Consider the following 237,479-nt stretch of genomic DNA (forward strand, 5'->3'; position numbering starts at 1 on the left):
AAGAAAAACTCGTAATTTTTGACCGAAAAGTCACAGGGAAGATGTGACGAAACAATTCACAGAGCTAAACGTTTCTGTTACGTATCATCAAAATATTTTGTCTCAAAGTTTCTGATCTTAATTTTACATCAAGCAACTTTCTTTCCCAGTTGTGATCAAACATATATTGTTTCATATACAGTATGCAGGTATATTATGAGAGGGAGCGATACAACACGGTCTCTCTCAGCGGGTTAGAGCGATAAAACAATGCACCATTTCTCTGCCCTTTCTATTAAAAGCACCTGAGCTCAGCAGTGGTGCTCTTTTCCTGCCTATTTTGGCTGGACCCAGGCCTTTTGTTTAGCCTCTGACAGTCAGACAGACAGACAGACAGACATGGGGTCACATTTTTCTCCACAAAGCAGCCAGACAGAGAGTTCAGTCAGTTTCTTGGACCTCCCTGAATGAAACACCCTTTCACTGTTTCCCAGCTGATAAAATCAAGCTTCCTAATGGTGCTGAAATCCCATAAATAAACCTGCTCCCCTCTGCCCTCAAGAGCCTAGATAGCAACACATGATGTAAATGTGTTTTGCATTACATAAAGATCATGCTTTTCATTCCTGGCTCTTGGGGGAGCCAGAAAAGACTAACGCTGAGGCCGAGCCCTTTTGTCTATGTGTGACCTACATTCTCACAATAGTGAAATGCCAACAGGGCGGTGGGTCTATTGTTAGACCACAATCTGAACTGCAATGTGGGGAAATGGTCAAGAGAATGATTAAACTAGATTAAATAGAGAGATATATTTGCTGGAGCTTTGAGTGGGATTTCACTGAAGCCCTGCAGCAGGTCTGCTGCTCCAACTAACTCCATGCGTGAGTCAGAATATTGAGCTGCGTCATGTGATCAAGTGTCGGTTGATTTCTGCAACAATTTATTACATTTAAAAGTATAAGAAGACAATGAAGAGACGTAAAAGTCTGCTGTGACTTTATAAGATACTTGAGATGTTTGCAACGATGTGAGTCCTGCCAATGATCCTATAAAACACTGTAAGCAAGCTGTATACATCATTATGTAAAGATACATTCCCCTCTTTTTCTGCTCTTGGCATCATATTCATTCTAATGGAGATGCCAGATTTATGACAGAGCACATTAGGGCAGTAACTAATGACTTTAACCTGTAGATTACTTTCTCTGCTAATCATTTGGGCCATAAAATGTCAGATGTCATTACATTTTTTTGTCCGGTTAGGCCAAATTGTTTCTACATGTTTAAAGAAAAGCAAATCTCATATGAATTTATGTAATTAACATGTGAAAATGTTAATTTCTTACATGTTCATTTCCATTCATATGTGAAAAAAAGCCAGTCACTTGTCAAAATGTCCAGTGCACATGTGACATTATATGACATGACGTGTTAAAATGTTTATTCACTTGTGAAAATGTGTGAAAATGTTGAATTCACATGTGAAAATTTTCATTCATGAGTTAAAAAAGCCAATCACTTGTGAAAATGTCCTATCACATGACTAAATATTCAGTTCACAAGTGAAATTGTGATTTTCACCTGTAAAAAGGTGAATTTCACATGTAGCTCTGAGTCCGAAACTTAACATTAGCACCTTTATAATCGGGCTCCTGTACACAAATTCTGACTCGCCTCCATCAATGCCAGTAAAATCTGAGAGCTCGACATGTTATCGCTGCAATATGGAGGAGAATTTTTTACCCACCAGGCAAGTCAATTAAAACACCCAGGAATTAATTAAAAAAGAACAAGAGACAGGAGGAGTTGTTGAGGGGAAATTAGATTAAATAAAAAAAGAAAACAAAAGAAAAGATGAGAAGGATAAACCGGGAAAGAAAGTAATTACAGAAAGAAGTGACGAGGAGAGGCGAGGGAAACTCTGAGACTCCGATAATTCTAATGCAACAAAAACAAGAGAATCACCAAGCAATTAAAAAACATGGCAAAAACATCCCACAGCACTGCCAGACAAATATTGTCTTTGTTTCTCCCCGACTGCCGGCTTAATCACACTCACACAGTGTTGTGTTTACATGGGGCCTGTTGTATTTGCAGTATTGTCCTAATCATAGAGAACTGTGCGTGCATGAAAGGCAAGGACGGTTAGTGTTATCTCCTGTTATTTTGAATTTTCATGGACCGCTGCTGTACAAACACACACAAACACACACACAAAGGTCTGTAATATCAACAATATATCATATCAACAAGTGTGACTGAGAGGAAGCCACAAAAACGTTTGACTCTCAGAACACCTCAAGACGAGTTTTACACTTTATGTTTGGTTTCATCATGATGTGTTAAGATTTCTATTGTGCTCTTTTCTACTCTGAATGCCGAGAGCCTGTTCTGATATTCAGTTAAGAAGAGGATTGTAATGTCATTTTTTATGACAATTGTGCCATTGCACTTGAATACACTCCTTTAAATTTGAACTTCTATGTGTTTAGATATTTTCACAAATATGTTTTTTGGAGATAAAAAACACATAAGCCACATTATTAAGTCATTATTAGTAAAAGTACAACAAGATACAACAGGGATGGATTTTGAGGTTAGTACTTCAGAGTTTTTCCATTTTTCGGCTACTTTATATTTCCACTCTGCTACATTTTGCAGGCAACCATTTACTTTTCATTCCACTGCATTTATTTGATAACTTTAGTTACTTTGCAGATTGCATGCTACATTCTTAAATTCATGTATTTTATCTGCAATCAGATAAAAAAAAGACGCTGATTCTGATCAGAATCAGAAAAATGCTGATCTAATGGGCTGACCAGTAGTATGCAGTTCATACATACATGTACATATATGCATAATTTAGTGTCATGTGATAGAATGAATGGTGTCTCTGTCTCAGCCACTCCACCCCCATCACTTGTTGCTGCACTATGCAACTCCAGTGAGAGGGGGAGGATCACAGCGTTACATACATGTTTACTTCAAGATACAAGTTTTCAACACACAACGCTGTTGTGACGTGATGAGTTTGTTTGTAGTTAGCAGTTTCTACATAATGCTGCTTTAAGTACATTTACTAGCAGAAAGGCTGAGAGCTCGTTCACTCCGGCACAATCCAAAGTGGAACGTGGAACGAGCATAATAACGAGTGTGTCTTCCGTAAGAATACACACTTTTGTATTCGGTTTCACTCAAGACCAGAGTGATGTTGTGTGTGTTGATAACTAGTATATCATTCTTTATTTTTAATGTGTCATCCTGTTAGTAATCCTCTTTTTTTTACTGAATGTATCTGTAATCTAATTACATCTTTCTTTTATAACTTTAACGGCATACAGATACCTTTGTTTGTATCCTGATCACGTAATCTCGTTACATGTATTAAGTTACTCCCCAGGCCTGAACACAACATTCAAGTATGTTAAGCTTAGCTTCAAAGCACTCGTGTGGTTCAACAGACAGCTAACCCCAGGCTAGTAGAAGTGTGCAGGGTGAATCATATAGCCCTGGGTTAAGGTTAATCCTGGGTTATCACTCAGTGTGTGAAATGTGTCCCAGGGTCAACTGTTAGCCTATAGGGCTAAAGATAGCCCTGTGCTAAGCCTTATTGTATGGGTGCATGGATGCAGGAACTAGGGTTGCTGAGGGGGCTGCGGCACCCCCTAAATCGAGGCTATAACTTCAGCCGAATTTACAAGAAGGCCCAAATAATTAAGAATTTATCAGAAACAGCACTTCACAAAGTTTATAAAGTTTCCCCTAACTCAACGACTCACAAAATTGCGCTATTTCATAAGGGAGTCTGGGGAGTTTCTCTTCCTCTTCATCTCCTCGCTGTTGTTGACTGTGGTTGATGTGGCTGCTTTGACCTACATTAGGTTGGTGTTCAAGTACGCTTGTCTGCCGTGGTGCAAAACGTTCTCACGTTGTTGTAAAATACTTGCTCATGACGGTACATGTTGTCCTGGACATTCAAATTTAATACAAAAAAACAGGAATGTCGTGCACCATTTACTATGACATCATTATACAGACTGACTGACCCCTCCCTCGACTGGTTCCTTTCACTTTTACAAAAGAAATGTATTAAAAACACCACATCCTTTTTATTTTTGCTCAAGCATCACTTAGTTTGGGTACTTTTTTTACAACACTGTCTTTAAGTGTAAGTTAGTTTTTCAGCTACAGGAGACACCAGGGGCCATTTTTTCTCAAAATGCATGGACTATAGGAGATGCAAATATTTACCATTTAACATTAGACCAATGTCATGCAGGGATATAATGTCCTCATAGACTTTAATATTTAAATACCTCTAATAACACATAATGACAGGCTGCTGCTTATATTTTGACATCAATGTAGTGTCTAGTCAGATTTCGTTAAAGTTAGACGTATGTTTAAACCTCATGTCGATATAAATAGAGCTGAATCTGATTAAAGAGGCGTTATAATTAACATTTTTACCATGACATCGCCTCTGACATAAAAGGGGCTGTACCTCCGTTTACCAGCGCTGTAAGCAACCGACGTCACCAGAGATAGCAGCTAGCTGTAGCCAGTTGTTTTGGTAGAAGAAGAACAAGAACAAGAACAAGAACAAGAAGAAGAAGGAGAAGAAGAAGAAGAAGAAGAAGAAGAAGAAGAAGGAGACGAAGAAGAAGAAGAAAAGGGCTACAAGCGGAAGAAACCCCGGATTTGGTTACGAGTAGCCTTCGGTTTATGGTCCTGGCTTAGTTTTTTTTTTTTTTAAATATATTTCCAACAATGTCGACCCCGGCAAGGAGACGGCTTATGAGAGATTTTAAAAGGTACCGCAACGTTTCTGGCAGTCATCCCCTCTGTTTGTGTGTATGTGTAGCTAGCAGCGTTAGCCGATGAAGCTGTCGGTCGCTAGCTTAGCTAGCGTAGCTTAGCTTAGCTTAGCGGTAGCCGCTGGTGCAAAGAATACTGTTTGTAAAGCCCGACTGGAGTTATAGTGAATATAAAGCGTTAATTTATATGTTTTATCTCTGCGCATGACATCGATGGGATTGACAAAGGAATGGTTGTTTGTTTTCGATTTTAATTGGCGATATTCGATGAGGGGACGTTGGCTTTATGCAGTGTTTTCTGTCAAGGGAATAACGTTGGTATTTCCAGCTTTCCTGTGTAGTTTGTTTGTTTGGGTAGGTGCAACTTCGGCTAGTTGAGGTTACCTGAGCTGGGTTGAATAAGGCTTTGTCTTTGTCTTGCCTCCACTGGCTCTGACTAGAAGGTAAATGTGACAACATTTATCCTAATATCTCCTCGCAGTCTGCAAGCTGTGGGTTTAAATGCTGCTGCTAAAAGGGGAGCTAAAATGCACCCAGTCGGCCAACATTATGGTTTTCAGTCCCCCCCCCCTGGTAGCAACGTGGCTCACAGGTGTTGCACAACTCCATGTGTGTGCTCTCCGGGGTGCTCCATGTCAATATGGTTACATATGTGCCTGTTACCGTATTAGTATGCTTGAAAAGAAATCCCCACATCCTTCTAGTGTAAGTGATTAATAACATACTCTAGTTGTGAGGACAAGAAGAATATGTTTGTGTCCACTGGGAGAATCACACCTGGCATGGGGCTGCTTGTAATACCTGCTATCCCCAATCTGTTGCCATGCTCCATATGGCATCCTACAGTACGCTTGTGTCTGTTTGTGTGTCATTCACACACACCTGTCAGTGGAAAAAAAGATCCTAAGCGATTCAACTAAGAACAGCCGATGAAGCAGGGCAGATAAGGTGTCACCGTAACCCTACTCTGCTGTGCCAGTCCCCCAGGTGGTAAACTGTAACACACCGAGGCGAGGAAAACACAATAGCACATTCCTGGATCAGCCTGTGTGTCCTCGCCAAGGCTGACTGATTGAATTCAGCCTTGCGTGATATTGCCTAACCTCTCTTGTTTGATCTGTAAGTCAAATTGTTTGTGCAGTACATGTCTTGAAACTGAGCTGTCACAGCAACACATTGGTGTGATTTTTGTTTTGTTTTTTTGCGGCTGAGTACTTAAGTGTCGGAGGACTCCCTTTTGAAATAAGCAATTTTGTTCATTTCGTTTCGAATGAACCGTCTGAATTGGTTCAGATTTTATTCAGTACATTGTCACTTTCATTTCTTCTCCGAATGTATTTTTAGAAGCGATTGATGTTGTGAAACCAGCAACCACCACCTTACATTTCAACACCTTCTGTTTCTGTTTTACAGCCCTGTTGCTCCTCAGGATTTTTTGCGAGGTTTTAGCCTTGATAATGAGACAGTAGAGCTACATTTTCCAGAGCTTAAAACAGGCTTAGCTCAGTTAAAGTCTCATCAGCATTGAGTGTTTATGTTGCATTTAGTTTGCTTATTATTCAGTAGCCCTCAATGTTTGATCTCACTAAACCAGATCATTTCTATATGTAGAGTTTCCTCGACAACACTGTCTTTGTTGTGTTGTTTGTCACAATCATTTCATTATCTATGAATCCGCCAATTACTTTATTGATTAATGGATTAGTTGCTGTCTTTATTTTGTCCAAAATCCAAAGATATTGAGTTTACAAGGATAAAAAAACATAAAACAGCAAATCCTCACATTGGAGAATAAAGTAGGAGTATGGTTGGTAGTTTTCTCGAAATGATTAATGAAGTAATTGTTTCAGTTTAACAAAATTAACCATCACGCAATGTCTCCTTAAGCCACATTAATCCACACAGACTGAGGAAAAAATAACAAGAATATTTATGTATTTTTATCCAGACTGTTGAGTCAAGACTGCCCGCTACTTCCCCCAATCTGCTGTGTGCAGACTGGTCAGTCATGCCCACTTTCCACGTACAATAAATTAACTATCAGTCTATCTAGAAGGGAAGTTGAGTGGAGCATCCTTCCACCAGCAGAGAGCTCAGGCAGATTACAGTAAATGAGGTTAATTGCAGTGGGTCCGTCTGCAGCTAGGGACACGGATCTACGCTCACACACAGACACACGAATCAACCTGCCTTGTTTTATAGCTGTAAGCTCTTGTTAAATCAGCTTTTATACCAGGCATGGGATTGTAGGCCTAAATAGTCTGTGGTGATTCTGGATTTCTGGACATCAGTGTGGGTGTAATCCTCCAGAAATCTGTTTTGTTGCCTACGGATCAATAGTTTCATAAACCAGAGGCTGTCGTCCCGACGCTTAATTTGAAATGTTGACCTGCGACATTTCTGTGTTGTCATTTGTTGATGTGTTTGTTGCTAGGCGGTTGTTTGTTGCCGTGCTGTTTGTGCTCTGCACTTCAGAGATCAGTTGTCAGTCAAACAGCACTGGGCAGTTTTCTTTGTGGAGATGGAGCTAATGATTGTTTCCATGAATGAAAAGTCTGTGCATGCTCCATAACCAGGACTGAAAAGAAATGATAATAATGAAAGAAAAAAGAAGGAAAATTCCCCATGCCCTCATGCATATATTTAATATTTAACTTTTAAGTAGTCACAAAGGCCAAAAATTGGCTGGTTCCAGGTTCTCAGATGTCAGGATCTGCTGCTTTTCTCTGTTTTATACCGGTGGGTTTGGACTGAAAGTAATTTGAAGACTGCACCTCAGGTTCTCTGACTCCTTTCACTATTTTCTTACATTTAATCATCTAAATTAGGGCTGCACCAAAAAATCATTGTGATTATTCTGACAAATATTGTGGTATGACTCACGATTAGTTGGAATGATCATTTAGCATCATAGTTGTCATTTTCGCTAAAGAAAATGATTAAAATCGTGATGATGTGACATTAGTTGGAGGTCTGTGCCAAACAGACAAGTTTATTACATCTGGAGAACAAGCTTTGTAGGCCAGGACATCTCTGCAGCACTACAGCACTGCATTATAAAGCTATTTCCTTCAGCTTCTTGTCGGATTTGGTTGTTGCACTTGGCCACATTGCAACTTTGACTGTTTTCTGATTAATTGTGCAGCCATAAACATAATCATCAACTGATTAATTGAAAAAAAACAAATCAGCAGATTCATCAATTATGAAATGATTCAGCGTCAGTTGCAACCCTGCTTGTAAGAATCATATCCTCACATTAGTTTTTACGTTACATAAACAATTATTTTCTATTTCTTTGGATTTAATAATGTCGGAGTTTGACTTTCTCTCGGTGACATTTCTTCCTCTGTCCTGTGCTGCTGCTGCTGCTGCCAACTACCCAGTTCTTCTTTTTTATTCCCAACACACCAGCGCTGCTGCTGCTGCTGCTGCAAATGTAAAAGCCATCATCACCTCCTCTGCACCACATTGTTTTTTTTCCTGGGAAATAAACTTTCATGAGAGCTTTCATGACCTGGGTTTCATCTCGGTCGTCAGTGCGGCGGAGAGTGACAAAACAAACACGTTATTGATAGATAAACATCAGGGTGTGTGGTTTGGTGTATCCTGACAGCTTAACCATGACAACATCAGTCAGAAGTCATGTCAGGCGAAGGTCGACGGAGGATAAGGCTCTTAGCCTCCACCAGGTCTTTGATGATCTCTGGGGACACGGTCATGGTACAGCAGTGCATCAGATGTTAATTGTATAGCTTATGTTAACTGACATGTGACAGCAGGACGGGTAGTATGCAGTTGATCCTGCGAGCCTGGCTGTCGACTGAAGTCATGTTGATACAGCAGGTCGTGTTTTGACTGATAATTATCCTGCAGTCAAGGTGTTAATTAAAATCTTCACACTCTCGCCAATTCCGGCTTCTCCCTCCTCCCTATTCTTTCTCCCCCGTGTCTGTTTTTGTTTCTGTTGCCATCCCCAGTTTAATTCCCTCTTCCACCTTTTTAACGGCCCTTTGTTCGTCTGTTTGCTTATTTTTTTTTGTTCTCATTTTTCTTTTCTTCCTGCTTCCTATTCCTTTTGTACGCCTTCTGCTTTCCTTCTTTCCGTCTGTCCTTCCACGTCTCCCTCTGTTTCTTCTCTTACATGTCTCTTTCTCTCTGTCTTATCCAGACTTCAAGAAGATCCTCCCACCGGTGTGAGTGGAGCACCGTCAGAGAACAACATCATGCTTTGGAACGCTGTTATTTTTGGGTGAGTCATGCTCTAAATTCAACTCCGCCCTGCTGTCTTTACTGTGCCACTGTGATTGTGTTGCACGGAGTCCCTCCAACCCACCCACCCTCTTCGCAGTATTTAAATATTTCTGATTACAGCCCTGATTGTGGCACAGAACAGTCTGGAAAAGCAGCATGTAGAGACTCAGTGGGTGTTTGATGCTAGAACAGGCTGGGAGACGCTGTTGGGGCGGAAGTTGGTGGGTCAAGTAAAGGGGAGGAAGAAAAAAAGAAACTAGTGACTATTCTCAGAATGTCCTCAAGTTTGTCCATCACTGCAGCCAGGATTATTCTTCGCCACCGGAAGAACTAGGCAGATGACGTATGATGCTAGCAATGGGACGATTAAGGATTTTATCACGGATTGCAGTAGAATACACCCACCATCAGTTGTATATCCTCACATGAATGACTTGAAAAAGCAGTCTAGCTCACTGTTGTACTGTCCTTTTTATGGATCCCCTGATTAATTTTGAATTGCCTCAGGCTGTCACCATGGCTGAAGGCATGGTTTACACATCGTTTCCCCCACAAAAACAAGTTAGGATGTGTGTAAATACTACAACTCCAAACTAGGGGAAAAAAACGACAAGGTTTTCCACCATTTATTTAACCTTTTTTGTGGAGGAAGATCTTGTGATTTCACTAAAGAAAAACATGTGCGCTATCTGTAATGCAATACAAATATTTGTTTTCTAACAAATTAAAGTGATTCCAGTATGGTTTGGTGCAGTTTTAGTTTTTATTTTAAAGTTTTAAGAATAGTTTGATCTGGATAATATCGTGAATTGCACTTATGCTGGACAGAAAGGTGGAAATAGGTACCTGTAACATCTAAGGGGAGGAAGACTACTATTTTATTTAATTTTTAATCATATAGTTGAGGATATGTGGGATACAGAATTCTGCAAACTTTGAATAAAAACTTAAATGACAAGTCTGTGTTATCTCTTGGCAATTTGAAATGCAGTTGAAAGAAACATAGTCAGAAAAGTCCAAGCATAACATATTAAAACTTCAAGGACGCAAGCAAGAGCAGAAGTAATAGAAAACTCAACAAGGTCCAGACAAAAACAAACCAGAGCCTCACACTTTGGTTTAAAGTAGACTAGACGAGGCACAGACTTGCCAATAGTTCCTCACCTAATTTAAAGTCAAAGGGGAAGCTGCCAAAAATGTAAAACGTCTCGGCAGCTGATTTAATTGGCCCCTTTACACAGACTGTATAAACGTGAAGCGCTGAGTAAATAAACACAGCCTCTGGTGTCCGTGCAGAGCAGGTCCTTGATGGGTAGATGGTGATGGTTGTTTGTCTACAAAGCCATGGTCTTATTGGTAGCAGTGGGATGTTTTAAAATTTGGAAATAATTTTATTGCTCTCTCTCTCTCTGCCTTCTGCAGGCCTGTGGGAACACCGTTTGAAGATGGTAAGTGCATTTTGATTTATCTGGTCCAAGAAATTACAGACTCGGTGGTAGCACGTTTATTCAAGATCCGGATTTGATTGAACTTTCGCCTGCATTCTCATCATTGTAGCGTTGCATCATTCAGTCCACTTATAATGGCCTTCTGGGCAGTGTGTGGTAGCAATATGACAAGGTGTTGGTGAGTTACACATTCCCACGCTTTTAAATAGATAATTTGAGTTAAAATGGTTACAAACAGGATATCTCTGGGTGTCTTAAAAGTTTGAAAAGGGTTTTGAATTATCTAAATTTAAGGCCTGGAGGTGTTTTAATATAGTTTTAATAATAATTTGACTCGCGCTAAATCAACTTGTGTGCACTTAGTAAGTATGTGGAATGAGTCATTTTTACGAGGCTCCATGCACAAACACAATTTTAATGAAACGGATGATGAGTTTAAAGAGCTGCCTCTCAGCTTTAGGGGTGTTCAAATTTATATTGGATGAACATTGGAAGAACCGTAACCTTTTTTACACACAGCCCCATCATTTCTGTCACCATTACAACTATCATAAGGGTCTTTTCTTACTTAAACATATTAATATGGCAAGTGTATTTAGGATCATCAAAACGATACCTTCCATTATGTTAGCGTGCGTTCAGACCATCATCATAACGGGCTGAGTTGGTGCAGGCGTGTTGCCTCGGGTGTGACTAAGAAACAAATCTGGGAACTTTAAGTTTTCACAGACACTTGAGGAAAAACTTTGATACAGCATTTTTACAAAATGATCACAGCAGCAATTATCTTTCATTGCGCTGATGGTGTGATAAACAGTAGAAACGCTGCATTCCCGTTACGAAGTAATCTACCAGGAATGTGGGTTTGCATGCATGTGGCTGGCCGCCGCAGCTCCTTGCAGGATGATGTTGCATGGCAGCAAAATCTGAGACTGGTTCAGGGTTTTGTGGGTTTTTTTTTTTTTTTTGGAAGACAAGCGTACATTGTTTCCATCTGAATGCGTCCCTGCACCAAACTCTTTGTACAATTTGTCAGATTTGTTGAACGTGTCATGATTACACTGTATCAACACAAAAACTGATGAATGATGGTGCTGAATGTAGAGCTGCAGCTATTGTTTATTTTTGATTAATTGGCTGATTATTTTCACAATGAATCGTTGATTTATAATTATTAATTAGAGTCTAAAACTGTAAAAAGTATTCATCGCAATTTCCCAGATCCCAAAGTCACATTGTATCACATTGTACAAAAGAACCAAAGACTAAGAAAAGCTGCAAATCCTCACAACTACGAAGCTGGAACCAGCAAATGTTTGACTTTTTTTGGACAGAAATTATTAAAAATAGTTGGAAATTATTTTGCTTTTCATCAATAAAAAGATGATGTATTGACTAATTGTCAAAGCTTTAATTGACTGATCTACAAATCCTCCCGTCTTCACCTCATCTGGATCTGAACACCCTCAAAATTAAAGCTGCCAATCTGCTCTTGAACCTCATAATCATTTAATAATTTCACACACAAAGACAGATTTCTGTATATTTGGTGATATTTAGGTAAACTATGTAGAGGAGAAAGTTATAAGGACTGGGCCAGCTGTTGTACTCATTTAGTTCTCATTTAAAGCAGTTACAATGACTCGAGTTTTACTTACTGAGTAACTGAGTAGCTGAACATTCACTCAGATGTTCTCAGGTAGTAATAAACCTGCAGTAATGCTGTATAATAAATGCAGTACAAGAAGAAAAGTGCACTTAAACAGACTTTTTGTTCTCATATCCTTTCTTCGCTTGTAATTATGACCTGGGTCAGGCCAGAGAAGTGCTGACTCTGGGCTTATTGTTTTCTCTTGTTAGTCCTCTCCCTCCTTTATTCTCCTTTTAGCCTGCAGAGTCGACATCTCTGCCTCGGTGAAGGATTAGCTTCTTTTTCTAGTTGAGCCGGCTGTATTTTTAGTCACGTAATTGTTTCTCTCGCCTTCTCTAACCCCCCCTCCACCCTCCACATCTGTATTCTCCTCACAGCGTTACTTGTGCAAACCCCTCACACACACACACGCTCATTCCCTCTCCCTCTCTTGTCTCTGCAGGAACATTTAAGCTTCTGATAGAGTTTTCAGAGGAGTACCCAAACAAGCCTCCCACAGTTCGGTTTGTGTCCAGAATGTTTCACCCTAATGGTAAGCGCCACAACTTTTGAAAAAGGAAATAAACATCTGCCATCACTTTGTTGATAACCAGCGTCGACCGTTTGCATCATTAAGCACAAAATGTTTGAGCTTTAGATGTCGTCCCTGTTGCACAGTTTGAGTTTCCATTATATCAAAGCTTCAAGAACACATTTCCTCCTCATTCAAACAGTTTCCACCTTAAATCAGTGGGGCTGGCTGCAAAGTCAAAATGAAGTAGATAATTTCCTCTGTGGGTTTGTTCAGCCACCTTCATAGATTTTCCATTTCAAGATGAAGACCGGAGCTAAAATAGGAGTGATATGGTCACACTTTTGGAGCCAGTTAAGAGCTGAGCTGCAGCATTTTGTATGAGTTGGAGCGACTGTTGGGAGAGTTGCAGTGAACAACCTTCTCCAGATCAGCGAGTGACATGATGCTTTTGATTACATAATGATGTCTGTGGTCTGAAGACTGAATGTGTTCTCTCTCCGTTTCCCAGTTTACGCAGATGGCAGTATATGTTTAGACATCCTACAGAACCGCTGGAGCCCCACATACGATGTGTCGTCCATACTCACCTCCATCCAGGTTGGTTAGATACAACTACACAGTACTTTACTTGCACTGCAGTAGATTGGTGTCATCTGTAGCCCTCTTTGCACGGGAGGAGTATTCTGTAATCAGACAACTGAACAAGCATGATATTTGACAGCAGCTCATAATGTGTTCACCAGCAGTCGACATCTGTGCTGTAAGATCGCCTATACAGACATTTAAAATGAGAAAATAAGGAGCCAGAACAGCCACAAAGCATCTGTTTCTCAATCTAAATGAGCTCAAATGTTTATCTATGCTTGTCACACAAGTCTAATTTAAAATGCAGACTTTGCTCATCCCGTGCAAATGCAGGAAACGTAGACGTGGGGAGGTAATTATTAATCTAAATCACATAAGGTCACCTGGTCATACTAGTCTTCTGGGAATAGAGCTTATGAATGCACTGGCCTGAATGAAATATATGGGATATTGTCTGTTACTTGAGGAAGCTCAAACGCTGATGAGAACACATGAAAATCATATTAAATAAGTGATTGTCAGCAGAGAATTCTGTATCCTGATGTTTGTGTATATTATAGATGGGATCCGATCTTATTTCAGCGGATGTTAAAGTGCCAGATTACATGTTTCAGTTTATTTCCTGTCGTGTGTTAATCAAAACAAGTTGAGGCTGCAGTACAGTCTTCTTTTTCTGTGACCAAAGGAGGGAAAAACATCGGGGATCAAAATAAAAGTTAAATAACTTAAATTATAACACCCCATTTGGAGAATCTGTCCTGGTTCTTAAACGCTGTTAAGACGTTTAAACGACTGACAGTTTAAGCAGATCTCAGGTATTCAGGAAGTTCGTTCTACAGGTGGGGGGACAAAAAAACTAAAAGCTGTTTCACCCAGCTTGGTTTTGAATCTGGGAGTCTGAGACTCACTTTTTTCCCACTTTTCCCACAGTCGTTGCTGGACGAGCCAAACCCCAACAGCCCGGCCAACAGTCAGGCGGCACAGCTCTATCAGGAAAACAAGAGGGAGTACGAGAAGAGGGTGACGGCCATCGTGGAGCAGAGCTGGGTGGACGTCTGAGCTTCTCCTCCTCCTCGCTATCTACTCGTTCCTCTCCATCGCCCTCTCTCTTCTTCATCATCCCAGTACTTCAGTCGCTCATTTTTACCTCATCAAGAAAAAAAAAACAGCAACTATATCAGAAGAACTCAAGTGCCACCCTGAAAAAATGGAAGAATAAAACAACCAAACCAGAACGGACATTAACTTGCTTGCCAATACATTTTAAGGAAAACGGGGGAGGGGAAATCAATCTTATATTTGTGTTTCTTGTCCTTAATTTTACTTTTTTTTTATTGCATGATGTGAAATAAGTTATTGCTAACAGAATTTGTAATATATCTTTGTTGTTTGGCTGAATTGATGCTGTTAGTGTTTGAGTTTTACAGATTTTCTTCCTTATTTTTTATTTCATTTTCTTTTTTTTGTTTTGTAACGTCTGCTGGTGTGCACACAACTTGGCTGTTTTTGGAAAGGGCAGGTTAATGACCAAATCAGCAGATTTTGAATGTCATGAAGGAAGAATAACAGCGGAGAAAGCATCTTTCAGAGGTGATGTTTTCTTCGAGTCAGCCACGGATGCAGCAGATAAAGAACAAAATCCCTGTTCTGTTCCAGCATCCTCTCTGTTATTTTAAGAGACACTGTAGGTTTGAGCTCACAGACGTCACAGGCAGAAACGGCGCCAAGTCTCTCTCCCTTGCACTGATGAATCATGACTCTCTGGCTAGGCAGTTCTGAGCTTTTATTTTAATCATTTCTGCTGCGAGGTAGAAGATGAAGTTGGAGAGGGAGTGTTATGAGAAAGTAAATATTAACACCCGGGTGGGAAACGATGAACTCGACTGTGTGAGTGAGGGAATCCTGGCTGAACCGAGGAAACGCTGCATCCATATCAGTCTGCATCTAATTCTGCAGTCAGCTGAGAGAGAGTCAGAGGTCCAGTAGTGTTTGTTTACTTTGGAAGGTTCTTAACTGAGGGAAGCAAACAGGAAGCATCTAAGTGGCAGCCATGATAAGAGCTGCTCGGATTCTCTAAATGCTAATGAAAGGTGCTCTTACGCTTCCTTTCTTATCTCCCTTTTAGAATAGGTTACACTCGACCATCCCTTTCCAAAAAGAAACGAGAGAAATCATCAGTTCTCCTTCACATCTTTCCTTAACCTCAGTCTTTTCACTGTTAACCCCTCGTTAAGTGTATCAGCAGTGCTCGTACTTAAAGATTGTCTTAAATGTTGGTGCTGTATCATTTTTATTATGGTTTATTCATGGCGTATAGGGGACAGAAGTGGCAAGTAGGAAACTGAAGGTTAAAGACAGAAGTCATGTGGATATGTGCACAGACGTACATCATAATACGCCTGTATTAGTTCTCACAGTTCACGATTTACCTCGGAGAATAGAAGATAAACGCAGAGCTGCTTTTTAAAGTTCAGAATGGTTTTCTAATTTCACTCGCCACAGAAATTCAATCACTTTTATGAAGCTTCGTTGCCTGTGACGTGTGTGAGCGTGAATGAAGCGTCATTTGGTTTTGATCTTTCTCTTAAAATGACACAGCGGATAGAAGTCGGTCCGGCGCATGTACGTTTCTGAGAGCAGCTGAAAGAGGAATCGACAGAAACACTGCAGCAGTTTGAACTGTGTGACGTCAGCTGTTTCCCCAAAGGCTAAAGTTGTTTTCATGCCTGCGTTTTGTCTCTTATTTTATTTTGTATGTGACACCCAATTAAAAGACCACTTGAGTATAAAATCATGACTTTAACCCTGCCCAGCTGAATAATCCACAACAAAAAACGACGTCAACATAAAACAAGAGTTCCTCTTTTCTGAGACAGTTAAAGTCATATTGTGACTTATTTCACCTAAAAAAAGCAGAAGGGATATGTTATAAAATTTTGTGAATTAAACAAAACAAATGTATACTTATAACAATATGCTGTATAAACATAATAAAACACATTTTTCAGACTTTGAGACAGTAATTCTTGCCGTTGGTTTGTTCATGCCGCGGTTAAACCAGAGTTTTCCTTCATTATTTATTATGCATATTAACATTTACATTTGCTATGGTGAGTGAAACTGAGAGGCAGGAGTTCTTCTTGTCAACAATTATTAAGACAAACGTGGGATTTTTTTGTCAAAATGAACCAGTGATCCGTTTATTTTCTTTCTTTGGGGGTTTTTATCATCTCATTACTGTTCCCAGTCCCCAAATTATCACAAGAGACAGAGAGGAAATAATTTTCTCTGTTCATGATTAAGGCTGGGTTTGTGCTCGAAATTAGTTATACAGTTCATCGTCCTTGAAAAGGAGACAATTCTGTCTGCAGGTGAAGTGTGAACTAAGATGAAAAACCAAGCCTCAACTGAGGCAAACGGAAAAATGTTCCACTTTTTGGTCACGGCCATTAATCAGACAGCTGGAAACTGTTGTGTTAGAGCTTTGAGGTGCTGCACGTCTACCTCTTTGAAATCAATATCCTAGTTTTTACTTCAATTACCATGTGTGGCATTGACAAGAGAAAAAGGTTTGCCCTTAATTGTTTGTTCACCCAGAAAATCTCTAAGAGCACAGAATCACAAGGATCAGTGTGAAGAAAAAAGCAAAACAAATTCCCATGAGAAGAAACTACATGTCCTTTATTGTGCTTCAGGCACGGACGAGACACAGTGTCGTCTTTCATCTGGATTTATTAAAAAAAACTACTAAAAAGGACGAGTACACTTTAAAAAATAACTCGGAACATCAACGTGGAGCCACAACACTGACAAAAACATCTTTTCTGTCAAGAAACAGTCTTTCTGCTTTTGATAAAAGAAAAAGAAGAAAGAATTGACATCCGTTACAAACAGTTCAGGACTGAAAGACCACGTGAAATGTGGCCAGACTCGTTACAAGCACAGCCTGTATGTACATCAGAACCGAGTCCCACCTGTCTTACAACCCGGAGGGATGATACGACGGAGCCGGTCATCGACCCTGTGGTGGGAGAGAGAGGAGAACATTTATTTCTTTGAACATTTCTTTATGAGTGAGGATCAGGGCAAGTCTCCAGGAAATGAAGGGAAGTGTATGTAATGGAAACAAGGATGTGCGTGTCCACAAGTGTACCTGTTGCTTCTTCATAATCTCATCTCTTGTCTTGAAAACCGGTGCGTCCACGACCTCGATGCCTTCTGCCATTTCCTTCACTCTCCCCAGGAGCTCGGTGCTGTACCTGCCGTTAGCAAAGAGAAATGTCCCTTTAATATAACGGCCCGCAGTTTCTAAAGGGGCACGCTGAAAAACGGGAGGATGTGTAGAATTTGTTAACACTGGTGATAGATTGATGAACACATTATAATCTTAGCAATCATTAAATTACTGTCAAACTGAAACGATTTGCTAATTAATTGGTTGACAGAACTTGTCATGACATCTGTCGCAGAAATGCCAAACAATCCCCATTTTCAGCTTCTCAGTTGTGTCACATGACAGGAAACTCAAAATAGCTGGATTCAGGACAAAACAAGCAGTTTGAAGACACCACCTTGCTCTAAAAGGAAATTGTGACGGGCATTTCCCACTAGTTTCTGACATGTAATGGGGCAAATATTAATCAGAGAAATGAACAAATAAATTGATAATGTATTCATACCATAAAAAAATAGTACTTCTGTGTTTTTGGGCAATGTGCTAAACCATCTAAATTTAGGATTATGGTCTGGTTACCATTCAATAACCAGACAATAATCTCACTCAAAACAATACGCTTTGTGTAGATCTATCAGTGTTTGTGTATATGTTGGCAAACAAGTAGTAAGAAATGTCAGTGCAGAAATGCAAACATATGTTTCAGTGTCCCGACAGCATAATTCATCCACCAGAGAGCAGTTTTATTTTCAACCAGAACATATCTCATCTTTTAAAAACACAAACTGAAGGCATCATTATCATTAATGTCTGTTGATGGTATGCATTTAGGAGAATAACTAAACACAAACTGACATCGGCCTCACAGATCTCAATCACGACGGGCTCTCTACATTACATTAATATATGTTTTAGTAACCAGACACTCTTATTTTGCACATTGCAACATCAGTATCTACTGCGATCGTGCACAATCCAGGCCAAACTTTTTGCACTACTGGATAAATCTTCACCTACTTTCACTCCACTTATATTTTTTATTATGTCTTTTAAGTATTTTAAGTGTTGTCTGTTGTTTTGCACCTACAGACCACAGCAAATTCCTCGTATGTGCAAACTTACTTGGCATTAAAAGCAATTCTGATCCTATAACACAACTATTTTGAAGATGTTTGTAGCTGCAGTATCTGCCAAACAGAGTCGATGTTATCAGATTTAAAAACCCTCACATGTCAGATAATATATCTATCTGGCTTTGTAAAAATAAACCTCTACAGGCAGCTGATGTTCATGTTTTTTAGGGGGGAAAAAAACCAAAACAAACAATTCAACTGCAGGCTTCAGAGCCAACTTCAATGTCGTCCAGCGGCCACAGGGGGCAGCAGTGAGCCGACGCGAGGGTTGAGAGTTAAAACGAAGAAGAGTCTTCACCTCGAAAACATTCACGTTTCAGGAGTTTTACAGGCTGAGAGACAGTTTTTACCTCCACACAAACCTGCCCGAGGAGCCGCTGAACCGTGACAACAATGGCCACCGCGGTGCGTTTACGTACCGACAGCCGAGGAAGACGTTGTTGGCCCACACCATGGACAGGGCGAGCAGCCGGTCGAGCTGCGGCAGCGGGAAGTCGTTGATGTTCCGCAGGATGAACTCCCTCCGCGGCTCCCAGTGCTTCTCGCTCTCCCAGTAGCCTCGGTACGTCTCCACCTGGTCGGCCAGGGCTCGGTTTTGGTGGATAAAATCGTCCACGTCCAGGGTAGACATCTTGCTCTTCTCCGGCTGAGTCGACAAAGGCGACTTCCGGTTCCTGTGAAGCGGGACTCGGAAGTTGTTGTTGAGGTTGGAGCGTTTGAAGCAGCGACACGCAGCGGTGGAGCCGAGAACTGCAGCTGACCTGAAATACCCCCTGCACACAGGCGTGCTGCTGGTTAATGCTGGGAGGTAGTTAGTTATTATTTACTAGATCAGTTAAAGATAAAACATGGTATTATATCATATTAACACATTTTATTTTAAAATATATAACAGACTATTAGTGGAGCATTAATCACAAATCACAGTCCCCCAAAAAAGAGAATTCCCTTTTACTTTTATTTATTTGGAAGTTTGGTATTTTTCATTTAAATTAAAGACTTTGGGTAAACTATTGTTTTTAAGAGCACATGCAGTTCATTGAAAAAGTTAGCCAATATTCCAGCCGACAGTCACTTCATTACTTAAAGAAGTCATATTATGCTAATTTTCAGCTTCATACTTTTATACGGCTTTTCCATCAATATCAGCGGGTCCAAACAGGTTTTTTAAACGCGGGTCAACCGGCTAAAAATCGCCTGTTGACCCAATTCCCACTTCCCGGGCTGTGATTTTTATTCCACGACACGAAGGCGCCAGAAACAGTTGTAACAGAAGAGGAAACAACAACAGACCCATTGTGAAAGAAGCGTCTGTATAACATCGGAAAAAGTATTGTGAGGGTCACAACCCAGCGACATGACTCGTTTCACCATCATAATTTGAGCCATTCGGTCCAGTGACTTTTGGGGAATCTAGAAGAGTCGCACGATTAAATTATTTGATCCCTATTCAAGTTAGCCCGGCGCTAAACCGGAAGTTAAACCGCATTGCACACAAAAGCTGATAAATGGGATTTTTGACCAGTGGGAAAGGGGTATTATTTGGGGGTCCTAGTCAAATAGGTTTAGATACTTTAAGTTAATAAAATAATGCAAACACAAACATGAACCTTATGTGTTCATTCAATGATTCCGTATAAAGTTAAGTGGAACTTCTACAAAAGCATGACGTGTTTATTGTTCACGTATTATAAATAAAAGTCACATCATCATAAAATAAAAATAGAGACATGATACATGTAACATCTAACATAAATAAATATTTAAACACAACGTTTGAAACATGATTATTTTATTTGAGCGTGAGCTTGAAGCTAAATCTGGAGCCGAGCAGCGTCTCTCTGTCTCTGCACTCGACCAGCCTGTCAGGGATGTGATCAGAGGAGAACACTGGACTTTTAACCTCCAGTCTATGTAAAGAGGCTTACGAGCAGTCACTCAGGCTCACAGACACGCGGACATGGAGACGCACACAGCAGATTGGGGGATTTGGGTTTTCAGTTTTCTTTTTTTTTTTACATAAAGTCATTGATATGCAGAGGGATACCAGAGGAAAGCAAGCCAACATGAAGTCAGACAGACAGACAGGCAGACAGACAGACCAGCTCACTGCCTGTTTCCACAGCAGAGTAAAAAAATGATTTGACTGTCAAAATGTCCACTAGGAGCAGAATAAAATGACTTGAACTTACTGGAAACTCAAACTCAATTTACCTTCCCTATAAACTGAGAGAGTGAAATATTAACAAAAGTCCTGCTACCTGTTGGCTTCATATTCTGCATGAAGGTAAATATTAAAACGAGAAGACCAGTCAAAGACATATTCATAATTCACACAGGAAATAAAGAAAATGAAAAGTGTGAACAGAAACTTGATTGCGAAGTTTTTTTAAGGGAAGTGAAAATGATTCATTTGTTTCGACTGTGCACCTTTTAAAAGGTATGCAAACGGTTAAATCAGACTCACACACGATGGATTATGTTAACACACTTGGTTTTAAACAGAAAAACAAGACCTACAGTCGGTTAATCTCTTCATGAAACACCTGAATTTTATTTCACAGCGGTTGTGAGGTGACACGGCTAAAGGCTGAGCAGGTTGCAACATGAACCAAACATGCAGAGATGAAATAATGTCTGAGAAGATCCAGACGGGAGTTTTTTTGTTTTGTTTTTCTTTATAACACGTAACCTGACACGTTCAGTGAAGTTTGAGAAAACTGATGAAAGGAGTGTCCCACCGTTCTCCACATGTAAAGCTATGGAGCTTAAGAAGTGTAGTGAAGCCTGCAACTGGGTACTAATTTTAGTTACATGACTCAAAAAAAAAAGAAATCTGCATGCCGGCTCAGTGAACCTAAACGCGAACTGAAGGGGAAGCCAAAAGCGGAAGCCCCGCTGAAGATTTAAGCATCTTAATATGAAATGTAACTCACTAATGACATTACTTGTTTCTCACACGAGAGAGAATCGGTCTCAGCTTGTCGGATTTCTCGAGGTTAGCAAACAAATTCTGATTTCAATTTAAAAAGGAAGGAAATAAAACCGCTTTCTGAGGAATCGGTCCGACTGTAGCCTCGAGCGTTTCTGTTGGCTTTACTCTGAGATTGACTAAATTAAAAAATGGTGTTGGTTTTCAGTATCCCCCCCCCCCCCCCCCCCGACTTTTGAATGTCTCACACATGTTTCAACTCCGTCCTGTTTTCCATGGAGCTCTGAACATTGTAATTCTATTTCCACGCAGTGTCAGTTTACTATAAGTGGTTACAAAACTTCTTCCCAACAGGCTTTACTCCCCTGATTCCCTGGATCAAGTGTTTCACTATCACGCCACAGAGACATGAACAGACTCAGTTAGCAGAGGAACATGATGCCTGCTGAATCTTCTCCCTGCACACTAGACTTGTATGCACGCACACAACCGCTGTGTACCGAACAACATGATATTTTTCCATCACCAATAATCAGAAAATATGTTGGAAACCACAAATATGTTGAAAATGTAGGATGCTTTATATTTCATTTTTAGTTTTATGTTGAGACAGTGCTGTGTGCTTGTGATCTGGGTCGGTTTCGGCACAAAAACCTTTTTGCTAAAGTTAGGAAAAGACTGTCGACGCAAACACGGCTGAAAATTGTCCCGACGTCTCGTTAAAGATGCGCAGTTTTGGGTTAGTGTCTTGCCAAAAGTATTAATTTGTTGCCACTGACACATCTCGTTTAAAATAACCGGTGGTTTCATGGTTACAGATCTTGGAAGGCTGTCTCTAACACTGAGCCCTCATTAAAAATATCCAGTGGTTTCACTCTTACAAATGTTGAAATGCTGTCTGAAACAGTGGGCTTTTCGTTGGCATCCCCGCTGCCTCTCACATGCTCTCACAGCCTCCTATCCGAGACGAGGTGGCCGAGTGGTTAAGGCGATGGACTGCTAATCCATTGTGCTCTGCACGCGTGGGTTCGAATCCCATCCTCGTCGCACTTGATGTGTCTTTAATCAACCGTCCTCACATATAAACTAAATCACCATACTCTCCTATGTTTCTCATCTGACTTAAAGCAGTACTCGCTGTGTTTATCATGGTCGGTCCAGATTAGAAAGAGTTGAAGGCAATCTTTTTCAGAGCCGTGTGTGTCATTGCTTGATTTGTTTGGGAAAAAAGTCAAAGCTGTTCCACGTCCGCCGGTGAACATAGTGGTGAACATAGTGGCTGACATCAATCTCCACCAAGTCCCGGTATCAATCAAGCAGATGTCCTTAAAAAACATCCGGTGGTTCAGCGCCTACAAATGTTAAAAAGCCGTATCGAACAGCGGTCTCTCGCTTGGCAACCCTTCTCACCCAGCTGTCACGCCTCACGTCAGCTCATCCACTAATCTGAACGTGATACGGCACGTAATGAGACTGAGCTGATTTTCTAACCCAGCTCTCAGCCACCTAAACCAGTTTTCTAAAAGACATGTGACCATTAAAAATGTTCTCTCCTCAGACATTTTCTTGCCCTATGAGTCAGTCCTAGAAAAGACAAGAAACCGCACAAGTAGGCGCACATAAAAACGCACTTTCACCTCCTCTCATATCCCCTAAAGGAAAACCACCAGTGGCACTCCTGAGTATGTTATATTTTGGGCAGCTTCCAAGTCATACAAGTCACCGCTTTATTGAGTGAACTAACCCATTAAGTTTATGGCCTCGCTCTCCCCCCCTCTCACTCCAGCCTGAAATATACACTGATGCTGAAATAATACACTGCGTTCCAGCCAGCTCTGGCAGACAGCCGTTCTTGATGAGTCACCTAATGCATGCTTACTCAGGAGAAAACTATAATTGGGAAACACAGACAACAGGTAGCCCTTTCAGCCAGAGATCCTGGGGGAGTGCCAAAGCGAGAGGATTAACCCACTCTGTAAAGTGTGTGTGGATATCAAGGTTACTGCGAGGAGAATGGGACAGACATGAAAGAAGGTTGTTATAGATCATTATAAAGCTGTTCAGGGGTGTAGGAGATAATGAGGTGTGTATATCAGGATATTGCAGGCTGTAAATCACTGACTACACAGTCAGCCTTCAAAGAGTTCCTTCAAAAGCTGACTCAGACCGTTCAATTTTCATGCTTTAACTCAGGGATGGTTGTGTTTTCTGGTTATTCTACCATTTTCTCCACAAACTGGGACAAACTCAGAGTCAATATTTGCTTATTTTTTCCTCCAAGGACATTTAAATGGTTGGTTGTACCTTTCAGCATAGTTCAGCCACGAGTAATCTTCTTGCAGGACATATTAAATTCCTCTGGATGCTGCTTAATATCACCCCACATCATGTCATGTCTATTTACGTGCGTAAATCCTGATTGTTTCACAGATGTAGTGGTTTATTTACACAAATTGGTTTCTGATGTATTCTGCATTTTCTTCACATGACGTTGCTTCCTTGCTGACAAGTACGAAGATTAAAATTAAAGACACACAACAATGTACCCGTGTACGTTTGCTTACATGCAGCCGGGAGAAGCGTAAATCTGGCTTTTCAGCGTAGTGACGTCCAATCAGGAGACGTTATTGCTTTTATTGACACAGCAGAAAATATATGAGGTACTTTGGATGAAGTGTTAAATGTTATTTTGTACATTGTCCCTGATACAAATAAACTTATTAAATAAATAAAATAAATTGGATTTTCAGACACATTTACATTAAAAAAATTAGAAGCTTTCAAGACACGAGGTGGCCCGGAAGCTCAGTTTGGTGGAGCGTGCACCCTGCCCAGGCCCACGCCAGACCCGGCCCAGAGTTCGGCTCTGGCCTGTCGCCCTTTGCTGAATGTCATCCCACCTCTCTCATCCTGTTTCCTGTCATCTCTCTAAACTGTCCTGTCTAACAAAGCCATGACAAGGCCAACAAATAATAAAAATTCAAAATATTTTGCCCCCCGTCCCGTAATAACTCTGAGGACCCCCTCGGGGACGTGGACCCCCTCTTGAATCCCCCGGCGTTACATCACACTTCCTGTTTCATACTTTCTGTTCTTCCTGTTTATGTTATTTCCTGATTGCAGCCACAGACAAAACACAAAACAACTCACGATAAGGCTTTGTGTGCAAGAAAATCAGAAGAGGCTTGTATCATGATGTGTTTAGATGCCTTTTATTTGCACCTCCTTTCCTCACGCTTCTTCCCTCCGTGTTGATCTGTGCTCAATTACAATCTCTTGACACTAGAAGGTCAGAAAATGAACTTTTAAATGTACACCCCTTCGTGTTACACGAGATGTCTCGACCATTTCAGCGAGACTAATCGCTGTAAAACTGCTCAGAATGAAAATACAAACCTTTGACTGCAGTTTCACAGCTTTAGTTCCCAGCTCAATAACATTTATGTAAATCCTAATGTTAAATAATGATTACACCCTACAGCTATTTCAGGCAGGGTGAAGGAAAACTAGCTCATTAGCCACCAAGGGACTGAACATAACACAACAACTATTGTTAAAATCAAAATCAAAAGATCTGATACATATATATATATATATATATATACATACATATATATATATATAAATAGATCTGTTAAATGCATTGTAGTTTGCAGCAGGACTATCACCACTTGACATTGCATTGACTTTAGCTTCCCACAGAGGAGAGGTGCCTCAAAAGTTGAGGCTTGGGACCGGCGTGATAAATGTAGTCTGTCACCCTGGGACCCAGACTAATTAAAACTAGTGCTCTTGACATGTAGGGATGCTGGAGCAGCAGGGCCTGCCAGCTATTTCAGGTCCTGAATCCTGACCCACCGCTTTAAAAAAAAATAAATTAGGATATATACCGCTCTATTGGCCTAATTGCGGTTGACGTGGATATCGGGGCCATGATACAGAGCGAGCATCTCCTCTCCACACTCGAGATGAATTTTATCATCTTCTGTATTCACATATTGATCTTATTTGTGTTGAAAAATGCAACCTATGTCATGGAAAAATGGTGTAATGTTGGCTGATGCTGTGCGTGTGGGGATGTGTGTGTGTGTGTGTGTTGTTGTTGGTTGTGGGGATTGCGGTGGCGGGAGAGCGATCGTGATTGATATTACCAGTAAGTTACGCTGACATATTTTATAAAAAAGACTTTATGTCCCGTGAGTAAAAAGAAGAAGGAGAAGGAGAAGAAAAAGACGTTAAAAAATGTTTGAAACTAATTATCTTGACTGGAAGACTTCAGAGCAAATAGACTCCAGAGTCTCAGGGTGGTGACGGGAATTAAACGTGAAGGGAGGCACAAATGTTTCTATTTGTCCTCTTTGTGCTTCTTTGACACAGTTCTGCCACCTTCTCTGTCTTTAAATCAAATAAAAAAAGGGCAGACACGCTTCGGAAAGTCATGTTACTGTGACATAGCATGCTACAAATAACGTACCACGGCACAGACACTGAAGTAAACCTCATCCATATGCAGTGCGGTTTGTTGTCGTGGTATTGTTCGCTGTGAAAATTGGCACGCAGCATAGATGTGCTGTCGTACACATGATCCTTCACTATCTGTACGACTGTAGACACAATGACATTCATGACTGCGTGACGGTTGAATCACCACTAAACCTTTTCCACAGAAGATGTTTCGACACGTCACAGTCGGAAAAAAAAGAGAGGTGTGAATAATAAAATCAAAGATGGCTGAATTTCATCGAGCTGCTTTTGGTTTCCATGTGTTGGTTTGTGCATGTTGGCTCACTGCAACGCGGGAAGAAACATCGTGGTAATACTAGAATGTACTGTAAAATACTCCACTACACCTAAAAGTCCTGCATTTATAATCTGTAACGGTAGATAACCACCAAAATGTACCAGAGGTATCATAAGTAGAAGCACTCTCAGTGTTATGTTGCATCACTGTTAGAATAATTGTTTCTGAAATTAGAAGTAGAAGTGTAAATAAAGTAAATGTACTCTTTATTTGGGCTTTATTTTGATCGCAAAAATGAAAATCGCATTACAAACGAAGTGCAAACAGGAAGAGGCATCAATTTCCCTGGTCACTATCCCCAGGTGAAGGTAAAACAACTGGAATAATCAGTGCAGAAGAAAGTGAACCCTGCTGATGGACAATATATAGAAGGACACTGCAGGACACATGCATAGCAAGAGAGTTCACAGTATGTATGTGTATTAATCATCCATTGTTTTAATTGCTTATTAAAAGATGTGCGATGTAATCTAGTTAAAATAACCTTGCAGTTAAAGCTCACCTCCTTTAACCTAAAATATGAACTTTTAGTTGAGTCTCACTCTCACATGGTTGTTGTGGTAATTTGTGACGCTGTAGCTCGTGAGGGTGTTGTCTTGTGAATACAGTCCATTTCCTGTATCGGCTTGTAGCAGTGGAAGATCAGTTATCAGTACTAATGTTGTGGTTAATCATTTTTATGATGTGCCACAAGTAGCACCTTTAACCACGCATGTGAGATGCTCTGCAGCTGTAAACCCCACCCATCTGCTGCAGCCAGCAGATTAAAAACAAACTACAATTACAATTTGACCCAGATCTGGGTGGCTCTGCTTCCTGAATAAACAATGTGTGCATCTCATCGGGGCAGGAAATTGAATTACCTCACATTAAAAGCGACCACGGAGAGGGTCACGGGCTGTTTCCTCGGGGGACACGCTGCCTACCTGTGTTGTGTGGAGGTGAGGGAGGAGAGGGGAGGACAAACCGTGGGATGCTGCTGTTGCATTTGAATGCGTGCCAGAGAAATCCCTCCTCTGTGTCCTTCACCGCCTCATTTCACTTTGTGCAAAACAGCATCACACCCTCTTTTCCTCCCTCTCTCTCGCTTCACTTTCTGACCGACACCTGATACAGCTGATCTGAGCGTCGGTGCACCTGACATCCTCTGCCAGCGTGGAGTGGTTTTATTATGTGTGCGTGCTCTCGCAGGTCGTTTGATACGAGTAGAATCGTCCCATTTGTTCATCCGAATGACCTTAATTTTGCTGTGCCTCGTGGCTCTGCTTCTGTGCGTATTGACCAGACATTTTAGCTGCCAAAAAAAAGGCTGAGCGAAGCTGAATTAAAAAGCTGAGATGATCTGTTTGTCGTGCATAAGGGGGAAAAAAAAGGTGCACGTACCCAGCGAGACGTGGAGTTCTTCCTGTGGAATGAAGACGGATTTGTTTTGTGAAAAACTGAAAATGAGCTCACGCCGTGGAGAAAAGTAGAAGAAAATGTAGCGGTGCTTGATAAAAAGGCAGAGGACAGTGATTTAGAGACAGTGGATGGTAGTAGATTACGCATTGATCAAACACCCTCCACCCCTTTAAATATAGATTTTAGAGAAAATGTGAAGGAAGGTAATTTACTTGCCAGCCGTTCCCTTTGGATCGCTGCGAGCAAATCAATCACCGGTGGAGAGATATTATCACTTACAGTAAAGTGCAACTACAGGCCTTCACTTTGAACCGAGGCTCCAGCTGCCAATTATTTTGACAGCCGTTATTGGTGATGGTGAGAATTAAAGCACTGCCTTTAGAAGTAGACGGACGGATTGAGAGTGAAATCGAACAAGTTTTATTAATTGCTAATTGTGGAGTCGAGTCACGTGTCAGTCATAGAGGAGAAGGGATGGGTGTTCCCCAGGGTTCAGAGTCCACCCTGGAGCTTTTGCTGCGTCGTCCGTCACAAAAACTTTAAACCGGTTCTTTAGACGTCTGCAGCTGAAGTTTGAACATTGCAAAAACTTTGATTTTGGACCCTGTAAGGATGTTGCTTGGACTTCATTAGTGAACGTTGAAAAGATGTCTAAAAAGCTGAAAGTCTCTCCGATGGAAGTCTTTTCAACGTCGTCAAAGAGGCTGAGTTGACATCTTTTGGAGATGTTTCTGCCTTTAAGGATAAATTCACCCAAAACTGGAAATTCACTCATCATCTACTCACCCTCAATTCTGATGGACGGTCAGGTGAAGTTTGGTCGTCCAGAAAACATTTCTCCAGAAGCCCTCGAGATCCCAAAGTGGTTTAAAAAGACATTATTTACAAGCGAGGTCGAGCTTGTGCGCCCACTTCAGACGCTTTTATCGTTTCCCCTCATGGGACCTCACGGAGGGAGACAAATAATTTATTGATCCCATTTTGAAGTGTGCCATGACTCACACATATGATGTCGATATGAGCAGATTTATTGTGATTTTTCATCTTGTTTAGTAGCTTTTAATGAGCCCAGCTGGCGGCCATGTTGGTGTTGGTGACGTGTTTTGAGCGAGACGATGTAGCTCACTAACACAACACTAGATATTTTACTTTCATAGCGACAAACTGCGACTTTCTTGACGTGAAAAATTATCATCATATGTGTATTTCATGGCAAAATTAAAACAGGATCAAAAGATGATTTGACTGTAATTACAATTCCCACAAATATTCAGATATACTCAAAAATATACCCCTAATACAGCCAACCTGATATACAACATGTTATTATCACTACAGGTTCTAGTATTACAGTCCTGCGTGTGGTTTGTCCAAGTGGTGTCTCCGTAGTACACCGTCTCTCTGTGTCATTACTTTCAAACATATTAAAAAGTGCTGGAGGGTCTTTTGATTTCGATTGAGCACAAACCTTTGTGTGGATCGAAACACTTCAGTGTGATTATAGTTATAGTCGTACTTTATTAATCCCTAATCTCCACTATTACATACAAAGAAACAAGAAAAGATAAATAAAATAAGACAGAGTGATGTCATACAATGAACTATTAGACATTATGGTAACAAAAAATAAATAAAAAGTGTGTTGGGAATTTTTATATATTTTACTTAGAAATGTCAGGAAATGACAAAAATATAATAATAATAATAAAATCAAATATAATAAAATAATAATATTTTTTTTCACTATAAATAAGGTGACACCTGAAGAGGTTTAACTCCAGCTGAGCAGATAATGACTTATTTTTGGGTGAACTGATCCTTTAAAGTGACACATTTTTAGAAAACAGTGCAGTTTTGAAAACTGAGATTTTTCAAATGTGTCCCTTTCAATACATATTTTAATTTAATTGACTCTTTTGGAGGCTAAAATAAACATTATCATAACATACGCAGCTGCTGTTTTGCACATTACATCACAGATTCCTCCTGTAGTTTATAACCCTCTGCATTTTTATTTCTGGGGGGAGGAAATAAAATATATTTTTTGAAATGCTAATCTTTTTAATCAACACTCAACGCTCGGTGCCTCCCTGTCAGAGCAGCAGGCAGGTGAAGGTTCAGTCCCCGTCCTCTCCTCTCCGAGGCGCAGTCATCTAGCGTTTCTCAGAGTAGGAAGTGCTGCCTGCGGTAACACTGAATTGAAAGTACGCCATAAATATGGCGCCAAAAGAGTTTTCAAGCTGCTGATAAGAGCTGATTTTTCTCTGGGTTGTGCGTGTGTGTGTGTTTTTTTTAATGTCGGTGGCGGTGGAGGGAGAAAACAGAAGAAGAAGGTTTGCAAAGAAGAAGACCCGCCTGTGCGTTTTTCCTGCGGAGCGGTGCGTGCACGTACACCGGGCAGAGCAGAGGAAGCGAAGGCAAGGCGAGCAAGTGAAGACGAGGAGGACTCGGTGTTTTATTTCTGAAGGAGGGACGTTGCGAAACTGGCTCGCAATCTTTTCTGACTCATCGTTTGGAAATAAAGCATCCTTTTCTCTCTCTCTTTCTTTTTTCTCTCTTTCTTTCACCCCTCCTCCTCCTCCTCCACCTCCTCCTCCTCCCTCCTCTCGCTCCTCCGTCCCCTCCTCCTGTACCGCTGGCACCGGAGAGGAAAACACAGTCGGATTTTGACACCACGTTTGGGGGGCTGCTTTTTTTTTTTTTTTGCAAAATGCGACATGCTTTCCTGTGAGCGGTGTGTTGTGCGCACCTCGCAGCCTGCCACACGGTGAGCGGCGGCGGCGGCGGCGGCAGGACCAGCGGCGGCACCGCGGGGTTTGTTGTTGTTGACTTAGAAAAGGCTGCAACTCCGTCTGGCTGCCACTTTGGGATTTTATTTCGGATTTGGACTCCGGGGCCGGTCTTTGCGGAGCTGACGCGCTGTCAACACGCACCGTGAGGTGGAAAGGGAAGGGAAAGGGGGGACGGGGAAGGGAGGGGAAGGGACAAGTCCTGTCACCCAGCGTGGATCCACAGAGTCGGGGCTTGTTTTAGCAGCGCTGCTCGGGCACCGAGTGGGCAAACTGAACAAGCGCTGTGTAAAAAAAAAACAAAAAAAAACTACATGTGCCTGGCTCCCAATGATCTCCTAATCTCTGGGAATCGCCCGCCGTCCAGGACTGAGGACGTCTCTGCAACGGAAGCTGACTGCGATCAAGGTAAATAATAATACAAATTACAAAATAGCGCTTATGCGCGGATGGAAATGGTGAAATGTAAAAAAAAAAAAAGAAAAAAAAAAAGTGGGAGTGTTGCAGGACATCTGAAGTTGCTGCTGCAAGTGCTACAGCAGAGCTAGGCTAGCCGCAGCTCCTGGGCTGTACGCACTTTTTTGCAGCGGGCTTGTCAGTCACGGTCAGCCTGAGCGGTGCATGTGGGTCAGGGAGCGGGTACGGTGCGTTAATGCGCCGCAGCGAAAGGCAAGACAAACGACCCGGGTTGCCCCCACCCCCCACCCCTCCGTGCACACGCAAGAGAGGTGACATAAACTTGTGCTGCAAACGTAAACGTGAACGCTCCCCCACCACCCCCCCATCATGGGAATCAAAGTGTGCGCGCCGAGCGGGCAGCTGGAGCGCGTCCAAGTGTGGTTACATCTGCGCGTAATTGCATCCAATAGGGTCATTTCATTTTTTTTTTGCGTCGGTGTGGCGAGTTGCAACTTGCAAAAGGAGAGCCGGGACACACGCATGTATGGACACATAGAGGAAAGATGAAGTTCAGGTTGTGTGTGTGTGTGTGTGTGTGTGTGTGTGTGTGTGTGAGATGCAGGTTGCTTCAGTACAGAGAGGAAGGGGGGAGGCGAAGGAGGGAGGGGGGGGAGCAGCGCTGGTTTTTAGGGAGGCTGAGCACGCAACCACACACATACACACATCAAGGAATTAGAGCAACTCCTCTCTGCCTCCTTCACCCTCCTCCTCCTCCTCCTCCTCCACCCGCTGCTGCTGCTCTCTGCTGTGCAGATCTCACTGGCTTTAGATGAGGGGGGAGTGGCTGTTGTTTACCTCCTCAAAGTCAGAGCTCTCTGTCTGTGGAGCTGGTGTGGTGGATGAGTGTGGCTGCTGCATCCTCACCTGAACAACAAGAAGAAGAAGAAGAAGCGAGGACTCGGACATGTGGATGCTGACACGCCGGGAGTCAGATGTGAGCTCATGGGGTTGGATGGAGGGGGGGGCATTTATTATCTCCGGCACCTTTTTTTCTTGGTGATAGCTTGTGAAAGAATATGATGGTGATCGTTAATGAATGTCGCAGTTTATCCAGATTGCTTTTTTAGAAAATCTTGTGATGGCGCACGTGAAGCCGAACTGGCTCCAGCCTTGAATCAATTAAGCCGGGATCCTCTAGGGACTTGTTAAATGTTCCCAGTTGTGACAGCAGCACCCCCCCCACACCACACACACACACACACACACACACACACACACACACTCACACACATACACACACATCATCAACACTGAATTGTGCACACACCAACAACTGTGTGTGCATATTCAAGCACAGATGCACGTACCATGCTTTTTCAAACTCTCAACAAAATTCTTGCACACACACCACACACACATCACACACACACACACACACACACACACGCCTCCTCCTGTTGGAGATGAGTCATGGTGTGTGGGGGCATAACAACTCTCTCTCTATCCCTCTATCCCCCCCCTCTGTCTCTGTCTTTCATATCGTTCCTGATGCAGTGCTATCTTGTTTTCACTCATTCTCTCCCTCTCTCCTCCCCTCCTCCTCCTTCGAGACTCTCCTCTCCTCTCTCGCCTAGAGACAGTGGTTGTTTACAAGGCGAGCGAACAGGGACGAGAGCTGTTTTTTATTTTTTTTTATTTTGCATCCGTTTCCTCTGACAGCCCTCCAGCCGGTCGTCCATGTTTCATCCCTTCATCTCAACCTTTCTGCTTCCCCTTCCCCTCTGTCCCATCCATCCATCCATCCATCCATCCATCCATCCATCCATCACGCCATCACTCCCCTCGTCATCCCCATCGATCATGCTTCTCCCTCTGATCTCTCCCATCATCTGACGTAGGCGCACAGCCGGGAGGGGATGGATGTTTGTGTACATACCAACTCTTCCCTGTGCAGCGTGTCATGTGTAACTGGAGTACGCAGTAAGCCTCACATGTGTACATACGCACACGTGTGTATGGGCGGGGTGGGGGTGGGGGTGGGGGGGGGGTGTAAGCGTAGCGTGTGTGTATTTGTGTCTGCTGCGTTAAGCGCTGAGCCCTGATTGGCTGGGAAAGGGGGTAAGGACCCCCACGTGGTGCGTTGTATCGCATTAGCAGCTACGTAGTGAAGAGGAGGAGGAGGAGGAGGAGGAGGAGGAGGAGGGGTGTTGTTCATGAATGGACCGCTGACGTCACGCTAACTGTACCCTCGATTCCCCCTGCACATATGCACATGCATGCCCCCCCCCCACACACCCATCCGGATATGCACATACATTTTTTACACACAAGGCTCCAGGGCAAATGTGTGTGTGTGTGTGTGAGTCAGAAATATGTGTCAGATAAGAAGGATGGGAACCAACTGAGCTGAAGGACTGTGTGTGTGTGTGTGTGTGTGTGTGTGTGTGTGTGTGTTTGTGCGTGCGTGCGTGTGTGTGTGTGTGTGTGTGTGTGGCTGCCTGCAGGCGGGTTGGCTAGCTGTCATGTCACCGGCTCTCTGCTGCGCTCTGCTCTGCTTACTAACTAACTAACCAGCATGTTGGTCACAGGGGAATTACTGGTAGCTGAGGAGGATTTGTGTGTGTGTGTGTGTGTGTGTGTGTGTGTGTGTGTGTGTGTGTGTGTGTGTGTGTGTTTTCATGCTGTCGTTGGTGTGTAGTGGATCTGAGAATCGCCCAGTTTTGGATTTCCAGTATGATCAGAATCAAACTTTCGGATCCAGTGCATGTTGTCTTCTCTTCTCTTGAAGAACGCAGCAGAATTATGAGGAAATACAACAAACATAAAACATTTTTAGCAGCATTATGTAACTTCTTTACCTTAAAATAACAGCTTTAAAATCATTATGACGGGACGGGGTCTTGTAAAAAGGTGAATGGTCCCATCACTTGTGTCTGCGGGATGGGACTCCAGTGAAGAGGGTCGGACGACGGCGTTACATAACATTGTTATGACGCAATGAGTTTTGTTTGTGGCGTTACAGGCCTGGGATTTGTATTTACGACAGCGGTGTTGCACTCAGAAAACTGCGGGGGGCGCCATATTGCACAAAATGCCAATTTCTACATAATGTTGCTTTTACTAAGTTACAGTAAGTTATGCTGTAATAAAACATGAATTATTATTATTATTATTGTTACAGTTAAGAAATGTTGTAAAAAGCATCCAAGAGTCAAACTTAAAGAGGTAAAGTAAAGATATCGTATGAGTAGTACCTGAGTTAAAGTTTTAAAGTATCTGATATTAAACCTGCTTCAACAAATCATTAGGAAGTAAATGTTGATACCGAGCAGTTGTCGGGGAAAAGGAAGGTTAGCCTTTTTATTTTGGGCTGAATAAACTCAGGTTTCGTCCTGTTGTTGTTGTTATTGTTGTTGTTGTTGTTTGTGACTCTCAGGAAAACAGAAACGATCCTGTTGTCTTTGGGACAGCAGCGCAGCACAGTGACACCACTTGGAAAGACAATGGGGGGGAAAGTTTACTCACTACTTGAGTAAATGTACTTAGTTACACTAAGGAAACATGGATGACACAAATATATAAAAACACCTGTCAGAACGTTCAGGATCAGTTCATGTCGGCAGTTTTCGGTCGTTAAATCACAATAACAGATAAACATCAATATAATCTTGTTCTTGGTTGTGTGTTAATTGGTTGTGGGATTGTTCTGGTTTCCTCACGTGCAGGTTGTGTCTCGTCTTACAGGGTTTAGCAACCGTGTGGTGGATTAAAGGCTGCAGGCGTGTTTGTATGCACTATCCTGTGTATGTTTACTTTCAGTAGGTAACCCTGCTGTGGCCTAGAAGCTCATTAGTGCGTTCTTGAGCGTGTTTGCGTGCATGCTAACCTGCTGTTCAGTGGGCAGGAGATGACGTCAGACTCCTGTTTTCATGCTTTCTTTCTCTTTTTTTCCCGCTCTGCCACTGTGACTCAGCCTCGTTAGTAATAAGGATAATTGCAAAGTCTGCACACCTGCACACATCAGTGGTGAGCAGAAGATGTGGTGCACATATTACACAGAGGGATTTTGCAGGAGTAATTTGCAGCAGGAATGCACTTCAGAAGTCTTCATCCCTGCAAAAATAAAAACCCTCGCTGACTGAATAAGAGCAGTGAACGTTCTGGTGCAGCAGATGGTTTTGTCAGATAAAATGAATGATCCATTTTTAGTCACTGTGAAGTCGATGTTGTTACCACAAACGTTGACAGTGATATCATCACGGCACAGCTCGCCATTCTCTCGTTTCCTTATACTTATTTCATCTGTTTGTTTTTCATTTCCCCTCAGTCGTATAAAGATCTATGATATAACATAAATGTGTTGTGTCCTACAGTAGGAGTTATCCATCCTACAGTGTGAGGATTTTAGGGTTTTCAGATGTTGGTCAAACAAAACAAGGATCTCAGAGTATCTTTATCCACAGTTAGTTTTGGTATTTTAAGTTTTGTTGCTTAAGACGTAAACAGCCGCCGTAGAGGGACTGTCTATGTTGACAATCCGTCTTCACTTTCCACCATTTCTAACATCGTCCACACTTAAGTTGTTCGTGCTTAATGTAACCGATCAGATTCGTCTTTAAGGACCGTGTTAGTTTGTGCAAATTGTGCTTAATTGACATCTCCCTGGCTCTCCTGCTAGCTTTAGCCAAGTGTTGCATGTGTTGCTGCAAATGTTTTACTCATTTATTACCACTGTTTTAAATGAATGCTCTGTATTTTTGCTACCTCCGGTCTGCAGGATTATTTTCTGACAGCGTTGAATTAGACATCACGTTTATTTTTAACTTCCTTGAGTGATTAGACGACTGCACGGCAAACCACAGGGTTTACTTGCATTAACCTTGGGCCCTGACAGGTATGGAGAACCAGTATGTCTAGTTAAAGTCCACAGTGATTAACTGCACGGTAAGAAGTCAAGACTGGCATTGGCGTTTTTTTCATCGGGCATCTTCTCCGACCTCAGACGTTTATCTGTGAATAATCTGCTGTCAGAAATGTTTATGTTTGTGTTCCAGCTGCATTTATTATCATCCAGTAGTTACTTTCTCCTTTTATCATCCTAAACGTCTGACTGTGCTCTCTCTGTCTGCCAGCTACCTCCTACTCTTATTTAGTAAAATAAATTAAAAAAAGCTCTGTAAGCGCAGTGATTGACAGGCTGACAGATGCTGCCTGAGCGCCTGATGGGAAGACTTTCAGGAGTTGCTGTGTGTATGTTTGGTGGGTAAACAACAGACAGAAACAGTATGTCAGACCTTCCTTCTTTTTCCTGTTTGAACACCCGGTGATCCAAGATGGAAATAAGCTGCGTCATCCCTCGGAAGATTTCATTTGCGCTTAATATATATTTAAAACCCCATCAGATATATCAAAATGAATAAAAGAAGCAAGGAGAGCAGAGGTGCAGAGGGGAACGCGCTTACATCATTTTTACTTTTCACGTCTGGTAAATTGCTCTTCGGCCGAGTTTTGAGACCGCAGAGACAAAGTTTGCGGATGGATAATAAGTAAAGGATAAAGGGGGGACAGCTGAAGAGAGGGATAGAGGGTGACGGAGAAAGAAGACAAATGAGAAGACGGGGGAAGGTGAAGCCAGCAGGGACAGAAGGTACAGGAGAGGAGGAGATGTAGGGAGTGCAGGATGAAAGACGACAGGAGGACAGGAGGGATGGAGGAGGTGGAGGAGGAGGAGTGCAGGTAGATAAACAGGGAGGTGGTCGTCAGGGTCACTGGGAGTGAAGGGCACAGTGTTCATCCTCAGTCTCTGTCCTTTTCATCCCCGCTTCACTCCCTTCCAGGAGCTAATGAACTCCTGATGGCAGTGGAGCGATGGATCAATCCTCCATATCTCCCTGTGTTTCTTTTCTCCCTCCCCTCCCACCTGTCCTCCCCCTTTTTGCACTCTCTCCTCCTGGCTTTTTTGGCAGGACCCCAGGGCTCGCTGGCTCCGACCCACCTCCTTCATTGTTTGTCAGCAGATTTCAGTAGACGAAGAGGGAGGCTTAGTTAGAAAATTATTTGGACCTCAGCCTCTTCTCCCTTCTTTTTTTTTTCTTTTCTTTCTCTTTATTCATTTCTTCTCTCTCTCTCTCTCGCCTCTTTTCTTGTTTTCTGCTCCCTCATTCCCGCTCCCATGATGCAGCGGCAGCAGCCGGAGCAGTGGCAGCATCAATAAATATTGTGTTAATGTTCTGGTGGCTGGAGCCAGCAAGGTGATAAAGGAAATCTATTTGATTTCTGTGGCTCGTTTGTTTGGCCTGACGCCTCTTCGCTTGGTGTGCACATGTGTGTGTGCATATTGTGTACCAGTATACAGTATATGTGTGTGTATATAGCTTAGTACACAAAGTTTCTTTCTTTAATTTCCTCTCCCTGACACCAGCTCACTGCCTTCACACCTTCACTTCTTCACACTTTAAGTTCCTGAAGTTGCTGATATCCTTATTCTTTATGCTCAGCAGTTAAAAGTACTCCAGATATTGAGTCAGCGGCTGTAAAATAATGATCCTATTATTTTTTGTTATTAAACTTGTTTGTATGACCTGCATTTATACTTGTTACACACCGACTCTGGAGTTGCAGCGGTATGAGATTTCTTTTTTTTTATATAGAGCGAACAACGGCATCCGCGATAGATTAACTAGTGGACAATCTATACCGCTGTGAACCAGTTTCTCCAGCTGCTCCTTCATCTTTGAACAGCTTCCGTCTTTAAAGCAATGCTGGTGTTACACCGTGTTTGGTGAGTCCTCCGAGGTCATGTTTTCTCCCACGTCCGTTTGTTTGTTGGTTGGTTTGTCAGCAGGTTTACACGAAACTTGGCCCAGATTAGACCCCGTTAACTTTTGGTGTGGATGTGGATAAGGGGGGCTGATCCGTGGGATTTATTCACTTTTTTCTTTCACATTGTGAGAAAAGGTGTTTTTCAACATCAAGGAATAATGTATGGATCTTGATGGAGGCTAATTCAGGAGGCTGGTATCTATGAGTGAGTCCGATTTGATGCGGATCTCAGATCTGGTGATCTTAAATTATGTTTAAGCAGTTATGGCTGGTTTTTACAGTGATACGGGGCTACTGAGTTTGATATTAGAAGGCTTGATTAAATTAGATGGGTCTGTTGGGGTTTGGCGGAGGTATGCGCTCTACTGAGTGCCATTCTAGTTGACAAGTATCATTACATTGTAATTACAGAGAGTAAAGTACAGAATAAAGCTACTGTTGGGTGATTTCCAGGTACTGGTACCAGTCCAAAGGTGAATGGTGCCCAAGTTTATCACAGCATTATTAGATCTTGGTACCAGCATGCTCATGGGTTCACTGACACTGATGAGATTTACTCCTTCGGTAATTTAAAAACTTGGTGCCGAAAGACATTTTTTTGATACTCTACTTTTCGGTTTGCTGCCATGAAAATATCAAAGTTTGGTAACCAGCCCCTAAAAGTACCTGCAGGGATAAACTCAAACGAACAAGATGTTTCATTTGGAAATAATCTCTGACATCTTTCAGTTTCCCTTCAGGACCGAGCTAGGTTCTTAGCGTCATTAGCATTCCTCATTTAGGCTTAAACCACGCTACAGCTAGCAGGGAGAATTTAATCTTTGTTACTGTGTTATTTTACACTTCACTTAGTGTAGCTTTGGTCCCCCCTGAGAGTAATAGCACAAAACTAATTCACTTTATGGAGACAACAGTCGTCTCTATTTGACATAAGGAACGAGCTTTTCTTCCATCCAGGGACTCCCCATGGAGTGTTCAGTGGGGGGGGGGGATCACAGGAGAGAGGGCTGATGGGAATGGTGATGGTGATATCGGCATCAGAGAGTGACTCATGACTGCTCTTAAGTGGCTCTGAGCCTTCCAGTCAGTCAGGAGATGTTGGTGTGTATGTGTGTTATCGAGTGAGGTCGTGAGCACAACATTAGAGTTGCAGGCAGAGAAGATAAGCACGGCTGTACGCTGCGGTTTCAATCTGTGAGCTTCATCTGTGAGGTTTCTGCACCTCAAGTTAGGAAATAGTGTCCAGCAGTGATCAGCTTTCTGTCAAGATATTGAATTCTTGTTTCTAAAATAAGCTAAAATCAGGATGATTTTGTGCAAAGCAATGATTACCTTCATTATTGATTCATCTGAAGATCAGTTTTTTGATTGATTGATTGATTGTTTCTCAGTTAGGGTCTGAAATTAACACCCGGCTACATGAGAGCCAAGGTAGCATATTTTTAAATTTAACATGCTAACAATGAGAATGCTAGCATGCTGATGTTATCTAGGTATTATGCTTACCCTGTTCTCCATGTTGGTTTCGTGTGTTAGCATGCTAATATTTGCAAATTAGCCCTAACCACAAGGTACAGCTGAGGCTTATTATATAGCAAGTACTGGGAAAGTTAACATTTTAAACCTGTTGATGGCACGAGATGAAAAGTCAGAGGATCACCAGCCATAGATCTGAGTCTGAGTCTGCCAGATAGTTGCTGAAATATATCAGTCGGGATCAATGTGGTTGATCGACAGACCGCCAGACTTAAGTTGCCGTCCATAGAGCCAACCAGCCAAGGGCTAAACAGAGAAAAGCAGCAGCACGCAGCAATGATAGATCCCAGACATGATCAATCAATCATCGAAATAGACACAGTAACAAATTTAAGGCTTAACGTCGCACCACAGCTGAATCGATGTAAAAATACACCTCTACGATCGTCATAAACTGCAGCAGAGAATAGTTTCCACTTGTCACTTTGCCGTATGAAGATGCCATAGATAACACCATGCTTGTCTGGATTATTAGCATTTTAGTGTCAGACAAATCGCTGATGGGAAATCATCTTGGCACACCGCAAGTGACACGTCTAAATAAGAGAACTGTATACAAAGCGTGTCCCCGAACAGCAGTGCTTCATCGAGACAACGCAACGCAAGAAAAACCTCTGAAAAATGACAGGATGAAGGATGGATTTCTGCTCATTTTGTCGAGCTGTAGAAACGTGTGTGTGTGTAGCTTTCATGTCTGACTGTGTGAGTAGGTTGCAGTCTCTTCTTTTTTTTTTTGCACACCTGTTAGCATGGCCCTGATGAGGATGTTTGATGTGTGCGATGTGTGTCGAACGTGTTTTTTTTTTTACAGTGTGCTTGTGTGTGCACGTCTGTGTTTGTGTGTGCACGTCTGCGTGTGTGTGCACGTGCGTTTGATGTTGAGGTATATTCAGGATCCCCGACATCACACATTTATAGACACACGCGAATTCCAAGACGCGCACACACCCTGACATTTTCTTTCTTTGAGCTCATTCATAACAGTTGCCCTATTTCCCCATCACTGCTCTCCCTCTCTCTCTCTCGTCTCTCTTCCTCTGTCTCTCTCTCACTCTCTGTTCTCTTTCTTGCTGTTTTCTCTCACTCGTCTCTCAACCTGACTTTATAAACCTTTGTGAGTCTTTGTCTTTGGTGCTCTTTCTCTCTCTTTACCTGTCAAACTCTGTCGGTGTGAACCTCTCTCTCTCTTTTTTTTGTTTCGTTGCCTACCTTTCTCTCTAGCGGCTCCGTCCAAAAATAGCTCTGCATATGTGTGTGTGTCTTTGTGTGTCTGTGTGTGTGTATGTGTGTGGGAGATGGGTTGAGGAGGAGACTGAAGGAAAGAGAGTGAAAATAGACTTGGATGTGTGTGTGTGTGTGTGCGTGTGTGTGTGTTGCAGTCTTCCCTGCATGCCTTCTAGCTGTTGCTGTCTTGCTTGTGCACAGGCAAGAAGTGCTCAACACACACACACACACACACACACACAGACACACACGGACACACACACTCTTCTGTCCATCCTCTCTCAGCCTCGCCTGTTATTTATTCCCCATGAAGAAGAGGACATATTTAGTGTCAGTGAGATGAGAACAAGCAGGGAGGGAAGGGTGACGGGTGAGTAAGGGAGTGAGGCGAAGGGTGATTGAGGGAGAGGTGCAGAGAAAATGATGGACGGGTGACTGGAGGATGTAGAGAGTAACATGGTGCAAGAGTTTTTGTCACATTATCAACAGAGTGTGAAGAAACAACAGTGTTGATGAAAGTTAGCATGCTAACCAGCTAGCCCCAGCCTGTCCTGTCTCCTAATACCACTTTGTACCTCAGGAGGTGACACTGACATCCCCCGCAAACACAATCAACTCACAAAATGTCAAGAAAGGAAATATTTTCACACCTATTTGTCTTACTTTCATACGCCATCTGTTCACGTTCCAGACGAGCTCAATTGCCTCGTTGACTCGTCTTAAACGCACTTCATCCAAACTTTAAATTAACCCCAAATTAAACTCACCAGAACAGTCGTGGTTACCAGTGGTTTGGTCGAAGTAAATCCTCAATTCACTGAGTACGATATGAAGATATTCCAGCTCTGCGCGCCGTTTTCACGCGATGCTGATGCCTGACTGTGTCTTGTTCCTCTGCCGCCTCGTGTCTCTCCTGTTCCCCGCCTTATCCTTTGAGTCACAGCTCGGGTCAGAGCCGCTGTGAGTCACCTCCGTACTGTACCCACGTGTTCAGACTGGCATCTGTTTGGCTCAGAGGCTGCGGTCAGTCTCAGCCTGTTGCCCGGTGCCCGAGGTTGAGGTGCAGACGAACTCCTATCGGCTAATAGTGCCACTAAATCTCCACGGCTAACTTAGCTACCAGCTAACGGCAGCTTGTCGATCAAGCCAAAGGCAGTAAGGAAGTCCAGTTTTGGAGCTGCAGTAACGAATGACACCTTTTCAGATATTGTGATGGAAAGAGATGATAAGGGAGGCAGTGGGAGGTTGAAGGTGATGGGAAAACAGCAAGACAGAAAGAGGAAGAAGAGAAGAAAGTGCTGAAGGGCGAGCAGCTCTGCATATCCTGGTTCGGTTGTTGCCAAAAGCTTTTAAGACCTTTTATTTTTTGTGGCTTTTTGTTCCCCAGGCAGGCTGATTTTACTCTGTCCAATCAACACACACAGACAGACTCACAATAGGATCATAGTAGAAGAAAGATACACACACTGGTACACAAATAAATGCACACTGACACACACACACACACGGATGCAGCGCTGCCTCTGAGAGATGCCTTGTTATGAAGCAATTTATATGCAAGGATTCTTTATCAAACTGACTGACCTCTGGCTCCTCAAGGAGCTCCGAGCAGCGGCCAGTTGTGTGTGTCCGTATGTTAGTGTGCGTGTGTGTGTGTGTGTGTGTGTGTGTGTGTGTGTGTGTGTGCTGCTTGGCTTCACTTCCACACATTGTTGTTGTTGATGCTTTTGTCAGTTAAGTGTGTTTTTAGTGTGCGAGCACGGCGCAGCTTCATCATCAGCGCCGTTGATTTCCATTTTAAATGCTTGTTGTGCTTTTGTCATTAAAAACAAATATGTTATCTCTGTGTGTGTGTGTGTGTGTGTGTGTGTCCAGATGTTCAAGCATTCACTTAATGTCCTGACAGCCAGACTGCTTACTCATCTCAAGAGAGTACTCTACAGTGTGTGTGTGTGTGTGTGTGTGTGTGTGTGTGTGTGTGTGTGTGTGTTTTGCCCGCTAGGCCCTCTGCAGCTACAGTCTCTTAATAATAGATCACCATCATGGCAACTGTTGTAGTGTGCTGCTGACCTTAAGTGCTGCAAAGTGCTGAAAAAAGACACCGAGCCACATCGCCGTTTTCTGCTGAGGTAACTGCACAGTCATCTGCACGGGGCTGACTGTGGCAGAGGAGAGACGGACAGACAGACAGACAGACAGACAGAGAGACAGACAGCCGAGCAGAGGGGTGACATACTTGCAGACAGACAAACAGATGGCAGGCAAATGGGTAGATGGGCAGGAAGGCAAAGAGTCAAGCAGTCAGACAGACAGAAGGACAGATGGCAAGCTTACAGGCAGACAGACGGACGGACAGAATGACAAATGGGACGCAGCCAGTCGGACGGATTTGGAAGCTTTTTGGAGACGGATGGGAAGCGGGACAAAATGTCCAGCAAAATTGTCTTTCACATTCAGATTTAAACAGTTTGTGAAACTGGAGGGTCTTTTTGTTATGTGTGGACGAACGTCTGTTTCATCACACTCGAGCGCTAATCGAGAAAAACAGGCACGGTTCTAATCTGCCGCTTAAAACCACCAGCTGATTAATAGATTAGTTAATCAGCAGGCAATTAATTGCTAACAATTTTGATAATAGGTAAAGTGGTTTATAAAAGCTAAATGTCCAAACATTTGCTGGTTCTATAATATGAACATTTGCCGCCTGCTTTTTAATACCCTCGTCCATACTTTATGGTTTCTGGACTGTTAGACATTTTAAAGATCAGACGATGAATAGGTGGGTTGGAAAAGATAATGAAGAAACTAATCAACAAGAAAAAAATCATTGTTTCTTGCAGCCTCTTGTTGTCTGGTCGGGCTTTACTGGGAAGCATCGTCTCATCATTAGTGACTTTCTCATCGGCAGCATCAGGGTTTGTTTGGCGTAACTAACAACGGACGTGACAAAATGAACGGGAAACCTACACAATTCACACAAAAGATACGATCTGACTGAAGCGTAATACTTTTGAACACGTTTACTCGCCATACGTCAACCGCATGCTGCTGTCAAGATGTTCGAAAATCAAACAACGCTCCTCACAACGCCTTCGTTTGCATTTTCATCTGCAGAGACATCTGCTCGCTTGGTGATGACACTGATGAAGTTTCAGTGGCTGCGCTAATAAAGCTCAAGTGATAAACCCTTTCTCATTTCTGTTTGTATCAGCTTCCTCATCTACGTGTTTTTAAAATCGAATTATTCAAAATTGGTGTGAAACTCGCAGCTTCCAGGCTCTGAAACTTTTCTACACGTCCACACCGTCTCAGTGGTTAAGTGTGTGACGCCTGTGCTCGAGTACAATGGGTGGAAGTGAAGGGAAACACCTGAATGAAAAGGTCACCGGTCCATCACACCATTTTAGAAACTTCAGTCATGTGTCATGTCAAGGAAATGAACCCTGGCCTTTCTTTTTAGATCTTAGATTTTAAGTAGCTCAAACGACGGGATTGTTTTTACTTTTTTGTCCTCTTGGTTTATTCAGATTCTCAGTGGCTAGTTATGTGCAGTGCAAGGCAACACGAGTCTTTTTCAAGCTTTTTTTTTGCTATCCAGTGAGATTAGAGGTTTTATCAGATGACTGGAGGAGCTCTGAAGGAGAAAGAAAGGGTGCAGAGCCAGAACTTCTGGAGGAATAAACACCCGGCTCTAATCTGTCGCTTTTAGATGGAGAAGAGCTCGGAGATACTTTTAAACTTTTGGGATTTATCGCCGATCCTGTTCATCAACCCGACTGCAGCAGTGATTCGTGGAGGTGACCTCTCAGGTGTTTTTGTTCAGTAATGTTGACTGTCAACTTCATGCATGTTGCAAAGAGGAGAGGGGAAGCAGAAGAGAGAGGACCTCAGTCTCTAGTGAGTGCTGAGCTGAGTGAGAGTTTGACTTGAATTCAAACACACACCCTCTCGGTGTGCCGTGGCTTACTGGCTCACGGCTGATGTACAGTACAAGTAATCCGGCTGTTTGGGGTGAATAAACACTCGAGAGTAATGTGGTCAAACTTGCTTTGCTGGTCGAGAACACCATTTATAACAACCACCATTACTGATTACTGATCTTGACTGTTATCTAATGCAGAGTTCTTGCAAATTTTATCTTTAGTCATCGTTGACTGAGGGGAGATTTTCAGGTGCAGATACCCTCAGCTTGACTAACATTATTCTCACCTGTTCAAATGAGCTAAGCTAAAAGGAGGAAATGCTCCAGAGTGTGAATAAGCTGCTATAAACGTGCTGGGAGTGTGAGCACACCCTCAAACAGCCATGTATCAAGTATACACTATTAGTCTTGGAGCAGTAACAGCTGTTCTCACCCCACTTTTTCTCCTCCCAACATTCAAACTGGGTTTCTGTGCTGAAGCGTACCCTACTTTAACAGCACAGGTTGTGTTACAGATCTCGTGTGCTGCTAAAATAGCTGACACGTTATTTTCTTTTTCCCACCTGCAGTAGCGTGTCCAGATACTGGACTGTGTTTTTTTCCCCGGGCCTGATCTGTTGCACGGTCTCCTTTAAATGCTCAGTCAGACGCTGTGCTCTCGGCAGTGTCATAGTCAGCCAATTAATTAGCTCCCCAGGCGACTTGGCCTTCCCAGCATGCATTAGTCAACCTTCTCGCTGTTTGTCTTATTGTAAATGTTTCGGGCTGACACTAAACTATGCACACAGAAAATGTGGCTTACAGCAGCTGATAACAGTAGAAATGAGAGCTGGAGGCGGCTGTCTAAGCCTAATGAAACATTCTGGGCCACGTTTGAGTTTCACTTTTGAGTTTTAGATATTTATGTTTTTATCTTTTATTGTGTTAAGTTTAATGTTGTGCGTTTGCATTGATGGAAGAAGCAGAAATTAAGATGTTCTTTTGTAAGGGCTGAAATGATGATGGTTGTATACTAAGAAGAAATGTGTTTTTATTTGGGCTCCGGGCTTGTGACGGGTGGCTACTGTGGGTTCAAAATTTTGACACTGGTGATGTTTTTTTGTTCAGCTCTGTTTCAACTATCTGATGCCGCATCTTTCTCTTGCGTCGTGCTCATTGACGGCTGTTTCCGCCAACTGGAGAAACATCCAACCAGTTAGATTTCAGTAATGTGGATCAAGAATGGTGACGTCATCCTTTTACATAGCTAGCTTGTATAATCATTGAATACTTCCTGCTGACTATTACATTGCAATTTTTGCTTGAAATGCCCATCCCTAAAGTGTAGATGAGGTTGACGTACTGTAGCTTGTAGAAACTCTTCTTTAATAGTTGTCAAAACTCTCTCTTAGCATCCATTACTGCAGTTCCTGTGCAGACATGACACTCACCACTGATTGGTTATCGTGATTGGCTACCACGAAGTAAAATGAAATCTCAATTCAGTGTGATTGTCAGGCTAGTCTCTGTGTTTCAACATGACAGAAATATCAGTCCTGATTGATGCTGTTGCTATCCCGATGATGTGTTTGTTGCCTGATTATGCCTCGTCTTTGGACTTTGTTGGTGTGTATGGATTACTGTTGATTGACATCGCTCTCACCGTCTTGTTGTTGTTTTTTTCATTTGGACAGTTCACCCCATTATTATTCTTATTGCTACACAAAGTTTAGTGATGTGTCGTTCTCAGCGCAGCTTTGTAAGTCCACTGGAAGTGTAATCAGCCAGAGTAATTGGAAACACCTGTGTAAGCATGTGAACCTTTTAAAAGTAGACACTAATGAACTCGAGACTAGAGTAGGTTACATTTAACTAAGTAACCTTGATTAATCTGGACTAAATTAGGCCAGGCTGCTCTTTGAACACTGAGAGCTGAAGTGTTCTTGGCTGATTTTTTTTAGTATTTAACCTTCAGCAGAAGTAATAATTACTTTTGGACCAATCACACCAAATCCTGCTGATTCGGTTATTAGCCGTGCTGTTGGCCATTTCCTCTGTTTTGTTTGTACATGTGTGTGTGTGTGTGCGCAGCGCATTGTCTGGCTGCCATTCATTTCCCCTTGGCTAATGTGAGCTATGCTCTGAAAAGGAGGCCACAACCCAGTCACATAGCTCTTTAATGTATCGCCGCTTGGCCACAGGGCAGCGGGGAAGCATGCCAACTGTCACAGCGTGAACGTGTGTGTGTGTGTTTGTATGTGCTTTAATGTATGCAGATGTTTGTAGTATATACAACTTAGACTGTGTTTAAACAATACTGACTGCAGGTTCCCCTATACTATTAAACGTGCTTATTAAGATTTTGTTAAAACTGTTTCTCCTGCTTGCTTTAAGACACGGAGTTGATATTCACACCATTAGCTTATAATTTAAATGAATGTGTTAATTAGCAAGGCTAATTTTGTTTAATATAGCGTGGTGATTAGAGCAGGATGTAGGGAGCTTAACGTTTAAGGTGGTTCATATTAATAGTGTTTTTGTGCATATGTCTGCTTGTGGTTTGTGTTTTCTTTTATGTAATTTAGTTTATGTGGAACATTTCTGTTTGCCTCTTTAACTCTGTGTTTGCTCCCTGCCGTCTTCCTCTGACTTGTTCGTCTGTCTTGGCGTTATATAGTCGAACTGTCTGGATTTTTTTTCCCAGTCCACCTCTCATCTTTTCTGTCCTCCTCCATCACTTCGGATATCACTCATTTTTCCTATTCCTTTTTATTTTCTCTTCTCACTCCCATATTGATCTCTGAATCTCTTCCTGGTCTCTGCTCCTTTTTTTCCAAACTTGATTTCTCCTCTCTTCCTTTAGCCAGGGGGTCCTATTTTTTTTATTTGTCAGAAATGCTCAGCGAAACCAGAACCACATTATTTCACAATATGGTTGTATTTTTTTCCTTCTGTTTGATAGTGTTCTCTCCCTCGTACAACATGGTTTCATTCACTCTGACAGCTGGTTGCCTCCAGCTATTGTCGTGTTTCTGCTCTGACAGAGAGCAGGTTTAGACACTGCTGGTACAGTATGAGATCAGATGCAACAAAAACCAATAGTATGATAAGGCAGTGTAATACATACACACTATACTGCACTGTTATACAGGGAAACATTGCAAGAAATACGGTGTGATGCAAATAACGATTGACTAAGTCACAATTTCTCAATTCTGGCAGAAACAGCAAAACTCACACCGAAGAAGTTGGAAATAAAATGAATCATTGATTGTGATTGTAGGGAGGTGTGTACGAGATTCTCACAGAACGATAACATGTCAAAACATATAAGTTTCATGATCACTGTGTACGTTATAACACAGTTACTGTTATAATCAGTTAAGATGACCCTTAAAGGCGAATGTACACATGGTAATTATCAATTTTCATACCAGGGTATCCCTTTAAAGAGGTATATCGCTGTAACCCTAATTGATAATCAAACATTTTGATGAATGATTTTCTGTTGACACATTTTCAGTTCAGTCTGGTTGAATCATTTTGTCTACAAGTTAAATACACTATATTAAAATGACAGAACAACACAGTATGATTCAATAAGATCCCATTCAGTCATACCTGAAGTTACATTAGCTTAAAAACAGGGAATTTGGGAAATTGGGGATTTTCCTGTTTGTTCCTTATGTGTTTTGTCTGTTCCCATTGGCTGGGTGGAACAAGGTTGACTTACCTGTAGATGCAGGACTGCAGAGCCCGACCGATAAATCAGTTGGCCGATATTATTGGCCGATATTGGACTGCGACAGATATAATGGTATCGGCGTATATGTTGTCCGATATGCAGAGGTTGGAGTTTTGGAATAATTGATAATGATTCAGTTCCCAGTAAGTTTACTGTCTCAGTGCAATGATCATTGCAAAAATAACAATGTATATCAGCTAATATTTTCATTGGCCCCCAAAGTGGAGCATCGGTTGGGCTCTACAGGTCAGGACTGCACTCTGAATCATTCACATGACGGTTAAAAGCGGATCACAAAGTCCCAAACTGTCGTGCAACAAATCAGTTCACTCTCGCGGAATGATGTAGGAATGACACATCTCAACATCTTCACAATCCTGGCTTTCATGATTTGTTGCATGAGTGGCTAATAACAAGTCAGACCCGTCCAATTATGTTTGACGTCAGTGCTGTACCTCCAGTCTCTTCCAACGCGCTCCTGAATGTACCAAACAGAAAAAAAAACACATTACTTGTTAATGATGGAATAACATTTTTGTTTGCTACATTCACTGTTTTATAACCAGACGTTTGTGATAACGTAACCCACTTTTTCCGAGTCTGTTTTACCTTGCAAAGAGAGTTTTGGAAGTTGATACTAATGGTTACAGGTGGGCTTGTTAGAGGAGATCAACTACAACAACAATACTTCATTTTGGATCTCCTGTTGAATGCAATTAACATCTTGCTGTTGTTTGCACTGATTACAATGGTGCGATTGAAACCTATTTCTGTAATAGTCATTGTTGTTGTTCTTGTGAATTAAGGTAGCTGCTGCTGGGAATGTAAGAGATACTTAACACCTGAGTGTTTTGAATACCAAATGTAAAAGATTTAGTGAAGTCTTTTTGAGTAGAGTTTCTCTTTCAGTCAGCAACAAAATCAAAGTCAGAAGTCAAAGTAAAAATGGATACCGCTTTAAAAAAACTCGAAGTATTTGAATTCTGGCTCTGGAGATAAAAGCACTCATTTCTTGTACCATCTGTTATAGCTGTTTGGCGAGACAGCAGGCTGACTGTTGCAGACTGTTTCTCTCTCTTTCGCCGTCTCTTCTTCTGTTTTTGTGTTCAGGAAGTAACCCAGTGCAGACCCAGAGTCTGGTTCACTGGACTGATTAAGATGAAGTCGTACATTGGAGAGTCTATCCCGTCTCCCTCTTTCTCCTTCACCCACTCCATCCCTCCAGAGAACAAGTAATATCTCAATCTACTGTCTGGGCTCTGGTTCACTGGACTGATTGAGACAGGATTGTGTGTACTGCGTGAGAGTAAGGGAGACGGAGAGACATGCAGTAGACATGGAAACTAAAGATGAAAGAGTGGAGGGAAAAAGAGGGATATCAGGTGGAGACGGAGTAAGTGATGGAGAGATGGAGAAAATGGACTTGGAGACTGTTCTTGGCAGTTGCAGAGCTGTTAGGCTGCCTCGTGCTTCGGGTGATCCAGCTCCAAAAGTTGAAGGGAGAGGAATTTTAAGAAGATACAGTGACATTTCCAATTACCGCCAGTTCTTTCACTTTAACGGGTCAGTGGTTCCCTCCTCACATATGCATTCATAAATGCTGGGCTGCCACCAGAACAAGAGGTTAAAGAGACTGTCCTGTCAGCTTACAATCACAGGTTCAGCCCCCCATGACAGCTACATGTGAACCCTTGATCCGATCATTAAAAATACTAGCAGCCAGTAAAGGCCTGAAATGCTGCATAAAAAAGTTAGCATAAGTCAAGTAAGAGTTTTTGCATTCTGTAGCCCTTCCAGTGGACAAAATATGATCAAGTGCCATCTAGGATGCCCCTATGGTAAATAAAACACGATAAAGTGCCATCTAGGGTGTGCTTCCAGTGGACAAAATGTTATAAAATACCATCTAGGGTACCACTATAGACAATAAAACATGATAGAGTGCCATCTAGGATGCCCTTATGGCAAATAAAACATGATAAAGTGCCATCTAGGGTTCCCCTATGGTAAATAAAACACGATGCCATCTAGGGTACGCTTCCAGTGGACAAAATGTTATTAAGTGCCATCTAGGGTGTGCTTCCAGTGGACAAAATGTTATAAAATGCCATCTAGGGTGCCACTATAGACAATAAAACATGATAAAGTGCCATCTAGGGTGCCCCTATGGTAAATAAAACACGATGCCATCTAGGGTGTGCTTCCAGTGGACAAAATGTTATAAAATGCCATCTAGGGTGCCACTATAGACAATAAAACATGATAAAGTGCCATCTAGGGTGCACTTCCACGGACAAAACATGGTGAGGTGTGCTCTTGGTTGCCCTTCCAGTTCCCTTTCTATGTGCTGGTGCCCCACTGCATGCAGCTGGTGCCCTCTTTATTTTGTTTCCGCCCCTGCCCCTCTAACATCCTGAGTCCACCACTGGTTGGTAGACTAAACAACATTCAGATGAAATTCGTCAGGGTGGCTGGTGATGGTTTCCCTCTCTGGTCAATACAGTGAGGAAAGTGGCTGCCCAATTTTCCCTTCAGAGTAGGCATAAAATCAGGTTTGGCTACTTCTTGAAAGTAGTGTTTTTATCATAACATCCGTACCAAAACCCAGTTTTCCAACTCAAACACTGCAAGTGGAACCAAAGTCAAAATTATTCTCCAACTGCTGCTGTAAGAAAAACACCAAATTATAGGGAGAATCACTGAAGGCTGTCCTCACACAACAGGGAATAAGATTCTGGATGTTCGCACTTAGCCAAGCAACGGCTGGTTAGCATTGTCAGCAAACCAAATGAAAACCAAATGTCAGCAGCTAGCCACAAGCTCACTGATATGTCAGTGTGAAAACTTTTCCCCTCTCTTGTGAAGAGTCTGGTTGACTGACTCTAACTTTTTTTGTTCCAAGCTGAAGTGTCAACCATCTGTTAGATGCAAAACCTGTTGTGAGAGCTTTTCAAGTGGCAGCAGCTAACTCGAGGCATTGCTGAGCAGAGAAAGGAGATGGTGAATGACGCACTTAAGGTAATTGTTTTTGCCAAACGTGGTGAAAATAAACACTCGGAGTGCAAAAACCAAACGGATTCATCTTTTTATACTGTTCCAAAGCAATTGCACATCAGTTGTTGAGATTTTTAAAGCAAAAGATATTAGTCACTGATGGTCAGATCAGCCAATTTCCAAGTCCTGAGATTTTTAAAAACCCTGTTTGTGTGTCTTTGCTTGCCAAATGTGCGTACACGATACGTTTGTGTGGAGGTTTAAAGGGATAATTCAGGGACAAAGATGTCCATGAGTAGATGTATGTATGTATGGCAAAGTTAGCAGGTGTAGTTCAGTAGAAATAAAATAGTTCCCGCATGAAACTGCTCACAACAAGGTCTGTGGGTTATCTCGAGTAACTTGGCTATGGCTTCTGGAAAGAGACATTGCTGTTGAGTTTTCTAAATGTAATTTTTTTTTGGCACTTTGAGCACCACAAACTGACTGACTGGCATCTAGTTCCACTACACTCGAGAGAGAGACGGCAGAAAAATCCTGCAGGCTGATATCCCCAAAAATTCAACAACTCACTGCTGATGACAGATGACAGGAACAATATGTATTTTTGATTTTGTGGTTAACTCTACCTTTAAGGGGATTCAGCTAACCTTTTTCCAGCAAAACACAGCGTGCTTTTCTTTTGTCTCTTGCCTTCGGTTTGTGTTTTTGATCCGCCACCTGTTAAATGTTTAGTCTACACTCTGTTTGCTCATTTTTTTCCATGTAATTTGGGATTGCCACTTATTTTTGGTAACTGCCTGTTGAGTATGATGTCATTTTGCTGTTTGTTATTAGCCAGGTGGGAGTAAGCAGCTTTACCTGGAATGATTTGGTGATTTCTATGAATACATTATGCTGTTAAATCTGTAGTAAGGACAGATGTGTGTTTACCCCAATACACATGGAGACAACAGCTGCCTCTCCAACTGTCGGCAAAGCAGTCCTAATAAGAAACGAGTAATGGGTGTGTAGTTCACGCTGTTCTTCTTCAGATCCCACAACTTTAACACGAACAAACCACTCGACCAGCCAGTAACTGTGTACCACCCTCGAGCTCTGAGAGATGATTGATGGAGTTTCTTAGCCGAGCTGGAAGCACTGCAGCTGGGAATTTAACTACGGCCTCAACTAACGATTATTTTCATTGACCATTAATCTGTCAATTATTTTTGTGATTCATTGATTAGTTAGCCGGACATGCTGTTCCTCAGAAATGTAACTGCACGTTGCAGCGTTGGAAACCACAAGGGCTGTGGTTGGTCCACTTGGTGGCGTCGAAGGAGTATAACTCAAGAAGAGCAGTGGTGTGTTTACTGAGGAAACTACAGGTCATGGAAAAATGCTGCTTTGCCGTAACCAAGCCCTGTGTATAAGCTCCACTTGGTCTGTCAACTCTTCCTAGCCCAGAGACACAGCTGTGTGCCGCATGGGTTGGTGTGTTTACCGGGAAAAGTACAACTGCCAGCTATGCAGACAAGTTAGCGCAAACGTATAAATGCTCACGTCGGCGTAGGTTATGCCGTAGACCCTGCGTAGAGCCTACATACAACCATAAGTCAGTCTGAAGAGGGTACAAGACAAAAAGGGGGTTGTTGCTAGCATGTCTTATGTCTCTAAATGATCAGTGTTTATAGTCTTTTTTGACACATTAAAATGCCTCCTACGTTGTGATAAATGCTTTTAAATAAATGGGTTTTTTTTATATCTAAGGTAACAAATCAAAGCCTTATGAGACACCTGAGTAAATATTTTCAGTTGACCAGTTGGTTAAAAGTCCACATGTATTTTTCCTTCGTGTTTGGTTAAGCCCGTGCCACTTCTGCCACAAAATGCCCTGTCCTTGTAAATGCTTCAGAAAACTTGTAAAAGCGACTCATTTACAAGACTAGTGTAATACATACATCCTTAAAAATATTCTATGAAATGAGTGTTCACATTTTCCTCTGGGTGGTCAGAAAAAAAAAAAATTAGTTGGCCGCTTAAAAAAAAAAGCTAGTACCCTGAGTGTGGTTTAAGTGGGTCGCCTGAGAGTTTAATGGGCGAGAGGGGGGAAACCCTGAGATGGATCCAAGCGTGCAGACTTGAAGTCAGACAGACGTAGCTGGAGGAAGTCAATGATGTACTTAACCACTCTCCTCGAAAGGCAGGAAGACTAGGTTGTGCTAGACAGATGGGAAGAGGTGGAAAGATGGAGGGAGAGAGAGGGAAGCGTGAGAGGCTGTGGAAGTCAATAATGTACTTAACCTCACTCCGCAGACTCCCTGTGTCCCTGCTGTTGTAAGGCAGGGGGTGATGGGGGAGGATAAAGAGTAAGATGGCAGGACTTGGAATGGAAATAGAGGCGAAGACGAAGAAGAAGACGAAGAAGCAGCGCTGTGTTTTTGTGTCAGCATAAATGTCAGGGTAGTTAAGTGTGTGCAGGGCAGGCGGGAAGGCTGGGGTACAGGAAGAGCCCCATATAAGAGGGAATAGCCCAGTTTTACGGCCACATAAATCTCCGTTCCCCACACTGAAGATTGTAACCCACCTCCTCCTCCTCTTTTGGCTTCCCTGCCTCGGTCTAGCAGTACGCTAAAGCCTCCCTTTTGACTTCTTGACTCTATCCGCCACCGTCTTTAGCTTCATTTCTCTCTCTTTGAGACTCTCTTGACCCATGCCCTCCGCCTTTTTTTCCCTCTTAGGGGCGCTCTTTATTTTCTCACTTTTAGCCTCAAGCGACAAGAGCAAGAGATAAAACATTTCTTCAGGCTGCCTCCATGATCTGCTTTTTTTTCCCTCCTTTATCTTTTCGCTTTAATCCTCGGCAGGGAGATTTCTTATAATAAATCCCAGACTTTGTTATAATAAGTTTGTTTAACCTTGAATCATAATGTAGCATCATATTAAGAAGGTGACCATCAGATACTGTTTTCTTACCTGGGCGATGTAGCTGAAGTATCTCGATAAAATGTTTAATTTCAGTTGATGTCGATGATTGTTGATCATTTTTAATAGCCTGTGTTTTGAAAGAAGGACCAGGAGAAAATGGTGGTAGTTATCTTAAGTTCAGGTTGCTTCGTTCCCCTCCGTTGTGGACTTCCTCAGGGATTGTGTCTTGCAGCAGATGTAGATGTTGGGATTGGTTTCCTACTGATATCAGACCTTCATAAAAAGAAAAACTGCCACACTGGCAGCTGACCTCCTCTCTTTTATTAATAATGTCCTCACAGTCTGGCATCTGCGCTCATTTTCTCCCTCCATGCTGTTTCTATTGTCGTGTTACATGCTGACGGTGCAACTGATCAACACACCTGTTAGATGATTGGCTCGTAGCACTGAGAGATGTAATATGCTATTTACGAGGCCGGGGGGTATTCAGCATGGTGGGTTAGGTTTCAGAGCAGATTCAATACATCTCAGTGATTCTATCAAACAGTTTTCTTCTTGCTATCCATGAAGCATCTCACCGGTCGTTACCGTTTGATCGCCCATGTCGAGAGCCTCTCCTACTCTCTCTGAATTAACTTCTAACAATTAAAATATGGATAAGAGTTGTTTAAGAACACCTTGTCCAAACTTCTGCTGGATAGTCAGATATTCATTTCTTTACTGACAGTTATCAGCGTTTCCCACAGAATCGGATTGCGGCGGTGGCTGTCCAGCTGGGGTGCCATAGGGCGTGAGCAGGCTAACTTCCGGCTTAGCGCCGAGCTAACTTGAATGGGGGATAAAATGTAATCGGGCAGCTCTTCTACACTCTCCGAATTTTACTGGACCGAATCATTTCTCGAAGAGCTGTGCGGCTTTTATTACCGTTTCACAGACGCGTCTTTCACAACGTTGCATCACGTGATGATGTAATTACACGGCTTGTCCCAAAAACTGTCTTCAAGGCCTGGTGCTCTTTGTGGGGGCTTGATCTCGACGATGAGGCCGGCCGTCTTCTTTGCAGAGGAAGTTACAGTCGAGCCAACTGCGTTAGATAGTCCTCCTCCTCTTCTTCGTTGGTTTTACCGGCGGATTAAAAACTACGCCGCCATCCACTGTTTCGGAGTACATAACACTGGCTATAGTTTGATTTATTTTTGACTTTATTTTCCTCTCTGATGCTCCTGCTTTGCCTTTTCTTTCTCTTTCTCTGACAGTTTTTCATCTGTAACATCTGCTTTATTCACTCTGAACATCTCTTTCTGAGCGGGAACATTGAGTTAGACTTCCAGCGTCTCTCTGCTAAATACAGTGAATGTCCTCGTTGAGATCTCCGCTCTTCTCTGCTTATATATCTTCCTCTGTCCTCTCCAGATCTGAAGTGAGACTTATACTCTAAAGTAGTGCAGTTAAGAGGGTTTTGTGGCTTGTTGAGAATTGAAGTGAAATATACAACACTTGTGGATTGAAAAACAATACACTTGTTGATCCTTGTGGAAAAATTGTGTAATTGTGGCTTCATCTAAGTGTGTAGACTCAGCGGCGAGAGTCGTCTTACCACAGAAACACATATATCACTCGGGATGGAGGCTCATTCATTCCAGATGAGAGCAAAGGAATACGGTATAATGTTGTTGTTGCAGTTGTGTTACATTTTATGTTTAGTTGTTGATTTTCATGTTTTTACTCACAAACTTACAAAGTTCAACAGGGTGACTTTTTAAAGCTTCAATTCAATTCAATTCAAAAAACTTTATTTGTCCCTGGGGGGCGATTAAAGGCACGTGGAGTAGTTGTACACAGACACAAACAAGTATGTTAAGTACACAAGTCAGCACGTTAAGTACACAAGATAGTATGTTAGGTACACAAGTCAGTACGTTAAGTACACAAGTCAGCACGTTAAGTACACAAGTCAGCACGTTAGTTACACAGAAACAAAACAAGTTGGATAGAATAAAATAGACTAAATGAACTTAAAAAAGATATTTGTATGGGCTCTATCATGATATATAATTCTAATAATGCTTCACTTCATTTTGAAACCATTCAGATCAAATTAAAGGGAATAAAAACGACTCTTTGTTGCAGAAAAGTACATATTAGGTCACTGTAGCCTGTGCATAAAACTTCTCTGATAGCTTCTGGTAAAATGTATCACTTAATTTGTAGTTTTCACAGTGATCAACTCGACAAATAAACAAAATATAGACAGCCTGGTTAAATAAGTTGTTTTTCAATGTCCTTTTTTTACCAAGAAACACATAAAAAAAAAGCTCTTGTCTGCTGCTTATAGATTCAAAAAGTGTCCTCGCTTGCAGATGCATAAAAGGGGGACTTCCACAATAACTCTCAGTAATGCAGGATGAATTTACAGTCCACACATACAAGGACTCCCACTGTATGCGAAAGAAAAACCGAACAACTGTATCATTGTGAAGTTCCCAGCTAGTCCGCAGCGCTAATGTGTAACGGTGATCCAGTCGGTTTATTCTGGCAGGCTGCCTGCTGCAGGCTCTGACAGATTGGTGCCATCGGCGCATTATTTCATTAACACTTGTGTTTTCATGGTGAACATCTTCTCACTCGTCATTTTTCTCTCTCCTCCCTCCCTCCCTGCCTCCCCCCCTGACAGATGGAGAGCGAAAAGAAGAGGAGAAAATACTCCACGAGCAGCAACGACTCAGACACCACCGACAGTAAGTTGAAGGAGGGGGGAGTGTGTACATGTGAGGGTGTCAGGAAAGTGAGTTCCTGTGCTGCTGCTGCTGCACAGTGCAGCGAGCTGAGCTGCCTGGTCGTAGTCAGCTCTCACTGGGTCTTTCTCATATTCACTCTCCATATAGACCATGTTCCTGTCTCACTGTCGTCCCTCCTCTACTCATTAAGGCTCCCTCCTTTTTTAAACCACAGCCACAATATCTCACAGATAGGAGCAGGTAGCACAAGAAGACAGTAAGCATGATGGAGTATGAGAGTATTGAAAGACTGTGCAGATGAGATTCACACTGCAATAAACCACGCTGTGGTGGGAAAAGGAACGTGAATAAACCTTAAGTCTAGAATATTTGGTATTTAAAGAAATATGCGTCGTAATTGCATTTGGCAGAAAGTCCCCATCTTATTTTAGGAAGAGAATTTGGCTTTTGCAGAACTGTCCTGACCAAAGAGTTTCCTGAAATAACTAACTTAAATGGCAGCACCACAGCTGTTAGGTCTCCATGGCAATGTAATCAAGTTGGGGAACAACATTAACACTGAAATATTATGACTGAAAGGCTACTTAAATGGTTACTGATGGATAAACTAACACTGTTGTTAGCCTGATGGAGAAGCTAATACTGTTGTTAGCCTGTTGGAGAAGCTAATACTGTTGTTAGCCTGTTGGAGAAGCTAATACTGTTGTTAGCCTGATGGAGAAGCTAATACTGTTGTTAGCCTGATGGAGAAGCTAATACTGTTGTTAGCCTGATGGAGAAGCTAATAATCAGATGGAGTTGCACAGGATAAAACGAATGTTTTGAAAGATCACACTATGTCAAATTGTTTTCAGAGCTCTTGATCTCAGACAAATCCCGCAGCTAACCTGCACCTAGCTGAGCTCTTCATGCAGCTGACTGCGTCATGGTTGGGCTGCTGCCTCAGTAAATCGGGAAGCTAATACAAACAGATGATGGCTCCATATCTGGCCTGATGTGCTTTGGAAGTAATGCTAAGCACATGTAACATGTAGTTAATAGGCTGACTGATAAGTGGACCACTTAGACTACAGACTGGATATAACCTCACACTGTCTCATGGGCTGTATATATCTTTATATACAGCCCATGAGGCAGACATCCACGACGAGACGCACTGTATGACGATGGGAACATCTGGCCGGTCTAACACATTACCTGCGCTGGCAGCTGCTGCTGGAAAAATCATTTCATAATAAACAGTCTTTGGACGGCAACACTTGGCTCTCACAGCTGATTACTGACTACAGAATACACAGATGTAGTCACCGCTAGCGATTTTTTAATTTCATTTTAAATGTCATTCTTCACGGCTTTTGGCAGGTCGGCATGACTACTTTTTGGCATTTATGCAACAATAAACAAAATACATTTGTTTGGCTGTTCCTCCTCCGACAATGTGAGACAGAAGATTAGATAAACAAACTGTTGAGAACAAGAGAGGACTTAACTTTTGGTTTTGAGTCAGTTCATCTCTTTTGGATTGAAGAGGGTTCCTGACCTATAAAACATCATAAAAAGTATTCTCAACTTTATTTTAACACTTTACTTTCTGTACTTTCAGTAAAACACTGAATAAAACATTTTCATTTGGGATTTTATTCAGTAAGAAGTGGAAAGAACAATGGTCATTTAATAATAGAAAGGGGATGTTTTGGGAAGTCTGTTGCGTTTGTAAGTTAAAAATCTCAAAATAAGCTGCAGGATTTCATGGTGAGGAATTGGAGGTGAATTCTGGGTAATGCAGTGTTTCAAATTTGGAAAACCTGTTTTACTGCAGCGGGGCAGTGACCTCAAACAGGTTGAACTGTGATGTGGTCACAGGTCCGCATGTATTAAGTATTTTACAGCAGGTTTAACAGGCTGTTTTTTCAGCCACATGCTGAAAGGCCATACTGCCTCGCTTTATAATTAGCTGTTAGCCGTTAGCTTCCCCTGGCCAGAGCCACGCGGGCTCCAGCTGCATCTGTTGACATGAGGTTATCAGGTTTCTAATTGAAGGATGCCCATGATAATTTTGGCCGCCGTGTGCCAAGCGGGGCTTTTAATTAACACACGGCCATGATGGTAACCTCCAACTGTGCTGCAGCCTCGCTTGGTTATCTGGCCACTGTGATGGAGTGGTGCAGCTGCCTCTTGTGGGGGTGTGTGTGGATGTAACCTGCACACACACACACAGACACACACACAGTCAGACACACAATCCCACTAAATATGTGTATACAAACCATACACACTTGCAAATAACATGGCACACCCAGAGTTTAACTGGAGTATTTTATTTTTGACGGCCAGTTTGGCTGTTAATATTACAGCCGGTATGTAAACAGCAATAAAACACAAACGCTATGATCCGCTGTGAATACTGGTGCAGAACCTTCTGTCTACTCCGTCCACCTTTTCATGCCTCAGTCATGAGTCAGTGGCAAGAGATGTGACTCTGCAACTTGTGCTGCGAACTTAGACAATACGTTGACTTTTATGCGCCCAAATTTCTTCGCAACAAAAACAAAACAACGCATGGCACGAGAGACAACGAGAGACAAACAATGTTTTTTTGCCTTAGAGGTGTTGCTAGTGATGCATCCTGGTTCGATCTGCTGCCATTCTGGTTTGAAACATCTTAACTTTTTTGGCTGTATCTTCAATTTGTTGACACAGGAAGTTGACACTTTTCTGGCCTTGGCTACAGAACTTGTTGCACTGTCGCTTTGTTTTCTCGGCCCAGGGATGTCTGCTTCGCCACCGACATTTCAATCGCTGTCGAGCCAAAGTGCGAGCTGTTGCCGGAGTATGCAGGCTTTTAAATTTCGTGCCACGCTTACGGGCCGTTGTCCATACATGTTTCTGAGGTAGAAACCCCTGGCGGTGTTGCTGGCAGTGAGCACAAAACCTCCGCACCGATTGCTCAGTGTGTTTAAAAGCTATAGGTTGTTGTCTTGGCAACATAGCTTATAGATCCCACATGATTATGTTATTTATAATGCTATTAATCATTTAATTGACTTATTTGACATATTTTCAACTAAATGCGATACCATTTACATTTAGCAGACGCTTTTGTCCACAGTAATTCATACATTCATACGCTGATGGCGGTGGCTGCCATGCAGGGTGCTGACCAGCACATCAGGAGCAGTTTTGGGGTTCAGTAGCGACCTTCCCATAACAAGACGCTGAGCCACATACGGGTAAAAAAAAACGTACATCCTGAGCATAACTTCTCACAGACGTGCCTACAAATCTTTACCAAATGAAGAGAAAATGAATGAAGTGTCTTAGTTAGCTGTTGTTTCACGTCAACCTTCACCTCCAGCTTCAGTTCACCCTGGCAGCAGTTCTTCGTGTATTTTTGGTGTTTTATAGATGGCGCTCGCTCCAACATCTCCCATACGATCTCTTATAAGAGTAAAACAATGCGCACAGATCAAGCATGTGGTTTGGGATGTAGTCCTTGGACAAACTAGAAGGTCTGTTAGGTGGCACACTTTGACACCAGCACTCAGAACAGCTGAGTGGAGGATTAATTTGAATGGCTGTCAGTTCACACAGTATTTTCTGTCGTGCTGTGGAAAACGACTGTGTGTACTAAGGAACCTATAGAGAGAGATTGAGACACCGTGAGCACAGTGTGTGTGTGATGGTGGGCCAAAGTGTGGGTGTATGTGTGGAAAATGCATGGGCGTCTATATACAGTGTATGTACGTGTGTGTGTCGCGTGTGTGTGTGTGTGTGTGTGTGTGTAGAGGGTGAGAGGGAGTCAGTAATTCTGAAGAACAACCCTGACAGCAGTTCTGCCCTCGGCGCTGTTAGCTGTTCAGACGTCACGAGTAAAATTAGCACGGTGGCAGTACTTCTGTGGCGGCGAGGGAAATATGTTGAGTAGGAGGGTAGCACGCATGCACACACACACACACACACACACACACAGACACACACATACTGTCACGGTCACAATGTGCTCTATTTCACAGTATTGGCGGATTTGTGTTTTCCTTATTATGTGAGTGTGATGTAATTTAATTGCCATCGTGATGCAATTTCTAATGACGGCGCAGAGATGATATTCGGCTTGCGGTGAGATAACGCGGTGCCGAGATCCTCAAAAACAAAAAAAAAAGAAGAAGAACAAGCCTATATGAAAATCACACACACGCACTAACAGGAAAACACACACAGGGCTGCTGATTGAAGCGGTGGGTGGGATATTGGCTTCAGTGTCTGGTTAATTGCCATTAGGGCTGTGTATTAATGAGGTTGTAAAGGACCACAGTGGACTAAGTGCTTAACAAGATGCTATTTATACTGTCATTACTTATTAAACCTCTTAATAGATCATCATCACTCTGCTTCAATTAAAGGCCTGACTCAGTGTGGTAGTATTGCGGCCACAGGCGTCGGAAAAAGTCACCGCGCAGGTTGTTTTCTACGTTTGACTCCTTTCTTTTTTAGTGCTTTAGTGTTTAAATCGCCTCCATCACATGCTCATTTACAAACTTGCTGAGTAACTGATTCCCTGTTGGCCCGTAACGGCTCGTGTTGCACTGTTTTTATTGTACTGGTGTTGTGAAACCATCTCATGTCTCCGGCGGGACGATTGGAGTGGATTTAAATGTGAGGCTGCGGACGTGACGTCTGACCGACAGTCAAAGACCTTTTCTGTAGCATTCACACTCATGAATGAATGAATGAACGCAGATTAAGTTTGTTGGATCCGTCTGATCTGCCGACAAACACTGACTATTAAAGACAGAATATGTAGGAATTCTGCATGTTTAAAAACGACAGATTTTGTTGAGTCGTGTACATTACCACAAATATTTCCAACAATGTTCAAAGCCACAGAAATCTGAAAGTTTATTCAAGGTAACTGCGTTTTATTCAGTCACCTGTTGCTTTTCTGGAGATAAATAAATCGGCGAATAAGACTTAAATTAACCTGAATAAAACGTTAAACATTACCTCGTCACATCAGATAAATATTCATCAGAAGTGGTGGTTGTTTAATGGTGTGTATCAACCACAATCTTCTGTGTGTATTCGGGTCATCTGCCTTAAACAGTTAGATTACTTTACTATATATTAACCTGATCGGTGACAAATAAGGGTTTGCATTATGAGCAATTCAAAAATGTTTTAAAAAATTGTTTTAAAAGCTTTCATCAGGTTTGCTTAAATGTATATTTTGTATTTATGTTGGTTTCATGTAATTTGAAATAGCATTTGAACTATTTTTTTACGAAAGGTAAGACTGATTGCCCCTGAAAATGTCAAGCGGTGTAACCACAACAAAAGGAGAAATATTAAACATTTCTTTCCACCTAGAGTGTATGCAAGTGTACTTATGAAAACAGTTGCTTTATTTTAAAATTTCACATGAAATTAGATTTTATTAGGATTATTTTAAATTAAAATTGTATGCGTTTTTGTAATATAGAGCAGGACAAATGCTGAAAACACTAACTAATATTTGACAAATTATGTATAAACTGTTAAAAAATATGTTAATACATCGCAATAGAGGACTACATCTTATTCCACATGAATTTTCCTGTATATTATAATATTTTTATGAAAAATACTGGTTATACCAATTGGCACAAACCAGTTACACCACCTGACTGTGTTGCTTCTACAGTCAAAGGCAGGTGAATCCCTCCTGGTCTCAGGGCAGAAGTCGTGTTTTTCTGTTTTAAGGCAACGTAGTTGGACAAAAGGGAGTCAGCTGTCTCCTCTGGTCTCAGGGCAGAAGTTGTCTGAGGGCAGGTGAATCTCTCCTGGTCTCAGGGCAGAAGTTGTCTGAGGGCAGGTGAATCTCTCCTGGTCTCAGGGCAGAAGTTGTCTGAGGGCAGGTGAATCTCTCCTGGTCTCAGGGCAGAAGTTGTCTGAGGGCAGGTGAATCTCTCCTGGTCTCAGGGCAGAAGTTGTCTGAGGGCAGGTGAATCCCTCCTGGTCTCAGGGCAGAAGTTGTCTGAGGGCAGGTGAATCTCTCCTGGTCTCAGGGCAGAAGTCGTGTTTTTCTGTTTTAAGGCAACATAGTTGGGCAATTCTCATATTATTGGAGTTTTAAGTCTTTTTAAAGCTGCTGTTCAAGTTCAACATCGTCACTGTTCACCCACTTCATTCTGCTACATTATGAAATTACATATATTGCACTATATATTGCTTAAAATTGTAAGTGAATGGAATACAAATATATATTAAAGCTAAACATTTAAAAAATATCAAAGCCGTGCAAAATAATAATTTTATCCTAACCTCCCAGAGCTTTGATAATACAGTTGTGGATAAATCACCACTTCTTCATAAGAAATATAACACTTAACACTTGAAAATAGTTCCACATAGTAAGTTAGCTCATATTACATCTTTAATCGGCATCATAAACTACTGATATTTGACAAAATCGGCCTCTAACCAAAAGGAATGTAATAAAAGCCAGATGGTGTAACCGGTTACACCATTTGACATTTCAATTTAAATTCAAATTTAACAGGCATTATGATGGACACCTATGTAAGCACATGGCCTTGGTGTGAAGATTTCAAACACATTTTTTAAAATAAATACTTATTTTTACAATTATTATGAATGATAAATGTTTTCCTGGGGTCATACCATTTGACATGTGACCCTAAGCACACCTGACCATACCCTAAAAATGTCAAATAATCAAGATTTCAAAGAGAGTTACTAACCTCGTCATGCAGCAGTTAGGCTAATCGGGGGTCCTTCTCTGTGATTTCATGTCACATGGTCCTCTTGCACAAATTAACAAAATGGCTCCTTGAATGTTGGTTACACCACCTTGACGCTTCAGGAAGTTGACTTGACAGACACAATTCCCCAAATGAATTATAATATTCAGAACAATGGTGTTCCATTTATTTTATTCATTATTAAACAACACACATGTAAGATTATGCCAAACTAGTTGACAGGGTGTTTTATTGAGAATTTCACCTTTTTTGAACAAGTTAAACTCTTTGGTACGAAGTTTTTGTGGTTACACCTCATTGACATTTTTGCCATTGACCCATTAAGCTGACGTTAGCGAGCAACAGCACACAACAATCCAACTCTCACCAGAAGCGTCTGGTTCTCTCTTCTTCTCTCCTCTCTGTAACGTTACATTCATGAAGTAGAGAACATTTCCTCCTCCAGCTCCAGTCAGCAGTCAGTATTACTGTGTTAACACCCCGGCATTGGAAGTCATCTCTGCGGATCGCTGCTGCAGGAGTGAAGATAAATCAACTTCTTAATCCCAGAAGTTAAAAAAGTAAATCTCTCTCCTCCTGTCGGTTAACACCTCCTGATCAGAGCAGAGTCTGATATGAGTCGGGGTGTTTAGTCGATTCTCTAGCCTCTCCGCCTGGCCCTCAACACAACACTTGTCTTTTGTTTTGTTTTGATAGAGAGCCCCCTAGTGTCAGAAGTTACATATTATACGCTTAAATAAGCTTAAATGAGATGGAAACAGAATTGTATAAAGGCTATCTGACCAGCCGGACGCTGGTCATGCTGAAAACTGGCCGATTGCGGTTCCTGGACGTTCGATCGGTGCGTCTCTAATTTGAAATGCAACTGTGTGACAAGCTTGAGAAAAGTCAGAAAAGACTAATTTGTCTACCAGAAACATGGTAAGATGTTTGTTAAACTGAATTAAACTGATCTTGTTTTGTGTTTTTGCTGCAGGTCAGGTGACGTCGTGGTCCAGGTCATCCAAGAATACTGGCACCAGCAGCACATGGGTCCGCCACCAGCACAAGAAACCATCAGAGGTGAGTCAGTGTGGCAGTTTGCTTCAGTCAACCGGGCATGTACAGTACACACAACAATGTGTGTAATGAAACACAGTCTCTGTTTGGCCATTACAAGCTTACAGTCTTGCTTCAGTTCACTGCCGTCTGTTATTTGTTGTGGCTTTGCTGAATTGTCATAAATGGTCAGATTCCAGCATTGTGTCTCGGTTGTTGAGGGTTTCTGAACAACTGGCATGATGTGCAGCTTTTTATGATTCAGTGACTAATCTAAACCAGATTAGCCAACCATAACGCAGGGCTGTGTATGGTTTTTTGGACGAGCTCAGATTGCAGAGTTTTGCTACTGGGTCGTTTCCTGTGCAGAGCTGATTGATGTTGTGCAACAGCCTACAAAACCCCGTGCACCACAACACACGGAGGAAAAAAAAAGCAATATCATTGTTCTGTCAAAGCATATGTGTTCAAGAGTGTTGTGAGGATCCTCTGCTGGGGACAAAAAGAGACAAGATTAAGGTATTCACCAGGCATGAGAGCATTTGTGGCCTCGCACCAGCGTCATTCCCTAGATTTAAGATGGTGAAAGCCCTCTTCCAGCCACTGCAGCGATATATCCGCTCTTAACTGGAGCAAAACACTTCTGTCCAAAGTAAATACAGCCATCTCCGTCACCACAGCTAAATCAACCAGGCGCATGGATGGCACACAGATCGGTTGGCTAAAATACCAGGTTGGGAACATCCATATGGTCATGATGAACAACCCCAAAGGGCTCTGAAATGACCACCCTGGGGAAGAAACTGGCATAAACCAGTTGGAAAATGGTGCACTGAACCAGTTGTGGCGATGCTTTGCCCGCCACAATCACACATTCCTCCCACTCCGTCAGTTGAAGTGGGTTCAAATCTGTTTAAGGAGAACTCGTCTCTTTGCTGCTTGAAGAGTTTTCGCTCCAAAAATAACCTCAATGCCATTTGGAACGAATTACATCTTCTCATTTATTTTTTTTTTCTGAATAAAGAACGGGAGGTAACAGCCTCTGATGGCACTTGAAAAATTCTGAAAATGTTTCAATGAAGCACTTGAATCAAAAAGTCTTTTATGCAAAATGAATTAATACCATTTTAGAGGGTAATTTGGTCTCAGCCTCTGTCATGATTCCTCCCCATCCTTCTCCTGAAAACCATCTGAAGTTTAAGAGCACAAATGTTTCTCTTCTTGTAACTTTTTTGAAAGGAGAATGAACAGAGCAAAATGGCATGCGTGCCCCCGAACCGCCCCGGAGTACAAGTCATCAGCAGAGCATCTGTCATGGCTGTGCATTTGAAGCTTCCTCCCCCTCAGCTCCAACCCGTTTAACCACAGGCTGTTGGAAGGTCCTGTCAGCAATCAGTCTCTCAGTAATTACTACTGTAGCTCTCTGCTCTGACCCGGGCTTCAGCTGAAGAGCCAAGGGCCACGTTCCCTTTCATAACGCTGCCTCCTCGCCTCGCCTTGCTCCGGGGGGCACCCTGCTCTTTTTTTTTTGTGAAAGGGGGATGTTTTTCAGTAATCTTCCTGCTTTTATCGATCGCAGTGAGTGACAGGAAAGGTTGAACAAGGGAAAAGTGAAGGGGTGACATCTGACAGGTTCAGTGCAAAGTTTTTGTCAAGCGAAGAATGTTTCAAGTGCATCTGAACTGTCAGGAAAGTTCAACTTGTCAGACATGAAAAGTGTGCTGCCGTTTTTCTGAGATATCGACAGTTTTTGGTTCCTAGTTTTTAGCTACTTGCTCTTTTGTTGATTCTGTCGTCCGTATTATTCAGTTTTTTGCCCTTTAGCCCCTGAAGGGGGGATGACATTTCATTTTAAATGGTGTCTTTGTGTTTGGATGAATGATGATAAATTCAAACATTACTGCTCGGAGGGTTTGGCTCTTAGCTATTAGCTTTTTGAGAGTGCAAGCTGATGATGTAATTTAGTTAATTTTGTCATTTCTGTAGAAAAAAAAATGACATTTTCAGTCGTCCCATAGTCAGGAAGTTCATCTGCACTACATTTATCATACGACATATACATGATCTGTCTTGTAAATTAAGTGATTGGACTTGTTTTCACTTTTTTCATAGTACGTCGGCTTAAATACGCTGCGAACAAAGAGCTATGTTGGTTTGAATGTGCAGCAACATGAGGACAGACTGTGCACCCTTTGCTATTTTCATACAACACATACCCTTGAGACTACAAACACATGCAAAAGACAGGGAAGTCTTGGGAAGAGGCAGTTGGATATTACAGTCGTTGAGTGTGACAGGTGTTTTCTGCCTCTAGATATGGAGGGTAAAATGTCACATGACCTGCCTCGTTTAAAGCTAGTTTGTTTGTTAACTGGGTTTTGTGACAAAGTAATTGTCCTTCATTGATCACGGGACTGAATCCCTCAAAAACTGGTTGCACGTCAGCACTTCAACCAGAGGTGTCTGTAATTGCTGCCGGTGTCCTGAGGCGACAGCAACAACTTGTAGTGGGATTAACAGGTCAAAGGTCATGGCCCCTTTTACTAACAGTACTTAAGCTGCAGCACACCTTTGAGGTCATGTTGCTCATTTTCACTTGTTAGGAAGTGCTGGAACTTCAAATCCTGTGATAAAGATCTTGATGTGCATTTGTTTTGGACGTGAATACAATTTTTAAAACTATTTTTCTTTTATGAACACAGCTTGTTTGCAGGATGCACAGCTGTTGGGGTAATGTGTCTTTTTGTGTCTATGTAAAGCTAATAACTGTAATATAAGCTGGTGTAGCTGCAGCTGACAGCTCTGGTCGCTTGATAATAGTAATTTTGTTGAGAAATCTGAAGTTATCAACATTCCTTCAAAATGTTATGATTGTGCAGAGAATCCCACCGGGTGGCAGCCGTTAAGGATAACTAAACAGCTGATGGTTTTGCTTATTTATGTCATAAAATTATTAAATTGAGACAGTTTGAAAAACTCCTTTGAGCTCATCTAACTTCTCCTCAGCTTTGCAGAGAGCGTTGTCACTTCACTCCGCTCACCTGCCAAGTATCTGAAATCTTTTGGTTTGTCCAACCAACCTTTTTTTAAAAAATGTCTTTAAAGACAATGAGCAGCAGCCGTGACACAAACAGAAAACAGACACTCTGGAAAAGGGCTAACCGCAGCAGCTGAGAGCGGAGCGGTGGAGTGAGCTTGATGCAGACTCTTGTCCCTTTTGACCTGACTCATTAAAAAGATGTAGTGACTTTCGGTTTATCCAAGCTGCAGATACATCAGGCTCATAAAGATGAGGGAAAAAACACCAAATGTCACATTAACATATGGCATGTGGCGGGAATGTCTGTTAGCAGATGATGCTTATCAGTCCTATGACATAAATGCATCTGGTTTTTCATGTCGCTGACGGACTCGGTTGCCGTAACCTCACCCACACACCTTCACCGATGCATTGTGTCCATCAACACACTAGTCTTTCCTGCTCTGCACTGAAATAAGCGCTTTTTAAAGTCAATGCACGGTCAAAGAAAGGGTGATATTTTTAGGCAGTGAAGAATCCTCATCAGTGCATCGCTACTGGGAAGAAAATTGAACAGTGGCTCAAAATGCGGACAAGTTTTATGGAACGAGACTCACCCTCGGTTGAAGGGAGGTGTGGCGGATGGTAAACACTGTGGACTTGTAATGACAACCTAGCTCCTTTTTCTAAAAATGAGCCGGCTCTATTTGCGCCTTTCGCTCCAGCTTTGACTTTTCTTAGAAGTGTTTTTTCGAAAAAGCTTAACTCGGCTGAAGGAGGACACAGTCAGACGCTTCCTTTTTTTTTTTTTTGTATATCTCTATCTCAATTTAGATGGAGGGCAGAGATTAAGGATTTTTAAGTCATTGTGACATAAAGTAAACACACAGGCGGCACAGTGTTTGGTTTTTGTGGTTAACGGCTAAGGGGGCAGAAAACAGTCGCACACGGCGCACTGATTAAAACAAAAACACAAAGCTTGTCCGAAGAAAATAAATGCAGTGTAATGTAAAGTAGCTGCAGTGGGACTGAGTCACTGGTCGGAGTGAGGACAAGCAGCTCTTGGCCTCGTCTCTTCTGACAAAACCAGAGCTCCCCTTCTTCAGAGAAATCCCCCCCGCGCTCCCCTGAGGGATTGTGTGACACTTGTCAAAACACTGCAGCATGGGCAGAGGACACACACACACACACACACATTTGTTAGAGGGTGCTTGACACACACCGAAACAGAAACACTTTGCACTCTTGGGGCTTTCTACCAGGCTTGTGGTATTGAAATATCGTCCGACGGGGGAATCTCTGTATTCAAATCCCTTCGTTTCATTCGTGTTTGCACGTAAGGGATGCGCACTTCTTGTCTTCACAACCACACTTGATAATAGGCTGCTACATCTGATCAAAAGTATTTTTTTAATGAGCCTTAGGATTGAATATTAAGCGAGAGGACTGTCAGAGGTGATGCAATGTGGGGCACAGCTGAGCCAAATGATCTTTGTGGTTTTTACCAGATCTCAGTGTTTCTGGGGAGTGCCTTTAAACTGGGTTAATATTGTACGGATCTGCTGTAATCTTCTGACATATATTACAGGCTCAGCACGGTTTCTTTTAAAAAAATTATTCAGCTCACAATTTACAGCTTGGAAATTTAGCTCATACTCAGTGTAACAGTTTGTAAAGTGAGTACGAACAAGAGCTCATCGTGAAAAGGAAAAGGATCAGCACTCAGTCATGTCCATTTAGTTTTTAGGCAGTTTGTATCTATATTTTAGTACTTAGACTTGCATAACATTGTGAGTTCACTTTGCTTGTTGAAAATACTCTATGATATCATCCAGGCTGACATCATATTGGCTACTAGTTACTAGTTTTCAGGCCTGTTGTTGTCCTGGACATTTCTGTCGTTCGGTCAAAGGACGATGACTTAATGAAGGTCTGATTTTCATAAGAGAAGAGAGTTTTTCTGATGGGAAACAGGCGAAGCTGAATGTTATCTAACTGTTACAGTTTGAGGTTTCGCAGCCTAGAAATGGTTCTCGAACAACAAGTGATATCAGGAGAGCGAGCTACTCCTCACGCACTGTAGGAGGAAGGAAGTGGTATCGATGGAGGTTGCCAAAAACAAAATGACATAGCAGGTGTGAAACTCTCTCTTTGTAGCATCATTGTTACTTGTGCATAAATAAGGTTGTGCTAACTGCATGTGTGTGTGTGTGAAGGTGCAAGTCAAGTGCACATACATTTATATAATGCAACTACTGTATATCCATAACAGTCTGTCAGTGTGCAGCAGAAGTGTTGTGTTGGTGCTCAGTGGGATGTTCATGCAGCTTTGGCTGAAGCTAAACTTGATGATAACTAAGTGGAACTAGATTTTATTAGCAATGTGTTCAGAGTCAAAGCGAGAATACATGAAACTAAATGCTCATTTACAAAAATAACTGCATGTTTCCTCTGCATAGTTATTTATTCTCGGTATCAGAACTCCCCTTTGAGGGTATTATCATCTTAACTTGGTGGCTACTTCACAATAAAACACAGGTTTCACTGTCCAGTAGCAGGGCTGGGCAATATATCGATATTATATCCAGTGTTTCCCACACATAGACTTTACAAGGTCAGACCGCCCAGTTCGGCGTCTAAGAAACTTTATACTTACCCACTTATATCCACATTACTGATGATCATTTATCAGTTCATGTTTTGTGACAGTTACAATGGTCATCCCAACAATATTTGTCGGTATTTGGTCAAATTTTTCTTGCTGATAATCAAACTCATGTCTCGTTGTGTGTGTGAGTAGATGAAGATGTTGAAAATGCTAAAAAAAAAAAAAAACCACCAATTTGACAAAACGAGAACAGATGAAAATCACTGTGAATGGGTTCAAAAGTGAAAAAATGGCAGTGATCAAGTAAATAATCTGTGAAAAAGAAAAAAAGTGCGGTAGTTGTTACAGAAAGTGAGCCAAAGAAAAGTCACTGTGTTATGAAACAGCAGCTGACTGATGGAAAACACAGCGAGCCTGTTGATGATCATCGTTTTTCCCTCCTCATTGGTTGCGCTTTTGCCGAGATAATATCGCAATCAAATTAGGGGATATATATCGGAAAATTTCCTCGGGCTGTTGACGAGCTCTGTGAACCGTTCTCGTTGTTTTTTAAACAACTTGTATGATAAACTTTGAGTCCGAGGCAGCTGCGTCCAGATGTGCAGATGTTATAGCTGGATCGCTGTCAACGTTGCGTTATCCTTTATTGTGTTAACTCATCAACTTGCCAACATCCTCGCAAAGACATTACAATTTCCAGCCCTCTAGAATCCTTTTGGACAAGTATAAATGGTTAAGTAATCATGTGAACAGATACAAGTGTGTGTATTTATACACGAGTGTGTGTTAGCGTATGTGTGTGTGTGTGTGTGTGTGTGTGTGTCCTAGCAGGCTAGCAGCTGCTGAAGCTCATTAGTTTCTGGTAGAAACAGCTGTGAAACTCCATGGCAACCAGATGCAAACAGCTGTAGGAATGCACAGAGTTGATGTTACGCACGCACACACACACACACACACACACACACACACACTGAGTCTGTGTGCCAAGCCTCCGTGAATGGACAGCGTGGTTCGATGGCGAAGAGCTTTGCATGTCGACACATACCAGTCAGGAGATGAGTGCGAATAAACTAACACACACACACACACACACACACACACACACGGGCCAACACAGCCTCCAGCCATTATATTAAACTGTCAGCATTGCTCCTGTTGCTCACCTCCCAGGTATTCGAGAACACTGTTTACTCTCACTGCTGAGAGGGTGACGGAAATAAGGACTGATTAGGAAGTGCAGATGCTGAAGAAGATGGCTCAGGCTGACAGAGTGAGATAGAAATGATTGGTGGGAACGATGGATGGAGAAGGAAGGTCAGGAGCAATAAAGTGGGGGGATAGAGACGGTGGATAGATGGATGGGGAATTAAAGAAAATGAGTAGATGGAGTGATGGGTGCGTTGATAAAAGGATGGGTGAAGGACAGAAAAAGTGCAGTAGATGGAGGAACGGGTGATGATTAAATGAATGCAGATGACGGGCGGAGGAAATGATAAATCGATGGCAAATACCAGATTTTATTTCACAGCGTTCCTTAAAGATTGATTTTACTATCGTCTCAAAGAGTGCTGACAGTGTTTTGATACGAGATGCTGTTTGTTTGACAGGATCTCTTTGGACAAGCATCAAACCCTCGAATGATTCAACCTAAAGGAGTTGTTTTTCATCAAAACACCGTATCATTTATCCTCCTTTTCCATGTGTTGTAACAGTAATTTGCCTATTAAAGCTTGTTCGCGTGGTGTTAATTCAACCGTAACGAAAAAAAGAAACATTGCGAAAGTTGCTCTGGGCTGAAACAGAGTTATTTTGGAGTTGCAGACGTCATGCCTCCATCTCTGAGAGCAAATGTTTGCAGTCGGCAGATAAACTAACAGCAGTGACCGGAGAACTTCTCTGGAAAATATAAACAGTAATCAGATTGTGTATATTTTGTCTGGGTGAGGGAAGTGAATATTCGTGCATCCATGGGAATTTGTTTTGATTTTGCATGTATCATTTGACTTCTTCATGTGTCTGTTTGTTTCCATCAGCATCTGTCTCTCTCTGTGTGTGTTAGTCTTTCTTTCGTGGGTAAAGTTACACATATTTCCACTTCCAGTCATGAGTGATGGCTTGATGGCAGCACATAAAGAGGGCTAGGTCATGGATAAAGTCAAAGAAAAACTACAACTATGAAAGAGAGGGTGACAGAAATGGTTTATCGTCGCCAACAGGTAAAGATCCTGCGAAAAAAGCCTTAAAATTCAAATATTGAATCGCTTTTCCAGTCTACTGACCGCTCAAAGCGCCTTAAAACACTTGCTCCAGGACACTTTGACATGCAGTTGGGGGAACCAGGGGTTCAAACCAGCGACCCTCCGATTACTAGAGGACCCGCTCTACCTCCTGAGCTACAGCCGCGTGGTCAAAATCATGACTGAAACACGTGTCAGTTGTTTTTACGCCGGTTAGTTTTGTATGAAAAAAAAGGAATCAGTGGTCGTAGCTTTGTATTAATCAGTCAAATCCATAAGTCGACTCACAAAAGTCGTAGTCGGATCTACAAAGTACCAAACCATCAGAAGATGCGTCATTTTTTATGCAATGAGTCAGAAAAGCAATACTTAGAAAGCAAGTTCAACCACGGCCTTTCTTCATGTCTAACAACACTCTGTCATGCTTATGGTGCAAACTTCTTCTTTCCAGTATTGCTCACTTTCAGGTGGTCATTCAGGATTTGTTTTTGTATTCGGTTTGAGCTTTTTCCATCGCATTTCCTGTCCACAGATAAATGACTAGTCAGCAATCTGATTATCAAAATATTCACAGGAAGCTGACGTCTCTCCCTCAGGATCAAAGAGAGAAAACTCCACACGCTTCGCTTACATTCAACAATAAAAAAACTGGGAAAAGCACGGACTCTCCAGCCTGCAGTCCGTCCACGAGACGTGTTGCATCTCCCACTTTCCTCAACTAGAAGAAAATCTCTCACGTATTGAATTTAAAATGTTCATGTGCAATTTGTGGGTGTTATGAAAAAGAGTCTTTCTTGTGATTGTAGTGAGGTAAAAAAAAAAAGATGAAGTACCGCAGTTGAAAATAAGAGAACGCCTTGAACACGCTGAACATCACAGATTGATGACATATTTCTGCGAGAGTATCTGACTGGAATTTTTTTTTGCATTTCAGAAAATGGAAAAGATCTTTAGATGAGAGGTTGTTAACTTAAAATGACTCACAACCTCTTAGCGTTACAGTGGGCGTCAATACTGTATGAGGCCAGCTGAGAGGAAGTGTGTTGTTATTATAAGACCGGTTCCTGTTTACGAGTCATAGCGTTTATTTTGACCCTGCACGCGCCGCCGGGTGGGTGGAGTTTAGTGCATCAGAGCAAATTCAGGGAAGTCACAGAAAGTATGTAAAAAATCAACAGACAAAATATAGTGGCATATATATATATAATATAGTGATGCTTCACTTTGGCTGAGACGGCTACGTCGACCTCCGTTTAATCGTCATTCCCTATTAGCAAATTCTGCCGCTCAGAAGCGTGTCAGCCGACTGAAGTTTGCAGGAGATGCAGACATGCAAAGCAGCATTAATCATGTAGTTGTTTTGGTTGTTTTTTTAGCCCACTTCACCAAAAACTAGGTCACACACACACACACACCCCCCCCCCTCCATTGCCTCTGCTTGCCATTTTACCAGATCGTCTGCCTGAGCCCGCCATACGAAGGATGATATTTGCATCGGACTCTGTGGGGGGAAATTGGCTTATTGCTCCTGCCTTCTTAAGTCTCCTTCACTCTTTCTTGTCAGTGACCCAGTTTTTTAACCTTTATTTATTGAGGGGAGGTTTTTCTGAGCCCCTCCCTCCCTCCTCTTTTCCTCTCTCAGAGACATCTTGCTTCATATTCATGATTTTTTACGCACATTCACACCTGGGAGCTGCAGAGTTACAAGCACAGACTCTACGGAGCAGATCCACTCGAGCGGTTTGGGGGCTACACGTCTCGTTGAAGCCGGTTGTTGTGTTAAAAAGCTGGAAATTTGATATGAAATGATGTTTTTCTGTCTTGCCTTTCACAAGTTCTTATAATTACAGAAATGATTTACTCTCTATCTGTAATTTTTAGTATTTCTGCTACATGATGTAGCATGTGTAAGCTGTCCCGTACATTTACCTTCTTTGACATATGGCCATTTAATAGCTTCAGTGAAGCAGTTTGGAGGTTAAATGCCTTGCCCAAGGACATTCAGAAAAGAAGAGCTTTTCCCTGCAGACTCCAGCCCAGAAAGCCTCTGGCTCAAACTCCTGCATACTTAACCTGTAAATGGACCGCAGTCCTGAATATTGATATTTGCATTTACATTTGTGGACAAGCTGAATGGACGATCATGGGCAATTTCTGCCTTTTTCTCTTCAGGATCCTTCTATCTCAGACTAATTTCTTTGAATACATGATCGTGAACATGAACAGAGGGCAGAGTTTTTCGCTTGCTAGAGGCCAAAAATCACATCTGTTCAAACGGAGGAGCGCAGTCAGTCAGTCAAATCCTTATTGAAGCGGGAACAAAGCTTAATTGCATGACCTTTGAGTGAAGCCTTGGCAATCAGCCTGCCCTTGGCGTGGAGGGGAGCGCCGCCGCTCCACGCATCATTCAGGCCAGGGGCTTGTGATGAGGAGCCGGCGTTCAGAGAAATCTCAAAAGGACTTGTTCACTGTCTCGTCTCACGCTAATGAGGGGCATAAATTGTAGGCTGAGTGCCTTTTCAGGGCTCGGCAGTACGAAGTTGGCTAATAGCTGCGGATGTGACATTTCAGATCTAAGACGGGAGAGGGGACCATAGAAAGAGCAAGAGGAAATCCTTTTCACGTCCCTATCAAATCCTGTATGTGTTCTTTGAAAAGTGTCAAGTCGGTAAAGGCTGTTGATGCGAGCGATTCAGTTTAGCGAGAGATAATGTTTCTGCATAATAACGGCGACTCCCTTCACTGTTGCTTTTACGCCTCTTTCCCTCTCATCCGTCCTGAGCTGAAGCAGAGTGAATCGAGCGCGCTGAATGGTTTTCTGGAGGCCTGCGCTCTCTTTAACCCCGCATGGTGCCCGTCATGCAACATTCATGCTAAGGCAAGCCGCCATCTGAACCATGTCTGATGCCATAGATGGTGAAAAAGAGTACAAGAAATGTTTGCATCTCAAGGCTGAGCTGTAAAAACCGTCACAGGTGGGTTGTCAAGGAAAACATATTTCAGTGTTGCATTGCTCCCATCGATGGTCCAGCAGTGAAGTTGCTGTAGTTGCCATCGCTCCTCTGATATCACTGCAGACTGGAAGGGTAGGCACGCTGGTTGCTAATGTTAGCCTTTTAAGCGCTGCTAGTTGCCAGGAAGTGAAGCAGTGTTCTTATCGATGACTTGATTGATGGTGTGAAGTTGTGAACCAGTTGTGAGCATACATGCTTTTCTGTCTCCATCAGATGAACGGTGAATAGCACTGTGATTAAACCCGGATTACCACAGTAACACAAGAGAAATCTCCACAGCTGCAGACGGCATAATGGAAAAGGCCAGATGTCAAAATGTATGACAGCTGATGACGTGTGAGGGTTGAAAGATGTGTGAGATTTGAACCCACGACCCCCTCTGTTCTGATGGGGCACTCGAAAAAGAGGGGCAGAGGTAAAAACTGAGAACGAATGGTGGTTGCTGCTGCCTGAAATGTGAAGTGTTTGTCCTGGAAACGAACCTCCAGCAGGTGTTTTAAACAGCAAATCATAGATGATTTAATTAACTGGATAAAGTTTGAACCTCTGTTGCAGTGTATCAGGATTGAGAAGAGCATGTTATGAAAAAATGTCATGGATATTTATTGTAAGAACACCTGGGCTGTGCACTAATCCAGTCTTGATTATATTCCCAGGCAGTTTCTTGGCCGATACGGGACAGTTTCTCAGTGCATATTGGTCTTCCAGATAGCCTATCTTACTCTATAAAAGGTATCTTTCTTCCTGCTAGTGTGCTTTATCTTTTCTTGTCTTTTTTTTTCATCCACTGTTTGAAATCCAGGAAAAAGATGCCACCCAGTTGAATTTACACTTCCTTTCCTCTCTTCCCTTCTGTCATAGCACTGCCGTCCCTCTCCTCCTCTTCTTCTCATCCTCCCAGTCTTTCTCCTCTGGAGACCCCTTCGACGAGCCAGATGTTTTCTCTCCTCCCTGTGTTTTCATCCAATGTCATCCCGTCTGTCTGTTAAACATATATCTTTGCACTAAGCTCTCCTCCCTGTCTCCCCCTAGCCTGTCCAGCTCGGTCAGAGGAGAAATAAATGGGTGTCCTTTTTTTCAGAAGCCTGTTGTCTTCTCATATAGAAAATCAAGGGGAAATATTGCGTCTGCTGTAGACACACAAATATGGAGATGGTCCGGTACAGTGAGGAGATTCAGAAATATGTGTGTGTTACAGATGTACAATAAAAGAATAAAACATGTCCCTAAACAAAGAAAAAGGTCTGTGGTTAACACAACTTTTCCCGTTTTGTTCTACGACATAAGACACATCAGTCACTGAGGAAACTTCCAGGATAGCCTACAAGAAGACGTCATTCCTGCAGCACGCTACTGACGTACCTGTTTTATTTTATTCATCCTTTTGCAAGAGAGCAGTTACTATTACTACTATTACAATGCAAAATATGTAGCAAGATGCGTCACACCAGACGAGCCACACGTGCATTTGTCGTGTATCATCCTTGGACGAAGACGTTTCACTCTGTTGGTATGCAGGCACCAGATTCTTGTCTCTGTGCATGTGAGAGTGAGAGTGTGTTTAAATGTCTGCATGTGTTTGTGCCTCTGAAATCACTGAGTCACTGTACTAATGCACCCGAGCTCTCGTCTCCTCTCTCTCTTTCTGTCACTCTCTCATCAACCCCCTTTCTCTCCTTTTCTGTCTTTCTCTCACTCTTAATCACCCACTCAACACTCAGACACACACACACACACACACACACACACACACACACACACACACACACACACACACACACACACACACACACTTATTCCTGAGTCCTGTGGACCTTCCAAACAGCCAATCACCAGAGCCCGTCCCTGTGCTGTGATGTGGCTGCTAAAATTAGCCTTCTCTCTCTCTCTGTGAGTCGACATCCGCCATGACGCACTGTGGAGAGCCAGGTAGCCATGATGCCCAGAGAAAAAACTCTTTTCCTTGTTCCTTTCCTTTCCTTCCCTTTCCTTTCCCTTCCTTTCCTTTCCTTTCCTTTCCTTTCCTTTCCTTTCCTTTCCTTTCCTTTCCTTCCCTTCCCTTCCCTTCCCTTCCCTTCCCTTTCCTTTCCTTTCCTTTCCTTTCCTTTCCTTTCCTTTCCTTTCCTTTCCTTTCCTTTCCTTTCCTTCCCTTCCCTTCCCTTTCCTTTCCTTTCCTTTCCTTTCCTTTCCTTTCCTGTCACTGCTCTGTTTCAGTCTGTAAAGTTAAATCTCTGAACCTGTGTGAGGCTCAGGTATGGGGTCTTTTTCCCCGCACACTGCTGCTGGCTCTGTCTCTGTATTACGTTTTGACACCAGAGTGACTATTAAAAAACCTTGTTCAGTAGAATCTGTCACAATGCCAGAGGCTGTATGTGCTGTTAAATTATAGGATTTGCAACCCCTTACTATGTTCCTGTTAAACATTTTTTGAATGTGGTCGTTTACAGCAGCAGTTCCCAAACTTTTTTATAACCCTGGCACCCTTTTTTTCAATTTAAAATAAACTTTGAACAGAGTGAAGCCTGTATTTGGTTGAATCAAACCTTTTAACACTGGTTGGACTGGTTTGCCACCTGATTTAGGTGCACCCAATAATACATTTTAATTTAATTTCTTAACATATTATGTAAATGATTGTGAACAGGAATAAAGGTGCAGATAAATGTTTTTTATTTGTATTTAAATCACAGTACACACAACAAGAAATTGAGATAACTACAAAAGTGTTTGACAAACTTAATTGATATTAAGGTTTACAACGATGCAGAAAATATGTTTGTAGGCAAATATTTGTTCATAGTCGACTGTCACGGTTCCTGTTGGTCTGGACCTGCTAAATTTCAGGTGCGCTGGTGCGAACAATTCAAATGTTTAGTCGCACTTGACAGATTTTTGGCTGCATGTGCAACCAAACCAGTCGCACCCTGGAGCCCTGTCGAACGCATCACTGCTCAAAAGTAAAACAAGCTTTGAGTTTAGATATTTGAGGACAACAAACATGCAAACATCACAGTGTGCATTGATTATTATTTACCCCTTGAAGTATTCAGTATCCTTGCTGTCTGCGGTGGTATTTCATGCTGATGTTTCTACAGTTTTCCTCTGCAGATGAGGCGTTATGGTGTGGAGCAGCTAGTTTCTCATAACTTTTCAGCTTGATTTCAGTTCCTTATGTCGACTCAGTCCGTGTTGAGGGCTGAGATGTATCAGAAGTGACAGATCTGTCCACCGCTGTTCTGTTCTAACCCTGTAAAACTCAGACACTGCAGAGCATCTTGAATCTGATTATTTTGATCCGATCTGATTTTCTGCCAGATTGAACACAATTTAAGGTATTTTTGGCAACAGTCTCTACATCAGTGTACATTCAGATCGCTGAGCTGACCTTGTGTTGCCCTTTCGGCTCCTTTGCATCTTATCAGGTGCTGATAACTGTTGCATGACCACAGTAAAGAAGGTTTAGCAGTGTAATAACAATAGCATGATGAGTCTCTGTCCTTCCCCCTCTATCGGCGCTGTCATTCCTGGTGCTGATTGTTTTCTCTAGATAACCAGCCAGTCCAGCGATAATGTGTGATGTCAGCTGACCTTTAAAAGCACATGTACATGGATGCAAATGTCTACGTCCTGTGTTTAGCTGTTTCCTTCTTCTTCTTCGTCTTCTTCTTCACTGTATATTTACATGCATTTGTGTCTGTGTTGATGTCAGTGTGTGTTTCTGCTTCAGTGTCAGTGTGAACACGTCGGTGTGTGTCTCTATCTGCCTGAGTGAGAGTGTGTTTCCTGGTTTGAAATGTCAGCTTTCAACAGTCATCCTCTGTGGTTTCTGTTCTGTTCGGCTGAGGGGGAAGCAGACAGTGCTAATCTATCACCGCTCCGCAGATGGAGATACAAGTCAGTCCCAAAAAAAAAAGAAAGCCAGACAGGCAAGCGGCCTCGTACAGCACACAAATAAAGCTGAATCAGAGCTCGTATTGGCTTACAGTTTACAGAGCAAGGTGAGGATAGTTTCTTGAAAAGTCCACTTAAACCAGTGGTAGGAGTGGAGGTCACAGAAGGGCCGGTTGCAGCAATACAGTGGTTATACTCTCACTGACAACACTGACATCAGCAGCAACAGCAGCAGTATTAGTGGTAGCGTAGCATGAAGCAGCAGTCGTATCTCTAGTGGCTGTAATAACACTATTATTGGGTGAAGATGCATCTCTACTAGTACGAGAGAAAATGTATCAAGTTGATATAAGTCTTTTCTTCTGACTTCAGAATAATGTGGATGACCAGAGGGTTTCCTCAGCAGATGTGTAGAACGAGGCGTCGGTTCAGTCTCGTACGTCTCGTTAAGATTCAGGAGTGTTTTGTTATTTTGTGTTTAAAGTGAATGACGGCAACAGAATCACGACTGCAGAGTTGAGTTGTTGTCTGGAGTGTTTTTCACGTGCGAGTTAAGAAGCGGAGCCCTGTTGAGATTGCACAGCTTGAAAGACTTTCAGAGAACGTGCCACGACAGGAAGAGTGGTTGAGATAGCATCAGTAGTTAGCAACAGTGGTGGGGGACACTGAAAATAATGGTAAAGTCTCATGAAGCATGTTTGACTGTGTTGTGGCCTTTTGTAGACGTCAATGGCGTTTTAGGTGACTGAAAACGGAGCTTTTGGAAAACTTTGGCCAAGTGTTTCAGTGTTTGCGTGACCGGATACCCACATGTGTCACTGACAAGTTGTCCAGGTAGATTCTATTAAAAGCAGTTTTGTTTCCTGCATTGTTCATTGTATATTTTCTGTAACTAAGCAACAAACCGCAGTATACAATCTGCTTCCTGTTTATAACAGCACGTGAAAGGGAAGGTGATATGTGTTACTTTTATTGTTATACCTTTACAACTACTTTATTGTGGCAGATTTCATTCATGTGACAGAAGGCAAAGTGTTTTTGTTTGGTGTCTGCTGATCAGCTGATCACTTGTATGTGCTTGAAACTTGCCCAACAACCCGACTGACCTAACTACTGGTCTTGGTAGCACACATGCTTCGTAATAGTTGCACCGTCTGCAGTGGCAGTGAGTGTTGTACATCTGGAAGCAGCTGCAGTATTAGGGCCGTGTCCACATGGCATTTTTTTGGGGGGGTTTTTGACAGAAAAGCGTGGGCCATTTGCATGTGCGTCCTTGTCTCTATGACAACAATATCTTGACAACCACCGCTGTGTGATCGATGTTTATCTGACAATGGGACACCAGAGCGAGGAGGATGTGGGCACATGACACGATCCGTAGGTGACAAAAACGTGGTGAATATTATCGGCTCGGCACGTCACCAGCTCCTTTCTGAAAGGTTTCGATTTGGAAAAAGGCTGTGGACACGGGCCCTTAGACGTAGCAATAGCCGTCATGGTAATGGTCATGTGGAGCCTGGGTGTTCATGGTGGTGGAGTCAACTGTCATAGGTTTGATGGATGTACGTGTGGTAGTAATATCTTTAAAGGCAACACTGTTAGGAGGAGTATTATTAGTAGTCGTTATAGTTATCACAATATCAGCAGTGTAGTTTTATGTTTCCTAAGAGTACTACTATAGGCAAAGTAATGAAAGTAGAGGTAATAGTACTGTTGGTAGTGTTAGTATTGGCAGTAGTTGTAGTACTTCTAACAGTGTTTATAGTCGTGATAGAGCCTCGACCAGTTCTCACACAGAAAGGCTTTGACACAGTGCTCTGTGTGCCTGTGTAGTTCAGTGTGATTATGAATGCTTGTCAGGCTCGCAGCCCCCCTACTGGTACACACACACACACACACACACACACACAAACACACACACGCACACACACACACTCCACAGCCCCTGGTCATGTCATCGGTCCAGATCTAGATTGGACTTAATGAGAGCCCTGCATGCATACAGCCCATAACTCGGCATAGCATACTGACCTACTGACTCACTGACTGGCCACAGGAACGTGTGTGTGTGTGTGTGTGTGTGTGTGTGTGTGTGTGTAAAGCTGTGTTTGACTGTGTGATAGGGACTAGTTGTGTTTGTTTGTAGTGTGTGTGTATGTAACAGTTTCTGTGTGTGTGTGTGTGTGTGTGTGTATGTGTGTGTTTTGAGTGTTATCTGAGCGGCTGAATCTCATCTATTGAGTTTCAGCGAGAAGTCATCGATCACTCTGCGTCGTGTGATTGGATAGCTCGTGATGCAAAGCAAACTGGTGACGGAAACAAAAAAATTAAACTTGAGTTATTGAAATGCAAATGAGCGCGATGTTTGCATCACGACAGCCTGTCACATTTGGGGGAAATGAGGCAGCGCAGCCTCTCTGCACACAGAAACACAATAATTTGATTGTTGCTGAATCTTGGTTTGGAGAGGAAGTTATTAGTAGAGTGTTCATGTCTCGTTTTGTTTTTGTTTTTGTGGTTTGTGTGTGTGTGTGTGTGTGTGTGTGTGTGTGTGTGTGTGTGTGTGCTAGAGAATGCTCCGTATAAATACCTCAAGCTAAAACCAAACAAAATTTCAATCAGCTTGCAGAGGTCCAATACTGTCCACGCTACCACTAGTCATTTTAATCCTGTATACACTTCATTCTTGCTTTAGCTTCAACACACACAGAGTAGTTACGCACCTGCACATTTAACATACACTATATTGTTTAAACTGTAACACATTGACATTGCTATTTTAATCATACAATACAAAATGAATACAGACAAAACCCGCTTTCTTACTGAGCAGTGCCGGACTCTCTGCATGCATGTCCCGAGCTAGCAAGTGTGCTACCGCCGAGCTAACACTTTGATGTTTAGATTAAACTAAATTCACTTGCTAAAATGACTTCTGACACAGATATTTTATCATCAGCATGTCACATTGAAAATATATTCAATCAATTAAACACATTACAACCATTGTTCTAACCTGTAGCGGGGAAAATAGAAAGAAGTGAAGCGTAACGAACGAGCCGCGAGCAACATCCTCCGCTTACAGGAAAACATGGAAGACCAGAGTAATAGATTACCTGGAAGACCAGAGTAATAGATTACCTGGAAGACCAGAGCAATGGATTACAGATAACTGAGAATTAAACTGAGGGAGATAAAGAAACATGAACTGTTGTGTTACGGTTAGGGAAAAACTGGACAGTGACTGGAGACAGTGGATGTTTGTATCACTGCTTCGCTCTCGGTTTCAGGATTGTTACAGTCCGTCTCTGGTGTTTAGGTGATGTATTGTGTTCACCTTGTTGCAGGAGAAAAGTATGTAAATAAACTTGATAAGCAACGTCTGCGAGCAGCCGAACACAGAGGCTGATTGTAATGACATATGAATAAACTGCATACTGAAAGGGGATTTTCTGTGTTATGTTTTGGAAAATGTACCGTTATCATTCGCTGTTCAGTTGGAGTCGTGCACGCACTCAATATTTTCATTTGCAAATTATGATTTATTATCAAATTTGGAAAGCTGAGTGGAAATGGCAAAATTCAATCACATGTCCTCAGAAAAGTTATTAAAGTTAATCGATGTGGAAAATCTTTCCAGCAATGAATAAATCATGTGATAAATGGAAAAAGAAATGCACTCTTTGAGTGATTACTGACAGAGTTTCCATGGCTGCCTCGGGCTCATTGCACAACAGTCTCTGTCCAGCAAAACCAGCCATAAATGATATTTGTTCTGTCACTGCAGAACATAACTCTTCATTAGTTGCTCCGTTATAGTGCAGCCAAATGCATTTCTTTTGTGTTTTGCATGAAGCATAACTGACATTAACTGACTCTGGACAAGACAAACAGTTACTCAGATCTAATCAGCTCTTGAAGGACTCTGTTTTTTGCCCCCATTTTTTCCTACCTGATGTGTTTTTTAACCCTGAAAGCTGAGGGAAAGGCAGCTCATTTGCATTTTATATTTTGCGTAAAATTTGCTTGACAGTTTGGCAACAGCGTCGGCTCTTCTGCCCTCTACCTGTCTGACTTTCTGCCTGTTTTTTTTTTTTTACAATGCTACTTTTCCATCTGTCTGCCCGTCATCCGTCACCGAGGCTGGGTGACTCCCAACTGTCTGTCACAGAAAGAGTAAAAAAAGAGGAAGAGGCTGGGCGGTGGATGAGAGGAAGAGCAGGGAGGAGATGGGCTGGAGAGAGAGAGAGAGCGAGAGAGAGAGAGAGGGAGAGAAACAAGGCAGAACATAAAACTGCAGGAGCTTGTAATAGTGTTTCCTAGACATTAATTAGCTGCAGTCATTCCTGTACAAACACTCCGTAATAAAACTGATATACTGAGCTTCTCTCCTCCTTTTCTCCTTTTCCATCTGCTCTCCTCAGCCCTGCACTTCTTCCTTTTTCCTCTTCTTTCTCCTCCATTTTTGTCTTGTTTCTTCTTCTCTTCTTCTTCCATCTCATCTCTCCTGTTCTTCCTTTCATTTTCTCCACTTCCTCTCCTTCTCTTTAACTCCCCACCTCATCTTTTTCTACCCCCTCTCTCCTCTCCTCATGTCTTCCTCTTTTCTTCACCCTTTCCCTCTCATCTCCTCAATCTTTCCTCTTCTCGTTTCTTCTTCTCTCCTCTTCTCCCTTTTCTTTTACTTCTCATTCAGTCACTTTCCCCCTCCCTCATCATTTCCTTCTCCCTTTTTATACCTTCATCTCTTCTCTTTATTTATTATCTCCGCTAAGCTCTTCTCCTCTTCTTCTTTTGCTCCTCCTTCTCCTCTTTATTAGTTTCTTCTTTCCTTTTTCCTCTCTCCTCTCCTCTCCTCTCCTCTCCTTTCTTCCTCTCCTCTTTCCCCTTTCCTGTTTCCTCTTATTTCCTCCTCTAATTTTCCCCGACCCTTTTCTGTTTTTCCTCCTCTTCCTCCATTATCCTCTCCTCCTCCCTCCTACTTTTGTCTTTCTTCTTCTCACTTCCTTTCTCCTCCCCTCTCATCTCATCTCTTCTCCTCTTTTCTTTTCCCTTTCCCTATCTCCTCCTCCTTTTTCCTCCCTACTCTTTCGTCGTCCTATTTCCTTCCTTTCCTTATCTCTCCACCTCTTATCTCCACTTTTTTCTTCACCCCTTTTCCCTCTCTTTGTCTCTTCTCCCCACTGATGAGGAGCGGGAAGAAAAAAAAGAAGCGAGAGAACATCGGAGAAAGGGGGAGAAAAAGATGGACAGAGATAAAAGAGAGAAATATTAAGGAGGAGTGGATCACCCTCAGTCTCTGTCTGTCCTCCTCTCTTATTGCTGAAGGAGAAGGCAATATTCATCATGGCCTTGGCTCGCGCGCACACACACACACACACACACACACACACACACACACACAGACACACTCACGCACATACAAACATGCACTTATAAACCCACACACGGACAAAACTTGAACACACACACGATCATTCACAACGAGTCGGGTTGTGCGTGAAGAAGAAACACGCAACATACTCTTGGAGTTGTAAACACACACACACACACACACACACACACACACACTTGCTCCATTGCATTATTTATTTGTGCTGGCAGACAGTCGAGGCAGCTGAGCAGCAGAAGCAAGGATACTGCGTTTTACATATGGCCTTTTCATATACTGCTCTGTGACACACACACACAGACACACACACACACACACCCTCGTCTGTCCTTGTCTTTCATCTCTCCTTCCATTTACATTAATATCACCCCCTTTTCCTCTCTTTCCCTCCCTCTCACTCGCTCTTTCTCATTCCTCTCACACTCGGTGATTTGTCTTCTCCTTCTCCGTCCCCCCGATCTTGACCTCCATCCTCTCTTTTCCCTCAGTTAAACATCGTTCTCCTCTTCCTCATCTCTACTCCGTCCTCCTACATCACTATCACTCTCTCTCCTCTCCTCCCCTCAACAGTTATTTCTTTTCCAGCCGTCCGGTCTGAAACATCAGCTCCTCTGAGAGTCAACTAAAACATACAGCGTGTTGCTGCTTCTGTTGCTGCTTCCTCCCTGTTAACACGTTTCTTAGCTTCCCTCTACGAGGCTCTTTTTTCTCAACTCTTGTGCAAACTTTTGAAGTGTCACAAACAAACCAAAATCATCAAGCCTGGTCAGACGGTGCCACTGTAGCGGTGTGGCTTTAGGGATGGCAGTGTTTGCTCTAGCGCCAGCATGAGGTTGACATTTTTGGTTTTGAGTGAGATTCCTTGACAAACACCGCGTCACCCTCAGGATGAACTGTAATAACTTTTCCATCATGTTGTGCTGGAAATCATGAAGTTGATTTAGCCAATTGGGAGCAATGGCCAGTTTCTCAGGACTTTTGTTGTAGCCAGCAGATGTCTGGATAACGGATATCTGGAGCGAGACTTCCTATTCTGCGCGGCTTTAACTGTTTACAGTCCGATTAGCAACTTGAGATGCAAGAATGAAGTTTAGCTCTCATGTATCAACTGTTTACCTGCACGCAACTCAGACGTACTTTGCATATGGCGCTAATTAGCAAACGCCAGCACGCTAAAGTAAGTACCAATGGAAAAAAATCAGTCCATAAACTGTCTCTGTCAACCCCTCTCCTGCTTTTTGTTACATTTACATTTTAGGGCATTTAGCAGACGCTTTTGTCCAAAGCGACTGACAGTAATTCATACATTCATACACTGATGGCAGTGGCTGCCATGCAAGGTGCCGACCAGCACGTCAGGAGCAGTTAAGGGTTTAGTATCTTGCCCAAGGACACTTTGACATGCAGACCAGGGGAATCAGACCAGCGACCTTCTGATAATAAGACGCTGGCTCTACCCCTGAGCCACAGCCGCCCGTTTCGTACATTTTATTTGCTTCTTTCCTTTCACAGCTCGTTTCGTCTCACTCTCTCCATCCCTCCGTGTTACCGTGTTGTTTCTTCTCACCCGTCTCTCTCTCTCACGTCAAAATAAACGAAGGTAAATAAATCCATATTAGGGGACTGAGCGGGAGGAGGAGGAGGGATACAGGGAGGGGGAAATGGAGAGGTTAATGGAGAGACGGAGGGGGAGCGAGGGAGTAGGATGGAGGAGACGAGCTAATAAAGCAGGGATAAGGAGGCTTAGAAAGTAATGATAAAACGTAGAGTGAAGTCATACGGTTGATTTTGCACTGCCGCGTGTGTGTTTATGCGTGTGTGTTGCTTGTTTTCCTGCGTGTATTTGTGTGTGTGTGTGTGTGTGTGTGTGTTCTTGCCTGATGTCCTTGACTATATGACTGATTATATCATTGCTTCGGGTCCCGGTTAGAGCAGACAGAGAGAGACAGACTGTACGTGTGTGTTTGTGTGTGTGTGTGTGTGTGTGTGTGTGTGTGTGTGTGTGTCAGCGTAGGTGTGTGTCGTTATGTGTGAGAATGATTGTGTCTGCTTGAATACACCCACTCCCTCAGGTCTGCAAAACACTGCATCACAAACAAGGCCACCTTGCTTGTTTTTTATAGAAGCCTCCTCCGTACGGTACACGGTGTCGTTGGCGTTAACCTGTAAAGGTCTTCCAGGGTTAAGATCAACAATTTGGTTACTACAACACTTCCTGCTTCCTCAGCAGGTGCTTCTCGTGTATCTAAAATGAATTGTTTCTATCTCCTCCTATGTAATAGATGAGGTAGAGATGTAATGAAAAGATGTAAGTGAGGGAAATGAGAACCACCTGCCAAGAGATGTGAAGAAATAGATGTAAGGAGACAGGAAACGCGTTTGTAATGACATGAAAAAGCAACATCTAAAGCAACGGCAGTTACCGACGATGGTGTCACCTGTGGAGTTTGTTTCCGTACAGTTTAAACTGTCAGCAGCAGAATGATAAAGCAGAGGATGTAATGGTCTACATATTATACGTTAAGGATAAGTTGTCCACAAAACTTTAACAGAGCTTCACAGCAAAAAAAAAAACGTTGCAGCATTTCTCCGAAACAACTAAAGTAAATCACTTTTATAAAAAATCCCCATCTACTTCAATTGTTTAGAAAAATGCTGCAACACTGTTTTGCTGTGAAGCTCCAGAAATGTTCTGTGGACTACACAACTTCACAAGACTTTCCATCAGCACAGGGATGAGCGGATAATGACTGAATTTCAGGTTTTGGGTGAACTTATCCTTTAAATTGGGCTTCACAATCACATTAGGATCAGACTCTTGATTCAGACCTTTGACAGTCAAAAGTACCGTTAGTTTGCAAAGTAACTTTACAAACTTACTAAAAGAAAACTTCCACGGGGAGTTTTAAAGAGACTACAGACACAATGAGCTGAAGATATGCATGTAGTCAACACTGCAGAGTGAGGGGTCAACGCTTTCATTGACAAAAACTACTCAATGTCTTCCTGCATCTGTTCTTCACGTTCTGCAACCTGCTCTAGTGACACTAATGCAGGTTTATGCTCCAGCTGAACCACAGAATCATACTTGAGCCTGAAGGTTTTTTTTTTTTTTATCAGTAATGACTAAATCATGAGCAGTCTGAGCTGGCATACTGTGAAGATCATTTTAGGATCTGACAGGAGTGAAGGAAGGTCTGACATGCTGGAGGTTTGAGGTGAAAGAAGCTGTTGTGGAAACAGTCTGCCTTCATAACCTGACACAACCTCCCTGTTTAAGGGGCACGGGGTTACAGCTGGCTACAGATGAGATGTAGCTTTTTAAATCACTTTTAAAACACACAGGAAATACATTTTTCATTTTTGAATTCAGAACTTTTCTGCCAGTTGCACACTGAATGAGCTTTATTCATTCATAAAAAGCTGCGTCCTTCACCTAAAGCTAATGATGATATTATATAAACCGCCTGCACGAACACAATATGGATTTTAATACCTATTTTTTAGTTTTTGCCAGATCTAATATACGATTGAGCGTATATCTTCACTGTGTCTGACATTTAACCACACTGGTGCCTCCCTTTCTGTGCAGGTATTTCGTACCGACTTCATCACGGCCATGAAGCTGCCAGACTCGGCTCAGCTCGGCCCGGACGACTTCTACGTGCTCTCGGACCCGTGGAGACAAGAGTGGGAGAAGGGGGTGCAGGTCCCTGCCAGCCTGGAGGCCATACCAGAGCCTGTGGTCAGGTAGGACACACACCCAAACACACACACCACACACACACACACATAAACAGCCAGTAACTCGTGCATTGAGACTGATATCATGTAAATGAGAGGTCAGTCGCTGGGTGCTGTAGACATTATGTCACCATATAAAGATTTCAGCAGTCGATACAGCCTCCAAACTTTAATTTCCTGATGTGGTTTCAAAAAATGTGACAAAATGAGTCGAGATACCAAAACAGAATAATTGTTAAATTACACAGCTGTCGTATTCATAAATATTTATATACATCTCATGAGTAAAATACACACGTACGTGCAGAAAAAAACGCACAAGAACACCAACTTTCTACTCTGTAACTCATTCCTACGTTAACACAATACGGGCAGCAGGTTTGGAGCCACATGTAGGCAATGTAACACACACACACAAGCAAGCTGGTAGGCAGATGTGTGCAGGCATGCTCTTCGACCCACTTATATTCACTCTCGCAGTGTAGATTAGTCTGGGCTTGCTGCCTCTCTCTCTCCCTCTCTCTCTGTTGCCCCGGCAGGTTGTTGTGGCTCGCTAGTACTACTGCAGCTGCTTCACATACCCATGTGGTTATTTTGGCATTCTAGGAACTAATGAAAATGCTCAGACTGCAGAGTAATGCCTATTAGACGGATATGTCACACTGGGAGGCCACACACAAACACGAGCATACATTCTGTTTGGGAGATCCGCCGCGTGAGATTCGGTCAAATGTTGCAGATGAACATTTTTTCATCTGCTGAGGTATCTCATTCTCACAGACGAGTTTTTGTTGCATATGAAGTAGCCTAAAAGCTGCTGAACACGATGGTTTGAAAGCTGTGGTGAATCATTTTCACCTCTGTGATCCGTCGCAGTTCAAGTGCGTCTTGTTTTTACTGTTGAGTGGCAGTCAAGGCCTGAGTTCTGCTGCATTTTGTGCGGTTTGCCTTCAGCAACAAGATTGGAAAAGAGTTGCTGTGTCAAAGAGTTAAAGTTAGTTCAGTTTCCACTAAATACCTTCAGTCATTCCGGTTTAAATAAGATTTATTTTTGACGGCCGTAACAGCAGAAAATAAAAAGAGGCGGTTTGTGATTATCGTCACAAAAAAACTGAAAAACTGTTCTGCAGCGCTTTAATAGCAGCTCTAACTGAGCATTTGAAAGACATGGCAGTCAGCTCCAATAAACACTTCAAATTAAACAAACAGAACGTAACTCAGATCTTAGTGTTGCCAAATGAAATAGCATACCTAATGTGGAAACCAGAGAAAATGAATGAATCTTTGACCGGCGAGTGGAAAAAAGGCTTGCATTAGCAGTTTTACTTGAGAAGAGAAATCGACTTCTCGCACTCGAAAAAAACAAGAAATGATAAATTGTAACGTGCAGTTTGACAACAAAGACGGTTTAACATCCTGAGAGTCTTTAACGAGGACAGAAGACAAAGGTGATGAATAATAGAGATGAAAATACTTCATGGTGCCTCATCTTCATGATTGTAAGATGCGAGAGGATAAATGTTTCGCCCTCTCTGTTTACATCGTCTGATAGGTTAATGTCTCGGTAGACACACACATATGTGACACACACACACAAACAGTATGGAGCTAACAGATTGAAGAGAGCCTGAAGGCAAAGAGATAGATGAGCAGATTGGGAGAGAAAGAGCAATGGCGAAGATAGATAAGGATAGATGGATGAATGGGGGCTTATATATTATCTGATGTGTGATAAAATGATGCAGTGACATACAGTGGTGCTGAAATGGAGTGATGATGGATAGATGGGGAGATAGAGGAGAAGAGGGGTGAGTGTAAGTGTGACTGAGCCGATGATCTCCGTCAAAGTCTCTGACAGAGGTATGTTCATCTTCATTTTGTCGTCCGTCATCTCGATACTACTCCTTTTTTGCTCTCTCTCTGCCTCTTTTCGTTTCCATTCCTCGCTCGGTCCCTTTGGGGCTGAGATCACCGGCGATGCTTGAGACTTCCCCATTCAAGCCCCTGTGGTCGGGGCAGAATTAGCGGTAGGAAACCTTATTCCCACACAGAAGTGATGTCTTTTCAGTACGGGGTAAAAACACTGTCAACAAGCAAGAAATGAGCTTAACAAGGATAAAAATACATATTACAGCTTTCTTCAGTTCATACTGAAGCATGAACCAGAGCAGGCCATTTACAGGTTGCTGCTCTCAGGTAACGTCACAGGTTTTGCATCTAAAAAGTCACCAGAAAGTTCAAGTGCGTTGAGCTGCTGGACACAGGGTATGTCCTGCAGAACAACAAACACTAACTTACAAGTTGTCAGTCCACAAAGTCCTGCATTGGCTCGTCCTTCAAGAAGAAGCCCGTGGAAGCCTCTGAGTAGATTTTAATCCACTGCGTTAGAACAGGATGTTCAGATATCCGCTGCAAAAGTTATACATTGTCTGGCAGACAACAAAAGAGTTTCAAGCAACTGAATCTTTGGAGAATTGAAGGAAGGTGTTGAGGTCATCTCCGTGAAATTGGGGCGAGACTGTCTGTGCTTGGGCAGGCTTCTGCTGTAAATCATGTATAAGAGGTCCTAGCGCCTAGCCCCGAGGACAAAGTTACTGCTACTTCCTAATATCGATTCCTATAACTGAAGTTTGTGTATTGGCCGAAACTAGTACTGCAAACTAGCTTGCCGTTTCTTGATGTTGCCTTTTTGTGCAATATGAAAAAATCTGTTACATTTCATACGAGCGTACAGGACACTGCTGGGGAGGTCACATTTCTAATAAATAACTTGTAGTATCGGATCTGTGCATAGACCGATCGTGTAACCATCGATACTGATTCCAGCATTTTAGGCAGAATCAGAGGCATTTCCAATACTGGTATCGGTATCAGAAAAACCTCGAGTTAGTGTGTCGCCACAGGTGTCGGGTTCATTTAAGGCTACAGCAAGCAGCTGGTTAGCTTAGCTTAGCACAAAGACTTGAAACAGGTGGAAACAGCTAGCCTGGCAAAATCTACCTAACAGCGCCTACAAGGCTCCCTAATCAATAGTTATTATTCCTTCAATGTTACATGATGTATCTTTAATTCTACGTCTTGTTTCTGTTAAAGAGATTTTGTGAGAGTAGACTCGAGGTAGTTTCTCTTCATTTATTTGATGTTTCTCTCCTTTTTTCTTGTAGTTATTTCTGTCCTGATCCAACCCTCCTTGTTTCCTTTTTTATATCTGTCTATGTCTTCATCTTTCCTTGGCTTCCCACCTTCCCCTCTTACTTTTGCTCTAGTAGAGCCGGAGGCACAGACACATTTTTCTCTTTCTGTTTTTTTTTATTTTTTTTTTATGAATAATGACATCATCTCCAAAAATTGTTGGAGAGGAAAAGGGCTGCGGGCCCCGTCTGGCTTTGACAACACTCATCTTCCACATCTCTCTCTCTCTCTCTCTCTCTCTCTCTCTCTCTCTCTCTCTCTGGACCATATTTGGCTGCTGTAACATGATTTTTGGTAAAGCTGTTGTGCCGTTTGGTGTAGAGGTCATTAAGGTCCGATGTTGCCGCTTTTTTTTGTAACAAAACACTGCCGGAGAGACGCAGAGAGACGAGGAAGATGAGGCTCTCTATCCCTCTCTGCCTCCCTGTCCTTCACCTTCTATCTCCCCATTCCCCCTTCTGCCTTTCCTCTTTCTCGTCCCCCTCGTCTGGCCGTCTGTCCTCCCCTCCGTCTATTTGTTTTATCACCCTCTTCCCCCTCTTTTTTCCCCTTCTCCCTCCCTCTCTTTCTCTCTCCCTCTCCACAGTTTTGTCGGGGGCCGAGTGGAAGTAATTAGCCGTTGCATAACACTGGCTATGTGCAGACAGTGAATGGGGCTTTGGCAGAGGCTCGACAGCCTCGGTCCCCGGTGACAACGCCGAGCCGGAGAGGAAAATAATTACACATACACATGAGAAGATCTGCCCCTTTTCACCGAATGAAAGAAATGAGATAGCGGTTATTTTATTTATTGCTTCATTTTTTCCCCCCGCGGACCGGTGGCCGCGTCGCTGAATGTGAACCCGTTGTTTGTGGTTTGGCTGAACACGCTTGGCTTTCTGAGCAGCGTGTAAAGCTGCGGGCAGTCACTGGAAGCGTTACATGGAGAGACTCCTTACCAACACGGTTTTATGTGCTGCCGGACAAAAAGATCGATTGTGCAGATGGTACTTGCAATTGCTCAACTGCTTGGTTGGCATTCAGATTTGTTTTTACAGTTTTACAGAGCTGTGATAGTTATTGATTGATTGGGTGACAAGCATCAGGAATCTGTGGTGCTCATGAGATGTAAAACTAAGGTTGCAGGATAATGGTGAATATCATGTGGGCCCCCGGTAGTGGAATATCTGAAGGTCAGGTTTCCAGCGTCTGTGATTATATGCAAAACTCGCGTCGGGGAGGCATGGAAGTCATGTAAAACCTTCGGTCAACATGCCTTAATCCCAGCCAAGAGGGGAGGGGAGGAGTGGACACTGAGAGTGGATGTAGATACTGTTTCTGGATAAGGCAGGGAGGCCTTTTAGTGTGCTGCTCAAGTTTGGTTTGGTTTTATTCTGTCGCAGACAACCTGCACTTACTGTAACACACGTATCCAAATATTAACAAACGAGCACACAATAGTTTAACTCCTCAACCTAGTCATTCAGTTGTACTTACATCCTTTAGTTAAGCTTAGTTTACACAATCTATCCGTCAAAGCCGAAAACATCAATGTCAACATGAAAAAGTCGACTTCATGACTGTAAATAACAGCTGGAGCTGCTACTTTGTTCAAGCATTGATACCATTCCCTGTTAATAAAGTATAAAAGTGTGAGGGTGTAATGAGTGAATTCAATACTAACCTTAAAAAAACAGACAACCAGGACTTATCTTAAGATAAATTACAGGCATATCGCAAATGTGCATCTCTTGTTTTCTGCAAACAATCGAAAAAGACGGTTCTCAGAGAGTTTTAAGTCTACTATATTCACACAATTCAACATTTCAAGTCAAAAGACATATTTAAAAGTGCTTTAGTGGTCTAAATTGACTTGAAATTAATAAAACTTTTATATTTACCTTGTCTTGTGGTTGTCAGTCAACCTTTTAACATTCGAGCGATTTAGGCAACATTTTAATTTTTTGGTACAAAGTCCTGCAAACATACATTCGTAGAAAATACAGCAACTCAAACACAACAGAAAGACGGGGGCAGACCCAAAAGTCAATTTCGACAATTAGCCTGCCTGTATTATGACAATCTGACAGCCGCCAAGTACTGAACACATTATAACATTACAGAGATGTCAGTTCACACTGAGCACGGCTGAAAAAACAGTCAGTGATTTGTGAAGGCTTTTTTGCACTTTTCTGGACTTGTAAGAGCTCCAGACTTGGCAGGTTCACACTGAGTAAAAATCATAATTGCCCTGGACCTATCCCAGTAAAACTGATTGAGTAGGAATGGGGGCTTTCAGGGGAAGTGTATGTGTCAAGCTTTGCATTTTGGGTTGCAGGTACGGGGAGGAAGTGCCAGCCGACGTAATTTGAATAGATGTATTCCTATGGAACATTACACAGTATGCAAAATCAACAGGCAGCTTCTGTTCATGCTTTATATAAACAAGTATATCTGATCCAACAGACACACGCACACTCACACACACACACACACACACACACACACACACACACACACACACCCTTTCATTGGTTAAGTAAGACAGGGTAGCAGCGGGTCAAAAGGCTAATCGGCTACTAATGACTCAGTGACTGTCTCACACACACACACGCACACACACACACACACAGATAATGATTGAAGCCAGCCTGACAGCAGTAAGTTAGATAAGAGCGATGGCGAGAAGGACAAGTGGCTGGATAGTAAAGAACGAGGACAGTCTAAATGTCATGTGTTGCAAAAGCTTCAGTTACATTTAAAGCTTTAAAATTATACCTTGACATTTTCAGTTACTGCTGGTTATTTTCCGCCACCCATGCTCTTGTTATATTGTTGACTTTTAATACAGTTTGTTATCTCGCCTGTTAGAGCTTAAATTGTTTTTTTGGAGCTGTTAGGACATGTCATTGAAGTCATGGGACACAGCGCACCACAAGTTAGCCCAGTAGCGTCAGTGTGGTTTTTAGCGAGGAATGCCAAGAATAGAATCATAGCTCATGTTCATTATCTGTTCTGATGGTTCTGCCCGACAGAGTGCTGTCCTGTAGCAGGTCGTTCCTTCACCGTGTTTACCGCTTCTTGAGTGTAAATGCATGAAGAAACCATTGTTTCTTCTGAGTCCAGTGTTATTTCTCTCACCTTGTTGGCGTCATTCCTTATGTCGCGGGAATATCTGAGAAACCCAGGAAGATCTAAGAACTAGCAAAACATGCTGAGGCAGAAACTTGTCCATCCTGAGGACAAAACACCCAGACATAAGCAGAGTAATGTAGTTTATGCTGTTCAATGCAGTCAGGACTGCACAGATTTGTGCATTGGGGAGATAAAACAACCTCTCCATCAACGATGGGCACAACACAGCTCCTCAGGTCAAGACTCTGCTGTCCACCTACATCTGAAGGAGAAAAGTCATTCCTTTGAGGACAACGATGTAAACATCTTGGCCAGAGAAGACAGATGGTTTGAAAGAGGAGTAGAAGACCCCATCTATGTCAAACTTATCACCCACCTACAATGCTGCATTGAGTTCCCTCCCAAGACAGCTTAACAACCATTCACACCTGGGCTCACCTAGCCCTAGCAACCCACATGAAGGCCGGTTGGGTCAGCGACCCACAAGTGGCCCTAACGACTCTGAAACTCAGAGCTCACACGTGTCCTTAACGACTCTGTAAGGACACTCCCACACAGAGTTTAAAAGCCTGCAACTCCCCTCCAGTTAGTGAGAACTGAAGAAGCCTCTTGGATGAGAGGTGACACCTTACAGCCTACGATACAGCACTTGAGACTGAGAGCCTTCGTCAACACAATTTTAAATATTGTTTTAACACTAACAAAAGTCTGCTTTGCATTACTTTCAGATCTAGAGGAACAAAACCAGCTCAAAGTCGAATACAGAATAAGGTGTAAGGACTTTTAAAATACGTAAAAGACGTGATATTCCTTTTTCTTCCTGAGAGAAATTGTGTCACGTTTCCTGTCTGACAGAAAGAGAGTCAGGAGGGACATATAAATAAAATGTGTTATTCCTCCTCAATGTATCTGAAGAAGAAATATAGCCTGCACTAGTACACCAGTGACAAAATAAAAACACAAGGAAAACAGCGAGGGAAGCAGGGAAAAAACGGTGGTTAGATGACTGTAAAAAGCCCCTCTGGGATTTTTAACCGCCTGGCCCAGCTGCAGCCTGGTCCACCAGTGCATTAGTAAGTCACTGTGTGTGTGTGTGTGTGTGTGTGTGTGTGTGTGTGTGTGAACGTTCACTTTTATGAGTGCGTTCTGTGTGTACACACATTTCTTCGACGCGTGTTTGATGTATCAGAACGTCCACAACAACATCTGGAAATTCCCCCAAGATATCCTCTGCTCTCTCCAAAGCAGCTCCTCATCAGATAATAAGATGACTCAGAGCAGCATCATCAGCCTCATGATGCACTGTACAGGGTCACTGGGTGCACATGGACTGATTGCTTCCACACACAACTGATGTCCTTTTTTTTTTTGGTCATCTGTTGTATTGTGGCTCTTTGTAAATGCCAAAAATTAAATGGTTGAATGAAGGACTAACAGGCTGGTTTGCATCTACGCGTTGAACCTGATGCTCTGGGAGTCGCTGCCTACATGGATGACGTACAGACTGATATGTAAAGGAGATGGATTTGATTAATGAAAGACTTTTCAGACTGTTTGAATTAATGAATTACTGTCTGGCTGAAGGAACTAGACTTACACAAGCAGTCACAGCTCGCACCGCTTACTCAAACGCCATTGTCCTGCTGCTCTGTATCAACTGCACAGATTATTGTTTCACAGATTTAAGAGGCTGTTTAACACAAAAGGACCTCTAGGCCCTGAAACAGTATAGGTTTGTTTGTATCTCGTCACACGCTTTCGTTTTAACTTTTGGTTGAATACAAGCATGTCAGTTATGTCGACGACCTCGTTATGTTCGTGGAGTATTCGGTTTCCTGTCGCAGGCTTTTAACAACCTTCGGTGTTTCTTTTGCTTTATTTCTGTGTGTGCTAATACATTTAAATATCCTTTACTATAGGCTGCTCCAGTATATATGTAGTATTCTTCATTTAGAGTTATTTGCTGTATACTATTTATACCCTAGATCATCATCTTAGTCGATCTCATTCAATACTACCTGTAATAAAACACTAGAATCACCCTGATGACAGTAGAGTGCTGGGTTGCGGTTGGTTTGTATTGCGTAAATACTGGATGTTAAAACCAACAAACTTACTCACGTCTGTGGTCATTTTCTGACGCAACTGTAACGTTCAAGATATACAAGCTTTAAAGGTTCATTTATCTATCCTTTAACAACACCAGGGTTGCAAAACAAAACTCAGTTTGAGCCCTTCAACAACGAACGAGACAAAAAAACAATAAGAAACTATTTTATATGGTGGAGACATATGCTTAAACACTTAGGTCTGACTTATCTGACATTTCTGTGCTTATTTAATGTACTGTGTTGCTAACTGATAGTTTTGGGTGGTCTGTGGCCCAACATGTACATTTGTGAAACCTTCTTTGTTTTCCCGTGCTGTTTTAAGTTTTACGATTGCTTGCAATAAAAAACTCTCATTGTCAACCTTAATTGGAAATGTGTTAAGCCTATCTCTGAGCATTACTGTGCACCTACACACATAGCGAGGGCAGAGAAATATAGAATGCAAATATTTCCCATGAAGAACACTCAACACTCTGATAACACTCAAATAAAATGTCAGAAAGTTAATGTATTGCACTTTACGGTAAATAGGGAGTGATTACAGACGAGGAGTCAAGAGGGGGATTAAGATCTGGCTGAGTTGTTGACTAGATGTGTTACGAGATTGCCGACTGATTGATGGGATACTTACCGACGTGATGACTTTCATACAGATTTGATTTCTTGATGAAATGAATGGAAGCCAGAGATGAATGAGTGGCTTATTGACCAGAGCAATTACTTGGATGGATCACTTACTGACCTGTTGATGGGCAGCCAGGGCTACAACAAAATCCAAAATTCACCCACATTAACTCATCACCACATTGCTATGAGGGGTCAGCGGGTGTATTCCTGACCACAGGCTGATTTGGTTGCTTTTGGCTACATGGACTAGTGAATACGAGAACTGTTTTTCTTAAAGTATGGGCTAAGAAGCCAAATTGGACCCTTGAGCCTGTATCTGGTGGGTCCCCACATGACAAAACTAATAACACGTTATAGTGAGAAATAGCTTTTGATGTCTTTCCTGGGGGAAAGGGGCTTAACAAACTTCCCACTGAGGCTGGAGGGGGAACTGTAATGGCAAATAAAGCAAAAAATAATAATACATTCTCATTTCTGGACGAGTGCACAGAGTCGCCGGGTACATCTTTCACCGCATTTAATGGAGACAACTTTTCTGGTTGAACATGCCTGGTTGATTGAGTCATTGACTGGCAGAGTGACCAACAGGCTTACTGGCTGACAGGTTTATTGACTGATTGGATAAATGGCTGACTGATTAGCTGCCTCATTGATAGAACTGCTTGCCACTTGGCTGTCTTGACTTTTCTCTTGACTTAATGAAACACAGTACAGAGGTGAGATCCATGCCATTATTCAAGCACACATTTTCTGCCTCTTCGCCACTTGACTGGGTCAGCGGGGCTGTCGCTTACCACATTTCGGGCTCGCTGCCTGACTGGATGACCGACCACAGCGACCGCTCGCCTGGGTGGCTTTTTCTTGTCGACCGCCTGGCAGAACAGACGTTCCCCTGACAGAGTGAATGGATGAGTAAAGGGTCAATGGGCGGTTGAATGAAAATGAGAAGAAAACACTTCCCTCTCATCACCTCAGAATGTGGCAGGGTCACCGGGAGCTTTATTAATCAAATAAAAGACAAGCTGCCTTGTTTACAGACTGATTGCAATGACTGACATCTGGCAGCCTGAGTGAACTTTCTACTTGTACCCATGGCCATTATCCAGCCAAACAGCAGAATGACTGTTTGTGTGGTCCAATCTTTGACCGCATTTTTAGGCCAGCTGCCTGACTGTATTGACTGACCTGCTGGCTTTCTGACTGGCTGGCCGACCTCGCTGAAATGTCAGAGAAGTCAGCGCTGGCAGGCTGACTGAATGACTGGTTGCCTGCCCGACTGGCAGGCTGACTCCCTGACCACAGTGACTGAGCGTTGGCCAGAACCGAACCGTCTTTTTTTTTTTTTTTCTGGTTCCAGCGGGTGAGTCAGACTCCAGCTAAACCCGTTCACCTCTGGAGACTTGTGGGCAAAAAGTCTGGGGACTGTAACCTGGGAAGTTTAAACATTTCACCTCCAAACAATCGTTTTTAACCTGCTGAGTTGTGTGTGTGTGTGTGTGTGTGTGTGTGTGTTTGAGCTGGCAATGCAGCCTGCCAAAACCTAAATGTTTTGGCATGTGCCTGCTTCACATTCCCCACCCAGAGATTCATTCGTTCTTTGTGATTTATTTCACCTTTATTCACCCAGGGTGCTGTTATTAAGTGTCAACGACAGAAAAAAACCATTGGAAACTCGATCGGAAAGGTGATAAATAGTTGATAAATGGATGCAGCTTTTCCTTAAAATGGTTCTGAGTGTGTGTGTGTTTTTTTCTTTTTTGTGTTAAGGCAATTCCCCAGTTCACAACTCAGCATGTGTGGCTTGTGGTGTTTACTGCAGGCTACCCCCGGGCTCAGTGTGGGTTGAATTTGTGTGTATATGTGTGTGTATGCATGCCTCTTTGTTGTTCCCCACATGGATGTCATGTGTCATATGAGTAAACCCAAGAGCTATGTGTGGGAGTCTGGGCCGCGTGTGTTAAGCATTAGCGGATGCGTAGTTAATGTATGTGCGTATTTGTGAGTTATACCCCTGGTATTTTCTCCCATGGGAATATCATCCTCCTCTTTTCTCTCGCTCCACTACACTAACACACTCTCCCTCTTGTTTGGAGGCACACATATTCACTTCACTTCACTCTTCTTTAAAGGACCAGTCAGCATCCTCTCCTCTCCTCTTCCTATAGCAGTTCCTCTGTGGTGTGACAGATCAAAGCCCTTTGCCTTCTGCACTGTGGGTTCAGCAACATCTGGACCACGCCGTCCATCTTTTACCAATCTACCATCTGCCAACCTCACTTGACTGGTGTGTGCGTGTGTGTGTGTGTGAAGGAGAGAGAGTGAGACACAAGAAAAGATAGAGGATAGATAGTGGAGTTCCCCTTCACTTATCCCATGCCACACTTAATATGTCAAGTTGCAACTGACACTTCCTTTTCTACCTCGTCTTCCTTATCTCCCTCGCCGGGCCTCGGTGCCTTGCTCAGAGTCACTTCAGTAAGTAGTTTATGCAGGTTTTTGTGCGTTTCTCATTTAATCCAACCTCCTTGTTCTCCGTCCTCCCACAAACAGCTCTCAGCTTGGTTTCTAAAGGCGAGGTCATTGACTTTTAACGGTCACATAAGGGAGGCTGGAGCACCCTGCACGGCTAGTTAAACCCAACCGCCTCCAGGAGAGTAAACACTGTTTACTGCTGCTTTGTCTCCCAGCGGAGGCCTGAGGCCCAGGCCTTACATAAAATCCCCCCCATGGATTTCAATGGATGGATGGATGGATAGGAAAAAGGTTGATAACCCTGCAAGATGGATAGATAGAGATTGATGGACACGGCGAAACAAAATTTAATCCGATTATACGACTGCCTCGCCATTTCCAAAGACTTCAGGAGAGAAAGTGAAGTGTTCAGAATGTCTACGATACAGCAATCTCATTTTAATGTTGACAGTGGACATGCAACACAAAGGAAGGTTAGTTGAATACATATTGTTCACATGCAGCAAGGGTTTTCCCGCAGAGACAAACTTAAACATTTAATTTCAAACTTTAATCAGCAGCTAATCTCTTGATTTGGCACAATGCAGCAAAAAGAGCAGCAGCAGCAGCAGGCGCCACAAGCAAAACTCGGTAGGTTGTTAAGCAGAAGAATCTGGAGCATATGTCTTTTGAAATTTGATTCTCACTTATGTGATGGAAGTGGGATCTATGTTTCATGCAGCAACTTTTTTGACTGCAATTTATTCTCAAAAGATCAACCCACAAACGCTGCTACTTTTGGGAAATGGAGGCAAAATCTTTTAATATGTAAAATGTGTTATCTAAATTAAAGATCTTGAAAGTTCCTAACCACAGATTGACTGTATTATCAATTTATTATTTATTTTTCTCGAGTTGTTCAGTTCAGACAACAGTCAAACCGGCTCAATCATCTCAGAAAATTGATAACAAAACTTTCGAAACACCAGCACAAGATCTGCAATGGTGATGGCACCCTCAGTGTCAATATAAATATGTAGTGCCAAACCACAACAGAAGTTATCTGATGACACATTTCATTTGGAGCAGGTTCAGACCATATTCTTCACGATGTATTAAACCATATTCGAACAACAAAAAGTGAGTGGTAACGGCAGGTCCTGAACCACTAGGGCAAAGGTCTGCAAAATGTTAGGTCCACCTCGGTCTTTACCTTGAGAGGCAGCTCTTGCTAATCCATCTCGCCAGGGTTCAAGCTCTGCACTTCTGAATGACCACACAGGTGTAACCAATCAGCGCCCTTTGGGGAGCCATCGGCAGCCACCGGTGTGGTTTAGGTGTGACGACCAGCATGAGAAGGGACTGAAAACAACAATGATGGCTCCTCAAGAGGTGAGCGAAGCTGCTGTAGCATCAGTTATATCAGAGCTGGATGGTTTATTACCTGAAAGAAGAGCAAAAAATGGAAATAGAGTGGGAAAGATGTGTTCGGTCTTCTCCAGACTGGCTTTGGTATGAGTTTAATTTCCCAATGGGCTCCATTGATGGCATCACTCTCCACTCTCTGTTGATCATGATTGGTTGAAGTTGGCTAGGAATGGATGGTGATAGACAGATGGTGCGTCCAATCACCTGCCAAGTATTTTTTTTTGAAAGTGCCTGCCCTTTTCCAAACAGTTTCTAACGGTGGCGTCTAAGATGGCTTTGTGTAACAAGCCATTTGGCAGCGTCAGGTTAGCTCAGTGTGTGATTTGTATGGGGAAGATTTGGAAATGGGAACCTGAAGGCACCTGTGGCCTCATAACAAGTTTCAACACACACTGCAAAGACAGAACAGGTCCATACAATTGTCAGAATATCTCACAGATAATCATACAGGGTTACAGTAGTTGGGCAGAGTATAATATCTCATGTATTGATTTTCCTGTGTATTATTTCATTTTAAAGGACTTGTTTCGATCAGCATTAGAAGTTGTTTAGAGTCCCTGATCTACTTTGGCCGAACAAATATACATCAGGTGGTTTCGCTAATGCATGAATTAGCATTTAATCTTTAATCTGTCCTTCATTACAGCAGCTCCCCTCCAAAAAACCCTTTTTTCAACCAGGGAAAACCCCTGAAACCATCCTCTGATATGATCTGACTGCCATTTACCTCCATGTGACCTCTTCTAACAGCAGCCAGTGTTAAAGATGACCTTCTCTCACCGTCTTACTCCCTTTTCACTGCACGAAAGATAAACAAAAAGGGCGAAATGGAGGGATTTAGACAGAAAGTGAGGATGGAGTGAATTATCCAGAGGACAAGGGATAGAAACACTGTGAGGAGGAGGAGGAGGGATGTTGATGGGTGAGGAACTGAGGGAATAAGTAAACAAACAGGTAGATGAGGCGGTTGAGTGGAGCGGTACAATGACTGTATATCTGCTGGGAACGACAAAGAGAGAGATGGACACACAACAGAGCTTTGCCATTGCTTTATCAAATAACAGTAGTACCCTCGTTCGTCTCTCTTCCCCGTCTCCCTTGTGTTGCCTATCCGCTGTTTTCTGTGTATGTGGGTTTAATCGAAGCTTTCAGGCACAGAATTAAAGCAAGTGGGAACGTACCTCTGAGGAGAAGACTTGAAGCAGCGTGCCCTAACGCAAAGAAGAAATTGAAACAAAGCTCATCAAAACGGCCCAGCAGCAGGCGGAGAGGGTTTTTAAAGGCTCCAACATCAACAAAGAACATTTTGAGTTTTTCCACAGCAAGAAAGAAATACTTTATTTCCTGACAAAAAGGGAAAAATTAAGTAGTGGCATCTTATTCTGTCTTTTTTCTGCTCCTGTTGGAGGCATTGTGTTTTTGGGTTGTCCATCATTCGGTCCGTCTCCTTCTTGCGAACACATCTCAAGAAGGCCTTGAAGGAATTTCTTCAAACTTGGAACAAATGTCCCGTTGGACTGAATATATTTTGGTGGTCAAAGGTCCAGATCATCGTGATCCCATGGCATCCCATTCTTGTGGACACACCTTGAGGGGATTTCTTGAAATTTGGAAGAAATATCCACTTGGATGCTCATCACAAGGAGACAATCTTCAAATTAGGGCTGCAACTAATGATTATTTTCAGTATTTTTTAAACTTATAATCATTTTTGCAGTTAATTCATAAATTATTTGGTCTAACAAGTGTCCAAGAAGTGGAAAAAAATGCTGATAACAATTCCCCAGAGCCCAGAGTGACGTCTTCAGATGGCTTCGTCTGTCCACCCAACAGTCCAAAACCCAAAGACTCTTTGTTCACGGTCGCAGATGACAAAGAAAAGCAGCGAATCGTTACATTTATGAAGCTAGAGGCAGCAAACAATCGAAATTCCTGCCTGAAAAATGAAACGATTAGTCAACTGTCGAAAATCGTTGGCAATTTTCCTTTGATTGAATAATGACTAATTGCTGCAACTCTATTTCAGATGACTTGTTTTGTGCGACAAGACGTTTAGTTTACTTTCACAGAAAACAAGAAAAGCTAATCAATTTTTATGTTGATCAAGTAATCATCTCAGCTCCAGTGTTTACATCATAGTGCAGAAAGGAAACAAAAGTTAATCCACCCGGCTCATTAGCAACTTTCACAAACTTTGGCAGGTGTCAAAGTGGTTGGTAGAGTTGAGAAGCAAAAAATGGGCATCGTTGCAATCACATAATCACAGCGGATGAATCTACTGTGGATCGACTTATCGTTTCAGCTGTAATGTTTAGATTATAGAGCAGAAAGGAAGCTAACATCATTTTTAGACTGTAAACTCATTCAGAGGACGATTCAGAGTATAGAAACACACCAAACCCAGCCAAGGACACGGCCACACCTGTTGCATGTTTTTCTCATAGTTTCCATGAAGAAGTCGGTGTTTGCGTCTTTGTGTTGCGACAGAGCTGTGCATGTTTTTAGCAGGCGCTGTCGTCTGGAGGACTGGTGGTGGTGGTGGTGGTGGTGGGCTGTTTTTGAAGTGCTGGTGGGCTTACTGGAAGTGTGTCAGACAGGAGAGGAATGCGGGAAGAGGGTGTAAGCCTGTGTGTGTGAGAACGATGTATGGAGACAGGGCTGGGGTAGCCCCTCACTCTTGATGTGTACATACGTGTAGTATGTGTGCGTGCATGCGTGCGCGTGGCTTCATTGCACAGGCTCGTTTATTCCACCCCCCCTTGTCTCAGTTTCAAAAGCCCACAGGGGTTTCCTACAGTGTCTCTGGTAATAAAGTTGACACCGGGCTAGGTTTTAATGCCCAGATAGAGCACCATATTCAAGATATAAAAGCTTCATGTTGTAAACACGGCTATGAATTTTGCGATAAATAGAAAAAAAAAATAGTTTTCCCATGACGACCATGATTAAATTCAGAAAAAACATCCAAGGTCATTTTTATTGTCCATCCAGAGGAAATGAATTTCACAGTCCCAGGAAGAAAAAGGGAAGGACGGACAAAAACAAACACGCCGCAACTACTGATATCATCCCCGTTTAAAATGTGGTATGTAAACATCCCGGGCTCCCCTGAGCAGAGAGCAATAAGAGAAAAATAATGATAATAATTCATATAACTAAAAAGCTGCTACGTTACAGCCATCAGCCAGAGCCCCCCCTGCGGGTTTGGATTTTGGATCGGCGTCCTTTAAATTTGAAGCATCACAGGAGAAGAATCACAACAGTGGAGCGCATCAAAAGACTCGAAGCTCCTGCAGATTATTAACACGTCGTTCCTCAGCTTTTTTTCAGTCTGGTTTGGGTTGACGCTTTTTTTTTTCTCTCTCTCTGGGGAGCATTGAGTTTTTCTCAGAATCCAAGCCAATTATTGGACTGCTCGACAAAGCAGTATACTAGAAATTACTTTTCCTTTTTAGCTGTTACATTCCCTCCCCCCCCAAAAACCCTCACAGCAGATTGAAAGAGTGAAGTGTTTTGTACCAAACCTGCTAAATTCATCACTGTCACTGAAAGAACCACTTTACTAGCAAAAAAAACCTGTTCTGATACTTTGCAAAAAACCTTCACTGAAGTTGCAGGAAAATTTAAACTCAAAAACATCTTAGACAAATAAGCTATGTTTTATCATATTAAAGGATATTTGAGTTACTGTTCAGTGAAATGTATGGATGCATGAAGTTCAGTGTAATAAATCAGCCCAGTTGCCACGATATAATGTTAACAGTCAAACCACAGATGCGTCCAAGTCTGTACCTGTCATAGGCCATGTACCATATTGACATTTGTATAAAAACATGTCAAATAACGTCCATATTACATGTTTAATATCTGACTTCCACAATAGGGAGGTAGAGAGGACGATGGCAGAGTTACAAACGAGTCTGCCAAACAGGCGACCGCAGTTTGAGGTTTTTGGTTTTGCAGAAACTTTCTTAGCTAACATTTATTCTGGCGATTGGGTCGAATCAATCAGCCAAAATATAAGTAAAAAAAGCCATTTCACTGAACTCCCAAAGCACATTAGATGTTCGTCTGCGAGTCATTGTGTGTGTGCGTCTTCCTTAAAAACCTTTTACTGCCTACATTGTGTCTACGACTGTCTGAATATACGCATCTATATTTCTAAACCATCGTTTCTGCCACTTCTGTTAGAGAACCTTGTAAATGTAACTATCATACAACCCTCTTTATTTTCAAGAGCTCGAACTGTGATGAGATGACTGAAATTGGAAGTGCTTTGTCTTCATTTAAATGTAAAAATGATCAGAGAAACAAACACTGCTCAAGAATTACAACAAGGCAACAAGTTTTCGAGTGCCAGTCGGCGAATACAAAACCCTGTCGTATTTCACAGTCTTGGTGATTCTTCCTGGATCAGAAGGAACTTGGGATCAATACATCAATAATAACAAGTCTGGCTCTGTTGATGTCTGGACAGCTGTGAAAAACTCCATGACAGCTACAAGCTGAATGTCCTTCCAGTCACAAACATCTATTTTAGAGAGACAAGTATCCAGCTGAGATTGGCTAAATGTTTCTGTAGTTTTCCCTTCAGCCAGCCTCCAAACTTCAGCCATACGCATCCCACATTTTCATCAACCCCCCTCTTATCCTTTAACCACAGGCCAGGTGTGTGTATGTCTGAGTGTCTGTGTTTAGTGTGTGTGAATTGCCAGCTGCAGGGAAAGAGGTGAGGTACGAAAACCAGTCAGCCTTTTACACATCTGGCTGCAACTCCACTGTGGTCTCCCTTTTTTTAATTAACAAGGGAAGAAGGTTAATGAGGAGCTGACATTAAAATAAAAGACATTAAATTAAAGGACTAACAGTCTGGGCTACGTAGAACAAGTTACGTATGCGGACTGTTTGAAGGAGAGGCTGCTGCAGCACTGTGCTTCCACTGTAATCAAGGAAACCATCAACACCAGGTGAGAAAGCAGCCTGAAGGAGGCGTAGAGCAGACTTCCTTGTATTTTTTATCTGAGGTGTGGCCCTTTTATACAGAAACGCCTCATAAGTGTCAATATTTTGTTAAATTAAACTACCTGTACTTATAAATGACTCAAGCTGGATACCACTGTGATCATCCTGTCTGCATTTGACGAACAGCTGGTGGTTTGTGTTGTTACTGTAGTCTGCAGATGTTAATTTAAACATATTACACAAACAGTAAAGAAAATACAACATGCTGCACATCAGGTCCACATGAGTTACGTGTTCAATGTAGCCGGAGAGTAAGAAAAGAAAAATCCGGGTAGGCAGTGTAATTAGTTTAACCTGTTTAATAATGTGGAGAGTATTTGTTTTATCTGCCTTCGTTCAATACATTTCTAATTACTAACGTGACGACACAGTGGTTAATAATTCTCATTAATCAAACAAATATTGATTCAAGTCAGAGCAAAAGGTGGACAGCTGTGTCAATCTCATCTGGGCTTGTCGCCATTTTTATGTTCAGTCTTCAGTGAGTAGGATGATGATGTCCACAGTTTCTTTATTGGCCGATAAAAATCACCTCGGTCAACTTTCCTGTTTCCTGGTACACTTAAATGTGCTATGAGCTGAATTCTTCTATATCGAAAAGAAAATCAAGTTAACAAGATGGTTAAAAGATGTTTCTGTGTGACCTAAGTGACAGTTGACACCCTGACCGTGTGGACGGTAGATGTCACCACCCGCTGAAGATCGACAACATCACCAAAGACACCTGCGTTCGCTCAAACGTAACATTATATTGATGCAGAGATCTATTGTCACATCTTAGGTTAGCAAGCGAGCAAACGTATAACGGTCAGCACCATGGTTTGTACTCTGGAATGAATAGAGTGCACTTTATTGAGTCCAAGAAGGGGAAAAGGGGAAAGAGGACATAGCCGTCAGTGCAGGAGCAACGTTGTCTGATAGTCTTGTCATCCTCAAACTCTGCGCAAAGACTGTGTGGCTTCTCTTGTCTTCATTCAGACTTTTCATGACTTGGCCTCAGTTTGTGCCACTTTGTCCCTAAAACTTATCATTGTGAATATATCCTTCAGTGGCGTACTGTCGTCTTTGCTGCCGGCTTCTTGACGCATTGCCTGATGCTCAGAAAATCTAACACTGCTGCAGATCAGAGCCAGTAACTCTAACTGTGAATATCTAATTGATAACATAACTAATAGATTACAGTGTAATTCTGACATTTCAGCACCTGCACCCATCCAAAAAGACTTCCTATTCCTGTAACATTTGCCTCAGTTACACACAATGTAAGGATGTGTAGAGGCAGCCATATATTTTGGCAAAGACCTTGTTTGTTTATGGTAATTAGACTAATCTCCTCCAAATGAATATGCTAATGATTAACTGATGTTAAAAATGCTACACTTAACACCTTGAATATACCAGATTGCAGGTTTGTGCTGTATTTGCTTGAGAAATGTTGATTTAGCTAAATATTTTTTTTTTAAAAAGGCAGAGGGGGGGAAAAACCCCTTGCGTTGGCAAAAAGACAAATTGCCGGCAGGGTAGCTGGAGGCTCTGCACTGAAGCAGCTCTCAGTATCTGGCTGCTGGTGGAGCAGAGGCAGAAAGTTGGCCTATTAACCCTCGTCTGAGGGAGACACAGAAGAGCAGACGTGCAGAGAGGTTGGAATAAGTGTTCTCACTTTTCTGTGTGTTTGAATCACCTCCCTCCCTGCGTAGGATTAGTTAGGCTGGTTCAGGACCGGGTTCAAGATGGGCTCAAGTCCGACTGTCACAATTCGAAACTTGGCAGGACTTTGTCGCCGTCCTCGCAGCGGAGCACTACAGCCATGTCCTGAGTGAGACCTCGCCGTATCAAATATGCTTGATTCTGCCAAGTGTGTCACTGGGTTCATTGACATTTCAGCAGTGTCTGTCACCATTCCTGCACCTGAGAGTTCAATCTGTTCTATTTTTAATTTTGTGTGCACTGACAACAAAATAAGGACCGAGTAAAGTTTCTTTATAGTTTTTCTCTTTCCTCCGATGTCTACCTTGCACACTTTGTCTGTCAAGAAAAATTCCCATCCCTAGTTTCACCCAGTGTGCTTCTTTAACAGCCTCCACTCTCCTCCTGGGTCGACTTTCTGCACAGTTTCTTTTTTAAAGTGGCTGCTGAGATTTGCTCCCATTCAGCCACAAGAGCATTGGAGAGATTACCCACTGATGACAGCGACAATGCCAGTGTTTCAATTAATCCCACAGGTTTTTCTGTGAGGTTGAGGTCAGGGCTCTGTTTGGAGGTTTGTCAAGTTTTTTTTCACATCAAGCTGAGAAAGAAAAACATCTTCTTTATGGACTGGGCTTTGTGCTCAGGTGCATTGTGCTGAAACAGAAAAGGGCCTTCACCGTCTAATTGTTGCTTATGAAAACAGGTACATCCATTTCAAATGATGTAACCATCACTGCCCACATACTGCCATGTGTCCTTTGCATCTGTGCCCGGGCAAAGTAACATCATACAGACAATGAAATGAACGCAGAGTACGGGCAGAAGGCCTTCATCTGTGTCCATATGTGTATTTAACTTTGAGCCTTTTCCTTCATCTGGTTTGAGCGAATAAAACTAGGCTTTGCAAAGCGTAGCAGAAATCAGAAAAGGTGTTTTCATCTTATTTAAAGTCCATTAACCCTTTTTTGAAAAAGTCAAAATCCATCTCAAGTGGGTGTTGAAGCCTTTTTGTAAAATTGAGGAGGTTTTTTTCTAATCGTGCCATTTGCATCAACCTTTTTCTGTGATATTTACAATGGGCATTAAAATTGGAGCCCGACTGATACATCTGTCAGCCATTGTATTGTATATTTTCTGTCTGTATAAGGATCAACATTTCTTTACTCCCTGATCTCTTGTATCAGCCTGAAAAATCCAGTATGGATCGGGCTTTTTAATTAAAATAAGCAAATGGAAACACAACAAGCGCGAGTGTGTGTTTGTGTTTAACTTTGTGTACTTTTGTGTGTTTGTGAGCCGTATGGAAAGTCAAGCCTCGAGGTTATTTATCTGCCTATTAGCACGATGGGCGTGTGTGTGTGTGTTAAAATGCAGAGCTCATGACTCTGTCTCCGTCTCTTCACTGTGTTTTTTTTCTCCCACTTGTTAAAAGGCTGTTGACAATGAACCAGTTCAGGACAGTTTATTGCAGCTAATTGGTTGTATACTCTTTCCCAGAAACTCTCTCTCTCTCTCTCTCTCACACACACACACACACACACACTCTCTCGCTTCTTCCTTGACAACATGACAGCAAAACCACATTTCTCTCTCTCCCTCAGCCACCAACTGGTTTGTGTTAATATTCATGACCTGTATATGTTTCACAGAACTGAAAACACTTGACTGTCTGCTCCCATCATTTTCTCTTGCTGTGCGTATGTGTGTGTGTCTGTGTGTGTGTGTGTGTGGTGGTGGCGTTTAGGGCGCCTTACCCGTTTTTCTGTATTCAGGGCAGCACACTGGGCTCTGACAGGCGAGAAGGAGGGAGTTAGAGGAGTGAGTCTTCTGGCTGTTATATCTGAAATAGTAGATATTGGTTTCATAAATAAATCCCAGTCTAGATTAGATTTAGATATGATTAGATTAAGTTTGATTAAATCAGCCCTGTGGGGAAATTGGGTCATTTCTGGAGCAGAAAGCAGCCTGCAGCGGGAAAAAAACGAAAAAAAACAAAAAATGAAAGTGTCCAGATGAAAGGAGTGCAAATGGAGGATTGTGACCATAACACAATCTACATCATTGCATCATGGGATTGGACTCTGGCAGCTATTTCGGATTTGGATCCATGTAGCTAAAATACCCAGATTAACTAAACTTCAAGGCTAACAAATGTATTTTCGAATATTCTGTTGAATGCCTCCAATCCTTTTACTACAGCTCTTCTTTGCCTTTATTTACTGAGTTGTTTCCTTCTGAGTGAGAAGGAAACAACAAAGGTCCCGGCCAATATTGATTCGGGGCGCAGAAGCCACACATCATGCATGTAATCCACCAGACCACCAGCATGCTTCAGGCATCTGATTTCTAGCCAGCACTGACCGCTGCTTTTGCCGGTTAAATGGAAATAAGAAATGTAGCCGCCAGCAGATTGTATCAGCTTTGGCTAATTAATGTTAAATCCCTTAGTGTGTTGCCAGAAGGCTCAAATAAACTTTTTGGTGTTTTTTTTTTACAAGCTGATGACTGTACTTGGCCCAAGGTTGTTTGCTGGAGAAAGCAGAATCACTCTGCAGCAAAACTTTACTGTGACAAGGAGGTTGTTTTTGCACTTTAACGAGACCATTGACTGGTGAGGCTGTATCAGTCTTGTTATGTCAATATTTGGAGAAGTTTGTGTTACGAGTGTATCACGGTGTTCGGGCAGACAGCGATTACATTATTTGCCCACTTCCCCCATTGTCGTTTTGCCAAAACTCAAAGTGTCTGCTGTGTGCATCAGCAGCGCCAGCAGCAGTGTCGCAGCACGGAGTAGCATGAGTTGCATTTCACTTGAAGAGTGTAAAGAGAGTTGATGGCGGAGGATTTCGTTGTGAACAAGAAAAGCAAACAAGCTTATTTGGCAATATTTTGGATTTAAGCTCAATGCAAATAGGGAACCTGATAACATTAATGAAGGAGAAGGAGTTGGTTACCTCACTGAGAAGTTGGAGGTGTGCAGCCTGTCACCTGTAGTTCTTCATCCCTGACAGATTTCAAACTGATCCGCTGCCAAAAAAGCTTCATAGTCCATAGTTCTGAATCAGGACCTCCAGTATTTGGAACAGATAACTCAAAAATAGGCAACATCTGTTACGGAATCTGTCAATATTTCATATCTTCTGCTTCTTGTCTCACTTTCAGGGTAGTGCAGGCGACGATCAAACGTGTAGCATTTTGTGGCTATTCAGCTAACAAAGGCTGGTTACAGATCTGAGGTTGATCCTCGTATCTTTAACTTAAAATATTGGCAAATGTTAAAAGCTGAACCCAAGTGGATTCAGATTTGATTTGTGGATTCACTGCTGTTTCCAGATTCGATAAAATATTATGATTGATTTTCGAAAGCACAGCTCTGTCTATCTGTGCTGAAGCCTCGTATAGAAATGTAATCCTGGCTATCAAGTGTTGTTGGAAGGGCTTTGTGTTGTGTGTGCTTGTATGCTATAGTAGAATTATTTGTTCCCTGAGAAAAGTGACTCATCCTTATCCCACAGCAGGTGAATAGCAATTTACACACACACACACGAACAAAGCATGTATGTATTGTAACTTTCATGACATCATCTAAAGCAGTACGCCATGTGAGGGCTGAAATTTCCTCCTCGTCTCTCTGTGACCTCTCTTTTTATTTCTTTCCTTTTTACTGCCTCTACCTCATCTCGCTGCCTTTTATATTCCTTTATTTTTCTCCCTCTCTATCGCTCTCTGTAGTCCCCTATCTCTTTTCCCTTTCTCTCTGGTCTCTTATCTTTCAAGGGAGCTTTTTAAAAACAACTCCCACACGCTTACTCTGATCTATCTTACAAAAGCGCAGAAACAAAAACACACTCGCACACACACACATACACAAATAAGGTTGCACAATTTGCGATTTGCCTCATGCATGTAATGAGGGCCCAAGCCCTCCAAAACAAAATAAAGCTTATTTTTACACACAAACAGACGCACACACGCACAAAAAACCCACACTGCGGATGCATTTGGTTTTTCAGAGAAACTTGCACGAGCACTGACACCATCTCATATTCATAAACACGGTGATAATAAACACACTGAAGAACAGAGGCCAGGCGGTGCTATCAGACTGAAAGCCTGTCAACATGTTTTTCCACAAGACCTTTTATTTGCTCCGCAGTATATTTTTCTGCAGCGTTTTATTGGATCTGAATGGGGGAGTCATATTTTAAAATCCCCGGCCGTAATCTCAGAGAGAACCAAATGGCAGCTAAAGCTGTCAAAAAATTTGGCACAGCAGTCTTCTTGTTTTCATCATACTCACATTGATGTTGGGGTTTTAACGCCGCCTCAGATACCATGTGACAGTCAAACATGTAGGTTTTTTTTTTTTTTTTAAACGTGGGGTCCAGCTGTAAAGTGTCTATTAATATGTAACAGACCTGTAGCTTCTGATGTGGGGAGTGACGGAAGACTCCATAAAGCGAACGTCTTTTCTGAACTCAAACATAAAATCACTTTGATAATAAATCGACCTCGACAAACTGTTTTTTGCTTTAAATCCTTTGAAGCTTAATGGGGGGTGGATATACGAGGTATGATGTAGGGCTCGTTAATATATACAAAAATAGATTGTTTAATCGTGATACGGGACTATAAATCCTCTTGGATTTTGGATACACATGCACATATTGTGATAGGACATAAGTATCGTCATTTCCCGGTTTTGAAGGCATCTCAAAATTTACATCACAAAAGAGGAAAGTCTCGCAGAAACTGGAGTAAAATCTGGAAGTGTGTTTCCAGGTGAGAGCTGAATATGGGAAGAAAGCTGCACAACGAAGGCGTCTCTCATCTCTCTCTGTGTGTGTGTGTGTGTGTGTGTGTGTCCCATTCATTGTGTCTGTCTATGTGTGTGTGTGTGTGTGTGTGTGTACACACACTGTTGCTGTCTGTTTGCGTTTACTTGTGTCTGTATTTGTGTGTTTCCATGTCTATCTGTGTTTTTTGTGCCTGGTTGTTTTTGTTTGTTTTTCTGCCTTTTATGTGTGAAAGAGTGTGTATGTTTATCTGTGTGTGTTTCAGCCAGCTGCCTCCCTTTCCCAACACACACATGCACACACACACACACACACACATTCTCCCTCTCTCTCTCTCTCTCTCTCTTACGCACACACATGCACACATACAGACATGGCGCCCCTCCTTGTGAACTGGCCAAGCGTTGTGTAATCATTTATATAAAGAGGTATTAGTGTTTCCTCCTAAAAGGAACATAGGAAACATTGTGGCTCAGTTGGGTGACATTCCTCTCCTGCCTCGAGGACAGACTGACTGTGGAAAGCTTGTTAAGCTGTTGGTTCTCAAAACTTGTTCACATCAAGGCCCTGAAATATAAACTCCTCATACAATGAAGTGCCAATTCTTTGACATTTTTTTTTTTTTTTTTTTTTTTTTTTGCAATGCTCCGGGCCATTAGAGCGGGCACTTAGTAGATGTTAATATTCTGATTATGATAGCTTGACATAATGGCATTAAAGTGAAGTAATGTGTTCCTAATTTTCCTGGAAGCGTCTGCACGATCCAAGTTGATTGAAATTCATATGGCCGCCATGCACGGTGACTGTTGCGATGCGTTTCAGTCTCTCTCTCTCTGCTTTTCTTTTAAACTATTGAAGTGAATGGGATCTGGTTCCAACAAAGGCATAAAGTGATAATCTAATTTCTCTTGAACAGCTTGCACAGTAACCGAGCGCTTGGCAGTTAATCTTTTTCTGCCAATGAAGCAAGCTGACAAAGTTACTGTTTCCTCGTCCAGGAGATTTTAATGTTACTGCACAAAGTGTTCAGAAAAAATGAATGATTATTGTCCCTTTTTAAACAGCCACATCGCTAACTGCAGTGGCGTCAGAAATAACTGTGTGTTGGGAAGCGATACAAAACTTCCCTCCCCCTACTTTTTTAGAGCGGGTCCCAATTTTGTTGGTGTCCCACCCTCAAGGTTGCCTGCGAACACGCGCCAATGTGACACAATGCAAACCGTTTTACGTCATTCTGCTGATCAACAGATTGTTGTGTGAATGTGCCAACGCAGAAGAAAAGAAGAGGACTGCCAACAAAACAAACACAGATCTAAATAAAGTAGAGTTCTGCAAATGTCCAGCCTGCAAGTATGCACAGATGCAAGGATGACGCAGAGCCACTAAACAAGCATTTGATGAAAGCCAGTTCTGTATTGTTCCACGCTGATAAGAGTCATTGTATTGAATAAAGGATTTTCCTGTCCCGGGCGCTAACAGATCTAACCTGCTCTGTTTTCGTGTTTTATCAACAAAGAAAATGTAACAACCATGTTAGCAGGCTTCTCATAGGTGGCCTGCACTGACAAAATGAGTTATGAGTTATATCTGTTGTAGATGATTAACATACCGACATGTCAGGTTGTCCACAGTATCAGTATTTTAATGCTATATAGAAACTGCAGGTTTAACAAGATACAGTAGCTGAATTTGACGGTATTGAAAGTACAGAAGCTGTGAGAAAACATCAGCACTGTATGCAGTAAGAGAAAAACCAAAGTAATTCCTGTTTCATGTGCCGAGGACTTTTTTCTTTTTACCGTAGTATTGAAAAATAATTTCTGATTACTTAGGTATGTTAAGTATTTTATAAAAGTTTGAAAATCAACCTTACTAACACGAGTAACTTAATAGTTAATTAGTTTGTCAGCGGAGGAAAGCATCACATTGTCCTGCCACTGTGCGATCATGTGTGGACTGGAGTTTAACGAGACCAACAGAGGGTTGAGTCTGGTTCTGGTTCTGGTTGGAATCTCCCTGTTAAATTTTCATTACATCTGAGATGAATACTTGAAGCTTACCAGTCTTAACACTTCTAAATTTGGACCTTAAGGCATCGGGTGAAAGTAGCTCTGTAGACTTCACCTTTTATTCTAATGTGTCACATTTTGACATCGTTAATGAACGTCTAATTTCTTCTGCTGCTCATCTCATGTTCAGGTTGTAGCTTACCACTTAAACCGGTCGTGTTTTAAAATGTTGAAAGCTGAACCTAGATAGATGCGTTAAGGGATTCAAGAGGGATTTAGATTAATTAAACTGTTAAGATAACTGGCTTCAGGGTTTTTTAACATGCTCTCTAACCCCCTGGACAGCTACAGGTGGATGCGGGGTGAGGAGGGTAAAGAAGACAGAGAGCTGGGAGAGCTGAAGTGAAAGTGTGCCACAATGCATTCTGGTCTCCTGTCTGCTCTCGCTTCCACTTTTTTCATCCTCTCTTGCTGAGTCTCTGGCCCCTCTCGCTGTCTCCGGCTCTCTGCCTCTCTGGCTCCCGACTAACTGGGTGGAAAATATGAATGAAAACATTCCCCCGCCTCGCTTGCCCAAACCCTGCTCCAGGCACAAACACACTACTCCCTCTCTCTCTCCCTCTCTCTCTCTCTCTCTCTCTCTCTCTCTCTCTCTCTCTCTCTCTCGCCCTCCCTCTCCTCTGCTTCGTCTCTTTTGTTTAACGTTGTTTGCACATTTCTGAGGACAGGACAGAAAGAAAGGGGCTGTGGGTGGGTGGGTGGGGGGGAGTGGATGAGTTTCGGTGTTTCTTTTTTTTTAACTGTTTGTGGAGGAACAGTGGGAGTTTGGAGAGGGGAGAGGGAAAGCAAACAGGGTGACACACCGAGAGTCGTGCGTGCAATGCATGTGTGTGTGTGCGCGTACCCTTGTGTGTTTTGCGCCATGCACTCTTGAGAACTTAAGTTTTGATTGTGTGTTTGCATGCCGGTCTGTTTGTGCACTCAGCGGTATCTGTGTGTAACTCCGCTGTGTGTGTGTGTGTGTGTGTGTGTGTGTGTGTGTGTGTGCGATAGCCTGCGGTGCTTTAGAGTAGTGGTGTTAATAAGTCTGAGTCATATCCATGACAACGGGCAGACTGTACTAGCATCTGAACCACAGAACAAAATGGCAGCCCACTGTAACACACACACAGTGACAGTAGCTTCCTGGAAAACAATCCCCGTAACCCCCCATGAGTTCAGGGGATGAGACAGTAATCCTCTTAATCTCTGACCTCGCAGTTTGAATTGATAGCCTCAAAAATATCACGAAGATCACAAATTCTGTTTATTTCTTTTCTACTCGTTCGCAAACATTTGATTTTTTTCATAATCTCTCAAGAAGTGACATCCAACTTCAAGCTTTCATACTATCAGAATAAAATGACAACTGGGAGCCACAGTGTGACCTTCATAGTGGTGTAATGGATGAAAACATCTGACTCAGAGGTTGAGTTAGACTTTTTGAAAGGACAGGGTCATAAAAATTCTGTCATGATCTATTATTACCCGTCATTTTAAAGGCACAGTATGTAAAGAATTAGTCAAATTCATACTTAAAACAGATAGGGGGCAGCATATCACTAGAGTTGCTGCTATTTGCTGCTAACTTTAGCTACTGTTAGCTAGTTAGCTAAGTTAGCCGTGCAGCTAGAGGTCCGGACTGGGAGCTTGGGGCACCGGGGGAAGTTTTGATGTTTATACTGCTAGCACAGGAGCTTTGGATCAGGACAGGCCAGGGCTAGCTGGTTAGCATGCTAACTTCTGTAGATCACTGCAACACAACACATGCTCGCTTTAGCATAATCAAATGCGGAGAGACGAATCCTCAAGGGTGTTTTAATTTTGTTCTGAACACACGCTCTGCTGCCAGACTGGAGATTGTAATCACCAGCGCCTCTCCAGACAGAGTTTGGACACAATCCTGCAAGCATGCGCTCCAAGACCTCCAGTCCATATTTCTCTCTTCCTGAGGTTGTCTACTTGTGGTTATTGCCAGTGTTGAATGTGAATAGGTAATGTTTCTATAAATGACCCTCAGAGTCTTAATCTGTCAAAATGACGGACTGAAAAATACACCTGTTATCTGTGACTGTAACTCCTTAATCTATATATGAGGGTCAGAGAGTCAGATCTGCGTCTATCTGCAGGGTTTAAGAGAGTTTTTCTGCCTTATAGCAGCAACAAAACACACAGAATAGATATAGATACAGTTTTTTAAAGGTTTTAAAATCAATAGTCCTGGAAAGGTTGTTCTGGTTGTAGGTATTCAACACTTTCATTCAAAGGTTAAAAAGTGCACTTGGCAGCATTTGAACAGGGCCATCTCCAACCACAATGGAGTCTTTGTATACTATATCTACTATATCTTTGAAATCAATTGTGCGGTCCCGACACAGACATCGGCTGATGTACCTGGATGTGATGGACAGATATTTTAAAGCGTGTACAAAAACAGAACGAGTAGGAGGTGGAGAGAGCTGGAGTGAGTGGCACTGACACAGAGAGGGAGAGAAAGGCGGAAAGAGAAGGAGAGACTATAATGAAGCCACATTCTTCATTCATGAGCTCCTACTTAAAATGGAAATTCTCTGGATTCCCATTTTTAAAAATGTTATCTCCATCTTTGGTGCTCAGCACTCATTACTGCGGTGAATCTACACCGCACCTCCCAGAGATCAACTGTCAGTCAAACAGTGTGGGCAGCTCAGTAACATCCTGTCCTTGGTATTTTTTCTGTTGAATAAAGTTTGGAGAGTTCTTCATATTAACGATTCTGTTTTAATCCCCCAAGCAAACTTCTTGTGCTGCCGCAAGAAAACTTAGTTCTGGTATATTTTAATATTCTGATATTAATATTTACAACTTATTCTGTCTTCTACTGCTTAACAATACTTAGTGCAAGGATTTTTATTGTTTTTCCCAACCGGGGTGATTAATATTTCATTTAACGTGATCATCCGATCTGATTTGATGATTTGTTTTATTGAGCATCTGTCGAGTTAAAGAGGAAAAGATGAAATATGAAGCGAGATAGTGACGCTCTAAAGACTGAAGACTGCTTTACATGATCGTTCACTGTGTGTGTTTGCGTGTGCGTGGCTCTCTAGGTGATTGCTATAAAAGCGACACAGGGGTGAGTCATCTCTGAAAGGTCACTGTGCAAATGATATTTGTGTGTTTCGGGCAATGATTGATTTTATTGACATGAATATGGCATGAGGATGACTCACCGCTCGCACAGACACTGTACAACAGTACCTCTGCGTGTTTCGGAAAGAGTTACATCATTTATCTCACATAAATATAACAGATGGACTATCTGTGCAAAGGGATTTCTGTGTGTTCTTCCACATAAATATGACATGAAGATGACTCACTTCACCAAAGAAGCGCTGCTGCAATCCAGAAATATATGTGTGTGTTCACGTATCAAGAATTTATCAACATCTGTCTGGTTCTGTCAGTCCAATTCCTCCCTTCTCTGCTACCTGCGTCTTTATATATGCGTATGTGTCAGTGTTTCAGGACATGCAGACAATGTAGGGTTGAAGGCAGCGGTAAAAAAAAAAGCTTATATTCCTGCACTGGCATTTAATGTCTTTTATATATTATAATGAAGACAGATTTGTTATTTCCACATTCACTCAGGCTACTTGTCTGTCAAGGTTTGTGAGGTTTTTATATTTATAATGCACAACATAACATCGTTAGCTGTACAATGTTTTTCAGCTCATTGCATTCGTTTTCTGGCCACAACTTTACTGTTTTGTGTTGAATTAAAATACAAGTACCTTGTAATTTAAGAAGCCGCAGTATGGGTTGGATTTTGTTGAGTCAGGCGTTGAATACAGACAAACAGGAGCTCTGCAAATCAAATCGATGTCATTATTTTGTGTTTTTTAGTTTAACATTCATGTTTACTTTATCTGTTCTTCTAACTCTTAATGTAGCCTGACTGAACATAGATCAAGACAGTGGTTAAAACAGTTTTCTAACGGAAAAATATCAAAAAAGTTGAAGATATTTCATATATTAACAATTAACCAATAATAGATTGTTAAGGCAGCCAACTACCAATTACAGAAATTGCTTAAGTTGTACCCGTAGCTCACTACCTGTCCAGCACTGACCAAGCCAACACAGCAGTGAATAACTAGTGAACATAGTGGAGCTATAGAGAGTTGGTGGAGACCAAAAACGGAGCTCAAAGGAGAGTTTATATTGAAATTAAAGTCATTAGGTTGCAATAATGTGTAAACAGGCAACAAGTTAGTTCGCCCTGTCAGCTCATTAGTCGATAATACGTCGGTGTTGTGTTGTGTTTTGCTTCTGCAGTCCCCAAGTCGCCAAAAAAAAAAAGATTTATTTGAAGTATAATGCGTTCAGTTTGACTCAACCAGTGCAGAGAGGAAGAGAGAGCACAACACATACGTCAGCTGTCAGATTAGCGTATAATGAGGTTTAAGTATGTCTTTGCAATTGCAGACAATAATACAGACAGTGTTTTCTTCTTTATTTTTTGTCATGTTGCCCAGTCGTATGAAAAAATGATCCACAGGCAGATAAGAAAGTATGCAGAAAGATGTAGCACACACACACACACGCACACACACTCACACACACACACACACCCTCCAGCCCGACACATGGTTTCCCCTGGACCCAAGGGTGGGTAACCCTGTGTCCTGCTGGATATTTGCCCGATGCTCCAGTCTGCATTCAGATATGGGAGTAATGTTTTAGAGAAGGGGGGTATTTGTATGGGTCGCCCAAGGATAAGGGGCTCTTGGCACAGGACACACACACACACACACACACACACACACACACACAGACAGTCTGGTGTGAAAACTAGGGGGAAGAAAAAGAGGGATTACAGGGAAGAAAAGGGACTAGCCGGTTTTCTCAGCCGTACTGTGACAGTGAGGTATTTCAAGAATGAGAGATTATTTCAGACACACACACACACACACACACACACACACACAGACACACACAATGCGAACACACAGGGAAGTGATTGTTTGCATCTGACAAGAATGGTATGTCTGAACAAGTGGTTTAATCTCGCATTCAGCGTAACACCCTTATCGTCAAGTTTTTTGGAGCGTACCAACCGGAGAGTTTTGTCTTCAGGCTTTTACAGAGAGTAAAGAGACGTTTTCTTCTGTCACATCTGCTGTCTGTGACGTCGTTACCGCACAGATAATGTACACACTGCAGCTTTGTTAGCGGCTTTTACATTCAGTCAACATGTTGTCGAAGGATATCGTGTTAGAAGAAGAGCGGAGCTTGTTGAACGAATTTCAAGTCTTGACTTCATATGAACTGAACTACTTTTGGATTGTAAAATTAAATTACTGAAACACTGAGAGAAGAGCATCTTTCTATCGTCTATCTTACATCTCAATTACTACATAATTTACCAGCTGTATTGTCTTTTCTGAAACGTTTTCCTCTCTTCCTCTGCTTTTCCACTTTCTCTCCATCCCTTCTTAGCTCTTTTGTATGTAATTCCTTCTATCCTCTTGTAGTCCGTCCTTTCTTTTGACTGATTCATTGGTCTTTCCTGTATTGAAATTGTGATTTCAAAGAGTGCAGCTTTAACAGAGACATATTCTGCTCATGTTCAGGTTCAGCAGCACTGTCGCTGCCTGAAACGCTCTGATTTAGCTCCTGTCTCTTTAAGGCCCTCCTCCCGAATACCCTAGTCTGCTCTGATTGGTCAGCTCACACATGCCTGAGCCAGCACTGCTCACCTTGTCTCTGGTCAGCTCTGGTGTGTTGTCAGCTTCCCGTTAGCTTCACTTCTACCTTGAATATAGGCATGCATTATGCAAATGTGCGACATGGTGACATCACAAAGTCACAGATTTAAAGACAGGACTACTGACGAGGCATTTCAGGAGCAGGGTTTTCTGTGGGAACTTTGGCCTTTTTAACGTTCAAGACTTTTTACATGCACAAGAACCTTTACAAAACACAGACGGACAGGAAAAAACAAAAAAAGCATGATAGGTTTTCTTCAATTTCCAGGTCCAGCTCGCTAATAAGAACTTTAAAGATAACTTCAACTGGTTGCAGACTCTCTTGGGTAACACATGTCCAACTGATGATCTTCAGCCTGGCGTATCTGACCTTTAGCAGTGAGGTTTTTCTTCTCAGACATCCCCACCTGATGGTTACTGATTCAGCTGTTTGCCTCCACTTCAGATGAAGTTAACGTTCTGCTGGCTTTGCTGTGTTATTTGGCATTTTCCCCTCAAAGCTTCACAAGACTAATATTAAACATTGAACCGGTCGCTATTAATTTTTAGCTCATATTCATAAAGAAGCTGTCTTTGCACATCTTGAAGAAGTTTTCATTGTTTATATAACCAGCTGAAATGACGGCATTTAATACAGTTGAAGCCAGTTATGAGGATTTCTCTAAGATGGTTTAAAAACTCTCTTTCTCAGGTAGCAAAGCAGTTGCTGAAGGATGTTTGGCAGATGTGAACAGTAGTTGGAATTTCTCAGTTAAAGGTTAAAGCTCATAATATTAATGATGTCTTTCTTTCATCGAATCATCTCTAAATTCCTTCCATCTTCCATTTTCTTCTCTCCTCTCCCTTTAATCCCCATTTTTCCGAGCTCATTTGTCTTTCTTCCTCATCTGTTTCTTACTTTCTGCCGGTTCGTGACCCTCTGCCTCCCCTTTTTTTCCGTTTAGCCCTCATATACGTTTCCAGCCTCGTTTAGAAGGACTTCCTGCTCTTCGTGAGTGATCTGTCAGGAGTTGATGTCTGTTTAAACTAGACATGTCCTGTGTGGGCAGGGAGTCAGACCGAGAGCTGAGCTCAGCCGCTGTCGCTCTGCCCACACTGGAAATGTCTTATGTAAACACCATCCACTTCATCGCTCCTTGAGAGGAGATTATTATTGACGTTTTATGAAAAGGAGGAAAGTGAGATTTACACAGTGGTGAGAAACATATGGGAGCGAGGACAAGGAGTGAAGGCTAGGTTGACTCTTAGCCTTTTAATATCAAGTTCTATAACTGTCATTTGTCATGTCACAGCCTTTCATTCACAATTTCTTTTATCTAGCTTACTTAATGCGGTCTGATATAAGAGTAGTGCGATAACCCTTACCTTCACGATCAAAGGTGTAATGCTTTCAGTTTTAACCGTGCTGATTCAACTTTAAGGTCATTACGGAGGCCGTAGATTGTGGTGCTGTTGAATCATATTGTGTTAGACTGAGAGATATTATAAATCATCTCTCAGTATAACACAATATGATTCAACAGCACGTCTTGAACCCAGATGATATACGTCAATGTCAGTGTCAGAAAATGTACAAATCTTACAAAAAATAAAAGCCTTTTCAACCACGTTAGATCACATCCACAGTCATATTGTGAACCTATTTAACAATATAAGCCAAGAAAATTACAAAAAAAAAGTGTCACGTACCTTTACATAAGCTTAACCCAACTGATTTCAACCCATAATATCCATGCACTGATCAATTTTTAACTTTAAGAGTTGCTGGAACGACACAGAGGTAAGATTTTATGTCAGAAAGACGCCACTGGTGCAGAGTATTTCATAAATGATTGTGCAAAAATACAAATTCATAATTTTACTCACTGATTTTGGATGAAACTGGATCATATTTTATGGAGACAACATCTTCTAGTTTTCTAATGCCCCTCAGCTGCTCTGTCTGAACCCTGACTTTATTTGTGGCCACAGTAACAGCTAGCGGCGGCTAACTGTACCGAACTCCGAGTGAACGCGGTCGGTGTCGGGTCCAAACGTTAACTCTGCGACCATTTTGAGGACAGGGAATCCAGTACCGAGGTTGTTTGCAGAGTTCAGCTGCTGTTAGCGAGTTACCGCTTGCTCTTTTAGTCATGCAGCAAACATTGGCGGGTCTATTAGCTGACTAACATTAGGCCCTGGATTGCTAGGAGCCGAGCCCAGCAGGAAAAGTGCCTTGGATCTGTATTCCCTGTCATCAAATTGGATGCTGTCAGTCTTGGATGCTGCGTTAGGTCCCGCTCAGGGTGAGGCTGGCCAGCCCTCATCATCACTTATCCGGTCAGACAGACTCGGCCTCTTGTAGCTGCGTGGCGAGGGGCATAACTCACATTCAGCTATTGGCTACAATAACAAGTCCCTCACTACCTGACTGTTTTTACAGGAAACACGCAAATATGCAGAAGCAAATACTCTAGACTTTAATATTTATTAATGTACTTGTTAACTTATGAACTGACAGTCAATGAGAACTTAAATCTTACAATTTAATTTTCCTTTCATATAATATATATATATATATATATGTATATATATATATATATATATATATATAGAGAGAGAGAGAGAGATCAGTGTTTATTTACATATTTTTGCCGTTTATAAATTGATACAAATCAAAAAAACATCACTAAGCGGAGTGATTTCTCTTGAATTCACTCCAAATTGAAAACAATAACAGTGACTAGAAGCTGCAGTGCTGAATTATAGTGATTATAGGTCATATCAAGCTGAGGAGAGGACATTTGACTATAAAACAGGAATTTGTGTCCAAACGAAGCCTGTTGTTTCTGTTTACATTGGAAGTAAAAGAAACATTGATTTGTCTGCTCAGGTAAAACTAAAATAGCCATATCATACCTTGAAGTGATAATATTACCTCTAGGACTGCATCTGGCACTATATCTTATTTATTTTAGTACTATATCTACTATTTGAAGATCATTTTTGAGATACATCACTCTCATTGTGGAGCTGACACCACTGACCTGCTCGAGTCTGCCTGAGGATTTATTTAAAGTCAAACGCAGAAAATGTATTCGCATCAGTTATTTGACCCAGGTCTCTCTCTCGCTCTCTCTATCTCCTTGTTTCTCTTTCACGCACTCACTCAAACATATAAATCACCTGTCCTCCCTTGCCAATGCTCATATAACAACCTATTCAGCAGTGTTACGCCACAAGATATACTTTACAGTTCCCACTCCGCTGCTCCCCAGACGCACATCCTGTGTCGTAAACCAAAAAACACTTCTCCTCAGGGTCTCGGAGCTGCAAGAAGGGATGGAGGGGCACGTTGGTTTGCATTGTTTTTAAGAATCAGAGCCCCACGGTGCGTAGTTCCTCCTGATAAATATTTCATGGGACGCACCATTAAGATCAAAGCAAAACTCGGCTGTCGTATTATTGTGATTCCAAGGAGGGAACATCTAAATATTCCCCCTCTGCTGCTCTCCTCATTAGGACTGCTCAAATGCAAACAGAAGTTATTTAGAAAGCGTCTTCAAGATTGTTATTATTATCTAGAAATATTCTCTACATACCTTGATGATTGGTTCAAATGGGGGGGGGTGGTGGTGTGTGTGTGTGGGGGGGGGCTTACATATTTGATGTACAATAATTAAGTTGGTGATTAAAATGCTGTATTAGCTGTATACCCTCTACTGAACCTTGTGAGGTTATCAGAGGTATTGTTTTTTTTAAAATACTTGATCAGTACTATGTGTTTAAAACGTATCTGCGTTCGATTTACACTCAGATGTTCAACCAAAGGCTGCACAGATATTAACATTACTACAAACGTGTCTGTCTGTGTTTGGTGACTTTTTCTGTATCCGCACTATTTACCTTGTATTCGGAAGAGGTATCGGGTATAGTTTGAGCCCAATCAATATATTGGTTGGCTGATATATTTGGTTGGCCTCTCACGGAGTGTATGGCATCATCAGCATATATGTTGGCCGATATGTGCAGATATGAAAACTTGTTTTTTAAAGATTATAATGCAGATGAAAAGCTGCTTGGAATAAATAATAATTATAAATTCAGTAAGTTCAGTAAGTTTCGGAGCACTGATTCATTTTGGATAATTAGATTTATTGTTTATCTGTAAAATATCCTGCCTCCGTTACATATCTTTGTCACAAGTAACTGATGACAACATTTTAGGGATCAGCGCAAAAAATGTGTATTGGTCAGGCTCTAATACTTATATTGTTAAAAGGTTTATAATTCTGGCATCGGTACAATATTGTAGTAGAAGTAACTTATTCTCCATGACAAAAAAATACTAGTTGTGATAACTGTAATGTAATTTTTTTGTTTTTAGTTCCTATTTAGTTCCAATATTTCTCAGGTCAGATATAGAAAGTCTTAAATAAAACATTAAACATGGTCAAAACTTCAGCGTCAACAATGAAAACAAGTCGAGGACTTTGTTTTCTATCACCGACAAAGTCTAATAATGTTTAATTGCACAAATACACCACAATATTGTTCGTAAACCAAACTATTACTGAGAAACACATCTAAATCCATATCCATCCATATTTTTATAGCTCTTTAGAAGCATATACATTTCTCAACATTGGTCTCAACCCCATAAAAAGACAGAACATCTATTTACAGTCTCACAAAGAGCTGTAATTGTCTTCAGAATTGACTGATGACTCTGCACTTTATCTCTGTCTTTGTAGTCATGATAAAGCCTGGACGGACAGGAGACCTTTTGCACATGGTTTTGTTTACCTACATTATGTAAGATCTGTGTGTGTGTGTGTGTGTGTGTGTGTGTGTGTGTGTGGGATACATGATACTTGCCAGTGGAAGAACACATTGTGCTCTGACCCCTATTGACTCACACCCTGTTAGATGGGATGGCTTGACGTTATTATGAGGCGATGTTTTCCTTTCATGTCTCACTTCATGTTTTGGCTCCTGTACCTCCGACATCCGAACCAGGGGGCTCTCCTTAAATGTCACCACGCCAGTGATAGAGAGATAATAAATTGGACAGGCGGGTTAGAAATACGCCGTAAATTTACCTAACATGAGCTTATGTCGCTTTTTAAATCTCTTTCACTTTCATTTTTTTTCCATTTTTGGTACATGTATCCTCATCTCTGAATGTCTTTTTTCATGTTTTTGTTCTTGTCCTCATTTCTTTCCTCCCCCTTTCTTCTTCTTTGATTTCATCCCAATGTTGCGGAAGCAAACACTGCCAGTCACAGCTAGAGGCCAAACAAACGGCAATGGAGTCATAAAACTAAATGTAATAAAGCCAGTATTAGAATAAACCAAGCCAAGAATATCATAAACCCCAACAGAAGTCTGCTGATAACATCTCAATGTGTTACACTACTGGCTGGTTATCACAGTAATGACCTGGCAGTCAGTTTTTGCCTGGTTATAGTGCTGTCTGTAGATCCAAAGCCTTATTTTAGTTTTCTTGCAGTCCTAAATGCTAATCAGAGAAGCAAATGTGTATTAATCTACAGTGATTTCACCTTATTTCTTTTTAAAAAGTGAGAATTACCAGCTCACTGTTGGTTTTGGTCTGTTCATGTGGTTTGTTGACAGTAACACGAACTACAGAACAACACCGGCCCTAGCCTTTGATAATGCAATAACACCGCCCACCAATGTAATAAGACACTGAAGTTGCTTTTAACGTTACATAACAGAAACAACCGGCCCAGTGTCTCCAGTATGAAACCTATTCTTCCTGTGAATGTGTGTGTGTCTTGTGTGTCTTTGTCTCTCTCCTTTCTCCCCCCTGCCAGTTCACTGGCCTGGCCTGTTTGTCCGGTATCAGATATCAGCCTGATACCGGGCCAGAACAGGGGTTCAATTTTCTGCCATTTTGTCCTCACAGTAAGATAGTAGATTTCTGGATTCAATAAAGATTACACATTCTTCTCTATTGATTGTGCACTGATGGTCTAAAATGGTAATTTACAGACAGATATGGATCAGATCTATTCTTTTTATTACATTAATGGATGCAGCATCAGCAGTGGAAAACACTGGGATGTTGATAAAGGCCTAATCCCAATACACCCCTTACCCCTGACAGATAGCCCAACACCTCCATGTTGTTGGCACAGAGGGGTATGGCGACATGTTCGAGCTACATGGCCCTGCAGACAGAGATATTTCAAAGACTGTCGTTTCAATGTATTATTGTTCTTTTATTTATAACAAGCATGAAACAATCGCTTGTTGTTTGATGATGTCTAGGTAGCTAACTAGCTAGCTACAGACCAGTAAGTAGTAGCCTGCCAAGAACCAAAAGAAGAACAGGAGGAAGAGTTTGACCAATCATAGCGCCAGATTCGTTTCCCCTTTCGTTCACCCACCTAAAAAACTAATACTTGAATGCAGGGATTGAGCCGATTGCACGCACAGATGTAGGAGCTGATGTTTTTCAGCATAAGGTGGTACTCAAAAACGTTCTTCAGGGTTGGCAGGTCTTAACGTTACATTGTTAATGCTGATTTGTGCTTTACAGTTCTTTAAATTCCCAACTTTTGATGGCACCTGGAATTTAACTAAAGCAGGCTATGAAGCAGGGTCATTTTTTAGCATAAGGTTGTGAAATCACCATCAGATTATTGGCAAATGTCATTGTGATGATACCAGGATTGCTACAGTAACGCAAGAAAAATCATAACAGAGGACTGCATGAACAACAACTGATGACGTATGAGGGTCTTGAAGGGTTGTCCCATTTCATAGGGGGAAATTTCAATCACTACCCCTTGTTGCTCTGTCCTGAGGGACAAGAATGCACTAGAGGACGAGGGGTAGGTGTCAAAATTGGAAAGGAGTTGTTAGAGTTAAAAATGAAGCATTTTCTGTTGACATAATTAGATGTTTTATTGTTTAATATGATATAATTACTCCTATTTACATATTTTATAGTGTACTAGAACAACTCCCACACTGATTTAGCTATTACTTCGATGCGACAGTGAAATCGCACCAGTACAATCTCAATACGTGAGTATATTTTATTTCTTCTTAACTGTTTCTATCTATTATCATGGAAAGTATTTATTTATTGTTTCTGTAATTTTCCATTTCATGTTGTAACCAGCAACTCATATGAAATATCCCTCTATCGAAAGATTACCGAATTAAATAGTGGCAGCTGTTGTTATGATGACGGCAGTCGTGCCGATGATAACGGGGAGGATAATGATAATGACGAGGATGATGATGATCACAGCGCTGCTCGATGTGAGGGCGACGGCAGTGACGGAGGATGATGATAATAAATGAGCGGCGTGATAATGAGGTGTTAAAGACGAGGGGGGGAAAAAAAACAGCGAGCCAAAGGTTGTTTTGTTTTGTTGTTGTGATCACTGAAGCACTTCACCTTTTCACACAAAGGTCACGACTTCAGCAGGCGAGCGCATGAAGCGTTGGGCGTTTGTGTGTTTCTATGCAAAACACAGAGCTGTTGTGGAGAAATCGTGTGTGAGTGTGTGTGTGTGATCTGTGCAGTGTGTCAGCGTTCCTCTTCTCACTCGGGTGGTGTCTCCCCTGCCTGATGGCTTGTGTGTGTTTACTGCACATCTGCCTTATTTTTGTGCATCTTTTTTATGTATCTATTAGCCCTCAGAGTGTCCAGATGTTTTATGCGAGCCGGCGTGTGCGTGTGCACGAATGTGTGCATGAGCGTGTTCGAGTCTTTATTGGTTCCCAGTGGGTCGAGCAGAGTTCCTGACCCCATTTCCTGCTGTTGTTGACAGAGAGACATTCAGGCCCGAGGCTCCAGAGAACCAGACACTGCCTGGAGGAACTTCCTGTCACTGCTGCATACAACCACTTGATTTGTCATTGTTTTGATTGCTCTTTGTGCGTGTGTGGCTTTTTTGGCATTTGTCAAACTCTGATTCTGTCTTTCTGGACCACGAGGTCAGGACTTGACTGTAAGGGAGAGTCCCAGACATGAGACGGGCTGCCCAGTCACTGCTGTTGTCATGAGGAGTGCAGGACTTTGTTGTTAGTCACAGAGACTTCATGGACACTGTTGGAAAAATGACCACACAGTTGGGTACGTGCAGATTTAGTGTAGGACCCGGCAATATATGAACTTTATATCATCAGTTAGTTGTATTTCTTTTATACATCTGAATATGTTTATTTCAGTAAAAGCAGTCTGAGGTGTCAAAGGTCCGACAAGGTGAGAGAAACTTGTTAATCACACCTGAATATGGATCTTAGGATCTTAGGTGACTTAACCTTTTGTTGTTGGGACTGAACTGTATGAACCTACGGTGAGAAACACAAGAGCGTTGAGTCAGTCTTCATTTAATAAATACAGTTTCAAGGAATAAAATGTTATCGGTTATGCAGAAAACAAAATGTCTCCGGTCCAGATGGTGTTTCAGTATCCATTAGAGGACGAAATATAAAAATAAAATGCATTTACAGCTAAAATAAAACTGTTCAAATCCAACGTCTTCACTTTTATGTGTGATGCAGCCGCAAATGTTGTAAATGAGGCATTTAGCAATAACATACTTGAGGTCGCGTCGTACTGGGACAAGTGTTAACATTGTGCTGATACAGCAACCGCAGCGCTGCATGTTGTCTGTTATTACTTAATACATTTGTCAATCAAGAGCTGGATATTACCCATTAACACGTTCAATAATGGGTTTTATTTGTTTTCAGTCATTTGTAGTACAAGCTGTGGCTCCATGTTAGGATCCAAACATGAAGCGAGTTTCTTGAGATGTTGGGACAACTTTTTTTTTTTCACTTTTGTTTCCAGACCACATGACAAACTCTCTCTGAATGTCTCTGTGCTTGTTCCAGGTTGCTGCCGCAGTTGACAGGTGGTCTGTCCAACGATGGCCAGGAGACCCAGCCTCCTCCCACCCAGCGCTACAGCTGCTACGACCTGGATGACCTGGACGTCGCCTGGCTGGAGCTGGTCAACTACGAGTTCAGACAGATGGGTGAGTGCTCGCTGACTCACCGCCTTTTAGTATTTGTAGAAAATCTCTTAACATCCTGACAGCTATCAATCAGAGGCTCTGACGATATAAAATTTTCCAGTGCTAACATGCTAGCTTGACAGCGGTGAGTTTCTAAAAAAGGTTGTGTTCATTTCTTACTTTCGTTACGATAATGTTCAGTGTTTTCTTACATGTGAGTGAGACATGGGGTAGTTGGACACGGTTAGCGATGACATACACACACACACACACACACACACACACACACACAGTTCACAGCCCCTGAGCTAAAGAACGAGTCGCTGTAGCAACAGACGGTCATTCAGCAGCTAATCCAGTTAGCACAAAGCACACACACACACCGCCAACAGTGAGAGCGGGAAGCGTTTTTGGACTGAGGCGTGCTATTTTACTTTGATTATATGATTTTGACATTTAACGTAATTGTTCTTTAATATAACTTGTGGTGAACTTGCTGCTCCCAGCTGGCCAACAAGTGTCCGTGTGGTTGAGAAGTATACGTTCATGTGTCTGAGAGATTTTTTCACAGATTCATTTTCTAGCTGTTGACTTATTGTTTCATTACTTAGTTGTTTCAGTAACATATTGACAGACACATGGACGATTAAAGCTTCTGATTTTTGCAGATTGACAGAACTAGTCGCCTCATCAAAGGTTCTCAGAGAGATTCGACAGCAGATGGTGGTTTGGAGCTAAATCGAACTTTGTATTATTTCACAAACGTTATCTTTAGACGTTTTCTTGTTATTTTAATGTCTGGATTTCCTTTTAGACCCCCTGTTCACCCTGCAGGTCACATTTATAAAAAGTCTCAAAGGTCTCCCTTTATAAGCACCTACCCTCCACATCCCCTCTGTTCCTCTTCTTTTACATTTACTGTCCGTCTTCCTCTCCTCTGCTTTGCTCCATCCTCCATTTCGCCATGGTGACAACTGCTGACCCCGAGCATCTCTCCCATCTCCACCATTTTATTTGATATCTGATCGCCTCCTTTCAGATAAAGCATAGTAATTGTGTTTATAAATCCCCGCTGGGGTTTCAGACCTTATTTCTGGGACGCAATGTCCCTTAATCAAACACACACACACACACACACACACACACACACACACACACACACACACACACACACACACACACACAGGCTCTTCCAGGACCACAAGCGGGTTGTTTCTCATAACCTTCGATGCTAGACCAAACAAACAGGTTGATTGGTTCTGCTGGCTGAGATCGCATGGCTCTTGACTCATCGTGGGATGATTCAGCATTTCCTATCTCAGTCCTAATACTAACTGTATACATGTGTAAAAGTGTGTGTACTCGGAGACAGAGTGTTGATACTGGGCATGCTGTAATTTCGTTTTTTTAAACACTTTCCTCAGTTGGGTCCAGAGATGGGCTTAATTAGATTTTTAGATTATATGGCGAAGAGGAAACTTGATTTTTTTCCAGCACAAAACACTGGAAAATGAACTGGGCCCTATTTAAATGATCAGTGGTGCAGATGCATTCAGGGCGTGTCTGACTTCCTTTTGCTTGGTCAATGACATCATCCTGGAGTAAAAAGGGTTGTTTTAAGACTGTGTTTTGGGAGTAACATAAATCAAACCAGTCGGAGTGTCATCTGCAGTCCCCTGCAAAAGCCGAGCGCACCAGCAGCAGGTTTTGACACAGTCAGTTTCTGCTGCCTCAAGATAGCCATCAATGCGCCTGACCAGCCCTTATTTTAAGACAGGTGGCCGCAAGTACATTTGCTATTTACACAACGTGGTCGCTGGGGGTGGAAATTGTAACTTACTTACTTAAAGTTGGAAACTTCCAGAAGCCCTAAATGGCCATCAGTAAAACATATTATTTCCTCCATTTTCCCGTGACAACGAGTTGGATTGTATTTGCTTTCTTGAGATCACGAGTAGTTTACGTCATTATCACGGGATAACAAATGGTGTTTTACCCCATAACTAATTCAGGATCACAAAAAAGCGATGACATCAGACGGATCGAACACTCATGTAGGCAGATGAGCTTTTTTTCTGCATTTGTTTTGGGCTTTTCTCTAACTACATTTTTGAGTGAATACAAATCTGAATGAAGCAATTTCAGCTTGCGTCAGGCCTTGATTGAAGAAAGTGATGCAACGATCGATATGCCCTCTGACATCGCTACACATATTGCAGTGATTCCTGCAGTGATTGGGGTCTGACAGTTTATAGCCTCGGCTACTGGATCTCATTATCTCGGGAAAACAACATTTGTTATCCTGTGATAATGATATAAATAACTCGAGCTCAAGAAAACAAATATAATTTAGCTCATTATAATTGGGAAACGGAGGAAGTAATACGTTTGACCCATGGCCGTTTAGGGCTTCCGTAGAAAATAGCAATGACACTTTGACCACTGTCTCGCAGTAGTAAGAGACAAAACACCTGGTATTACAGATCAGGCGTCAGAGCATTTTAATATTACTAATAAAGGAGGTTATGTGTCTGTCTTGTGTGTGTGCACGTGCATGTTGGATGCAGTCATTAGCACATACACACAATGACAAATGTGCATCTGCGTGTGCACACAGCTGTCAAAACAAGTAAAAACACAAAAGTACTCACACACAACTACACAATATAACCCATATTTCAACAGTAGCATTATTTATTACACTGTATATGTAGATATATTTCTAGCAGAATGTACATTTCTTATATTTTTATTCTATTTTTATTATTCTTGCTTATATATAGTTTTTATTTAGACTTAAGACTTTTGAATGGGAGCAGCTATAACGCAAGCAATTTCCCCTCGGGATCAATAAAGTATTTCTGATTCTGAGTTTGTGACGTAAATGTCACAGCAGGTTCGTATCTAACTTCCTTTTTACTCCGCTGCCTCAGAAACAGCTTCTAAATCCACAACAACAGAACAATCACACAGTTTCTTCCTTTCAGTCCTTCATTGCATAACGTATGATTCATACGTTGACCTGTTTTTCAAGTGTCGGCTGTTAAATCTCCAAAATAATGTGGAATTATAAAGATGTTTTTAGTGGAAACTTGTTTATGTGAAGCTGCAGCACAGTTTGCACGTTAACCCTGTTTGCAATGAGATGCTCAAGAATGGGTAAATAAAGTTTTTCTTTCATTTATTTTAGGATGGGAAGGGATTGAGTGACATAAATAATAGATGGAGGCACAGGATGCTCAGCTCCACTTAAAAAAAAAAAGAAAAAAAAACTCCCATCTGAGTCCTGAATCCTGCAAATAAATCAATAAATAATCCTCAGCTACAGAAGCCCGGACAGTAGAAGTTTCTTTATTGCTGCTGGGAGCATTCAGGCGAGGCAGCAAAGAGACAATGTGACAGAACAATGTAAATACTGAATGTTAAAACGATCGCCTTCCTCTCCTGTCTTCTATTATTATTACTTGACAATATGACTGTGTTGCAGTGACCTTGTGGCACAACGCGAGTAACATATTCTAAAATGCTTTATTTCAGAAAATGTTGATTTCATGCCGAGCTGTTATTATAATCATTGTCATGTCGTTGCATGTAATGAGATAATAGTATGCCACATGTCAGCGTCCTAAAAAAACCAGGCTGTTTACTTTCCCTCTACCTCAGATACTTAATTTTTTTATGAGGAAGAAAGCCCTGCGATTGCCAGTTAAATCAGTTTTCATAAACTATTAACCAGCCTTGGAGCAAGGCACTACTTTGAGATGCAAATGGCGCAGGAACACTAATGCTAATGTCTACACTGGCATGGTGAACTGAGCTGTCGGCAAAGAGGGCTTACTGGCAAATTAAATCGTTCTCTGGCTTTGATAGTAAAATGTTCTCACAGTGACGGAGCACATGTAGCATTTCTCTGCTTTTTCTTGGGTTAACACGGAGTCAGCTGCAGCTCCACATACTCCCACATCCTGCAGCTAATTCTCAGCACATTTTAATCCAAAAAGTAAACAGACAGTGACCTGTGTGAGGTGCACTTGCAAAAAGGAAAGCTGTGTGCCTTTCCAATTAAAGTGTGAGACAGTGTTCTGGCCAAAAATAACTGGAATTCTGTAATTTGGCTCGTTTTGAGATTCCTGCGCGCAGCTTCTTATTACTGTTGTCCTCGTCGATAACATGAACTAAAAGAAAAACCTGTTGGAAGCGTTGACCCTGTTGCTGCACTCTCAGTTTTAATTGCTCTGTACACGCTGAATGTTTTCTCAAATATTCATCGTGACAACCAGCAGTCACGTCTCAACCTCTACTCTCAACACTTTTTAATTTTATTCTACAACGGAGAAGAGCAACCGGCAAAGATACAGCTTTTCCTGCCTGACCACAGTTGCAGATGACTATTCTCTGTCTTCTAGTGGAGCTTGAGAGGATAAAACTAAAACTAATCGTGGTTTTACTTCTTGTCTTCCCGCCACCAGCGTTGCCAGAGCTGGACGAGCTGACGATGGAGTGCGTCCTGGTCGAGCTGGAGAGTGTGTGCGAGGAGAAGATGCGGCAAGCCATCGAGACGGAGGAAGGCCTGGGCATTGAGTACGACGAGGACGTGGTGTGCGACGTCTGTCGCTCGCCAGAGGGAGAGGACGGCAACGAGATGGTCTTCTGCGACAAGTGCAACGTCTGCGTCCATCAGGTCAGGATTTAAAGGGTTTATCTCTCCGTTCGAACGCGTGAGTGTGTTTCTGTATGCTTGTGTGTCTTTTTAAGAAATCCTTTTGGCTTTTTTCAGAATAAGAAAGTCACTCTGGGGGGAAACAGTTCGAAATGCTGAAAGCTTGAATGTAAAATACAAAATCAAGGTTGTTCAAAGGGAAGGTTTTTGCTGTTTTCCTCAGAGCAGCTCGAGGTGTGATACTCTGATATTTTCTTCCCTCTGAATTCATTTATCAACGGCGTGAAAGTGCACAAACAGCAACAGTTTCACAAATGGTGACAACCTGAGGCTTCAGGGGCTCTGCTGTGTTTGTTACACACTGACACAGTGTTAATTGTTTCGTCGGCCCCGTTGGCACTAACACACCGTCAGTGTCATCAGACTGCCTCTACTTAACCTCCACTTAAGCTGCCTCCTACTGCAGAACCATCTCATGTTCGGAGGTGTTTTTCTTTATGTGCAGCAGCCCCATATGTTGAAACATGTTGCTGGCATCAAATCCAGATTAAACATATATTTACAATCATAAATCACGTTTGTGTTTTCAAACATTACTGTTTTCAGTTGAGTAGATACCAGAAAGGATTAGAACATTATCATATTCTGTTTTATTCATGTTCAACACATCATGTTTCTCTCCTTTTTTGGAAACAGGGTTGTATTGCCTAAGTTAAATTTATATTAATCTCTTCTGTATATGAAATAAAAAAAATTATTAAGAGAAAAGCAAAAATGGGATCATTACAGCCTCTTGTGCGTGTTGCGTACCTCTTTAATCCAACAATTACTGACTTTTAAAGGTCACTACAACTTAGGACACCAGACACAAGTACACAGGACAGTAAGATACTTTTTAAAGGAGACCTTAATGGTCTTTTAGTGTTTTATATAGATTCCTGTGCATACAAAAGGTCTTGAAAGTTGAAAGCTCAAAGTACGCAGAAGACACTGCTCCTGAAGTGCCTGAAACACTTTTAATTTATTCTCAGTTGCACCTCATGTGCAGAGGCTGCGTCCTCACCGCAGCAGCCCAGGGTTTGAATCCAACCTGTGGCCCTTCGCTGCATGTCATCCCTCCTCACTCTCATCCCATTTTTCTGTCATATCTGTAAGCTGAGGCCAAAAGAGGTGAAGAAAATGTGGGAAAATTACAGCTAGCAGCCAGTTAGCTTAGCATAAAGACTTGAAGCAGGGGGAAATGATTATCCTGGCTCTGTAACATGTTATATCATGTTTTCTGGTGTGAATAGGTTTTTGGGTTGGGTGTCCCTTCTTGACTTTTTCCTTCTCTTTTTCCCTGTCTCAGGCGTGTTACGGCATCCTGAAGGTACCACAGGGGAACTGGCTGTGTCGGACCTGCGCTCTGGGCGTCCAGCCCAAATGTCTGCTCTGCCCCAAGAGAGGGGGGGCCCTCAAGCCCACCCGCAGTGGAACCAAGTGGGTCCACGTCAGCTGTGCCTTATGGATCCCTGAGGTGAGACCCAAGGAGAGACACGGCCAGTGTGGTGTAGATTACTGCTCCACTTTCCTTTTTTGTCCTCAGTCGGCCTCTGTGTGTTCCTCTGCTTAAAGCACTTTTGTTGCTTCTTGTAATTGGTCTTGGACTTGATTCTTCCAGAGACAGGCCTGTAGACTCATCAGTGGCTTCAAACTGTCATCATTGAGTGGGAACACTTGGGTGTTTCTGTTTATGATCCTAGTCACACACCGCACATTCAGGAATCTAGCCATCTTGTGGCTGCACTTAATGCCACTTTGAATGGAGAAATTGGCATCCCTGTTTCCTCTTTTACCTGTGACTTGAATAGTGGCGCAAAGTGGCTCTAGAGTCGTTGTTGCTTGAGTGCATGCAGCTGCAGTCATTGTCAAAATGAGTGTGAAAATCCATCTATCCTGCGTTAGCTCAGTCGAGTGAGCAGCTTTATAAACATGAAGAGGCGAAGGATGTTTGGTGCGCTGCTGTTTGTGTGCGGTGCTGGAAGTATGTAAACAAGGTGCTGTTGGACAAGGTGTCTGCACCGTGAAAGATGGGAACAGAAAACCACCTTTAAGACTGTGTTGTCTGTGTGCGATGAAGACCCGCACACAGCTTATTTTGACTTCTACACTTGTGTTTTGACTGAGCTGCATTTCGGCTTTTTCCTCGTCCTCACCCTGAGCGAAACAGAGTCGCACTGCGCTCTCTTTCAGGTACAGTGGTTTTTCTTTCCCACCGTTTGTGTCGACAGGAACACGCTGTAACCCACCGTTCACGCTTCAGAGTAGAAGAAAATCCCTTCCATGGAGCAGGGATGGCGCAGATCACTGAAATGGATGATGTGACATCGTACTGTCATCCACAAAAATATCGTTTTCACAAGGCAGTTACTGAATGTGGCAAACATCACAAACATGACTGCTGCACTCAGAGTTGGACAGCGAAGTTGACAGCCCCTCCTCAGTTCTTGGTTGATTAGCAGATGTTAGCTTCACGTGCTAGTATTTGTCAAACACACATCTTCTCTAGCTCATGCATCCAAGCAAGTTCTTACCATCTGAAGTGTGTCCAAATGTCTTTTTACCACTCGCTGCTGATCTCTGCTTTCTACTCGCCATATCTCCTGATAGAAATTATGTTAGCGTAACGTTTGCCCACATTTCAATGCAAGAGAGCGACGGTGCATCGAAACATCAGAACTTATTTGTCCAGCCAAGGCCGGAAAATTAACAGTCAGCACAGGCTGCAAACTCCGGACTCTGCTCCGTCTCTGCTTCGATGCAGAATCTCCCAGGTCTTCATCGTAATGCATCTTCGAATCAACACACCAAGAACTTGAAAGTAACTCCACAGAAACACTAAGTTGGAAAATCCTCAGTTGATTGTGTTAACTCATACATCTGGCATGTGAGTGTACTTGAAAAAATCCAAAACAGGAGTGTTTACTGGAAGCGTGGCCTAGATTTTTGTAGAAATATTCGCACCTGTGTGTTTTTTTATCGTCCTTGTTAACAGTAAATGCTTAAAATACTTAATGTAGCTTCTTCAGGCAAAACCTCACTCTTTTTAGTGACAATGTAAATTGATTCCCCGGGAAACCTCTTTGTCAAGCCGAGGTGTAGCCGAGCAGCCGCTAATTTCAACGTGATGTGTCTCGATGATACCTTTTTGGAAAGCGTCTCTCATCTGAAAGCTTCCAAATGGACAGAAAGCAGCCGCTCATTTCAGATGTTCAGGGGCCGGATGTTGCTTCACGCCTTGCACACACCTTTAAACTGTTGAGAGAGTCAGTCATGTGTCTTCAGCCTATTCAACAACACACTCCACCAGCAGATTTCTCAGTAATAGAGTAGCTTTTGGCAGCTCAAACCTTTTACTTCTAATTGCCTTCTGTCACCCTTGATTGGGCTAATTGTTTTCGTTGCTCCGTGCGCTTTTGTTTTCTCTTCCTACCGTGGAGGGGAAGAAAAGATAATTTGCATGTCTGTGCTGTATGTGCGTTTTTTTTGTATGCGTGTTTGTGTGCGTGTCCTTGCAAAGACTCAGTCATGTGTAATTTCATGAGCTAAAGAGCCGTTAATAGCAGACAGATTCACAAATAAACAGACGCACACATCACAACACTGGCTAGTGGCTTTCTGCTCAATATGATAGTAGTGGAAATTTCCAGAAAAAGAGGCTTCGTGTGTGAGCGTGTCATTCATAGAGATGCTTGTTTGGTGTACGTGTGTGTGTGTTTATGTGTGCGTGAACACACCACCCAGCCTTCAAACGATACAGCCCCCCCGCGGTGTTGTGTGTGTAGCTGCCCTCTGCAGAGAGAGGTCTCTCTTTTAACGGATATTCACCACACAGACACAGACACACACACACACACACACACACACGCTGAAAGACGTGGAGCCCCTCTTCTAAAATGCCTTTTCATTTAAAGCTGTGATTTCTCCCCCATTTCCACTGAAGTGATTTCAACTGTTGTCAGTTTTCCATCTACCGGCTTTGAAATGTGAAGTAATTGGGGCTGGAATATGCTCATCGGGGAAAACGAGCAAGCTTTAGGGCTGCATGTGCCTCTACACACAAACACAAACACAGACACACACATACAAAGATGGCGACCACTCTGACTTTTTTCAGTCTTTTGGAGTATTGACAAACCAAGAGATGCGAGCACGGTGGAGGAATTGTGTGAAGTGCAACCTCTCTGAGCGTGTCGTGGTCGTGTGTGTGTGTGTGTGTGTGTGTGGGCATCACGGGCGAGAAACAATCCAATCAATTAACTACAGCATTCAGAACTGGAAATCCTTCTGCCATCGATCCATTCGTACATCAACTGTATACAAGGGCCGAGCATTGGCGGCGACAGCTGTGGCATCATTGTCTGAATCGCGCTCTTTCCATTGACTTCCTCAATGGAGCGAAAATTGACCCCTACTCCAATCGAGTGTGCCGCACAAAAGACATCAATAATAAAAGAAAGAAGCGAGGCCGCGGGCTCGTCCTGTGGTTGAGCGGATGAGAGGAGGAGGAAAAGAGGGGAAATCAGATAGAAGGATGAGTGGGTGACGAGACGAGAGAGAGAGAGAGAGGAGGGAGGCGTGACCCACGGAAATCAGCCGTCAGCTTGTTAACGCGAGCGTGAAGGACAAAGAAGGAGGGCCATCCCCGCAAAATAGGAGAATGACTTAATGTGAAAGAGGTGGAATGGTTTTTTGGAAAGAAATAAGAAGCGGAGGAAGGAAGGAAGGAAGGAACGGCTCTTTGGTGATGAGTGCTCTCCACTCCATTCTGCATGGCTGGTTGGCACAGGTCAATGACATTTTGGTTGTATTTGGTGGAGCAAGTTTTGAGGGCCAAAGCACTTCTGAATAGACTGCACAGAGAGAGTGAGTCACACTGGGCTTAACAGTACTGTTATTTTCCAAGGAGAACAGGTGTTCCTGTCCCTGCTCCAAGGACGGACGCTCTCATACAAGAACATTATGGAAATTGTGATCACTTTATCAAATTGGGACCAACAAAAGGTAATCCTAGAGATCTTTGTGCTACATCAAAAAGAAGCATGAACCATGGTCTCCAGATGGATGTTGGTTTAATGAAATGTCAGAATCAGAAATACTATTGATGATTGTAAGATTGTGGCAGGGATATCAGCTGTTCTGGTCACCATGCCGGCCGGGTTAGCGTGATCCCAGCTGATCCCTGGTGCAAACAATGCGGTCATGGCATCAAAAAAAAAAAAATAGCAGGCTGCATGTGCACTTACTCAGCATCAGGTATCCCACTAACCTATTTCATTATTTATTTATTTTTTCTGCAAAATAGTGAAAATACCCCTCACAGGTTCCTCCGAGAAAACATCTTTCAAATTGCTTATTTCTGTATTGATGAAGATAATCAGTTTATATTAATTCTGATACAAAACAGAGAAAAGCAGCAAGTCATTTTTGAGAAGCTGGAGCCAGAATATATTAGGTTTTTTTTGCTTAATAAATGAATCAAGTGATTAATTTATTTTAAAATTATTTATTAAGCAGAAAGAGGAAAACAAGCAAGAGGAAACTGTGATAATAAATGCCTGAGTGACTATTTATCCCCTATAAATAAACAAAGGAATCCAGTTTGCACCGGTGTGTTCACATCCTGAAACACGATGAATCTCCACACATTCTCGATTTGTTTATCCCACATGGTGCCTTTGTATCTGACGTATGTATTTTCTACCTGTTCTGTGTGCCCTGTAGGTGAGTATAGGCTGTCCAGAGAAGATGGAGCCCATTACCAAGGTGTCCCACATCCCAGCCAGCCGCTGGGCTCTGTCCTGCAGCCTGTGTCGAGAACACACAGGAACCTGCATACAGGTGCGTCAGACGAACTCTGATCAATGCATCCGCTGTGACGTATGAAATAAATGTGACCTCAATTAAAAGGTTCTGTTATTGTTTTTTTCAAGACTAATCAACACATTTAGCTGCCCACTCTTAACCACCACCACTATAACTTTAGGCTGTTGGATTATTATTTTAACAGATTGAAATAATTGTCCAAAAGCTTCAGCTGGCGTCTATGTAGGAGGGATGTAATAATCACATTACATGTTTCTGTTCAGATGCACCTCCTCGTCTTCCTTTCTTCTTCTTCTTCTCCGTCTTCTCACTAATCTAATCCTCGTGCCATCTGTATGCATCCTGAACATCTGGAGGTGTTGTTGGAATGCAAACAAGGGGTGAAGAAAACCCGGGTAAAGTTTAAATTGTTTGTGAAATTCAATATTATGGTTTAATTTCTGGAGCGGCATCAAAGTTCAAACCCACTCACCGTTGTACGCTCTGAAATAAAGCCTTACAGGCGCACCCACACACAAACTGGAAAACCTGCACACACACACGTACGCGAAGCAAACTTCTCGCAGTGTTGTTGTATAATGTGAACTCGGCACACACTCTCACTGCAAATGTCTCTCAACATCACAGATCACCGTAGTTCTTAGCCTCCCGCTGGGCGCGGTTGGATCTGTTTGAACCCGGCTGCTGAGTACGTAAACAAAACCCCCGCTGACACTCGAACACTAACCCACTTTACAGCTATTAGCCTGCGGACCGTTCAGCGTTAAAAGTGCCCTGGAGTCGAACTGCATCTCTCAATCTCTGAGCTCCACCTTTGCCCGTCTGTTTGGCGTATATGAACTTGTGCTCGCTCGAGTGTGTTCGGATGCTTGTTTGTGCAGTGTGGAGGGTGTTTGCTGTCACAGTATTGATGCTGTAGATTAACAGCGAGTCCTTGAGCCAGAATCCCTCTCGGGGAGAGCTTCTCTCTCTCGTGTTTCCCATGCTGGAGGCAGGCGGCCGTACAAACTCTCTTCCTGATCAGCTGCAGGAGTCCTGTGTAGGCTTTACTGCAGGGAAAAGTATAAAATACAGTTACAAATCAGTTTTCTATGTTGAAAGGTTTCGTCACAGGAGTTTCTGAGAGAGAATACAAAAAAATATTGGATCTGTCGAATGCATCTGTAGCAGACAACCTACAGTACGTGTGTCTCTCCCCAGTCGGTCAGACAGCTCAGAGCAGATCACAGTATTTTCCATCTCGCTCTGAGATCTTCTGCTTCAAGTCTTTGGTCATTTCCTCCTTGATGATAACGAGCTTCTGCGTCTAAAGATACCTTGCTGTGTTCCTTTTATGCGCTAACTGTTCCTCCCGTAATGACAGTCGGAGCGTTCAGATCTAAATATTTGTATTTAATGACCTGCTGCATTAATTGGCACGCTCTCCAAGTGTAATGAGCCTCTTAATTAGTGCGTTATTAAAGGAAGGTGCACTGGAAAGGTCAACTAGTCAGGCCTGTGCAGCGGAGAGTCGGTGTGTGAACGACGGTCTTCAATAATAGGACGACACAGTCAGCTAATTAGGAAGGTACTTTCGCTTCACGGTTAGTTTGTCTTCTTCACAGATTTTTAGAGAACCATACCAGCCCTTCAGATTTAAAAGCCTATAGCCAGGCTGTAAAAACTCACACTGTGCAGCCAAACATTTTTTGCAAACACACAGGACTTCTTGTGGGATCACAACATTTAAAAAAAATATGTCGTGCAGAAAGTGTCTGTAAAATGAAACAAAAACATCGAGAATATTTCCGTTTTATGAGATGCTGCATGCGTCCTCAGAGCTCAATGTTTAAATTGCAGACTGATGCTCTCTCGTAAGGAGAGGATTTAGCTGAGCATAATGTTGTTAGGCCAACACCATGTGGGACGGCTACATTTCAGACAAATCCATGTCTGAGGAGTGAAGGAAAAAAAGTCAGCCTCGATTCCAACTGAGCATTGAAAATCTTTGAATGTTTCCAGATTTGAGCAAAAGCAAAGGTTTTGAAAACGAATGAATAAAATATAACAAATCATCAATATTCCTCAGGTGTCGAGCTCTCTCTGCATCCAAGGATCAACACTTCTCATCTTCAGGAAAAAACTGTGTGATGGATATAGGCACTGCTGTATACTGTAGGTGTGCTGTCAAGTCTTAAAATTCATGATTTCATCAGGATTTCTTCACTTGACAAGGAGATAAATAAAAAGGTAGGCCTGGATTTTGATGACAGATGTCTCAACCTGAAGCCTGTCAGGTTGGGCTCTTCAAATCTGTCACACAAGATACTTAGAGTTGTTAAAAAAATCCTTGAAATCGCTGCTCATCTGTTTCCAGTTGCCACCTCTTAATTATTTAGAATGGCTGAGCAGATGTGTGTGTGGGAAGCATCGATGTTGTGTTTGTTTAGACACAAATTAAAACTGTTTGGATCGAGATCGTTTTATTTGTTTGAAACAGAAAACCAGACTGGATCGGTCACTTTATGGAGTTACAAGATAACTGCACAGTCAAACAAACACGCTGTTGTCCACAAAGTACTGAGAGTTAAAGACTCAGCGTGTGCACTAATGAAAAACATTATTAATGAACCGCTTCCAGAACCGAGCAGGTGCAGTCCAAAAGGCCAGATGAGTATTACTGCGATGACTCGGCTCGCATCAAAACAACACGTCCAGGCGGCTCCATGCTGAGCTCAACCTTTCGCCTTTTGACACCCAATAAGTGATAGCAGCTGCAGCGGGCTCAACCTGACATTTGGGGAAGTTAGTAATAAAATGGGTCAACAAGTGTACACCTTTTGACTGTCAGTCCACTTTTTTAAACGAGATGTTGTATCTACAGCGGCCTCATACAGGCTGGACGTGTGATTATTGAATCACGTCTTCTGTTCCTCCATCACTGACTTTGTTTACTCCGTGATTTAGTGGATTGAGGATGTTAATATATTTTAAAGCTCGCTGTAAGAGTCGACAACATCGGAAGACTAAACATCGAAGTTAATTTCACCTATAAAAGCAATGTGACACTGAGACTGAACAGTCGGGAGTCTTTAGCTTCAGTAATTTGATGTATTTCCGAATTAGAAATAATACGTGGATGCTATTCGTTAAATTATATCCCTAACACGTGATTGGATGGTGAGAAAATGGGCGTGTACAGAGATCTGGAGCTGCAGAGGACGTGTTGTTAGTTGTTCAGGAGGTGGATGAAAAGCATGAAATGACTAAATTATACCTCAACTACTGTACATTCATTTGAAGAAAGTTTTTTTTTCCAGCTGAAAAAATCCAATCACACACCTAGCTATCTTAGCTATCAGTCCCAAGCATCATTCTCTGCATTATAATCATCTAGACGAGATGACTCCGACTGACCAGTTAACGGTCTTCAGTGTTTATAATTCCACCTTTTAGTATCGGATCACTGTGGCACCTCAGCAGAAGGGTAGCAGTCACCTCGATACTGAGTGACAAAGAGGAAGAAACCTAACAGAAACTTCACCTTATGTGCTCTGCATTTTATTGTGGTTCTTTACCAAATAGAGAAAAGAAGACAGATGAACTTCTCAGGTTGCGTCCTCACACAGATTTCATGCTGACCTGAAGACTTGACAGGTCGGGATGATGAACTGGTTCATACTGATGACGTGCTGTAGATAGAAATCAGCGTATTGTTGTTGGAGAGCGATGAGGGTGAATGCAGCAGACTAAGCCTGAGTTCATGGTAATTGCTGCAAAAACATAATATAATAGCCTTTTAAAGGTTTAGTTTTTTTTTATAAACCACATTAGGAAATGTTCTGAGGCTCGGCACCAGTGAAATACTTTTTATAAGGACTATTTCTTGAGACAGAAGAAGGTTTTCATTGCGAGAATACGTGTGATGATTCACGTATTGGAAAAGTGCTTCCAACTTTCATTAGTTTGTGTTAAATCTTAAATTCTCACTTACAGGTTGCCTCTTCATGTAATAGTACAGTAGGTTTTTCTGTTAACTGAGGGCTGCTGTGTATTTTTTGCTTTTAAAATGAAACTTTTAAAGTTTCTGTGAGCAGTTAAGCGATTAAAGGAGAAACACAGTGTGAGAGGGAAAAGTTGTTTGGTGAAAAATGTCGTTTCCCAGATGGTGCAGTCAGTGGGATCAGTCACCACGCTCATAAACAACACAGAGAAGAGAGTCACCGTCCTGCCTAATGCTGAACTCTCTCTGAAAAATACAAGCAGCGACCTGCACACACACACGCACAAATGTACATGCACGCTGTGACAACAACACATAGCCACAAGGGCTCACACACACACTCAAATCACACCATGCCTGGAGGGACTCAGCAGGAGGCCGCCTCTTAGTATGACCTGTAATGGATAGCACTGAGACACACACATACACACACACGCACGCATGCACAAGTTGCCGAAATGTCAGCAGAAATGGAGGAACCGTGTCTGTTGTGACTCGGCTCGTTTTTTTCTGCTTTGCTGCACTTCTGTTGGAACCTTGATAACACAAATGGACCGAGAATGACACTTAAAAACAAATAGCTGTGACAGAAGTGCCTGAGAAATTGAAAAAAGAAAATTGTGTGTGTGTGTGTGTGTGTGAGTACATGCACGTGTGTTTCAAAGAGAGTGTTAAGATAAAAACAGTTTGTTCTTTTCCAACCTGCTCGTCTTTTTAATGAACGCAGACAGAATAAACACTGAGAAGGAATTTCCCCGTCACTGTTTCACCTTCCATTCGTACTTTTTTTTTCTCTCCTCCCGCAATTTCTGTGCATTCATTCATACGATGCTTTCAAGTTCTTTCTTCAAAATATAGACTCAAAATATATAAACCTAGCTGATAACAAGTGGTGGACCCACTGTCTGTGTCGGGGCTGTATGTGCATAACCACAGATATAAGATACATGATCATATATGTTTAATTTTATATCTATGTGCGTAGAACAATGCCTCAAACTCAGTGCTTCAGCTGACATTATAGGACCTTCGTAAGAATATGTAGTCTTGTACGTGTATTATTCACGTGACGTAACGTTACTTATACAAGCCTGTGGACGATTTCTTTGAGCTGTTTAATGCTGCTGGACTGTGTGAAGGACTCAGTCCAAAGGATGTGACTAATGCACATTCTCGAGTGGCTTGTCTCAGTGCCTTTCCTCACTCAGCTAACAGAGAGCAACAGTCGCTAATGTTGCTGCCTTTAACTGTATTTCTCTCCTCCTTCCCCTCCCAGTGCTCCATGCCCTCCTGTATCGTGGCCTTCCATGTGACGTGCGCCTTCGACCACGGTCTGGAGATGAGGACCATCCTGGCAGAGAACGACGAGGTCCGCTTCAAGTCCTTCTGCCTGGAGCACAGCTGCACCGCCAGCAACAGCGGTGCAACCATCAACAGCACCTCCAGTTTGGCCAGCGTGAGCAACGGCAACCACACCACCGCCACGTCCACCACCAACGGAGCACACGGCACAGCCAGGCCTGACTGGGCCACCACCGGTGTCAGTTCTGAGCTCCGGTCCGACCAGCAGCACCAACCAAACAGCAGCAGTGACCTGGAGCAGAGGTCTGTTTTGTACCCGGTGTCAGTGTCGGCATCAGAGCGAGCTGAGCGGGACCAGCTGGAGAGAGAGAAGGTGAGCCAGAGGAAACAGAAGCTTCAGGAGCTGGAGGATGAGTTTTACCAGCTGGTGGACCCCAGAGAGGTGGCCGAGAACCTGGCGCTGCCCGTCCCCCAGGTACGTGAAGCCAAGGAACTGAAACACTAGGATGTGTCGTATAAAATGATAAGAAATGACACTCGCAGTAATATCTACACCTCCATGTGTACCAAAATAACTCTCCAGACAGTGTGTCAGGTATAAATAAAGTTTAAGCATAAAGCTTGACAGGCTCGCTGATGAGACGGGTCAGAAGAGCAACACTTGTTTCTGCTAACAGGCAACAAGCATGCAAATACTGTGACAGCGATGTCGTCTCAGTGCACGCAGTTCGTTGAACCGTGAAGTTACATTTCCGTCCACTAAGAAGGAGAAGCCGAAGCTGCTTCTGATCGGTGACACTGGACAACTACACGCTGCATTCACGTGCTCCTCTGATCGTGCCATATCCTGCGTTGGGAAGTTGATCTCCTGACTTTCGTCTGTTCATGTGCGTCATGCGTCCAAAAAGAAATTGTTCAGCACGTTATTGCTCAGAGTGTTTTAACAACACGTCGACAGCTGTTTCCAGTAATTGAGTGACAAGGAAAAGTTCGTAAAAGTTTCTTGCCATCAACCAAATGTTCGCCATGTCTCAGTGTGTCAGCTCAGTCAAACGTGTACCAAAGTTGTTGTTCCGTCTTGGGAGGGCGTTCTCGTGAAATTTTCTCGTCAGAAAACCCTTTTTCCGATAATTCAAAGAGTGCATGAACGCACAGAAACACAGGAGTCCATGTTGACTTACAAAGTTATAGAATATGTAAATAAAACATTATAATAATGACTAAAACTTTGATTAAGGTCATTCTCTTTGCCTGCGAGACATTATTCTGATCTTTACAGAGTATTTTTGCATACACGTTCAATATTATATTATTCACGATTAACTTTGGCTTCCAGAGTTAATTAAATTTAATCAGATGTGATATTGATGAGTTGCATTTAGAGTGCCGGCTCTAGTGCGTCAAATAAAGTGCTCCCTATTCACAGGTAAACTGCCTGATAAATTACAGGCGTTTGTTCAGAACGTGCTGTAATTATCTGGTCTGTGCTTTCCAAACATGGTTGTTGCTGCAGGCTAGTGCTTTTCTTTTATAAAGGAAGGCTACACCTGTACGCAAACCACTTTTATATGCACAGAAAGAAACCTTGTAGCATGCTTTAATGGAATAATAGATGTATTTTGTTTCAGATGCGTGAGATTGATGTAAATGATCCCCTTCAATCGCCTGAGCTAAATAATTTGGATATATGGAAATGAGATGAAACCACGACGATTGCAGCATATTTTGTCTTCTTTTCGTCTTCAAGGTGGACTTCTTATACCAGTTCTGGAAGATGAAGAGGAAGGCCAACTTTAATCGACCTCTGGTGACCTTAAAGAGGGACGAGGTGGACAACCTGGCACAGCAGGAGCAGGACGTGCTCTACAGACGCCTCAAACTCTTCACACACCTCCGACAAGACCTGGAGAGGGTGAGTAGGAGATGTGTGGTGTGTGTTTGGTATGCAGTGTGAAACTTGTTGCTTTTGTGTCTTTTGTGTATTTGCACATGCGGGTACGTGCATGCTCAGTGCTTGATCCAGCCAGTGTTATTGATATTTAAGGGGTAATTTAAATTTTTTCCGAATGTTAATTAAAAAGATCAGTGACAGTATCATATGAAGTTGATTTTGGCTTTCATGAATATTAATGTTACATGAATGAATAGCCTGAAGGATGAAGGCATAATGAAATGGCTGAATGCTATAATGAGTGATTGAACGATAGCCCGGTGTTGAAAATTAAAGTGAAAATCCACCCACCACACAGAGTTCGTTTTGGATTTTCCTGTGATCTGTGTTTACTCTGATAGTTTATTTACTATATGTGAAAGCCAGTCGGCACAGAGCGCTCGAGGACCTTTTTTTCGGGAGCGTTTTGGTGCTTGTGGCTCTGGGTTTGTGATAGACAGACTTCAAATTCAGTCTGAGGCCACCCAGAGCACAGATTTAGCATATGGATGTCTCTTGGGATGTGAAAAATACCTCCCTAGTAGCACAGTGTGGGAGGTGCAGTGGGTACCAACTTGAGATAGTTGGGACTGAATCCTCTCTTTTCATCTGAAAGACTCGAGAGAAAAAAAGATATGGTAATGTTTGTGCAACTGCATGTAATGGAGAGGAAGCCTTTGATTTGGAGTCTGTCAGAGGGTACAAGAGGAAGCTGACAAGGGACGCCATGCTTCTGTTGAGGGAGTTCAACACTGAGGTCCTCTGAAAGGAACAGCCTGCCGGATCTAAAACCAAGTGAGGCGTGGTTAAGCTTTGAGTTTCTGTGCTAGTCTTGTACTGTTCATAATGGCCACCATGTTCAAGCATGGTGTATATGTCAGTATTATCTATTACAAGTCATACAACCAGAACACCTGAGGCCAAAGAGCAATGATTATGTCATCATGTTATATATATATGTCTATCATCTAGGCTGGCTGCTGTAGTCGTTACATGGTGGTCAGGCATACACTGACTACATTACTGGTCCACAGCCCCCACAGATGTTTTCTTTTTTTTTTAATTCAATACTTAGTCGACGTGTCACTAATAAACTGAAGGTGTCTGCGGCGTACAGCAGCACCGGCAGCAGAGTCACATCTCACTTATCCCACATCCAGAATAAGTAGCGTTGACTGAACAGATGCTGAAATGAACCGTTGTTTTGTGTTGTCGACACAGTTTGATGAATGAGTGCTAAACTCGTTGAACACATTGCATTTCCTGTGATTAGCCTAAGCTCGTGTTTCACCAGTTAAATGCTTTTAATGTGAAGCTGCAGCAGCAGGAAATGTTCGCTTTGCATTAGCAGTAAACTTACACAGCGCTGTACAAATAGTAAACCTCTTTTCTTTTAAAAAGCCGGTGTAATCGGTAACGCCGGTGTTGTCAAGAGCTGTCACCACCTGTTTACTTCAGGTGGATCAGGTTGTGAGACGTTGCTGTCAGATAGTCCTGAGAAACCAAAATGTCGAGTTGCCACAGTCTCACTTCCAGAAGGATTTGTTCTCCATCTGTTGGAGAAAGTTGGAGACAAGAATTCAAAGTGGGGTTTGGTTCAAAGCCCACTTGTGGAGGGGCTGCTTGGGAGTTCTGGTCGCCTTTGCCCGTCGTGGCGGCAAATTGTGAGCAAATGTTCTGCCTGCTTTTTGTTTGTGGGCGACAGAAAATGTCAAGCGGAAGAAGAAGGAGGGCCTGTTGGGCTTGGTTCATTGAGAAAAATCTGGTAATAGCAGACAGGCAATGGCAGGCCAGAGAGACAATGAAGGAAAGGGTCAGGGTGGACATGAAGAAGCAGACTTCTGCGGACAAGTCTCTGTCAAGGGTGGATAAGAGTCGCTCCAAGATGTTCTGGATATTGTTCGGCTGTCTTCGCTGGTTCTTCAGTGCTGCTTGATGTCTCAGTCTTAATGCTGGACCGTCATTGTAACTCGCATGCACTACATTCTTTTTGGCTTTTAGGTTTCACGGTTCCTTACTGCAGGGTTACCCACCACAGCTATTGACAGGGGAAAGTCTAGTCATCTTGGTTTTTATGTTTTGTTCTTGCCTTTACAACAACAAATAATAATAGTTTATTAATGAACAATGTAAAGCTTTCATGTAACTTGCAGTCTTTAAGTATTTAATAAATGCTCACTGCTCTCTCAGCGCCTCAGCCTAAACTGTAGCAGTATAGTTTTGAGGTCAGGATGTTGAAGTGTTTCCCCACTGCATTCAGTATCATAGCTCGCACTTGGCAGCTGAATGCTAACCACTATGTAAATTTCCTTGCTCGGGTTTTTGGGATTGGTTGCACGGATGCCTATAACCTCACTGCAGGCTCATGTTCGCAGTGCTCTGATAGTTGATTGGCATTCACTGCAGTTGGTGCTCTCAAAACCTCTTTCTGACCCTGCAATCTACCCTACAGAATCTGAATGACGGCGGGGCAGCCCACAGCCAAGCATCGACTGCAGCCTGAGTTTAGGGGGTTTTACGGTTAACTCTGGTTTGCCAAGGACAGGCGGCTAGACGGCTGTGCTGCTTCTCATGTTTGCACAAATGTTTCATATATCATCACCGCAATCTAACATACATCATATGACATTTGCTTACTTTCTGATACTTAATCTCCCGAAAAGAGTCTGTGTTGAAAATGTTTCCCCCACAAACCCTCCTAACAACCAGTGTCAGTGTATATTTCTTTCAGTAGACTGTAAGATAAACCAAATAATCTGGTGTCCTAAATACTTTTTTCCGTCAGTTCTTTGGCATGCGATTTGATACGGTGCAGTTGGCTTTGCCTCGGTTTGGTTCAGCTTGGTCGATTTAATTTGGCTCACAGTAGGAGAAGCTTTTGGCAATTAGATGGCTGCATATCAACCAAATGACCCACTGCACTGCAACAAAACTAAAAAAGAATAGCATACCAGCACCGGAAATAATTGGACAACATATTTTAATTGCTCATTGGTTTTCCCATTTAGCCCCAGCTGGTAATACCACTGGAGTGGACTTAAGGACTTGTGATTAGGCTGACGGATCAGCGCACTTCGCCCAGCATCCCGAAGGGTTAATTTGGCTTTTAGATAACAATTTATCACCTCTTAACCCGAAAAATGGCGTGAAAAAGGATTTCCCACGAAGCATATAGTCACAAAAGTGGGATTGAACAGTTGACAAGTGGCTGAAAGTTCAGTACGCAACTGTGAACAAAATAATGAAAACACCCAACTATATTCTCTGGGTGCACATGAGGTTGTGAGTCTGTTTTCGATTACTCGCAATATATTTTAGTTTCTGTGATTTAAACAATGCTCCACAGAGGCGTTTGTTTCGTATACACTTATGTAACTGTACACATACCACAGTGGTCTCCAGTGGTCAGGGTTTATTGATTGCTTCAGGCCTTGCAAACCTCCTGACCACTCAGTGTATCTGTGCACTCCATAACGCTTTCTCCCTCCAGACCACCCATTATTGATGTGTGTGTTGTAGAAGTCGAACCGTACCACTTCAAGTCTCTAAGGTTAACTCTGTTTATCCCATCAATAAACGGCAAAACATTTGAAGACGGTCGATAGAAAGTAAGTTAAAACGTTGATCTGACTGTACGTAAAGCACCGCAAAGACAACTGCCTGTGCAGCTGGTTGTTCATTGATGAGAGTGATGATGTCATCCAATCCATTCAGTATAAAATCATATCTTATGTATTTTGCAGTGAGGCTTACATGCTTTAATGGCCTTTTTCTGCCCCTCTTACGTACTAAAATAGACACGTCCATCTGTGTGTGGCCAACATCTCCAGTAATAGCGCGTCCTCTGTATTTGTGTCGTCAAGGTGTTGAAGATGTTTCCTATCACTTTTGTTTTGCTGCACAGCGTCCAGCTCTCTCTTCCATTATACACACGGTATCTCAAACACCTCAGGCTGGAGTTTGTCAGGACTCATATCTCTGTTGTGTGACGCTACAGTCGCAGATCAAAACACGGTGACGCGTGTTACTGATTGTTCCACTGGGGGAGACTTTGTCGTCAATGGGTGACGACTTGAACTGAGGAAGCGACAACAAGCTGTTGCTGCTGCTGCTGCTGCTTCGAATTGAGCGGCGTTTCCTCTTTAACACTGCTCGAAGGTCTGACAGAGACGAGGATTGATTGTGTTTGCTGCTGGCAGGTCTCCCATGAGGACGATTGATCATGAATTGGTCAAGTATCGGCTGAGGGAGTGTTGACAGCTCACCGGTGCCGATGCTAGTGGCTGTCGATATACAAGCCATATTTCTCTTCTTCTGTCTCCTTCACTTTCCTTCGCCTCTTTCATCTTCTTACTCCTGAAATCTGCTTCTGTTTCTCACATTAAACGTTTATTGCTGACCCATATTCTTAACCCACATTTGCCTCTTTTTAGCATTGTGAGCCTGTTTTTTATTGTTGTTTCTTATTTTTTCCTCGCTGGGTTCAAATGTGAGGTCTTTTCCATGGAGATGGGTGTGTGTGTTGTGTGTTTGGCATTGTATTTTGTGTGCGCGTCAAGACGAGTGTGTGTATCTGTGCGCGAGAGAGTATTCCAATCATCTCTGATTTGCTGGCAAATTGAAAAATCCCCTCCATCCTTCCATCCCGTCATCCCTAGACCCCAACCCAATCAGACCCCACGACCAAACCCTCCAGCCTGCTGCTTTTGTGAATAAATGTGTGTGTGCATGTTGGTGGTGGTGATGGTGGAAGAATCCGGGGGCTAATGTTGGGGTGGATTATCCCCCTCCTCTTCCTCTTTGAAGTGCTGCCAATGGAACGAATTGCATCGTGCTGTCCCTAATGCACTGGTGAGCTTTCTCCATTTCTGTACTCCTCTCCTCTCCTGAGTGTCCCCCTCCTCCTCCTCCTCCTCTTCCTCCTCCTCCACCTCCTCCCCTTTCACCCACATCACCCATCCAATCAGCGCGCAACATGTCGAAGCAATGTGTGGCACGGTGATTGGGTAGTGTAAGTTAGCTGCTAAATGTTGCTCCTTCTTTTTTCTTTTTTTTTTTTTCGTTCGGCTTGTGTGGTGTTTTATAATCAGGCCAAAGATGCAGTGGAGGTGTGTGTGTGTGTGTGTGTGTGTGGTTACAGATACACAGCGATGATGCTGGACTGAGGCTGCAGAGGCTACTTACTGTGCGAAGGTTGTCAGGGCAAATCCCTGCGCCACTTGCAAAGATCTACCTCGGGATTGTCCCTTAACTAACGGTCACATAGTTCACACTGTGGTGGACTTCTTTTATATTGGTATAAAGTACTTAGTATGCCATGCAGAGCTAAATCTGTCAAAGACTCGAGCCAGGAAATATATTGTCAAAAAGCTTCAAATGAAGTAGACATGAATGATCATGTAAATTGTAGGATTATTTCGAAATTGAGCTGACACACAAAACGAGTTAGCTGATGTTCCCACTGACCTACTTGGCTAGCTGTTTCCCCCTGTGGCCTTTCTTTCTGCTAAGCTAAGCTAATCACCTCCTGGCGCTAGCTTCATACCTAAGAGGTGGTGTCAGTCTTCTCGGCTAACTCTCAAAAAAGAGGACAAATAACTCACAAAATATCAAACTATTCCTGTTTTATAACTGTGGCAGTTATGTATAGCAGGAGTATTAAACACAAAGCAGTCATGGTTTAAGCACAAAGTATCAGAAATTGTGGAGTTTGACTTATTTTATTAAATGAAGTGTTAGTTGAGGTATTAGTTTCCAAACTATACCCAGCCTTAGTGCCGTGCTAACTATCAGTTATCAATAGAGTGCTGCAGGAATGAGTCCGAAAATCCTGAAATCAGTTTGCATGTTTGCACTTCTGGTTCGCTTGTCAGAAAGTCAATGGGTTGTGTGAATGGTTATGTCGGTTAAACGCCTGAAATTAGGTCTGTGGTTAACACATGCTGAAGGTTTTGTCACGTTTTGTATCCCACGTTTTGAATTAAAAAGCGTTTACGTGTCTTAAAAACAGCTAAATGAGACTACAGGCCGACTTGAGGTGCAAACTATTCTAACTCTAACTTCAAAACTTTGTGGGTTGATCAATTTATAGTAACTGTGCACAGCACAGTGTGGTAAGACGCTTAGTGGTGGTGACGTTGATGTCGTGCTAGCACGAGGTATAGTTTATAGTCTCACGTTAGCTTTTTGCTTAAGGCAGCCGCATTTACACATCAACACATGAAGATTATCATGCAAAAACAACACATCTCTGCAGCACTCTATAGCACTCTGTGTCTTTCCTGAATGTCCAGCTATGTTTGAAATGTGATGATCAAATACGCACATACAGAAAAAAGGTCCTCCCTACCAGCTGTGTTAACGATCGCTGGCCGGATTTTGGATGAGGTTTATGTCCTGAAGCAAAGGGTCATGGTTTTAGCCGGACAAGTTTAAGGCGAGCAGGGAGAGAGCTGGAGCTAGGTGAAAATAGGTTACTGTTAGAGACGAGGGAGACTGCGGGGTGGAGGCTCAGGCTCACAGAGGGAAAGGAGCAGGACTGGACTTTACAGTTTAAATAAAGGGCTAAACACTGTAGGAGAGGTGCTGAAGCCTGGAGAAGGAGGGTGGATGAATCAGAGGGTGGAAATGCCAGGTCTCGGCTCCGGGACAGGAGACGGGGTAGAGCTGGGGCTGACGGAGGGAAAGCAGGTGTGAAAGAATCCCTTTTTCTTACTCATTTCCTCTTGTATGTTTTCACATCTATAACTACTTGAGTCGAACAATTGCAGTTAGTCTTTTCCCTCCCGTCAGTACATCGGTACTCCAGCCAAGGCTGGCAGAGTGTCCGATGGCACGGTGCCTTTCTGAGCCCTGCCCTCTGCTCTCTTTCACTCTCTCACGGTAAAGACTTGGCAGCACACTCGGCCCAGCAGGTCAGCAGCAGTCCCACACCCAGGAGGCCCTCAGAGCAGAACAGAACAGTACACTTATGAAACAGTCCACTTAAGAAGAGGGGAGAGCAAGGGAAACTTTTGATTGTGAGTAGCTAACATATGTTTTATATATCTTCTTTCACAACAGAGAGTGTAGAAGGAGGGAAGAGAAACGGTATGTGATTAGCAGGAGGGGTATTTATGGGAAGAAAGGAAAAAGATGAGACCTGAGTGTGAAAAAGTCTGGATTTTGAGGGGGAGAAATGTGGCTTATAGTGAACCAAACCCCGACAGAAGGCAGCAGTGGCAGCACATTGAACCCTCAGCTGCAGGTTTGGAAGCAGCAGGGTTGTTTAGGAGTGATATCTGTCAGGTAGACGCTGTTGGTACACTCCGTGCCGAGGCGAGGGGGGAGGGAAGCCCGTCAGCTAGTTTTCCTTGGCTACAGGTTACAGTTTCCCAGTTTGTTTTCTTTCCACAAACCCCCCTCGGTGCTCCTTTCTGTTTGAAAAGAGCGGAGAGGAAGTTTTGAAGCAAGGTGAAGAATGAGGGGGGAAAATATATGAATATACACAAGCTTGTGACCAGAAGTTGCATTCACAGTGCAAAAGACAATCCAGGCAGGGAAAAGTTAAAAAGAAGAATTTTCCACATCTGAAGAACAAAAAAAAGTTTCTTGGCAGATGAGGCTCACTTGTGTGTCTATTATCTCAAGACTGCCAACATCTATGGATGTCCTACAATTTTTGAGGCCTGTGTTGACTCACATCCACAACTCGTAAATGCCAAGATCCACATAACCCACGAACGAAATCGTCCAACGTCTCCAATTTCTTCTGTTTTATTAGTTTTTTAACAGAAGTTTGTAGTTGGAAGAGCCACAAAAAAAATCTTGGACTCTTCTCCTGACTTTTATTTCTTTACTTAACTCATGTCTTTTCTGTACGATCATCCAAAGAACACATTATTGAATGAGTCATTTTCAGTTTTTTTTAGGACACTGACCTTTTTTATTTTACTAATTGGTTAATTTTCACTAATCCCTTGCAATCCCAGCCCTTATCTCATGATTTAGAAATCAGTCTTACTCTTTACAACTAGTACAAGCAGTGCGAGGGGCTTTTAGTACTTTTATTATGCTGCAGACAACTGATGAAGGAAACTTTGATTTGTGCCGGGATACCGATGACATGCAGAAACGATGAAGAAACAAATCCCTAATATGCATTTCATGATGTTTTTATAAACGCTTGACATGCGTTCTTGATCTCATAATCTACACTCTAATCCCTCTTTCGTCTTTAAAGCATCAGACTCGCTTAAAGTTACTTATTCCACGTACATGTGAGTACAGTAGAGGCAGTGATATCCTGATTTAAAGCTCCAAAATTGCCCCAAAGATGCTGGATCCTTCACTTCCCATAATGCAACCTGATAACATCTTTTCCCTGTCAGGTAAATGTCAGAGCCCTCTGAACTCTGCACTTAGTTTGTTACCTTGGCCTTCTGGTATGTCCAAGATATTTTGACAAAAATTCCTCCAGAGCCACAGAAGACATTATACAACTATTTTTGCTGACTTTATAGCTCTTATAAACTGAATTTGACGTGTAAAATTGGTGGTGAGCCTCAAATGTGATGCAAACTTGCAAAAATGACCTCAAACATTACAGTGTTAACCTGATTGCGAGTGACTCTGGAAAAGCCATGCAACCCAGATGAAATTGTTTGCATGATTAAAATTTGTTGTGTTGCAAATCATACTCTTTATGGCAATACTTTCTGTCATATGAGCGATGCGTGGCGGGGATGCAGGCAGCAAATTCTGACGAAGGCAACACAAACAAACATGGAGGACAGCGAACGTGGCACAAAACAAGAGAACGACTGTTACAAGCCAAGACAAAACGCAGGACTTGTGTCTAAAAGAAAATCGTACTTTGCAAATGATATCACAGACACCGCTAAAGCCTTTTACCAACTACGCAAGAATAATGTCAAACTACAGAGAGAGTTTACGGATGAGAGCTGCAAAAGCACCTGTCGAGTGCTCAAACAAAACCCCACACTCAGACGTTGGCATGAGGGCAGCCTTGAAATTAATATTCAGATATTTTTTAGGCCATATTGCAGCACACAATATACATCCTGATCTCTTGAAACCTCCTCAAAATATTGTAGGGAAGACTGCTCATGCTTGCAGAAAATACACAATTAGATTTTTGAGGAATAGTCATCAGTAATGTGGATATAATGGCTAAATAGGTAAAGGCAAGTAGAACAGTCTGGTAAGTTCAGAAAATGACTTCACTTTACTGTAATGCAGCCTTTAATACCAGGAGAAGACAACAGTTATGCCATATCACGATATAACGATATATATTGACCAGCCCGAGTTGCCGTATTCACATAAACGGCTCTTAAAGGAGAAAATAATCAAATATAAGTGAGTACACTTTATTTGTCGAGTATATAATTCAAACTGTGAAAAGAAATGTGGTGATTTTCACATAAATTATTCATTGAATTTACAGAAAATGTGTTGCGTCATGATATATATTAATACCTAGATATGAAAGGACCGACATCAGGATATGAGATTGTGGGCATATTGCACAGAACTGTGTGCACTGTACGTCTTTTTCCCTTCTGCCTGCAGCTTCTCCCAAACTTTATAGCTCTTTTCATAAGCAGCACAGAGAGCAGACAACAAAGAGAGGCAGAGGGTTGCAGGTGGTGGAGAGATATGTCATTTGATTGTCTTAGACATAACCTCCCCGCACCCTCCCGACCCCTCTTTCAGCACCCTCACCCTCGTGCATCGTTCACCCACCCAGCCGCTCATCTGGCATGAAACCATCTCTCGTGTTATGCAACGTTAGGTAGGGTCAGGGAGAGGACAGAGACATGGAAAGAGCGACACCGACTCTGGTGCTGCGCCCGCTTGGTTATAAGATCCCTTTTTCTCTCTTTCACACACACACACACACACACACACACACATATATATACACACAGTGAATTTCAACTTACATGCTTCACTACCATTTACATGTACACACAAGGCCACGCACACACACACACACACACACACAAAATAATTCATCACCCACATACGTACCGACAGAGGCATGCATGGCTTGCATACACACACTCTTACACCTACACACTTACACACACATAACTGCCAGGGGAGGGAGGGGGGGGGTGTTTCTAGCTGCGGGCCAGACGGGCCGAGTCATGCAGCAGACAGACCCACCCTGTTGGATCAACGTCAACCTGGCTCTGCACACACAACTCTGCTCCAAACCTAATACTGGCTCACTACACACAACCCCTTCTTCTTCTTCTTCTTCTCCTTCTTCTTCTTCTTCTTCTTCTTCTTCTTCTTCTTCTTCTTCTTCTTAGGCAGCTGTCCGTTTCAAGATGCTTCAAGGTACTGAGAGAGATCCAAGACAAGGGCCCTCTCTGTCCACCAGCAAACGATTCCTGTTCAGTCTCAACATTCGACAGCCACTTTTAAGTGTTTTAACAGCCAACCAGGTCTCATTTGTAGATTTAGGAAGGGAACTGGAAATCGTGGCTGGCTCGCTCCCAAAGTGACCGGTGGAGTAACGTAGACTCCTGAGGGAAGCAGTCTGGTTCTCGCTGTAGTTTACGAGCTCTCTGCTGCAGGATTTTTTTGGCCTGTGTTCTTGCTTGCTGATGGGTTCTCCAGAGAGGCCTCCCAGACATCAAAAAACTTTTAAAACGACTCGGATTTGGACGCATAGTTTTTTGAGTAATGATCTAACACAACACGTCACTTAACGTGTCTGAGCTCATTCAGATGGGACCATCCTAAGTGAACTAATCCAGAGGGATTCATCAGCACATTTGATATCGTCAGGTGTATTTCACAATTTAAATCAAACAAATTTGGGTTAAAAAAAAACATCAGGACTGCTTTCTCTGTTTCAAAGATGTCCTTACAGGTGGGAAATGATGTAATAATTGTAGCTTTTCTTACCAACATCTCATCAGCTGAACGCTTCCCCACCCACCAAGCTCAGGAGATACTGTTGTACTATCCTCATGTTTAGTTAGTAATCTTCATGAGGTATAGGTAACTTCTTCCACTAGTGGCACTGGTGCTCCTCCTGACTGAAATAGAATAGAATAAATTCAAGTTTTGTCCTGTGTTATTGTTTGTGTGACGCTGAGGTAAACGTTAACGATCCAGTTGTCCATAAATTCATCACAGTTTTTACCATCACTTGTTGCAAATCCATATTTGTGTTTTAAAGCTACTGTACATAAAATGCTGAACAAAACAAGTATTCATACTATATAGGGCCAGATACTGTAGCGACTATGAAAAAGCCAGCTTGAGTTACAGTAAATTTAGATAAAATGATGTCACGGCACAGATACTCTTAATAATCGTGACATTTATTCTTTACAAAGCGATTTATGGGAACCAAAAAAGGAATATTAGAGACTGACCACATGCCAGAAAGAGTAAAACACTTTACACATTAATTCATGATAATTTAAACAATTAAATATATCATTATTTGGCATTTTGGGCAAAGGGTCCCATCAAAAATGGATGTCTAAGGTGTAAAAGCTCACAAATATGAAGCCGGGGTCAAGCTAAGTAGTAAAGTAAAATCTTCAAATCCATTTCAGAACAATATAAATGTGATAGCACTTCTTTACTCAGGAATCTGGCTGCATCACTCTGTATGAGCTGAGGGCAAGAAACAGGCTTCACACCTTCAGGTAGCCTCCAGCTCCATTCACTCTGCCTGAAAACCGCCTGTTGAGATCCTCTGCTGTTTAAAATGCTGCATGCTAAGCCCGACTGTGTAACACAGCCCTCAGGCTTCAAAGCTTACAGAGAGCTGCTCCTTTGGCCCTCGTCTTTGATAATACTCTGCCACAAGGTCACGAAGCTGCCTCCCGGGGTACGAGGAGAGATCAGAAACACTTAATTACGCCGACTTCAATGAAAGAACATGTATTTTTGGTTATACTGGTGGAGAAATAGAAATTCGACTGGGAGATTCACATGACACACTACCATGTGAGGTGCAAGACATGGTAAAATCTCAAACACATTGAGATTCAGCCAGGTTTGTCCTGCTATAATCAGAACTCTGCATGAAAAAACTCACTGGAAAGATACAAGTTAATCAATATTGAATTGACTTTTCTGGTCCACTCGAAGCCCTTTAAAGTCAGACGCCACGTTCTCCCATTCATACACATGTTCATAATACGCTTGGGCCAATGTGAGATATTATCAAATAACCAGATATTCATCGTCATTTACGATATTTTTCACAAAATCAAATATTGAACGGCTGTTGCAGCATCTTCAGGCTTTTATTTTGAAAAGACGGCACACTGAGCTGTCGTGGCAGCGGACGCAAAGCAGGTGGGAATGGAGGTTATTACAGGTTAATTGTTCTGATGTAGCGGCAACATACAGACTCGTTTCCTAGAAGACTTCTGCTCACCAGTTAAGCAAATATATAAGTGAGAGAATATGGCGAGCCGAGGGATTTGAGTGAGGCTACACGTCGTCTGTGCTGAAAGACGATAACATCGCTTTTCAAGATATTTTGGCGGGACAATATCTTGACAGAAAAATGTTGGATATCGCCCAAACCCAAGTCACACACTGATGGGGCAGAGACTGTTTTGACCTGCTCGTCAGATGCGATTCAGCGCTTCCTTTTCAAAGCATCTCTAGATATTTCCGTGCTCAACCATTCACACACACTAACACACTGAAGGAACAGCCATCAGGAGTAATTAGGGTTCGCTATCTTGCCCAAGGATAATTTGACGTGCAGCAGAGGGAACCGGGGATCAAACCACTGACCTTCCGGTTACTGGATGACCTGCTCATACCTCCTGATAGTTGTGATCGTGACTGCCTGTAGCAATTAAGCAACTTTTCTTCTTTTACAATGTGTGTTTCTTACTTTAATTAGATGAGCAGCCACATTGATCCGCTGTTGGAGACGCTCACGTATTGCTGGAATATACATTATATCCTCAACTCTTGATAAATAAAGCGATGTCTTGCTGCCTCTGTCTCCTTTTTTTAACTTTTATTTTGTAGAGTCAGAGTGATTTTTCCGTGACATTTCCCGCCTGGCTGCTCCAACCCTTTGGTCAATCATTTCCAGTCAGAGCGACAAGCCAGGCCACGCAGCCTTTTATCCCAGTTAAGTGGTGTAGTAGTCCAGATTCAATTGTGCACCTCGACGGCCGCTGTTTAGACTGCTGGATAGTAGCGATAATGACTCTCTTGAGTGACTTCAGCTCACCACTCACTTCCTATCACTCTGCCTCTAACCTCTTTTTATCTGCCTTACTTTCTTCGCTGTCGGCGTCTTTGTCCTGACTCTTTTCTGTGTTTACCGGATTCAGTTTTTTCATACATGCACCAACTTTTAGCTGATATTTTCCTCCTTTCATTCTGTCCCTTCACACTTTTTACCAGGGATAGACTGATTATCGAGGCCGTTATTCAGCATCTTTCCGATTATCTGTAACAGTTTTATTTTGTGTCTGATTGCCGACAAAATAAGTTAATTCAAAGCTGCAATATGTGATAATTTAAGTTGAAAACATTTAAAAATTAACAACGAGAATGTGAAGAAATACAAATTTTGATGTTATGATGTCGATATATTGTGTTGCAGAGACATCTATAGAAGTTAGCTCCTGTGCCAGAGGTGTAAACACCAACATTCGTCTGGTGCTCTGATCTCCCAGTCTGGACCACTAGATGCATGGCTAAACGAGCTAAATAGCTAATGGCAGCAACAGTTAGCAGCAGTTAGCTGTTACTGTCTTGCATATTGCTTTTCTAAAATCCTACGTATGTAAAATTTAAAGCTACCACGCTTGGTTCCTGTGGAAGTCGAAGCCTTTTTGGAAATAGGACTTGTTGTTCTCAAGCTTTAGCTTCTCCTTTGACTGAAGCGTGTGAGCAGTGTGGCTGCTTTGCAGGTGACTAAGTCGTACAATGCAGCTTCCTTTCTCTGTCTGTCGTCACCTCTCTGTGGTCTCACTCACTGTCCTGCCCACAGCACTGTCTGACTGTTTACATGTCACAAGTAATAGCCTATCGACACTGAATAATACATGTATGAATCCGCAAAGTAACCAGTCACTACATTTATCAAATAAATGTAGAAGAGTTGAGGAAGAAAAGGAGCAGAAAATGGAAATACTAAAGTAAAGTATCTCAACATTTTCCTTAAGTACCGTTCACCGTGCAGTAAACGGCCCAAAGATTTGTCTTTTTACTACAAATGTCTGTTATCGGTCTCATGATGACTAAGAATTGGTGTTGGCCCGGAAAAAATCATCTCGGTCAATCCCTACTTTTTATTCTCATCTCGCTCGTGGCCTAATTTTCTTCTATTTCATCATCCTCTCTCTTTCCACCTTCATCTTTATTTTGATTTGTAAAAAGAATTTCCTCCTCCTCTTCCTCCTCCTCCTCTTCTCTTTTTCTTTTCTCCTTCACCTCCATCTATCTATCTCTCTCTCCCTCTCCATCACCTCCTCCCCTCTCCCTCTTTCTCTCTCTGGATTTCCTCACCATCCCGCTGCCCCTCTGATATGAGCTCTGTTGGATGAAATAAATATGAGGAGGAAGAGGGATAAATATTTATAGCTGCTTCGGCTGTATAATTTTGCGTGTCAGTGTGTTGTTGCACCGTGTGTGTGTGTGCGTACGTACATGTCAGGTGTGTTAGTGTGTGTGTGGTGTATGCTTTCAGACCCTTGGCCAGTGCAGGTGCCAGAGCTGCTCCGGGGATAAATAATTCACTGAAAGTTAAACCTTTAAATTCACATCACTTTGATAAGACAATAAGAACACACACACACACACACACACACACACACACACACACCACCTGGCACTGAGCATATGTTCGCTAACACATGTCGAGATAAATGCATGAAAGTGCACAACCCTGCGCATATCATGTTATACAGTAATCATGCATGAAAACACACACTTGCGCAAACATGTATGCATGAAATTGAATGCAGACATTGGCTCATACTGATAAGCTGACATGCAACCTTAACACACAGCAGCAGCCATAGACGCACATGCACACAGGCCTAGTTTAATGTCCATATACTGAACCTAGACACTGATGCACACGCTTCACAGCTGCACCGATTATGTATATCACTACTATATGTGACTGCTACTTACAGTATGCGTGCTTTACCATTCAAGTCTATCTCTGACTGCATGAAGGTGAGTGTGCTTCGACCATCTCCGCGCTCACAACAAACTCACACACTCCTACAGGCTCGCTAGCCGAGCTACACACAGATAGGGGCGCGTCAATAAGTAATGAGAGCGATATGAGGGCCCCCCCTCAGTTGACCCAAGCCTTTAATATTTTACATTAGGGTCTCTCAGACAGTACCAGCCGACACGCTGCCGCAACTCAACCGTAAAATCTCACTTCGCAGGACTCGACGACGGCAAGCGCCGCCCTCTAAGGGCCAATTTAATAACATCCTCTGAGAGGCTGTCAACGCAGTTAACTCAAATAGCGCTAACTTTTTTAAAATCCTACATATGTAAGATTAAAAGCCACCATGCATGGTGGAAGTCTGAGACTTTTTATTCTCAAGCTTTAGGTTATAATTTGACTTCAGCATGCGAGCGGTATGGATGCTTTTTGTAGCATATTAGCATTTTGCTTCATGCATATTGACCTCTTGTGATGTCGGCCAGTAAGAAATTGGATATCTGTCTGCTTGGACCTTAGTTAATCTATATATTTTGACATTTTTATTTATTCAGATGGTGCTTTTTTTGATGGGTTACATGCGTTCACACATGAAAACTGATCAATATAAACACAAAGGAAGCAGATTTTCTTGTTCATATCAGGGTTAAAAGATAATTTCATTAAAAAATTTAAATTCACTCCCTATCTACTCACCCACGATGAAGCTTCTTTGACAACAAAACATTTCAGGATTTCTGGAGCATTCTCCTAAACGACTGATGTAGCTGGGGACGTGTTTTAAAGTGTAAAACAACCAAAATTAAAAACATAAAACGGCTCCACACAGCTCGTCCAGCATTATCCAAGTCTCCAGAAGCCCCCAAGATGCCAAATTGATTTGAAAATACACTATTTACACCCTTTTAAAGCTGAAATGATCAATTCATTCAACTTCAAAATCCAAATTTTTGATTAATGACTGACTTATAATGTTTGGGTGAGCTGATCCTTGAAGCGTCTTGCTAAAGAGCACTTCAGTGGTAGTAATGAGGGAGGGGCAAGTGCTGCTGTTTCACTTCTGCTCAGATTTATTCAGTTCAGAGACTGTATGCACCAGGTTTTGGGCAATGTCTGCCACAGTTAGCCAGCTAGCTACACTGAGGAAAAGAGAACGTGACAGCACAATTGAAAGAAACACAATAACAACGACCCACAGAAAAGAAACACAGCTGCCACAAATGTAACCGGTTTGTCACGGGTTCGCCTAACTGAGCTGGTTTAATAAGTAAATGATTAACAGGACATGAAGACGTGACGTTGGTGCACCGAGCGGCAACAAACTTCTTTTCATTTTCTCTCCCACATGTCTCAAACTCCTGCCTGCCCACCTCACGGCAACTCTGAGGGTACACACCACTTTATTGTGCTCCCTGGTGGGCAACCTTTTAAATCACGATGTCAGGTTGGTCAGGGCTCAGTAGTCGACGATGGACAATGGCATCTTTCAGCGGCCCAACCCTAATATACACAACACTCTGGTCACAAGCTCACAAAAAATCAGGCTGCCCCGATGTGCAGGCCTAAAGGTTAGAGTCAGGCAGCAGTAACGTTACCTGCTGGATTGCAGTGAATTGTGCACAGTACCTTTATAATTAGCCATCAGGGAGCAGTCAGTACTGTAGTACGAATGCCACAAGGACAGAAGACAAATACAGACCCTGTAAATCCTCTGACAAACTGAGAGTTGTCTAATAATAAGATAAGAAGCCAAAAGGTTCCTCACAGCAAGAGCGCACATCCTGTCCCCAGTTCACCTCGATCTGTGGGTATTTTGGTTGAAACAGCTGGAAGGATGAATATTTCTTAATTGCCTGAACACAGTCCGTCTCTCTTTCGAACAACAAGAGAATGTTTTGTGTTCAACCGCTCGTCTTTAAATCCGAAAGTGTTTTTTTTAACTTCACGGACGGCAGGGAAGCTGAGAAAATTTTAGCAGAAAGTTTCGGCGCTTCCGCTTAGTATAGATCAACTCAGCAGGAGGCCAATCAGCTTTGGTTTGGATTGTATTGACTTACATTCAGAGAAAGTTAGATTTCCACTGGAGCAGAGGAACCCAAAAGCGTTTGTCTCTAAAATGTTACCTGCCAGACATATTGATTTATTTATCTAAGTCTTGCTGCTATTTTACACTTGATGTGTGTGTATTTCTGTCTTGTACCTGGTGCACAAAGACACCACTGCCCACACAGAGCCGGTAGTGAAAGTTACATTTCCAATAAGGACAGCAGAGGAACAGACTTTATTAGACTTGGACCTTGAGTCTGTTTCCACTTGGCTGTATATTTCTAAAACAAAACTTCTAATAATAGTCTAATACTTTATTTGTTTCAGGCGTGGAATCAACCACACATAACCACGTTAGCTCTTACAGCCAGAGGCAGACTCTCTTTTTCCTACACATCAAAACCAAGATGCTATAAACAAACTTATCTTAATAACCAGCACATATTTTTTGTTTACCGTCTCTGTGTCCAGTTTAAATATTAAAGACCTAAATTACATTGGCAACATGCTTCAGTGATGTTATCCTGGCGGCTTCAGGCGCATTTTAGTGGGTTTTGTGGACAGCTTTATGACCTGCAATGTAAACAGTCTCCCCGAACCAGGCATTTATTGGAGACAGGTGTTTATTTGCTGGAACATGAAGTTCTTTAAAGCTGCAAAAAAGCACAATTTTATAAGACGGTTTATGGTATTTACATTAAGAGCGTTTTTCTCAGGGTGTCATCGCAGTCGGCTGAGGATGACGGATTAGAATCACACAGTGTGCAACAGATCAGAACAGATTTTTTAGTTTCAGTCGGTATGGGAGCATAAAATAAGACGTTCGTTTCCAGTGACCTAGTTCTGCATGTTTGCATTGTTTCTAGTGCAACCGTGTCCTCATTTATGTGTTTTAAAGTAGATGAAAGAGAGCGATGTGACCCGACGGTCTGAAAGTGTCCTCCAGTGACTCAGCAATGAACTGAAACCAAGAACTGGAAATAAAAACCCATCTCAAACCAACTGAAGTGTGGTTGTCGCTGCTTTGCGTGCTTCTATGGTTAACACCAGCAGAACAAAACAGGTGCTGCCCTGGTGTCGCTCGGTGAGCTCTCAGCAAACCTGTTGCAAACTGCCAGCCTTGCTCGACATTTTGTTTGGTTCTGTTCTCGTCTCATGATGGAGTCACAGATTTATGAAGTGTGACAGCAGAGGTGTGTGTTAGAGAACGTTAACAGCGAGGTGGAGTCCAGAGTTTGGGCTCTGGGGTGCTGTAACACAGTCAGGAGATACATATTTAAAGAGGCAGTCATAATGAGGCTATTGTAGATATTTTCATTGCAGTTAAAGGAAACTTTAAACTTTCCTATGAGTTGTTGCGGGGGCATGTGTCAATACCACATAACGTCATCACTTCAGTCATTAAAATATATATTGTCATAATAGTTTTAAGGTTAGGAAAGTTGGTAACAGCTTTTTATGAATCAGTTATTGAGTCAGTTCATGCTTTTCACATCACATCCTGATACTAAAGATAACGAAACAGTCATCACCCTCTCCCCACTATGAGATCTCTGTGCCTGGTAGACGTGAAAACCACTCTCATCACTCAGAACACTTCACAACCAAAGGCAGATATTTCATTTCACTGTCGGGAGGACGAGAAACAGAAAGATTTCTGAAGACTGATTCCTGAAGGGGACAGCTGAAAGAACTGTTGTGTTAAATGTATGTAAGAAACACTGATGACTCTTATTAAACTGTAATAACTGAAAGGTCGTTAACTTTAGGGTTGTATCGGCAAGACGCGACTGCTAAGTACCAATACTGTGGCCCTGACGCACAATATTTAACTGTCTGTTTATGAGTGTAAATGTTTTTTATTCTTATGAACGGCAAAGGTAAATAAACATGTCAGTCACATGTTTTGTTTACTAGAGTTCAGCCACCAACAGCCACACTTGTACCTGTGGATAATGTGTGTGAAGGTGCAGGTTGGTATAGTGGACCAAACCACTTGTGAGGTATATGAAGGGGGGACACAATCTTTAAAAATTTAAAAACAAAAAGTGTTTTCAGTGCATATTATTATATTATTTAAAGGTGCAGTGCATAAGGATCGACCAGCTGTTGGATTCATACTCAAAAGCGAAAAGGACAACATATGAACGGAGTGACTGCTAACTGCTGCGAACTGTTCCCATTGAGTGTTAGCTCAGTTAGCAGTGCGGCTATTAAAAGTGATTTTAGCTCACTTCCCAACGCGTTCAACTGCAATTCTTTCTTTTATTCTATTATTTTCTACAATTGTAGTTTGAACATGCTGAAATTCACAGAGAAGCAGTTTTAGGTTTGTCAATAGTGTGAAGAGGATTTTAAATCTGGTCTTAAAAGACATTTTACATATCAGTACTGATGCGAGCAGCGCTTTGGTTTTATTATCACCCGTCACCTGCTTAACTTGCTGTTCTGGTCCGAGCAGAGCGAGCGGACAGTATCCACCCTGCTCTCTTTCAGCAGGGCAGCCTGTCCTCAGCCTGTAAATCCACAGTACAATAAATTGAAACTAATTGGGAGGTTTCAAAGATTACAGTCAGCTGGGCCCACCCTGTTAGCGCCAAAAAAAAATCCATCACTTCCCTAACTGAGTTTCACTTTTAAGCTCAGAGCACAATTTTGCTGACCTTCTCACATGCTGTAATTTTGTCCCAGGCAGCCTCTCAAACCATTATGGAATAAAGCTTCCCTGCTGAGCACCCTGTAGCATCTGCAAACACATTCCTCAGACCTCCACTTACCCCTGGCTAGCCGGGCAATAAAACATAGCCAATTAGGCTTTACTCCTTGCTGTGTGAAGCCCTTCTCCTGCTGCTGAGTATGATTTGAGTCTGAATTACTTCCTCCCTGACTTCCCCTCCTCTGAAGAGGTGAATGGAGAGGAACCTCTCTGCCTCACCTGCCAAATAGTGTGAAACTAATCCAGTGGTTGCACCACCTCATAACCCTAAACCGTTTAGTACATGCAGTTTTATTGTTGAAATGTCACCATGCTCTGTTGTTCATTTATGTACAGTACAAGAGGCTGTCTGTCTTTCTGTCTGTCCTGCATCTGTATTAATTTTAGTAGTTTCCTCGAGTTCCTGTGATTATTAACAAGCATCCTGCTCAAGACAGGGTTCAGTTGTCCTGCTAGATTTCAATGTCTCAGCATCCACGTCACAATGTCAAGTTAAATAAATGAGCTCAAACATGTCCTGCTACTGCCACTTTTTTGCTGCTTGATACAAAAGGAAAAAAGTCTAATTTTCCATGACTCATCTATGAGAGAGGTCCATCAAATATTAGATTATTTTGTCCAGTTCGGTTCTTGGATACATGATGAGATGTTGCTTCCGAGTGACGTGGACGCTCTGCAAACATTCATTGATTATTCTTGATTGAGTTATAAACAAAGCAGAGCCTTCTGTGGTTGTTTCATTAAATGCACTCCCCTACAAGATCATCTCAATCATTCCAGAATGACAAATTATTTCCAAATAGTGCAATTTATACTGAGGAAAACAAAAAAGATCACAGTATGTCAGTTTTTTTCCAATACGATGCAGCTTATTCCAAGAAACACCAACTCAAGGCGTCAGTATTTGACGAACGGGGGAATGAGACTCAACAAAAGTTGGAAAAAGTAGAAATATAGTTGATTGTTCGGTCTGAGACTCCAACCCAAAGCATTAGTATTTTACTACCTGGGAACAAGAGTCATCTTTCGACAGAATTGCTTACCCCACCTTAAATAAAATTCAGATTGTGCTTCAGAGGGAATTATTTTCACATCATGACCAGAGAGATTTAAATCTGTGGGGAAAAAAGCTAATTACTGGATAACAGAAACAGGCTTTTTAAAGATTATTTTTTTGGGGGGCTTTTAGCTTTTATTAGATAAATAATTCAGCATTTCCTGTCACTAAGAGTGTGACAGGAAATGTGGGGAGAGAGAGAGGATGACAGCATTAAAAGACCATGGATTGGACTTTCATCAGTGCTGCTGCTGCTGCTGAGGACTCAACCTCCGTTCATGGGTCGTACACTCTACGAATGAACACATTTTTACTGTATTTCATCTTTGATCATATTTTGTACGTCACATCCCTAATTGGTCGGACCTTTTAGTTACACGTACTTATGCAGCATGAGGTCACTGAAGAGGAAAAGTTTTCCAGGATGTCAGGATTTCACAGGATCTTTGACAAGTAACGATGTACAAATCCAACTATTTCCCTCCTGATTACTGCACCAAAACTCATCAGCTGACACCTCACTGCATTGGATTTACTGAGATTATCCTTAAGCAGGTTAACACACAACTTGTTATCTGTAACTACGTCTCCACTTACGGTTACTGCACACACTAATAAACTTTGTACAAAGTGAAGGATTTTGTATTTCTCAGAGCAAAGATCATGTTTTCCACGTTGAACTCATCAGGTTCTTGTGATCTTTATCTTCCAAGAACATCATCAACATGACTCAATCTTGAAGTAAAAGAAGAAAATAATTTGAAGCATAAAAATATGTCTTGCAGGCAGTTTCCAGACGAATTTGTACCAACAAAAACACACAGTAATTGCGAGCAGTGCTGCTGGCCGCCGGTAGAAGCCTGTATTTATGTTGTGCAGTAGGGATTCCTTAAAGAACTGTGACAAGGAGGACTAGAAATTTCCAAAAGCTCAGATCAGTCTCTTCTTTAATCCTGTCAGGGCTTATGCATGCTGCATGCAAGACAGGCGATCCATGCTGTCTGGATACATTGTCAAGTGAGATTTTGGAGACAATTTAATCCCTCCCCAAATCCTGTTTTGTTTGCTGACATGAAACAGTTTGTCCAATAAAGCCTCAATCCAATGGAGACGAGGGCTTTGGAGTAATAAGGTTTTCATAACCGGGATTTGATCTTTACATATTTGCTATTAGACATAGTGTGTACACGCTTTCCCCTCATTTTTTAATTAAACTCTGTGTGCTCCTGTTTTGTTGCTCTCTCACATGAGGAACCTGGAGAAAGGAGGAGGAGGAGGAGGAGGAGGAGGGAGATAATAGACAGGAGAAAAGGTAGAGGAGCTAAAAAAGACAGGATGGAACAGAGGGGTAGGCAGCTTGTTGAAGGAGTGCAAGCAAGGAGGGAGGAGGAGGAGAGCAAAGAGAAGGATGCATGTGGATTGGGGAAACTGAATGGTGCATATGGACAAAGAAAAAAAAAGAAGTGTGTGATTGCAGAGGAATGAAAGGAGAAAGAGGAGGAGCGAGAGTGTTGGTGTCACACGGTTTATTTAGACTTTATTGCTTTGGCAGAACTCCAAACTCCCTCCTCGTGTGTGTGTGTGTGTGTGTGTGTGTGTGTGTGTGTGTGTGTGTGTGTGTGTGTGTGTGTGTGTGTGTGTGTGTGTGTGTGTGTGTGTGTGTGTGTGTGTGTATACAGTATGTGTGTACAGACACGTCATCTTTAAATATAAAACATGCACCAAGAGGAAAAACTGGAAAGTGAGAGAAAGTTTTCACACGTACGTATAAAAAGAAAGTTATAAGATAAACAGAGTCAAAACCTTAATTTTATTTAGATGCATGTGAGGAAAACACACAGACACACACACACACACACACACACACACAAAAGCCAAAAAAGCTCTGATTGGAGAATGATGTTGCCATGGATCCCAGATGGGCGTGGCTAGACTGTCACTGTGACTGACTAGCAGGAGCTAATAAATCATGTAGTTTGTATGTGTGTGTGGAAGGGATAGACTTCGGCATGTGTGCTTGATTGCAGTGTATCTGTGTGTGTGTGTGTGTGTGTGTGTGTGTGTGTGTGTGTGTGTGTGTGTGTGTTTGTCTGACGGCTGTGTGTGTGCTGCACATCAGGGAGGGTTTCTCAAAGCTTCAGTCTGCCGTATCCAGCTGCAGCAGCCTCCACTGTCTGCCTGTCTGACCCACTTTCTCCTCTTTCCTTCCCTCTCTCCCTCCTTTGTTAGCTCCTTCAGTCATTTCTTCCTTCCTCGTAGTCTGTCGTCCTTCCTTCCCTCGTCTTCACATCTTCTCTGTCCCTCCTCCGTCTGTCTCTTTCATGTGCCCTTAATCTCGTTCCTGCTTCACTCCTATGTGACTTGGAAATTTGACAAGCTGAAGATCTCAAAGCTTGTCACTCATGTTTTGCTTGTGATTATGCATTTTTCTCTACCTTTTGTCTTAAGCCCTTTCCCACCAGTGCGATGCGAAAATGAAGCGCATGACAACTACTGTACTGCAGTGTGCACCCATAATAACAACCCCATAAAATCAGTTTTTCTAAATTTCCGTGTGAATATTTTCCGACAAAAATCGGCGCTTGGTGTTAAAAGGCTCGAAGTCCGTGAAATATCAAAAATGGTGAGAAATGCTCATCAAAATTTCAGTGACATCTTCAAATTGTCTAACTAACAGTCTGAAACCCAAAGACTCCTCATTTGCTATAATAAATATAATAAATGACAAAGAAAAGCAGCAAAATCTCACATTTTTTTAAACTTGAACCAGCAAATATTTGACATTCTTGCTTGTAAAAATGTCTGAAACGATAAATCGGTTATCAAAACAGTTTTCTTGACAGAAACAATACATGTAGGACTTGTTACATCTAGTTAAAACTCAAGTAGCTGCAAACCTCACAGTTGTAGGCTACAAGTGTTGTCATTAATCTGGAATTTCTAACTTCAAAACAACAAAACATCTTGAAAAAACTAACGATTTCTGCCAGCAGAGTGCCTCAGATCTTTCATTTTTAATTTCTGTTTTTTAAAGAAGAGCACCTTCATCACATTTTGTTTGATCTTCCAAGCTCTCCAGACTTCTTCTTTCTGGAGCATCTAAGTTAATTTACTCCTTGAGGAGGCTATGTGGGCACTTAAAACCTTTTTCTGATATTCAGATCTGTGTATCGATATATATATAGAGAATTTGGCAACACTACAGGCTACACATCGCTGCCGTGCACCTCCTCAAAAAATGTGCTACATATGGGGAGATCGATTGCGAGGCCAGCAACTTACATTAGAGGGTAAATGAGAGGAGAATTGTGATTGTTCTCTGGATAAAATCACTATATTAGGACCACTGACCATATGAGTGAACATAACAGGAAGTGCATCATCACTCTATATCACAAAGTGAAGTAAAGCAGTGAAACCACAGTATGACCTCACGTTACATCGAGAAGTGGTTAAATCTGATGGAGAACTATGAATCAAAACATCTTCTATCTTCTGCCTCTCCTCCTGTTAACCCCTTTCATGAAGCTTCAGCCCAGCTTTACTCATCCTCTCTCCTCTTCCTCTGTTGATGCTTCACTGCCCATCTCTCTCTTTGTGAAACGTCTACCTGACCTGGCCTGTCTTCGCCTGTAAAGACTTATATGCTATTCATGAGTTATCCATCTTCTGTTTTTAAACTTTCATCAACCCGAGAGCCAAATTCTTCCTCGCCTTTTAACTTCAGGTCCGATAAAAGACTAGTCCTCCTGCGGGATACACCATACGTAAAAGACCCACAACCTGTTTTAAGTCTCTGGCTGTAGTTGTAGCCAAAGCATTGCTTAGTAGCAATGAACATGTATTAATTACCTTATTATTACAGTGCTTTTATTTTGGTAAGCTGAATTAAGTGGATGAGCAGCAGCACAGGAGCAGAACTCGTTACTACAGATCTCAAATGTCTGCTCTGGCTCTCTGTGTGTGAAAGGATTGACTTGAAAATACTATCACTTGTTTATGAGGCACAAAATGGTTTAGTGGCCAAGTACATCTCTGATCCGCTGCTGTGTTACAGACCCCTCCGGACCTCTCAGGTCCTGTGGGACTGGACTGGCTACTGGCCTGAGGGTTAAAACAACATGTTGAAGCAGCCTTTTAGCTTCATGCGTCACATATCTGGGTCTAACTGAAGTTTTTTTTTATCAAAGCTGAAGCACTTGATCGCTGTAAAGGGGGATCATTCCTTTGCCTTTTAATTAATCTTTTCCTGCTTTCAGTGTCGTCTCATGCCATATGTAAAGCTCTTTGAAACGTCTTTGTCTTTAAAAAAGGTGCTATACAAATACACTTGCTTTGCCAAATCCTCCACAAGTCCCTGCAACATAAACAGACTGTATAAAATACTGTGGGCTGAAATAATAGCTGCTCATAAAAGCAGATCCTGGCAGCAGGAGCACAAATATCCGTGTTGTGAATCGTAAAGACCTTCAGATAATATCAGCTACCTGGAGGATAAAGTAGCTCGGTGTGAATTTGTTACCTTCCTCTCTTTAGTGCCCTTCAGAGGACCCTAAAACAGTTGGTGCCTCGATTTAACCCACCGAAGCTGTCAGATCACAGAGCAATAACACCGCTCACTGTGGGGATCGCCGGCCAATGTGTATTATCTCGGTGCTTTAACTACTGGTCACGACCCAAAATAGATGATGTAAGGCGAGAGAGTGGGTGCCCACAAGATAATAGCAGTAATATCTGGAGTCAATAAGCCTGGATGTAAGGGTGATATTAAATTCCTATCTTGTACACCGAAGGACTTCCTTTATTTCTTTATTTCTTTTTTGCTTCTGTGTCTTTTGTGTTTTTTCTCAACACTGTCTAGCTAGAAAGGCTGTTAATACCAACTCACTCTTGTGGTGTTTTCAATCCTACCTCTGCTGCAGGAAATATAAAGCACATCACTTCTAATGTGCCTGAAGAGGTGAACCAGGGTGGAAGAAAATGGTGGTTCATTTTGAATAGTGGTTTTCTATAACACCTGTTTTTCACAGCTTGAGAAGAGAACACACAACAAAATGTCCTGATAGGTACAAATTGATCGGTGACAGCCTCGAGATTTAAAGCCTACATTTACTGTAAATAATATATTCTCACATAACATAACTTACCAGCAAATCACTCTTGATTCTTGGTCACAAATGGGGCATGGACCTGGGTCTCTGGGGGGAAAGTCCAGTGTATGAGGGCGCTTCAAGAAGTGTGGATGTAGATCTTTTATTTCCACTTTTATTTTTCCATTTTCCACTCAAGGGTGTGTGCTGACTTTTGACCTTTTCTTCTTTGACACCAAAAATAAGCAGATTAAGTGAAACTTCTGCAATATGAATTGACAGCTTAATATCATATACTGTAGTTATAATAAGTACCAATAGTGTTGTATTTTTCACTCTTGAAATGATCAATCAAAAGCATTCACGTCAGTTTAAGACTCTGGCTATAAACTACCATCACCATCGTCATCATCCTCCAGTCGGCTCCTTGTTGGTGTCTTTCATCACTAATTGGTTCTCACTTTGTATCCTGTTATCAAGAGCACACAGCTGAGGCGGATCAATACTCCTGATTAGCAATTTGCCGCTTCTTCGCCACAGGTCTGTATCATGCAACATTAATACAGGAGCTGCACGTGTCTGTGGTGTTTGTTTGTCCACCCACCATGATTAAAACATCGTTCACGTAGCGTGTTTCTTACTGTACGTGTCACAGTCGAGTTATTCGACAGCCATAAACTAAAGTTTCTTTTCTGCCTCCGAGGCAGCAGCACTACATTCACCAAATTTACGTCTCTCAGACAGGTTTTTATTTGCACTCGATAAATTTGTAATGTTGTGACAGATGAGGATGCTAGGTGTGGGAGTTATCTAACTGTCCCTGTTGGATCATGAAAAGGATTTATGATGTGTTGCACAGGCCTTTTTCGTTTGATGGTGCAGGTCACTGGAGTGTTGTATTTTTGAGGTTCAGACTGTAAAGAGAACCTTTAAAGGCACGTTTTACAAGATGTTTTTTTAGAAATGTTCTCTTCACGTTGTTACAGGTATCAGGAAAAGTCTTGTGGACAAATGTGAACTACTTACTATGTTAGTACTATGTTTTTTTGGCCACTTTGAACAGCGGAAACAATGTGTAAACACTTCACGGACATTTTATCACCTTTTTGGTCAATATATATAACTGGTGCTTTCCTTATTTCTTCTCAATATCTGCGTTCAACCCTTGAATATACAAACAGTCATTTGATATATTGCTAGCATGAATATATTGATAACAGTATAGCAGCTTTAATCTTTAACTTCAAGTTTTCAGCCACATTTAAACAGGTTTAAAGCTTTTACCTTTAAACGCTAGATAAGGCTAGATAAAAAAACAAAAAACAGAAATTTTGTTTGAATCATCTGAGATCAATCTTTGCATTTTCTCCTTTTTTAACTAAACGTGAACATCCGCTCTAAATGCTATTTGTAGGCAGCGGTCACTTGCTGTAAGTGGTTCAGGTAGGGTTGCGTGATTATTCAGTTGTTCAGCTGTGCACTAAAAGGCTATTTTAAGTTTTAAAAAATAACATAAATGAAATTAAACGATGATATATTTAAGTCACAGCAGTCACATAAGCTGTGACCTGAATAGTGTCAGTCTATGTTGACCCGCCAGCAGTTTATGTGACTAACTGATGGTTAGCTGACTCCCATTATCTAGTAGCCAAGCAAGAGATCGCATCTGCGAGAGAGATAGACTGAAAATGGCTCCTGCACGCTCATCTGAGCTCTTGGTTTGTGTTGACGAGATATTATCTCTGGTTATGAGGTCGACCAGCTTTCTGCAGGCTAGCTATCCTGTTGATCAGGCCGATGTCAACAGAGACAGCGCAGATAGATTAGTCAGCAGACTTTCTGCCCTGTCTGGGCTCAAAGTGAGGATTAAAGTGAAAGCGCTGTTCTTAGTTGCAGCATCTGGTTACTGAGAGTCCACACGTAGCTTTATCAGATATACTTTGTAAAATATGGATAATGGTGGCGACCTTCTAAGTGTTGCAGGTCTCGTTATATTCTCGCTCAACTAAAAAATAAAGATCCTGCTAATGAAGAAGATTTGTCCAATATTAACAGTGTTGCCACTTGTTGAATGTGTAAATCATTGAAGTGATTTATGCAACACTGGTTCTCATCTGATGTTACTTAATCAACGAGGACGTAATCGACTCTGGACTTCACGCACAAATGGACAAAAGGACTGTCAAAACGACATATAAACTTTATTTTCACTTGACATCCCTTGGGGGCCTGCTATAATTTTGTTATATTAAGTTTGTTTAGTGTTTATTTATTTATTTATTTATTTTAAGGCCAGCATTGCCTCGTTAGTTTAAGGCTAATTATCAACAAAAATATTTGGCTAAAAGTTTTGAGCCTTTTCCAAAAACTGTCTAAGTTGAATGAGTTTTACATTGCATGCATTTCCATTTGCTTGAATGATTTAAACCTTTTTATAGTCACATTTATGATTATTGATTTAGATGTGAATAGCAACACACTTTGGTGTAAATGAGCACAGTAATCCCAGCGGTGCGACTAATAGACGAAACATAACTCGAGCAACATGTGACAAATTGATGAAGCGTTTAAACGTGTAATCACAGCAGAGCTCCTTCTATAACAAGCTGTTTGCATTAAGTGCACACTCCACTTTAATTATTCCAGTTGGGATTGTCTTGTTAGTAATTGACCCAGGCTCTCCATATTAGGTTCGGGGTGGTATCGGGCCAATTAAAGATCAATAATCCCGATTCTTAGCGGGCTGCTTCTTCACAGTGGTGTCTGTGTGCTTCAGCGCCAACAAACAGTCGATGGTGCTCATTAGTAAGCAGCACAGGTTCGGAGTCAATATGTTGGGAGCTGGGAGGGTCAGGTCAGTATAGATCTGAGCTCCAAGTTAGTCGGAGGAGTGAAGAAAGAAAGCGGCTGTTATCTTCTTCATTTTTTAGCTTATTTCTTCTCAGACTGAGTGATGCAGCTCATCGGTAAAATGAAAAGCAGCTTCCTTACATCCCTTTCTGTTGTATCTCTTCCTCCCTCGCTCCCTCTCTCTCAGTATGTCTTCACAGTAATTCACCACATGTGCGTCACATATCACTTAAGTCAATACCGTGAAATCCATTTTTAGTCACAGACACTAAGACACACAATATACACACACACACGCATGCATTCCCTGTCTGGTCCCACCGGGGTTCATCTCTATCTCAGAGATCAGTTTGGGAATTTGTTTTGACGCAGCTCCTGCCTTAGTGCCTCGGGGCAGCACACACATGGACACACATGCAAATACTGCAGTTGACTGACATGACACGCATACACAAATTATGTAATAATAGTTTAAAGTTTTTAATGGTTGCTGGATGTAGAAAGAGTGGAAAAGAACATTCAATAAATGCTAATGGAAATGATTTTTCTTGTTTGTTTATCATTGTTGTAAACTAAATATTGACATATTGTCACTATGAGGCAAACAAAAACACCAAGTGGTAGATGTTGACAGGAAATACATGAATCAAAGTAGCACAAATTTGATATGTGGTGATGGTTTCACATCCTGACTAGTTTATATTTATCAGCTAATATTGTTTTATCACAGACTAATATCATAGTTGTTATAGGATGTTGTTTACTCGTATTTTAGCTTTTATTTTGTGTACTGATGACACAGTAAGACAGTCACAGGTGTACAAAATGAAATTAATAATGGCTGAATTCCATTTAGCTGATTCAGTTTCAGGGTTCTGGTGTTGTTCATGTTGGCTCACTTCATTTTTTTACTTTATATTTTAGTTTATTTATATATATCAGTAAGTTGCCCAGCCCTAATTGCAGCCTCTTGCGATTTGGACATGTGCAAAACCAAATATCAACCGAATCATTTTTGTTTCTCTGGGCCAAAAAATCCATCATCAGTTGGATGTAAACAGATAATTCCTGTTGCTCAAGGTACCCAACTTGTCTCTGCAGTGTCACAAACACACACACACACACACACACACAAAGGGCATGGTGCCCTGCTGCCAGACACCTGTTGATGTAATTACTGGTTGATGACAGCCAGTGCTCTGCTGACCGCTCTGTGTGTATGTGTGTGTGTTCGTGTCTGTGTGAGTGTGTGTGTGATATAGATAGAGAAACAGTCAGCAGGTGACAGTGTGTGCGTACAGTTGGTGTATGATCCCATATGTGTGTGTGCATTAATTGTCAGGACACGACGAGTGCAGATAAAGAGAGAGAGAGGATGAGCGAGAGAGAGAGCGAGGTGGACTCTGTGGTATGAGAGGCGTTGGGCTTTGCTCAGCACAGTTAATACACTTGTAATGCTGATTATCTCCAGCCTGTCATGTCATGGATGGATGAGATAGAAAGGAGGTGGGTTCGGTCGGGGAGGGATTAAGGCAGGATGGAGGAGGGATGAACCAGTACATGGAGATGTAGATGGATGGTCAGCGGCGGAGGAGGAGGAGGAAGGCATCTCGCAGCCGTTTCCTGGTTTCAAGCAATTTTCAACAGCTTCATTTTGTTGGTTGTTTATGAGTTATTGTTGTATTTGAAATGCACACTGCTTTGATGAATTGATTATTCAGATTTTATTGCGTTACCTCTGTATCAACCGGTGTTTTAAATCACGTCTTTGACTCACCTGCCACAAATTAAATTACCCGTCACATTTGATTTACACGGGACAAATGAACGAATGACCACAAATATGTCTTAACCAGACGGTACAACGAACGGTCATGAACAAGCAAGCATCTCACTTGAGTAGTCAAGAACAAAAAGACATTTAAAATGGATAAAAGGTGATATATTTTAAATTCCATGACACCAACATGGCCGATTTTGGCGCTTTCATCAAGGAAATTGTCTGCACGCTCATTTCCTGACATTATATTCACAACCCATCTCCACTTTCACGTGAAACCATCCAGAGACAAGTAAGTCACTTGACACTTAAATAAACTGCAACCACAATAAAAATCTCTCTTTATCAGAAGGAAAACAGTGAAATCTCATCCGCTCTTCCATCCTGACGAACAAGTGCTGCTTTGCTTTGGGTTCATTGGCTCCCTGTCAGAGAGACTCTGTGATCTTTGACGTCTCCCACCTTCCACACACAGGGACAAGGACTTCATGGTACGTTCAGGTGCACCTCGTAAACCCTAAAATCTACATCACCTTGTACAGTAGAGTGCAGCCAAACCCACGGGGACTTCATGGTGCATTTAAGTGCAACTTCTAAACTCAGAAGTCTCAATTCCAGCCATTCCCAAACTTAGTAGTTTAATATTTTTTCCTTTGTTGAAATACTTACGGACATCTGTCTTCACTTTCATGCTTTTCACCGCAGCATTTTGAACAATTAGATGCTAAAATCATAACAATGTCATATTCATTGCTCCACAGAGAGATTTGAACCACAAATCGCTGAAACCATTGAATAAATTCTTAATGTAAACATTAATATTTTTAATAATGAACCGGGTTAGAAGATCCGGACCTTGTGAATCAGAATGAAATTGATTCAGGAAATCGGTGGGACTACCCGAGTCTACTCCCGAGTGCAGACAATAGTGGAATCTTCTATTAACCCCGACACACGTTCTCAGATTTGTGTCTGTGGGTTAATATATGCAAGTGGGACAGAGAAAATGGAGAAGCGCTGCGTTCGCTGATTTGGAGATGGATGAATGAATAGACCCAGACAGATCGAGATAGGATGGGACAAAGACAGATGGAATAAAAGAGGAATAATAAAAAAAAAGCCTGACAGAAGTACAGATAAATTGTTGGGAAGATTCAGTACAGATGGGAGGATGGAAGATTAAATTGCAAAGGAGGAAAGAATGACAAAGGAGACAGTTGATCCAGGCAGAGGAGAAAAGGTCAGAGGCTGTTTGTGTCAAAGGAGCAAGAAAATTCAATTCAGCTCACTTCAACTCTGCTGTCCTTCGTCTGAAGACCTGAAAATCTCAGTTGAATATGGAACAAATCAGCACAAGATACAAATTTAATGCCACACTGACCTTCAGCAGAATTTCCTGTATAACACAAAAAATATTAAGCAAAATCAGCTGAAGATCTGACGTCTTCAAGACTTGTTTTTGCAGCAAAGTGAGCATATTTAATTTAATTTGATGCATTTGTCTTGAATTTTATTTATACGACCTATCAGGCTTTTTTTTAAAAATATTTTTCCTATTTTTTTTAATGAAAGTTTAAAAAGGCCAAGGAAGCTCCTCTCTCCCACAGAAAACACTGCTCCTCAAACGCCTCATCAGTAGTCCCGCCTTTAATTCCGTGACTTCATGACATCACTCTATAACGCTGTGTCACACATTTGTATAATTTATGCCTGGCGGCTAGTTGTGCACATAAGCATTGATTTAGCACAGCTGCTCTGGTGTTGTTAGCGGTGCTGGGTCAGGCGTGTGTGAGCTGACCAATCAGAGCAGACTGGATATTTCGGGAGGAGGGGCCTTAAAGAGACAGGAGCTAAAACAGAGTGTCTCAGATGGAGGGGAAATACAGAGATACTGCACGGGACAGTATGAGAAGTGTTTTTTGAGTTTTTAAACCTATTAAAGTATGAATCCATAATAATATTATGAATCTAAAATGTGTCTCTTTTAACTTACAAGTTGAAATGCAGTATTTTTAGGCTGTGTTTAAAACAGTAAAATGTGGAAACTGGTGAATCTTTTGGGATTTTTTTAACACGCCTGCCCCCAGAAAAAACTGTAGCTCCATGTAGCCTCGAAAAAGTTAAACATTCTTGTTGCACTGAAATGTTTTATTTACCCGTCGGCTCATACATTTAGTGAAATATAAAAGTACATTTCGACAAGCACTACACTTTATCACATTAAATATTTATGTTTGACCCCCCCTTGTTCCGACGAAACTTGTTATTTGTAAAATTACTCTGGTTTGGTTCACTTGCAGTTTGTTGAAATAAGAAAAAAGGAAGAAAAAAAAAGGCTTCATTGCTACTAACAGCTTAAGGAAGTTGGCCTTGATATTCAGAGTTTGGAGGAAAAATAGAGAGGCAGTCAGAGAAATGTGGGAGTAAAGGGTGAGAGAGAGAGAGAAAAGGAGAAAGTAAACAAAAGCACAAAGGTTCAACAGAGTTATTTCACTTCAGACTCCTCTCCTGTTTCTTGCTCTTCCTCCTCTTTTACCTCCCATCCTGCCCTCCACTCCCTCTGTCACGGGTCCAGGCAGAGGTAGTTGTTTTTGAAAACGGCACACACACACACAAGCACGCACACACACACACACTTACAGAGTGTCCTAATCAAAGCCAGGCTCTGCACATTGTGTCCCAGTTGAGCAGCTATTTTTATCTGCAGCGCTGTAACAGGGATGGAATGGGTCAGATAGGCCAGGCTGACGAATCCATCAAGACCAACAGATAAACAGTCAGCCTGCTGGACTGCCAGTACACACACACACACACACACACACACACACAGACACACACACACACACACACACACACGCACACACACACACACACACACACACATTTACACACATATACTGTGAAAGTAAACAAATAAATCAGCTCTGTTTCTTCACACAGTAGTCAGCAGCACTCGTGCAAACTCGTACAGCCGTTGCCATACACACACACACACACACATGCAAATACAAACACACACACACACACACAGGTAGTTCCAGTCTATCGTGCTGTTTCCAGTTGTGCTCCCACCAGACTAATATCTCTCTGATATATTTATTTATATCTCTATTCCCTTGTATGTTCTCCCTCTTAAATACCTGAATCTGTGCCATCCTAGACTCCACACACACACACACACACACTATTAGCACCATGGCAGATCTTCAGCCTTACACATGCATGATGCTGCCTCACACACGCACAAGTTGTTAGAGACACATGATTACCGATTTACCGTCGTAAGAGAAATCCTGTTGGCGGAGATCCAGATTTTCAGCTTGTTAGTTTGGGATTCAAGAGCTCTGGCTTGGACCCAATTAGTTTCTCTCCCTACCTCCCTCTCTCCCTCTCCCTCTCTTTCTCTCACTTTGTTGTCATGTTGGATATTATGAGCAGTATATCCACAGCTGGAAATCTACACAGCCACGAAAACAACAACAAGTTTTACACATTAAAAACAAAACTGAGAGGATCAGTCGTTTGTCCTGTACATAAACATGAATATCTGTTGCTTTGAACCCGACACACAACAGCACCTACGAGGACATTAAACAGCTATAAGGCTTTACTGTGTTGTACGTGGTGCTGAATAAACATTTGCAGATCAGTGAGGCTCCGAGTCGTACAGTAAGTGCTCTGTGCATTTCTGTGTCTGCCGGCTCACTAACCAACAGGAAGGGATTCACAAACATGGAAAAACCCATTTCACGTGTGCAAGCTGATCCTCGAATGCATATTTATCACTTTACATTTATTTTTGTGGCGACACTGTTTACATTTATAAAAACTGTACCAATATGTGAAAGTAGAACGTTTGTTTACAGAGTAGGTTATGCTCTTTTTATGAGGAAAAAAAATCACGTAGAAGTTTCTGATAAAATCATTGGACCTGTTGTTCTTTGTATGTGTCATCTACTCCTCACTGATTGCTTACTGGGTTGAGATTTGTTCTGAAAATCCAAGAGACCCTCAGGATGTATTAATGTCAACAGCTGTTGCAGAATGTTTACAGTGATCAAGTGAATACAAATAAATCACTTTTCCACTCAAACGAAGAATCTTTCATTTAAAAAAAAATATATCACTAGTTTTCACTTTCTTGCAACCGAATTTTGATTCTGTGTCGTATTCACATAGTTCTGCGACATCTTAAAGTTATTTGATCCTGCGGTGCCACAGTACCATAGAGGTGAAAAACCTACTTTCACGGGTCAGAGTCACACTGGGCCAAGCTTGAGACAATAAACAGTATTAAATATCAGTGAAATATACAAAATATACAAAAAAAACAGTGCCTCATAGAATAGCAATAGAAGTAAGACAAGTTAAGTACAAGAGTAAACTAAAAATTAACTAAGATAGAAAAAAGTTTTATTGGCAGTGACGTTGATGGTTGTAAAAGAGAAGAAATATTGCGCCTGATAATCAACATCATCAACATAATAACATAATTTGACTGCATGTTTTCCAAAGACGGATTGTTTTTATTACCCTGAAACTTTTTTATGTCTATAAAATTCAAAGATGTTACAATACTTCAGCATTTTATCATTTTTAAATTGTTAGTTTTTCGTACTTTTCGCTAATATTACAATCAGTGATTTTTTTTCATGGGCAGATATTTACACTTGTGTTCACTTCAAGGTTTTCTATCTTTGTCTGACACCTATTGAGCCTGTTTTTTTTGCTTGTAATGGCTTGGTTTTTGCATACAAGATGATATCTTTTGGGAAACATTTCTGAATTCTGGATGAGTTGGCGTGAAATGAGACACATGCATGCTTACAAACCTTGTGGCTGACTTTAACAGAAGAACTACAGTACATGTTTGTAGATAGCGAAATATTTGTGGATCACGGTACACATTTGTAGATTGTCTCCCTCGTTACTCAAACTATCTGGACATTGGAGAGACTGATAATTCTGCATGCTGAAGTTGTGGTTAATTCATGACCAAATGAGAATAAGTCTGTCTGAGTACGATCTTTTTAGGATCTCTTGGCTTTTCTTCCCACTGCCTCACGAGCTTCAGAGGTACAAAAGCTTGTGTAACTGCAGAAACCTTGAGTTTTCTGTCCATATTCTCAGACGCGGGCATCTCCTCTCTGTAATTACCGGCTTATCTGTAGACAAAATTATTCTGTTCGCATTCAGCATCTACAGCTGCCAGGGGACCACACTTCAGCTCTCTATTTCTATATCTTTGAATCTTGTTTACTCAGCCTTTTGTACCTGTCTGTCTCTCTCCACTACCTGTCTCTCCATTAGTCTCATCCTCTGCCTCTTTCATCTCTGTCTTATTTTCTCTCTCACACACATTTACAACCACAGCTTCTTCTTTTCAACATCCATATGTGCCTAACGGTAACGTGCACCCTCCCACGTTCATCTGCCGGCTCTCCGTCCACTCGCGTACACACTCGTACGCAGCTTATAGGGCTACATATGATAGTAATTTGACCACATGGAGGAGCAGGCGGGCTCAGCTGGAGTTTGAGTCTGAGCGTAAAGAGGAGTCTGGGATCCAGTTTACTGGCAGGAAACAGGAAGTTGTCTCATGACTTAATTAATGGATGCATGTAAACCTCTGATGTTATATACTGTCGCACTGATCTTTTTTTAAACCTTAAGATTTAAGTCTTGCTTTGATCACCAGTGATGCGATGTTTGTCACTAGTAACTTTTTATATATCCAGCAGACATGGATAGACATAGAAGTCCAAAATACACTTTCTCTCTCTCGTGTTTAGCCTCGGTTTGGTCCCTGACAGAAATATCTTTAGCTCCTCGATTGTTCCACTTTCCTCACCAGCTAGTTGCTAACTTTGTGTGTCTGCTGTGAGTTGATAGATTTACTAGCCTGATGTGGCTAGCCCCGTTTTTCTTGTCCTGGGCAATCTTTATTGTTGAGCCCTCATGTCTTCTGGTCATGTGGTCTGTGATCCTCACTGTCGGGTTTATGTGCACTAAATCATGATGAGATGAGACATGCTTGCCCGTGTCACACCCTTATCCTGTTATGTATTTTAACAGCGTTGTCTTTGTGTTTCAGGTGCGTAACCTGTGCTACATGGTGACGCGGAGGGAGAAAATGAAACACACCCTGTGCGACCTCCAGGAGAAGATCTTCCACCTACAGATACAGCTGCTGGAAGAGGACATCGCTGGAGGTAAGAGAGAGATGAGCGTGTGTCTGTGGTGATGTTTCTAATTCCAGTCATCTGAACACACCAGTGTTAAAAAAAACCTTTTTACTTTCACCCACTCTCGCACTGCAGCCAAGGCCGCCAACACATACTCTGTCCACCAAAAAAAATACAGTTTGGAAAGCTCAAGTGCATAACGGTTACATCCAAACCCTTGAGTGCAGTGGGTGGACAGTTTTTTAGAAATGGCCTGTCATCATTTTTTGCACAGCAGGCCACACTTGACACCTGCACAGCAAAGAACACTGGAATAATAGTTCATCCAGATATTGTGGCGAACGCCATCCACATAAATGGAGCTCGATTTTTTGATCCACTCTGCACAGACGACTGACCTCGATACATTTCATGCACCCGCTCGGTCATGAAGGACGGGAAGGATGAAGCCGGCTCCTCGGTTTGTTAGATATCTGCTCAAGATGACATTTATAATCCTAGTGGGACCACCAGGTTAGATTTAATACATTTTTAGCATTTATTCTGCTAAAAAATATTTGTATCACTTCTCGTAGTGGGCCTTAGATTGTTTGCATTATCATCGCGTCACCTGGAAAAAACACTTTTCATAAAGGAGCTCGCTTTAATTGTGGTCATAGTGAAATCATTGTTAAAACAATAATAATTAAAACTTTATTCACACATGTGTTGTCTTTCTAACAGCACAAATAATGAATATATAGATTCATTGAGACAAAACAGAGGCGAGAGGACAGTTAATGTTAGATAAAACAATAGATTTACAGTAAAATGGTATACGAACAGTAGAGTTTTAAACAATGATGGTGCCTTTTCATAAAGATTTTTAAATCAAGTTACTTCGCTAATGCATCAGTGCCGTTTAGTCAGACTACCACCAGAGCCTGGAGACTCATCACCTTGTGACATCAATCTGGATTTAAGTACGTCTGGTAAGATTGCATCTGAGCATCTGGCACGAGGCTCTGCTGCACATGGGGATGCAGGGTCAGTGTCACTAAAAGTTAACAGTAAAATCTTGAAATCCATTTTAAAAATTGACTGGCAGTCAGTGCAGAGCAAACCCAGAGTGGTATTGTCGTATTATTTTGTTTTTGAGAATGTTTTATTTGCCTCACAGCTGCGATGTGTAGCAGCTGGAGTCGATGAAGTGAGCTGAGAGACGGAGGACAGGAAGTAACCAGAATCTATTTACGTGTGACGTCTCAGTCTTTAGACCTCAGGTACAACCGATGTAGACGAGCAGCACCGTACATGTGAGCTATAGACTCCCACCAATCAGGGCACACCAGCCACACTTCCTGGTACGCCTTCAAATTAAGTTCAATGAGCTTTTCTGATGTATTAAAAAAGGTGATACTGAGTTCTTTGATTAGTTAACGACATGATACATTTATTAGATTAGATTAGATTCACACTGTAAGTCCAAGTGTTAGCTCTTATTGTTTAGTCTCTTGTGATTTTTGAGTTCAGAACTTCCTTTAGATCGAAAGAAGCTTATCTGAAAGATATCAGTCAAATTAACCAAGCGTAAATAATGCTGCTGACATTTTAGCTGATGATGAATCGCCATACAAACCATATGCCTTCAATATTAGCTGAAACAAATGAACCTGTCCTCCAGCAGTAAAGTTTACCCACTTTATTCCACTTGTTGCAACGTTTCCAACATTCGCCACGAGGTTTCTGTCTGTATGTTACTTCAAATTTACAGCAAATCTGCTAAAGAAAATGCAAAGTAATGTTTCCCTCCATCCCTATTAGAAGTTAAGTGTCTTGAGCTGGTGGCGTTAATTATCCGATCAGATGCCAGAAGAAAGGGGCAACAATGAGTCACTAATGACGTCAGTAAAAGGCTGCTAGTCAAACCTCAAACGGTGGAAAACAACACAGAAATCGTGATGGAGATATCACACTTATGTTAGTTTCGACAAGATTTTTACACAGATATGTTATCTTATTGTAGCTTAGTATTTCTCTTGTCCCTCGCTTCTTTATTTTCCACAATTTTTACCTTTTTTTACTTTTGTTGTTGAGCCGTTAAAAATAATGTTTTACTTCCCTCAAACTTGCAGTCATTATTAATTTGTACTAACACGTACGCTCTGCTTATCGACAACATTATTAAATACAATTAAATAATTGCGATAGGCCTTGTGAACCTCCTTTGAAACAAGAATATCTCAAGTAGAATAACATGTGAACCCTGGTTATGGAGACGATAGTTAAAGTATAGTTGTTATAAAATGATAGTGACCTGTATGTGTCGGCGATAATGTGAAATAACCCTGTTAGTTGTAGTAGTCATGACCTGCACCTGTAATGGCAACGATAGTGAACTCTTGTCAGCCTGTGTGTGTGTGTGTGTGTGTGTGTGTGCGGGCTTGCGTGTGTGTGTGGTTAGAGTCCTCAATTTGCAGTGCTCATCATTCCCGAGGAAGGCTGCACACACATCTACGCACTTCACTAAATCTTACAAGCACTTTCACTCTCTAACTCCCTCTGTGTCTCACTAACACAACCACACACTCCCGAAGGCGCACACCACACACACACCACACACACACGCAGTGCAGAGCTCCTGACTCAGCACATTGCTGCCATCAGGTACCGGGAGCTGTGCTGCTGGCACTAAACAGCCATATCTATTCACACTGTAGATTAGAGAGGATAGTCGGTGTGTGTGTGTGTGTGTGTGTGTGGGTGGGTGGGTGTGTGTGTGTGTGTGCGCGCACCAGAGAGTGAAGGATGAGGTTGTCTGCTATAATGATTTGTCGTGTCCCTCACCTTGTATCTACCTCTTTTCACTGCCTCTTTTATCTTTCTCTCTTATTTTCCACTCTCCATTTCACTCCATCCTCGTCTTTAATCTATTTTCTCCTCCATCTGTTTCTTTCCCTCTTTTTCTCTCATTTGCAGTGTCCTCCGAGGCTTATATTTTTTTTTCATGTTTTTCTCCTTCCTCCCATCACATCTCGGCTGTCTCATCCAACACCGTGTTTCAGACAGTCCATCAGTCATCTCAGTTTGCTCTGCTTTTGTCCTTCTGGCCACACAAACTGACAAAAGTTACGTTTTTTCAGACAATGCTACAGACAAGTTGTGTTGAGATGGTTATATTGATATTAGAAAAACGTATATTTTCGGTCTTAAATAAGGTTGTTTTGGTCAGCGATGAATGTTTTTGGCTGTTAAAATGAGTCTTGACATCCAATCCTCGGCAGCACTGGAAGTTTTTTACAACTGTAGAATCAGATTTTCAGATTCTAGCTCATCATGCACCAGCACCGCCGTCCTCCCTCCGGGCTTGTCTCCATGTGGAAAACACACACAATCTCTCCTCTAACCCAGCCGAAACAGAACCACAAAACCTCGGTCCGCCTGTCTGTCTCTCCTGGTACTTAATATGTCATGTTCCACGTTCTGTCTGCCAGTCTGCCTGTCTGTCTGTCATGTTTATCTGCCTGTCTGTCATGTTGAGGGCTGCTCTCGTCATGCTTTGTGAATGCTAGCATGTTAGCGGCGAGGCGGGCGATATCCCTGTAGTCCCGCATAGAGACGGAGAGGCGTTGTGCTGAAAATACAAGGAAGTCTGCACGCTGATGCAGCCTCTGGTATCGTTCTGTATGAAACAATACATATATGATAACATAAGTAAAACCACAACGACGCAACAAGACTTCAAATCTAAATGTCACAATTTGTTTCCAGCCACCAGAATCAACAAAAAACGAATTTTACTTTCAAGGACTGAGGAACATAAATCCACTGTCATCCTCAAAGGATCATTTGTGAATGTCCAGATTTTAGACTCTCGGCAAGAATAAAGTTCTCGTATAAAACCGAGATGACCTGTTACGTCTTTTACTGGTAAAACCTTGACTCATGTAAAGAAAGAGTCACTTTGACTCAAGAGGAACTCTTATCACACAGAATAAAGCTTCTCTTTCGAACTGAAGATAACAGGATTTCCCCTTTGTTGGTTATCAGTTGAAACCTGATGGTGAAACTGGGTTTTGTTGGTAGTTTATGCTCTTTGTTTTTGATTTGAATACAGTTTGAACAGGCACTACAATCTTACTTAAACACACGTGTACAGTTTAGACCTGTATTCTGCAGATAATGTTTTTTATTCGTCTTTGGAGGAAACATGTTTATGCACATGAAACAAACAGGTTTAGTTATAGTGCTGTAGTGTAGGTAGGACATGCACAGACACACACACACACACACACAGTATTATTGTTATGCAGGATGTGCACTACATTTACATTCTGGCTCAAACCGAACTGTGACAAGCTGACAGTGGTTAGTATTGGCCTCTCTGATCTGCTCTCAGCAAGTGTGTGTGTGTGTGCGTAAGAGTGTGAAGAAGACAGGGAAAATAAGGATGGAGGAAGAGGAGGATGGGAAGGGACAAGAAGTTAATAGGATGAAAGGAAGAGTGGAGGAAGGAGAAACGGTGGAGAGGAAGCAGGGAGAGCGAGGAGGAGGAGGAGGAGGAGGAGGAGAGCGTGAAAGGACAGTAAAAAAAAAAAAACTTTCTCACATTGCACTAATGAGCTCAGGTAAAAAATGGGACACAGTGGCTACACACACACTGTCTCACGCTGCAGTTCAGTGCACCTAGAAAGAGGGGAAATTAATCACACACTTCAAAAAGACGAATCCCCTGCTGCTGGTGCACCTTCTAAACAAGAGAGGGAAGAGGGTTCGGAGGGAGAAAAGCAACAGCAGAATTTAAAGACAAAAGAGGCGTGAGGAGGAGGGGGGCGAGCACAGATCTGACAAAAAAGTGTTTAAAAAGGTTTCCACTGCTGATAGTCGGATTTGTGCTGAGATTACAGACTGCAGGGGGAAAAGCTTCCACATGTTCAAGCGGAGCCTGAAGGCGTCCTTGAAAAACCTAAAAGACTAGTTTCCCCAAGCCGTAGAACGTATAAAAGAGAGAGATCAGATTAGACACCTAAAAAAAAAAAATGGGGGAAAAATGTTGAAAAATGGTCCCTGGGAGATCAGAGGATAAGACGGGCCCTCCTGTCAAAACAGAAAAAAAATTAAAAAGAACAAAATTAAAATTTTTGGGAAGCTGTGTGAAGAAGCGTTCCCCTCTGGGAGCTCCTTTAAAGTTCCCCCGGCGTTAATGGCCTCCGCAATTTCAGCAACAGCCATAAAATAAATTGGAAAAAGGGAGGAGAGATGACAGGTAGCTGCACTCTTTTACCAATACTTGTTTTGTACAGTAGCAGTCGTGCAGTACTCTTGTTCACCTTCACACAACAACACAGTTATCTTGTAGTTCTGAGTGATTTACTGCTGCATCACTGTGACGTTTGAAGGAAAAGGCAGAGAAAGTGTTACTGAAGACTCCAGAAATACATCCAAGGAAGTTAATTTAGACCCTGTTTCCTCTGGTTTAAATGCAAAAAAATGTTCTTATAAAGGTTTCTTTAAAAAGGATTCTGGTTGTTATCCTCGTAATCCAGCCTCCATGTGTTTGTTGATGGCTTCTGGCCATCTTAACTGCTGTAGTTTTAAAGATTTAATGTAAAGGTTCCCCATCAACAGTACCGTCTCACTTCAAAAAGCATCTGCGTGTGAGCCCGGACGTAAATGAAAAACTCTGGTTTCTGTAATTCAAGACGAGCAGTTAATTTCTTGTCACAACTCTCATGATTTCTGTTACAGTTAGACAATATTATTCTTCTTCTCAAGGGCAGAGATGAAACTTGAGCATTTGTAAATAAAATATTTCAAAAATTCCTTGCAAATAAATAAAAAAGAGCTCTTTTCAGGTTTTTAAACACTGGAGACAGGAAGGACGCAGGCATTGTTCCTGCTGCAGAGCGACAGAGACTCTTCTTAAAAGAAGTCTAGTGAATGAAAGTAGCTGTTCTGTTAATTACAGCCTGCTTTAATGGAGAAATATACAAATATTAAAACAAATCTAATCTTTGACAAAGCTTATCGCTAAAAAGCTTATCAAAAGTGAAAAAAATATAAACTTAAAGACATTTTGTAGCTCTTTGAAAACATAAATATCCCTAAGCAAAAAAAAAAAAGGAAACTTTCAGGCCAGCACAAATGTTCTTTTCTCTTTTTATTTTCCTTTCCAAACATTAAGTATTGTACTCCTGGTGAACTATACTGTCACACTCGCCTCTCTCAGAGAGAGGGGGAAAACACACAGGGTTGTCTCAGTGTGAAATCTCTCTCTGGTCTCTCTCAACTCCATTCATGCATGTCCTGCTCCTCCATGCTAAAGCAAGCATGAGGACAGCCTACTGCTGGCTATGACAGCCACACACGCGGTGTAGGCATGTATTGCACTGACCAACACACACACACACACACACACACACACACACACACACACACACACACACACACACACACACACACACACACTTTTAAAGTGCTTCAGAACAGCAAGAATATGATACCAAAGCTTTTCTCTAAAAGCTAAAAGCTCTGCATTTTAGCCATTCTAGCAGCACGGCTGTATGGCTGGGAATGTTGGTCTGTCAGTTGGTCCACCACTTTGGTCTAGACTGAAATATTTCAACAACTAATAGAGGGATAAGGATACAATTTGTGCAGACATCCACTGTCCTTTGTCTTTGGTGAAACCCTGACTTTTTACGTAGCACCACCATGAGGCTGAAATTGATCATTTTGAGTCAATTGTTTGGATTGCCGTGACATTTGATACAGTTCCCCAAAGTGTTTCGTTTATACAAAAAGAGACCCGAATGCAAGACCCACAGAGGCAGGCAGGTTGAAAACAAAAAGAGAGCTTGAATGAGCTGATGTCCAAAAATCCAGCAACGAAGTAGCAGGCGACAAAAAGGCAGGCAAAGGAAAAGACAAAATTAAGGAGATGCAGCAGACACAGACAACCCAAACCAACGAAGAGTAAAGAGTTAACACAGACTTAAGTACACGAGGGCTAGTGAACAAATTAAACGAAGGTGGGAAAACAGACAAAGACGGGAAGTAGAAAGAAAAACACAACACATGAGGATATAATCTACAAAATAAAACAGGAAACAACTAACCAAAAGCCCAAATCATGACACAAAGGATTAGTTGTTATTGTACCAACTGTGATTTTCATATAGAGGCATCGTCAGGTGTCCAGTACTTTTGAGTATCACCAAATATCTGCATAACTAAAGACTACAGACTCAGCCAGAGTTAGTGGTTAATGCTAACTTGCGAATGTTGGCATGATGCTAACACGCTAAACTAAGATGAGTTAGCATTAAGCTTAAAGCACTTTGCCAAATTACAACCTCGCAGAGCTGTTAGCATAGCTGTAGTGCTGTTTGCAGATTTTTACCCCGTTAATTATTTTTAAAAGACTGGTTTTAAACAGGGAATTAACATACGTTACTGTTTTAAAAATCCTTCGTCGCTACATGAAACAACGACAACAACCTCTGAGCCAGCGATCTACACACTGAAACTGGCAGGATACTCGAACATACATACATACACACATATTTTTGGCTAAAAATCTGTCAGTAATGAGCCCTACATACCTCGCTTTTAACTTACTGCTACTTACTGATACACTTGCTGTCAGTGTCAGATCATCCGTGTCGACTATTTCACCCTACAGCGACTGCTGAGCCACACACACACACACACACACACAAATAAAATCAGCTTATCTAAACCCCAGTATAGCTGTAATAAACCGGCAGGTGCCACCTGCTGTACTGATGCACACACACACACACACACACACACACACACACACACACAGGCAGTATATAAACACGATACACAGCAGCAGGAGAGTTAGTGAGCCATGCAGTCAGGACTCTGTGTTTGTGTAGACAGCAGGAGTCTGTAACAACAAGACATCCCAACAATAAGGCCTCCCATGTCAGAGACTGAGAGACGGAGAGAGATCATCACTGTGCTCTATATGTGAGAGTCAGGGGAGTGTGACTGCATCGTTTCCTTACATGCTGTGTGTCTGTATGTGCAGATGTGTGTGTGTGTGTGTGTTCAGTAATCGTTGTTCTTCTTTCAGTAGATTCACATCATGATTAATGGCGGTTTTGAATGTAGAGATTTTTGATAATCGATTTAAGATTTAGGTTTTTATTTTTTTTGTCTGACTCCAGCTTAAACTTCACATTGGGCTCTGGGAACTTGTGACAGGCGGTTTTTAAAGAATTTTCTGACATTTTATAGACTAAACGATGAATGGATTAATTGTTTATTATTGTACACTAGTGATGTGAAACAATAACACCAGAGAATTTGATTATTTGCTATAATTTTGCACGCTGATGGATCGTTAACGTTGAGCAAAATCATGTCTAAGGATTAAATTAAAATTAAAAATACATTTTGTTTGTTTGATGACTTTTTCTAACCACCTTTCGACCTCAGCAGGCCTCTGACGCCTGCACAATTATCATTACGTTTGTTTCAGAAACAATTCTGGGCTGTTACGACGCTCATCTATGCTCAAATAAAAACAGGTGGATGCAAATCACGGCAGGTCAGACTGTCAAGTGTTCTTCTTCTTTGGTCTTTGATCATGCGTACATATCCTAGTTACCTGCCTGACCCTCAGCTGGAAGGAGAGAGCAACGTTTCCTGGAGTGAGGGGACAGCTCGCAGCAGGGAGGCACTCTGCAGGCCTCTGTTACATGTCATACAGTGTGTGTCAGCATGCTCACAGACCCAAGGACTAACACATACACATACAGTATCTGGTGTGTGTGTACATGTACACACATAGAGTATGAGTGTGGCCTCTTTCTTGAGAGGCAGCATCTGTCTGAATGTGTTGCAGTTGTGTTTTTCTTCTTGTCATAAAGTGTGAAAGGTGGATTAGACGGTTTTATCCCTTTCACAGCAGACAAAATACACACTAACACTCGCTAACATCTGGCTTTTGTCTTCAATGAGAACAATGTGTACAATCAGCGCTCACTCCCACGTCAATTGACTCAATAGTCACCAGTATTTTTCACCTCCAGCTTCGATCGGCTGCGATGAGCACACAACAAAAGAACGAAATGAGACATCTCACTCCTCAGCAACGTCTCTCATCAGCTCTGGATTTAATTCAGATTTCTTTTAATTAAGACTTTTTATAAAATGAAGTTTAACGTCTTCAGGATGTACGCTGATATGATCGGCTGCTTTCTACTGCTCTGAGTTTTTCTGCCGCATTTGTGATGACAAACGTGACACACAAGGGGGGAAATGAAAGAAAGGCAAACGAGCCTTCTGGCAATGTGAAAAAGTCAAACGCCTATTTTTAGTTGTTTAAAAAAAATCCTGCTTAAACACACAAACTCTGGTATAAAAGTGTATATAAGAGGTACAAGAACAAGTATATTATATTTCCCCTCCACTACATTTTGGAGAATATATTGCACATTTTACTGACAACATTAATTGATCATTGTCGGCGTCAGAGCCAAAGCCATTTGTAAGTTAATTAATTTTATCAGCAATCAGATAACAAAACGAAAAAATAAGAAAAACACTGATTCCATCGACTCGTCAGATAATCAGTCAACCCATAGTATACAGTGTATACTATACATACATGTAAATATATGCATAATTTACTTTTACTTGTACTTTTAATACTTAGTACATTAAACATCAGATACTTAAAGACTTGATATTTGATTTTGGCGACATGGGTCCTGATTCTGACAGCCTGTACCTCAAACTTGAGCTATAATACTAAACAATCTTCAGAAGAAGAATTAACATTTTGTTTTTTTCTGGGTAAAGTCTAAATGTGCCACTGAAGATAAACTGTTCTGTCACATTTAGCCGGGGACACCTTCCCTCTTCGTCCTGTAAAAAAAGACTTAAAGTCATCGTCACAGGTTCGTTGTGCACTTTGAAAACGTGAAGAGTAAGTGCGGTGGAGGTATCGCAATTCAACACAATCACTGATCTTTGATATGTGGAGGCTGTACTTCTCGAAGCCTTAAATTCAAGTTAACCTGAGTATTTTCTCTGCTGTTTTTCTATTTTCATTTCTCCCTCTGGCTATGTGCAGAAAACATCCAACATTTTTAGTATCTTACAAAGCTAAAGTTAGTTTTAGATGTGTTTCATCAGCTGAGTTGTAGCAACAAGAAAAAAAACTCTCAATAACAAGCCAGTATGATCTGTTTTTCCCACTATATTTCATCAACTTTACTGTCCTTTTTATGCTACTCTCTCACTCATATTCCAGCTGAAAGGAAGAAGTTCCCCAAGCTCAGTGACACTTTCTGCCTAAATCAAGCTTTAAATTGAATAAATCAACTAAACCCCCTTCTATGTCTCCCTGCAGAGAAAACCCAGAAGGGAGAAAAGAGGAAGCAGAATGGAGTGAAGGAGAAAGGGAAGGAGAGGAGGAAGAGTAGTCCTGAGAAGAAAAAGGAGAGATTGAAGTCAGAGAACGGCTCCCTGCTAAAAGAGCTAGGTACATTGTGTGTGTTTGTGTGTGTGTGCGTGGGCGGGTGTACGCCCTGCAGTGTTTGCAAACTGATCAAATGCACCTCGTTGGCTGAACGTATGCCACATATGTGTGTGTTTGTTTGTGTGTCCATGTGAAAGACCCTGCTGACAAAGAGCCTGCAGCACATTCAGAGCACTGATGCATCAATTATTTATTTTCAGGCAGAGTTTTGGGCAGAATGCAATAATAAAACAAGATAGATATTATAAAAAAGTTTGAAATCTCAGGATAATATTGCTTCATCTGACCTGATAAAGACTTTCCACTACAAACTTTGTCATAAATAAATTACTGATGCATTAAAGCTGTTTTATTCTGCTGTGGTCAGCATCTGTTCCATGCTGGTGCGGTACCTTTTCTTTTTTTATTACAGACTTCATGCCTCCATCATCAGTGCCATCATACTTTTGCTGTTTGTTGCTCGGTGTAGATCGGGTGTCAGGTGCGACGGTAAAATCTTTAATAGGAGTTGACTGCAGCTCAGCCCTGAAGGTCTGATCCGAGTTATCAATCTGCTGGCAGCGTAACGTCACTCACAGAGAGAGAAAGACTGGATACTCCTCCAGCTTTCTTATAATAAATAAATCACCTTGTCTGAGCCTGTAGAATGTCCTCATACTGGGAGGTTAGGGAACTGAGCTTCAGCCCTCTGGTTGAGTGACTAAGCGTCAGGCCCGTCTCGTAACAAGACAGCGCTGGTGTTTCCAACCGTCTGTGCCGCGCCACGTTTCAGCAGCATCCCAAAGGCAGCGCTACGCTCGGAGAATACGCGCCAAGTCTATTTTTAATGTAAGCGGACAGCAGCTGCATCAATCTACACAGAGCAGATCGAGCCAGACAGGAAGTCAGACAGCGAATGGCACAGTGCATTCTGTCAACTGTCAAAATAAAACACCACAAAGACTCAAAAAATTATGAAATAAACACAATCTGAGGTCTGAAGTCAACAATATCAACACTCCCACTGAGATATTAAGCGACTTGGAGGTGTTGCACAGACCAGGTAACAGAGAAATGCCTGGTGGAGGCAAAAGATAATCTCTAAACCATCTTACAGCAGTCAGAGTGAGCGCTTGGTACTCTACGCACCCTTACGTTGACTTTACCAGGGACATTATTCAATCAAAGTTTTGTCAAACCCACAATCACAGTGACCAAAGATGACACATGGATGAACAGACATGAAATGAATGATCAACAGAAAATTACATTTATAATTAAAAGGATTGTTTTCATTCAAGAATGCCAAACATAAGGAGACATATGTAATCTCCTCTGTGAGCTCCATTGTTTGTGTTTTTGGCGCTCCAACGATGTAAAATGACTGATGGGTAATCTCGCTCGTCAACTGATGAGCCGTTGTTCAGTTCGTCTCTACACAGGTCACAGTTCAGTTTGGACTAAGCACTTGTTGGTCCCTATGGATTGGAAAGTCCTGCATGGCTCTATTTACCTGTTGTTTTTACATTTGATCCATGGTTTATCTGTCTGTGTTGTATGTATGTCTATCCATGTTTGGTTTTAATCATCAATTATTATATGTTTTATTCCTCTTAAGCCAGCTTGTTTGTTCAAACGTTACCGTGTATTTTATATTTGTGTTTTGTGTTTGTTGCAAAGCATTTTAACGAAAAAACCTGGCACTCACATTACCCACAATGCCACTGGAGGTAATTTATCTGATTATACGCATTTCAAATATGCACACTTAATTGTGTAAAATTGGTGGAGTTGCCCTTTAATATGGCTGATTGTAACACACCTATGTACATGTTTCAAAATCATCGCTTAGCCTAATCCTAAGTAATGTTCGCAGAGTTTTGCTAAATGCATTATTCTGCTTTTTTTTTGTCAAAATAGAAACAAAACTTTTGACCTATAATCAAACTTTTCTGTTGTTTTTAAAAGGAGTTTGGTATAAGAGGTGGAGAGAAGAGGCATAGACATGATGGTAAAAGCTGTGTCGGTGTTAATCTTTGTCACCGATGAGCGACAGGGAGAGAGACACTGTTAGAATAAAGGAGAGGGGCCTGTCGCTGCCAATCCTCATCATTAGTCAGATGAGGATGGATGATAATAGTTGTCTGTCCTGCTAGAAGGTGATCATTCTTCACTACCCATCATTACAGCTACATGTGACGCTCAGGAGACGGATATAAAATGGAAAGTGAGCACACAGATTATATTTATGTAGATATTTGTCTGCAGCATTGACAATTTACAGGCATTTAGCTGACACTCGTATCCTCAGCGACTTGAAGTGAGCGAGGGGGGATAAAGGCTGGAGGACACGAGATCGACTGTTGATGGACACACGCTGGCATCTGTGGTGATTAAATCTGTTGTCGACAAGAGACGAGCCACCTGCCTGACTATCGGGGTGCAAATTAACATTTCAAAGCACAGACATCCTCAAAAGAGTCAGAAAGATATTGTTCTCTGAAGCAGTTTGTCCATCACTAAGCGGAAAGAGAAGTTTTTTTTTGTATTTTTAACTGAGCAGAAGCGACATGTTTGGCCTTGAGAAGTCTGCGAGTAGCTGATTTTTGTGGCTGAGATCTTGAGTTTCTCAGGAAATAATGCAGGTTTATGTTAACGAGACCAGAAACGTGTTGACTGCTGTGTTAAATCAGGGGTGCAGATACCAAAACCAGAGTTTCAGGTTTTGAAATTGAATATTTTTTGCCTCTCCATCTGCATTCAGTGAGGTAGACAGGTTTCTCAAATGTCTCAAATGCGTCTGCAGCTCCAGTTATGTCGTATTTCCTGACATCCTTGAAAAACGTCCTCAGTTTATTTTTTCAGATGCAGCTGCTTCATGGGGCAGCAGAGCTGTGACAGTTTGACGAGAGCTGGTGCTGTCGGCCGTGGCAGAACCAGAGCGCGCTGTCAGGATCAAACACAGTGTTTCCTCTCCTACAGGCTTTTATTTTGGAAATGTTTCCCTCCAAAATTACATAACCAATACAAGACATTCAAAAAAGGTATAAAAAAAGCCCCGCTCAAATCAAAGCAGTTCAAAGCGCTTTAGAGGATAAAATACAACAAAGAGGAAAAGATTTACAATTTAAAAGTGCAAAAGTACAGATATGTACTACAAGAGGCATGATTTAAAATGAAACTAGTGCAAGATAAAAGAATAAAGCAATCAATTTAAGAATTGTAAAAGGTGAGGTGACAGATTTGATCTGACTACTGACAGCGCCAAGATTTTTGACTTGAGTCTTTGATAGGGATGAAATGATACCTAAAACTCACGGTGCGATACCATCACGATAAATAGTCCGCAGCACGATAAGACAGCGAGAGAGGCCAAAGAGGTTGGAGTGTTTCCCCGCAAAACTACAGCCCAAACGCTGTCAGTTAACAGTTTGAGTCACACAACCAATGAAGCTGACCAATCAGAGGCAGGGTAGGGCGGATCGTATCAGTGGGACCCATAATAACGGGAGGTCGTCTTCCTGAGCAGTACGATTGCGCCCCCTGCTGTTCTGTTAAAGTCACTCAATCTGGCATTTACAAGCTAAATTTTAAACATCTACGACATTTTAAAGGGTTATTTAATGTGCATATTCCTCAATTCAGTTAACTTCCATAAGGATCTTTTATATTATTTTATACTATATGACTGTAATTATCTGTTTATACACAGTTTTATGTATCCACATAGGGGTTGTTGTTGTGGATAACTCCTATTTTATCATAAAGATAACAAACACTTGACAGTGAGTTATAAACCATTTAATAAATTATTATTAAGTGCTTATAAATGCTAAATAGGGGGACCTAAAGTATTTTAATGTTGCAGATGAAACTCCTAAGTTTAAGATCAAGATGCAATTAAAGTTTTGTTATGAAAATAAACAATTAACATGCGAACAATAATGAGAAAAGACACACTCAAATTGTGATTCACTGCATGTTTGTGTGGGCGAATATAATGAAAAACAAAGTCCTCCGTATCTTCAGGCTTCCTCTAAAAACAAGCTCCTCCGCTGCGAATAGCTTTGTATATGTAGGACATTAAGTGGGTGGATTTGTAGCCTTACATAATCCTTGTTTGTATGAACCCAGATCTAATAAGTTATGAATATTCCTGCACTGACATTCTGTAAAAAGCTGTGGGCTGCGCAGACAATTACTGTACATGATTAATATCTGAGAGGCCTAAATGAAAATGAATTCTGATGACTCGCTGTGCTCTGTATTATCATTTAATCTCCTTTCATGCGCATGAGTAAAAAGCAGTTCACCTACACGGTGGATAATTACAGTGTTTTATAAGTTTACAGATCCTGTGGGGTAAAATTCTCGTCTCACTTACCCCTTTATCCAAAGACAGGTCAGAGGTCAGGTTATCAGGGTCCTACAGTTAATGAGAGTGTAAACAACACACAAGACACATGAAAGGCGCAAACAGGACATACTGGCAAACTGGCAGCGGCGCTAAGGCGACATGCGAGGAGCTCCGTTTCTCCCTGTGATCTCAGGAAAACGAACATGACAGAACGTTGCTCAAAGCTACAAAAACCCACCCAACAAAGACGTCATGCTGTCATCAAAGGATGAAACCTGGAGCTGCTCTGTCGATAACGAAATGGGCTTCTGCCGTAGTGGGATTAAAGCATTTTGGTAGGAATTATATACAGCTAAAGCTTAACCTTGCTCTATTGTTAACACTTCTGTAACATTAAATCTGTCCGTACGTCCGCAAAGGATTCAGTTTCCACTTGTAGGAGTTTGGAGTTTTTGACTTTGTGCGTCAGATGCAGAGTTTTGAGAAACAGGTCAGGGAGTGGAGAGTTTGTCATCTTGAGTACTCTGCATGAATTTGAAGTAGTGTTGTATACTGGAGTTAGACCTGTGTACTGTCAGGTGTTATTCAGCAGCTTCAGAAAACTTCAAATGTGTCCTGCTGCCTTCAGTAACTTGGCTCAAAAGGCAGTTCCACCTTCAATATTGTGAAAGAAAAAGCCATGAACAAGGTCTCAGACGGAAAGCTTGCACATGTTAAACAGATTTTTGCACAGATTCAGTGTGCAGATGCTTTTTTCTCTCCTAGTTTGATGTTTTATAACTCCATGACCTCAGCTAAGTCTGATACTAGGTAAGCATTTGTGTAATAAGCCCTCTGATATACATCATGTAACTTAACTAGATGAGGATCACAGTCTCACTAAACAGAAAAGTTGAGAAAATGTGAGAGAGCATGCAGTTTTTTTCTTAGTTTTAATAAATGTCAACAGCAATAAAATTGAAAGCACGTCACAGTCTCCTGCCTATGTAAGAATAATTAAATGAAAGTCATTTACCGTCCAACACTCCTGGTTAAATGTCAGTGTCGGCTGGATGTTTTGATGTGATTTAGCATGTATTGGTTGGCCAGCTTATTTTCTGTTGCGGTGGTTTTGATGCTCCACTTTGCTGATGTTAGTCTCTGGAAGATGTCACACAAAGCATTCACAAAATACTTCACACTGATATTGTAGAGCTGGGTATTAAGTCAGTAAATCCTTGGGCCTAGACGATTGCTTTTATTGAAGGTGAACTTCAGATAACTCCTGTGTGTGCGTGCTGCACTGTGCCCTCAAGACGCAGTTATAGCTTTTCAGTTCGACAAACAAAATGTTAAAAATCATGAGTCTTATTGCTGCGATCTGGAGATGCAGCTACAGTCTGGTAGAGCATGCAACAAGAGCAAAACACTGTAAACAACATCCTAATTTCTCCACTATTCCCCCTAGCTAGCTTTATTGGATAGGGTTAGGGATGAAGTTTCATTTTCCCTTCCAAAACAGTTAAACCTTCCAGTAAGCAGTGATTTGTGTTGGGTTAAAACTGGTCTTAAGTTTAATTGAAGAGTGAAACAGGAAGTGAGACGTGCGTGTTACATGTAAGTGTGGTTTTAATAGCATTTTAAACAGCATTTTAGCATGTGTGTTCTGACCTGTTTACCACTGAAACATATGTGTTGAAACTGGTTATATGTAACCTACACATCTTAAAATATCTCACTCTTACATCTTATTTAGCCGATGTTTAACCTGGACATCTTGTGACCTGCTAATCACCAAATAACTGCTCACTGTGGCGTCAAACGTCTACGAACTGACTGATGCTGCTTCCCAAAATGGTTCTGGTCGGTGTGATCTCAGCAAAACATGAAATGTTCCTACTGCCAACAGGAATAACAGTGAAAATGTAGAAATAATAAGCCCCCAACATTTGTATTTTCTTTAAAAGAATAAACATTCAAATCTGCTTTGGTTTAATAAAAACAATGAAATACTGATTTCTTTTTAATTTGCATGTTTATAATATTCACCAGTGACAGTCATTTAACATCTGACCAGGTCAAACTCCAGCACACATGCAGTATTTACATAATGTCCATCATCATATGTGCATTTGTATCTTGCAGCATCAAGATGCAATCTGGCAGAGATGTTTTGAGCTTTTCACCCACTCACACAGTGACTGTCAGTGATGGCGCAGGACTTTCTCTCATTTCCTTATTTAACCAGAGCAGTGAGTCGCAGAGCCAACAGTATTTGCCTCTCGAAGAGAATTTGATCAGTAAGAGAGAGATGATAACACAGGACAGGAGAGGAGTTTGGCTCTGCCTCACTTGCTTCCTGTTCTGATATTATCTTCCTGTCCGTTGCTATTTATCTCTTTTGGTTTTCCTCTGTCTCTTTTTTCTTTCTTTCTTTCTTTCTCTGTGGCTCTGTATTGTAACACTCTCTGTTTATCTTTCCATCTTTTCCTCCTCTCTTTCTCCATGTCGGTGTCTCTAACCGACTGACGAGGGATAAGGACTGCAACTTGATGTTGAATAGATGCAGGAAAATCATCCCTCATGTTGTGTTTCCATGACAAACAAGCCCTTCTGTGTACGTGGTGTTTTTTTGTTGTGTGCAGCCATATCACTTGTCTGCATTTTTGTGTGTGTGTGCGTGTGTGTGTGTGTGTGTGCTTTCCTTTGCAAGTGTTATATATATATGTATATATATATATATATATATATGTATATATATATATATATATCGTTCCTTTCTCAGTGTGTCATCTGTGTGTTTGTTTTTGCATGCCGTATGTGTTCATATCTCACAGTCTCAGTGTGTGTGTTTGTGTGTCGGGCCATCTGTTCTCTGTCGGGTCTGGTCCTGACTCCCAGGGCTTTGTCTTCCTCTTAGTGTTCTGGGATCAAGAAGACAGATATGTACCAGAACTCTTTCTCAGATGTACTGTCCCCAATCCCCACTGTTTATTAGCAGCGCCCATATGCCAGCGGTGATTTACAAAAAAGGGAGATTGTTTTGAAATCTTCCCAAGTTTCACCCTCACAGGCACTGAGGAGATTCATCCTTAAAAGTGAGATCCATAAAAAAATATTCAGTTAGAAATGTTTTCCAAACTAATCTGCGTGTTAATGTCTGACGTATTAACATTTACTGGAAAACTTCCGCAAAAGATTTAACTGGCGAGCTATGAAGAGGTTTTTTTTAGATGATGAGGTGACTCACTGCCTCTCCAGCTGTGAAACAGGAGCATATTTATGTTCCCAGGGTCCTTAGTTTGCAGGATTAAATTTTTCCAAAGCTTTCCAAATGTCCTATGTTCCTAAAGTTATAATTTCCAGAGGTACTATTTTCCCATGGACCTATGTTCCTGGAGTCCTATGTTCCCAAGGTCCTATGTCCCTAGGGTGGTCAGTTCCCTAGGTTATATTTTCCATTGGTCCTGTTATTGGGTCCTATTTCCCAAAGTTCTATGTTAATGAGGGTCCTAAGTTCCCAAGGTCCTATATTCCCAGGGTCTCAGTTCCCATGGTCCTATGTTCCCAGGGTCTAATTTCCCAAGGTCCTATGTTACCAAGATCCTATGTTCCCAAGGTCCTATGTTCCCAGGGTCTAAGTTCCCAAGGCCCTATGTTCCCAAGGTCCTATGTTCCCAGAGTCTAAGTTCCCAAGGCCCTATGTTTCCAGGGTCTAATTTCCCAAGGTCCTATGTTACCAAGGTCCTATGTTCCCAGGGTCTAAGTTCCCAAGGCCCTATGTTCCCAAGGTCCTATATTCCCAGGGTCTAAGTTCCCAAGGTCCTATGTTACCAAGATCCTATGTTCCCATGGTCCTATGTTCCCAGGGTCTAATTTCCCAAGGTCCTATGTTACCAAGATCCTATGTTCCCAAGGTCCTATGTTTCCAGGGTCTAATTTCCCAAGGTCCTATGTTACCAAGGTCCTATGTTCCCAGGGTCTAAGTTCCCAAGGCCCTATGTTCCCAAGGTCCTATGTTCCCAGGGTCTAAGTTCCCAAGGTCCTATGTCCCCAGGGTCTAAGTTCCCAAGGTCCTATGTTCCCAGGGTCTAAGTTCCCAAGGTCCTATGTCCCCAGGGTCTAAGTTCCCAAGGTCCTATGTTCCCAGGGTCTAATTTCCCAAGGTCCTATGTTCCCAAGGTCCTATGTTCCCTTGTTTAGTTCTGACCACTTGTTTTGTTCTGTCCGCATATATTAACCCTTCCATTGTGTCCGGGTCAAAACTGTAACCCTAACTCTAGGAACGGAGGACTATATATGAACTGGGGAACGTAGGAACCCAGAAAACGACTCCTACAACCTACAAACCTGTTGTAAACAAGCCATTGTATACACTGAATGTAACATAGTTCTGAAAGTGCTGCCTGCTCAGAGTTTATTCAGTACAGAAACTAATTTCAGCGGATCATCAAACAGAATGACATTTTCTGAGCAGCCCTCGAGTTTATCCACTTGGAGAATGACAAACAGTCCTCAAGGACATTCAAGCAAGTTTATATTTCAGCAGTTAAATTCGTGGTTGAAATAATACCTGAAAAATCACCTGCAAAGAAAATCTGTTTCTACAGAGGACACCTCTGACCAAAGCAGATGCCCGTTGACTTCAATACAATGAGAGAGGTCAAAATCAGGTGCTGCTTTGTGAAGGGACTGCAGATTCAATTTAATCAAAAAAATATATAAAAAGCACTTTAAAAAAATTCCCTGTTTCCGATGCACAGTAAGCTACTGTAAACCAGTGCTTGCATGTACTTGATGTTGTGCTGTTTTTGTGATTCCCTTTCTTCAACTTTTGTTCCAGATGGTGACAGTAAGTGCCTTTCACTCAAAGCATTATGAGTCATGGCTGCGGTGCACTCTGGTGTTTTCAGGCTGTTGTTACTGAGGGAATATGTATCTTTGAGTCCTGCGTGGTGGCTCGCCAAAAACAAAAAACAAACAGGCTCAAAAATTCCTGTTTTTGTCACTGATTAAATGTGTAAAAAGGTGGATTTTTCCTTAAGCATTACAACGAAATGGAGTAAAGAAAATCTGAAAATTTGACATTTAACTGAGGTGGTCAAAAAAAATAATGAAGCCACATAACAGATAAGAATAGTAGGTAATCGTTCTGACGCCAATATCTTAAGAGACAGGAAAGTAAAATGTCTCTTTTGTTGTAGAGAACAGCTCTGACAGGTTCATTTCTGTTGACTCATGCTGAGCATTTTATTCTGGTTTCCATTATCGTCTCCTATTCTGTGAATCCACGTCTTTATTGAGGCATTCAGTTTGTTCTTTTTTCCGCCTGCTGCACTTGTGCTTCTCCTTCATCGCTCTGATGGGTCTTTTGATTGCTCTCTTGCTCCTCCTTGCACCTTAACTCTGTTACAGTCTCTCTGTTTCTCTCTCCATCATTCCGGTGGAGTTTCCAGGCAGACGTTTGGCACCGGAGAACAATCATCAGACTGCAGTGAGGGCTTTGGACTTAGTAACACACACATACACGCTCTCACTCGTGTACAGGCCCGGTCTTGGCCCTGTCCTGCTCCTAGTGCATTCCTTACCACGCGCTGACTGAGTAGCGCTAGCTAGCGAATCATTGCTCGCCATCCTGGGGCTTTTTATTAATGTGAGACTAGTGTACGCTGGTACCGAGGTCGACTGTTCCCTACACTGTTGTTGTCACGTTGTCGCCTTGAACAGGTGCTTTAGACGGCACCAGCAGCTATTGATACGTAGTATTAGCCTACATTGTCCCATTAGTTGGACCTGTTAGCTGCTGCTGAAGAAGAAGGAGTCAGTGTCGTTATCTGGTTTAAAAGATACACGGCTCCATCATCAGTCGGCTTCCACTGGAATTAATATTTTATGGTTCCTCTTGCATATTTAAGCTTTTAAAGACAACTCATTTCTGGTAGTGCTATATATTTTTTCTGCATTATATTTACATTTAAAATGCATAAAGTAGTTTCAGAAAGAAAAACATTTACACTGCTCTCATTTTCTCCCTCTGAAGTCTAAAGTTATCTCTTCCCATCCCAGAACACTTGAGACCAAACTTAACTGACATTTAAATCTAACTCAGCCTTTAGGATCCTTTTTCTGATTTTAACATGACTGTCCCACGTATGAATAAAATGAAATAAAAAATATTAATAACATCAATCACATCTCATAATCTATTGAAAGTAAATCCCAGAACTATTGATCAGAGTAAATGCACAGAACGATTGCAGCATTACATCTAATTCATCAAAACAGTTACACTGGATAAAAGATAAAGAAAAGAAAATATTAGATTTTTCCCAGCCGGAGGCTTGGATTGTAAAACTCTATGTGCTGTACTGTAAACTGATTTTGAGTGAAAGTGACAATGTTCTGCAGTTTTAACATGTTAAATATGGAAAAAAAAAGTCGATGTCAGCTGAACACTCAATAAATTAGTCCAAAGAAACACCAGTTATGCTGCAATGAATGTAAAGTGGGGCAACGGCAGCAAAAAAGTGACATGAGTGGATGATTTTTAACGTGGCATATTGCTCAATATTTTGTTTAGCCACGCTAGCAGCTCTAGGTGTGGTGGTCCTCGCACCAGACTAAAATATTTCATTTAGGGACAGTTCATTTTGCCTGACTCGTTTTTAAGAAAAGAAAAGCAAAAAGACATGTAATTCAGGAGGTGCTTTTATTTCAGTCCGGGGCCAAATTGCCTCAATGAGTTGCTGCGAACTTTCAGTTTCTGGGTGATGTTGTCAGCCTGCAGCGGTATGATCTTTGGCTGCGAGTCATCCTCGCACATGGCAGCAGGGCGCTCACTCTTAATGAGGTACTTTTTACCTCAGACTGCTCTAGCAGAGGCGTTAGCGGACAGTGTGTCTGTATTCAGATTAACCTAAAGAGCGTTATACATAACCGATCACAAATATTCTCAACTACAAGATGCCATGACAGACGTGATCACCAGAGGAAGCATCCTACTGACTTTGATGATCCTGCTACTTTTCCTGCAGTGCTACCATCAGGATTACTTTTTTGATTTGAAGTAAAATGTCTTGAAAACTAATGGATGATATTTGGTTCACACATTCATGTCCCATTCAAGATGAACTGACGCAACCTTCATGATTTATTGATCAGTCCATCAAATATTCCCATCATCCTCATCTGCTCTTTGTGCAGTATTTAGTGCTAATTAGCTGATATTAGCATGCTAACAAGCTAAACTAAGATGGTGAATGTGGTAAGCATTATGTCAACCTTATCAATGTGAGGATGTTAGCATACTGATGTTAGCATTTAGCTGAGATCACTGCTGTGACTCAGTACAGTCTCACAGGGCTGCTAGCATGGCTGCAGACTCTGGTCTTGTTTCTATATTCTTACAGCTGCAGTGTAGTAAAAAAAAAAAGAAAATAATAATGTCGGGATGTACAATATGTGATAGGATTTGAACAAAGCTGCAGACTACAGTGGCATGTTTCAGCTTTCCCTCCCTGCCTTCGTCTCTCTCTGAACTACCCTCTCCTCTATCATCCCCTCCTGTCTTCCTCACACTTCTTCACTGCCTCTTTTTTCTTCCCTCTGTCACCTATTCCCTCCCTCAGAGCTCTCTCGACTCCTGCAGAGACATGCTGCGTCATGGAAACGACCGGCTCGGTCTGTGTATGTGTGTGCGTGTGTGTGTGTGTGAGTGTGTGCGTGTGTGTGTGTGTGTGGAGGATAGCTGGTGTTAAAGCCACCCTAACAGCACCTCCTGCTGTCCTGCTTGGCAGATCATTATAGGCACTGAAGATTTACAGTGAAGCTGGAAAAAAGCAGAGAAACTAAGAGAGAGAATCTGTGTGCACTTATCTGTATTTTGTCATAATGTGTTTGTTTTGTAAGCATTAATTTATGCTGATATTTACGTGGTGCTATGGGTTGTTAAGAGGCAGTTGCTCTCCAAAGTGGGTAATACAGACTCCCAGTGCTGTTGTGCAGAGGTTAATGGTTGTTTCTGGCTAATTGAGAACCATAAATTTCATTATTTTTTCCATTCGCTAGATGATACACCCTCCAGAGTCTAAGATCATTTTGATTTTTGTGCACATGATTAAGGTTTTTGCTTTAACACAAAAACATATTTTTCACCAGAGGAAATAGCCTCGATTGATTTTCATCCACAAGCTCAATGTGCTGACTGAAATCTTTTAGACTTTGGACGGGGTTTTCTGTGCTTATTTCTATGTGTTACAGTTATTCATAAAAAATAAGAGAGCGGGCTGGTTATAGTCCAAAGTCCAAAATTGCCATCATGTGAGTGGGTGAGGTCGTTATCATCCCACTCTCTGTAAACATCCACTTTATAAGAAACTAAAAGAACAGATTGTTGGGTTAGGGTTAGGTCTTATGTGCTTCTATCTGTTTGAAGGAGAGGCGGGTTATACCCACATCGTGTAGGTGCAAGGCTATCCCATCAATTACAAGAAGGTAACGCCTGCACACTGACCTCCACGCCACAGAAGTTTAATAAAGAAGATTTCTCTCGTCTAACCTCATTATATTTGTGAATGGAGGTAATTTTGAATCATGATTCACGGGAGGTTGGATTTGACATAGCATTTATTTATATATAAGATGCATGTTTGACATTTTTGATACGTGGATTTTTATTATTTCTGTTTCTTGGATGTTTATTACTCAGTTTGTTTGGATGATTCCCCACACCTGCCATCATAGAGCTCGTCAGCCTATCGGTGTGCATGTTGCGTAGATATGTGCGTGGTTTTTCAAACAGTTGAACCGAATGAAGATCCGAGTTGGATTGAAACGTTGTCTTTATAATACTTCCTTGGCATGGAGTAACAGGAGTGACCTTCTTTTCATTCATCTATCTGGCGTTCCTACACAAGATCATTTTGGATTGATTTGTCATCTTTAAAGAACGTAACATTACAGACATCCAACAGAATGCAAAGTGAGTTTTGGAGACAGTTTATAAAGTCAATGGAAAGATGCGATTGGACATTAAACATAAAATGTTTCAAGAAGAAGAATTCATGCTTTATGAAAAAAAAAGTCTGGAGGGAATTTTCTGTTGTTTTGATCAGTTCATGGTCTGTGTGTGTTTTTCTAGCTGGCTTGCAGCTACAGTTGGTACATTGCACTTCGGATTCGGCTCCAAATTTGCAAAATATCTTTTACTCTCCTTTATCAGCAAAAAGCAATCTGCAAAACATTATTTTAGTAATTTAACCACATATCAAGCGTGTATTCCATCTAATAAAACTTGAGTTTTAGTTCTCAATTATTAAGTAAATTATAACTTTTGTGACTAAAAATTGTCGAAGGCTTAAACTAAATAAATTTCACAAGGTTTTAGAAAAAAACAATACGAGATTGTGAGTCAGTGAACGGCTGTCAAACCATCCTTGACCCCAGATATTCAAACTAATGTCAAACTCAGAATCAGGTTTTCTTTCCAAGTAGGTTTTCACATGGGAGGACTTTGTGGTGTTTTGCTGCATAACAACAAACAGACAAAAAGCAATGAACAGTCTGCAATAAAATATGAAATAAATACGAAATAAAAACAAACAAACAGTATTTTTGTGCAGGATTGTGCAAAGTATCCACCAGGTAATGTTCATAAAGGTCACGGTATGCACTATAAGAATATTTGAAATGTGCAAGATGGTAATCCAACAAATGATGAGTGTTAATGTGATGCTTTGTGTATCTGTGAGTGTTAGGGGATGTAAAGATGTGAGGCATCCTCTTCTGTGGGAACAGCAGAGAAGAAGGGCATGAGCTGGTAGATACAACCCCCCCATTCTCTGTTCTCCTTAAACCTCACTGTATTCACTGCATCGTGTGTGTGTGTGTGTGTGTGTGTGTGTGTGTGTGTGTGTGTGTGTGTGCGTGTGAGAGAGAGAGAGAAAGAGAGAGAGTGTGTGTGTAACAAAGACTAAAATGCCACAGACAGACATGCAGTGCTTTGGCAGCACTTTCACAGCCCACAATGATAGAAAAGGAGCCATGAAAATCTCCTAATTATACACACACACACACACACACACACACACATCACAGTGTTAGGACTTGGACAGGAAACAGGATTTCTGCTGTAAAATGGGTTTATATGTTCATTATTTATGTGTTTAGATTGGGTGTTTATTCTGTAAATGTCACTGTGTCGTTTTTCTCTTTCTCTTTATTTCCTGTATTTAAAACATTTACAGGTGCGATGTGAGAGATTAACATCAATTTGGAGATGTTACATTACATTTTTGATTACATTCATTTTTGACATGTTGGTATAATTAACACACATGTCACTGATGGAGCCTCCACCTGCCTTTAAATGTTGATTTCCACCAGATTATATGTAGATTTTATTGCTTTATGGCACAAAGGTGGAAGATGCTGGGATTTAAAACATCTCTGTACTTTATAGACGTTAGCTGACATGTGATCATGTGCATCCCTCTTTTGCAAGAAGACTTCACATTTTTTGTCTAACTTTGCATTATTTTGTGTTAGATCTGTGCTTTGACTCTTAAACGTTGGAAAAGTCATCCAAATTGTCTTTAACATTAAGCCCAATCATTACTTTTTGAATTGAAGTGTCACTTTTGAGTGAACTGACTAAGCCAACCCTTTTATTTAAAGGTGCAATATGCAAGAATTTTAGTTGAAAACAATAAAAAAATTAAAACAAACAACAGAATATGAACAGTTCTGATGTTATGGTGTCTATGTATTGTGTTGCAAAGATATAAACTGAAGTTAGCATGCTAAGTCCAAAGCTCCTTGCCCAGTCCAGGCTGCTAGCTGCACAGCTAACTGAGCTAACTACCTAACCCCAGCTAGCAGCAGTAAGCGGTTGCCCACTATTTGTTTTGATTTCAACAGGTGGTTGATTCTTGCATGTTGCACCTTTATTGAATTGTAGTATTTAAGGTTTGGTTGAAAAGCCTTGGTGCTCATGCTTGCGAATCAATTCCCTTCAACTCTCCTGACTCTTATACAACTTTTTCTGTATTGTTTTATTAAGAGAAATGTGCAGCACGTCTCACTTTTCTTCTTTGTCTTTCTCTCCCTCTTCCCTTCATCCCTTACCATTTTTTTTACTCTCACTGTTTCTCCACCTCTTCTCCGTCCGTCTCTGTCTTGATATCATCCATTTCCTCCTCCCTCTTCCTCTTCCTCCAGGTTTGTCAAAGTCCTTCCCATTGGACAACTCTTTGTTCGACAGCTGGCTCGCACAGTCGGTTCAGATCACCGCTGATGACATGCTGAGCCAGTGGGCTCTGGGCGCCCAACATCGAGACAAGAGCGGCAGCCTGCTCTCTGATCAGGTAAGGCTTCAGCAGCAGGAGGTAATGATAACTAATATATCCAGTAGATGCCACCATGGAGTGATTTTTTTTTACTCATTCAATACTTCTAAAATAAAAAATGATCCACGAGCTAAACTTAATTTCAGCGTCAGTACGTGCAGAAAGCACACAGATCAGAGAGTTGAAGGAGGAGGAGGATTATATTAGACAGAGCTGTGGTTTTGGCTCTTGGCGGTGAACGGCAGCACAAATTACAAAATTCAAAAGGCTGAAATCAGCAGCAGCGTCAAACTATCCATCACCTCTTGAACTGGATCACAGTCCACTTCACCGGTGGAGAAAAGCTAGTTGCAGGAGCCAAACAAGAAACTATCCTGCCCACAGGCGTGACTGAGACGGACATCCGAAGTTACATAAAGTTCCTCGTCAGAAAACTTGACCAAAGGGGCAAAAGGGTTAAAAAGCCAGGCTTAAACCTGAAAAATGTGTAGGCTGGACGTCTTTACAGGAAGTTAACTGTTTCATACAGACGTAGTCACTGTTAAAACCAGCTCATACTGCCTGTTTTTTTTATTTTTTCTAGTTTCCCAAACTGAAAAAAACATCCACACAAAAGTTCTCCACTCGGGTCAGATGTCACAAACCCACAGAAGAGTTCAGCCTCCACACTTGAAACCACATCCACCTTTTATTTAGACTGACGTAGACTCTGGATGTGGACCTTTTAGACTGAATCTTCATACGAGTGGAGTCGTGAGAGCTTTTGTTCACTTGTCCTCTGCGGGTCGAGCAGTTCGATGAGAGAGCTGATGGTCGGAGCGGAGCTGCACTGTGGCTGACCCGCTGTTCTCCTCAGGAATGTGCTCTGTTTGTGTATTGATTGGCAGGGGGCTCAAACCAGAATGCATGATATAACTCCATTGTTAGAGGATGTGTTCAGGAACATTTTTCAGTAAAAAACCGAATGAGACGTTAATATGAAAAACCCGATAGCCTTCCTACTTACAACAGGAAGGTCAACAGAAAGCCTTCGTGAAGGGATTCAGCATAACAGCTTTGTCGTTAGATGTTTTTCCTTGACAACAAAATGTCTTGTGACATCGGTGCTCACATCTTCCACTGTTGAGCTGTTGGAAATGTGGGTAGGTGGTGGTGATGGTTGGTGGTGATGGTGTTGGTGGGTGGGGAGTTTTTTTGTTCCAAAATATTGCCAGTAAGAATGTGAGAACCAGAAACCAGAGAGCAAGAAAAAATTATTGTTGTTATGATCAACGAGCAACCTTTCAAATGTGTCCAGAAGATTTTACGTTAAACAAACAAAAAAAAGTCTTAATTCAGTTTCATAAATATCAGAATATAAGGCCTTTTAATTCATTTAATAGTTGTACATTTGACTTATCGAGGTCTTAATCATTACAAACCACAAGTTTTATTCTTAGCTTTTGTTTTCTGTTGGCATATTTTTGTCAAAATGATTCAAGGTTTTCTGAGTCCAGATTTTTGTTACAAATCTTTAGACCTCACCTGTTGGCATAATGTAAAACAACAACCCTCACTTCATAACCATATTCCTACAACACCTGCCTCTGCACAGGACACATCCTGTATATACTACTTCCCTGCAATGCTTGAATAAGAAAAAGACGGTTTGTCCAAAAATGCGTCTTAAATTTGGGTGAAAAATGATCTTTAAAGGGCCATAAAAGCATTACATTTTAGAGTCTGATACCTGAAGGCATCCTTAAAACATGAACCGATTCTTCTCTTTCAATTCTCATCATCTCATCTCCTCTTTAATTTCCTCTCCTGCTCTCATTCAGCTCCTGCAGGGCGAGGAGAGCCTGCTGAACCTGATGATGGAGAACTCCATGCAGTCCACCTGGAAAACACCTCAGCTGGGCCGCAAACCGCGAGGGAGCAACAAGCCCCGTTCCCGTGGACACTCGCAGCCGACCACCCCCACCCAGCCCCAGACGCTCCTGTCTGCAGCAGCTGCCTCCGCCGCCTGCAGCGCCTCCACCGCAAAGAGCCTCTGGGCGAGCGTGGCGGAGGAAAAGTCCAGCCATGTGGGTCGGAAGTTGGAACGGTCCCGGGCCTCCTCCAAGACCCTGCACCACCACCTCCATCACCACCAGACCAGGAGCTCTGATCTGCACAGGGACCCTCCGCCGCAACCGCCCATCTCCAAAATGGATTCCTGTCACATCTCGGAGGACGCCAGCCATTGGGACAGCATCCACACAGGGAATGGTGTCGCATCAGGGGCTGGATCGTCTCCACCACCGGCCTCCAGCCCTGGGGTCACGGTGCCCGACACAGGGGTGATCCTTCGTGGCGGGGCGCCGCGGCTCCGCCTGTCCCGCCAGGGAAAATCTAGAGGGAGGGGCTTCAGCGGAGGTGGAGGCATATCAGGGCTGGAGTCTGTGGACCTACCACTCACAGGGAAGGAAACATCCCTGCTGGACGCTGCCGAGACTGATGGGTACTTCTCTGATGGCGAGCAGAGCGATACGGACACACGCTCTGGCGGACGCAAACTCCGCTTGCCGCAGTTGCATTCTGGGAACGAGGACCTGCTGAGAAGGAGCGTGCTGGCGTCCTAAAGCACTGAGACTCCAACTAACACACACACACATACACACACACACACAGTTATCCAAGCAGAGTCCCGTTGGCTAATTGTTTCTCCATCTGTGCCCAGTATACTAAACATGGCTGTATGGCTTTTGTTCAACCAAATCCCAGTCACATTTACCAGTGGAAAATCTCTTCAGCTCTTACCTGCTTTGTTTTTTGGGGTGAATTTTGAATGTAGCTGTTTGCCTGTCTTACAGTAAAGCTTCTCCACCGGACCCTCGTCAGCTTACCACAAGACCGTTACATTCAACAAATAGGAAAACAAACATTACCTTTAGTCTTTTTTTTGTTTCGTATTTCAGATTCATTTTGTTTCTGGGCGTTGAAGTACCCATTTCTGGGCTCATGTCTGTGGTATCTGCCACACATGGGAACAAACACTTCGGGGCATTATTATTATTATTATAATTCAAGCTGGTTTCAGGGTCTGCTTCGCTCTCGGTCTTTTATGGCTTGAGATGCATCCAATGAGTCCTTGTTTTCTTGAATATGTTTCAGTGGAAAGACAATTTCACACCAGAGCTGGTCTGAATATGTACAGATGGTGACATGGGACGACATGTATTCAGCCTTGAAAAAGCACAACTAGCTAGTCATAAGAGCTGTAATGTAAGCACTCGTGTGTATAATAATGCTCATTCGGGGTTGAGGTCAGTTCTCATCATGTTAACTCGGTTGTAAAAATCTCGACTAAAGCCGATAAATTTATCATCAGACTCAAAAAAAACCCCCACAGATTTCCAACTATTCTCTTTTTTTGAATTGCTAATTAGCTGACCCCAACCCTGGTGTTCATTCAGATTGTCACACAGAGACACACAAACACACAAGACATACTGACACACATAACTACTATAAGCAAATCCCTTTTTCTCACATCACAGCCGTTGAAATCTTCGATCTGACTTTTGTCAGCTGCTTTCAAATTCTTCCTAATTCTGAGTTCTGTTTTAATGTTTTAGCCTGAATCTTTGGAGAAAAATTCATCGTAGAAACTCTGTGCCTTCTGTCGCTTGCCCTGTGCCCCTACCTCCCCTCAAACACCCCCCCACAACCTTTATCACTCAACCAAACAATCAGTAGATCAATCAGTCGTTTCTCAATCGGATTTGTAAAACAATCAAACCAAAAGGAAATCCCTCTCGGATTGGTTACAGAGCGTAGCCAGCATTGGGCTCCTTGTCACCTTAAACAATTGTCTAGTGCCTGAAACAAGGATGTAAATGCAGCGTTTGCCATTAATCAACAAAGTATCTGCAACAAATAGCAAAGCAGAGCCACTCCGTACTATCAGTGCAAAGAGCTGCCTACTGTTCTGTGCCCCCCGCCCCCCCTACTAACGAGATCGCTGCAGTCCAGAGCCGTAGATAAGCCGAGTTTGGCCAGGTTACACTGTGACCGTCATGTCGCTGCAACAATAGATACACATGGAGAAGCCTGCTAGCTGTCAATTTTTGTGTTTTGAAGAGTCAGTTTCCTCAGTCAGGTCACGTCAGTCGTATCAATCAATGATGCTTCATTATTCAAGTTTCACAAGTAAAAATGTGCCTAAATTATGTGCAAGTTCACAGAAGAAGCCTCCCTGTCACTGCAAACCGTCCTCATTTGGCATTTGATGAATCGATGAGACGAAACCGGACAAAGCGTGACAAAATAATCTCAACTCAAAGTGTCACGATTTCATTTCCAAATCGAAAAATCGATTCAAAATTGGGAAAGTGGGATTAGCCTTTCTCCCAGTATTTTTTTTTTCTCTCCACCCCTGCCAACTTGCACACAACCGAGCAAAGACGGAGGTAACGCCGACAGCGTCTGATATGTTGGGTTTATGTTCTTTATTAGAGATCCTTTCTTGATTTGTTTGGAAGGAGAGTTAACGCCGAACAAATCTGAGAAACAACGATCTTTTCTTGTTTATTGCTGAGGGTGGTATTTTTTGTTGAACTCATATTTAGTTTTGGTTTATTAACCTGCAAAAAACCTCCAAGATAAAGTCAAGCTGCTGCTGTAAAATCGTCCTATCTTTAAATGATAGTTGTCAGGGCACAAATCCAGATACGATAGCCTATCGATAACGTAGTCGTCAGTCCTTACATTACAATCACAGAGCTTTAAAGTTTCTCTAACACTTTTTTCCTGAAACATTCGCCTCTTGTCTTTGCAGTTTTTAGACGACAAGCATCAAGAGAAGCGAGTTAGTCATACTGTATATCACCCATGTGTATCTATGCAATTTCTGATATCGGCGTAGTGAGAAGCCCCAACACTGTTTTCTTCAGCTAAGCGTTTCACAGCAGGTTTACAGCACCAACATGGCCGCCACTAAGGTGTGACGTGGGCAAACTCTGGTACCTGACGGCTCTGCTGCGCCCGTTCTCCAGTTAGATGAATGACGACGATGTAATAATCAGCTTCAGAGGCCTGCGCTCTTGAGTTCTTGAATTGAGTTGTTTGTAAATTTGTTTTTAAAAAGAAGACTTTTTGTTGTCCTCTCAGAGAGTTGTATTTTGTACTTAAAGCAGTCCATGGTATTCTCAGGGGTTAAAAAAAATCTTTAAAAAAAGAATAAAAGGTTAGAAAAATTTATGGAAAAAGCGACGTAAGACATAGATACATATATATACATACATATTTTATATCGTATACAGTATATATATAAAAAAGTGATGTGTGTATGTCTAGAAACTTCCTTATTTGGCAAGCTTCACTGTTTGAACTCCTACACGACTACTACTGAGCATGTTCCTTCTCTCAGTACGACCACATGACCATCAGCCCTGGGTTCAATAGTCTGAACCAATAATTAATGCTCATTTGAACTTGTTTGAGTCACCACGAGTGGGACAGCGATGGTCAACTACAAGAAAGGACTCTGTTTTTATTCTCTCAGCTTTCTTGCAGCTACGACCCCGCCCGTCCGGTCTCCAAATTACTAAATCATCACATGTGATTTTTTTTAAGGGCTGCTTGACCCAGGCCTGATGAACAGACACTTAAATAGAGGTGCATAGTCCAATCTACTTCCTCTGTTTTTGTTTTTTTTTCTGTATGGACAGCTTCTAATCTGTCTGAAGTGACCACGCCAAAGAACAGATCTGTGTATCAAGGCAGCACATTTACATCTAAATCCACACAAACACACACACACGTGCTCCGTCTCTGGTTTTCAAGATGAAGAGTGTTAGATAAGGAGGTCAAATGACTCGAATCTCAGTCTGGTTTCAGTCAAATGTTCTGTGGTGTTTACGTGACCTCCTATACTGCAGGGGGCACTGTTAACTCTACCACTGTTAAACCTGGATTCTCCCAGATCTGCTTCACACAGGAAAAAAAGCCTGTTGCCACATTAATGTGCAGGCGATGGTCGTTAAACACAGTCTCACACATATTAACCCCCCCATTCAGAAAAAAGCCAAATGCTGCTGAACTGAACACACAACACACACATACATACACTCTCTAACACACACACCAGAGCTGGTATAACAGGGTTATAATGTACAAGATGACTAGTTTTTTATGTATATGTGGTCCTGACTGCATCAGGAAGTACGAGCTTACTCAGAGTGAAACGCCCCCTAACAGCAGGAGAGTATAATTACAGGTGACGGCGCAGCGACTCTGTCTCCTTTGACCTTCAGGTGTAGCCATCGTAGAAGACTCAAATCCAAACTTTCTTTCGAAAGGCAGGGTTTTGTGTTAAATTGCTGAATAATACTGTTGCTGAATTCGTAAAAAAAAAAACCCAGCACAGATGCAGGACAGGCGGAGGGAATTTGGACTTCTACGTTTGCTACAGTTATTACAACCCCCATAACAACACACACAACAACAATAACTGCAACAAAGCTTGTGTTTTTGAAGCGAGGATGTGGGGAAGTGCTGGTGCGTTCCATTTACCTCGGAAGTTGGAGCCGGGAATGACGTCATACCAAAGCATCACGTCGGATTTTGAGCATACAAACACGATGTATGTCCACAGTTTCAGTGTATTTGTGTGGAAGACTGATTTAATGAGACGAAGTGCAGCTTTAACGTCTGCCGTTTTGGATTTTGAGGTCAGGGTTGGCGACGCGTTGAAATTTCCCAGCTGAAATTGCAGACTGGGAACTCAAAAAATTCCGACTTCCCAGTTCAAATGGATCGCACCACGTCATTGCTTTGCCCCAGAATCCTCCACCTGGTGGTCGTTACCATTCATGTGTTGCTGAGACAGAAAACATGTACTCTCGGTTTCAATATTCAATGTTCAGAGTAGCCTGACTTTGTAGACAGTGGTTTTAGACAAGGCCTCACATTTACGGCCTTAACATGTAGTAGCAAATGCCGAGGCTGCACAGCGCTGGAAGGGGAAAAAAACAACTTATTTTTGGCTGATTTTCCTCTCCAGAAAGTTGTGGGGGTAGTTAGGTGAGTCTCTAAAGATTCAAATTTTCACCCAAGAAAAACTCCATAGTACCTTGTAAGGCAAATTGTATTTTTTTGTTAGTTTTTTTCCTTGATCCTGTGCAGCCTTGGCATACACAAACTGGTTATTATTCTATATTTACAGTGTGGCTTCAATGCCCTCTCCTTCCGCTTCGTAGATACTGTAGACTGGAGTCTCTCGCAGGTTCTTTTTATCAATATCCACTAGAATACAACTTCAAAGCATCACCGTCCTCTGTGTGGTACGCTGGTGTGGGTGTTGGCTCGCAGCCCGAAATGTGCTCTGATGATCTTTTGAATTTTGCAACCATCGTCAGGTCGGATATCCAGATGATACGAGATTCTGATTAGGTGATTTGTCTCTTCTCTGGGTTTTAATTTGTCATATCTTTAATGGCATTTACAATCTTTTGCATCATTGTCAGTATCAGCAGAATCAGCCCTGGTGGAATAGCGGAGGTTATGTTCCTCTGTGCACGCTCACCATTAGGAGTGCACTGTTAAGACGTAATGCATAATCGGTTTTGTAAGTGGTGAGCCGGTTGGCACGAATGCTACGCCTCGGAAATACAGCTGGTGGGCATCGTGCACGTAATGGCAGGTCGGAGAACACACCTACACACGGTGGTGCATTCCACCTAGATTTGTGCTGAAAAGCTGGTTAAAGGCCAGCACTGATTGCTGCAGGCGATTGGAACCTTTCCTGTAATTCACACAGCTGCCGTCTACTGTACTGACATTGTTGTAAAATCCCTTGGAAAGACATCACTGCACCAGCAAGGGCTGGGTTCCTCAGAACCTCCTCAGCTGAGCAAAGATCATATTTAAAGCTTTTTTATTCGCAGCGAGGCGGGTTGGGAGCTGCCAAGTCTTTGCAACAAAACCATCTGTTTGATTCAAGGTGTTGCATCTACTGGATGAAAAAAGTTTAATTTCCGCACCTCTGAAAATAACAACTGATGTTGCGCTGAGGTGGTTTTGAGGAAGCAGAAGGACATCAGGATGTTCAGGTACATAGGATGTCGCTCTTCCTCTGTGGTTGCTTCTTCATCCAATAAGAAAAGCGGTTTGAGGCTGTGCTGAGGTCGGTAACGCCAGGATTAGAAAATGCTCATGATTCTTTAGTGATGTTAGATTTAATTTCATGCCTCAGCTTCTCTCCCAGGGAGCATTTTGTTTAAAAGGAAGTCTGAGGACACAAAATGCCTGCTGGGCTCAAGTGAGAGCAGATAACTGACAACACAGCGGTTCAGATCTTGATTTTGAAGTCTCGAAAAGTATCCAGGACTGGAATCTTGACCAAAGTTGAATGAATTGTCAAATTGACCAGAGACTGTCACTGTTTAATCATTTGGAAATGCAGACTAACTACTTTGTGCTTCCTGTTTGTAATCCTCGCTTTACTGTCTGACGCCAGCCCTTCAAACCGACCCACATACCTACCTACGTACCGCTGGAGTTTATACAACGATGTATAATACTGTTCAAATACTACTACTAGAAACATTTTCATTTTCCGTGTTTTGAAAAAGCCTTTGGAAGCTGTTTTTTTTGTTTTTTCTTTTGTAACGCTTTAGCTGGCCGCCGTGGCTCGTATCAAACTAGAAAGCCGACTCATTATCTGCTTCCTCTGTTTTTACTGGCGCTTTGCTCTCCTCTCCGTTACAGCAAAGTTATGGCTTCAAGGTCTCAATATCCACAACCCAGACACACTGCACAGATCGGAGGTTTAGTCGTATAAACTGAGCTGCTGTGGAGGCAGAAACGAGCTCGACTGACAAACAGTCCAAAGTGGTGGAGCCAAAGAACCGCAGTGAGTTGATCAGAGGGCCAGCGTTCATGATCTTGGTATCTCATTGGTTGACCAGCAACACGTGCTATGTCCAACCAACAGTCCAACATCCAAAAATATTCACTTTATAATTAAAGAAAAACAGAGAACAGCAGCAATTTTTGACATTTGAGAAGCTCAAACTGGAGATTATTTTCCATTTATCCTTCGTAGACAACTGTAACAATAAACCAATCGTCAAAAATGGTTGCATTCGGCTCTACCACAACAACAACAACAGCAGAGCAGATGTGTACCTTCATGTCAAAGTTAAACCTGAAGAAGCTCCCCACACCACTTGTTTCTCAGTCCAACATCCCTCGCAAACATCTGCCTCGAGAGAAGCTCCGATTAATGTTTTTAAAACTAAAGCTCCCATCTGCACAATCTGCGCACCTTACTCTGCCTCCACCACCCGACATCTTCCTCCTCCCCCCCCCTCCCACCACCAGCAAAAACCCCCTCTTTCTCCTCCATCCTGAATCCCTATAAAACACCTCCTGTTGTGTCCCTCCTGCCCACAAGGCCTCCTCTGTCCTCCTCTCCTGTCCGGTGATCAGCCTCCTTGGTTGGCACGTGGCTCTATTCAAAAATCGCTTTTGAAGCATAGGATGATTTAAAAGAAGATACAAGGATGTCTGTAGCTTTAAAGGGTAATTCCAGCGTTTTGAAACCTGGGACTTTTTTTTTTTTTTTTTTTTCTAAACAAATGTTCGTGTCTAAATGACTAATTGGCTGCATTTCCTCCCTCAGATTAAGTTTTGACAGTGGAAATGCGGCCAATTAAATCTATCCAGGTCTTTTTCGATGCTATGTTATCCCCACGTGGGTCCTGATGATGCAGGATGACAATCGCCAAAACAGTCCAATCCACAAGTTACCTGTCAGTCCGTAACTTCATGTTTACTCCTCCTGGTTCATTTGTTAAAAGTCAGTGTGAACAGGAACCACACCAGAACTAAAAATGCAAAAAAACAATTATCTATTTTTTTCTCTTTGGTACGGAGAGAATGAACCAAACGACAGATGTGAAAGCGCCCACACCAAAGTCACACAAACAAACTAACCCAGCGGTAGACATCCGACTTCACTGTTCTGCAAGGTTAAATTGCTGTTTTTTTCAATGGAGTCTGGTGGCTTTGAAGGAGAGCGACACAGCGTCTGTTATCTGGATCTCTCTCTCTCGTTAACGAAAAAGTCTATCTCTGTACGGATCATTTCCATAATTTTGTCAAACACTTACAAGAACAATCTGACAATCTATTTTACAAATTCCACAAAACCTTTTTGTACGTATTCGTCATTCAGACACCAAAATATGTCTTGATTTGGGTCCAGGTTTTTAAAAAATACTGAAGTTACCCTTTAAGGACAAATAATGACAGGCACGTGTTGTGGAAGAACATGTGAGGAGGGGAAAATGTTGCACTCTGCTTTGCTCTGGCCTGGAGAGAGGGAGCGAGGGAAGAGGAAAGAAAAGAGATGGATAGAAAGAAAGAACGAAAGAGAGGGAGAGGAGGGAGAGGCTTACTGAACCGGAGCCGGAGAAGCAGACAGAAAGAGAACAACTTGTTCTTTCCTCTGTGTTCTGTTTGCAGCCTGTCCGCACAGTCAAGTTAACAAGCAGCTAATATAAACAACACCAGGCCCTCCCCTCCTCCCCTCACCCCCCTCCTCTATCTCTTCTTCTCTGTGCTTTCTCCTCTCTCTCTCTCTCTCTCTCTCTCTCTCTCTCTCTCCTTACAGCCGGGTCTCCATCTTAGTATTTCCTCTACAAACTGTGACATTGAATCAGGAAAGCAGAACACAAACTGGTAAAAAAAATTTGCATTAAATGGCGTGACCCGCGCGGAAAACAATCCAGTTTTATGGCAGAGTGTTTTATTATCGACCTTGTCCTTCGATACGAATCCCTCTCTGTGGTTACGTGTGGTTAGCTGATGCTTGCGCCACAGATAGTGAACAAGGCTTACTGGCAAAAGTCTGGATCTTTCTTGCTGTCAACAAAGCCCATGAAAAGACCAACACATTATTATCTTGCTCACCTTTCTGGTACAGTAAGCCCTGACGGATCAAATGGTTCAGCCATGTTTTGGTCTCTAGACTGGACATGTGAAGGAAAAAGTAGATGGATCGTCTCCAACTTTAAGACAAAATCTAGACCAACACAACTATTTTCTTTAAATATCACAATCAACCAGCCAAAGTACTTCGATATTTAAAAATTTGGGGGAATTTTTTTGTAACCCATCTGCTCCTCATCAGATCACAATCACAATCCAGCGTTGACATCAAATTAATTTTAAGATCATATTTGGCAACTGAACTTGAAACCTGGATGGAAACATGGCTCCTTCACAATCTGAGCAATTTATCCTTCCTCCCTTTACATCTGGTTTCACCATCACACTCCTGGGAGGTTCGGGTTAGACGTATATATCACTGCGGACAAATTGAGGTGTAAATGCAACCGAGTCGCACTTGACGATCCATTTGTCTGAAGCCGACGTCTCCCACTGACGCAACATTTGGTAGCGTAAATTTAAGTTCAGCTGGGAGCTCCTACACAAAGTGTAAATCTTAACAGAAAGACGCTGGTGGGTCTGTTTTATGAAGAGGTATTTCAGTGCCGGCGCTGGAAACACTTTACTTCCAGGTGTGGAAGTAATCTGGATAAATCACGTCTAGACACAATCTGAATTTAAAATGCAGGTTACGACCGTTTGTTAAGAGGCCCTCTGCGCTGTGTTTCTGTCTCTGCTCTCTCTCCCACTCGTCATTTCACCGCATTATCTGTCGGCGCTTTATTTCTCTCTCCTGGTCTCTGTTATGTTATCATCTTCCTCACTGCTCTTCTTCACTTTGTCTTTCACACACAGACACACACACACACACACAGAAAAAATGTTTTATCTTCTTCCTCTGAGGCAAATATGTATTTATTTGCCTCCGCTGTGCGATCTTTCATACATGCAGGGAAGGAAAAATGTCTTTTGATTACATGCATGGGGGAACGTACAGTCCCTCTGTAATACAGCCTGTGTGTGTGCAGACAGGTGTGTATGTTGTGTGGTTGCAGAAGGCATAGGATTATAGTTTGAGTACATGTCCTCCTGCTACTCTTCTTCATCTGGAGGGAACGAAGACCAGTGTCTCTCTCTTTCTAGTAGGCTATGTCCACGCTAAGCTGGCTAATTTGAAAAACAATTTATATAAGAAAACAGCCACACTAGTTTCAATTTGTCTACATAAAGTCACACACTTAACTACCTGAACAAGAGCGAGGAAACAGCTAAATCACTTCTCCTTTGTCCCAATTCAGTCAGCAAATAACAAAACAGCATCACAGTCTCGCTTCCCTGCTGGTTAAACACTTGAACATGTAAAAAAAATAAACCTAATAAATCACAAATCTGAGACAGGGAAACCAACTTACAGTTGCCCATTAGACAAATTTGGTTTTCTCAGTTACATTTCTGCTGCAGAAAGACAGTTTCTGGGCCTTTCAGATTCATAATCCACCAACTTCAGACAGAGAGAGTATTGCTGTGACAGCAGAGAGGGTGGATGAAATGAGAGATTGCAGATAGCAACGCATCCTCGTGTTTAAAATGATTTCATCTGAAGTTGGACTAAAACTGAACCTTTGGAAGTCTAAATAAGTCAGTTTCAACAAGCTGAACAGTCGTAAAATTCAGTTGTAGGTCTGCAAAGAGACACAAATTCACAACTTATCAGCAGAGTTTGAAGTGTTGAGGTTATGTCAGAGATGTCGATGTACTGTGAAGCAGAGAAGTTAGCATGCTAACCAGCTAACTCTGGCCCGTCCTGCCTCATGATACCACTTTTTACAACAAGAGGCGATAGTCTGGTAGCCCCATTGTTTCAGCTGGGAGATGTAAAAGTGTTGAGTTTGCTAATTAGTCTATTAAGTTAACAAAATAATATCACAGTCTGTCGAGAAAGAAGATTTTTTCTTTACTAAAATGAAAAAAAAATCAATTCAAGTTTCTCTCTTTTACCAAACAGAGTCGAGCTTAATTGCCTCGTTAATTCAACGTGAAACACGCTTCAGTCAAACTCGACATAAACGTCTCGGTTTGTCCTTCAGACAACTGAATGAGCAGAAGTGAGTGATTTATCATCTTACAAAATCAGCATGAATACGGCTTGTTCATTGTGTTTAACATCTAAAACGGGTGAGGGTTTTTCAAAAAGCTTCATTTTGGATTTAGATAAAACACACAGACTTATTTATTGTGGACAATGAACCAAAACAGATTTCTACTGACGTCTTCTTCAGCATTTCCCTCTCTGTCCTTCTTCTTCATAGTCGGTGTCTCTTTAACTTTATGTTGTTCTGTCATTTCACTGTCTCACTCTCAGCTCCACGACATCTTTCTCTACTTCTTCTCCGTCCTCTTCCTCCCTGAGCAGCCAGTTTCTGACTCATTATTAACATCAGATCTCGCTCTCCTCTCCTGACCTGTGATCCACAAAGTCTCCTCCCTCAGGTTTAAAAAAAACTTTATCAAACAAGAATTCAGTCAAGTCTCAGCACTTACGAATATCCATTTTTTATGTTAGTCTGTTATTTTGAGCACTTAGTATGTCCCCCCCTTTGTTGAAATAAGGTTAATTGATGAAGCTGCTTCTTGTTGGAACAGTTTTCTCTCCCTTCTCTCCGCCGTTTTCAAACATTATTGGGTTATCGTTCCGCAACATGAGAGTGTTTCGCATCACATTGGTCGTATTTTGGCACGATTTGAATACCAATCAGCATCATCCAGTCAAAAGCAGAGCTGGACAAGGCTTCTCCTCCTCCTCCTCCTCCTCTTCCTGTCTTATTTGTCCTTATAAAAGGTGTTCAAATCTCTGCTGTCGTGTCCAGTTTCTCCTCCACTCTGCATCGGTTCTTCAATACAATAATATGAATGTTGCAGGAGTTTATCCTTCTGTATTCTTTGTTTCAAAGAATGTTGTGCCATTTGTTAATAGCAAAGAGAACTATTGAACATATATGAAAAAGAAGAGCTATTTTAAATTATTTTTTGGCTTTTTTTGCTATATTTATTTTCTTGTATTAGAATCTTCTTTGTAGGAGGGAAAAAAAATCAAAAAATGTATTTTTCATTAGTGCGAAAAACCTATTTTCTTCCTTTTTGTACAATTTCGATGTTTTAAGCGAGACTTTGAAAAGCAATATGATGATGATGATGACGATGTTTCCTGTGACTGTATCTGCATGCTGTTTGTGTTGCCTTAATGATGGCTGCATCCCACTCTGATCCCTCCCACCCCAAACCCCCAACCTGTCTGGCCCGCCACCCCCCCACCCCCACCCCTTCAACTCCCACCTTCATCTGATGGAGTCCCAGTCCCACCTGATCCAGTCCAGACCAATCCAGTCCAGTCCAGTGCAGTCAATAAAGCAGTGCTTTCTGTGTACACAAAACTCTCTGCCTCTCTGTTCATCACACACACTGAGATCTCACTGGTCCTTGATTTTCTGACTCAATATTGTCAAAGTGCTTCTTTTTGTCCTCAAATATCAAATACTGTGCATTCATAGATAGATTTAGAATTACATTAAAGAAAAACTCTTATTTAAATGTGAGATAAATCTGTTTTTGGTTCAGCAGAGAAATATAGAAGCTTTCAAGAAGCATAAGTTGTAAAGATGATGATGCCCTCTGAAAGTATTTCTTTAACCTTCTGTGCAGTCTCTTATGCTGCACTTCAGATGAAAGAAATTCATTTTAAATTTGGCATTGTTGAGACTTTTCACTCAAAACCTCAGAAAAACAAATTATAGTACACATCTCTGTCCACAGATAATCCACAAACTAAACATCAGTGTAGACAAGAAGGTCTGTGGATTATTCATTTTACGGTGCTCTGTGCACCAAGTTGCTTTTCATTGTTTTGGGGTGGAGGCAGAAATCTCAGAGGCTAAACAGCACCAGAGTTGACTGACAAAAAAGTGTGAAGGACTTTAGTTGAAGCTAATTTAAAGCTTTGCACAAAATTCCTAAAGGAAACACTGACGATGAATATCTATCGAACGTAACTCAGGCTGAAATGTTCATGGACAAGGTAGTGTTTTTAATTTTATTCACATTATGTTTGGTCTCATTCACTGACTTTCTTCCTCACTCTGACTCCTGGAAGTTACAGTGACAGGACACCAGATTAGACCATCACCTTGAACAAAATGACAGATTTCTCTGGGTTTGAACATCGCTGGAAACATCTGGGATGAATCATTATAAAATGAACTTTTTCTGCGACTCAGGTCTAGGGGAAGAGAATGAAACTAAAGTAAAGGTTTTGGAGTCAACAGCAGCATTGCCACACCATTTAGAGACAGAACAACACAAATTTAATTATCAGGGCTCCTCCTAGAGCTGGTTTTCGAACAAACAGAGCAACCTGCCAAGAAAGATGTTGATCAGGAAGGCGGCCAAGAACCTCAACACCGCTCCGAGAAAAAAAAACCCTAGTGTTCTTCAATCATGACAGAGTAACTTGCCAGGACAGAAACTGTCAGCAGGGGCCTTCAAATAAAGTCACCACATGGCAGCAGGCTGGAACTTGTCAAGAGACGTGTGAAAGACCGAGAGCATGACGCAAAAGATTCTGACGTCTGATGAAATACGATCCAAAAAGATTCGCCTGATGCAAAGTGTTGTGTCCACTGGACCAGAGCAGAGCTTATCAACTGTCTAACACCATCCATACCTCGAAGCGCCATCATGGTGCGGCTTCACACTTGGCCAAAGAGGACAGGCAGCCTTTGCCAGAGGTCCAAAGGAACAATGCAGGGATCCAAACACAAGCAAATCTCGAGGAGAAGCAGGTTTCTGAGTGCCAAAGGCCTGAGAGTGGGGGCCAACGAATTTCTCCTCCAACAGGACTCAAACACGCTGCCAAGTCAACGTTGGAGTGGCTTCACAAAAAGAATGTGAAAGTCCTTGAGCAGCCTCAAACACCAGATTTGATTCCCAGAGAAAATCTGTGGAATGACTTGAAGATTGAGCCGTTTCTGCGAAGTCCAAATGTGCTGAACCGATGCAGATGTTTCCAAAGAGAGTTGGAGAAGAGCTGTGACAAAGCTTCATCATCATAATCATTATTCATCTAACAGTGGATCAAGTTACCATGTGTGCTGAGCTCACGTAGTGACAGACCCACAGATAATTATCACCTCTGCTGTGGCGAGTGTTTTAGCATCTTTCAGCTCATTATTTTGGTCTTCAAAACCACAGATAATTTTAAATTCTATTTTTCTTTATGTTACAACTCAACGTTTCTTTAGGTTGAATTTTCTATTTCTCCCTCATCACAATGCTGTTCTTTTACTGTGGTTAGGTTTAGGCACACAAAAAAAAGGTATAAATTAGGAAAACATGCCACACACAAGGCTGGAAATGCCCTGAAGGTCTCGTTAAAAACACCTGGTTTTGTTGCACACACACAGCTGGAGAATGGCCCGAGTTCCCATCAAAAACACCTGGTTTTGTCCCGACGTCTTCCTTAAAAATATCCAGTGGTGTCACACTTACAAATGTTGAAACGCCTTGGTCCCTTGTTAAAAATATCCAGTGGTTTCACACTTAAAAATGACGAAACACAGACTAGAACTGCTGTCAGCGGTTTGGCAGCCTTGTCGTCTCGTTGCACATTTACCCAAAAGTCTGTCAAGTGCGACTAAACCTTTCCATTGGTTGCACCGGTGCACCTGATATTCAGAAGGTCAGATAAATGTATAAAAACTATTGTTGTTTCAATTTCTTGTTGCCTGTGCTGTGATTTAAATGAAGAAAAAATATTTAATTGCACCATTATTGTACAATTTATAACCACCAGTATTATTGGCTGCACCTAAATTATGTGCTGGTGCAATGAAAAAGTGCACTAAGTGTATAAAGTCAGTCTGGAGCCCTGCCAGCTGTAGTGGCTGTCAGTTCGTGACTGGCTGGTGAATATCGTGGGGCATCTAGCAGCTTTTAAAGAGACAGATATTTCCCTCGGGAGTTGGTACGGACCAAAAACAAATCTAAAAGGAGGGTGAATACTGGACTCACAGCCAAGTCGCTTCAATCTGCGTGGAAATAACATTCATTTTCACTTTCAAATTGCGGGCAGCACGTACGCCAAAGTCCAATTTTGCATGCAGGTGATACGTGAATCCATCCTGTTGAGTTATTTGGAAAAGATATGTTCAAATACCATCCATTTAACACCAGGTGAGGTGGTTTAAAGAGCGAGAAAGCCCCAGTAGGGTGGATGGGTTACAGGGTCTTTAGTCAGGTGACTGGGCCTTGCCGTTGAGGTCGCTTGACTATGGATCTACTCTCCGAAGAAGTTGATGGGAAGGATTCATCATCACCTGCACGCAAGGTTGGAGATATGGAATATGTACTGCATGAATTTAAAAGTGTAAGGTTATGTTATTTGTGCATTGTCCATATGTTTGTGATTCATTTCCATAATCATTTTTAAGTTGTAGGATATTTAAGTATCAGATACATTCTGCATTCTTTTTTATTTCGGGCAGCAGCACTATAAAATGCAGGAAAAAAGACTGTAAATACTTTATGAAGGCAGAGCAAATATGGACTCTGTTCCTGTGGGTTTATTTCAGGGCTTCAGAGCAAGCAACAAGGGGTTGATAAATTAACTGCTATTCATTTTCTGTAGCTTTTTCATGCACTGCAGCTGTTTTTCTCCATCAAAATCTGACCATATCCTCCTCCTATTTTCCACCTCACTTCTGCCTTCTGCCTTACAGCCTGAAACCTTCCCTTTGATGCAGACTAGACCTCAACTCTCTCATCTATCTGATTCACACAAACACACCCTGGAAGCAAGCCAAACAAACAGACATATTCATAATAATGGAAATCAATTTAGCAGCACAAAGAAAAGGCACCTGGAGAGACTTCATGCAACTGGCTCTCCTCGCAAAGCTCTCATTTTAATTCTCTCCCCCACGGGGACCTTTTGGAAATCATTTTGTTTTTCAATCTAAATGTTATTTTTCCAGTCTATTGTGAAGGTTTAACTGGCTCAATCTGCTGTGAAGTTATACTGCTAACCTTCCATCACACTGCACCCTCTGGGACCCCGAAAAGCAGCGCTGGATACTATATTTTTTTATTTCCTGTCTGCCATCCAGGTTCACATCCTCAGATGGTGTTTGGGAAACAGCAGGATAAAGTTTCTGAGCGCAGTGTGCCACGGGGGACAAACTTTTTCATGCACCTGCCACAGCGCCTGGTGTTTTTACAAGCAGCAGTTATTTAAGCTGCGGTAGGCAAGATTTTTATGTAAAAACACACCTGCGTTATCTGCCTAAATCTTGAGGTAAGACTGCAGTGCAGAAAAAAACATCACATCTTCCCCACTAATTGTGATACTACACATTCTCTCTGGTGTCTGGTATAGACATTTCTACCCATACAGGAAGTGAAGAAAGTCTCAGAAGATAGCTGTGATTGAGCTTTAAGTGTACAAAAAAACAACCCAATCACCAGAATAAATGTCGGCAATGTACGATTCTGCAAACCACACATATGTTGAAATATTTATTCATGTTGCAACGTTTTTCTTTAGGCTCAATTTTCACAACGCTGTAATTTTGATCTGGTTTAGTTTAGGCACAAAAACCACTTGGTTAGGGTTAGAAAGAGATTCAGGTTTGGCCTCAAATGCCTGTTTTGGTTGAGATGTACCGTCTTCCCATCCAACCAGTCTAATAATACGGAGGTGTTGCTGTTGTTGAGTTGTTTAAAGTGTCATTTTCAATGCTGTGATGGCACCAAGCAAATTTCCATTCACTCCATCGTAATCAGGGTGGAGGCAAATTCTGAGACAGATGTCACAAACGATGCGAGATGATCTGAGGAAAATGTAGATGGTTGTTTTTCTGACACACGTGGATCACCTTCAGGAAAACCTAATCATGAGGAAGAATCTTGATTTAGCTGCAGTTGTTTTCACTTCAGTTCCCATAAAGCGGGATGCTCTTCTCTTATTTGAAGCGAAGAAATGTGACATTTCGATGCAATTTTTGCAGTTTCATTCATGCACTCGAGGGCAGCTCTCACCCTGTCTGTCAACTGATCCATTACCCCCACGGTGCAGAAATTTAAGCCTGACTGACTGAAACAGTGCAAACACCAGAGAAATCTAGTGGGCTGATAACTGAGGACTGTCTGAGTGGGTTAAAGAAGCTTTAAAGATGATAGATGCTTGGATTTAATTTGAAAAAAGAAATGGCCACTTCTCTTTTACAGCTTTTAGTTGCAGCTACTTTTTTTCCTTTCCATAAATTTGTCATATCATGTGTGATCCTTACTGATACATCACTTATCATTACTGCTCCAAAATAAGGTAATTCAGTTTAACTAATATCCTGTAATTATATTATTCTTACAGCTAACTGTCCTCCCATGTGTCAGTGAGGCATGCAAAGTATTGTGGGTCATCAGCTAGCTCATTAGCTTCCCAGCGAACACACATGCTCAATGAGGAATGCCGATAAGCCTTTTGTCCTTGTCCGAACGACACGAGGCAAAAAAAAGTAGTTCCCTCCACGATGTGACAAGTGGCCGGCAAAAAGAAAAATGGCAGCCGAAAAAACACAAAATGTCAAGGCATCCGTTTAATGGCGTTTTGTGCCGGCAGCCAGTTAATCTGACACATTGTTGAGAAATCAATAGAGAGCAGAAAACTGTTAGGATAAACTGTTGGCAGCGGACATCCACCACTGTGAAGCCGTGAAATCCGCATTGGTTTCAGGACGTCCAGCAACCGTCAGAGGAAGGAGGTGGGCGGCTCTGCTCGGGGGGTTTGAACAATTCTATCTGTTACAATCTGATATACTGTCCTGCACACACACACACACACACACACGGTGACAACATATACACACCATCCATTCCCTGCTCCCAGGCGATCCTTATCCACTACACTAACACATCCAGCCCAGACCAGTATTTTCATATGTTGGGTGTTGAAGCCATCCAGTACAACAGCGGGCTGAAATGTCAAGAGGCCACTGGGGTTTAGTGTGTTCCTGATGAATTATAAGTCATCAAGTTCCTCTTAGAGCAACAAACAATGGACTCAGCAGAGGGCTTGGCTCAGAAAGAAGAAAGAAAGACACCAGACCCTGTGGACATGAAAGACAGTTTGTTTTTGTTGCTGTTGGGCCGGGTCCAGGAGACTCGCTCTGCAGTAAGTGACGAAGCGCTTCCCGTATGGGACCATTTATAAATACTTAGTGGAGTCAAAGGAGGGTGGAGGTGGGGTGGAAGTACGGAGGGACTGTGAAAAAATAACAGATGGAGAGAAGGCACAGAGCAGTCGATGGCAAGTTTTAGTTCCTTAGCTATGAATAAGAGTGAAGACTCTCTGGATTTAATGATATTTGAGAGTTTAATCAGAAAAATCTGATGTGAATTAGAGGCGGCCAAAATTTTCCATCATGGTACATGTAATTTTATACTATGGTAACAATATCACTATACAGTAAACATTCTGTAAATGCAATTAAGAGATGGTTTAAAATAGCCATAGTGTACTGTACGTCACCACACCTGATTATTGTCTTCTTTTAATTGGAGTTTTCCATGCAAACAAATATAATGTCCTCAAATAAGACAACAATTGACTTTCAAACAAACACCTCAAAAAGGTAAAACTAAAGTTATTAGTTGTTTTATCGATCTTTAATGGTTATTAAAGAGTCATAACCAAGATGCATGACGCAGGACTTGTCACAGTTAAAGATGAAAATCTGGCAGAGAGAGAAATGAGAAGACTGATACCCATCGCACATCTGTCCTTTCGGTAAAGACTGAAGTCAGCACAGCTGCCGGGTAGCTTAGCTTAACTCAGAGACTGGAAAACAACCATCTCTGTCCAGGGCCGGAGCCAGGATTTTAGAAATACTGAGGTCCTGCCCCCCGTCTCCACCCGTACATCAAGAAAAGTTGGGATAGATAGATAGATAGATAGATAGATAGATAGATAGATAGATAGATAGATAGATAGATAGATAGATAGAACTCATCCAAATAATGTTTAGAAATGAACCACATATTTATTATTATGAACATCAGCTGCAACTTTCCAATAAACAGTTGCTAATAAATCGTTTATAAAGCATTTCATTGCTTGTTAACAGTGAAATAAGTGTTAAATAAAATGTAATTAACTATATATTTGCTGTTTTTAATTATATATAATTGTTTATTTTAATGATATGATAGATATTATAAAGTTTTTACCAAATATATATATATATATATATATATATATATATATATATATATATATATATATATATATATATATATATATATATATATATATGTATTAAGACATCAAAGACCCAGAAGTAAATAATGAGTACATGACCTCAGTGGCCTCAGTAGTAGCTCCGGCCCTGGTCATGAACGACACCACCTGTATCAGCTCCTTTAACCTCAGCCACACTGCTTCCTCTACTAGGGGTATTAATTCAGTTGGCCAGTAGGTGGAGCATGGCCTTTCACCGAATACACACAGAGTGGTGGACATCAGGTAACACAACTAATATACAGTCAGAACGTCTATACAACAATAAACTCTGAACTTCACATTGTCAGTCCCATTACAATCCAGGCCTCTCTAACAGTTTTATTAAATACATCATTTAAACAATCTGAATGTGTTAAATACATTAAAAAATGTATTCAATGAATTACTTTTAAAGTTGGATAACTGAAGATGAAGATGAAGTTTGAAGTCTGCAAACCTCAGTTTGTTCTCAAGTCTTTGAAAATGTTGAAAAAAATCTAGATCTGCCGATAAAAGTTGTAAAATCATCACATAAAATCTGCTCGTCCCAGTTCTTGCTGCAGCACCATTTTTGGAAAGAAAGCTTCACACATTAATCCTACATTTATACAGTTTCTCATACTTAGTACTGTTCTTTAGAAATGTGTTATGTGTATTGTAGAACAACCAAATAATGTGCTCCATCAGATACAATATAGGTTGTAATATATAATCTATCTTTATAAATCTCTGTGTGGCTTTCATAGAGAGGATCCCTCAGTTAATACACTACGGAGAAGTGCTTCTCAAGCTCCTCTAAAAAAGAAGAACTGCAAAAAACAGCTCCATATCCTAATGCAAAATGCAACTCATCTTCTTGGTTTATAATTGATGTAAGTAATCCAATTATTTGTGATACGTATGCAGTGAGAATTTGTTGTGTGAGAAGACCAGAATTTACTGAATATGCTGTAATTCTGCTCTGCTGCTAACTTTTTATTCACTGTAACTGTTTTTATCTGCAGCAAGTCGCTCCACTAAAAAAAAAAAAAATCCTGCAGAGCATTTTTCAAAGTAATTGTGGTTCTGACAGCCAATTATCATCAGCACACAGACATGCCTTCAATCCCAGGAAAGAATATCCTCAAAGGAGTTTACACAGCAGTTAGTGATGCGCATACAGTGTCTGCAGAGTTGTTAACAACAAGCTTTACATACACAGAGGCCATGGAAAAAGAAGAGAGAAACAGCTCATTTCTCATCTTCAGACTTAAATCAGTATAAAACAATGAAGATGGAAAAATGCCAAAAATACTTTCCTTGTCCTTTCACCTAATGCATGCTGGGATAGGGTCCAGCTCCCTAATAAAAGATTGATTTGATCCGTGCAGAAGAAGAAAGTTTGTGACATTAATCATTTTGATCTTGCACCATTTCTAAGAGGAAAATCAGAGCTGCCATTGACATCCATCCTTAGTAATTTTATTAGTGGACAGCTTTAAGTCCATCAGTTCAAACCCATGCTTTTCCAGATGTGTCTCAAGTGACCACTTCATGTACAACATTTGCTGAATTTACAAGAAGGCCCAAATAGTTAAGAATTTATTGTAGACAGTGTTTCACAAAGTTTATAGAGTTTCTCTAAACTCAACAACTCACAAAATTGAGAGGTTTTTTAAGGGAGTCTGACGTCTTTTTCCACGGGCGACAAAGAAGTTACCTTTAGTGTTTACTGTTTACTGGATTTGTAAAAATTTGACATGTTTACGTCAATAAAATGTTGCCTGCTTTCACAAATTTTGTGTAAATGTTTAAACCAGGTGAAACAGTCAATTCAAACAGCTGCTAAATGGTGAGAGGTAAGACGGACTTTTGACTCAAGCAGACAGGCTGAGACAGTAATGCCATGACACTTTTTTTTTCAAAAGGAAAGAAACAACTTAATATATTGCACTTAATGCCGAATTTACAAGAAAGCATACATCTGGAATTTGCTGTATCCGTTTCACAAAGTTTGATTAGTTTCTCCTCACTGAACAGCTCTTAAAATCACACAATTTGTAAGGGAGTCAGGGATACTGCAGTTACTAATTCAATTACAAACATCTGCTGCTAATATCGGCAGGTAAAGAGAGCCCAAACATGTAATTTACATCACAGTGAACTAAATGGAAATCAAACAGTGTGTAATCCATTCTGCCTGTTGTCGTGGCTTCTTCTTGTTTTCCGCGGAGGACGTCGTGTTGAGTAGGCGGCCCTTCGATGTGGCCCAGGAGACAACTAAAGGAATGTGATCACATGTGGCCTGGACCACCTCTGAATGTGGTCTGAGCATAGATGTATATAGATGAACTAAATGCCAGATGGAAGATGGATGAGAATTGCTCTTGAGAAGTTTTCTGGCTTCTGCTTTTACTTCCTGGTCATGCATGTGCAGTAGAGTTTCCCCTGGTTGGCACCGCCCGCGAGGTTCCCGCTCGGCCCGTAGACTTTACATCGTGATGACGTCGCAGATTTTTAAATTGCCTTTCTCAGATTATTGAAAGTTGTACAAATATAAAACCTCCATGGATCGAAAATTCATAATAGAAAGAGTCATAATCGACCTCGTTTGCAGTTCTTGGTGTCCCGACAACAGTTTGACAGACGTCTCTTTTATAATGGCTTTTTTTGGCCGCAGGTGAATTTTTAGCTGCAATTCCACGAGTGGCCACCATGCCACATGTTCACACCTGTACTTAAAGCTGTCCACTTGATGTGATCGGATCTCTCAGGGTGGATGGTAATACCAGGTCTGAACTGGGCCTAATTCATTATTATGTGATCCACTGATTTAAACTAGCGTTGGGTGCATGGACCTTATTTGCTTGCAGGTCCAGCTTCTTCTGTGTGCACACGCACTAAAAAAAAAGAGTTTCCTACAATGTGCTGGTTCTCATTTTATAAAAGCAATCACCTTAAGCACCTTAAGAACATTCTCCACTGTGATTATGGGTACTCAGCTTCACATTGCAGGTATTTCTTTGCCCCTGTGCACGTAATCGCAGTACAAAATGCCCTCTCAGGTCCTCTTTTCATCACAGCTGTTTCCTTTGCTTTGTATCTTCCTCTCAGACAAGCAATCGCCTTTCATAAATAAGGACAATGGGGTGTTCTGCTCAGATAGACTATGAAAAATATAGAGCTGCCTACAGTGTATTGTTACACCTGAGGAAGACAAGGACAGGAGAATAAGCACCTGAACCTCATCTGTAATCAGGCAGATAACTGTTTGTTTCCCTCTGGTAAATCTGGTTTTAAAGGCGTGCATGTATATAAAATAGCTGTTTCCCTGCAGGCGTCAACATTGAATGAAGAATTTAAATTAAAAGTAAGACAAAACCTGCCTCCACAGACCTCAGCGGCAAGCACAATAAAAAACTGATAATGATAACTTTTAATGGTGTTAGTTTGTCAGGGTGGTGGATATTTCTGATGGCGTGTGCAGACATTGTTCCTGGCGCTGTCGCACGAGCCACACACGGCCAAACTTGAAACACAGCAGACCAAATGTCCTTATGTTAATGATTATATGATGCAGCTCACCAGGACAGACAGACCGCATGGCTGTATCTGATTTGTAGGCAGTCTGTTTGTTTAAAGGCCACAACTGTCACAAACAAAGCTCTGATAACTGATGGCTGATATTGTTATCTCTGCTCTGTGGCCTTTATTAGTTCATTCTATCAACATAATGTACACAGCAGTGTACAGAAGGAGATAACATAAAACTGTAACAAATCTCAACTGTTGATACAATAATGAATCATTGACTAAACTTGGCCATGAATAGCATGGGCAAATATGTTAGCCGGTTAGCTCTGTGTGTAGTAGTAGCTATTTCAAGTAGTAGGTCTAGACTGGCTCTGACCAGGGCTGGACTTTATGGCCTTAGAATAATATCGCAATATTTTTACATTACTCGATCTCTAATCTCAGTATTTTGAAATCTCCTCAAAAGCACTTCCAGGGCTCCAACATTTTCATTTGGTTGTGTCGGAAATTTAGCAGGTCTGATTATGCTCTATAGTACGCAGTTTAAACACTGAGTTTAAAGTTTTATATAAATGAACGGTTCATGTATTTATTTGAGATTCTTTAGTACTGTAAACATCAGAAATGTGTGGCTTTTTTTTTTTCAAAAACAAAAGAAATAATTGAGGTTAGTAATAAGGATGCACAATATGGATTTTTTTCAGCCGATACGATAACCGATAATTACCTGACTCTCATGGCCGATACCGATAATAGAAACCAACATTTTAATGCTTTTTCATGCACACCTGAGTGTAGGAAAAGGCTAGGATGTAGTGAGCGAAGACGTTTTTTCTGCAAGAAGAAGAACAAGAATGTTTACACGTAGAAGGGAAAAAGTCTGATCACAGCTATGGAATATCAAATAAACTGTCCACACCAGTGACGACATGTTTGGCTCATGTCTACACTGCGTGGCTCTACACAGGTGCAACAGTTTGGCGTTAAGAGCACGACAACAGTGTGTTTTTTGTTCTTCTTCTCTGTGTTTATTGGCTGCTCACTAAGCAATTTTAAAAGTGCATAACGCCACCTGCTGTGTGTAGATGCTGCACTTTGTTGACTCAACAAAAAGCAATTTGGCTTTGTGTTATCAGCTAGATTTATTGGCTATAATTTCTACACCGATAATGTACATTTTCCATTATTGGGGCGATAATTTACCTGTCTGATATATATCGTGCATCCCTAGTTAGTAAGTTTAGAGGTATTGACAAACTTGACTTGTCCTAACCTACCTAAACACAGAGAAGCAGGTCCTACTACTGTTTACATCAAGTTCATAAAGTTTAATTTCTGTAGTCAAAAGAAAACCTGAGGAAAATGACCCTTATCATCCTTATCATATGAGTAACTACAGTTATAACCTACATAAATTGATTAATTTACTTAATCTGACAATAGGAATGAATGCTTTGGACAAACAAATGCTTCATCATTCACAGCCAAAAGGACAGATCCAGAAGGACTACAAAGATGGGGACGATGACAGAGACCCTCAGCTGCCTTCCTGTACTGCCCTCTGGTGGCATAACATGATATGATTGGATGGTTGAAATACTCTTTCACCACAGATCCATCAGCTAACACTGTAACATCCAATGCCAAAAAACACAAAGCCATTCATCTTAATATAGCATTGCTGCAGAGACTAACAGGGATTTGTTCTACATACTTAAAATGGACATACAAGAGGACACCACAGCATTAATACAAGGATCAGTTTATTCTCTAACCCCTTTACAAGAAGCTATATTTCCCATCTTCATTTACAAAATGTTTCTACGATGCTGCAAAGATATAATAAGGTATAATGTTACACAACTAACATTAATTTGTCTGTGCGCACTGGAACACAACTTATTTAAAAGTTAAAATGATAAAGGCAATAGTTACATTGTAAATCCTCACTATGCAAATGCTTTACACAATATCTTTATTAAATTCATAGACCTGTTTCAGGTGAGCAGACATGTATTCCCACAAAAATACAATTTTACCCATATTTGGTATAAATTTGACCAAATCTGCTGCATAAAACTTCCAAACCTAGTTGCACAGGCTCAAGATTTCTCAACAAATAGCACTTTTTTTTTTAACTTTGAGGTCATTGTATAGAAAATGAACCATGGAGAGTAAACTTCCATGGACATATTTTAATATTTGCACTCTCATGATGTAAAAGGCGACT

The 237,479-nt window shown here is 41.9% G+C and overlaps 3 protein-coding genes and 1 non-coding gene across 4 annotated transcripts; 3 read left to right on the top strand and 1 right to left on the bottom strand.

The window, feature by feature from the left end:
* The first annotated feature begins 4,538 nt into the window (after window positions 1-4,538).
* Window positions 4,539-16,266, top strand: ube2b (ubiquitin-conjugating enzyme E2B (RAD6 homolog)). Its single transcript, XM_073479463.1, has 6 exons — window positions 4,539-4,796; window positions 8,971-9,051; window positions 10,476-10,501; window positions 12,595-12,684; window positions 13,175-13,263; window positions 14,182-16,266. Exons 1-6 carry the CDS (start codon window positions 4,753-4,755, stop codon window positions 14,308-14,310), a joined length of 459 nt encoding a protein of 152 aa, XP_073335564.1. The 5' UTR covers window positions 4,539-4,752; the 3' UTR covers window positions 14,311-16,266.
* A 645-nt stretch (window positions 16,267-16,911) lies between these two features.
* cdkn2aipnl (CDKN2A interacting protein N-terminal like) lies at window positions 16,912-19,217 on the bottom strand. Its single transcript, XM_073479464.1, has 3 exons — window positions 18,978-19,217; window positions 17,405-17,510; window positions 16,912-17,272 (listed from the first exon to the last, which is right to left on the bottom strand). The coding sequence occupies exons 1-3, from the start codon at window positions 19,187-19,189 to the stop codon at window positions 17,264-17,266; spliced, it is 327 nt and encodes a 108-aa protein (XP_073335565.1). The 5' UTR covers window positions 19,190-19,217; the 3' UTR covers window positions 16,912-17,263.
* Window positions 19,218-22,455: 3,238 nt separating this feature from the next.
* trnas-gcu (transfer RNA serine (anticodon GCU)) lies at window positions 22,456-22,537 on the top strand. Its single transcript has one exon. It is a non-coding gene; the product is annotated as a tRNA-Ser (tRNA).
* An 8,195-nt stretch (window positions 22,538-30,732) lies between these two features.
* Window positions 30,733-215,593, top strand: jade2 (jade family PHD finger 2). The gene is made up of 14 exons (XM_073479370.1): window positions 30,733-30,889; window positions 56,687-56,750; window positions 64,485-64,570; window positions 88,300-88,457; window positions 129,545-129,687; window positions 134,136-134,347; window positions 135,675-135,842; window positions 140,090-140,206; window positions 145,450-145,950; window positions 147,223-147,387; window positions 184,241-184,358; window positions 194,701-194,832; window positions 210,362-210,507; window positions 212,310-215,593. The coding sequence occupies exons 2-14, from the start codon at window positions 56,687-56,689 to the stop codon at window positions 213,090-213,092; spliced, it is 2,793 nt and encodes a 930-aa protein (XP_073335471.1). The 5' UTR covers window positions 30,733-30,889; the 3' UTR covers window positions 213,093-215,593.
* Window positions 215,594-237,479: the final 21,886 nt, after the last annotated feature.

The sequence above is a fragment of the Pagrus major genome, chromosome 13 (genome assembly GCF_040436345.1).
Source record: "Pagrus major chromosome 13, Pma_NU_1.0".
NCBI lineage: Eukaryota > Metazoa > Chordata > Actinopteri > Spariformes > Sparidae > Pagrus > Pagrus major.

Bases quoted from the DNA above. Each gene is read 5' to 3' on its own strand.
- ube2b (XM_073479463.1), top strand. From the start codon at position 4,753: ATGTCGACCCCGGCAAGGAGACGGCTTATGAGAGATTTTAAAAG. The intron at 9,052-10,475 runs GTGAGTCATGCT...TGCCTTCTGCAG, and splicing joins TGGAACGCTGTTATTTTTGG to GCCTGTGGGAACACCGTTTG. The intron at 12,685-13,174 runs GTAAGCGCCACA...TCCGTTTCCCAG, and splicing joins CAGAATGTTTCACCCTAATG to TTTACGCAGATGGCAGTATA.
- cdkn2aipnl (XM_073479464.1), bottom strand. From the start codon at position 19,189: ATGTCTACCCTGGACGTGGACGATTTTATCCACCAAAACCGAGCCCTG. The intron at 17,511-18,977 runs GTACGTAAACGC...TGCTAACGGCAG, and splicing joins AACGTCTTCCTCGGCTGTCG to GTACAGCACCGAGCTCCTGG.
- jade2 (XM_073479370.1), top strand. From the start codon at position 56,687: ATGGAGAGCGAAAAGAAGAGGAGAAAATACTCCACGAGCAGCAACGAC. The intron at 129,688-134,135 runs GTGAGTGCTCGC...TCCCGCCACCAG, and splicing joins CTACGAGTTCAGACAGATGG to CGTTGCCAGAGCTGGACGAG. The intron at 134,348-135,674 runs GTCAGGATTTAA...TCCCTGTCTCAG, and splicing joins GCAACGTCTGCGTCCATCAG to GCGTGTTACGGCATCCTGAA.